This window comes from Protomyctophum bolini, assembly GCF_963924005.1.
Source record: "Protomyctophum bolini genome assembly, chromosome: 5".
NCBI lineage: Eukaryota > Metazoa > Chordata > Actinopteri > Myctophiformes > Myctophidae > Protomyctophum > Protomyctophum bolini.
In genome coordinates, this window is record NC_137866.1 from 33292826 (window position 1) to 33575325 (window position 282500).

Below are 282500 nucleotides of genomic sequence, written 5' to 3' on the forward strand. Positions count from 1 at the left end.
TTCAATAAACCACTGGATAGTACAATTTTGCTCACTACAGTCAAGGCCAACATTTTGTGGTGGAATAACGAAACAAAATTCCATCTCAAGCGATCCGAATCCTGGATTACCGTATCTTGGAAAAAGCGGACCGCCACGCAGGTTTATTATAAACCCTCTTTATGTTATTCCACAAGCCTTTTTCACGTGGAATAATGACGGAATTATAAGAATCCCCGTGGAATATACATCAACATCCTGTCACTTCACAGCTTTCAATAAAGATACACCCTAATTGGCACCATACCAGCTGCGTCAAATGTGGATTCAATTTGGGGTGGTCGGGGATATAATTTAGAGCAATGTAAAATTTTGTGCAAGTAAGGCTGTCACTTATTATGAAGACGATCGAATATGCTATAACAAAAGTCTCACAAATGGCGGTTTTTGTTTCGCCCTTTTATTTTCTTGAATTATATGCTAGTCTAATTAAGTAAAAGCAAAGGCTGCAAAGTGGTGTTTGACATTGATCTTTGAATGTGGGGTACAATAATGCATATACAAGCTATAGTTAAAGTAGCCATTTCTTTGTGTAACGCCATTTTGTGTGACTTTATATACACACCATTAACATTGTCGTCAGCCATTTTGCCTTTCTTTTGAAGCTGTCGAAATTTCTGTGAGGGCCCAACGCCCACCACAATAACATACTGTAACTAATAGTGTGGGAATGGACGAGCCTTTGTTCATTCGATGAATGTAAAGATCATCAGTAGGCCTATAGGCTACTTGCATAGAGTTAATAAACCTGCGTGTGATGATAGGCCTAGTAAAAAATACCAGTAATGAAATAGGTGAGCCATTGTTGGCTGTGGTGTGGTCATGTTATAACACTGTGCAGTCATTATTACATTTTTAGTTCTGCTTCTGCTGACCATGTCTATTTGTTTAGTGCGGTAAAAAAAAAGAAGCCTGAAATGCATGACCTTGATTTACAAATAGGACATCTGACCTATAATCTGAACAAAATCCAGATGTACAAAGCTAGCATGAATTGAAGTTACCAAATAGCTTGTATATACTTTCATTTTAGTCATAACAGCATAATAGCAGGGTTGACTGCATGGATGGGAGATGTTTGGTTTCCAAACGGAGGTTTGAATATAAATCGTTACACTTACACAGTCGTTTAAAATGAAGCATTTTTGTTTATTGTTATAGTTAAATCATGTTTGTTGTTCAACACCTAACAGCAGTGATTAGTCTTTGCAGAGATTGCACTGCATTCTCAGGTTTAGACACAGGGCTGAGGGCATGCAAGTTGGTGCTTAATACGATATTCTTAATCTAGGTTTTCAAACTGAACTGTACTCTGCTTTCTATATGACAACGGTTTGATCATATATGCAAATTGCTCCATAAATCCCTCATCTTTGGCACTGTATTCTATGTTCTTGTTGTTCTCAAGAGTTTCAATTGTGATAGCTCATAGGCTACAATAGTATATGGTTGATGTTCAAAAAACATAAATAATAATCCACAGATCATGAGGCATGCACAATTACACAGTAATTACGAAGTATTGACTGATATCTTTTCAATCTATATGTTTTTTTTTATTATCATGAGGTATTATGTAGCCCACTATTTGGAAATGTCTTGAATTAATCAGTTTTGGAATTCAAGCTTTAATACCACAAAGCAATGCCAAATGCTAGGGTTCAATACCTTCAGTGTATTACATCATGTTACAGTATAGGCTACTTTACAAAAGTTTGGGACAAAGTTTGGGACAAATTTTAAGGATTCTATTGAGAAAGAATCAATGTTCATTATTCATTTCCGGGATAGTTAACGTCAGTGTCCCTGCATTGGTGCTTTCCGTTGTCCCTCTCTTCTGAGGTATTCTTTATGGTCTTCCTCTTCATCCTACAGTTTGCACAAGCAAGAAATTACATTAAAATGAGATTGTTGACTGTTGGGAAGAAGTTAAGAACATAATTCTACCCCGGATTCAAATTCTAAACTCCTGCACAGGAGAGCAAACCACACCACCCAGAGAAAATGGCCTGGGAATATATTGTCCTTATGAGCTCCAGGCACCTCTCAATTATATTGGGAACATTATAGGAAAAGTGTCTAAGCAGACTTAACAGTCAGGAAGTACCACCCAAGGAAGTTGGTGCTGTATAGATCTGTTTACATTCCCAGGTGAATGATGGTCAAAAAGTCAGCTTCATGGTGGAAGTGCGTTCAACAGAAGTCAATATAGACACTTCCAGCTGAAGTTCTTTTCCAGGCTTTTCTGGTTGTGAGATGAGAAAAGCCTGGGAACGAGGTTAACTGTCAACCATGCAGACAGGTCCAAACTTACATTACATTTCTCAATGGAAGAGTTAAGGGAGATCACCTCCAATAACTGCATTTATCTTGTTATTAACATACTCAACTGCATGGTTAAAATAACATTGTATTAATCAAAATAAGTTCTGGATTACAGCTTTAAGGCATTTTGAACATCTACATATACAACTCTTCTATATATTCTTTAAATCGTTAAAAAAAAAAGCACTTTCAAACCAATGCTGAGCAATATTGAAAGTGACAGTGTACAAGCAGACCTTTATCGGTCCACTCCATTTCGACCCTATATGGGTCTATTTGGTTAAAGGAACACTGAAGATTTTTCAGTGTATATATCAGTGGTTCCCAAACCTTTTAGCCTGGGACCCCTAAGAAGAGAGATTAGATGTTTGCCCGGGACCCAAACTCATGAAAATAGCTGATCTACAAGCACACAACACGTCACTTCGCTCCAGCATGCTGTGAGCTTGTAAATCAGCTTTTCTCATTATACTTCTTAAACATTTAGTTTTTTAATTTATGTAATATCTTAGATTTTCTTCGATTTCTTTATGAAATCACTGAAGAATTTAGGTTTTTAATTCATGATTTTTTTGCTTTTTTGGGAATGTATTTTTGAAAATGTTTTGAACTAATAATAATTTAAAAATAAAATGTAGCAAACAAAAAATAAAGAGACCCGTAAAAATGTGTCTGACTCCCGACCCAGTGTCTGGGAACCACTGTATCACATACAGTATGATGTCTCTGCAGGCAGTCTCACTGACAGTGTTGATTTTAGTTTTAGTCAGTCTCTTGAATACATTTGGTCACTTGGAATGTTTTAGTGTTAGTGTATTTTAGTCAACTAAATATCATAATACTTTAGTCGACTTAATCTACAGTTGATTTAGTCGACTAAAATGTATTTTGGCAGGCCTTGATGCTGCCTCTGGAAAGAGCCGATCTACAAGCTCACAACGAGTCGCAGAGCAACGCGACGCGTTGTGAGCTTGTAGATCGGCTCTTTTCAGCATGCAACCAATTGAAAAATGACTTATACTGGATCTCTTGTCCACTAGCCCCTTCCTGACATTTTAGTCTATAGTTTTTATTTGTTGGCGAAATCGTCAACCACTGCTCGTTCACTGACCCGTGAGGAGGACGCAACATCTAGCAGGTCCATGGTGGGGAGGAGACAGCCGGCCTCGCCCAGGAAGCAGATGAGGATGTGGAGCACGTCGGCCCAGCGGCCCACCGTCAGCATCAGGACCAACAGGCCCCCAAGACGCACCACCACTGTGTTCACAACGGTCTGACCGCTGGGGTGACGCTGCTGGTCCTCTGTAACCCACGACGACAACCAAATTGCAGTGGTTATTATGGCTTTCATGCAGTAGCCTGAGATCATTTGTTAAAAATGTTACTGTAGTGAACTATTAAAGAGATAGACAGCTGCTACACCACATTTTCTTTTCATTTTCTTTTTTGCTTTTTCTGCCTTTTTTATTGAGGTTGAAAGAAGATCATTTTCAAAGTCATTTTCAATGTAACATCCTCTCACAATTTGAAATGATGGAGGTTATCAGTTACGGTAAATGGTGCATTAAATTATATGAGACTCACTGACTGCCACCAGAGGTAAATACCTGAATAATCAATAAAGGGACACTTTTTAGTTGGGGTTCATGATCACACTGATTTTTCTCAAGGGCCATGGGATTATTAACTGGGATACTGCCTTATGGGTCAGCGATATAGAATAGGCCTACATCAGAGTCATATAACATAATCTGGCTAAACTCTAAAACTACCAATTTCCTACACAGCCTAATTTAGGCCAGTCTGTCTGTATGGATCTCATCTCACCCTGCATGTAGATCACCAGCAGTGTGTAGCATATAGTCAGTGGTGTCCAGAACCTGAGGGCCTCTGTTGCAGACAGGAAGTGTTTATTGATGATCGATATGGCCGCTATCACAGCCACGGCAAAGGTAAATACCAGTGCCCTGCGCAGCACGGGTAGCAAGGAGTCCCCCGAGGAGAGGAGGCCGATGCACACGCAGCAGTATCGCTGGGAGCTGTGCAGTTTGTACAGAGCTACGACATGGCGCAGGAGACGTGCAGCCTGTCTGGCAAGGAACCAGCTGAGTGCTGCAGCCAGGAGCAGGCATGGCAAGCGTTGGGGTGCCCCCTCGTGGAGGAAGTTTAGACTACAGCTTAGGGCACAACCCAAGGAGAACTGGCACTGAATTAGCAGGTGCTGCAGAAACCTCTTTGACTCCTGGGATCTTGGAGGCTGGAGAGGCAAGGAGAGAGGCAATACAAAAGAAGGCCATAATGTTTTGGTATATTAAACAGTAGATTGAATGATTGCCTGTAAATGCTTATTTGCTTTGCATCGATATGTGGATCACACGGTTAGTCTCTTACTGGTCTAGTTGTGAGCCAGGCAGAAATAGCTCGAAGAGAAAACTCTAGAACCACCAGGGAGGCCACTCGGGATCCAACCACAGCCAGCAGCCCCATCAAAAAGAAGAAATGGAGTGTTCCACCCAACCCACTTTTAGCTCGGCTATGATGTCTGGGTGTCTTCTGGCCTGATCCGTCTCCACCATCACTTTCATCACTACAGTGATCGGTTGGGGGGAGAAAAAAGAGGAACATATATGAAAGTAAAGGTCAGAATCAGTTTAGGGCAAAAAGCGAAACATTGCCAGTTAATTTACTACAGTTATTCAAACCCAATTGAGAAAGTGGGGATAGTAGGAGGAAATTTGACTTTAAACATAAGTTTGCATGGACCACTCAAAGATAACATGAATCCGAATATGGAATTCTCTGGGTGACAACTTAAAGGGTTGTACAAATATTTGCCAATTTAAAATAAATCACAAAAATATTATATTTTGGCAATATGAAGACGACGAATATAGGATAGATTAGGATTACATACACTAGAGCTAACATTTCTTGCACGTGTCATTGCTGTCACAACTACTTGCTTGTTTTGTTTTTGTTTTATATATTTTTTAGATTTGTATGCACCAATCATTAAAGTAGGCTTATACTAATTTATAAGTGAAAAGGGGGCAGGTATTGTTAAGAATATATTCCTCTTCCTGCTACTTTTCACCCATGGGTGTATCGGATATAGGCATTATAAAATATAAATGAATTGTTATCTATTATGATTTGTAGCCTACTGTATTTGATACACTATGTGTGAAATAAAAAGGAAATTAAATTAAATTAAATTAAAACATTATTTTGAAATGTTACCAGGTATATTGAACACAGCCATTCAAATGTATCTTTTATTTATCTTCATCACACGTATCAAATTACTTTTCTTGTAACTCACGTCTCAGCCTCTAAGAATACATGCACTCTCATCAGGTTACATAGCACAGAGATCCCACATGCACCGATCAGCCCTGTATAGGTCAGATATTAGATACGTAGATTAGCCATCATTTGTCATCACCAACAACACATTTATCTCTCTCTAATAGGATAGAAATAGTCACACTGAAGTGGTCATCTAGATATTGTAAAATGCAATCACTGTCAAGGCCCTATCCAAGCTAGATAAATGGAAATTAAGTAAGGAGCTCACCTTGAAGTAAACTATCCAGTGGATTCGCATCCAGAATCTGCCATAATGACACATTAGGAAGCAACGAGGTCAGCATGGATAACATTATCTTGAAGGACTTCTTCTTTCTTTCTTTTTTTACAGCACAAAAGATTAGGATTTAGAGAAAAGCATCATAGTACAATTAATGATTCCACTGCGCAATCAAGTGCAAATCACTGATTATTCCAGATCTGATAAATATTTATCGTCTCTTTGGATATTTCCGTGGCACTGACATTGCTCTTTGCCTTGTCAGATCAGGCTTGGCTCGTTCCAAAGGTCATCTGATAGTTTCGGTTTGAACAGAGGCCCTCTGCAGTCTGATTAATTATTATGGAAAGACTATATCGCTCCATAATATATACTCTAGTCTAAAGGCAAGGAAGACATTAAATGTAGCAGTCTATGGTCTACAATAGATTATAAAAGATGTCTTTTGATAAACACTTTCATTCCTTATAATATATCTTTTGAATATATATTACTGTAGTTAAACTATACCAGTAATATAGTGACATGAGAGCCATTACATTTAATACTTCATTGCACTGTGACTAAGACATGCATTTGTTTTTCCTTTAGGAGTAAAAGTTTCACTATTTATTTATTTTGAACACTATCAATGTTGTGTATATACCGTACACATACAGTGCATTATATAAGAGTTTAGCATACTCTGTAGATCAGTGGTTCCCAAACTTTTTCATGTCAAGGACCCCCAAATTGACACTAATTAGCCTGCAGTCTCTAGCAGTGATTCTAAACCCGTTTAATTTCAAGGACCCCCAGTTTGACATGCATATTAGTCTACAGACCCCCATTTAATGGCATTTCTATCTCTGGCACCCACATTTATATTGTAAAATCAATTTTAATTTAACTCTGAGAATGTACACTCTCAGAGTTACAGACCCATAATGGTCCATTTGGTTCCACACTATCATTTAACTGGGGACCCCCTGGAACTCCCTCAAGGACCCCTGGGGGTCCCCGGACCCCAGTTTGGGAACCACTGCTCTAGATCATAGATGGTTTTGGAATTTTCTTAAGCCATTATAAATCATAACCTTTCCTTCCATCAACCTTTTACTGTACATAGTCATACAAAGAACCCATGAAGCCCACTGCACAAACTCTAAATCTGTCTGTCCGTCCGTCCTGGGCATAACTAATAAATAATAAACTTGGAGTGTAACTGTGTATATCTCACACATGACCCCTCAGATCAGATGAGGTCCTCTGCTGCAAGTCTGCAACCCTTTCACCATACATACATGGAGACAAAGAAGATTGGATACTGAAGGAAATGAGGAGAGAGTTGGTTTTAGAGGATTAAGGCCATTGAGTGGTCTATAAATTAACTTCTGAGAATAAGTGTGGGGTTCGAAATATGAATCATGCCGTTTCTAGTATTTGGTTTAGCTTTATATTAGCTATCATACATTATGTCAATGGTCTTTACCTTTCAAATTAGACTTTGATCAATGTGTTAGCGTTATCATTAATTATTATGCTAATAAAATACAAATGTCTAGCCTCATCATTATGCCTTTATTTTATTTTATATGCACTATGCAGTAGGCCTACATTAAAATAAATGTAATCTGGGAAGTCTGTGATTATTTTGGATTTTCTCTTTTATTCATGACATTTCTTGGAAGTGCAGAGCCTTCTGAGTCAGTGGCGAATGGCAATTTCTTCCAATTTTCTTTCGAGTTCGTGGCTGCCACTTTAGAGTAGGCCTACTCTAAGGGCTGCACCAACTGACGCAACTGGACGCAATGACCACTGGTTATTGCGTCATTGCCACGTCATGGCTCATGTCGCTGCATGGCTTCTAAGCCTTCTATTGACAATGCATGGTAGACTTTAGACTGCATCGTTTCATCTTCCCGTGTGAACGCAACACAGTCTTGTGAAATTAACGTCACCTCCCTCCGTTTGGCAAGAACATCATAACATCACACGTTATGGTGTTGGTGGACTCAACATTAAAATGGGAGTCTATGGAAGTGTCATTATTACTCTCTCCTTAATTACCTTATACATTTTTGTTGGAGCTGACCTGCATGGAGGCTGGCTACGAAGACCTGCATGCTACGAAGAAGACTCAGACTGGGAGACCGGAGGCCTCGGTCGTACGGAGACTGCTGATGAAGCTTGTCAGAAAATGTGTGATGTTGTGAGTAGGTCTATAGGCATACAGAACATTTAATTGTTATAATGACATGATTAACCAAATGAGGCTAAAGGCTACAAAACAACTATAGGTTACTTTAGTAACCCCAGTTATTTAAACGACTGAGCGAGGTGAATCGCCCTATGGGGAGTGCCATCTCTGGCATGAACACACAGAATTAAACCATATACTTCACGAACAATTTCATTGGTCGGGACTTCTACCCGCCCATGGCATGATCACCCCTCCCACCGGGGTGATAACGTTCCACTCATGCCACACGGGTCATTCCATGTTAACCAGATTGGCTTCTGCTTGGTTAAGTCAGAAGGGTAGTCTTTCGGGCGATTCACCTCGCTCAGTCGTTTAAATAACTGGGGTTACTAAAGTAACCTATAGTTATTTTAAACTCCTTCACTCAGTGAATCGCCCTATGGGGAAATATAAACTCCCGTATAGCTACCTACCAGTTGAACAAGTCCCAACCAACGTCACAGGCTTTTTACCCGTGACGGCCAACCCAGGAAGCGACGTCTAAAACGGCATGAGCCATTGCAGACGGCACCACATCCAAGTTATTCGGCGAAAGTCGAGGGGGGCGACCAGCTCGCCGCCGTACAAACATCCTGAATGGGGACACCCTTAGTGAGCGCCCAGGATGCAGACATACCCCTAGTAGAGTGAGCCCTCAAGCCCCCTGGGGGCTCCACTCCTCTCTCGGCATATGCCAAACGAATGGCTTCCACAATCCACTGTGAAAGTCTTACCTTCGTTATCGGTTTTCCCTTACTTTGGGAACCCCATGACACGAACAATTGATCCCCATTCCTGAAAGGAGCAGTTCTGTCCACATAGTGTCTCAGCGCTCTGACCGGGCATAGGCAATTCAACCTCCTCTCCTCCACAGAGGAGAAAGGTGGCGGGTGAAATGCCATCAGATCGACCGGGGCGTAGCCAGAGGGGAAATTCTTAGGCAAGAACGCGAGGCTCGGCCTAATAGAGACTCTAGAGTCGTTCCCGCTGAATCTCATGCAGCTCGGGTTGACCGAAAGCGCATGTATGTCGCTGGCTCGCTTCGCAGTCGTCAAAGCGACCAGCAGAGCAGTTTTTAGTGTGAGGAACTTCAAGTCCACTGTCCCCAGTGGCTCGAAGGGGCCCTGTGAAAAGGCGTCCAGTACCAGAGTCAGGTCCCATGATGGGACCAGAGATCTGGAAACTGGAAAGGCTCGTCTAACGCCCGCCATGAAACGACGGACTAGCAGGTTCTCACCTACTGTCTTGCCGTCTACCCCCACGTGGCACGCCGAAATGGCCGCCAGGTTGACCTTCACAGAGGATTGGCCTAGACCTCTGTCCAGGAATTCCTGCAAGAAGGTCAGAATGTGCCTCACCGAAGCCTGAAACGGGATAACCCGTACAGGTCTGGCCGCACACCAACGTTCGAACACGGTCCAGGCCGTGTTGTATCATTGTCTAGTAGACGGGGCTCTCGCCCCTAGAATCGTCGTGATGACGTTCGGGGGCAGGCCTTCGGCATCCAGGTTCAGCCCCTCACGGGCCAGACCCAGAGGTCCAGGTCCTGTGGACGTGGATGGAAGATATCCTGCCCCGCTTGGGTGAGCAAGGCCCCTCCGCAGCGGGAGCTGCCAGGGCTGGTCGTACAGGAGTGGGACTATGTCCGACCTCCAAGACCCCCAAGCCGGGGTCACCAGTAGCATGCATAGGCCCTGAGTCCTCACCCTGGCCAGGGCGGGGGGGGATCAGGGGCAGAGGAGGGAATGCATAAAGCAGGCCCCTCGGCCAAGGGTGCGCCAACGCATCCATGCCCAGAGACGGGGACCCTGTCAGGGAGAAGAAGTACTGACACTTCGTGTTCTCTTCCGACGCGAACAGGTCCGCCACCGGCGTGCCGTATCTGGCCCATATCTGAGCTGCTACTTCCTTGTGCAGCGACCACTCGTGGTAGCGGAGTGGGCCTCTGGACAACAGGTCGGCTCCTGTGTTCAGGAGTCCTGGGACATGGCAGGCCGTGATCGACAGCAGATGCTCGTGGCACCATGTCAGTAGCCTGTGTGCCAACGTGTGCAGGCGCAGGGATTTGAGCCCTCCCTGCTTGTTGATATAGCACATTGTCGTGGTGTTGTCGGTTCGAACCAGAACGTGACACCCCTGGATAAACGGTTTGAAGTGCCGCAGGGCAAGGAAGACCGCCAGGAGCTCCAGATAGTTGATGTGTGCACGCCTCATGGCTCCGTGCCACACTCCTCTGGCCGTCCTGCCGTCGTGGGTGGCCCCCCACCCCGACATGCTGGCGTCCGTGGTGACGATCTTCCTGGTAAGGGTCTGTCCCAGGGGAACACCCTCCACCAGGACACCTCTGTTCGACCACCACTTCAGGGCGAGTACACAGCCTGCAGATACCGTCACTCGCCGTGACAGGCACCTGGTGGGCACACCTAGGGACCTTATCCATCTCTGGAAAGGTCTCATGTATAGCCTGCCCAGCCGTACTAGGGAGATGGCCAACGCCATGAGCCCGGCCATCCTTAGGCAGGTTCGGAAGGGGACCCTCTGTCCCGTCCTGAACAGCGTCACGCACTGTAGGAAAGCGTCCATCCTCGCTTGGCTCAGTCGAGCCGTGTAGGAGACTGAATCCAGTGCTATGCCTATGAAGTCTATCGACCTTGTGGGGACCAGAACACTCTTCTCGTGATTGATGGTGAACCCCAGGGAGGTCATGTGGAGCACCACTTGAGTGGTGTTCCGCATCGCCTCTCATGCAGAGTCCGCGCTTAATAGCCAATCGTCGATGTAGCTCGCTACGCGGAGACCCAGACGCCGCAGCGGGGCAATCGCTGCCTCGGTGCATTTCACAAAGACCCTGGGGCTCAGGGACATCCCAAAGGGGAGGACAGTGTACTCGTACACTCTCCCCTTGAAACCGAACCTCAGGAATTTCCTGTGAGGTGGGTAAATGGGAATATGAAAATAGGCGTCTTTCAGGTCTACCAGTCGTTTGGACGTATGGAACGTACGAGGGACTTGGCCGTCAGCATTTTGAAGTTGAAGGTCTTGAGGTACCGATTGAGAGCCCGTAGGTCCAGTATCGGACATAGCCCCCCCCCTTTTTTCTTGACCAGGAAGTAGCGGGAGTAAAAACCGCTGCGACTCTGAGTCAATGGTACCTCTCTGACGGCCTTCTTCTCCAGCAGGGACTGAATCTCTGTCTGGAGCACTTCTGCCGCTTGCCCACGAGCTTCGGAGAAGAGGACTTCTGCGAAAGCGGGTGGTCTCATAGCAAACTGGAGCCTGTAGCCCTTCGCTATGGTGCGTAGGACCCAGGGGGATGCTCCGCACAGTTCCCACTGCGGTCGGCATCGAGCCAGAGGGTTCTCTGTGGCCATGGGAGCCTCCACTGTGGCAGTGGAGCTCCCTGGACGAGAGAAAAATTGGGCATGACCCGTCCGGCTCGTGACGAGTGTGCCCGTCGAAACGGGTGCACTCGGCACCGGAAATAGGTCCCGTCTCATTGTGTCGGGAAACCCAGGGGTTTCCCTCCACAGCGAGCTCATGCCCCCCCGATATTGTTGTTGTTTCTGTTTTTTTTGGGCAAAGCCTTCATTACAGAAACAGGACAGAGTTGATCTCCTGCTGGAGAATCTGACCCGCTTCGCCGTGTGCCTCGGAGTAGAGGGCTTCTCCGAATGCAGGGGGCCTCATAGCGAACCGGAGCCTGTAACCTCTCGCTATGGAGCGGAGAACCCAAGAAGACGCTCCGCACAGTTCCCACTGTGTCAGGCGACGCGCAAGGGGGTTCTCCATCGCCAGGGGAGCGCGTGGTCGCACAGGGCCATGGGCCCAGACATGGCGGGAACCCGTGCCATGAGCCTCAACCTCTTGTGGGGCGGCTTGGGAGTGCAGTCCGAGACTACTACGCCCAGCGCAAGCCCTGAGGCGGGTTTGATGGGGGAAGACGTCAGGGTGCGTCTCCCCCGTGGAGGGCGGCGGCGCGGCTGCTGGAGGGCGGCGGCGTTGGTCAGCGGGGCATGGGGGACGTTTGTCCCTCACGTCCACGGAGGGAGCTCTTGGAGGAGCTCGTTGTCCGTCATCCACCTTGAAAACAGCCTATCTAGAAAGCTAAGCAGCTAGGGTGGCATCGGCCATCCGACGAGGTTGCTACTCCCGACCTCGAAAAGGTTAGCTAAAAGCTAAACAAACCTAGCTTCACAATGTACATACCTGTAATGTTGAGGGAAGCAGTCGGTAGTCGAGGGTCGCTGGGGAACCACGTCGAGTGAGACTCGTGCCTTTGGCCGCTGCGTGAGGTAGTAGTAGCGGTAGTCGTCGGTGGAGGCCTAGGACTGCATCCGACATCCCGTTGTCGCAACCACCCGGCTCGAAGGAGCCTCGTTGGTGGGCTGACGAGATCCCGCTGGAGGGAGAGCAGCACCAAGAGCCAGCCGGCGAGGCCTGGCTGATGTCTTGGGTCTGGCTCCACAGGTCTGTTTACCAGTGTGGTGAAGAGCGTGTGGAGCTTGTTGTTGGCGGTCCGAGCCGCCTTCTTGGCAGGGGAGGAGCCCAGGAAGGACTCGTCATGGTGTCTCCGAGACGCGTCAAGGTTGAGGGGTCTGGAGAGAGAGGACGAGGCGGTGGGGGCTGGGTTCTTGTTAGTATCCATGCCAACTAGAGTGGAGTTTTCACAAACACTCAAGATAGCAGAGAAAACAAACCACCCGCAGGCTCTTGCTAGTTAGAGTGGAGTTTACACAGAGCACTCAAAAATAGCAGAGAAATTACTAGAACCTGGGTTATTTTCGTAACCTAGCAGGGAGAGTACTAGAACTAGAGTTACTTTCGTAACTACTAGGACCGTAGTCACTGTCTGCGTGTTGTCACGTAGGTTATTGTTTACACTAATAAGCCCAGTGGTGAGGCCTCGTCTTTCGGCGATGGCCTGGCAAATTGCGCTCCGTTTTTTTACCGCGGGAGCGTGTAAAAGGCCGGAGGCGGAGAGTAGCTTCGGCGGCGAGTCAACTAGAGCTGTTGTCACCCCTGCAGGCCATCTTGGGTGTTGGTGTAGCTTGAAGAAGGAACCCGCAGTCCAAGATATTGTAGAAGCACTTCTCTTTTAAGTTATAAGGTTGGAGCCCGTTTTTTTAGCGGGCTTAGGTACCTTCTTAGCCGGAGCGTAGTTGTGCCCATCCCCCTGGCTCCAGGTGCAGGCTGCTGCCTGTCCGGTGGCGGTGGATGTAGGCTTAGGACGAGCCCCTGTATTGGGGCGCTGGGTCAGAGTGGAGAATGTGTTCTCAGATCAAAACCCGGGTCGTCCAAGTTGGCATCGCCGTGGGCGATGCGGACCTCAACCCGCTGAAGACGCCTCTGCTTCCGCCGGAAGGAAAGGGGAAGACAGCATGGACAGAAGCAAGGATGGCCTGGCGAAGAAGTCCAGGCAAAGGCACAGCTTGTGTGGAGGTCATCTACAGCCAGAAGGTTGGAGCATGACCTGTGGAGACAGACCCTCTGTGGAGTAGCTGCTAAGCTACTAGCCTTGGTGCTAGTGGATGCTGGGTTCTTGTCAGTATCCATGTTAACTAGAGTGGAGTTTTCACAAACACTCAAGATAGCAGAGAAAACAAACCAACCACAGGCTCTTGCTAGTTAGAGTGGAGTTTACACAGAGCACTCAAAAATAGCAGAGAAATTACTAGAACCTGGGTTACTTTCGTAACCTAGCAGGGAAAGTACTACAACCAGAGTTACTTCAGTAACTACTAGGACCGTGGTCACTATCCGCGGGTCGTCACGTGGGTCAAGTGGGTTATTGTTTACACTAATAAGCCCAGTGGAGGGGCCTCGTCTTTCGGCGATGGCCTGGAAGATGCACTCCGGTTTTTACCGCGGGAGCGTGTAAAAGGCCGGAGGCGGAGAGTAACTTCGGCGGCGAGTAAACCAACGTCTTTCGGCGGCAAGTAAACAAAGCTGGGCCGCGTCGGTGATGTGTATTCAGCGGCGCGGAGCGTAGCGGCGAGTTAGCTCGCGTCTTTCGGCGTCAGGCTAACAAGGCAGGGCCGCGTCTAAGGCTCGTTGTGTAGGCGAGTGCAAGCTAGCAGACAGCCCGGTCTTACGGCGCGGGAGGAGGCTAACGTTGTGTAACAGCGAGGCTAAGTGGCGTCTCTCGGCGCTGCACCAGCGAGCTAAAGCTAGCCGAGGAGGGCCTCTAGCTAGAGCTAACGACCGGAGGAGGAAGCTGGCTAGCGGGCTAACAAACTCTACACTGCACAAGACCTTTGTTACGCTTCTCAGCGGCCGGTAAACACTTACGTGGTCTTTTGCAAGAGACGTATCGTCGTGAAGAGGGCTACCGGAGGGTTTGCAGAACACTGTGAATCTCTTGGTACAAGCCGATGGCCCGTCTTTGGTGAGATACGGTTTCAACAGGTAATAACAAACAGGTAGCGTGGCTTAACGTGCGTTCAGCAAGCAGAAGACAATCGGAATGACCCGTGTGGCATGAGTGGAACGTTATCACCCCGGTGGGAGGGGTGATCATGCCATGGGCGGGTAGAAGTCCCGACCAATGAAATTGTTCGTGAAGTATATGGTTTAATTCTGTGTGTTCATGCCAGAGATGGCACTCCCCATAGGGCGATTCACTGAGTGAAGGAGTTTAAAATAACTTTTTGACCAAGTGTATACCGTATTGTGTATTGTTTAAGCGTTTACAAGGTGGCCCCTCTTAAACAAGTGTAGTGCTTTATTGGGTCGTCCACTCAGTTTTTGTATTGAGTTGTGCTTGAAATGTAGGCCTACTGTAATTCTGCAAACTGTTAATAAATACTTCAATCAATCAATATTCAAATGTTAAGATGAAGTCGGACGTATAGAGGAAAACGAGGAAGAAGTACACCGTTTTCCAAGCCAAGTCGTACAGGGCCCAAATCGTAGAGGGATCAAACTACTGGATCAAGGTAGGGGGGGTGGTTCTGATCCGTACGTTCACATTTTTGAGTGGTGCAACCACGTGTGTCCCTGGCTGACACACACACACGCACGCACACACACACGCACGCACACACGATCATGAGATAAAGTAGACCTTTAAAGAAGTTACCATTACTTATAAGAGTGTGCACCCTAGCTGTGCTATACTGCTTATCAAGGTCACAGAGAGACAGAAAGATGATAGTGTCTGAAAAAGTAAAGACACGTCAGAGCTCTCCAGGACAGACGACACCTCTGGCAACCTTCAAGGGGCGCCCCGACCTACGGTCTGATATGGAGCGGATAATAGATTTGTGATATAACGGAGGGTTACACTCTCTGTAACCCAGGTTCTCTGAGTGGAGAGACTGGCTCTCCACTACATATTTTCAATATGTACGGGAACTGACCCGACGGGGCAGTGTTCATGGATATCTCTTTAAGACACATCTTCTATGGTGGCCCTGCCCAGATTCCAATCAGCGGGCTATTTAAGCCCCATCTGTGCAGTGCCACTTCGATTAATTCTTGATTGACACGCATTTCGGAGCGGCTCTTTTGTGGAGAGCCAGTCTCTCCACTCAGAGAACCTGGGTTACAGAGAGTGTAACCCTCCGTTCTCTATCGTGTTCGAGACTGGCTCTCCACTACATATTTTCAATATGTACGGGAACTCTCTAAGACACACCGCGAGGAAATAAGCAGACCAGCTGCCCCTGCGGCAGCCCGAGGCAGTTTAACCTGAATTCCGTCCGAGCCTATAAGTGGTGAGCGCCATGAGTCACAGGCGCTTGCCAAAACGCTCCAAAACTTCAGTATTCATACCAAGTAAGTAATACTCGTGGCCTAGGCGCAAGACGCCACCTAGGCTCAGCTGGCCCAGCATGATGCTAGGCCAGTGACCACCGGGGTGAAGGGCTGCTCGAGCCAGCCCGTCAGATGCCCGGCCGACCTGACCGGTCAAGGTGCTGGTGACCCTACCGCTGAGTAGCACGCAGGAGCGACTCCCACAGGGGGAGCGGATGCCACCACGTTCCATCGGTAGGACAAGGTGAATGTAGACAGAGTCGCCCATGTCACTGCTGTGTAGATCTCTGTCAGAGATACACCATTCTACAGCAACCAGGGGGCTGTTGTCCCATGGGCAGAGTGTGCCCGCCTTCCAGGCGACCCTGGCACTCCTGCCTGCTTGTCCCTGTTGGATCACCCCTGTGATCCGGTGGGACAGTCCACCCTTCGACCATGGTCTACCCGAGCACTCTCTGATCAGGCCGTATGGTATAGAGTGCAGGGATTGGTGCCAGCACCACCTAACCATTGCCATGTAGGAAGCGGCAGCCTCCTTCATGCACTGATAGGGACATTCTTGTGGCTGACACTGCTAACAACAAAAATGCTGTCCTGCGAGAAGCCACCCAAGTGTCCACGCTTAATTGGCTCATGCCGCAAGGCAGACAGTACCACCTCCCGTGGGGGGGCTGCCGACCTAATGTGCGAGCACCCGGTACACCGTGGTCTCCCTCAGCCCTAAGGGGCGGAGGCACCAGCTGGCTCACTGCCAAGAGATGCCAGCCAGCAAACTAGTGCTGTGGGATCCAACAAACGGGCACCGGTCACGAGGACGTCCCACGCCAACATCCGTGGATGTACTCAAGAACGACGCAGGAGCGCAAAGTACCAACAAACTGGCCAGATGGAGATCCAGGATCACCGGAAACGACAATGGAGGGCTCGTCTGAGGACGACCTCGAGAGAGCTACAACCCATGACATGGTGGAACCTACTCAGGGGTCCACCTGAATTGACCGCCACTGTCTCGAGAGACAGCATGTGGGGGCTGGGTATCCTGAACTGTCAGGACTGAGGAGTGGGCTCGGTGTGCTGAGCACCTCTAGCCATACCCCGCCGGTTGGCCCTGGAATTGTTTGTTTACGCTCTCTGCCGTGTGGTCTGGCCGGACCGCGGCGGCAACGATCAGCGACCGTAGATGGCCTCAGAGTACGCCGACTAGGTCAGCTCCTCTGGGTTCTACCCCGCTACCCGCCGCAACGGTTTACAGCCGCGATGATCAACCAGGAGGTTCACCGACGAGGTCGGTTTCGCTCGGGGTCTCACAGCGCTTCTGCAGCCAGGGAACCCAGGCTCCACCAACGAGGTCGGCTTCGCACTTGGGACCCTTTGGCCGCACCGAGCGCCGTCTCAAGGTTTCCCCCCGACGAGCAGGTTTCACCAGGGAGCGGACGCACGGACCGAACGCCGTCTCAAGGTTTCCCCCGACGAGCAGGTTTCACCAGGGAGCGGACGCACGGACAAGACTGAGGCTTCCTCCGCGAGGCAGATTCGGCACTCAGTCTTGTTGCTGTTGTTGTTGGCTAGCTGCGCCTAGATAGCCATGACTTCGTGACTTCTCTGGATGAGAAGAGCTTTCTCTGTGGTTTCAGACCGGTAACCGGATTCTACCCCGCAGAGTCACACCTAGGTGCATAAACGGCTCGCCGTGACACACTGTACACTGTATCGTGTGCTCTGCCCGACAGCCACAGCACGCTCTGCTGTGTCACTGAGCCCGGCTCCACCGTGAAGCTACACCACGGACGCATGAGCTGACCTCGTCAGCAATACGCCCTATAGTGTGATAATGGCTGAGATTCAGGCATACTTCCTGGCAGACCCAGCATGTCCTGTCTGTGACAGAACTACACCACTGTCGCGTGAGCTGACACCCCGCCAGAAATACGACAGTATAGTGCGCTATGATGACTGCCCAACATAAAGGGAAACCTTCGACTGACCCAGCACGTTCTGTTTGTGTCACTGAACCCAGATCCACAATACCGAACTACATCACCGGGGTGTAAGCTGGCGCAACACCCACAATACATGTATTCATGTACTCTTTGTATGTCTATTTCATATGGACCCCAGGGAGATTAGCTGTCGCTTTGGCATCAGCTAATGGGGATCCATTCAGTAAACCATACCCTGTATAGTGTGCTCTAATGGCCGTCTGACCCCAAGGAATTGTGTTAGTCTCACCTACAAACGAGACAACAGCTAACCCGAGAGGGCGAGTCAACGCTCGCTCCCTAAACTGCACACTGTAGTGCATTAATAGGCTGCTGACACTCGTAAGTAGTCTCGCCGAAAACTTTCACTAAATCCTTCTTTACAGACCTGTCCATACCAGGCAGGGCAGGAAAGAGGTGGAGCTATAGCCTGAGCTTAGCTCGCCCAGCTCTGCCAACCTGGGACCAGGTTCAAGGTAGTCTTTATTTGTCTCTCTTGAGAAAACATTGTCTTGGAGACAGAGTCACAGCTGTATACAAATAGCATATACCCGTTCACATAAAAAATACATTTTTATGGGTCTGTCAGTGGAAACGACTGGTCTTTTGCCTCTAAAACAGGCATGGCCCCTCCAGCTTCAGCTGGAAGGAAGAGACCATTCATACAGGAGGTCCTCATACCAGGGCCCCCGCAGGGCACACACTGGTCATGGCCATCCTCTGTGGGCGTGTGAGCTCCACATGCAGCCTGAGAAATCCCTGCTATTTCCATCTCCTCTTGTCTCTATATAGATATATTCATATGTATACCTATATATTATTTATTATATGTGTACCTATATATACATATAAGTATACATCTTGTATTGTACACCATATTTTAACTGTTCGGAATGTGCTCCACAGGGAGTGGGCCCATAGTAATTGCTTGAACGTGAGGGGTCATAATCTACCCTTTGCAGCTCACAATGCTGCATAACCGAATCAAGGCAACATGGTACCCTAAGACATCCCCATGACGCGGATTCTCAGTGTGCTCTCTCTTTGTTAGGACAGAGTCCCCAAATCAATGTCTACAGTTTGTTTTGTGTCACCAGCAGAGTTATGGACCTCTGGAAGAGGTTGTACATAAACTGCTCGGCCGCTCTAGCACAAAACAATCTGACATTAAGCACACTGGAGGCTTCCAAACTTTTGTATATCATACCAGTAGGCCTACAAGTCCACATGCATAGTGTGTTGTTGTAGCCATTATCATACTTATAATAATCAATTGCATTTTTATAGCGCTTTTCCAAGTGCTCAAAGCGCTTTACAATGGTACATATATATATGCCTGTACTGTATTGTACAGACTGTACAATACATTGGTAGTGTATCAGCTTGCGTGATACACATACCTGTATGCTTGTATTGATACACACAGGTATATATATATATAAGCATATAAGTATATATTAACCAGAACCAATTCTGACAGAGTAAGCGATTTAATTGCAGCGCCTAACACGGTGGGTCATCTGGAGTTTTTGTCTCCTGATCTTTGAGCCACACCGCCCTCTTGTGAACCGTGAGGCACAGTGCAGTCTGGGCAGCCGTCCCTGACGAGCATACCTCCTACACTATGACGCTCACGTCAACCTGTCAATGAGGAAGTTGGAACACGCTGGAATTGTTTGTTTACACTCTCTGCCGTGTGGTCTGGCCCGGACCGCGGCGGCAACGATCAGCGAACGTAGATGGCCTCAGAGTACGCCGACTGGGTCAGCTCCTCTAGGTTCTACCCCGCCAATCGCCGCCGCGGTGTACAGCTGCGATGATAGACCCGGAGGTCTCACCGCTTCTGCAGCCAGGGAACCAGGGCTCCGCCAACGTGGTCGGCTTCGCACTTGGCTTTGGCCACACCGAACGCCGTTTCCTAGTTTCCCCCAACGTGGTCGGGTTTCACTAGGGAACGGACGCACGGACCGAACGCCGTCTCAAGGTTTCCCCCAACGTGGTCGGGTTTCACCAGGGAACGGACGCACGGACAAGCTGAGGCTTCCTCCACTGTCTAGCGGATTAGGCCTGCAGCTTGTTGCTGTTGTTGTTTTTTTGTGGAGCTACGCGGCGCCCCGAGAGGAGTCGTCGAGACGACCAGCTCTCTTCTTACCTAGGTAAGTGGACTGTGTGCCACGCAGCTTCATGTTCTAAATATATATATTTATATATATATATGTTGTTTAATAGTGTCAAAACTGCTGAGATACACGAAACGTCTGCTCTCGTGGAAATCAAAAAATCGAAGTGGCACTGCACAGATGGGGCTTAAATAGCCCGCTGATTGGAATCTGGGCAGGGCCACCATAGAAGATGTGTCTTAAAGAGATATCCATGAACACTGCCCCGTCGGGTCAGTTCCCGTACATATTGAAAATATGTAGTGGAGAGCCAGTCTCGAACACGATAGAGAACAGGTCGTATCTGCTTTTATCCATGTTCAATTGCTGTTCATATTCATATCACGTGGACCACATATTAACTGTATATATGATGATTTGGGGTGTTACAGTACAGTGACAGTACAGTACACTAGTACAGCAGGGGTTCTCAACCTGTGGGTCGCGACCCCTCAGGGGTTCCCGAAATTATTTTGGGGGGTCCCCAGATGTTCCTTTTAGTTTTTTTTGGCTGGAAAATGGATATTGAGAGTTTACATAGTACACATGTGCATACATAAGCTTTCCTTAATGATTATATCTGGTTTCAGTATGTTCTATTTTCTCTATTATTAAGGTTATTGTAGCGGTCAATATGTATTGGGGGTGGGGCGGGGGTCGCGAGACATGGCCAAAGCATTTCCGGGGATCCCCAGCCAAAAAACGTTGAGAACCCCTGCAGTACAGTACAGTACAGTACAGGGACCCCCTGGGGACCGCCACATGGTAAATGTAATTTCTCAACCATTTTGGACACGGTGGCGGCTCGCCGGAACCGGGTCGGCACCCTGGCTGCGTTCCTGCACAAAATGTGAGCAGGGGCATACTGTATATACTTTGTGGGTGGGCGTGTCAACCATTCCAAATGAAGGATGTGAAAGTGTCAGCTAAGCCTCAAATAGTCATTCATTATTGTGAATTAATCCGTCCTCAGACAAAGTGTGAATTAAATGTTTGTTTAGGGCACTAAACGTGACGTCATGTGGCAGCCAAGTATATGGACTTTTAATGTTGCCAGTATACATACATATTTTGTGACTGGTTTTGTTTTAAGCAGCCTATGTATGCAATAACATACTGCATTCATGTCCCGTAACATATAGTGAATCTGCAATGAATGAAAGTGACTCTGCTATACAGTACATGTGCAGGCTTCTAAAAGTCAAAATGATTCTTCATTTTCCAAAAACCCAATTAATCAACAGTGTATCTGCATGGTTCTGACATTCCTCCATTTTTGGCATACGTATATGAAGGTTAACCTCGTGTAACCAGGCTTTCCACCCCAGAAGAAAGCCTGGTCTGTTACTAAATTGCAGTGTGATCTGGTCGGGAGCACAAAATGTGTCTTGTGGAACATGCCACACCAACATGTTGTTGAGGGGCATTAGCCCCTCCTATATACAGGTTTAATGTTTGTCTTTAGTTCAATGTTTGTTATAAAAAACGCCATTGACAATGAAGGGAAAATTTACATCATCTTGTCCCCAACACAAACATGAAATGCCACTAACAGTAAAGATAATTTTGTTTTTTTTGTCACCGTTTGTTTTACATCACCTACTAAACACGAGTTAGACTTTAAAATATTAGTGCCCCTCACTTCACACGGGTGTGTTTTTGCTTGTATGAGTGCAAAAGTAAACAGAGCTGCTATCTTTAAACAGATGTTAAATCTGAGTTTTTCTGTATACTATTTAAATAGTCCTGAGAAGAAATTTGTCCCAAAGTGACTGCACAAAAGATTGCTATTTGTTTCAAAAGCTTTTATCAGCTCAATTCAAATGAGCTTTATTGGCATGAGAAAACATACGTTAAGTGTCACGATATACTACAAACAGTTGAAAATGGGGAAAGTATATACAGTTGGAGGGGGTACAGCATTTTGTAAACAGAGCTATTTCACATTGCATCGTTATACCTGTTGTACGTTTTGAAACGAATTGTTCAATGTAAAACGAATCGGTTAACGATTAGTTTAACCGATGAAAAACTGCTGAGACTTAATATATCACAGGTGGTGCTGTGAAGGCAGTGGACCTGATGGCCAAAGAGACATTTTATAGAGACATGTGGAAAAATGGACAAGGGTCGTCTGTGCACCATGACTGTTCTATTGTTGCATAACACTGTTTCTATTCAAGAATGTTAGGTGGTTCCCAAAAAACTCAATGAAGGATGAAGCAGAAAGATGACATTCCAACCATCCATAATTATGTGAAAGCAGAACTTGGAAGCATACCAGTTGAAGGCTTCCACTGTTTCCGATAGTGTCAGGAATGTTGAGACAACTGTCTGTCATCTAATCTGGGAGATTAATTTGAAGGTAGTCTTGTGTTGCCAGACTGTTGCGTCTCGCAATTTCCAAATGTGTCTGTCATACAGTCTAGACTGCAACGGAAGCTCTATCATGAGTAAAATATAAAGCGGAAGTGGAGCCTCCTCCCCACTTCCGTTTCGTCTTTACAGTCGCACATATTTACGGTATCCTAATACAAATAGAAATCATCTAAGCATTACATATAGCTTGTAGTTTAGCAGGAAAAAAAGAAAAAAAGTTCTGAAGAAGGTGTAGTTCCAGACTCTATATAGCATTCGGAGATTGTGGAATACCGCCCGGTAGTTACTTTTTGATAAGCCTTTGTAAAACTAATCGTTAACCGATTCGTTTTACATTGAACAATTCAAAAATATATAATTTTCTTCGTGGTTGGAGGACTAAAATCAGACAATGACCAAGACAATTGGATTGAATAGCACAAACATTGACTTCATAATTAAGGGCTCTCCTTATAGGGTGCCTCCCAGAATATGCTAGGAATGAGCTGGACATGAACTCATGAAGGTGACCGTGAGTCATCTCATCATAGTGACACCGAGGAGGCTCCATCTGTTCCAGCTGTGTGGTCCCAGCATGCCACACATGACAGGAAATGAAGAAAGACTGGACAGCTGTGTTACTTTTACCAAGTCAAGGCAGCTGTAACATGCTGTAGTTACATGTTTTTTGTACAAGCAGTTGGCATGTTGGTTCAGTATACCCTGCAGGGCAGTGACAAAAGTCACTGACCAGGTGCTCTCTAGACTAGAGAATTAGCCCGTAGGCCTACAGTGTCCCAGACCCTGCCACCTGGGTCGGGACTTGGGAACTGCATCTTAACTGATCTACGAAAACAAGCTCACTGCGTTGTGTGTGTTGTGAGCTTGTAGATCTGATATTTTCACTAGTTTAATAATGGACCTAAATCCAATTTCCAATAAAACCCAATTTTAAGCATTTAATTACAGCAATAGTACACTGTAGATTAATTTCTCAATTTGTCTCCATGACCATGAGTCAAAAAGTACCATAAATGAAGTAAAGCAGCCATACAAAACTTATTTACGGTAAATGGATAAGTAGTACAGTACAGGGCTACAGGCTACAGCTACAGCTCATTATGGCAGTGCCAGTCCCCAAACCCCATTGCCACAATCCCAACACACCTCCCGAGTCCTATGGCCCGCCCGCGCGTCCCTCCAGCCGGGCCAAGTGGTGACTCAGGGAATTCCTTTTGGAACCATGACGTGAAAGTGAAACCTACGGATTGCAGCTTTAATAACACTGAGGATTTCGCTGTGTGTGTGTGTGTGCGTGAACGGGGCGGACCATCATCATCATCAGACGTGACGCCGGAGCCCCTCCGTCCCGACAGCAGCAGCAGCGTGTCGGCCTGGCTGGAAGGAACAGAATGAAACATGGATGAGGAGGAGGTCGCCGAAAGTTGGGAGGAAGCCGCGGACAGCGGGGTAAGAGAACCACAAAGCTTCTCGTTGTCGTTACGGTTGTACGTATCCAGGAATCATGTGGCTCTACCTGGGCTTTTACGAAGAGCCAACGATCCGCTGGGAACAAGTCATCAACCGCCCCGTCCGTCCCTCCTCCCTTCATGTCACGACTCTTAACAGGCCAGCCGTGTTAGCATGTTGTTAGCCACAACACAACTTCATGTTGAGCTAACGTGGCTAACGAACGAAATCTGTCGTTTCTGGCCCAAGAAGACACCAACTAATACATAGTTTGAAGTACTTGTATTTGTCAAAAAAGGAGACCTCATTGATATGTCGGGGTTTGTTTTTTGGGAGGTGGGGGGTTTCTTTCGTGACCGTCCCGTCCCGGGCCGCCGGCATGAAGGAAGGCGTTGCTAACGTTAGCCGCTAATAGTTAGCGGTTTGAGCTAAACTAACTTGGTAGTTGTGTGTCTGCGTGTTATACCTACGGTAAAGGTGCCGACGGCAGCGATGTCACAACGAGGCGTCCCCACCAGAAAAGAGACTCTTCGTAGTTCGGTGTAGCGTGACGAAAATAGCTGATGGTCTCTAGTCTCAACACGCCGCATTCCTTTATTTATAGCTCAGTGGTTCCCAAACTTTTTCCATGTCAAGGACTCCCAAATTGACACTAATTAGCCCACTAATTAGCCCGCAGACCCACCATTTGACGAGATAATGCCAGGGACCCCCATACCATAAGAGAAGATTTTTACTGGCAGGGATTCTCAACCCGTTTAATTTCAAGGACCCCCAGTTTGACATGCATTAGTCTACGGATGGACACCCATTTAATGTCATTTAAATCTCCGAGACCCCCAATTTATAATGTAAAATCAATATTGGTTTAACTCTGAGAGTGTACATTTGGTTCCATTTGTCCACACTCAGAGTTACAGTCCCATAAGGGTCCATTTGGTTTGGTCATGTGTTGTGAACTTGCGATCGCTATTAAAATGGCTTTAAAAAGTCCAGGCAGCAACTTACTGCACACTTCCCTGATTGTTTGTGACGTCATTTTGAAATCCTTGGTCTCTTTCTTGTAGCGGGTTCCCTGACAGTTGACAGCATAGCATGTTGTCAACAGGTACCAGGTAGTAGTTAGGCCATGAGCTTGGCAGTGGCTAAGCTGATGGCAACTACTAACTTTGAGTGTATAATAAGGACTTAAACCAGTGATTCTCAACCCTTACATTTGTGGACTCTTGAGTTACAGACCCATGATAACTCATAAAGGAACCCCTGGGGGTCCCTGCATGGACCCCCAGGGGGACTCCCTGCGCATACACGCACACACACACACACACACACACACACACACACACACACACACAGCATTAGAGAACCTTTCTCCCCATGTCAGAAGTTTACTTCCTTTGGGCAAAATGTGGACCCATTTTGTCTAAAATCTAGGATCATTTTGTGGGCACATGGCAGGGGAGAAGAAAAACATGACTTGGCAAGTGCCCCACAGAAGACACTTATAAATAGCTTGAAACTGAAACTAGCCTCCCGTCTGTTGGCCTCTCTGACTTACTACCTACTTGTTAAATGTTTCCAAATTCAATTTGAATGTCTCATCACAGCATAATGTCTTTGGACATTTCTTTTTATTACAGGAAATGGAAAGAAGATTGGAGGAGAAGCTAAGGATCAGCCAGAAAGAAAAGTAAGAACTGCAAAGCAAAAAACTAAACGGCCCCCTAATTCTCCTGGTTCAGTCTAAGATTTGTATGGTAGCTGTCCACCTATAATGTTTAAAATGTCTGACTGTCCCTTTTTGTTTCCAGAGTGTCCAGTAACAATTCTTCACGCTCACCATTGAAGACGGCCATAGTGATCCAGGATGAGTCTCTGCCGGCAGCGCCGCCACCCCAGATCCGAATCTTGAAGCGCCCCTCCAGCAACGGGACACTGGGGTCGCCTATTTCTCAGAACAGGCCTACCCAACAGGTCAAGTCTCTGGCCCAGCGTGAGGCAGAGTATGCAGAGGCCAGAAAGAGAATATTGGGCAGTGCCAGCCCCGAAGAGTCGCCTCAGGATAAGCCCACCACAGAAAGGTAATATAATATTCACTTTTCGTCTGTGCAGCTTAGCTGTCATGCATGTACCTTTTGACTTGGATCGCCTAGGGTTTAAAACTTTGCATGTTCCACATTCTGCTGAACCGCCTGATGTTGATTGCGTTTCTCCATCAGACCAGGGCGCAATAACTCGGCCCTGCCTTCAGAGGAGACTCGATCAAACAATCACGCTGTCCGCCAGCCAGCAGGCCCAGACGGCACCCAAGGCTTCCGCCAGCACAGATAAGTGGGCCAAGAGCCACCTAGCCATGGGGGGGGGGAAGAGAGAGACCAACAGGAGGAGAGTGGAATATGAATATTACCCTCCCTGCCTCCTAGCAAATGCAGCATTGCTTTAAAACAAAACAACTTTCCTTTCATTTTCCATGCTGTCGGACGGGTTATGAATACAGCTACAACCCCACCACCACTTCCCACTTGTAATTGTGGAATTTGAAGTGGAAGGAAATAACTTGTGCCGGAAGTGAAAAAGGAAAGTGTTCTCTCTTGTCTCCCCACTCCACTCTGTTTGACACTGTGATTTAAAAAGGACACCTTCTGGACACACTGTGATGATCCCTTTAAGAGACTGCCCCCGTCCCCAGTCCCCACACACCTACACCCACCAAGCCCAGGGATTCTACTTCTTCTCCTCCTCCTTCTGCTCGGTCCTTTGTGGTCGGTCCTGAGACTGGTCCGTGGCGGGAAGCCCATGGAGCTGAAGGCTCCTTTGGACGTTGGCTACGGACACTGCTGTATGGCAAAGACATACAGCTGTGTTGAGTGAAAGATGGATAAAGAAGAGAGAGAGGAGTTGTGACGGGGGCCATAGCAAAATGAGATGGGCTGGCGCACGTGTACCTCTCCAGCAATAATACCTGAAATCTCTCAAATTCACCTCCCCTGATCTACCGCCCCCCCAACCCAACTATTTTTAATGTCTTTGTCATGTTTTGGGGTTTATTTTTTTTTATTTTTCTTGCTCTTGAATAATGAAATATGTACATTGCCATTTGTTTTAATATTGAGGGTGGTGTGTGTGGAAGTTGAATATTTGACATGTTCTGTTTACGTTTTGTCTCCCCCACCCCCCACCCCCCCTTTATTCTGGCATCTTCCTCAGACGGTCCTCGTTTCTATTTAAAATAAAGTAAAATGACGATTGAAATTTACAAAGACAAATGAAGAGGGCATTGTGCATATCAGCCCATTTCTAAGCAGCCTTTCTGCCCTTTTTGTATAAGACGGTAGCGATGTCAGTGCAGTATTTTAACCTGAATGAACTAAAAGCCCATTTTTAAATCGCTGTGTGTCTATCAGGTAATTAACTCGTCAGTTTGTCGAGGTGGTGTGTTAAACCCCCTCATATCTACTGTCAGCTGTGTGCTTGTTTCTTCATTTGTCTTTCACTGATGTGCGTATGAACTCAGGTGCAAGTGAAAGAGGCTGAATGAATGAAATGAACTGAGATTGTATTTTTTTTTCCCTCTTCTGATAGTGATGACGACAACATGAACACCAGGCAAATGTCCGTATTTAAGGTTGGCACCTACTTTAGAAATATAATGCTCGTAGAGTGTGCGGTGAAATGTCACTGAAATATATGTCCCTGTCCAATGATGAGTGCATATTTTGGAATGAAAGGAACCAATGAAAGCCAGGTCTGTCTGTCAGGTAGTATCTTGTCTGCTAGGGGGACACATAAGGAACAGTGACGGACTTGTGATTGTTGAGAAAAGTGGCTGTTTTCTTACTTTATGCTCTGGCACCAACATGGAATGTGTAGAATCAAACTATATGGTGCAGCAATGAAGCTTTTCTTTTGAGCGACTTCCTGGGCTGTCTTATTACTGTCCTATAGGTGTTCTGTTCATAAATCTTCACCACCCTCTGATGTCATGGCCAGGGTGGGGGGGAGATCTCATTGTAGCCATGTTCAGTGCTGCACATTATTGCAGGAGTTTGTTTTTCTCAGACGGAAAACTGTCTTGTAGTGGTTGAACTCAGCTTGTGCCTCCCGTATCGGTTTCTTGCTGTTTGCTTACTGAACAACATGGTCAGGTCCATTATGTAAGTGAGTGAAGACAAACTACTATCTAAGGGAATTTATGAGTAATACCGTTAACCTTTCTGAAAATGTATCTGGAAGGCTGGGAAACAAACAGGGTTGAGCTCAGAGAGAGAGAGAACACAAACTGCCTGTAAATACTGATTTAATAAACAATTTGTAAAAAAACAAACAAAAGTATTTTATGTGTTGAACTTAAAAGGCTCATTGCTTATGTTAATTCAAGAATGTTGCTTCAAATGGGCTCTGGGCAACTGTGCAGACCTAAAGTAATCCCAGAGTAAATGCAATCCTATGATGTCAGTGTTAAGTCTGAGATAGTTGAGTTTGTTTTCTTGACACACAACGGCCTTAAATCATGTAGGCAGCACATAATGAAGCAACACTGATCACGGATTCAGGATGTCATTTGCCAAAGCCAAGGGGTAAATAACCTGCCTGTGGTCTCCGAGGCTAAGGAGTAAAGGAGAAAAAAAAGTTCTGTTGCAACAAAGGTTCTGTTGCAGTCATTGATACAATTCCGTATCAATGACCTCACACAATACAGAATTGTATTATTGCATTGTAAGAATAGTGTGTGTGTGTGTACTGTATATATATATATATATATATATATATATTTGAATACATTTTCATTGACTGGATTGAGGGCAACTTGCTGCCTTTTAAATATTTCCTCATTCCGTCCTTTCTCCCTTTGTCCACTAGAGGTCTGTCTTGCTCTTAAAATCAGTTTGCTCCCATTAGTCATTAGTGCAAACTTCCATGGTGATTAAAAAGATATTTTCATGTGTTTCAAAAGCAGAACAAGGAAGAAAAGGTAAAAGAAGTGACATGACTGGAATGAATGCACATACATGTTTGTGAGATATTTAAACCAGGTATTGAATGTTTTTCAGACCAAGGTCCCCTTATCTTCGACCGAGATGAAGCAGCCAGGGACCCCCACATATTGTATACAGTTGTGTTGCAGATTACACTTTTTCATAGATGGCTTCATTCACTTTGAAACTGACAGCAAAATGTATGCAATATCAGTCGTTCTAGGGCTATACCAACACCACACTTAATAAATCATGTCCAAGAATGACACCTTTAGGGATTTTGTTTCAAGAATGTACAGTATTTTAATTAATGTACATATCAAATTTTCCTTATCTGGGTGTAGAGGGAGGGAGACCCGCACACTGTCACTTGCTGGTTCAAGAGCTTTTTATTTAATGTCAAAAAACTAAATGCAACGTTTCGGTCTTTCGACCTTCCTCAGGCATGATTTCAACCTTATCTGGGTGAAATTGCCCTCACTGGTAAATGTTTGAGAAGTCGTGGGAGTACTCACATTTCTTTACTCATTGCAGATGAAAATGATACATTTAATTCAGTGACTTTAAAATGTTTATTTCGGAACATTTTGGAAGCAGGGCTACAACCTGTAAATCAGCATTGACAAAATCTTCATTGGATTATTAAGGTTCACCTTGGATAACATAACATAACCTCTGTATACTATAAATTTAAATCAAAATAGGCACACGTGTACAAAATAGAAATGTATTAATTAAATTAAAACATACACTTTAAAGACCTTATACCGTTTGGTTAGCACATTGGTTAGTAACAGCAGTAGGCTACATAAGTCTTGCTGTGTTTGGTCAAGTTATGGATGTGGCTCAGTCATCCATGGCACTCTTTGGCTGAAGGAGAGTTAACACACTGTCCAAAATACACAGTAAAACCCTTAGCGATAATTTACCCATTTGCAACTCTTAAGAGTTTACAAATATAACCAAATGGACCTGTAACGGTCCATTTGGTTAAATTTGTACACAAGAGTTAAATGTATGCTGAGGATTTTACTGTGCAGCGGGATGCTAGCTCATACTGATGACACTGCACTGTGTGGAGGACAGGGGCTGGTTAAGGGGCGGCCATGACGGGGATTCAGACAGGAGCTGGTCTAGACGCTTGTACTGCTTCTTGGACGGACGTTCCCCGCGGATACAACGAAGACAGTTCAGCATGCCGAAGTCTATCAGCATCTGGGGAAAAGGACAACAAGGCCTGTGTGTGAATGTGGCACACGTCTCGACTAATCTGGCTTCACTGATAACAGGAAATACACAAGTGCATTGTATATATTATACAATAAGGACCATATCCATCTAGAGATTTGTGATATGGGCTCAAATTGTATTTTATTTATTTTAAGTCTCAAAACGGACCGCACAAAGTTCATATTTCTCCATAAAATAACGCAAGCAAGCACAATCTAATCTCTAGATTAATCAACTAAAATGGAAAAAAGCAAAAACAAGAGTAAAAGACACCAATGCAAAAATAATAAAACTAAAATAAATGTCATGGCTGGCCATCTGAGTCTTAGGGGGAAGATGTTGCTTCCATGCGTGACCTTTCGATGTGTTTTTAATTTGGTCTTTTTAAGTATTGTAGGCCTAAATTACTCAAGTATAGTGCTTTAATCCCTATAATACCTTTAAAAAATAATCGATCTACGATCTGAAAAGCTTGTGAGCTTGTGGATTGCCTTTTTCCTCAAACCAAAATATATATTTAGAAAAATACAGTGACAACACACCTCCAGCACGAAGCACATGAGGAGATTGAGGGCAGCCAGTGACACCAGCAGCATTTTGTACGTCATATCAGAGATGTCGTACAGCTGAAGGAACTTCCTCCAGATGTCACCAGGATAAAGTACCAGCCAGGTCATCAGCGCAAAGAGCACCAGTAGTATACACAAGAACAGCACTAGAGAGAGAGATGACAGTGTTTGTAGACACACACTCTTGTGAAACTTTACACATTAGTGATCGGTTTTCTACAACTCAGAAGCAGCCTTTCCATAGAGAGCCGACGTCCTGACGTCACTTCTGCCTGGTTCACGGAGAATAACATGGGGTCCTCTTGAAATCGTCTCATATAAGAATTGTGGTCCAAAAATAAACAAGCTGTCTCTGCGTTATTGTCAGGGAGGTGTGTCTGTATCGTTTACGACAGTCAGTCACTCATATTTGATACAGTCTGTTTCTAGCAAAAATCCAACTAATTCAGTAGCAGTAACATTATTTTCTCTCAGTCAGTTGATTCTTCATATCCATATCAGTGAAACGGCCAGGATGACATGTTTATTTTTCAAACACAGTTGAGGCGATCTAACATCCCCCTATGGGGATTACAATGCAAATAAAAAAGTACATGAATCTGTGGACTTGCGCCCTCTAACGATATTGACGTCAGACTTTGGTGCTCTATAACGGATGCCCTCATAAACATGTATTCTTTACATTAAATAAAATAATAAAAACAGATTAGTGAATGGACTGCATTTATATAGCGCTTTTCTCCAAAGCGCTTTACATTACAATGTGCTTAACATGTAATCTCGGCATCATTGTAAATGAGGGGCTCCCTCAATGACCTCTCCGAGAATTTAAATAAAAGGTTGAATGAACATTCACCCATTCACAAGGCACCAACATGCTCATCGGGAGCAGTGAGGGGTTCAGTGTCTTGATCAAGGACACTTTGACACTTAGCTCTTAGTAGACAGTAGACACTAACATCTCTGCTGTCTTGTGTTTAGCTATGGAAAGCAATAGTGGTCCTGTAATTGACAGCTGAAATGTAGCGATATTCCCCTATGAACAACAGTATAAAAACAGGGTTGTTTAAATGTAAATGGAATGCACTATATACTGTAGCACTATATAGCACTTTTCTCCAAAGTGCTTTGCAATGTATTTCACATTCACCCATTTGCAAAGCACCAACCTGCTCATGGGAGCAGTTTAGGGGTTCAGTGTCCTGCTTACCATTGTGGTAGAGAGGCTTCTTATAAGGATAGCTTTTGGTAACCACCACAGCCATGATGATGTACTGGTAACCAGAGAGAGCAAAAATACTCGTGTCTTCCATGTTGGGTAGGTTGGCTGCACCAGACATTGTTGAATTGAGTGGAACAAACCTAGAGGAATACATGAAATACCTTGAAGTAAACATTTGACAATTTTCAATGTCATTGGTACTTCCATAGTAGTCTGGTTGGTGTGTGGACAGCTTTACATATTTTACAATATTTAACGCGAACCCTATAATTTATATTGTGAGGAAGACGTGAAAATCTGACATCTGACAGTATGTGTGTTGTTTAAGTCAGATTTCCAGCACATTGACATCCACATTCTATATTCACCTCAATTCATATTAACATAATGAATGGATTCACGTTAAATTAGATTTTAAATATTAGAAAAATGTTAGCGAGTCTAAAAGCTCATAGCTCTGGAAATAAGTCCTTGACTTATTGTGTCATATCATGGTGTCATAGGATGATCTCCTGGGGAGGTGCATCTTGTTTCCAGGACAAGCCTGTCCTGGAAACGAGTCTCCGGACGTGCCCTAAGTGGTCAGACTAATTTAGAAAAACGTGTTTCTCGATGATTCAGTTAATCGAAAAAGTAATTGATAATATAATCACTACGCAAATAATCGATAGCTGCAGTCGTAATTACTAATGCTTAAAGTGTCTCTGACCAGTCCTGGGAGGTGGTGATGAGCAGAGCTGACACCTGGCCCAACACAATGAGGATGGTGTGTAGAAACAGACTCCCTAGGACAGGCAGGGCCAGCAGGCTGGCCGGGGGCCTGCGTGGGTGAAGGTCTTCGCTGGGGCCTCCTCTTCCCATGACAATGGCCAGCAGTGTCACCAGTACCATGTCAACGAACAGGAACTGAAAGTCACCCAAATTGGTCTTAATCTGGATGGGCACAAAAATACAGCCACATGGTCCATTATTGAAAGGTTATACGCCTAGGCAAGTTCACTACGTCTTATGTCTTATATACTTACTGTATCCTAAGACAACAACTTCTGTACGACAATAATGTTCACGTTATTCAAAGCCTGCCTCTATCCACAGAGACTGCCTGACACAGAGCAAGTCTAGAGAAATTGCACCAGTTTGCGTGAGAACAGATGCATGTTATGATACCTCGTTAATAATACCTTGTTTAAAACGGTACAAAAAATAGCAGAGCAATAAGTTCCTAACACATTGCGATGCGGCATATTGTGTATTCTCACTACTTTGGGAAAATCTTTCAAGTTTTTAATAATAACAATTATTATTATAAGTCGCTAATGGCTTAAGCAGCAGACTGCATCTGTGGGAAGTGACTACTGAAGTGTTAGTGGAAAACGACAAGGGGAAGTGCAATGCAGAGTCTTTACTGGTGAGGTGAGGAAGGGCAGGTAGACAGTCAGGAGACCGAGGGAACATGACTGTGTGATGAGGAGGAGGATGCTACTCACTGTGTAGCAGATGAGGGAGGTATCATGCTACTCACTGTGTAGCAGATGAGGACGGAGCAGAACTGAATGAGACTGTACAAGGCCATGTATCTGAAGAGACTGAAGGAAGTGACCAGGGAACATCTTCCCTCCCTGCACACAGGAATAAACATGGGACATGATTATATATATATATATATATATATATATATATATATATATAAAATATTGTCCATGCCATCTCTCCACACCTACATTAATAGAAAGATGTAGAATTCTGTACCATTATTAAGTTCAGACAGTGGCACAACCAAAATGTAGTTGTAATTCGTGTTTCCACCGACACTGTCTCTGAATTTATACTGAGGACATGAATACTTGAATTGTATCTTTTGTTTGTATTGTTTGCGTTTACCTAATGAGCAGTGGTACACAGCTGATGTTGTCAGACTTGGAGGTGAAAGATGACGCCACCGAAGCCTCGGCCTCCGACAACGATATCCCCACGTCTGCCGCTCGGAGGGCGCCACAGTCATTGGCCCCGTCTCCACACATGCCCACGCGGTAGCTGCAACGAGACAAGCAGTTAAAACACAGTTGCTGACTTATGATTAATGAACTTATGATTAATGAACAAAAAGGTTTTTGTTTTATGGTGAAAACGCTGCCCTGCGACGTGTTGTGAGCTTGTAGATTAGCTATCTGCACTATTTTTTGTACGCCACCATTGTGCAGTATAATCGATTTAGTCGATTGTTCAATTAGAATTATTTTTTTAGGCCAGAGCCTATATGTGGCATGCGCCTGGACCACTAGGCTATCTGAAGACATTTTCTTTAAGGCAATCTTAAACGTGCTCTGTGAAACACTCAGATTAGTGGGCATCTTATTCCATTGTACAGCTGCAGTGTAGAGCAATGTGATTTTGTCCATTATTAGTGAACAAAAAGGTAATAAGTCTGTTACCTCTTGTAAACTAGATGTGCGTATCTTAGTAGTAAACAGGATCGAGATGTTTGCATGAATGGAATTTTAACACAACCCTTTTGAGACTTTAGTAGTTTATGTTTTAGTCATTGTAATAATCTGGTTTACCAAGAGGGTGCAGCGTAATCATAATTACATTACAATTATTACTAGTGCCCCAGTTAGTGTGTGAAGAACTGATCTGTCCAGAAAGTTCGCTTTTCTTGCTAAAAACACAAAGTATCTTGGCAAGACTTTTAAAGCTATATTTTAAAGCCTTTCGTTTATTTTCTCTCTTTTTCTCTTCATACTGGCAGCACATAGATATACAGTATGTATCGAAAACCAATCAAATGTTGTTTGATACTACTGTTGCAACTCTCTACATAAAGCTGATGCATTTGTTATACTAGATCTCAAGTTTCAGCTCCTGGGTGGAGCCGCCAGGCTGTGCAGCCGATTCCATTTCAGGCTCTCTCTTTTGTCCCTTTAGGTTCAATCAAACATGTAAGTATTAACAAACCGAATACACAAAGTCAAAGTCGTACTTTAGCTACATAGTTACTGCATCGATTTGAACCCATTTAGGCCTTATAGCTTTTAACCACTGTACCATTATTTAAAAACTTTAGCTGTTGAAAAATACAAGCTCATAGCACCACTTGACAAGTGTACAAATCTTTGAATATTTATATATTCTTTCCCAGAAAAAGTTTTTAACTCAAATATTTGCTTCTGGGGGCTCCCTGGAACAACATATTTTCAGATGGGTGTCCGCGGCCAATTACATATAATTTCGGAGGTCCTTGACATGCAATAGTTTGAGCACCACTGATATAGAAACAGGTTTTTCAGAAAATTGTCAAGATTTAGAAGACATTTGTAGAATCAGTTCTCAGGTCTAAATCGGTTAAATCATTGAATCGTATTGCCATGAATTAACCAATTTCGTCCCATGTATCGTAATGTCAACCATGTATTGTAACGTCAACCATGTATCGTGATGTGTATCCTAGTTCAAATGTATCGTTACAGCCCTACTGTTTGTCATTGCACGGCGGTGTTACACCGCACTTGAAAATAGTAAATCTACAAGCTTTTAAGACATGTTATTATAACCTTTACTTAAACTCAAGAGTACAATTGAGGGGCAGGCCCTCATTTTCAATGTAGCCTAAAGCTTCATTTATACGTTCTTGCATAGCCGTGGCACTCTGCGAATGTTTTGTTGTAGTCATGGAGTGACACGGTCATCCAACAGAGCATACGTTGGCTATAATGTTCATCTACTTCGTTTTCGTTAATACCCACTTGAGTTTCTGCAGCTCCTTCACCAGTTGGGTCTTCTGTTCAGGGGCCATGCGTGCAAACACAGCAGTGCGCATCAACACCTGCAAATGACATGTACCTATACCTATTAATGATTAATTTAGCCAATTATTAACCAAAAAAAGATTTGCCTATAATGATAACTTAATTTTGTGTCGAAGTGTCCTTGAGCGAGACTGAGCCCCTAATTGCTCCGGATGGGCAGGTTGGTGCCTTGCATGGTTTCCTCCGCCATCGGCGTAATATGAATGTGTGTGTGAATGGGTGAATGTAATAGCACAATCTATCTAAAGCGCCTTGGATAAAAGTGCTATATAAATGCACCATTTACCATAATAGGGACACCAGTGTTAATGTAGTTACCCAGGCTATTAATTGAGAACCAGTTCTCATTTACAATAATGACCTGGGCCACATGGTGAGACCATTACTAAATAATTTTTTGTAATTAGTATTTTATTGGATTTTCTTTTTCAGACACCCACAATACCAGTCAACAGTAACAACAATACAGAGCAAACAAAGAGAAACCCTCTACTGTACTGTGCTGACCCACAGGAACGCACCCAGGGTGTCAGCCCCGATTCCGGCGAGCCGCCCCGCGGCCCAAACAGTTGAGAAATGACAGAGTTACCGTGTGGGGGTACTGTAGAGGGGCAGGGGCTGAAATCCCGTAAGAGGGATGGACAAAAATAGCAGATCTACAATCTCACAACGCGTCGCACTGAGACGCGTTGAGAGCTTGGAGATCAGCTATTTTTGGGGCGCAACCCAGGACTCTAGCTAGTAGAGATGCCGTGTACGACATGGATTTCTTTCTTGAACACATTTGTTCAACGCAACATACTGTGTTCAAGTTCGGAAAAAAGCAATTCTCCTGAATGCTGCCTTCCGGCATGGCATGGAAAGGAGAGGGGGGTCATTTGCATTTCTTTCACCATAGTAAAAGCTGCATTCGTGGACTGGAGAGGGCAGTTGTTTTACAGATGGGTAAAAAGGCAGGGGCTGAAGCCCCCTTTGATGTCTATGTGTGCACGTCCCTGGTACTGACATCTTAGATGACTGACGCCATAGACCGGTTATACATGACGACTGAGATCCACATGAAAGTCACACCGTTATTAGACCCTGTCTTGTTTCCATGTGTGTGATATCTAAGCCCTGGTTTAAAATGTGTTGTTCACAAGCTCACAGTACATCTTTTAGTTCAGTGGTTTTCAACCAGTGGTCCGGGGGGGGGGGGGGGGGGGTTCCAGGTGGTCCCCAGCTAAATTATGGAGTTGGTAACCAAATGGACCCTTATAGATCTTTAACTCTTGAGAGCGTAAGATGAAACCAAAGGGTTAAATTATTGTTAAACATCTGCACTACTTAATTTACAAGAATTCTACACAATTATAGAATGTATGGAATTGTAGACAAAATCTTATTCAACAAAAACAGAGCATACTTTAGTTTTGGGTGTGAGAGGCTAAATCTCATCACATGGTGGTCCGTGGCTCAAATGCCGACTAAATAACGGGCTTTGATGTGAAAAGGGTTGAAAACCACTGTTTTAATTGAATGCATGACACCGGCACACAAGTGGGTATAAATCACCCTTTACCTTTGGTAGATACTCAGGAAAATGGTCACAGAGGGCAGCGAAGGACTTTCCATTGATAGCCAAGTGATAACTGATACCACTCTGGTACAGGCCCTGTGGAGAGACCGCAACAAAGAATAGCACCAACTTATTAGAATCCAGTGGTTGTGAGTGTGACCTAGTATGCAAAGACACACAACATGAATGCTGTAGTCCGGCAGCCGAGTTGGACGGGTGGGAAATTTGGAATATTGGCCTAAAATATTGTCTATATACATTTTTGCCTGCCATAATGTTTGGCAGGCATTGATTGTTTTACATTGATTGTGCATCAATTCACCCATTCACACACATTCATACACCGATGGCGGTGGAAACCATGCAAGGCACCAACCAGCACATCAGGAGCAATTAGGGGTTCAGTGTCTTGCTCAAGAACACTTCGACACTAACTCTGGGGGAGCCCGGGTTTGAACTGGCAACCTTGCGGTTACCTTGTGGTTGCCATCCAGCCACTCTACCCCTGAGCCACCGCCACCACCGCCATAGGATGTTAATGGTAGGGTCACAAGAAACCCAAAAATTACCCAATAGTGACAACCGGTCAGCAAGTGGATTAGGCCAATAAAAAAAGACTACCGGTATATATCAAATTTCCCACTTTAAACAAAACTGTGATATTTCAGGTTGTGATGTCAGCCTAATGCGTAAAAGTGTTCCTGTTCCAAGGACCAGATTCTCCTTTTCATCCTCAATAGTATTGCCGTGACTTCTCCTTCCAATCGGTAACCCAGCCATTACAACATGTGCAGTCCAGTCCAGTTTTTCTGAATGTCTCCGACACTAGATTGTCTTTGTCTGGTGAAAGAACTGAACAATGGAAATTTGACAGTAGATGTGTTTCCTTCAAGCCATTTCGAAAACAGGAAGGGACCTTTCAGAAATTCGAAAAAAGTAAAGCACATTTTTCCCCATTTCCATCCACTATCCACTAAATAAAATGTGATTCTTGGGAGATATGAAATAAGTTCATGAAATAAGCAGTAGGTGGCACTATTTTGCTTTATGACTTAATGGAAATGTGTTGTGCAACTCAAAACATTTCTTGCTCAGAGCATTTTAGAGAGCGTATACACAGACAGACCTGAGTGAGGACTTCTATGGATCCTGTGGGAGCCATGGTCCCTCTCTCTCCCAGGTGAAACTTCAGGGTGGGCATGGACTGGGCCGTGTAAGGGGTAGCGTGGACAAATATCACTTTGTCATCAGAGCCCATCATCCCACAACTTCGAGCAACATTGATGGCGGTTAAAATGTTGTCACCTAGGTGTTGAGGGAGAGAAATACAGAAAACTGCCCTTCAGTGCTGAATGTGGCAGAACGTAATCTCTCCAACTGCCTTTTACAAAGATAAAGTGATATATACACGTACTTGAGGTTTATTTTCTTTTTACAATAATAATGGTTTTAACTGCATGAACTCCTATTGTGCCTATTCTGGGCATGTTATATTAGGCAAACATTCTGCAAAATAACGCAAACATTTGGTGAAAATATGCAAAACTGTACAAGCTCACAGTACGCCAGGCTGGTTAAAAGATCAAATATAACAAAGTGAACAGAGAGCAAATTGCTCACCGGTGACCATGACACTGCGAATGTGTGCCAGTCTCAGGGTTTTGATGACGTCTGGGCTCTCTGGCTTCACTGGGTTCCTCATCACCAGCAAACCCAGGAAGTGCATGTCTCTCTCTACTGCCTCCCTATGGATGGACATTCAACCAATAGTCAAGAGTAGTCAAAGGAGTATCTTTTGTTTTGTAAGGAACCTCATTCACTTAAAAGTTAAAACAGGCTTTGCTCTCACTCGGACTCTAGAACTAGAATTTCAAAGACAGTGAAGGATTCGGTAGCACATAGAAACCAACAACACAGATGTTGATCTAACCGTTCAATGGTCCTCAGGTCATGCTGCCCATCCAGTGGTTTGTAGCCGAGTGCAAGAACCCTGAAGCCATCGCCTGCCGACGTACGCAGTACACTTGAGAACTGTGCAGGCACTATAAAACAAGAACAAGCAAACATTACTGTATGTGAAAACTTGTGGTGTGGTGTTGGCCTACAAAACACAATGAATTTTCAAATGGGGGTCCACGGGCTAATGAGTATCATTTTGGGGGTCCTTGACATGAAAAAGTTTGGGAACCACTGGATTAGGCCATAGTCTAGGAGGTAATAACATAGCCCTGGCTCAGACTATAACCTGACTCTGCCAGATGGGGGCGGTATTGGGTAACCATGTTCCCCAAGACAGCATCCATCTGAGATCGCTCAGGGGATTGAGCTAACACCGAACTGCTCCGGTTCGAACCAATCAGCGTGAGCTAAGGGCGGGATATGTGCGAAACCGGATGTGACGCTATATAGACACGTCAATATGATTGGTTGTGTTTGCACGCCCACACGGTGATAGACCGTATAATCCCAATAAACTGTGAAACAAACTTGTGTAGCAAGCTTCTTGGATCTGGCAACGTCAGGTTACTCAGACTATGCTAATGCTAAGAGTTTCTAACCGGTTTCTTCAAGGCAGAGGCTAGCCACCATCTCTGGAGCGCCTTTGATGAAGGCGTGGGCTGGATGTCCCCCTGGAGCCACTGTCACCACACTCATCCTCTGGAGGGACGAAGCAAACGGGAAGCGCCGAATGATGGCCACACCTTCGCTTATAGACTGATGGAGGAAGAACAGTGCCATTTATTGCTCTGTCGTATAGCAATGACAAGCTCTACGGAACAATATATATCGTGGGTTTCACATCACATGATTCACATCATGACGTGTTGGTGAGCTTGTAGAGTAGCTGAGTAGGGCATTCATTTACAAAGAAAACAAACAAACATAGAAGTTAAAATCCCACTTACTACGTCTGCAGGTTGGAACTCTTGTGCAGGGGGTTTCATAACCGCTAGAACTCTGTGACCTCCGAACTCTGAGTCTAGTGTCTTTTGATCTCCCTCTGGTTCTGTCAGTTCCTACAGGACACACGAGTAAACTGAGGATAATCCAACCACAATGTCTTTTAACCAAGCGCTACTTTATACTTTTCTACGCAGCAGCGCCAATAGCAGATCTACAAGCTCACAATAGATGTGTGACAACCTGTTGAGCTTGCAAATTGCCTATTTTTGCTACTAGAGGCTTCGGGGTTTGCAATAAAAATGTAGTGCTGATCGGGATCCTGCATTTGTGATATTTGGCGTCTCCTCCCACAAATTTTGCAAGCCAATTACATTGTCACGTAACTCAATTGTATTTCACTTTGAGAAGATTGATCTGCTGAAAATCGTGTTTTTGCGTCAGTTACATTTTGCCGTTTGGGGTTGCTCTAGAAAGATGGAAAAATAAAGTTGCCCAAGTAGCACTATAGTGTGTTGCCATTTTGTTTAACCACACTAATAACTATTCTAACCAAGCATGCTCTCCATTATAGGTCAACAGTACATTTTCAGTGCTCATGCAGAGGAGCCAAGTTCGAATCCCAGGTAGGTCATAAAAGTTACAGATAGCACTTTTCTTTTTATTTATGTGCAAAATAGGGACGCTAGACGATAGTCTTTTGAAGCTTCTTACCCAGCCAGTGGATTCAATCATCTTTAGTTCCAGGGGGTCTCCCAGGGGCTGGCCCGCCAGCAAGGCCACAGTGTGACTACAGGCCATGGCAGAGATCATGGGGCCCGGGGCCAGGAGTCTGGGGTCTGAGACTAGCTCTGAGAAGCCAGTCTGCCCTGCCTCCATTACCCCCCACATATCCAGACCCTCCTCTGTCAGAGTTCCTGTCTGGGGAAACGGGAGCACAAAGAGGCAGTGCTGGATGTCTGTTCTGAAACGACTGGTTGGCAGAACAGACCAAAAATACACCAATACATATTTCCAATGCAGATTCCAAAAATGTTAGCACTGCAACCACTACCAGTGTGAGATATCAGCAGAGAAGAGTTTCCTTTTCTGCAACCTGACCCCGGCCTGATGGGCAGAGTCAGTTGACAGATAAGGACTGGATTTAGGATCGTTTTCATGCCACTAGTAGGGCCTCGATTAGGAATCACAACTTAAAATTGAAGTTAAGTGGGCTATATTAGGCATAAATAAAGACTACCAAGTTAACTAAATCTATAAAAAAACCTTATCACACACACACACACACACACACACACACACACACACACACACACACACACACACACACACACTTTATGTGGTGTAAAATGTCATATCTCCGTTACAGTGGGTCAACTAGACTTTGGTTCCCAAAGTGGGGACTTTGAGGGAGTTCCAGGGGGTCCCCAGCTAAATGATAGTTTGGAACCAAATGGATCCTTATGGGTCTGTAACTCTGAGTGAACAAATGGTATGCATAGGCTCAACTTATGTAACTTAGATAGCCTTTTATGTAGACAATAGACATAGCACTTTATAGTGTATAGCAGGGGTGCCCACACTTTTTTGACTTGAGGTCTACTTTTAAAATTGCCAGCTCAAGGTGATCTACCAACCAAAAAAATATTATCCCATTGCTTAAAATACTCAAAATAAATAACATTAAGGCATTAGGACTGTTTCAAAATCAATTCACCTTTTCAGTTACCCCACATTGCAAAGAAGAGATTAAGTTACTCTTTGTAATAACGTCAATTTCAATTTGTAATAACATATTGCTCATAAAATGTTACAAATATTAAAAGTATCACACATAAAAAGCATACACAATCACATGAAGGAATAATGCACCACTCAACTCAACCAGAGCAGAAATCCCACCACAGGACTCTGGCAATCAATTAATACAGTTGCAACCACTATATTAATGGAAAGTATTTCATACAATTTAAATTAAAAAAATCTGAACTATCCCTTTAATCAGATGACTGCTTGCAGCCTTGTACTGAATGGAGTCCGTCAGCGCTGCGTAATCCGGACAGTCACTGCTGACAGCTAGTCTTAAACAGGCCTCCAAATGATCGTCCGTCAACGTGGAACGTTATTTGGACTTAATTATCTTCAAACGCTGATTCACATAAATATGTGGAGCCAAATAACGCTGTGAGCGAGGCTGCACAAGTCCTGATGTTTGGATACTTTTCCTCCAAAACTCTCCATCGCGGGCGCGCAACTTTAACTGTATGTCAGCCTGCAGTGCCATGATCTCATTCTCCAACGCAGAAGAGTTCATGTTAAAAAGTGTTGCTATTTTCGAGGCAATGGAATCAACATCAGCTTCTGAATGGGAAGCACATGAATGTAGCGATGGGCTCGAGTAAGGCAAACGCAGTTGGACTTGGAATGTGACATCGTGAAAAAAAATCTTCTTCCCACTCTGCATGGAAGTGATATGTTTTAGGCTTCTTTGCCGCGCGCATCTTGCTATAATTATGAACAATGATGGATAGATATCCTTTTAATTTGTTTGTTTAACAACAGAACACACCCAACGTTCCCCACACTTGAAAACAAGGCACTGTTTGCCGCCTGCCCGCGGCAAGGATTGTTTTTTTTGTTTTTTTTCATGTCAGAGCCAAGCGCCGGTCTACCTGCGCAGCGCTTGCGATCGACTGGTCGACCGCGATCGACGTAATGGGCACCCCTGGTGTATAGGCATAGTTTCATTATATAGATATTCCACTGTTCTTAGCTTACGTATGACTCATGATGACTATTTTTGTGTACCGGTAATTGATGTATTACCATGTTTTTGTTCTTGCTTACTGTAAATCGCTCTAGATTAATAGCGTCTGCCAAATGCCTAAATTGTATGAGCTCACCTTGTCAAAGCAGAAGATGGAGACTTTGCCAGAGATGTTGATGCGTGGAGGGCTGATGCAGAAGACACCCTGCTTCTTCAGCCGTCTCTGGGCGTAAATGGTGCCCGTGGTGAGGGCAGCCGGCAGGGCTGGCGGCACCACGATGGTTACGATGTCCAGGGCCCGGATCCACAGCTCCTTCGTAGTCACCTGGGGAGGACAAGACAGGACACCGTGCATCAACGTTTTAGCTGTATAGAGCAAAACGACTTAAAATGAGTGATGCATCGGGAGGCGGTCTTTTTTCCGACCCCCAAATAGCCGGTGCATCGATGTATCGGCCACATAATCGGCATCGGCCGATATTGCTGTTATCGGTCAATAGCGGTATCGGCAAATAAAACTGACATCAACCGATGGCAGTAGCCGGTGTTTATCTGTTGTTGATAAGCATACATTTCGCATTGGCTACGTTGGTGTGTTGGTTATCTGTAGTCAACCAGGCTGTAGATTCTGAACATTTATTTCTGGTATTAAATATGTATTTGTTTCTCTGGTACAAAAGGGGGAAATAAAAACAACAAAAACTAAATAAACATCTATCGTTATCAGTATCGGCTATGGGCTAAATAGTTATTTTAGACAGTATTCAGTATTGGCCAGGAATTTCCATACCGGTGTATCCCTACTTAAAATGGATCCTTCTTCAGTACTGTAGTACCACCTGGTATGGATGTTTGTCTGCAGCCCTAAAGTCACAACTGCTGCAACAACTGAACATTTGTTCAAAGATTGTTGGACAACAACTTCAGAAACTTTATACATCCACATATGATAACAGCATCCTAAGGTTAGCAAGGAATATCACCTCTAATACTAAGCATGTGTTGTATGGAGAATATAGGTTGCTACCTTCAGGAAGGAGATATGGTGTACCAGCATACAATAAGGTCAGACTAAAGAGGTCCTTGGTCTACCAGTCGACCTTGAGGCTTAGGGCGCTTTCACACCCAAAGTTCGCTTAGAAGGTCCGGATCAAGGACCAAGGACCAAATATTAGCATTTTGATTTTGGTCCGTTTGGTGTTCACACTGGACTTTGTAAAGCGTACCAAATATGTAAACAAATGACACGTGGACATGTTAAGCGAACCAAATAGTGAGGGAAAAAGAACATGAGGGGAAATCACTGTCTACAATTTTTGGGGCAACCTTCAGTCACACAGAGAGAGAAGAGAACAGCAACATGACAGCAACAACTTGCTATTGCATTCATTCTTAATTATTTTATTAGCCAAATAGGAGCAACAGATGAACAGAGGAGCAGGTGTTTGAACAATAATGTGCTTGCTGCTGATGCATACAATTCACAGAGACGTATAGCCTACAACAACAAGGTATCCCCGATAAAAATGACTTTTCTTCCATGTGTGCACCTTGACCTGATTAGATATATGTTATTTCTGCGCATCAAATCGGCAGGCATTTCCATGTCATCTTATGGTTTAAACTTGAAGGTGGTAGTAGGTTATTGAGCTTCAAGTCAGAAAAGCTCCGCTGCAGCTAATTGAGTTGACCTAGTTTTACGTCTTTTGCTATAGTGATGTAATCAATTAATCATTTGGGACCACCTGTGTATAGCTTATTTAACATTGGCTTTTTCTCTATACGTGCGGCCGTGCGCGACATGGATGATTTTAAATATTTCAAATTCTCTGTCTCTGCGTCTCTCCCATATAAATATGTGCGCGCCCCCCCCCATATACCGTACACCATTCCGTGTCGATAATTATACATGTTATTTTTGCGCATGTGAACCTCGTACGCTGCCATTACATTTGCGCTGTGCCTCGACATGCTATTAAAATAAAATCAGACTGTCAGCTGTCATATCAATAGTGATCCCCGTAAAAAATACATGCTTTTATAACTAATTATTAATGCAGCCTCACAACTGCCGAAGCCCGACAGCTATTTTGGCTATCGTACTGTATTTGGTCCTCTATAAAGTCCGAATGCATTCACACCAGTAACGAACCGCACCGTAGTTCGTTTGGAAGCGAACCGAGTCCGGCCTTTTTTAGCGGACCATGGTTCGTTTCTTTGATCCGCACCAGAGTTCGGCTGCATGTTCACACCAACCGAACCAAAGGGGTAAGCGGACCATGGTTCGTTTTAAACGAACCAAACATGTCCGGTGTGAAAGCGCCCTTAATCAGGAAATGTAGTAGCCACAGGATAATCTAAGCGGTGGATATTGCTCATGTCTTTATGTATGTAAATTGTCTTGTTCTTTGTGTTTTGTATATGTTCTGCATACTTGGCTGCTGTGTCGCAAGACAAATTTCAGTGTGAACTGACAATAAAGTACTATATCATATCATTCATCATCAAAACACATAAGAAATAGGATACTCACATTGGATCTGCTGAGGACCAAAAGGCTGTAAATTGTGCCAAGGAGAGCTTTAAAAAAGGGGGGGGGGGGAACAGGGACGTTACCACTGCACCACCCGAAATAAAATTCTAAATGATATTTTGTGACAAAGCATTGGTTGTATTCTAAGTAGCCGTGTACTAAGCAGGATAACGTACAGCGAGCAGGACATCTGCTTAGCATCTGTTCTGCGTCTCTCTGCCGGGTTAATTTACCTCGGTGGACATTATCTCTCATACAGTGGTGGAAAAAGTACTCAAATGTTTTACTTAAGTATCAATACTGCAATTTAGAAGTACTCGGTTACAAGTAAAAGTCCTGAATACAAAAAGTACAAAATGTACTTAAAGTAACAAAAGTCACTCATTGTGCAGAATTTAAGTTTTTAAATGTATAAAAATCTTTAAAGAAAATGGTAGATCTACAAGCTCACAATGCATCGCGATGGTAACTAAAGTTGTCAAATAATTGTACAAAAGTACAATATTTGCCTCTGAAATGTAGAGTAGATGTGGAGTGTGGAGTAGAAGTAAAAGTACTGACAATGTGACACAATCAAGTAAAGTACAAATACCTCAACAAAAATGTACTTAGTTACTTTCCACCACTGCTCCTGTACCATATTCCTTGACACATCAGAAGGAAAAGAGCCCGTGCTCAGATTCAGCTCTTACCCACAGCGCCCAGGAACAGCAGGAACTTGCTGGCATCTCGGTAGAAGCGGAAGTCGACGGGCTGAGGGTAGAGAATGGAGCTAACCAGGTCACCTTTTGCTGTGAAGAACCCTGAGAGGAGAAACGCACCCATTTTTATCTCTGTGCTGGAAACACTGGGTGTATTCAAATCCAATGAATAACACTGAAGTACTGCCAACGCGCTGAATGAGTTACGGCAGCAATTCTCGACCTGCCACAGATTCCATTAGGCAGCAGAATGGCTGCCTTGTTAACTCTATCTCTACCGCTAGCGGTTAGCATAAACCCAAGTTCCAGCATACGCGATCACAAATTAAATCCGGCAGAAAATCCCCCAAGGACAGCGATTCTAGAGTCAGACTTATGGAGGTTTGAAAATCCTCCCTTCCAATGGTTTGCACTGTGAATATATTTGCAATCCCATAGTTGGAACGGTGGGGCGTTGCTATATAGGAACTGGACCAATGTTAAATGCTTCCATAGGCATCAACCATTATATAGACGGAGTATACGTTGGGGTATGTAATGTATATATACGGACCTAGGATATGACGCCACCTAGCATCGACATATATACGGACTTGGGGGAAAAATTGTTAATAGGTGGTCACTCACATGGGTGGGCCGCGAACGCTTTCAGGATTTTCAAGTGGGCCGTAATCAAGAAAATGTTGGGAACCACCTTTTTATTTTATTTTTTAAGATTTGTTTTTGGCTATTCTGAAGAATGACAGGAAAGAGGGAGAGAGAGAAGGGGAGAGACATGCAACAAAGGTCATCACGAACGGGACTCGAACACACAACGTGCTGTCAGGCCAGAGCATATGCTGTATGTGGCATGTGCCTGGACCATTTGGCCAGCGGGCGCCCACCACTGGACCACTGACTTCTAACAAATGCTACTACTATATAGAAACTAAATTATGCGCTCTTACATTTAACAAGAAGAAAAATGATAATACACATGTTTTTCCAAAATAAAAATACCTTTTTCCATCTTTAGTACTACTCCCTTCTTACCCGTGCTTGTGACCACAGCGATGGCTCCGACACTCCCCCCAGACTTGGCCTGGATCACGTGTGTGCCACTGAAAAGGGTGTGTCTCCGTTGGGTCTCGGAGTTGTACGTTGCATCGCTTGCTGGCAGTGGGGTTTTCATCACAGGCACACTTTCACCTGGACACAGAAATGAACAGCTTGCTGTGCTGCTGCTGCTGCTGCTAGCACCCTGCAAGGACAGCTTTTCCACTCACTTTTGACTCCTTTATTTTGCCATTCTCTGGTTGAGGTAACATAGACAACCATTTAGACCCGAGGTCGATTCAACAAAAAAAAAGCCTTCTAAATCCTGACAGTTTTCTGAAATACCTATGTTTCTATATCAGTGGTGCTCAATATTTCATGTCAAGGACCCTAAAAATTATATGTAATTGGCCGCCGCCCGCAACTGGAAATATGTTGTTCCAGGCCCCCCCCCCCCCAGAAGCAAAAACGTTTTCTATGAAAGAATATATATTCAAAGATTTGTGCCATATTTAAAAAAAATAATCAAAAATAGCAGATCTACAAGCTCGTAGCGCAGCACTCGGTGCCACGCTATGAGATTGTAGATCTGCTATTTTTCAATAGCTAAAGTATAACATAATGCTTAAAACACCCAAAGGGGTTCCCGTCCAGAATGGGTTAAAGGGCTAGCTAGACCACCTTGGTAGAGGTTTGGGTTGTGTAGTTACCTTGCCATGATGTGCCATGACTCCAAAGGCAACTCCTCTTGGGCCACTTCACTGTACAGTTTGCTCTTAATATACGTTCACTGGAAACACCTGTCATCACCTTTGGCCAGAACTCGGATGATATGGCTATGTGGTTTGCTGAATCTTTGTATAACTGTGCTTCCCAGAGCAGACTAGTCAGCCCCCTGGCACACAACCCACCCAGGAACCAGCAAGCACTCCCACCCCGGTGGCAGCGTATATTGGAGTGTGGTGATGCAAAAATGCTATGGAAAGCTATAGATTGGAAGGGGGAGTTTTCCACATCCCCTCGACAAGAGATGCCTTCTGAAAGTGACTTTCAAGAGCATATGGAGAGACTACTGAACCCTCCTGTCGGAGAGGGAGAAAACATGCAACATATGGAGGACTATAATGTCACCATGCCACTTACAGATGACCCTATCACTAGGTCAGAAGTTCAACATGTAATTGACCGCCAGCTAAAGGCAGGAAAAGGAGCGGGCCCTGATGGTGTGAGCCCAGGTGTTTTCAAGCTTCTGCCAGTAGAATGGGTCACGTTTCTATGTACACTCATGAATTCCATATTTCTAACTGGCTATCCAATGAACTGGGCCCCTGCTAAACTGATGATGTTATTTAAGAAGGGTAACCGACTTGATTTTGACAATTATCGGGGCATAAGTGTGATCAATAGTGCAGCAAAAATATATGACTATGTGCTTAATAACAGACTGATGTGCTGGTATAAGCCATTCCGAGAGCAGGCTGGAGCTCAACCTAGAAGAAGCTGCATAGAGCACATTGTGGCACTTCGACTTATAATTGAACATTGTGTCAGAAAGAAGCTGAAACTGTATGTTGCCTTTATAGACTTTTCCAAAGCCTATGACAGGGTGCCGAGAGGAAAACTGTTCAAGGTATTGAAGAGCCTGGGGTGTGGCGTTACTATGATCTTGGCCCTGATGTCAATGTACAGTGTGACAACAAGTATCCTGGGATCCACCACAATAACAGCATCCACTGGAGTGAGGCAAGGATCCCCTACATCCTGCTTCCTGTTTGTAATGTTTGTCGACATGCTCATCAGAAAGTTAAAACAATGTGGGGACGATGGTTTCCTAAAATGGCTCCATGTTTTAATGCTAATGGATGACACTGTCATCCTGGCAACATCAAAGGAAAGGCTGACTGAAAAACTGAAATATCTGGAGGAATATTGTGATGAATATGGCATGCTTGTTAATGAAAGTAAAACCAAATTTATGGCTATATCGGGATCTGATGAAGACAGGCAACCTATTCAGCTTGCTTCCCTTACAGTGAAGCATTGTGACAGTTATACATATCTTGGAGCCATCTTCACTGCTGATGGAAATGCCCGAAACTCACTTGCCCTACATGCAAAGGAGAAGACAAAGCACCTAAACAAACTGATTATCTTCCTGACCACCAACTATGATGCTCCATTTTGGGTAAAACGTAAGGTTTTTGAGGCTGCTTTCTCATCAGCTATATTGTATGGGTGTGAGGCTTGGTTGAAAATCCCCTTAAAGTCTGTTGAAACTCTCTACATGGCTGGAGTGAAATCCCTACTTGGGGTGAGGGTTACTACCCCTAACTTAACCTGCCTGTTAGAAGCAGGACTGCCTTCAATGCAAGCTTTGGTGAGAGAAAAGCAAGCCAGGTTCTTCACCAACATACAGCAGCGGAATGGCATGCTTGATGACCCCTTGTGGTATGTTCTTCAATTGCTGAAAAATGAGAACCAAGTCATGTATTCTCATTTATCTGAGATAATGGAAAAACGAGATCATATTGAGAGTGACCGAAGGGACATGATTCATAAATTACAATCCAAAGAGGGAACAAGATATAAGACATACCAAGCCATCAACCCAGATCTATCTGTTCACCCACTCTATACCAGCACCAGCAGTACACCTTACATTGAGGACTATTTGAGGATAACCTTTACACGGTTTCGGTTGTCCGCTCATAGACTGCGTGTGGAAATGGGAAGATGGAGCCGCATACCACCTGAACAGCGGTTTTGCCAATGTGAGACTGGTATACAAAACGAACAGCACATACTGGTTTGTCCCCTCACACAAGATATCAGAGAGAAATATGGACATGAGGGTTGATTTGAGCTCACTCTTTGTGGGCACTAACAGAGAGACTTTGCATATGCTACATGCCTGCCTGTCACTTGTGGAGCAATAGAAAGCTCCTGTTGTAAAGGGTTTCTGTATTGTGTATTGTATATTTTAATGTATTGTACCTTTTTAAAGTTTTTGATTCATGGGTTTTTTATTATTGTTTGGACCCAATGTTTTATACATTTGTGTCAATAAAGTAACTAACTAACTACAATGCAAGTCAATGAGGAGCTTGTTGCCGATTATCAATATCCAATCAATGGAGCAATTATTGTTGATTATTTGCCCACTTTTGGAGCTACATCATGGCAAGGTAACTACACAACTCAAAGCTCTACCAAAGTGGTCCCGTCCTTTAAACCTCTTTCAACCTAGTGTCCGTATATGGCCCGTATATATATTCTTTTTAATAAATTAAGAAAATACAAGCTACATCGTCTATTTTCACAACTTCTGTGGGACATTGTCGCAAAACAAAAAGAAAATAAATAGTTCTTAAGTGGTCAAGATGTCATCCGATCCCAAGCATGTGCGTGCTGGGTCTCAAAGCCCTGCTATTCAAGGGGTTCAGGAGTATGAACCATTATATCATTGGCACATACAGGCTCAGTCTGCCAGTGCTTACCAGTGAGCATGCTCTCATTGACCATGCACTCCCCGGCCAGCAGGGCGGCGTCGCAGGGCAGCAGCAGCCCTCCCTGAGGGATGATGAGACAGTCGCCCGGTACCAGCTCCACGGAACTCACACACTCCTCCTCTAAATAACAGACAACGCTTTACAAACTCCATTCACGAATAGTCAAAGCATAAAATAGGGCTCAAGTTACAGAGACTTGAAAATTGCTTGAAATAGGCAACATAGTAACATTTGAAAACTTTTTGTCAAAAAGGTGTGCATCATCAAGTCTAGCCAACGAAAAAAATAAAATAATAATAAAATACTAAAATAGTGAAAATGCTCGACCAAAGGTGTACCTCCTGAGCTTCTCCGAATGGTGACATTGGTGATGAGCTGAGCCATGCTACGGAGAGTAGATCTTTGCTGTGGAGACCAAGAACATGAATGCATTTTAGCCAAGAGCAAAGAAACAGCATATTATACACAGAACACTACAAAGCTAAATGTCTGTTTATACTGTTATAGAGGTATGGTCACAATAGTTGCACCATCATCCATCTTTAAAACACCCATGTTTTCCACTACGCGGACGACATCAGCCTGCTCTCTGACCACGTGGAACAAGCGCAGGAGCTCCTGACCAGAGTGGAGTCAGAATGTGCCAAGGTTGGCCTCCGGCTGAATGCCAAGAAAACTCAAGTTATCACTTATAACATCCCATCAGAGCATCCACCTCTAACAACAACCGAAGGCACTGCTTTGAAGGAAGTCAATGACTTCAAGTACCTGGGCTCATGGGTCAACTCCACCGAACAAGACCTGAAAGTGAGGAAGGCCCTTGCATGGAGGGCCCTAAACGGCATGGCCAGCGTATGGAACTCCAACCTCCCCTGTCAAACCAAACTAAGCTTCTTCTACGCAACGGTAGAGTCCGTTCTCCTATATGGCAGTGAATGCTGGACCTTGAAGCCAACCCTGCAGAAGTCTCTCGATGGGTGCTACACCAGAATGTTGCGGGCAGTACTCAACATCAATAAGAGCACACATGTTACAAACACAACTCTGTATGATGGAATGCCAAGGGTGACCCAGAAAATAGCAGCCAGGAGAATGAGACTAGCAGGACACTGCCAAAGACACCAAGAGCTGCCAGCCAGTAAACTAGTGCTGTGGGAACCAACACACGGGCACCGGTCACGAGGACGTCCAGCGCTAACATACGTGGATGTACTCAAGAACGACGCAGGAGCGCAAAGTACCAACGAACTGGCCAGATGTATGGAGAACCGGGATGACTGGAAACGACGATGGAGGGCTCGTCTGAGGACGACCTAGAGAGATGTGGCTAAAGGGGAAGATTTGACCAACATTGGTCTAATTAACTACATGGACTATAGTGTCCCTATTCTGGACATGTCATAATAATAGCTGAACATTCGGCAAACATAGATGAACATTTGGGGAAAATAGCATTTTGAGGTTGTAGATATCGTTGCCGTTGCCGTTTGCATAAATCAGTGCTATTGAACAACCTTTACATCTGTGTGTGTTGGTTAAAAACATATGGAACCAATGAAAGGTAGTAAAAAGCGCTTCGGACTAAACCTCTCAACTCCATTGGACCCTCAAACTGTCTGCTAAAGCAACTAACTCCACCTCTCTAACTCCCCCTCTCATGCAAGTAATTGACAATATATAAAGTCACATCATTTTCTACTGTTCCATTTCCTGAAGAATGAACATTTTGGAGTTAGTTGGTTTCTTCCTGACAGCAGCTCTTTTGCAACAATCAAGTATAAAGGGTTGAAACGGGTAACTAGCAATGTGCTGAAGGCTTACCTTGCGTGTCTCATACAGGGAAAGACTGATGGATAAGGTTGAGATGATGAAGATACAGGAAGCATAGTAGTAATAATGATCAAACGTCCACAAGATAATGCTGAAGACTTGGAACACGTAGAATGGATTAAGGACCTGGAGAAGACAGACAAGAAATACATGACACTAAAGAAGAGGATCCAAGGCACTCTGTTCCAGTGAGGTGAAAAAATGCCTTTTTATAAGGCATAGCAAAGAGCATTACAAAAAGGAGGACCAACACGTTTCGGCACTCAGCCTTCATCAGGGTCCCATGAAATAAATACATGAATCGGATATCACCATATCAAGTGAAATCAAATTTGAATAATAATAATAATGATAATAATAATAATGGATTGCATTTTTAGAGCTTTTCCATGCACTACGTGCTTACTCAAAGCGCTTACAGTGGTCCATTCATTCATACATTGGGAGGTGAAGCGGCGAACAGTCAACTCCAGCGTCCTCACTTCCCACATTCACACACCAATGGTGGCAACCGCTGGAGGCAATGTAGGGTCCAGTGTCTTGCCCAAGGACACTTTGACATGTAGACAGGAGAAGCCGGGATTCGAACCGCCGACCCATGGATCATTTCAAGTCTTCAAATTAATCCAGCAGGTTGTTAGCTTTACAGTTAGCTTCCAAATACCAGTGGTGGAAAGTAACTAAGTATATTTACTTAAGTACTGCACTTAAGTAAAATTTTGAGGTATTTGTACTTTACTTCAGTATGTCAAATTTTCTACTACTCCACTACAATTAAGTTACAACTTTAGTTACTTTGTAATTTTGATTATTAGGCTCTTACAAAACATACATTAACCACTTCAGCCAAATTTCGGCCATTTAAAAATAGCCGATCTACAAGATCACCAGCGGCCTTATATATGTTTTAATCGTTTCAATTGAAACGGGCCTCGAGCCTCCAGGGGGAAAAAAAAGTAGTAATATTGCATTGCATCGCAGCCTTCCAATCAGCCTTGTCAATTATTCAGCCTCATCCTGTACGTCCACATACCTAGTTGGCAGCAGCTAATAATCACAACAGTGTTCCTGTTGGGTAGTTAAATATGCTGTGAGCTTGTCGGTGCCAAGAAGAGGGTGTGGTGAACTGGCGGCGTCTGGCATGCATAGGAGGTGGCGTGGCTGGCGAGTTAAAACCGGTAGTTTTAAAGTCATTGTTGAACGATCTTGGCCATCCTGTGTGTGTGTGTGTGTGTGTGTGTGTGTGTGTGTGTGTGTGCGCTTTCAGAAAATTGTCATTGTTGGACCCAACACAGTAAATACCGTGCTCATTCAGAACTTTATCCGGCTTTATACTTTGTCACCAATATGCTGTTTACCTTTTCAATGGGCTTGTATTTAGCCTGGCATTAAATTGAAAGAAATCAGACCCATCTGAAGTGAGCGGTGCTGTGCTGTGCTGTACTGTACTGTACATGCCCTCCTCCCTGGCCTGTGTGTGTATGTGTGTTAGGCTGTGCAACAGTGACACTTTAATATATAACAAACGCTATAACGCTATTTTCGTGCTTGGACACAGCCAGGGACCCAGGGACAGACAGACCGTGGGAGCCTGTGTGTGTGTGTGTGTGTGTGTGTGTGTGTGTGTTTGCAGTGTTACTTACATGTTTTATTAATTTGCCTTGCTGTGTTTGCAGTGTTGCTGTAATTTAATTTATTGTGTGCTTGCAGTTGTACAGCAGAGTCCTGCAACGGGTCGGATACCCCGTGGGTATGGATCTGGTTTCGAGTTTTATATAAATCACTGGTAACGGGCGGGATGCGGAACTGATGATTGACAGGCGGGGCAGGTACGGGTATCGAAAATTGGACCCGTGCAGGACTCTGTTGTACAGTAGTGTGTGTGTGTGTGAGTGAGTCAGTTAAAGTGCTGGTTTTGCACAGCATGATTGCATAATAATCTGTGTAAAATAAATTCTTATTAATAATGTATACTTTTTCCACCATTGCCAAATACGTTCTTTATGGTCAACTGTTGACAGCATTACACAGCATTCTGTTTTACCTCCTCAACCAGCAAATTCATGTAGGACTTCACAGGTACATCAATGAGGTTGGGCCCATAAACCTTCCGTCTGAAATTAAAACAAAAATAAAAACAAATGATGGAACAGTGAATGAGCAGTGTTTGCAGAATCAAAACCGATAAGGATAGAGACAGTTCATCTTGATCAAATAGGTAATTGCTCCTAGCCTCCTCCCAACCTAACGGTATACTGTACCTTAAGCTTTGCTCCAGATGACCGAGGCCATCTCGGAAGCGGTACAGATCATTGCAGGTCCAGTCCTCATTGAGGACACTGTAAACAAAGAGGCAAAATAGTAATATTTCGACACTTGTTTTGGCAATGTAAATGTATGTTTTCTCATGCCAATAAGCTAAATAACTAAAAGGTATGTCTTCAAGAGACATACATATAACCTGAAGAAGGCAGTTGTCTACCAAAACGTTGATTAATTCTCTGCGTCTTAAAATAAATGATTGGCACTTATATCAGTATGTGTGGTCACTTTCTTGTTTCTTGAAGACAGAGTAACATTTTAGATTATTCTGCCGTGGACCGGCACCACTAGCATACTAGGTTTAACTAACCATATGTACAGAGACATTTAGCAGTAAACAGTCAATGTTTTTACAACAGCTCAAAACATTCCTTTGCATACTCATCTTACTTCCCATGTTGTGGTCATTTTCCATATTTGTAATAAATGGGTGATATTTCCCTGTTTTCACAATCATTTTTAGTCCCAGCAGAAGTGGGCAGTTACCCAATAGTCAACATTACCTAGTCTCATCTCCGTGTCCACAATAAAGCTTTTGGTGCTGGCAGCTACAAGTGTGCGGATATACATTTTTTAACAGTACCTAACACGACAGAAGGCCCCCTTCCTGGCCAGCCAGACATAATGGAGTCCCTCAAACGCATAGTAGCGCATCAGCGTTTTCTGAAAGACAGACGGTATATATATACAGTATAGATGTGATTCTAGGAAGATGATCTCTTTGAAAGGCAAACATTTCTGCCACTCCAGTGGCTCCACCTTACCTCATCTTTGTGGAGCTGGACGGTGTCTCTCCATTCACTATCCTCCAGGTCTTCAATCAGCTCCAAACTGAAATGGGACGAACACACTGTATGTCACTGGAGCCTGGTAGGGGTAGGGCTAGCTAGGTCTACTATCGATTATTTATTTTCGTAGTGATTATTCTATCGATTACTTTATTCCAGGGGTTTTCAAAAGGTGGTCCGTGGACCACTGGTGGCCCGTGAAGATATTGCAGGTGGTCCCTGACCATGCAGTTAGTAATGTAGTTAAGTGAAGATTCATTTTCTTTTTGCAGTCTTTTTGAACTTTTTTTAAAAGAATAATATAAGGTGTAATGGATGGGTGGGTAATGGACAACACTTAGTTATACACTATATCATGATATTGGGACACCCAAAATCCCAGACAATATCTAGTCTCATATCACGATATGAACAATATATTTCCCAGCCCTGTGATAAGTTGAAAGTATTGACTGTGTACTACTAGGTTGTGACTGGTGGAAGTCACAGAGCTGACCTGCCTTCCTCCAGCTCTTTGGTCAAGACCTCCACAACATGCTGCTGGCCAAAATGATCCTGTAAGGAAGAGATAAAAGCACACAGCAACTACTGATAAAAAAACAAGGAAAAAACACCTACAAAATGTGAACAAACAAATGTATACACTACATAATCCTCAAGGCACCCCCACCCCCGCCCCCCAGAAATGTAGTCTTGTACAAGATCAAAAGTGCTTCGTTTGCATCAGAGAATGGGAACATGATCAGTGCCGTTTCATAATTAGATAAACCGCAATAAGATCAATAACGGCGTTGACAAGCCAGTAATCCTCTCACTCTCAGTAGCAGGATATCTGCCAGGGCCAGTGGACAGGGGGCACAACGGGCAAGGACTGCCAACCGCGGCCACCAGTGGAACAGGAGGAACAGCAGGCCGAGAGACAGCAGGGTCCCGAGTCGACACAGCCACACACGCCACCACACCCACCTATATCCCTGCACATCCTGGGAGCAAGGGGTGGGAGGGGGGGAACAACATAATGAGAAAGAAAGGCCGGAGAGTGCAAGCAATGGAGTCATGTTCACTTCATTCATTGAGCCAGCAGAAAGGGTTATCATGACGTGTTGTGAGCTGAAGTATAAAGTATAAACAAATGAGAAATCTCCTTCTATGCCTGAAATAGGGACACCAGGTTGAAATATAGTATTTGCCTCTGTATTTAGTGGAGGAGCTTAACGCCATTAACAACCTATGTATGGCAAAACTTTCTAAATTTCATTATGCTTTAAGTATAGCATGTGACGTGTCAAACTAGTGGTTTTTCATGATTCTGAATCCATTCCAAACATTTTTGACATTTTTTTAGCTAAAAACGGCATCACAAATATGATGAGGTCATCACATTTGGGCGAATTTATTTTTCTAAAAATGAATCACACCCGTGTGAAGTACAGTAAGTGGTGCAAATCCGTGTGGGCGTCCCCGGAACATCCAGCCCCCCAGGAACGTGCCCAGGGGGGCGGGCCGGTTCCGGTTCCCGCATCCACAACCGTTGAGAAATGACAGAGTAAAGGTCGTTGCACACTGGACGCGTTTTTCTGAAAACAGATTGAGAAACGCTGCTAAAAATCAGAAAAACGCGCTCTGTGTGCAGGGACCTTTACCGTGTGGGGGTCCCTCTACTGTAGTGTACTGTACTGGCACTGTACTGTACTGTCACATACGAAATCATCATATATACAGTTAATGTGTGTGTGTGTGTGTGTGTGTGTGTGTGTGTGTGTGTGTGTGTGTGTGTGTGTGTGTGTTAGGCTGCGCAACAGTGACACTTGGTTGTGAAAACCAACCAAATGCTATTTTCGTGCTCGGACACAGCCAGGGATGGACACAGCCAGCCAGCCAGCCACCCACAGACACACAAAGCTGCGTAAGGAAGCACAAAAACTAACACAACCCATCAACATAGGACATAATATGAGGGTCTCTTACCATGTGTGAGGTGGGGCTGAGGATGGGGTTTCGGGTACTGGGTGAGGGAAGTCCGCTCTGCGGCTCCACCACACAACCTAAACAACAGGTTATAAGCTATTAATGTCATTCGAGATGAATAAGCCCTCAGCTATACACACACAGTCACACCCAATAAGTCAACAGCAGGCTATGTAAAGCATATATTTGGTGTGACGTATGTATGTATGTATACATGTATGTATCGGACAATAAATAGTCTGATTTAGATGGTTAAATAATAGGGTTTTAGCCTTGGATCAAGGCCATCATAGATTAATTTAATCTAGTCTGACTTTTACTTTAGTATTTATGATCAATAGATATGAAAATCTAATCAAATGTCAAAATCATAGAATGCACCTATGATAGTCTTTATCTAGCCTTGGATCAAGACAATCAGATGTAATTTATCGTCAGACTCGATAGCATGCGTCTATGATAGTCTTAATCCAATCCAAGATCACTAGTCTTGATATAATAACTCTGGTCCATAGCCTGAGTCTGGACCAGAGGGTTATAACATTCATTTTCTTCTGGGTTTCATTTGAGAAAGTACGCATATTTTTGCATTGTATGTGGTAGAAAATCACTTTACTTCTGAGTTTAGTCAAGTTGCAAAACACACGGTAGTACAGCTTCACGAAAATCACAACGCTACTGAAAATCTAACCCCTCTCGGAACCCTCCATGAAGCTTTTATGAAATTTGGATGTCGCTTTATGTAAAAATGTCAGAAACTTTACTACCATTGGGTTCTGCTTGTGGGGCTACTGAAAATCTAAGATGCCAAACAGCACTGATCGCCGTCGGCCGTACAATTACTAATGTTTAAACAAAAGCCCATGCTGCTGCTCTGCAGCTGCTATGCTTACCGTCAAATACGAACCATAGACCATAGAAAACGCATATCTGATGTCGCCGCTTCCTGGGAGAATAATCCCACCTGCTACGGTGAAGATATACTTTATGCCTTCACAAGAATAAACTCAAAGAGGCAATTTTGGAATAAACACTAATCGAACATCCTAAATAATGTAATCTTATAAGGACACAATTATAATAAAACGTGTTAAACTTAAGTAATGCTCTGACTATGAACTTATGATCAACGTGTTTTCTTTTCCTCACAAACATACCCTAAAAATGAACCTGGCCTGCGTGTTCGGTTGACACGCCTTTTTTTCCCTCACTTGGTTCACGCCACGCCCACCTTTGGAGGTTCACGTCAGGATAAAGCACGGTGTGCGACACCTTCGGCTGTACTAATCAATAATAATAATAACAACTAGCACTGCACTCTGTCGAGTGCCAGTTTGCTTGTTGCACACAAGTATAAATGGCCTACTAGTGCGCAAGCAGAGCGTGCAAGTACTGTCGACCGCTACAAACTGTCAAATCTCAGCTTCTGTGAAAAAACATTTGAAATATTGAATTATTAGGTTTAGTTTGGAGGTAAAAAAGTAGTATTGTGAAGTATGGTAAAAGCGACGGCTTTCGATGGGGACGTATATGTCGATCAGTGTCGGGTGGATTAAAGGAAATGCCTCTATGTATATGTAATTTGTAAATTGATTAGCGGTATACTGTGTTTACTTTGCGCCCCGTTTGATGCGTATGTATCGTGCCAGCATATGACGTCAGGGTATATAACTGGTATAACTAGCTCTCAATGATGACGTAATAAAGATGTGGATTAAAGGACCCAATGCCAGGGTGTAATTGGTTTTCGATGGTGACCTAATGACGATATGTTTTAGTGTCGGGAAGATTAAAGGTAATTCCCCATGTATACATACGTAATCTGTCACCACTGCTGTATCAGGCACAAGTAGTCATTATGTCATACGCTGGGACGGCGCATACATATCAAACATCGTCCTGGACTAAAACTATTACTTGCGCGCTCTGCTTGCGCAAGTAATAATAATAATAATAATAATAATGATAATATGCCTAATAATGTATAGTGCTCTTGCACTTTTAAAAACAATTGCAAATCACAATTCTCACACACAGGCTGACACAGCATCCAAAAAAGAGCACAACAATAACATTTCATAAAGAGATAAGAACAAGTGTAATTAGGTAGTAAAACTATAGTGAGCCTATAGCTATAGTGTGTTTTATGGTTTCAAGCAGTGATTTAAATGAGAACACTTCCTGTTTTTTATTATTTAATTGAGGGACCATATACCATCACATGGATAGCAAGTTAATGTTAGACAATTTATGGAAGCGGGTAAAATCTCCCACTCAGTTTCACGACCAAATAACGTTAGACAAAAACAACAACACATATTTTTTTACTATTACTATTTTTTTTTACCGCATTGCAGGACATTATTTATGTTTTTACCATATAATGTTGTTCCACGTTCCACCTCCCAGTAAGAACCCTTAAGTATTCACAAAAAGTATCAAAGTCTTAGTTAATACTTTCTGTAAGGCTGAATAAATCTAAATTGCCAGATTATCTACAAAATTTCAGTGTCACTCATAGACGCACGGTGTCACTCTATTATTCGTATATTATCTCTTACTCAGCAATAAGCTGCTTATCAAGGAGGAATTGAGTTCCATTGACAAGGTTGGTGCTTGCTAAATGCAACACAAACCATATCAGGTTTGCACAACACCTCACTGGCTTTTTGGTGTGGTGTAAAAAACCTAGACGTTTGGTGCTGTGGACTTCAATTTCTTCTTTTTTTTATAGTTTTTATCTGACGATTTTGTAACCCATGTTTCACCCCTGTGGTACGTGCAGAGGGGGGGGGGCTAGGGGGACTTGAGGGCTTATGTGGGGGCCAAAAAGGGCATGTGTGGGGGGCCAATAAGGACTTGTGTGGGGGGCCAATAAGGACTTTGTGTGGGGGGCAAATAAGGGCTTGTGTGGGGGGGGGGGGCAATAAAGGCTTATGTGAGGGTCAAAAAGGGCCTGTGTGGGGAGCCAATAAGGGCTTGTGTGGGGGGCTAATAAGGGCTTGTGTGGGAGGCCAATAAGGGCTTGTGTGGGGGGCAAAAAAGGGCTTGTGTGGGGGGCCAATAAGGGCTTGTGTGGGGGGCCAATAAGTGCCATTGGCCCTTAATGATAATTCCACTATCATAATGAATTATCTTTTAATCTGCCATCAGTCAGTTTTAGTTTCAGACTAATGAGAACATATTGCTTATTTTATGGCACAAGGGACGGACTCCACAAAAAAAAATCTCCCACTCAGTTTCACGACCAAATAACGTTAGACAAAAACAACAACACATATTTTTTTACTATTACTATTTCTTTTTACCGCATTGCAGGACATTATTTATGTTTTTACCATATAATGTTGTTCCACGTTCCACCTCCCAGTAAGAACCCTTAAGTATTCACAAAAAGTATCAAAGTCTTAGTTAATACTTTCTGTAAGGCTGAATAAATCTAAATTGCCAGATTATCTACAAAATTTCAGTGTCACTCATAGACGCACGGTGTCACTCTATTATTCGTATATTATCTCTTACTCAGCAATAAGCTGCTTATCAAGGAGGAATTGAGTTCCATTGACAAGGTTGGTGCTTGCTAAATGCAACACAAACCATATCAGGTTTGCACAACACCTCACTGGCTTTTTGGTGTGGTGTAAAAAACCTAGACGTTTGGTGCTGTGGACTTCAATTTCTTCTTTTTTTTATAGTTTTTATCTGACGATTTTGTAACCCATGTTTCACCCCTGTGGTACGTGCAGAGGGGGGGGGCTAGGGGGACTTGAGGGCTTATGTGGGGGCCAAAAAGGGCATGTGTGGGGGGCCAATAAGGACTTGTGTGGGGGGCCAATAAGGACTTTGTGTGGGGGGCAAATAAGGGCTTGTGTGGGGGGGGGGCAATAAAGGCTTATGTGAGGGTCAAAAAGGGCCTGTGTGGGGAGCCAATAAGGGCTTGTGTGGGGGGCTAATAAGGGCTTGTGTGGGAGGCCAATAAGGGCTTGTGTGGGGGCCAATAAGGGCTTGTGTGGGGGGCAAATAAGGGCTTATGTGGGGGGCAAATAAGGGCTTATGTGGGGGGCAAAAAAGGGCTTGTGTGGGGGGCCAATAAGGGCTTGTGTGGGGGGCCAATAAGTGCCATTGGCCCTTAATGATAATTCCACTATCATAATGAATTATCTTTTAATCTGCCATCAGTCAGTTTTAGTTTCAGACTAATGAGAACATATTGCTTATTTTATGGCACAAGGGACGGACTCCACAAAAAGACCACCCCCAAAAATCGTCGTCATGTGCCCTTTTCTGAAGTTTGAGCCCCTGCCCCCTCAGTGCTCTCTGCACGGCCCTGGTGTCAATTATCTAATGTGATCCTGGGCTCTACACACCCTCCGCCAGCCTAGTCCCATATATGGGGGACATGGGGAGAGAAACAGACTTGAACTCATGCTTCCTTCATGCCTGAGTGTCCAAGTTGCTCCTTTACACCTGACAGGGGGGAGTTTCCCTGGTTGGACGTAGCGCGTGGAAGGAACACGTTATTCCAACCAGTTCCTTTCCCCTCCATCAGGCTGCCCAGGGGGGAGGCAGTTTAGAGACCAGGATTACTGCATGTTTTTTGTGAGGGTACCTACCCTAGGCTAGGGGACACGGGGAGAACATGCAAACTCCACACAGAAAGGCCCTTTCGCCAATGGACTTCAATTTCAACTGCATTTGTCACACAAGTTTACAGCTGTTGTACAATTTACCCAGAAATTAAATTGTATTTACAGACAATATAAAATATATGAGCATACTTCAAAAAGTCTCTATAGACATCACGTAGCACGTTTTAGCAACAGCTATTTAGAAATTCCAAGTAGGGCAAAAAACTACTTGCAGCTAGAGAGAAGTGAGAACCAAAAAGAGAAAGCCCTAACTTTCAGTATGGTCTTAAAAGAGAAACTGACAGGGTAATACAATTCTGCCTTTCAGGCAAAAGGGAAATGACAGAGCTTAACAAACACAAGACAAGACTGTAGGCCTATTCATACTTATTATTCAACACAAAAGTGGTACCAATGTCAAACTGGTATTGGGCTGTTACTGTATATGTATCTTTTTGCTGGAGAATGTGTCTTGCATAGCAAACTGTTCAATTTATTTGTCAGAGGTAATATGTAGATATGTTGGTCAATAATAAATGATTAATAAATTAATCTGATCAAGGTATCAAGCTGCCACTTGAAGCATGTGTATTCTTTATACATTCCAAATATATATAGCCTACTTAATATACCTTTCTTAATAAGACTTGTTTTTGAGGAAATTAGGCTACTTAGGCTTCAAGGGATATTTCACTTAAGTCTACAAATAAAATAAACATGATTCTTTCTTTTTTTTTTTTCTTTTAATGAAAAGGTTATGGACAAATCAAGGCCCTGTGTGAGAGGCCATGATGAAAGTGAAATATGCTTTTCAAACCGCCTAGCCTCCTGTTTAACTCAGTTTTGGCACAATTATGATGCTATAGGATTATGGGCTGCAGGAAGAACGTCACAACACTTAATGTTCAATGGAAGTATATTCTACTACTGCTATTTCAGGACTGTCTGCAATGCATAAAATGTTAAATGGTACATTTATATAGCACCTTTATCCAAGGTGCTTTACATAGATTGTGCATTACATTCATTCACCCATTCACACACACATTCATACACCGATGGTGGCGGAAACCATGCAACATCAGGAGCAACCAACCAGCACATCAGGAGCAATTAGGGGCTCAGTATCTTGCTCAAGGACACTTCGACACTTAACTCTGGGGGAGCCCGGGTTCGAACTGGCAACCTTGTGGTTACCATCCAGCCAATCTACCCCTGAGCCTCTGCCGCCCCATAACTATGTCATGTTAAGGCCTAATTAATGACATAGTAACAGCCAGTGAGTGGTGTAATGTATGTCAAATTTTCAATACTTCTACTCCCCTACATCTCAGATGCAAATAACTCCACTACAAGTAGGCTATTAGAAAACTTTTGTTTATATACTTTGCAGATATAAATTATTATATTATATAACATACATTAACCACTTTATCCCTATTTTATACATAGGATATCGACAAGCTCACATTGTAGTTGTGCAATTTTCTTATACTTTTAATAAAGTATTTGTATATTGTGGTATTGCAACTTGCCAAGTAGAAGTACTCAGATTAACTTTTTTTTTTACTTAGACTAGCCCAGAGCCATAGCCTAGTTACAGCAATGAACACTGTGTCTGGGTCATACAAGATAAGACAAGACACTCACACAACACACAAGAGTCAAGACATAGCCTAGTGTTAATTGCTGTAGTAGAGTGTATACCGTAGAGTCGTAGACAGCTTGTTCTGTGAACACACAAGCAAAAACTGTGTAGTTTCACCACCAAAACCAAATGTTTTCTAGCCGTGGTGGTGGTGTTCCCTAGCTCTGATCCATAGCTCTAATGGTCCATATACTCCATAGCTCTGCTATGGACCAGAGCTGCAGGGCAGAATCGAAGCCGCAGTAGAAGGCTATGGACCCTGTGTTACCTTCAAAATAGACTGCAGTGACAGTCCCCTTATCGATCAATCAATGGGTTCAAATGTTGTAAGCTACAGGGGGAAAGCAACATTATGCTGATCAGACTCCAAGCATTCTCTTACCATGTCTGTCCATCCTGCTTTGGTCACTGTGTGACGATAGTCCTCAAGTCAAGTTACAACAACATCATCATCTGACACCATATCTAATGTCTTGTTAAGTGAATAGTCATAAACCACCGACATGAGCTTCTTATATTATAGCCCATCTTTGTTATAGCTTCGTTACAGTCTATGGTTCCGCTACACGGGTTTCTCGAGTCATATGGTAATGGTAAGCATTTCTACGGGAAGTCGCACGGTCCAAACAGTGCATGCACAGTGGTTGTAGCCTGGCTATTCGGTCTGGTTTATTAGCCAGGCTACAGTGGTTGTGGTTGACAGAATGACAGTCTGTGGTGGCACTGCATGGTGGTGGTGGAGGACATCACATATCAAATGGCCTCAACCAAAGTATTAATAAGGCCTAATTGTTCATCATCTCCTTTATAATATATATATTTAAATTATTGTGCAAAATAGTGTGCACTGTACACTGTAGTGTAGTGGGGATGGGTACAGAATCGAATGCAAAATGTACATAATTAAAATATCAATAATAATTGTTATGTTGTTCTCATTTCATTGTCTACTGTATGAATAACAGTGAATAACATAACAGGGACATCATGATTTATTTATTTTAATGCTATTTTTGTATCTCTCTCTCTCTCTCTCTCTCTCTCTCTCTCTCTTATTTTTTAGGCCTAATAATGAAGATTATTAACAGTCATTTATAGCGGGGTCCTTCAGAGTATACTCTAGTCTAGATTAAGGTCCGACTCCTACCTAGTTGGAACCTCCTCAAGGTCTCCTGAGGGAAAAATGTATGGGTTTCCGAGGCTACCTGAGGGGTTGCTTTCTGATGGTGTTCAACATTGACAGCCCTATGAAAACAGATTATCTGGCGCCATCGTCTGGCAAAACTGAGAACAACAAGGGAATATGCATTTCACGTGAAGGGGAAAACTGTCGGGGAGTGGAAAATAGGGTTGGTTGATTGATTGATTGATTGATTGATTGATTGATTGATTGATTGATTGATTGATTGATTGATTGATTAACAGTTTGCAGAATTACAGTACATTTCAAGTACAACTCAATACAAAAACTGTTAACTGTGAGTGGACGACACTATAAAGCTGTAAGAGCCACGAAATGGTTTGGTTATGTTGACTATACATTTGGTCAATGAAATGAGTAGGCTGTCACTGGTGTTGATGTGGATGATTGACGGGCATAGGGGCGGACCCAAGGTTACCTTTAACATCACCTGTTCACCTGGACACAGAGAGAGAGGGGGTGTGTGGGACGCCATACCTTTTGTTGACCGCTTTATTTCATTTACTTTATTTACTTTGTAGCTGTGGTCATTTTGCTTTACGTTTGAGCACCATTATGAGTTATCTACATTGCTTTAATAAAACCCTTAAAATGCATCATTTGGATCCAGCGAATTCCTTTTGTTTGCGGCGGAGCGCGTCTGACAACATGGCCCATCCCATCGCCTCTCAGCGACTTTAAGTTTACTTTTCATGTCGCTATTACAAAAGCGTTACACTTGTTTATAGGGCCCACGATTTTCAATTCATCAAAACAATTAGAGACATACGAATATACACAACTATATAGTCAAAATAGGAACTCATCATAGAGGTAAAAAGGGAAAAGAAACATATACAGTGAGGGGAAAAAGGGGTGGGTGGGGGATTCAGATTTTACGGGGGGCAGTTTCGAATTGCAGCCGTCCGTAGGTGCCCTTTGAGGGCGGTTTTGAAGGAGTCAAGGGATTTGCATGTCTTAATGACTGTTGGTAGGGCGTTCCACATTTTGGTGCATGGCATAGCAGCGAAATTAATTTAGTCCCTTGTTTGTGCCGAATCGGGGTTGCACATGGTTTGTTGAACTCCCTCTGGTCTTGTGGGTGTGGACTTTGTTGACATTAAGGAAGTATTTAGACAGGTACATGGGTATCTTGGTGGTGTATCAAATCTTGTGGACCAGACCATTGCAAGATGCTGTACTCTGTCATCAACCCTAAGCCATTCCAGCCTATCAAAGTGGGCATTGGTGAGGTGGGTTCGGGGAGTGAGGCCAAGTAGTAGCCTGACCAGTTTGTTTTGGGAAGTCTGGAGCCTAGTTTTAAGGGCTTAGAGGTGCTGTGGTACCAGGAGGTGCATGCATAGTCGAAGAAACCTTGTACGAGGGCTCCTGTTAGGGTCCTCAAGGTGTTTTTGTTGACCAGTGAGGAGATCCTGTATAGGAATCTTGTTCTTTGGTTGACTTTTTTGATTACGCTGGTGGCCATCTTATCACCGGAAAGATTTGCCTCTAGGATGGAACCTAGGTAGGTAATTTCATCTTTCCGTGTGATAACATTGTCACCAACTCTAATCAAGAAGATGCCTTGCTGAGATTACTATTTGAACCAAAGAGAATGGATTAATTTTTTCCCAGGTGTAGAGATAGTTTGTTATCAGCGAGCCAGGTGCAGATTCTACCGAGCTCAGAGCTGAGGGCCTTTTCAACCTGCAGCTTGTTCCTGTCCGAGACCAGCAGTGCTGAGTCGTCTGCGAACAGGAACAAGTTGCAGTCACAAGCTGATGTCATGTAGTTAACATATATTATGAACAGTAAAGGCCCTAAGGCTGTTGGTATTCCACATATTTGCGGCATAGCAGTAGAACAAATTGGAGACCATTTTCGTGCTGAAACTGGCTTCAGTGAGATCAGTGAGGCCTTCTGGTGTTGTGCCTGTTTGTTTCTGACAGGTACATGGGTATCCCAGATTTCTTGCGTATCTTGAAGACCAGGCACATTGCAAGTTGGGCTATTTTCGTCGTACACAAACATTACATTCCCATTGACAAGGAATGGAGAATTTATGTCATATGTGTCAAATCGACATGTTGCGTCAGCGTCAGATGATGTCAATGATAAGTGCGCCCCTCACATCAAACGGGTGTGATTGTTGATAACATTATCATCACAATTCTGTCAATACTGTATTGATATATTAATAACAGCCAAACGATCAAATTTACAATTCTTCTATATTCCCTAGGCTATATAAACTTCTTAATTAAGTAATGCAGATGTTTAACAGAGAGTGTAAAATGACCTCCCTAACTGTCCATCATTTGGCTTGGGACCACCTCGAACAACCTCAAGGACCACTGGTGGTTCCTGGACCAATGGTTGAAAACCACTGCAATAGGGTATGCACGTGCATAAAGTGAGTGGCAAATCGAGTGAGTTTAATGTTGTTTAACATCATTTAGGGGGGCATTGATATCAAGGCAGGAAACATTTGCTCAAGTTATACAAATTTTGTCACACAGAGCTCCCAAAATGACACCTTCACCTGGACCTCCATCCTGAGCTGTAAGCCTGTGATCGAGGATCCCAACAACACCAGGTATGGTCCTGTTCAAGGTGCGCGAAGCAGGAGAGTTTCCATGTCTGAGGAATGATAATGTTTTGCTATTTTCCTATAACCCCTTGTGGCCTTGTGGTTAATAAGTCCTTGTAACATACTAGAGTCATGTCCAGGGGTGTACTTGTACATCAAGCTGCCTCACGCTACAGAAACAGGAGATAGGCCCTATCTCTATCTGCCCTATGGGCCTCAAGGTTCGGCAAGGCTAACTAGACTACTACTACTTGAGATGTATAGCATCGCATTTTCGAGGGGGGCCTAGACATGATGATGATGATGATGACATGCACCTCTGTTTCCTCACAACACCAAGAACAGAGCACCCACGAAGGGGTGGATGAGGAAATTCTCAAGCAAGCAGAGACAATGTTCTGCCAGCACGGGCAACCAGAAGTCACCTCTGGACCATCAAAAAGATGCTATGTAATATATTTCAGTATAGTGGTGGCCGCCATCTTTATATGGTCAATGTTGAGGGCTTAGCATCCATTTTTGAGTTATACATACAGCAGATTTGGATTCAGCAGCCCTTAATACCCCTAAAAACATGTAGGCCTATGTAATAAATTAACACGATTTTCCTTCAGCATTTTAAATAAGCACATTTTCTGAAATCAAGCCTAGTCTAAATCACATGTGGGTTTTTTATTTTGTATTAGACTTTCAAGCAGAAGTTAAAATGAATGTCAGGAATGATGTCAGTAGCCTACCTATTGTACCCCTCTACCTACCAGACCAGTTGACTCTACCCTGAAACTGAAGAATGGACTGAAAAAGAATGGGCTAAGAAGAAAACCAAAGTACAAAAAAAGACTAAAATGGTTGAGTAGATTGTGAAGTAGTGGTGGTAAACTAGCATTAATAAATCAAACTACTACTCACTCTACTAGTGCTGGGTCTATTTTCTGGGATGCCCTTGGACCGAATGTCCATCTATTTAGCAGTGACGTAATGCCGAAAGCTTGTCTGTGCGCGACACCGTCATACGGAGAAGTATACACGCTGCTTGGCTGGTTCCTTCAGAACCCAGAACTACTGGGCAGGCTAGCACAGCAGACATGAACTGGATTGTGGGCAAAGTCGCATTAAGGACGGTAGACGGTAGTACCATTGTTAAACCAGTGACATAAATGTACAAGTTAGAGGAATTACGTAGTGTCCTCCTATAGTAACTGGGGTAACGCTATCTGACACTCGCAAACCACCTCCTATAGCTATAAGAAAGTAAAAAGTGCTAGCCAACCTTAAGCGTTAGCTCAGCGGGCTACAGGAAAGTAAGGCGCCTGCTAGTATAACAGCACAAATGGTTAGCTGAATGTTTCTCATTGCTGCTGTGCTGTCTGTGTAATTCGATGTGTATTTTCAGTCTAGTGTCCATGTTGTTACACGGTTATCTGGGTTTGAATGGCATAAGCTAACGTTAGCTTAGCACAACACACAACAACAACAACACAGACCGTGAAAAATCAGCTGATAGCAGCTGCCTAGCTGCTGCCAAGGAGACCAGGGATGGATCAACTGAAAGTCAAAGACCGAATCCTGGAAAACATATCTTTGTCCGTTAAGAAGGTAAGTTCATCTAATGATAGAAAGAGTTGTCATGGATGGATTGTCTTTTTGTTTGCCAAAAGAAAGAGGGCAACTTCCAAGTCAAATGAAATGGGAGTGCGCAACCCAACTGTCTGTGCCATTTCGTAGTCCCGGATGTGCTTATTATTCCCTATAGTGAGGTTAAAACGAAACAAACCCAGTTTAGTAAATAATAATGTAATTACACAAGTGTTCTGTTTGACAGCTTCCGTTGTCTCTATTTTGAGTTCTGTTGGAACAATGGGGAACAGGGTGGCACCGCGTTGACCCACTGCGGCATCATTGTGTTGTGTAAACATGCGTTTTCAGTGGTGCATTAGAGCTATGAGGAGGGTTAACAGTTAGGTAACAGAGCAAGTTGGGGGTATTTATTGTTTAAGTTGAGTGGTGCAGCTATGCACGTATAACTAAGGCTACTGCATAACCAGACTGACAGCATACTATAGCTAATGGCTCTCTGTGTCACTTAAGGGGCACAGCCATTATCACAACAAACTATGTAGGATACAAATTATATACTCCAGGTGGTGTCCGCGACATGAGGCTAGTCTTAAATATTTCCACTTCCTAAGTTCCTACACCAGTCACATGAGTATCATGTGATTGAATTAGGAAGTGCCCTCTTTCTCAACAAATATATCTGAAGGTTTGACTTTTAACATCTTCCCTAGAGTTTTTATGTGAACGGTGTACATGCACATTAACATGAAAGGATCCCCCCCGGCACACACCTTTAACAAAGCCTATACTGTTTGCCTCAGACAAACATCCTTCAGTCATGTGACGTTCTTAACATAGGATAGAACAAGTCCCCTGACCTCCCTCTGTGTGTGGGAAGTTATTGCCATACTTTCACTTTGGTTGTTTGTAGCAGGATGAGGATTGTTTGGATAACCCTGTATCCTGTAGCTCCAGCCAGAGACAATTTACCCTCCCACTGCTAGAGCAATGTCACTGTTTGTTAACCAAAACACTTTCGTTTTTTTGCCTTTAATCTTTTTTATCATCCTCATAAAACATGACATGTGTCGTCAGTATTTTGGTCAGTATATTTTATTATAATTTATTATTTAATATATATACTCTAAAATGGTAAATGGTGCATTTTATATAGTGCCTTTATCCAAGGTGCTTTACATATACCCATTCACACACACATTCATACACCATGCAAGGCACCAACCAGCATATCAGGAGCAATTAGGGGTTCAGTGTCTTTGCTCAAGGACACTTCGACACTAGCGTACATAACTCTGTAATAGATATAAAACCAGTTATAGATGAAATATTCTCCACTGTCTTTATGTAGTTACAGAGCTACTTTGCAGCCTGCGAAGATGATACTCCAGCCATTCGGAATCATGACCGTGTCCTGCAGCGGCTGTGTGAACATCTTGACCACGCTCTCCTTTATGGGTAAGAAACACCACCAACTCTGCTTGCCTGGAAACGGAGAAGCTCTTATATAACCAACATTTTGCTGCTTGTAACATATGAGTGAAGTGACAAATAAATCCCTTTGATTCTTGATATAAGCTCAGCTTTTGTGTATGGCTGCAATGTGTTCTGTCAACAACACTGAATTATGCTCATCGCAAGTTCAGTGTTTTGGTGCTTTGCCACAGCTAAAACATCATGTCATGAACTGTTACAGAAGTGTGAACTTGAAATAACATGGCTATAGCCAATTTCCCTGTGTTTTTATTCTGAAGAAGCATCCCTGTTAAATTGTTATAATTACTACAAACTGCACTAAACTCATAACTGGGGAAAATAATGAGGACAGGTTTGGAACAACAGCTAAAATTGTAATTTAGTACGAATGTGACATGAAGTTTCTAGTGAAAAACGGAAGTGCCTGTGGTCCATCTCTTATGTCTTTGGGCCACATACTGTATGCTTGTCATTACCAACTGTGTTTCTGCATTGCAGACTGCAGGATATCTCCTCTGGCTACTGGGTCCTTGTACTGCATTTCACCAGGAGAGAGGCCATCCGACAAATTGACGAGCTCCAGCACATAGCAACCAACCTCGGTCGAAGTGAGAGTCTGTGCCATTTGATCCCCTTCACGTAGCAAGAACGTCATCGTTAACATAGTACTACCGTCCGCAACGCGTAGCGCTCAAACCAGCACTCTGCTGACTGTTCACAGTTCAACCAATTTGAACCCGACCCCGTTTGCACTGACTTTTCAAAGTGTAACCAGTGACTTTACTGTCTGATGTAGCGATGAGAACTCGGATTATAATGAATGAGAAATGTATTTTATGTCTCTCTGATTTCACGTAACACTACTACACACATAAACATCATACCACAACCATGCAGAAAAAAGTCATGCTTGGTGCAATGTCAGTATTCAGATGACAGGGCTACCAAGATTCATTCTGATAGTGTCAGTACTAAGATCTGGCCACCAGGTTTAATGAATATGACCATCCATATATATTGTATATATCCATAAATTGTGTACCGTTTTGGTCCTGGGAAAGTTGTCTATTCTCCTAGTCTCTATTTATAATCATGCTCATCGTGTGGTAGAACTCTTCAGTGTCGGTGGTACCCTGATGCTTGTCATGTGTAGTGGAGGAGTTTACTCCCACACATGCACTTTCAATGTTTATGGTTTCTGGGTTCAAGGACTGTGCAACTTCAGTGGTGAACCAAGGTTAATTAAATAAGGTTAGGAAGCGAAGGCCGTACGGTGGACTCCATGTTGCTCCCTGGAAGGAAAGAAACATCCGCAATTGAGACCAGGAAGTTGTACAATGTACATGCCCAAATGTGTGCATGAACAACTTCCTGGTCTCAATTGCGCATGTTTGTTGTGGTGAACCATCTCACCAAGGAAATCATGGGTGCGTAGCGTTAGTCAGATGTTCCAATAATCCGACATTAATTTAACCCCAACGCGGAAGCCACGGATGAGTCTTAACCGGCCACGTATGCCGGACTATTGTTACGTCGGATTTACGTATGACCGTGGGCAATCATATAGCATAGCCTCTCCTGCTTTAACTGGCATAGCAGGCGCAGCCTACAATTTCATATTGAACTCATCTTGTGTAACAGCTTGAATGCTACTGTAGTGGCTTTGTTTAGGGATTATGGAAGTTATGCTCTTAGTCCTATTTATAAAGCAGCATGCTTGCTTAGCATGGTTCTTACCAACTTCAACATTAAAAAATGGTGAATACTCAAAACTAGTGAACCTTAATCAATCAATGAAATATGATATGATTTTCTTTTCTCTACTTGCATAGGTCGTGCATGGTTATACCTGGCATTGAGTGAGAGTTCCTTAGAAAGCTATCTTCGCCTCTTCCAAGAGAACCAAGGATTGCTACAGAAGTATTATTTCAAGTGAGTGATATTTGCATCTCCCATTTCTTAAGGGCAAACATGTTCAACGCATATAAGCTGAATGTTTCCATTTCCCCTCCAGAAATGCACTGGTCTGCAGTCACGACCACCTCACTCTCTTCCTTACTCTGGTGTCTGGCCTGGAGTTCATTCGATTTAACCTGGAGCTGGTTAGTGCACTGTTATTGCAATAATCCACCAGGTTAGAAATGTTCGAATGTGTCTTCTAACTGACTGTTGATTTCCCCACCGGCTCAGGATGTGCCGTATTTGGACGTGGCCCCCTACATGCCAGAGTACTACAAGCCCCACAACCTTCTGGACTTTGAGGAGAGACTACCGAGCTCTGACAGCCTTTCTCTACACTCCTTCACCTCCCTCACCTCCACCAACCTGGAGTGGGACGATAGTGCGATAGCCCCCTCCAGCGAAGGTAGGGAGTTCTCTTTGGTTATCTCAGCAGTGTTTCACCCCAAACTATCGTGAGAGTAGTGGAGGACAGGTAAGCATTTCATGTTTTCTGTTTCAGTCACAGGTTTGCGGTGTGCCACGGTTTAATGGGACTCTTATAGAGCACCAACGTTTGTAGTCCTGAAACCCAGAAACGAGATAACATTTTTGCACTTCCATGGTTCCCTTGTCTCAAAGTCTATTGTTTTTTTGGAATAGACTGGGTTTTTGTTTAGATGCCTGAAATTAGTTCTGTGGTCAAAACAAGTATTTACAGATTTTCACATTTTTACTTTTGTTCTAATATATGACATAAAATACATCAGTACTTGTTATCTTGTGAATTTCTAAGCCTTTTAAAAAGGCAGTTGCTAAGAGGTGGTTAAATGAGGACACCAGTCCAGAACGTCATCATGCGGCCATGCTTTAGTTCGTTTATAACCTAATGATAGCTTGTTTTACTTGTGGCGATTGCATTGATGCTTCAAAAATCATAATCTTGCTGAACAAAACATGTAAGCATTATGGACTTTTATGCCACAGAGCCTATTTTCAGAAATAACAAAAAAAACAATACAAGAATCTTTTTTTTGTTCAGGGAACCAGGAAGCTCTAACTTTTATTCCTTCCACCTACAAAAATATATTTTGAGGACATTATGCTATGACAAATTGGTAATGGTAATATCATCGATCTGCTGAATGAATGTGGGAGAAACACTGCTGCTCAGATTTCTTCCACTTAATTGCCAGATTCTACTCGAGTCACTCAAACACAAGCACTCTCCACTGTGTGATGCCATTGCATGGTAACGTCAACGTAACTTAGCTAGGGGTTGGGTCGATTCTGGCAGTCCCTCATGACTCTGATAGAAGGGTATTTTATTAGAGGGAGTGCCATGCAGCGTTTGGCCGTCAGAATGGCATAGTAGTGTAAATGGAAGTAGAGAAGCGGTAGGCCACCCATTGGGGGGCGAGTCTAGTGCTCTGTGTGACTGCTCTTCTCACCACTATCCACAAATCATTGAGTCACCTTCCCATTTTGGTTCCCCCCTGTCTGTTGTGTTCCCCCCTGTCTGTTGTGTTTTCATGTGTATCATTCATACAGTATGTTACATTTTATTTTCATGATTTTGTGCCATTCTCTCCCCCTCTTCTAGCTCTCTCTCTCTCTCTCTTCTCTTCTCTTCTCTTCTCTTCTCTTCTCTTCTCTTCTCTTCTCTTCTCTTCTCTTCTCTTCTCTTCTCTTCTCTTCTCTCTCCTCTCTCTCTCCCTCTTATAACTCATCTTTCCTTCTCTAATTTGAGTCTTATTCCTCCTTTTTTTTGTAGATTATGATTTCGGTGACATCTTCCCTGTGTTGCAGTCAATGCCAAGTGCAGACTGGGAAGGTGGGCCATCGGTTATCCCTTCCCTGCCCTCTCGCTCATCCCCCACCCCCATGCTCTCTTTCTTCCACCATGGTGTCAGGCATGTGTGTCTCAAAGGTTGTGCTGAACGCATGCTACAGTACTAGCTTGAAATGTGACTCTCAGATCTGGTAACAAGGACGGGATATACTGTACATCAAAGCTGCTCATGTTGCATAGAACATATAAACGGATCTTTAATATGCAATGCATGTGCTGTGAATATGTTTTCCTCAGCTTATTGCTAATGATGCAGTTTATTATTTTGAAATTCAAATCTGGGTATTTATCAGAGAAGCAAGTTTTTGGCCTTTCTAAAAAGAGACATATCAATCTAAAGTTACCGGCAGGCAACTTTTGCTTCCGTTTTCCAGGTCAGACATCACTCACTTAAAAACACAAGTTAATTTTGTTCAACTTTATTCCATTTTGATTTTGTACACTAGATGGCACTGTAGCACCCAGTCTGATATAGATCTTTCTACTCCAAAGATTTACTTAAACCCACTTAAACGTAGAGTAGATGCAGTGTGAATCCAGGGCACAATTCTTGATGACTATTTAAACTAATTTAGAACAAAATAACTACCATATTACCTTGTGACCTTATTAAGTCAAGTTAAATTGCAGATGTTATTTATTTTTCCTTTTTTAATGACCCAATAAGTGTCATATAATGATTTCTATCTTAGGGAAGTAGCATTGTACCATTATTTTCACTGGTGAAATTCAAAAAGGGTGTCAGCCATGCTATGCCACTTCTCTTTCTTGTGGGTGAGGATCCTAATTCACACTCTGTATACTTGTGTGATGCAGCTGGTACTCACTCTGCAGTCTGCATGGTGTCTGTCTGTCTGTCTCCAGTGTAGTGTTTTGTCTTTTCCTTCTGCCTGGTGTGTACTAAGCTGTGTGGCACAGGTCAAGGCTCAGGCTAACCCCTCTTGCTTAAGTCTTTCTGTGATCTAGTAATAATAATAATAATAATCCTAATTGCTGAATTTGGGATGCTTCTATTATGCTGTTGCCTGTTGCAGTTGTTTGCTTGCACTAAAGCCCATGGAGGTGCGGTTTGACCAAGGCCTCTATCTATGCCATTTCAAAGAAAGCAACTTCCATGTCTCTAATGCAGTGGTTCTCAAAGCACGGTCCTTGGGTTGGCTCCAGGGGGGCTCCAGCTAAATGTGTTAATACAGCATCACAATAATTGTAACCACTTTATCCATATTTTATACATCGGTTATAAAAAGAAAATGCAGATATACCAACTCACTGCAAGCGTTTACATCTGCATTTAAATAAAAAATCTTGAAAGTATTTTTGTGCAGCTTTGAGAACTGTGTAAACACAAACTTTGAAGACAAAAGTGTGTAATCACAAACTGTGAACACAAAAGTGAGGATGCAAATTGTGATTGGCCAGAATGAGATAATCTATGACGATAAGTGCGCCCCTCACTCCACACTTTTTTCCCTGGCACAAAACATTTTCATTTTCAGGTCAATAAAATACATTTGGGGGCCCTGCCTTGACTCGAAAAAGTTTGAGAACCACTGCTCTAATGCATCTCGCTGTATTTGCCATTAATATGCCACCAAGCCAGCCCTAACAACTATGAAAGCATTTAGGGGCAGAGTGAGCGCTGCTTAAACCCAGTTTCTCGTATGCTGCCATTTTAGAGGGCGACCTCACCGACCCGGCCAGCTGTCCACGCTCCAGTGGGTCGGACCCGCAGACGGTCGTCTGTGACACGGCGGCGGCCCATCGGCCCGGCGCAGCCTCCGCCGCCGTTGTGATGGTGAAGATGGCGCCGGCGCCGCACAGCCCCACGTTCAGGCACAACCCCTTCAACGAGGAGTCGGACACCAACACGTCGGCCGACGTCACGCCCGTCCACGTGGCCAGTCGCCATGACGACGCCGCGGTCACCGCCGGAGACGACGCGGAGAGCAACGGCAACGAGCTGGAGGTCATCAGGTATGTACATGTCCCATCACCTCACAACACCTCATCTTTCTATAACTCATTTAGGCCTGAAGCCCATTCTAAAAAAAAAACAATCTTTAGTTTTCTGAAAAACCTATGTTTCTATGTCAGTGGTGCTCAACCTTTTTCATGTTGAAGGACCCCTGTGGACCCCCATCTGAAAATATGTTGTTACAGGGATCCCCCCCCCCCCCCCCCCCCCCAGAAGCAAAGATTTGCGTTAAAAACGTTCGTGCTGAAAGAATATATATTCAAAGATTTTCTCCACATTTTCACAATGCACTATGAGCTTTTTGATCTGCTATTTTCAATAGCTAAGTATAACGTATGCTTACAACACCAAAAGGGGTTCCCGTCCTAAATGGATTAAGTACGGTAGTAACGTTTGTGTGAATACTTTATCACACCAGCAGTTCACATTGTGAACGAGTAGGAGTAGGAGGGTTAAGTTCCATTGTGAACGAGTAGGAGTAGGAGGGTTAAGTTCCATTGTGAACGAGTAGGAGGGTTAAGTTCCATTGTGAACGAGTAGGAGTAGGAGGGTTAAGTTCCATTGTGAACGAGTAGGAGTAGGAGTAGGAGGGTTAAGTTCCATTGTGAACGAGTAGGAGTAGGAGGGTTAAGTTCCATTGTGAACGAGTAGGAGGGTTAAGTTCCATTGACCAACTACAAATACCCAGAATTTGTCCTCTGCATTTAAACCGTCCTACTGCTGGGAGCAGTGGGCAGCTACTGAACGGCAGCACCCAGGGAGCGCTTTGGGGTTCAGTACCTCGCTCAAAGGACATTTCAATATGACGCTGGGAACCTTGAGTCGTTTACTGGATGTTCTTAGCTTAATCGCTATTTTAATGTCTCTGTTAAATTTATAAAATCACACTTTGTGTAGGACCGAAATCACCAATTTGCTCGTCCACATATGGCGTAAATTCTCCCTTCATTGTCACTGGAATTTAATCATTGTGTAGGACAAAAATTGCTGATTTGCTCGTCTATGACGTAAATTCTCCATTCATTGTCAACAATGGCATTTAATGTTTGTGATGTTAGGATAAAAATCTACACTATAGCTGGACAGGAAAAGTCACTAATTAAAAATGGGTCTGACATTCAAAATTGTAAATGCAGCTGGTAAATTCCCCTGCCACTCAGGGATGGAATGCCCTGCCCCCTTCCCTCAAAACAAGCAAATCACTGGTTTCCTTTAAAAAGGGCTGAAAATTCAGCTGCCGCTGTCATCAGGTCAGAGGGAGACAAGGTGGTTGCCCCACCTCTTTACCGTCACCCCCCCTCCCCCCCACAATCACAATTGTTAATTTGTTGTTGTCATTATTGTTATTGGTATGGGACACTTAATGGAAACAAGACCGCAAGGTCTTTCTTTGGTGCGTTCCAAGTGCTTGACTGTACCCTGTACTGTTTGCATTTTATTGTCTAATAAATGTATCAATCAATCACAGAAAATACTACGTTATTCAAGTGTCAATACAGATACTCAGCAATATTCTGTTGGAATTTGACATTCCTATTTAAACGGATATATTGAATATTTGCATAAAGCGGGGAACATCATCAGATGATAACTGTTCTTCCAGGCTGGCCAGACGAAGAAAACCAGCCAAGAAGCGGCGTGGGAAGGGCTCCACTGACTCCATCGGCAGCGTCAGCAACTCAGCCTCTTCTGAGCAGATGGGAGCGGAAAACGGCCTCCAGATCCCAGAGGACGGCTCGGGGCCAGGGGAAGAGGACGAGCACTTGAGCTGTTCCCTCACAGACAGCAGGGCAGCCACGGTGAGAAGGAGAATCAGGAGGGGAGCGACGGAGGACGGCGAAGAAGAAGAGGCCGATGCCCTCCTGCGGCTCCCGCAGATGACAGACACCTCCATGGACGGCGTGGGCCGGCCGCTGCGCGACGTCATGGACCGCCTCAACGGGGCTCTTGACAGCGGAGAGGCATGGAACCATCTGGGTGAGGAGGAGGAGAGAAACGGAGAACTCGCATCCGCCCCCTTGGACGGCACGCTGCGCTCCCAGCCGTCCGTCCAGCAGCCCTTTCGAGAGCATCCGGGGGCCGAGCCACCCGACCCAGCAGCAGCAGAACCGAGCCCCGGTCTACTGCAGACCTCTCCCGCTTCGGCAGACTTCTACTGCTTTACCCCTCACAGTCCAGATCCTGCTTCCGAGAGTGGTGGCCACCATGATGCTGCAGAGCATTGCCAGCCACAGGCTCTTTCTGGTGGCCATGAAGATGATGGAGAAGCAGAAGCGCCAGAGGAACACGAGCAAACCGTGAAGGAGGCAGATGAAGCCAAGGAGACGGTGGAGCAGAACGAGAGGGAGGAGCTTGAAACGTTGGCTGAGAACGGAGAGGCGGCTTGCGAAACGGAGGAGCAGCCTCCCGAGGAGACGTCGCTCAGTCCAACAGAGCGCACTCATCCCGCAGAGTTCAAGTAAGTCATAAATAGAAAATCACAGAACCACCTGTCTTCAGGATTTCAGTCAGAGACGGATATGCCATGATAATCTGTGGATGTTTCAGAGTGGACAACAATCACAAGCTGCTTCTGATGATTCATGTGTTCCGAGAGAACGAGGAGCAGCTCTTCAAGGTACACACGGTGGTCACCTCACTGATAAAGTATTTATCATTGAGGTTTCATGCTCTAGTGAAGTCTAACCAAAATGTGGCGAAGAGAAAAGTGCTATTATCATGAATATAATAACTGACATTCTATACACACATTTAGTTACCGTAATCGTTCTTTATTATTATTTCGTCATTTATTTTAAATAAATCGGCTGTAAACGATTGATTGATTAATGAATGAATATGGAACTAGCTGAAAGTTTAACAGTTTATTTGGTGTTATTGTGTATCCAGATGGTTCGGATGAGTACAGGCCACATGGAGGGAGACCTGCAGCCCCTTTTCCTGCTGCTGACTGACTGTTACATTTACCTGCTCAGGAAGGGTAAGATTTGGGGTCATGCACTAGTTCATTGTCTTCTTCACCAGGCTGACCGGCTGGGAGGTGACTATGTTTTCGTGTGCGTGCATGCGTGCGTGAGTGTCTGCAACGTTTTTAACTCAAATCTTTGCTTCTGGGGGGGGGTCTCTGGAACAACATATTTTCAGATGGGGGTCGGTGGCCAAATACACATAATTCAGAAAACTGTTAGGATTTAGAAGACATTTGTAGAATCTGTTCTCAGTTCTAAATGGATTAAAGTTGTCTTCTCTCTACTGTTTATTCCAGGCGCTGCAGAGAAGCCCTACACCGTAGAGGAGGCTGTGTCTTATAATGAACTGGACTATCTCTCCGTAAGTCCCTATATGGTATTTCATACTTGGCCATCTCTTTTTTATAGTAGTAGTAGCCTTGCCGAGCCATGAGGCCCATAGGGCAGGAGCCTATCCTCTTTCTGTAGCGTGAGGCAGCTTGATGTACAAGTGCACCCCCTGGACATGACGCTAGTATGTCACAGGGACTTGCCCCCAATCCAACCCTTGATGCTGAGTGTCAAGCAGACCGTCTATCATGTACTCGGCAGAGTGTCTTCCATAAGACTACATGCCTCTCTCCTCTTCCACTATTGTTGTACTATGGTGGTAATGCTGTTTTCTTCTCTCCTGGTCAAGGTGGGTCTTGACCAGCAGACAATGACGCTGGTGTGCACAAACAGGCGACGACAGTTCTTGTTGGACACATCGGATGCTTCACTCACTGTGTGAGTGTACCACCAATCACCAGTCTGACACTATCACCTGCCCAACTTTGCAAAGCAGGCTGCTCTTGCCAGTTCACAACCAGTGGATGTGTGTTTCATTGTATTAAGTCAGCCTGAATTATACTTTGTACGATGGGGTTGCTTGACGAAAATATCCTATCATAATTATTAAGTATTACTCTGGTTCTATTATCTCTCTTTGTATTTTGTATTCTGTATTTTTATTCTCCTACCCTACCCCTTCATTCAGTTGGCTCCTGGACGCCCTGAAGTCAGCCATGGTAAAGGGCTGTCGTGAGCCTCCCTACCCCTCTGTCCTGACCGATGCCACCATGGAGAAACTGGCCCTCACCAAATTCGTCTCCCAGGAATGTCACTGTGAGGTAGAGACCTGAATAATAATACTCACATTAAGACCCCAGCTTTTGACTAATTGATCCATCAAGCAAATCTTGGTAATGTTCTAGGTTTCCGAGGTGTTTATCCGCCTGTACTCACTGATCCACTGGGAGGACCCCATGGACATGGCCCTGTCCCCACAAGCCTCAGTGGGGACAGGCTCACTGGAGTCTTGTAATGCCAAGGAAGGTGCTCTGCTCTACAAGGCTGGTACCACCTACCTGGGCAAAGAGCAGTGGAAGAGCTGCTACCTCATCCTCAGGTACTGGTTGTCTCCATCCGTCAGTCTATGTGCAGCTTTTCTCTGGCACTGTTGGACCGGTCAGTGAGAAACTCCTTGGAGGCCAAGTAAAAGCCTCTGCTCCAAGCCTCCATCAGCCTGTCATAGCGCCATCAGGAAGCCAATTCTACACTCATGTGATCAAGTCGGATCTGTCTGATTTTTCACATGACATCCTCATTGGCTAAGATGCGTTCTAATGGTCCAATTGCCATGAAATGTGCACGTACATTCCCACTAGGCCATGGAAGAAATGCCACTCTACATTTTTGAAATGGGCCTCATGGTAGCGCTATTATAGGCTGATTCACATTTGGCAAAGCAAATACTGCATGCAAGCACTGCTGGACCGATGGGCAGGCAACTTTGCACGCACACTCCCAGTTGGCCAAGAAAGAATCTCCACAAATCCATCTATTATAGCTCCACCATAACATGGCATTTTTACATTACTCTGACAGATGTTGTTGCAAGTCTATACACATCGTCTCTGTAGACATGGCTGAAATGGCTTTTACAGTAGGCATGTCATCAAGACGTATTTGTCATATTTTCATAATATTTCATTCCGATTGGCTTCCAAAGTTAGCAGGGGTGCCCTTTTTTGCAGAGCATGGCACAATGTGTTATTTTCTACACATGCTATGAAACATTGCTAGCCCACAATAACCTACGTGGCCTGGCAGAGACCTGTGCTCTGAGGAGAACATTATTCTAGTTTATTATGTCCTTTGTTGGTGACAGTAGGATGATACAAAATACTTGTGACATAATGTTAAGTGACATGGCTGTTGTCAAATTGAACGTTTTGCAGCAAAGGGATTCTGTTCCAGTACGCAGAAAGAATGGACGTGCTGCCACTTATGTCCATAACCATGGGGTAAGATTCACATTGTAAACAGATCATGGTAAATAAGAACCTGTTTGTTTAAAAGAGAAGAAATAAATCAACTATATTGGACTGCTCTTCAAACTGCCTCTGTATGAAACTGATCAGCTAATTACAAGATGACATTGCCCTCTATTTCCCCCCCATCAGAGGAGAGCACTGCGGGGGCTGTCGACGCTCCAACAGCACAGAGCGTCCACACGCTTTCCAGGTCATCCTGGCAGACCGGCCCCCGTTGGAGCTCAGCGCCAACAATGAACAGGACATGGCCGACTGGATGCTGCTGCTCTGCCAGTCCGTCTCCAAAGGGGTGAGAATATTCCTCCAAGTGTGTCACTATAAGGTTTGACTTTATCAGGCCATGCTGTTGGTCGGCCCATTTAACCCATTCTGATCTGAGATTAGATTAAAAAAATGTCTGTTTGAAAATGACAGTTTTCTGAAAAAGCTATGTTTCTATGTCAGTCGTTCTTCGATTTAAAAAAAATAGCAGTGGCGCGCTATGAGCTTGTAGATCTGCTATTTTTAAATAGCTAAAGCATAACGTAATGCTAACACCAAAAGGGGTTCCCGCCTAAAATGGGTTAATCACCATTTTGGTTTAAGAACAAAAGTCTTGAAATCTAAGGCCCCATGGCCTTTCCTCTAGCGACTAGAGGAAAGGCCTTTCCTCTAGTCTAGGCCTTTCCTCTAGTGACTATAGGAAAGGCCTAGAGTCACACCTTGTAACTGTTATGTCTTTTTCATTCCAGGTGATCCCCCAGGGTGTGGCCCCAACGCCGTGTATCCCCTGCTGCATGGTGGTGACGGACTCCAAGCTGCTGACTTGTCATCAGGACTGCCAGACCAGCTTCTTCCGCTCACTGGGTTGCGCCGACCTCTCCGATATCACCGCCGTGAGCCTGGAGGACAACAAGGAGTATTGTGTCATTGTGAGTGTGCAGGGGCCATGTTCGCGAGTACCTTGGATTTGTGTTTTTGTGAGCCACAATTCATCACCTTTTCCTCTGTCCCTGTTTCTGTCCAGGAGTTTTCCGTGGACAGGGCTCAGTTCCTGCCTCCCTGGGTGTTGTACTTCAGTGGCTGCGAGGAGAGAGATCGAATGCTGGAAGTGTTAGAGGCCACCTGGAAAGACATCTTCCAGGTAGGAACATGCAGGAGGGATTTGTGGACACACATTCATACAGTATTGCTAAACGATGTCTGAAACGTGCAAGAACAAAGAACAGTTATGGAGGATAAAGCCGACCAAGCATGCTCGGTTTTTGACCGCCTGGAAGATGCAGGCTGGCGGAGAGGAGATAGTGCTCTCTGCTTGGCTGCTGCGCTTTTAAAAATGTGGTACATTTATTTTGTATGAATACAGTGCATATTGATATTGCTACTGCTGCATGTGTGCTCAAAATGCAGACACAGTATGGGACTGTGTACACACACGTGACGTGTGACTCATCTGATTCAAACAGATGTCATATTGTCTATTTAATTAGGTGTATGCTGTGTCTTTAAATTATGATAAATATCATAAACACATACTGCTGGTTTTCTTTATAAGGTGAGAAAGGTCTGTAAAATCACTGAAGCAACCGGTGGTTTTGATTGATTGAATACTTTATTGGCAGAAATGTAATCAGTACAGGGTACGGTCAAACACATGTCCCGTCCTATAGGTTTGACTTTTATTTTTACCATAGCAAACCCGAGTGCTCCAACTATTTCATGGTACAATGGTATATGGCATTTTACTTATTATGTTAGTAAAGGTTGTATTGTTTAGGAATCAGTGCTAGTGTCTCACAAATCGCACATTTAAGACTTGGTCATGCAAACATTTTCAGCCGTGAGATTTTGCTTTAATGTAGGCTACATGTTCATGTGTTTGTTGTTGGAAAAAGACATCATAGGCTCTCTCTGTCGGTGCCGGCTCTCGGGTGCATTCAGCAACGTTTTTTTCACACCTCTTCCGACTTTATTCGACTGCCAGTCGAGTCGGTAGTAATCTGCAGTAGTCTGTCTGGTGGAGAATTACCTTTAGGGAGAGAGAGAGACAACATATTTCAGACACAATCTGATGCTCAATGTTCTCTGTCAGCTGTTGAAGATCAGAGACAAACATGATCAGCATCTTCAGCATAATAGGAATAGCTTCTCCATTCTACTGTATGTGCCAGAGTCTACACAAATGACATGAGCATGCAGAGGTAAATTCCATTTCATTCCTATTATTTTTTACATTTGGCCTGACTGGAATTTGCTGCCTGGGAAGAACAAGAATATTTCTTAACAAAACACTCACTGTCCATTCATTTGTGGGAAAGGGGTGTAATTTGTGGAAAAGGGGTGGGAGTTAATATGTTTTTAATTAATCTCACTGCTTTTTTTAATGCGTTAGTTTATTCTTTTATTTAATTTTCAACTTATTTTCAACCAAACCAAATAATTTCTCCCTGACCACCCAGGTGAGACTCCCACGCAAAGAAGTGCACGATCCATCGATGCAGAAACGTTGCGGCGAGGCCCTGGCCCTGATGAGGAGCGCCTGGCAGAGGGCCGACAGCCTGGCCCGAGGCCGGGCCCAGAGAGAGCCGTGGTGCTGATGAATCGGACGGGACCAGACACAGTAAAATTAACAACGTAGCTTGATGGACAATGGCGTTGGCATAGACGCATGAGAATGATTCAAAAAGTATGCAGAGATGGAGATGGGCCTTTTGCATTTATCAGGACCGGACCTACAGGCCTGGGAGCAGTACACAACACACAGCTGATGCTGTTCTCTCATTCCGTTAATGAGATAGCTCTCCTCAGCAGTAGGAGCTAACATTACCATGTGACGTAGGTTTACAAGAGGAGTTTTGTTTTAGGCCTTTTCCACCCTGTCAAGGAAAACTTCTGATGGATGAGCAGATTACAGGAGGATCAATGATCGGATTGTGGTGGCAGGGAAAATACTTTCCTACACACATTTGGTGTGTCCTCATTCTTGGGGCTGAATTGAAATGGTTTTATTTTCAGTGAAGATAATTTTCAATTCATGCCATTGGTTTTGTCTCAGTGAATACACAATTAAGTGACTCCCTCTTAAAAGGCAATCCATTATGAAAAATAAACAATTCTCGTTATTGATGATGTTCTGAATCTGACATAGAATTCCAAGTTAGAGGATCCACCTTTTGTATTTATGCTATGAGAAGAGGAAGACATAGTCGATGGTGGTGAGGTCTTTCATTAATCATTTTACCTCTGGCTTCTATTAACATTTATTAAACTATGTAAAGCCATAGAGGAGGAAGTAAACTGAGATGATCAAATGTCCACGCACTCCTCACCTTGCATATGTTTGACGCTTAACTTTCCTCTAAGAAGTAACACAGGGAACTGAGGATCAAACTCTCACCCTTTGTTCTAAGAGAAGCCACAGGCTTAAAGTTACAAGACATTCTTTCAAACCTGACCTGCACTACATAATGTGTACAGCGCTGTGCAGTATTTATGTATAATAATCATTGTTATTCGTGTGTACATGTATGAGGATCAATTACTCTGTTGGCTTGTAAAGACTAGGGTCTCTCAACATGCCCTGGTTATGAAGTTCACAGTAAAATAGGGATTTTTCTGTTCTACTACTTGCACTGTTAATGCACCTGCTAATCTGTCACCCATCTTGGGTCTGTGTTCAACTATGTCAAGACTGCCCAGTGTCCATTGGGTGAATAAGAATCCTATCAAAACAATCTGAAGACTTTCCATTCTGATCTGCTGTGCACACATCAGTGGAGTAGGCTTCCAGCTCAGCTAAATGCCTATTTTTGGTTTTCTGTTGATCATTTGGTACCTAATAACTGACTCAGTTTTGTCCAAATTCCATAAATTGTGCTGCATTTGGATTTTTAGAGTAAATGTGAACAATTGAGTCTTGTTCATTTCCTCTGCAATATTTCATTTTCTTTGAGCTTTCAATGGCAGTGTAGACTGTGTCATTGCATCTCTCGAGAAATAGTGGTTTATGTGAAGAATTAATTTATACCTGTGTCCCTGAGAACTACCACTTGTATATGCATCTGGTTTAGATTTTACAATAGAAAGTCATGGGAGCTGGGTACTCCACTAAATGTCTCTCACTGTTACAGTCTTGACTGGGAAGTATAGGAACATATTGGGGTTTATAAAATGGTATTTGATTTAGACCAAGAGTAATATGTTCCTATATGACTATTAGATTCACGTGAAAATATAATAATCATAATGCATCATGGAATATTTGGTCAACGTTTGTGCTTCATTATAATTTTACGATACAGCTTCCCTCCCATGTAAATTATTCATGCATTATAATCAGATTCATTGTCGAGGAAGTATGAGTAATATTACCTTAAAGTTTAAACTGCTGCTGTGTGTATTACAATAGCCTTTAAGGTGAGCTTGACAAGATTTCCTGACAACTCAGTTACTTTGTGGCCTTTTTGTCAACCTGAATTAAATATGACAAAGTGGACTTTGTCCCAGTGTGGCCTTACACATTAGTTTGGCTGCTTTTAATTTGAATTCTGTCGCCGACAAGTCAGGAATGAGGCATATGTATATGGTTATGACTTATGAGTGAGACCTCTGTGTTTTGTCTGTCAAGTCTCATCATACTGAGCTTAGTATTTTAGAAATTTCAGGCATTGCTTAAAAGCAGTGCTATCCGTTCTCACTTCTATTATGCTCTTTAGTGAAGGTAATGATCTCAGGTTTCAATAGTACATATTTCAAGACCCAATATATACACCCTCCTATTTTTGTTGTTTTTGTTGTTTTTAATCCCTTTTCCAGTTTGGTAATTCCAAATGATTTTAGGTGCGATGTTGGATGAAGAATGTAAAGTTAGGTTGAGGGCACACTGGAGAGTCGGTCAGAGAATTGTAGCCTGCTGTTGGAAAATGGATATACAGTACTGTAGTTTTAAAATAAGTTATTAGGATTTATTAAATTAGTGATCCCTTGTGGCTTATTAAAGGACTTCTTGAGTGGGGGGGACAGCAATATCTGAAAGTACTTGAAATGTTTATTGGGATTATTAGAATCTAAAATGTGGGGCCTATTATGTGTATATGTTCAGAATGGAAGTATGACATTGTGATCTGTGATTTCTATGTTGGGCATTGCTGGCCAATGATGGATGACATCTCTTGAGAGGCGCCTTTTGTTTTTATATACAATGTTGCTTGGCTGTTCCTTTGGTTTTGTTTATTTGTAAATTAGTGTAGGCTTAATCAATTGTAACATCTGCTCACACACACGAAGTCAAGCATGTCCATAAAGTTTTTCTATTGTACATAATGGAGGAATGTGCAAATAAAACATCTTTTTGAACGGGACGATATGAATAAATTCAATATAAACTTTGGCTTCTGTGGCAATGTATCTTAACCCATTTAGGACAAAGGCCGGATTTAAAAAAAACTTTTCTGGGAATAAATCTAATATTTTTCAAAATTTTCAAAAATGTTACAAGAAACCCAAAAAGGGTTCCCTTCCTGAAGGAGTAAAACACCAAAGGGGGTTCCCGTCCTGAAAGGTTATTTTAAAATATGCTGCATCCACACTAGCATTGAGAAAAGCTAGAAAATGATCAAGCAAGCGTGGTCAGCCACTGTCACTGAGTGTAATGTAAGGACTTCACAGACACATTCTTCTGCTAGCAATAAAAACAAAGGACTGGGTTTTCCTTAGCTCTGGCCCACTGCCCTAATGCTGAATCTAAGCTAAAAAGAGGTGACCCAAAATAAATTGCAATAGTAATCGTTCAAGGTTTTTTCTATGATCCTTGCTTAGGGTCATCCAAATAACATTAAAATGCTATTATAAATTTTGGATCATGGTAAATTCAGGGGTTGAATGTTGGGGGTACCATTGAAAACCTAAGAGAAAATAAATTAATATGAATTATGCTTTAACTTCTAAGTAGCATGTCAAACCCCTAGTTTGACATAATTCAAATTTGAAATGTTTGCCTTGTAGTTTTTAATGGTACCCCAACATTCAACCCCTGAAATGATCGATTACTATTGCAATTTATTTTGGGTCAAATTTTGGCTAGAAAGGGATTGTTTTTTCACTGGAAGAAAAATACATTGTTACTGAGTCCATATACTATTGCCGAAAGAAAACCTCAGGACAAGATTTTTCCTTGACAGGAAATAATCAGACAAACAGTCTGACATTAAACTTTTCTAAATCAAACACATATAACAGTCCTTTTTACTGCATCGTGTCATTTCAGATTTAATTTTATAGGCAACTTGAGTTGGTACCGCTGATTCCTTTTGATGACTTTTTTCAGCATTGTTCAATGGGAATACAGGCCATTTCATATAACGTTATTGAATTGACCATCTAGTGGTTACTGGTGGTATTTTGTTTACACCAAGGTCTACTTTTAAGGACCCCCACATTTGATTAGGTTTTATCATGGATTGGAACCCTAATTGAATATAGTCATTAAACATGTTTGGTCCTGCTCCCATATGGTGGTGTCAGCTGGTCCAGAATTCCTAGAGCCTACTGTAGAGATAACCTTGAAACTGATTATTCAAGCCTTCTCTAATGCAAGCCTGGGTATCTCTATAGTTGTATATGCATGGTAGGGTCAACCAAGATTTTGGAACAGATAATCATTAATGGTGAATCTGAATAGTTTACAGTATAACATGGAACAAACTCCATCACAAAGCTTCTGCTAAATGATTATTTATTTACCCGAATCACACCTTAAATACATAACAAATAAAGTACAAGCTACATGGCTTGTAATTTATAGACATACAGCCAACATCATACAATGATGGAACAGAAAATGGTGTCCAGTATAGGAAGTTTTGGAATGGTTGCCATCGATCTCTCTCTGAAGTGTATAGTAGCTCACCAACTAGATTCATCGATTTATGCCTCCTACCTCACTTCTGTCTAACCAGTTTCAACCTGCCAATGCCATCCCTGTGTTGGGCATGTCACTATAGGAGAAAAATAGATCTACAATTTTGAAGAATCTTGAATAGGGCTTCAATATTTTGCCCCTCAACCCTAAACACTCTTCTTGGCAACTGAAACTGGACTTGGCTCTACTTCTTGATTATTTAAATTATAGACGAATTGCTTTTGGTTAATGTTTTTATACCATTGACCTTACCCAACGTATTCTATACTCCTTTGTTATCTTGGCACCAACTTAACCAATAAGAGCTTATTCCCTCAATGTGCTCTGAGAATTAAACATTGAATTCATTTTAAAGCTATCACAGAATGCAGTGTTCAGTTTACAAACAAACTATCAATTTGTTTGCTGATGAGCATGTCATGGCACTCCTAGCTATAACATGCAAAAATAAGCTTTTATTGTTTTAGCTACAAATGGCGTGTTGTGTTTTAGCTACAAATGGTTGTGTTGGCGTCTAACAGCTTCATTGTTAACACTTTCAGGGGGAGTGTCGAAGACCAAATATTGGAAAGAGAACACCAGTGAAATTGCATGTGTCTGAAGGTGTGTAGGTGTGTTTTAGAATCAAGGTCAGAAAAGGACAGCATTCCTTTGAGCCAGTCTAGCTGGACCTTGATCCTTTGGACCTTCTGGTTAACATAAGTTACAGTGGGCACTGTTTCTGTTGAGCTTTCTTTGTAATTGCCACCATGAAAGTCCATTAACCAACATTTACCCTGCAACTTCTTCGGGTAACTCCATTCTGACAGACCGACTCTCCAGGATGTATGGTCACCAACCTCAGCTGTGAGCCCCTGACTTAAGTTAAAACCCTCAGAACCTTGGACATAGAGATAGCGAGACCTCTCTGGGTTGTCAGGCAGCTGCTGTGGTAAACCAACTTTCAGTTCACACAGGTCAGGTCTTCAGTTCAGACCTGTAGGCTTTCTAATGACACAACTCGCCTTTGTTTTGGTGAGTAGCAAAAACCTTATTTTTATTTACACCAAAGAGTAGAGGCTGGTCTGCATTCATGCGAGCGGCGGAAGTTGAGAGTAACATAGCGACCAGAGCTATAGTTTGTTTAATCTGCTCAAAAGCATAACGTGCAAAAGTACTAATTATAGACGAGGTTCGTTGATATATATCAAGAATCACGCAAAGCTCAGAACGAACCATGTAAACGTTGGAACTTGGACGCCGTCTCGCTCTCACATCAGCTGAAAACCATTATTCCTAATGACATCTATTAGGAGGCCTGCCGGAAACGGAATCAGGTGAAGGTGGAAGTGAAACGTTGACTGAGCAGAGCCAAAACATTTTGTTCATAGAATGTATTATTAATGGTTATTGGATTACTTTACACATTACATTCCGCAGACTGAACTCCTGGCTGATTCACCTGGCACAAACAGACATGGACATGGGGCAGGGCAGCAGTGGCCGAACCGTTTGCGGAGCGGTCTTGATATCGGAAGGTCGCTATAGTTCGTAGGTGGGAGAGGCTGGGGAAAATTCTGGGAGGAAAACAGAAACGGGGTGAGTTGTCTTGTTACCGTTAAAATTACCACCGTTGAAGTGCCCTTGAGCAAGGCATTGAACCCCTACCATGCAATGTTCTATGAGCAGGGCCTGGCTGTAAACAAGTTATTGAGCTTAGTCCAGTTACCCTGGGTAAACATGGTAACTTTGCTTTGACACTTCACTATAGTCTGTCACTTGAGAGGACGCACACCCACACACACACAGTCACACACACACACACACACACACACACACACACACACACACCAAGAAATACATTTAAGCAGCAGGTTTATTTACTTCATCGGGACAAACGTTTCGGCTACAAGCCTTCTTCACAATCTTCAGTGTGTTGTATGTATTTCTTGGTGTGAGCGAGTCAGAGCGACCTCTACTTTTTATGATGTTGTCGTCGATCTAAGTTGGGATCTTTCACGGTGTCTTACACTGGGTAAATAAAAAGCCCTTGTGAACATCAGTTGGAGCCGTCTATTCTGCACCAGGTGAAGATTGTTTAGGAGCAGTTACATATTGCAAAGCCATGTATATACCTGTCAGTCCTAGATAATTCCTGCGTTGTCTGTAGACCCTCTCGGCACGGCACTCGTATTCTCTACCTAGAATGTAGGCCTACTCTATTGTTTTCTCTCAGGCTGGACATATGAGAGTGGTGGTATTTAAACTGACCGTGATTGACTGACGTCAGGACGTGGAGTAGCGTGTGTCGTGTGTGTTCATGTGTTACAGTGTTCCCAAACTGACACCCAGGTGGAATTATGCGCAGTGTAGGTCAAGGCCGGGGCTTAATCGCAGAATGCGCAAAGCGAATAAAATTAACATAATGGACACTCCCCCAATGCTAAAATATTCAGGAAGTATGCAGCCAAATTCTGTATTACATGGGTTTAGTATTATGATTTGACCTGCTTAATAGACGTGTTGAACTCGATTTTATGAGAGGATTAGGGTGTATTTGAGTATAATGTTTTGGCACTTGACCAGATCACCTAATTATATTTCTTTGTATCATCTATTCTTTTCTCTAATCATGTAAATAACCAAAAATTCTAATCAGCAGATCGTTGGTCCAGTGTTGCAGATTCTGAAGTTCAAGACATTTAGGAGGAGGTTGTGGAGAGAGCCAAAGAGATCGACAAAGCTCACTACATCTCTATAATGGAACGGTCTGGTAAAACACACCAATACTACTACTACTTTGTAGGATTCATTCTGGCATCCCTAGTTTTTGTCATTATACTGTAAACTGTAGGTGAAAACTTTCCAAAAATAGCAGATCTACTGTACAAGCTGCTCACAACAGGTTGATGGCATGTGTTTGTAGATCTTTGAGCTATTGTAGTTGGGACAAAGTACGTAGGGCTTAAGTGGTTAATAGACAAAATGCAAAAACACAATATAACAGATCCCAGTTTTCCCATATTTACTGAAGAGTGCAAAAAGTACGGCTTCTTAATGAAAATCTGGTAAACATTCAATAACATTTTGTAATTCTGTACGTCTGTAATTATGTACATGTCTGTCTGTCTTAATAATAATAATAATAATAATTTATTGTCTTGAAGGATATGTCTTCACAGTCTGTTCAAGCACCAACATAAAAAAACAACACATATCGACAAGGCAGTTTGTTTAATGCCGCGATGGCTGAGGGGACAAAACTCCCAACTAAAATGGACCTTTTTCCATGGCAAGGTTCTGTCTTTTTGTTCAGATGGCATGAGGTTAAAACGATACATGGGATGATCAGTGTCATTTGATATTGAAAGTGCTAGCCGTGTGATGGCCTTATTGTTCATTTCAGATAGTGTGGTCATAGGATGATCTTGGAAGCAATATGGGTAAGTCTGAAAAGTTTGTTTCTTTTAGGCATGGACAGTATGGTGTAGAATCATGTGGAACAGTACAACAGAACAGAACAGGTTGAATAATGCTTTTGTACAATATTTTTTGTGCGATAAAGGTTACAATTTAAGGCCTCAGGAAACGGTAGAGAGCTGGGAGAGTATGGCTTGGACAACTACACCAAGGTCAAAATGGTAGGTATATCACATTATTCGTTTGGGCACTATGAATCATTTGTTCAGGTGTGCGCTACAGTGTAGTATTGTCGGCCACAAGGGGGCGATGAACCCATTATTATCTAGAGCTACCTGTACATGTTATAGCTGAAGATCTGAATCAAATGTGATGAGGAACAGATCACTCAGAAATGCCTCTGTCCCTGGAACTATAAGGTATAAGAATGGAACTAGAACCAAACAAACATGGTATCCTGTTCATAAACTTTTACTATTATTCCACCTAAACATTTCACCACTGCCCTGGTGCTCCAACAAAAAAAGAATATATAGAGTTGATGTTAATGGTCTTAACTAAAATGTATACGTTTTGGAGAGCAGACCTGTGTGAACTTGGTGGTGTAAAAACAATAGATGTGGACCCTGTAGTGTAAAAATTGCAGATTTATGGAATCGAATGTTAATCTACATTGTTTCTTGTGTCTGGGTAGCTCAATGGGAATAGCACTTGTCTCTGAACCACAAGGTTGTGGGATCGAATCCTGGCACAATTAACTCTATGAGCAATCTGGCTCCCTGAGCTCCTCAATCTGGATTACAACTATAAGAAGCTGTAGACTTGTGTTCTTTGCTGTTGCTACCCTTTAAAAGGTCTTGGCCATTGATAATGAATTGGGCATTTGAAGTAATGTATATCGAAAACTGCAAATTATTTAAAAATAATATTCTCAACCGTTGCTCTGCAAAAAACTATTCGTCAGTGCAATAGCTTTAATTTGCCTGCACTATTTCAGGCAGGGAACAAAAGGCAGTGAGTGGTGTTTTTTTCTTTCTTGTAATAGCATTAATTATTTAAGGTGTATATTTAATTCAATTTACATGTGTGAATCAGCCTGTGTGGCCAGGGGAATACGATCCCTCCCTACCAAATTAATTCAAGAAGAATGTTACTGAGGATTCACAGTTCACACCCCTACTTTGCCCCTGTTCCTTTATGCATATATTTATATATTATTTATGGTGCGATGGATGCGTACTGCATGCGCTGACGCGGATTCCCCTGTGCTGAAAAGGAGCGACCCACTAACTGCGCCTATTTTCTTTGCAGTACGGCAGTCCACAGTGCTCCGCTATTCTCCCCGTGGAGCAGAAGAGAGAAAAGGATGCAGAGAGAGCTGAGGAGAAGGGAGGTAGAGACTGCTCCATATCTGAACCATCTGCTGTCGCTTCCATCCACGTTTTTTATTTTTTCTTATTTCTTCCCAGGCTCCTCTCCCTTATAGAAGAGGTACAGTACACTCTTTTCCATTTTCAGAGCATGTTCATCATTTTTGTCAAGACACTTGACAGGGTCATATTAGCATCCTGAACCTGTGAGCAGAATATTGTGCATAAAACATCTATACAGCATGCAATGTGCACTGATCGTCTGTACTGTACAGTCACATCCTCAGTTTCAGTTTAACCGTTTGTAACTCAGTGTGTACACTCTCAGAGTTGAATTATCACTCAGGATTTTACTGTGGGTGCAAACTCCATGCCATGCGGGTCCCATGTCAGACACACCTGTGAGACCCAGCGGCTCTTTCTCATCATCATCATCATCATCATTTTCGTCACTCTCACAGGCTCAGAGCTGCTGATGGGAGACAGAAAGGTGCTGCTGGAGCTCGACTACGCGGGCGAAGCCCAAGGCAGCGACAGCTACGGGAGTCTGCGGAATGGGGGCTTCATCCCACCGAGATATGTGAGGGCTATTCCCCCCCACCCACACACACACACACATACACACACACACCGCCTCTATGCAACACACACACACACACACACACACACACACACACACAAGCATACATGAACACACTTTCCTATTTTGAAAAACATTTTAAAATAGTTCAACTAACCGATCTACATCGAGACATTGTGAGCTTGTAGATCGGCTATTTTAACTATTGTAAAAGGTTTTCTAAAATGGTAAAAAATGGCAAATTAGTTTAGGGATAAGGGGTAGCGCAAGATGTAGCCCCAAATCTCTAATCCTAACCCCCAATCTGAATCTTTGCTAATTGTAAATTGGTATGCACTTGTACTTTTGCATGCACGATTTCATACTGTACAATCATTTAGAAATAATCAGATTGTTATCTTATTTTTTCACACAGTTATGTAATGAAACCTGGCAATTTATTCAAACACCTTATTTGGTCAGCTGACACTAACCCTTCTCCCCAGGCTCACAGAGGCACCATAAAAACCACACAGGCTATTATACAGTATACCATTTTTGTCAAAAGAAATGATAACCGCAATGAGCATTATATTAGGCAATAGAAGCATTAGGAAAATAAAAAAACTTCCACAAACATCAACAAACATCACACACAATATAATTGGGCTTATCACATTAGCCATCATGCTGCCCGACTGTAACCCCCAAGCCCCAACCCCCCACCATACTCGTATCATTTTCTTCACGCCTCGCTGACCCCTCCAAGACGATGCAGTAAATCTTGAAAGGCTTTTTCCTCCCAGATCTGACATCCTCTGCTCTTCTGTATGAGCTTGTGGTTTTGAGAAGTCTCGCATTTCTATATGGAGTTCGCCATGATCTAGGTCTAGGAGATTGGTGTACAGACAGTACTTGATGAAAAAGCTTGTTTTCTTTTTCTTTTATTCATATGTTTTATAGAGAGTGCAGCTAAAGATCAATATTGCAAAGTGGAGCCTGTTTAATGGCATAAGATAAACTTGTAGAGACCCATAGAAAACCAAGTATTTTTTATTTATTGTGCTTTCGTCCTGTTGTTTGCTCACTGAATAAAGTACTTAGTGCAGTAGAGTACTGTATAATTGAATTGTATGGGTTCATGTTCAGCTCTTAGCTGCAGCTTGTGATGAAAATGACGACGATGTCGACCCCATCTACCTTCAGTTTGATACAAAGAGCGACCAACCAGCTGCTCTCCAGGGGAACTACTTCCGAGATGGACGCACCAAAATAGGTAGGTGTCGGGTGTCATTGGCTGTGACAATCCACTGAGCATTCCCTGACTGATGGTCCCAAATCTGACCTGACTCTAACCCCCTGCTGGCCTCTGCTGCCAACTGTGTTGAGACCAGTGGTGCATGGAAAGGAACCAAGTACATTTACTTAAGTACTGCATTTAAGTAACATTTTGAGGTATTTGTACCTCAAAATTTCCAATACTTTCACATCTCAGAGGCAAATATTGTACTTTTACTCCACTAGATTTATTTGAAAACTTTAGTTACTTTTATTATTATTACAAAACATACAGTTACCACTTACATTACTCAAGTACATTTTGAATGACGGACTTTCACTTGTAACGGAGTAGTGGAGTATTGATACTTTTACTTAAAAGTGAAACAATTGTGTACTTTTCTTTTCTCCACCACCGGTCCAGACTTTGTGCTGGTGTGGGAGGTGCGATCCCGCAAAAAGAGACGTCGCTCCAGGGAGAGGGAGCGGGCCGATCCCGCCAGAGAGGAGGAGGAGGAGGAGGAGGAGGAGGAGGGGGAGACGGCGGCGGCAGATAGGACGAGCAGATCGGAGAGAAGGAAGGCCCAACTGGCAGAGTGGAGGGACAGGTTCGTGCAGAACCTGCAGAGTGTCGGCTTGCTAATGGAGAAGGTACAGTAGTAGTAGTAGGTCACGTGTAAAGCAGCTTCCATCATTAATTAATGATGACTACTACAGATGTCCTGTGCTGGAAATAGACGATCTACAAGCTCAGAAAGCATCGGGAGGCAAATCGTTAATTGACCTTATAGATCTGCTATTTTCACAGACGGGATTATAAATTGGGCACAGGAGCTTTTACTTTGTGTTCCCTCTCTTGACTCCTCCCACTAGGAGGAAACATCCAATGAGAAGAAAACCATTCATTTCCTGAAAGTCAGCGCCCCGTGGGAGGTGCTAGTTTATTATGCCGAGGACCTCAGCCTGAGGGCACCGCTGCAGGTGCTCGTTATATTTATTCTTGAAAGGAAGCTGGCCTGGATATCGTGCTGCTGTAATGCCAATGATGAGTTTGTTCTTAACACATTCAGTGAATGATTGGAAATGTTGTTTTCCCCACAGGCGCAGCCCAACCCAGACTTCAACACTTCTGATCGGGTTCTTAAGAAACTATACATACCGAACATCATGGCAGAGTATGTGCCAAACAGACCGCTGGACTACTACACATGTGCCTTTCGCAAGTCAAAGATGCAAAAGTAATAGTCTGATCCACTTTCATAACTGTCATATAGGCCCTGCCATATAATGTATATTGCATGTAGTAGTACATACAAATGTGGCAGAATAGTTCACGCATTGGCATATCCTGATGGACTTTTCCTTTCAGGTTCCTCGGTTCAAACAACCAGGAAACATATTTCACAAATACTCAGAGGCACCGCATAGTAAGTACAAAATCCTGACCCATTTTTGACGAGTTAAAATTTCCACTTAATTTGGTAGTGTAGTGTGACTTCTGATCATTTGACTCCCCGTCGATAAAAGCACAATGAAAATGAAATGCATTCTGCATCAAGTGATGGACCCTATGGTCTCCATTCCAGGTGTATGAGATTAATTAAATCGTCTCCATTCCAGGTGTATGAGATTCTTGCTCGGACGCAGTATGGCAAGAGGAAGCGAGCGGAGGTTGGCGTGGCGAGGCTGCTTAACGAGGGGGCGTACACCGCCGCTTTCCCTCTGCATGAGGTTAGATCATCACTACAGTTTCACTGTAGTCATCTCTCTTATCAGCATATGTGCACAGTTAGTCAGAGATTGTATTTTCTTTGGTATTTGTACGACTCTCAGAGTTAAATTCATGCTGAGGATTTGACTGTTTGCCTGTCCTGTTGCTCAGGGTCCCTTTGAGCTGCCAAAGTACGAGGTGCGACCTGACGAGCTGAATAAGAGGCAGGTTCTGTTCCACTACTGGGCCCGCTGGTCCAAATGGTGCAAGTACCAGCCGCTGGACCACATCAGAGAGTACTTTGGAGAGAAGATTGCACTTTATTTTGCCTGGCTAGGTAAAGCATGCATCCTAATGTCCAAAGACGAGATCTTTAATTAGTGTGGTTGCCTATAGAGCGCAGCAGTCCCGCCCCCTTTCAGAAAAGCGAGTGGCCCAGGAAATGAAACTCCAATGCATTTTTCCATCGGCACTTCGAATATAATTTATTTAAAGACGGTTACGCCGCGGACAAAGCCAATTCGGATCATGACAAATCATGACAATGAACACAATGTTTTGGGACGATCAAATAATTTATAAGACGAAAAACAAAACAAATAGTGTTGTCTCCTGCCTTTATTTTCTTCTTTCTAATGATTTGATCGTCCCAAAACATTGTGTTCATTGTCATGATTTGTCATGATCCGAATTGGCTTTGTCCGCGGCGTAACCGTCTTTAAATAAATTATATTCGAAGTGCCGATGGAAAAATGCATTGGGGTTTCATTTCCTGGGCCACTCGCTTTTCTGAAAGGGGCGGGACTGCTGCGCTCTATAGGCAAGGAGACTGTTGGCGTGCAATAACTCTATTATCCCCTCCGATTGGCCAGTGATTCGGAACTCTTCCCAAAGCTTTTGTGCACTTTGCCCTCATCTGATTGGACAGTATACAGTGTCTCTCAACTCAGTGAAAGAGAGAGTCAACCACACTCGCAATTCTGCAGGATTTCAGTATTATCATCGTCCTTTCCATGCATTTACATTTTTAAGATTGCTTACATATAAGGCGGATTGCCATACTATTCACTATTCATTTTACAGCTATTGCATTAATACATTTAACTCTGGTCTTAAAAAGCTGTTTTTTGCGATGCATCAAATCCCCTGTGAACATATTCTTCGGTGAATGATGAACTTGTGTGGTATGTTCTTAAAATGCCTAAAATCTGGGCGCTGGGGGGGTGCAAGGGGTGACATTCCTGCCCACCACCACCTCAGAGGTGCATCCGGCTTGGCCGGGCATCCAAGCAAGAACAACTGGCCATGTTGGCACTGGCAGGAGGGAAGCTGGGCGAGGGAGAGCGATCTCACTAGCAGCTCCTACAGATTGGTCAGGGTGCCTGTGTTCAGGGTGGACACATTATGTCCTCCTTTAGTTTTTAAAGATATTTTTATCTGCTTTTATTGATTGTACCAGTGGAGATTGACAGGAAACTGGGTGAGAGAGAGACGGGGAGCAACATGCTGCCAGGCTCCATTAGAGCCTAGTGTATGTGGTGTGTGCCTGGACCGCTAGGCCAGCGGGCGCCCCACATTTTGTCCTTCTGATAAAACTCCTCATTGTCGGATGAAAAGAATCAACCATGGATGTAATACATTGATACATAAAAGTATAGTATAATAATAAATAATACATTTGGGTGCATCCTGCTCTGTATACAATATATAATATAATTCTAAATGAAATGTGTTGTTCAGAATATCTGACTGTATTGGCTTTACATGTTGTGCAGTAATAGAAAAGAGTAATGCATCGTGATGCATTGCAATGCATCGTTGAACCGAATCGTTAGCTGGTGAAACATAATCGAATTGAATCGTGAGGAGGGCAGTGCCAGTTTACACCTCTAACCATGATGGTTGTCTGTGCTCTCCCTAGCACCAACTTTAGGAGGCATCGGTGACAAGAGACTAGAATACACAAGGAATTGAGAATTGGCATTTTTCAGTTAAATTGGAAGAAAAATGAAAGAATTGGACATTTTCAGGAAGAGTCATGTGTCCCAATGGGACGTGCTGCCACTATTGCTTCATATAGAGAGGTTTAATATGGAGCAGTGAGATGGACCTCAGCTCATCCAAGGTGGAACAGATATTTATTTCTGTCTGTCTGCAGGTTTCTACACAGCCTGGCTGCTGCCCGCTGCAGTGGTGGGAACCTTCGTGTTCGTGTCAGGAGTCATGTCCATGGGAAGCAACACCCCTGCGTGAGTCCAAACCTCTGCTTTTAGGCATCACATATGTCTCCTTATTGTTTGTATATTGTATTCCAATGGGCATTTGGCATATTAAAATGGTTTAAAGAAATAAAACAGGACAGAAACTAAGATTGTTTGAAAACTAAGAAAGTTTGTGAATGTCTGCGGAGAAACTGAATGGGTTACATTGTTTCATCGGACAGATTCTAGATAATTGATAGTTTCAGCTCTTTTTACAGGATGAATCGTGCAGAGATTTGTACACAGTAAAATCTAGTGCTAATTTAACTCAAATGCAGATCTACAAGAACTTGTAGGTCTGCTATTTTTGAAAAATCAAAGAACGACTGACATAGAAACATAGCTTTTTCAGAAAACTGACATTTTTAGAATATGATCCCAGCCTTCCCAGGTCAAAATGGGTTAAAACAGAGGTTATAAAAACATACCAAATCAATCAACTTGCAGATGGCAGCCAGACACATCGTTACTGTATGATATCCATGGCAAACATACTCGTAGGTCTGGCTGATATTCCATTTAACAAACATAATACATTATTATAGTGGAAAATAATGGAGCGAAATGTGCAAAAATGCAATTCTGAGGTCAATGACCCCTCAAGGTCACCAGATGCTGAAAGTTTCATGCTTTAGTCATAAAATGCACAATTGATTTGGTTATCCGCCGCACTATGATAAAGTCTGGTTGATGAAGCTTGGCTAATGTCATTCTTTCAGACATTAAGAGGAACATTAGTTTTGCAACATTTCTTGCTTTGAGAGCAAGAATTTAAGAATTATTTATTGCATTTTTTTGTACTCAGGGATTGCTGCTCAGCTCATTGTCTCCACCAGGCTGAGAGACTATGTTTTGCACCCTGTCTGTCCGTCCGTTTGTCTGTGTGTCCGTCTGTCAGTCTGTGAACAGCTAATCTCTGTCACCGATTGCAGTGAAACTGTGCATGCACACTCTCTGGGTGCTGGAGCAGGACCTCTGCCCCAGATATTTCAGATCGGCCTGTTATAGCACCACCAATAGGCAGACTTTTGAAATATATATATATATATATATTACTCCTACAGATTTGTATCAATGCATCACACACATCGGTACACAGTAAATTTGCAGGATTGGTCCGTGTTGAACAAAATATCTCAAATCATGAATGCTGCATGCGATTTCCTTGAAATGCCGCCCCTTTTCAAATTGGCCTGTTGTAGTGCTATACCAGCAGGTCGATTTTTTTTAAAACATATTTTTGGAACAAAAAGCCTTAGTGAAAGGCCTAGGCCTGGCTCCTTTTCACATTTCACACCAGGAGGCCACAATAACCTACCTGACATGGTGGAGACCTCTTTTCTTTTTTTTAAAGAGACGATTTTATGGGTATAATGGGTCTTAATGTCTGTCTGTCTATCTGCGGCTAGTGTCACAAACCCCTGGAACGACCGGTGCAAATGTCTTGTGCACGCTGCCAGTAGGTACAGTTTGTACCGTTATCCCCCAATATTTCGTCAAGACTGCCATCATCAATATGACATCATCAACATGATATCAGAAATCCACAGAGAAGCCATGCCGTTATTAGAATATAGTTGCTAGGGCCTAGCAGCTATATTCTAAAGAGTAAATAACACCCTAGCAGCTATATTCTAAAGGGTCTAAATAACGGCCTAGCAGCTAGGCCATCAGTGCATATCATCAGCATATCTTTTCATCTTTTCATCATCCATTTGCAGCTACAAATTGCCTGCTGCTAATATGATTATGGCTCCATCAGCCATCAGCCATGCTTCCTCATAATAGCCATAGTGAAATAAATATATAGTGATTTGTATAGTGATTAAACCACTTAAATCCTATGTTATACTTCGTCGCACGTCACTGGTGCGCAAAAGTCGCGAAAATAGCCAGTGTGTGTACCGCCCCACCGATGGACTTCAAGCCTGTCGTGTCTATCGTTGAGGACTCAGTGAGTGGGCAAGTCAGATCTCCCAGAAATATAGATACATCATACTTTGTTGGCAAACTGCAGCAAGCATGAAAAGTTTCACTCTGATCAGTCCAGCGGTTCCAGAGATTGTTTACACACAGACAGAGAAACGGACAGAGACACACACAGACAGGCAAGCATCGACGCACACGCACGCAGAGCCACACACACACACACACACACACACACACACGCACGCGGCCAAATACACTATTTCAGCCTCCTGGAATTCCAGCTGGGCAGAGCCTAAAATCAACACACTAATTGTGTAAACCACATGGGTATGTGTACGCCCGTGGTCAGGTTAGAATATTTAACCTATTCTGGGCGGGAACCCCTTTTAGTGTTTTAAGCATTATGTTACACTTTAGCTATTGAAAAATAGCAGATCTACAAGCTCATAGCGCGGCACTGAGTGCCACACTACGAGCTTGTAGGTCTGCTATTTTTGGAAAATGTGGTGCAAATCTTTGAATGTATATTCTTTCATAGCGAACGTTTTTAACTCAAATCTCTGCTTCTGGGGGGGGGGGTCCCTGGAACAACATATTTTCAGATGGGGGTTGGCGGCCAATTTCATATAATTTCTGGGATCCTTGACATGAAATAGTTTGAGAACGACATAGAAACATGAGGTTTTTCAGGCATTTGTAGAATCGTCCTCAGGCCTAAATGGGTTTTAATAATGCATCACCTCGGTGAGCTCCCTTCTACCGACCGACACTGCAGTGCTGGATTGTTTCCCTTCTGAAGTGAATCTCTGGGTGACGGCAAGCTGTAATAACGCCTCGTCAGAAGGTCCTTATTTCACCCTATCTGTTTCCATGGCAGCCATACTGACCATGACTTCCTCCTCCGAGGGGCTTAGTGTTTTCAGTTTGCACTCACCCCGCTGCTATATTTATAGTGCCTTCAGTTCGAATAAGTGGCAAATGAGAAATACCAAAGAGTTTACGACGAACGAGACAATAATGTTTGGGAAGCAAAAGCAATTGTCTTAACGTACGGGACACTTGTGTGCCTGTTCATCTGTAGTGTTAGATTAGGGCCACGAATCATTGGAGACGAACAGGGAGATCTGTATTGGTAATAATGAACTGCACCACGGCAATTAGTGGATAATGATCTTTCCATTATTCACATAGAGTCTAGAGGTCTCTCTCTCTTCTTTTGAGTGCTGTATCTTATATCTTCTATGGTGTGCATTGCAGCATTCACAGTTGCAGCTAGCCATCCTTCTATACAAAATATTAATTCACCCACACAATCACTGTGCTTTTACTGGGATCAAGGTTGAACAACAGATGGCAGAAGGATAGGAAGGATTTTGTATCTTAAAGGGACACTTCACCCTTTTTGCAAAAAAATATATGTTAATGACGTTTAGAAGCTTTAGATCACTTTCCTGGGGGTATTTATGTGTGTAATATGTGGTTTTAGATATTTTAGATTGTAGCAGTGAGCCTGTTGTCTCTGATGTCATGGACACTGGTCTCACTACCTTCCTGGACTACAATTCCCATAATTAATTGGTGCACTGCTCCTCCTTGTGGATAGGGGGGAGAGCTGTCTTACTGAGACAACATGTAGTCCAGGAAGGAAGTGAGCCCATAAAGACTCCCAGGAAAGTGTTCTAAAGCTTCTAAACGTCATTAACATATATTTTTTTGCAAAAAGGGTGAAGTGTCCCTTTAAGAAAAAGCCCTCTCAGCCTCTCGCATTCATCTTTCATAATTTATTTATAGATCATTGTCACTTTGGAGTGTTGTGTGTTTTTAGTTTTTTTTGTTTTCACTTGTAATCTTAATTATCTTAGCTATTTTTATTTATTTATTTATTTATTTTATCCGAACTAATTGTATGTCTACTGTAATGTTTATTCTTATGTGGACCCCAGGAAGACTAGCTGGTTGCTATGGCACCAGCTAATGGGGATCCTTAATAAAAATCAAATCAAATCGCTGATAAGAATTCAGTGACGCAGTCCTGTTTACCATTTAAGTGTGCTTCTGAGAAGCAGAGGTGATTCAGATTTCCCATTATATAACTTTACTAAGAACTAAATCTGCATGGCTTTTAATATACAATTGTATAAGTCTAGATATAGATTAACCACTTGAGCATTATTTTCTACTTTGTTGCACAAGGCCTAGGACGTTGCGTAGTAGTGACGCATTGTGAGCTTGTAGATCTGCTATTTTTGAAGCTTGTTGCCTATAATGACATGCCCAAAATACAGATGGATTATTAATCAGTAATTTATTTTTATTTTTATCTGACACACATGGATGCGCCCACGGTTATTTATTCTTTCATTCGTCCCTTATCTCTGCCACCTGGCCAGCGTTTCTATTGTAACAGGTGGCATGGATTGTGTTAATCAAAATGATCCCTGGGTCGGCGGTTCGAATCCCGGCTCATCCTGTCTACATGTCGAAGTGTCCTTGGGCAAGACACTGAACCCTACATTGCCTCCAATGAGTCGGTCGGTGTGAGCTCGCCACCATTGGTGTGTGAATGTGGGAAGAGAGGACGCTGGCGTCGACTGTTCGCCGCTTCACCTCCCAATGTATGAATGAATGAACCATTGTAAAGCGCTTTGAGCACTTGGAAAAGTGCAATTCATCATTCATTATCAGTAATTTTATGAAATTGTTTATCGCATTTTTTTAAAATAATACATTAAATTGATCGGTTCTATTATCTACCATGCATGTCTGCAGGAAGGAGATCTGTGACAGTGGAGACAGCTACCTGATGTGTCCTTTGTGTAACACCTGTAAGTCGTGGAACATGTCAGACATCTGCCCCATGGCCAAGGTACTAAATCCAGGGTTTGAACAACTGTTCTCCCAAAACTACATTGTGTTTTTAGTAAAGATCGTTTTCTGCTGGCAAGCTTAACACTTAAATCCTATTTATAGTATTGGGACTTGTGAGTATTCTGCTATCTTTAGCTTGTTCAACATTTGTATTTATTTGGCCTATAATGACACGGCCAAAGCAGGGATGCCTGTAGAAATTAAGCACGGGTACTGCAACTGCACCCAAAAAATGGTTCAGTACCAGGAGTCATCTTTGCCTCACCTGTCTGTCTTTCAGGTGGGCTACCTGTTTGATCACCCAGGCACAGTTTTCTTCAGCGTGTTCATGTCCTTCTGGGCTGTTACCTTCTTGGAGTACTGGAAACGCAAAATGGCCACCCTCGCCCACCACTGGGACTGCATGGACTTCCAAGAAGAAGAGGTTTCGTGTCCACCCATCTTCACCTCGACTTAATATTATTGTTTACAGTTAGCTTTATGAGTAATAGTTTTATTCATTAATTCATTGGGGGGGGGGCTGATTTGCCAATGTGGAGAGTCAATTTCGGTTTATTTTCTTCACATAATTTTTATCCCACGATTTTGCAACCCATTTTTTTCACCCAGTGTCAATTATCTAATGTAATCCTGGGCGCTACACTTTCTCTGCCAACCTGGGGTGGGCAGCGGACTGACCTCATGCTTCCTTCTATGCATGAGGAGTCCAAGCTGCTTCTTTTCACCTGACAGGGGAGAGTTTCACCGGCCGAACGTAGCGCGTGGAAGGAACACGTTATTCCGACCAGTTACTTTCCCCTCCATCAGGCGCTAGGAGGAAGTAGTTTAGAGACCAGAATTTCGGTTTATTTTCAACCGAATCTATTTGTGACATGAGTTTTCAACGTTGCACGTCACTCTTGCTGAATCAATTACGTTTTACAAGTCGATGTGGTCATACATTTCAATGTCCCCCTTCTCTCTCCAGGAGCGACCCAGACCAGATTTTGTAGCAATGGCCCCTGCTATGGAGGAGAACCCGGTGACAGGGGTCAAGGAGCCCTACTTCCCAGAGAAAGCTAGGCTGACCCGCATGCTAACTGGGTCCATGGTCATCGTTATTATGGTGAGACACTCTGTAGGCTAACTGGGTCCATGGTCATCGTTATTATGGTGAGACACTCTGTAGGCTAACTGGGTCCATGGTCATCGTTATTATGGTGAGACACTCTGTAGGCTAACTGGGTCCATGGTCATCGTTATTATGGTGAGACACTCTGTTTTCTCATCTCACCTTTTTGATAGTTTTTTAAATGGCCGTTTTAGCAATTACATTTTTTTGCAGATTTATAAAATAAATAAAAACACACCCGTGTGAAGTGAGGGGCGCTCTTGTCATCGTACATCATCATGCATCATCTCATACTGGCCAATCAGTAGAGCTTTGATATCTACTGGCCAAGCGCTTAAACGCCCTTATTGGCCAAGCGCTCCCACCGACATCTGATTGGTTAGCCGATTTGCTCGTCTACTACATATGACGTACATTTTCCCTTCAATGTGAATGACGTTTAAGGTTTTGATGTGTATATTTGGCAGAGTTTGGACCTAATTTCTCCTTTCATTGTCAATGGCAAATATTGAGAAGCGTGGGGAGTCTGGGGACAAAAGCTAGCGCCCCTCAAAAAAGCCCCAAATGGGGATTCCAGGGTTAAAGTGGTTAAAAGACCTGTGGGTTCTTCCACTCAATAACAATAATGGAAAAAATGTCTGAATTTAATTGGCCTCTGGACGTGTACTGACCTATACTGTAGAAGATTATCCAATCTCAATTACAAATGGTATGCTCGGATTCAGTGCTGAGTCAGCATTGTTATCACAGAGGCTAGTCGGCACAGAAAGGGAACATTCACCAGGGTGCAATATGTGACCATCTGGAAAATACATAATGAGTACACACAATGAGACCTTGTATTGATGTTGAAATGTAGGCGGCAGGACAAAGCTGTTTTTATCATACAGGTACACACCTCTGCCGTTATGCTGTGGTGGAAAGTCACTACGTACATGTACTCAAGTAGTACTGTACTTAAGAGAGGCAATCTCAGAGGCAAATATTGTACTTTTTACTCAACTACAATTATTAGTTCACTTTGTAGAGCTTTATTATTAATGCAAAAACATTCAGCCCCATTTAAACGTTGGGGTATTTGAAAATAGCTGATCTTGTAGATCTGTTTTTTCAAAATACTTTTTATACATTTGAAAACCTATGAAATGGTACATTCTGCATAATGATTACTTACTTTTGGTACTTACTTTTGGTACTATGTATATTTTGATGTCAGTACTTCTACTTGTAAGGAGTATTTTTTTCCCACATTGTGGCATTGATACCAAAACGTGAGCCATGGTTTTCACCTGTGCTTAATGAAGTCAGTGAAATGAATTGTAATCTTTTGCCCGTCACTCAGCTGTGTGTGGTGATGATCTTCCTGGTGACGGTGATCATGTACCGTGCTATCATCAGCGTCATGATGTTCCACACTGGGAGCCCAGTGCTGCGCACACAGGTATGCTTTAGCCCCATTTTATACTGTGTTGCATGGCGGTGTCGCATGGCGAAAATGCCGATCTACAAGCTCATAGCTTGTTGCACCGCGTCACTTTGTGAGCTTGTTGATCTGCCATCTTCGGCACTTAGCACCAGCCTCACCTTCAACGCGGCAGGAAATCCTCATTTAAGTAACACAAAGAGTGTGTGTGTGTGTGTGTGTGTGTGTGTGTGTGTGTGTGTGTGTGTGTGTGTGTGTGTGTGTGTGTGTGTGCGCGTGTGTGCTTGTGCGCGTGTGTGCCCGTGCGCCCACAGGCAGGGAACATCGCCAACATCTCCAGCAGCATGGTGAATTTGGGGCTAATTCTGCTGATGGGACAGGTTTACACCGCATTAGCAGAGAAGCTCACTAAATGGGGTAAGAGCCAGCGGCACTCTTTGGCACCCCTCCCGTTTGATATACAGCAGCGATGCCCACTGCTCCCAAGCATCTTTTACTGTTGGTGCCTCTCCCGTTGATATACGGGATCAATGCCCAGCGTGTGGAGGAAGAGCAGCCACTGACTTCCAGGTCGGAGTACTTTAGGTTTTACTGCAGGTGCACTAAAATGTGTTTAAGCTCAAGGCTTCAGGGCTAAGGTTAGTCTTTAGGTCAGTCCCCCACGGAATATAAAATTCAAATCTAACACAGTAAAAGATATTTCACGTAGCTCTTCCTTGGACCGGCCTGTATGTGGATTATACCACGAGGGACCTTTTTTCTTTGCTTTACCTCATGGGCCTACTCGTGGATTATACCAGTGTCCTGACTCCTTTTTTCCATGTAGATTATGACATTTTGCACGTTAATACCATGACATTTAGGAAGTTAATTCCATGTACAACGCACTGACTTCTGTGTTTTGTATGAAAGTGTATATAATGCACAATATACATTGTGCATTATATATATACGCAACTTTGTACCTTATCTCAGGTTTATGTGAAAATATGCCGACTTTTTTTTTTACCTTTTCTTTTCCTTGATCTCCTTTCCCCCTTGCCCCCCACACCCCCTTATTCCTCCCTTTCTTTTCTATAGAAAATAAATATGATAGGAACTATGCACAAAAACGAATTTCACCCACTCTTTTACTTGGTAAATCTGTGATGTGACAATAAAGCCGATTCTGAAATATAAATTATAAATGTAAAAAAAAAAAAGAAGAAAAGTGGCATACTGGCAGTGTGCACAAGACATTTGCTGCTGAACAGTCAGTTCGTGAAATGAACCATGGACAGAGACGCGAGCACGCTAAAAGTTGACTAGTTACTCTTTTAGTGACTTGAGTTGAAGATCATGTTATTGTCTTCCTTCTGACAGAGATGCACAGAACGCAGACCCAGTATGAAGACGCTTTCACTTTCAAGGTGTTTGTCTTCCAGTTTGTCAACTTCTACTCCTCTCCCTTCTACGTTGCCTTCTTCAAGGGGAGGTGAGAGAGAAGTGACTCACACTGTATCTCTGCTGTCGGGGAAGCAGAGCCATTTAGTAAGACAAAGTTACGACATTGAGGGGGCAGAAAACAGCCTTCTCGCGTGGTTCATGTACTCGCGCGAGCCCATAGACTCCAAAGCATTCTGTAAACGTATAGAAGAGCCTGGCCCAAGGAAGTGAACGGAGTTGTCGTAACTCTGTCTTACTCTATGGCTCTGTCGGGAAGAAACCAACCGAAATTGAGAAAACCTTATATTTTCAAAACAAAGCAATTCTACCTCATCAAAGTTAGTGTTGTGACTTTATATACAGTATTGTCAATTACTTGCATGAGAGGGGGAGAGGTGGTGGAGTTAGTTGCTTTAGCAGACAGTTTGCCCAATGGAGTTGAGAAGTTTTGTCCAAAGCATTTTTTTTGTTTTTTTTACTACATTCCGTTGGTTCAATATTTTCGGACTATGCACTGATTCATGTAAAAAAAATCTAAAACCTCCTAAATGGAGTTAGGAGGTTTTCTCCCAACAGCAACGGAATGCAACACTGTTTTCCACTTAAACCCATTAAGACCTGAGGTCGATTTAAATGGTTATGAAAAACCTATGTTTCTATATCTTATCAGTGGTGCTCAAAATGTTTCCTACCAAGGATTCCCAAAATGATCTGTATTTGGCCGCCGGCCCCCATCTGGACCGGACCCCCATCTGGAACCCTCAGATTTTTCAAAAATAGCAGATCTACTAAGCTCGTTATGAGCTTGTCGCTATATGAGCTTGTAGATTTGATATTTTTCGACAGCTAAAGTTTAAAATAAGGGTTAACGTGGTTAAAGGCTAAGGTGTCACAGATACGTTCCAGGTCTTAATGGGTTAAACCCTATAAACTGTACTTCGACCCCTCCTTTTTTCCTATACACCAAATCTCCTCATTGAAAACAGCTGATCTACAAGCTCACAACGCACCAGCGTGCGACACAAGCTTGTAGATCAGCTACTTTTTGCAGAATGTTCATGTGGTTAATTTGTTAACTTTTTTCCCTTAAAGGTCTGCTGACACGCCCCGAAATTAATATGGGTGGTACAGCACATCACGTGGTCTGACTGAAAACAGTTTGAAACAGTTTGAAACGGGGCTACGGCGCTAGCAACAAGTGGCTATAGGTCAGGCTAGCGTTTTTGACGGTACATTTAGCGTCATATTGGCTATAAATGTAATTGAAAAAAAATATTTTTTCGCCAGAAATGCTTAGTTTGAATGCAATTGAGGTTGGCGTGGGGTTTTTTAGGGGAACTGCAGCACAAGCGCAAATTTTGGACTCTAGTCCCATGTTCCCCCGGTCGCCAACACCCCTGTCTGCCCGCTCTGAGACCTCTCAGCCCCGCAGCGCGACAGTCGCGACTACGGACGGTCTGCTGTTGTCTGGCCGCTGTGAGTCTGAGAGCAGCCCCGCAGCGCGACTACTGTTCTTTTCCCCTCTCAGCCGCAGGCTGACATGTACACCCTCGCTCTCACTCTGTAATACCGTAGTTAGTTACCACAACATTGTTCAAGTGAACTATAGTGTGTTTATGTTTGTATTCATTGTAATAATAAATATCGCTATGCCGAGGCATAGTCTTGCGGACGAGATCATGAGCCTCTACGGGGGACTGGGCATGTGTGTACACACACACACACACACACACACACACACACACAGTGCCTCTGTGTGCGTGCGGCTGTATGAGTTGAGGATTAGAGGTATAGGTATTTTTATTATGCTGTAACATTTGGCTCACTGCTGTCGTTCCTCCCGTCCCCCCGTGTGTGTGCAGCCTGCATCTGAGACGGGCTAGACTGTATGTTGTCATGCGGAGCGACGCGGCGATAAATAAAATAATCATAGCGATATTGATTATTACAATGAACAAGCATATACGTCCCCCGTGTGTGTATTTTCGAGCGTTTTTTTTTTTTTTTGAATGAGACTTTCACCCAGTATTCAAGCTAAATGTGACACCAAAATAGTAGCATAAGTTGCTATGCTACCACGGCCACCAAGCCCGGCGAGCCCGCATAGAAGTCGTTGGGGAAAGCCCCTCGCCACTCTGACGTCAGAATCATGATAGCATTGTTTGATAGCAGTTATTAGCTCCTGAGGGGCGTGTCAGTCCTCCTTTAAAGAATAATTCAATGTAAATAATTGAATTTTCTTTTTTCATGTCACTGATAGATTTGTGGGTTATCCCACCAACTATGGCACCTTATTTGGGATGAGAAACGAAGATGTGAGTTTTCTCTATTATGTTTGGATGTGTGGTTCTTAGCCTAGTTCCAAGGTTTCGTTACAGTAGCCTACTTTAGGTCGAGCAAGGAGCTTATTGGGAGCAAATCAGCTGTTGCTTTTAAGATACAGTAATTTGTAGTATAGACAGGAATTTGTTTGTGTATTTTCATTTATTTTAAATTATTATTATTTACCCTATTGGCCTGAATATAAGACTTACGTTTTATTAATGGAATTATACAAAAAAACGGGGTCGTATTATAATCAGGGACTAGACTATTGGACATTCAATGTTCTTTTTCCACAATTGAGTCTTGAAAAATGGGAGTCGTCTTATATTCGGAACAATACGGGGAAGTACATTTTGATCTGTTTTATACACTATATATTATAACCTACTTTTGATCATTATCTATTATTATTAGTAGTAGCAGTGGTAGTAGATTAAGTACCAGTAATCATCATAATGAAGATTCTGCATTGATATTTGTGTGTGTGTGTGTGTGTGTGTGTGTGTGTGTGTGTGTGTGTGTGTGTGTGTGTGTGTGTGTGTGTGTGTGTGTGTGTGTGTGTGTGTGTGTGTGTGTGTGTGTGTGTGTGTGTGTGTGTGTGTGTGTGTGTGTGTGTGTGTGTGTGTGTGTGTGTGTGTGTGTGTGTGTGTGTGTGTGTGTGTGTCTCCATCCAGTGCGGTCCAGGTGGCTGTCTGATTGAGCTGGCCGAGCAGCTGTTCATAATCATGGTAGGGAAGCAGGTCATCGGCAACGTCCAGGAGTTTGTCATCCCGTAAGTAGTATTCTTTTCTGAAAAGATGTTTTTCTGAAAAGTATTTTTTTCGGAAAAACCTCGTGTTTCTATATCAGTGGTTTTCAATATTTCATGTCAAGGACCCCAAAAATTATATGTAATATGCCTCCGCCATCTGAAAATATGTTGTTCCAGGAACCTCCCCAGAAGCAAAGATTTGAGTTAAAATGTTCACTCTGTAATAATATATTCAAAGATTTGAGGCACATTTTCACGATTTTTCAAAAATAGCAGATCTACAAGCTTATAGCGCGGCACCGAGTGCCACACTACGAGCTTGTAGGTCTGCTATTTTTCAATAGCTAAAGTATAACATAATGCTTAAAACACCAAAAGGGGTTCCCGCCCAAAATGGGTTAAGACCAGAGACCAGATTCTACACAATCCTGACAGTTTTCTGAAAGACACATCAGTGGTGCTCAAACTTCTTCATGTCAAGGACCGACAGAATTATCTGTATTTGGCCGTGGACCCCCCATCTGAAAATATGTTGTTCCAGGGGGGCCCCGGAAGCAAATATTTGAGTTAAAAAACGTTCGCTGTGAAAGAATATATTCAAAGATTTGCACCACATTTTCACAATTATTTAAAAATAGCAGATTTACAAGCTCGTAGTGCATCACTTGGTGCCGCGCTATGAGCTTGTATAGATCTGCTATTTTTCAACAGCTAAAGTTTAATATAATGGTTAAAGTGGTTAAAAGCTAACGTGACACAGATATGTACCAGGTCTTAATGGGTTAACCACGTAAACCCTCTAATCTTAGTAAGACCGACCAGTTACAACTGGTACATTTTTCCATCTACACTAATGGCCCCAATCTTGGGCGCGCCTTACCAACTTCTTGAAAAACAAGATAGTAGTTAAGTAGTAGGTGGCGCAAGATATAGCACCTAGGGCTCTATTTTCTTCTAAATGCTAAAACCCTTATCCCTAAACTTCTTTGCCTTTTTTTTTACTATTTTGAAAAACGTTTTTGAATTGTTCAACTAGCCGATCTACATCAACACGTTGTGAGCTTGTAAATTGGCTATTTTAACTATTCCGAAATGTTGTTCAAAATAGTAAAGACAAGACAAAGTCAAAAAGACAAAGAAGTTTAGGGATAAGGGGTTTAGCTTTGGATGAAAATGGAGCCCTAAATCTCTTTGCAGAAAATGAGCAGATCTGCAAGCTCACCAACGTGCCTCGTTACGGCCACTTAATGGCAGCTAAGTTCTTTCTTTGTGTTATTGTGTATAAATCAATCAAGTATAATACATCAAGCCTGTAGTCTGTGTTGAATTAAACTTCCCTTCATGTTGAGTGGAGATGTGTTTGCTTGGTGCAGTACACTGAGTACAGCCCTATACCGTACTATTACTGCAGTACTCTACTGGCACAGTCAACCCTCTGTGTGTGTGTGTGTGTGTGTGTGTGTGTGTGTGTGTGTGTGTGGTTCAACAATGTACTGTACTGTACAGTCAGAGTGCATAGAGAAAATTGGACACTGTTACACAAACAAAAAATCTCCCTCCTAAGTCTCTTTTGTGTTCTCTTAGAATAATTAGTTGATGTTGGGATTCAAGTGGTTAAAGAAGCAGAAGCTGCTACAGTACTATAAGCCCTGTGGTGAGTGTGCTATTTTAATTGACTTTAATCATTGTGCCCTGTGTGACAGTAAGGTGAAGGCCTGGCGCCAGCAGCGAGATATGGCCGCGGTGCGGGGAAGCAAGGTGTCCGATGAACCACGCCGCTGGGAGGAAGACTACCAGCTGGTGGAGTATGAGGGTCTGTTTGAGGAATACCTGGAAATGGGTGAGGGTCTCATTGCTATGTCTGTCTGTCTGTCTGTCAGACAGACAGACAGCGGGTGCAGGGCCAATAAGGCAATCATAGGTAGGGCCTGCACACCATCTTTAGGCAAAGGAATTCCTTTGCCTAAAGATGGTTTGCTGGGCCTTACCTCCTTCCATGTGTTATTATTGTTATTATTACCATAGTCTCGCGTTGCCAGACTGTTGCCTCTCGCAATTTTCAAATGCTTCCATCATACAGTCTGGAGACAACGGAAGAGTAAAATACAGACGCGCAAATGTATCCTAATATAAATATAAATGATCTAAGCATATAGAGCTTGTTTATTAGCAGAAATGGAAATAAAAAAATAAGCTCTAATGATATTTGAAAATATATTTTCGTGAACGGAAATGGCAGCTTCCTTACTGGGATTTCGGGAGGTGTAGTTCCAGACTATAGCATTCGGAGATTGTGGAATAGTTGTCTGGCTAGTGGCTACGCAAGACTATTATTACCATAATATGTCCATTGCCCACAGATAAAGTTGTCCTTTTGTATTATTATTATGGCTGTGTCAACTGAACCTGAAATTTGATCTTACACTTAACACAATTTGTAATGGCTGGCCTATATTTTGTTTTATGACTAATATTTTATAGTTTTTTTTTTTAATGTTTTTGAAATGTATGACCGTTTTCATCAACAGTGTTGCAGTTTGGGTTCATCACCATCTTCGTGGCGGCGTTCCCGCTGGCGCCTCTCTTTGCGCTCCTCAACAACTGGGCAGAGGTTCGCCTGGACGCCCACAAGTTTGTGTGCGAATACCGGCGCCCGGTGGCCGAGCGCGCCCAGAACATAGGCGTCTGGTTCAACATCCTGGAGGGCCTGTCACACCTGTCCGTCATAGTCAATGTGCGTCACATGCTGAGGATTTACTGTGTGCACCGTCCAAGTTGTTCATATTTTACTTTTTTACACTTTTTACACTTTTTACAAAACTTTTGCAGACAGCTAATATAAAAAATTACACCCTTGTACAAACATGTTCAGAACCCATTAAGACCTGAGGCCGATTCTACAAATGCCTTCTAAATCGGAAGTTCTCAAACTTTTTTTGTCATTCAAAGTTATTCAAACACTTCAAAAATAGCAGATTGAGCTTGTATATCTGCTATTTTTGAATGGCGCTAAAATCTAAAATGACACTGATTCTAAACACTTGTTGGGTCGTATGGTCCCTTTCGGCGTTCACCGCGCGCACGGGGGGGGGGGGGGGTGTCTGGGCTGTCAATCTCGCATCGGGGCCTGTGGGACATTCCCTCCGCCACTGGTGATCTACATCCATATTCTTTCATGCTTTTATGTCCACAGGCTTTCTTGATCGCCTTCACATCAGATTTCTTGCCTCGCTTGCTGTACCAGTACAAGTTTCATAAAGACCTGCATGGATATGTCAACTTCAGCCTGGCTCATGCTCCGGCTAATTACACCGTCTACCCGATGTGCAGGTGAACTGCACGTTGACGGAGCAAAAGGCTTACACTGCATGTGCGAATGCTTGGGGAAGAAATTGCTATAAGTTGTATTTTTCTTGTAGCACATTAAAAATAAATTAAAATGGGAAAACATCAACAATAACGTCTCTAAAAGCCTGACCCTGTACCTACAGACATTTTGGATGTTAGTCTTTATTTTTCATTCTGGAAAAACTCCAAGCATGATTGAAGAATGTTTGTAAAAAGTTTAAATGTAGCACTCGTTATGAGATTCAGAGACTGGACCAACAGAGGGCAGCATTTCTCATGTTATTGTTGCAGCTGCGTGTCAGATGCCTCTTGTGTTGATTGACAATGACAAGACTTAACAGATAGATGTGTGTGTCTTCTTAAGGTATAAAGCTTTCAGAGATGATGATGGAAACTACACGTTGTTTTACTGGGAGCTGCTTGCTGTAAGACTGGGCTTCATCATTGCATTTGAGGTAAGACAGCAACAGTGTACTCAGAAACTCTGTGAGGACCTTGAGGTGGAACCAAATGGACCTGTACGGCCGGGTCCATTTGTAAATCAACACTATAGTCTCTCAAGCCAGACTATCTATTCCACCATATTTGAATGCAAGAGAGACTTGTAACAACGCCCTGTAAAAGTTGACAACAAGAAGCTGTCATCTGCTCTTCAATTCCGAAGGGTATTTTTTGTGCTGCATACGAAAATGTATTTTTCCATTTCTGCTAAGCAGCTAGCTAGCTGTAGAGAAGGAGACCACTGACAAGACTACCTCACAAAATGTTGCCCCCCCAGGTGTGTCTGACCCATTACCTTTATTTCTATAATGGACACTGGACAGGTCCGCCACAATTACAACAACACAGTGTGACGTCACGTTGTATATCTGGTATAGGCCTCGACTAGCTAGCAAACCAGAAGTGTGGGGTGGCTTTATTTTCTACTCATTTACATTTTAAGAGCTTCTGAAATACAGGCATTTGAGACGTCTATTTTATAGAGTAGATTGGAGTCCCACAGAAAGAAATGTCGGTGCGTGGCCTAATCATATTATGCCGTGTGTGTGTATTGGGCCCTAATGCATATCAAACAAGGATCCTTGAAATAAATAGTCATCATTGCTGTATTTTATCGTTCCATTCAACTGTGTTGCCTATGACTGATGTTTTAGTGTTGTCCATTTCATGTCATGCTTGCCCGTATGTACACGGTAATTTATGTGGCACTGGCTTAGCCTCAACAATCTGTCATCCATCTCTTCAGGTTTATAACCACCGTATTGATTAGCTATCTTGTCGCTCCCCTTCTCGTCTCTTCCGTTCCAATGCTTCATACGCTCTCTCTTTTCTACCGTCTTCTCTGATTTTGTCAATATCTTGCTGCCTTTCTCTCCATGTCCATCATCTCTCCTCCATCTCTGGACGCAGCAGCCCTCACTCTCTCCTCCCTCTGTTGGCTTCTTAAACCTGATTCATGCTTCAGCAGAAATGTGACACATCACACACATCGGCACTTTTTGCACTTATATTCAGCACTTATTCTCTAAATCAGGGGTCTTAGACAGGGGATACGAGACCCCTAGGTACTAGTCCTCAGAGTCACTACAGGGGTCCGCCAAATGTTTTTGTGTTAAGAACATCTTATGTTTTTTCATTATTAACCACTTGAACACAAGCATCCCTGTTCTTAGGTGGACCATTTGCCGAAAATAGAAACATCTGCGAGCTCACTACGCATTGCTTGTAGATCGGCCATTTTTGTCAAAGAGGTTTGGTGTAGAGGGGGAGAAAGAGCAGACCAAGTACAGGGCCAAAAGTCATGTTCATTAAGTATTTAATACACATTAACATGAATGAATCCAACATACACTGATGACAGGCAGTGCTGTCAAACACGTTGATGAAAAGGTTTGCAACACAATATGTAGTGGGGGTCCCTGCTTAATCTCTCTCGCAGTCTCAGCTAATGGTCCTTGGCCTGAAAAACATTGAGGCAGTTGTGCTTTACACGTGGCATCCTGCAGCTTTAACTGTAACCACTTATGCCTGAGTCATACGTCGTTGTACGATGGTGTCGCAACGACACCGGCATAGAGGATAAAATAAGCTCAACATACTGTAAGGCCTAGACCACTAGTGGTGGAAAGTAACTAAGTACATTTTTGAAGTATTTGTACTTGTACGTGTTTCCAATTTTCAGTACTTTTACTTCTACGCCACTACATTTCAGAGGCAAATATTGTACTTTTACTCCACTACAATTATTTGAAAACTTTAGTTATTAGTTTGTAGATTTTGATTATTATTATGTATTGCGAGCTTAGATCTGCTATTTTTAAAGGATTTGTACATGCATTTGAAAACTTGTAAAATTGGCCGTTCTGCATAATGAGTACTTTTGTACATTTACACAAGCACATTTTGAATTCCGGACTTTTTACTTGTAACGTAGTAGTTCTACATTGCAGTATTGATACTTTTGCTTAAGCAAAACAGTTGAGTAGTTTTTCCACCACTGGCCCTATAGTCTAGACTATATTTTCAGATGAAATGCCCCAGTGGGGCAGGGGGGTTAATGTGGTTACGATAAGCCCTTAAACCTGGAGGTGTAGCTGGCGCGGCAGTTCTCTCTCTTTTCAGCTGTAAATCTTCCTTGGGTGTTAATCTCTCTCTCTCTCTCTCTCTCGCTCTCTCTCTCTCGCTCTCTCTCTCTCTCTCCCCCCTCCCCTCATCACTTGGCAGCACGCGGTGTTCTTCGTGCTGCGTGCCATCGACTGGATGGTGCCCGACGTGCCCGAGTCTCTGGAGGTGCAGATCAAGCGCGAACGCTTCCTGGCCAAGCAGGCCCTCACCGACAACCAGGAGGCTCTGCTGGTGAGTCGAGGCCATGGGCCAGGTCAGTGGAACACAGGGACACGCACGCATGCACACACACACACACACACACACACACACACACACACACGTCACGCACACACACAGACCTAGGGTCCTAGAGACTCTTTAAGAGAACCACTTTTCCTGTTTTGTGTTCTGTCTTTTACTGTCTTTTTCCTTGTCCTTCCTCGTTTGGTCTTCCTTGCGTTGCATCTGCATGGCTTTCCACAACCGTATCATATGGTTGATTTAGCATTTACCACACATGGGCTGTCTGCCCATGTGAACTAATTGATATGAAATTCTTTTTTACATTCACGGTGTGCTGTAGTTGTAGCCAGAACCATAGTTTATTCCCTGTGGCTTGGTACTGCGAAGGAAACATTAATCTCCTATGTGCGATCAATTGCATTCCCAACAGGGCAAGTGGGGCAGTAGTGTTAATAGGTTACATATTAAACCTGTCTCCCAGACTGCTTTTTTTCCCATAAATAAATTCCACACTTTATAGGCTTCTAAAGCCCCCTGTGCCTAGGAACCTAGTACCTCCTACAAACTCACTACACACTTTGCAAAGCACCTGCAGCTCGACTTGCTGTCATACTGTAGTCTGTAGAGTCCCGACTCCACAGTCCCACACAAGTGAACGTGATTGTTGAAGATGTTCTCGCATTGCCAGATACAATTTTATAACATTCTGTGAAAGTATAACTGGTATAACCGAGTAGATATCCCTGAGATGATTTCCTAAGGAATAATAAACTGGGGGAAATGGTAAAGGAATGTTCAAGGGGAAAGTCGTTCGTGGTAATGACTCACTTTCCTCCCTGGCAGTAAAATGCGTCATGACCACTAATTTCAGAGAGATTAATTAATGAGAACCTCCCACATGCCTATGTATTTATTACCATTTAATCATTTAATCACTTCCTTATTATTGAATAAAAAAAAAAGGAATAATAATAATAATACATAAATCTTCTATCTAAGTTTCTGTGTGTACGTACGTTACGTCTGTAATCCAGGCAACTCAAAAAACGTTCGCCCCACTGACTTGCACTCCCACCACAGGGAGTGCAGTGCCCGGTGTCGAGGTCCGACGGATAGTCGGTTGTCCAGAACCAGCACAAAAGCCTCTGCCCGGGTTCTGGACCTGATCACCCCTATATCTCCATATATGGAGCTGGCCTGGACATAACAACACTTCATATTTGGGCATGCCTGACACAGAACACCATATATAGGAATAAAGGGACACAGAGAGACAGATACAGAAATCTCCATATATGGACATAAAAGGGACAGATGGATGGAACGGGTACTCTGACGGGTACAACGGGTATTGTATAGCTGGGTGGGGCGTGGATCTCCAACTTCCATCGTTACCGACTCGATGCTCTACAGCCGGGCACCAGTCTAGTATATATATATGGTATTCACTATTCTATCCTAATAACTAATCTACCAATAATTACGATGCAGAGGTCTTTTAAAGCGGTAGTTAACTATACCTGTAAAACCGGAGGTCAAATTCTGCACCTGAGAACGGCAGCGTATTAAATCCCCCGCCCCCAGGCTGTTGTACAGCCAACATAACATGGTGCACCGTCCCCAGCCCGGCTGGCCACCCATGCTGGACTGATGCATGCGCTGCAACTCCATTCTTTTCTTAGCGATTATGATAAAGATCACTTTTCCAACTACTCAAACGATTGAGAAGCAAATAAATAAATCTAATATACTTTTTATAAAAAAATGTCTAAATTCATTAACATGATTAAACTTTCAATAGCCCTATTTTATATTTCCCTGTTTCATGCAACTGTTTTCATGCACATGAATGTAAACCATTATCTATCTCTTTTATATCTGATGAATCAATTAGTTTAGCTGCTTGTCCCCCTAGCTCAGTGCTGTGCTGTGTTGATGGTGTGTCCGTCCCTGTGTTCTGACCAACAATGTTGTGATGTGTTTTTCCTTTCCTGACGGTAGGGTGAGTATAGTCCTCAATCTGTTCTGCCTCACCTCATGCTTGGGTTAGATTCTAATCAAATGTAATGGAAATGGTTAAGTGGTTAAAATCTAAAATGACAGATACTTTCCAAGTTTAATCGGTTAATGGACAATTTTCGGTGTACTATACAAAGTACACACACACACACACACACACACACATGTCACACACACACACACACATTCAACCTGTATATAGGAGGGGCTAGCGCCCCTCAATAACAGAATGGACCCCTAAGGTTCATTATTTTGTTTAGTTTATTACTGTATAAAAGATCCTTTGGAAGAGAAGAGATTAATGACTGCATAAAAACAATAATTCAAAGTGTAGTTTAACGTTACATTCTCTGTTTTATGTACAGTAGGCTATTTCAGTGGTTCTCAAATGTTTTCACGTCATTACCCCCACATGAATATTATATGTATTATGTATTTGTGTTGTTAAAATGTTTCAAAAAATATAATAGCAACACTTTGTGGACACTTTGTGCTATTTTCAAATATCCAATGCATATAGAGGGTTGAAGTGGTGAAACTGATTCTGAAGCAATATTATCAGATTGAGCTGCTGGGGACCCCCTGGAAGCTTTTGAAAAGAGGGAAGCACGCACAACTCCACTGTCTCAATCTCTTGCAACATTTTACCGGGTGCACGGTCAGGAAACACTTTAGAAGAAAGAGAATACCAGCACTCACGGAGTCCTTTAAGGCACTTTATTGTTTCATCTTTACATGGGCAAGGTAAGCTGCAAGCAGCAACACAACCTGGACGTCCCTCATGGACCCCTGGGGGTCCCTGGACCCCACTTTGAGAACCACTGGACTATGTCATACTGTAGCAGTAAGCTCAAAAGCTTATGTATAACCTGCTTTGTCACAGACAAAAAAAAACACATGAGTAACTGATTCAGTTACAGCATTTTCATTGTCGTTGCAACAAGGTGTAAATTAGCCACTTATGGTAAAATAACACATTTTCTAACCGAATCAGTTATGGTATTTTTGTCCTTGTTGCGACGAGGAGTAAATTATGCCCTTAAGGTGTTTTTGTCTGCTTCAGACAGCAGTCCACTGACATATAGAATTATATCTCTCTCTGTCTGTCTTGTCTACCTTCTTCAACCCTCTACTGTCAACCCTCTACTGTACGCCCTGCCCTGCCTTCAAGCAAGCAACGCGTCCTCTGGCAACATGAGTTAAGACCGCAGAGCCCGAGAGACGCTGCAATGAAGACGAGGAGGGTAGGGGGAGGGGAGGGGAGATACAGTTTGCCCAGGGATAGCGGAGATTTACGCAGCAAAAAAAATCCTCAGTGCTCATTTTAAGATGCAATCCGTTACTGTTATGTCTCTTCCAACCCAGGTCTCCAGCTTACACATTAAAGGAGTAGTTTGCCCCAAATAATGACTTTACCGGTATTTTCCATATTTATTACACACCCCATGAAGCCTTAGTTTTTTATTTGTTTGTTTTTGTTGCATTCCTAAAGCCAATAGGACTCAGTAGCTCAGTAGTCTCCTCCTGAATCTCTTATTTACCCGGTCATGCTTATGTAAAACGTCATGTAAGAGACCAGATTTCTACCGCTCATCCAAGAACGTCATCCTCACTTTGGGAGATAAGAAGGGACTATTAGAGGGAGATGTTGTGCTCATGAGCTTCTGGGGCTAACATCGACCAGTCCACTGGTCCTATAACCCACTGGGGTATAGGAGTATACCCCAGTGGTTCCCAAACGTTTCCATGTCAAGGACCCCCAAATCGTCATTTATTAGCCAGCGGACCCCCATTTGAAAAGATATGCCAGGGAGACCGTCAAGAGAGAATTTGTTTTACCTCTATAGCAGTGATTCACAACTTGTACACTCTCAGAGTTACAGACCCATAAGGGTCCATTTGGTTCCAAACTATCATTTAGCTGGGGACCCCCTGGAACTCCCTCAAGGACCCCTGGGTGTCCCCGGACCCCACTTTGTGAGCCACTGCTATACCCGACACCTAGGGTCTACATTTCTCAATGGAAGAGAGGGAAACCACCTCCAAATACTGTAGATGTGCTACATTATACAGTACCATGGTTACACCCCATGCAGTTGTAGAACCGCTGAGTTTCAAATGGATAAATGAACACTGAGCATTTTTACCGCGTAGACTGTAGAGACGACACTCCTTTGATGGAAAAGACAGTCGTTCGGGCTACCGTCGATGGACATGAGTGTCTCCTCCTCCTCACTGGACTGCTGTCTCTCTTTGATTGGACGCGATTGGATTTTGTTCACAGAAGCATGACAGTAAAGTGTCTGTAGAGGATTCATCTTGTCCATTTTCAGATCATGGTATCAATATTATGGACTTCTTTCATCTCCAAGCCAAGGCCAAGCACAAGGAGCAGTGATTCAAACACTAGAACGGATTCTATTCGTCCATTTTCTTTTTACGTTTAGCTCTGTCTGAGCTCACATTTCACATGATGCGCGTATTGCTTGCACTCTATTGAAATTCTGCTCAAGTAACTGCAAATGTCCATATTCTACTTCTCCGTGCACACACACACACACACACACCCAGTTGAGTTGAATGGCTACACAGTGAAATACAGTGTTCAATTTCCTCTGAGACTTTAAAAATTGACCTTAATGGACCTGTCGTGTCCATTGGGGTCATTTTGAACGGTGCTAACCGCCTCCTGTGTGTGTGTGTGTGTGTGTGTGTGTGTGTGTGTGTGTGTGTGTGTGTGTGACATATTGACCCTCTGAGCAGGAACTATTGACCCTGCAGCTGCTTAAGTCAACAACTGTGCCGCACACGCACACACACACAGAAACTATAACAAGTAACAAATACAATAGTTGCACCGTTCAGTTCGCACATGTGCGATTTTTTACACTCCAATAGTTAAATGAACACTGAGTATTCCACTGTGTGTGTGTTTGTGTATTTGTGTGCAGATGGAAAACTCACTGTTATGTTGCTGATGGTTTCAGTGTAAGAATTGCTATAACAACATACAGTAAACACCACTCGCATTTTGTGTGTGAGCTGTTTTGCAAAGAATCCTGAATAAATATAGTTTGATGAATGCAAGAAAACAACAGAAACCAATTAATGCATCATCCGTACTATGAGAGGTTTTCTACCTCTCCTATCTCTACTGGTGGCTGAAGTCGTTTTTACTCAATTGTAGCAATACCACACGGTAGAAATACTCTGTTACAAGTAAAAGGCTTGTATTCAGTAAAGTAAAGGTACTCAAATCTTAAAAAACCCAAACAAGGCTGATCATCAGTGATCTGAAAGCTTCGAAATCGTGCATAATTGGTTATTGTGTTAATAATCTAAATGTGCAATATGTAACTAATAATAAAATAGGGTAAAAAGTACAATATTGAGATGTAGTGGAGTAGATATTATATATTTGAAATACCTCAAACTTTTACTTAAGATACAGTAGGCTACTTGAGTAAATGGACTTCATTACTTCCAACCACAGCTTGTCTCTCCTCCTCCTCTTATCCATCACACGTTAACAAACGTGACCTTCTCTAAACCGAGAGGCACACATGACACAGACAGTGATTTATGAAGAGTCGGAGGGAGACAGCTGTTCTTTAATGATTTCTTTCTCCCTCTCTCTTAATCTCTCTATCTCTCTCTCTCTCTCACTTCAATCGCAGCCTCCTCCCTCCCTTCACAATCCTCAACCATACGGGTACACTGTCAAATCCTGAGTATTACTTTAAAGCTGCAATCATCCATACGTTTTATGTTTCATCCGGATTTGAGCCCAGGTCTCTCCCACCTGAAAGACCCAAGATATACAGTATATGCCTTTAGTCATAGTAAAAAATGGTAAATGGTGCATGTATGTAGCGCCTTTATCCATGGTGCTTTACATAGATTGTGCATTACATTCACCCATTCACATGGCATTCATACACCGATGGCGGCGGAAACCATGCAAGGCACCAACCAGCACATCAGGAGCAATTAGGGGTTCAGAGTCTTGCAAGAACACTTCGACACTAACTCTGGGGGGAGCCCGGGTTCGAACTGGCAACCTTGCGGATACCATCCACCTCTACCCCTGAGCCGCCCCGTATAGAGTGGAGAGAGCGAGACGGGGAGTAGCACGCAGAAAAGTGTTTGAGATTCGAACCCGCGATGAGCTGTCAGGCTGCATTAGAGCCTACAGTATTATGTGGTATGTGCACGCCCGGACCGCTAGGCCAGGGGCCTATACCCAGAGAGGCCAAAATGCCTGTCTCTCTTCCAAGATGAAATCTCTGCTTGACCACACAGGAGATACTGCACTTATAGGAACTTCAGGCAGTACTACTTGTCCACCTGCAGGTGTCTACTGTACCTGATACCATTTTCTCATTGGAAGAGTGTAGGGAGACCCACATCCAACCACTGCAGAAGTGTTCGGTACAGTATATGCTATATATTCTATACCATGCATCTTGATTAAAATAATGTTTTATTCATTCAAATAAGTTCCAGATTGCCGATTTAACACTGTGGATTTTACTGTGTGTGTGCATGCGTGTGTGTGTGTGGCCTTGGGGTACTTCTGATTCCCTTCCCTTCTCATCCTCCTCACCGCTGTGTCACCCCTCTCGCTCTCTCTCCTCCCCTCTTTTTTATTTTCACTTCCCATCTGCCCTCTTTTGTTCCCTCTCTCCGTGGCGCTCCCCTCCTCTCCTCCTCTACCTCTACCCGTGGCTCTGCACCTTCCTCTCCCTCCCTCTGTCTCCTCTACGTATCTCTACCCTGTCGCTCTGCACCTTCCTCTCCCTCCCTCTGTCTCCTCTATCTCTACCCTGTCGCTCTGCACCTTCCTCTCCCTCCCTCTGTCTCCTCTATCTCTACCCTGTCGCTCTGCACCTTCCTCTCCCTCCCTCTGTCTCCTCCTCTATCTCTACCCTGTCGCTCTGCACCTTCCTCTGTCTCCCTCTGTCTCCTCTATCTCTACCCTGTGGCTCTGCACCTTCCTCTCCCTCCCTCTGTCTCCTCTATCTCTACCCTGTGGCTCTGCACCTTCCTCTCCCTCCCTCTGTCTCCTCTATCTCTACCCTGTCGCTCTGCACCTTCCTCTGTCTCCCTCTGTCTCCTCTATCTCTACCCCGTGGCTCTGCACCTTCCTCTCCCTCCCTCTGTCTCCTCTATCTCTACCCTGTCGCTCTGCACCTTCCTCTGTCTCCCTCTGTCTCCTCTATCTCTACCCCGTGGCTCTGCACCTTCCTCTCCCTCCCTCTGTCTCCTCCTCTATCTCTACCCTGTCGCTCTGCACCTTCCTCTCCCTCCCTCTGTCTCCTCCTCTATCTCTACCCTGTCGCTCTGCACCTTCCTCTCCCTCCCTCTGTCTCTATCTCTACCCTGTCGCTCTGCACCTTCCTCTCCCTCCCTCTGTCTCTATCTCTACCCTGTCGCTCTGCACCTTCCTCTGTCTCCCTCTGTCTCCTCCTCTATCTCTACCCTGTCGCTCTGCACCTTCCTCTGTCTCCCTCTGTCTCCTCTATCTCTACCCCGTGGCTCTGCCCCTTCCTCTCCCTCCCTCTGTCTCCTCCTCTATCTCTACCCTGTCGCTCTGCACCTTCCTTTCCCTCCCTCTGTCTCTATCTCTACCCTGTCGCTCTGCACCTTCCTCTGTCTCCCTCTGTCACACTTACCACCAGCTCCTCCTCTATCTCCACCCCGTGGCTCTGCACCTCCCTCTCCTTCTGTCTCACTTACCACCAGCTCCTCCTCTACTCCTCTATCTCCACCCCGTGGCTCTGCACCTCCCTCTCCCTCCTTCTGTCTCACTACCTCTACCCTGTCGCTCTGCACCTTCCTCTCCCTCCTTCTGTCTCACTTACCACCAGCCCGTCTTTTTTAGCCACGTTGTCGTTCATCGTTTTCTTTTTCTTCTTTTTTTTATTGTTATGATTGCTGTGCGTTCCTCCTCCTCCTCCATGGCCCGCAGGAAGAGCAGTGCAGCGTTAGTACATGTCAGCAAGCAGCAGGTATGCAATGTGGACTCTGAAGCATTTACTGACTGACCTGACTTTCCCACTGCCACGCTAAAGTACTGTACATGAGTACAGTATGAGAAGAAAGTGTGTGTGTGTGTGTGTGTGTGTGTGTGTGTGTGTGTGTGTGTGTGCTGTTCTCTATAGCAGTGGTTTCCAAAGTGGGGTCATTGAGGGAGTTTCAGGGGGTCCCCAGCTAAATCATAGTAAGGACCCAAATGGACCCTTATGGGTGTAACCATAGGTCGGGAACTCTGAGAGTGTACAAATTTGTGCACTCTCAGAGTTCCCGACCTATGGGTCAGGGCCTACTGGTGGGCCGTGAGGGTATTGCAAGTGCCCCCCCTCCCAATAATTGGCTTAGATTTTAATGATAATGTAACATTAATATCAAATTATTGAAGTACCTGGTAGCTTTCCTTTAAAGCTGGGGTTTTCATAGTTATACCAATTAGCATTGATCCAGTAAACATGCTCTGAAAATGCTTGTGGCCCACCCATCTGAGACTGAGGGTTGGCCACGAACACATTTGAGATTTTCAAGTGGGCTCCGACCCAGAAAAGGTTGGAAAGCCCTGAAGCTCATATCACATGTCCTGCAAACCAGGCACCAACCCCCATCACGCAAAGGCATTCTATTTCTAATTCATTAGTTAATTAATAGCTGTAATTAAATAGGAAGTCCTCGATCAGGTAGTGCCGACAAGAGAACTCCCAGGCTTTCAGAGCACAGTTTCCCTCTTGAGCATATCTCTCAGCACTGCTGGAGTGGGTATCGGTACGTGGTTATTTTATCCATTTGGGTTACATTTACACTACAGCCAGAGTTAAACAAACACTGAGGATTTGACTGGGTACAGCGCTGGCCCGAGGTAACCTGTTTTTCCACATAGGCCTTTTCATGTTTGATTAGAGAGTAATTAGGTCGATAAAATGCCAGGCAGCGATGGCAGCATGCCTTAGCCGCCGCTCTCTGTCTCCCAACACTTAACAGTTAACAGTGAACACTGTCAAATGTTAACCACTTACAGTATACCCTCTATTCTTAACACTGTCAAATGTTAACCACTTACAGTATACCCTCTATTCTTAACACTGTCAAATGTTAACCACTTATACCCTCTATTCTTAGGAAAACTGATCTGAGTGAGTTGCAACTGTACTTGGACTGCTTTTTTCCCATCTACATCAAATATCTTTGCCAGAAATAGCTGATCTGCAAGCTCACAACGTGTCACAATGTTGTAGATGTGCTATTTTTTGGCTCTTGTCCTCCCCCCGCAGATTATGCAAAGGGTTCAAGTTGTTAAAATAATTAATTTAACTGAGAGTCTACAAATGCAACCAAACAGATTACAAAGAACATTTGATTTAATGTTGCTGTGTCAAGCACACACGCACACACATGCACACACAGGGCACATGCACGCGGTCGGCCGCTCGCTCACACGAATAATTTGCATTCATGCATGCATGCCCACATACGTCACTTCCGTACACACATGCTTCTCTGCAGTTTCTGCACATGCACAGACATTCTCCCAATGTATCTCACACATTCCTGCAGTTGAAACACACACACACACACACACACACATAATGCCACATAACTCTTTTTAACACGTGTATACAAAACAAAACTTCTTCCTCTAAACCTGCTGCTATTGTCTCACATTTACTGCATGTTAACACACACACGCGCTCACACACGAGCGTGCGCGATCACACACACACACACACACACACACACACACACACACTCACTTGCAAAGAGTGTATGTGAGCTGATTATATGAGATTTTTCATTATAGTTCCTTCCTTGTTGCCCCCGCCTCTCTCTCTCTCTCTCTCTCTCTCTCTCTCTCTCTCTCCCCCCAAGCAGGTGTTGAAATGAGACACTAAATAACTATTAGACTCCAAGGAAGGGAGGGGAGGGCGAGGGAAAACAGCAGAGTGCTTCCCCAACAGTAGCAGGGAGAAAGAAAGAGAGGGAGGGAGCAAAAAGGAGAGAGAGGGTTGTAGGGAGAGAGCGAGAAATGTGAGCGAGGAGAGGAGAAGAGCTTACAGAGGGATCTGCATTGTAAGTAGCCCAGAGAACAGCAAGTGGTTGTTGTTGTTGGAGCTTTTTTTCAACCTGTTTTTCTGCTGCCTGAGGAATACAGAAGGACAGAAGAGGGGGGCTTCGGAGCAACGGCTTCGTCCAGGACCCCCTGTCCGGGTGCCGCCGGGGATTTGCAGACGGGAGTTTAAAGAAAACCAGGGAGAAAGGGGGAAACAAGAAAGCCGAGAGGAACGCAAGGCAGCAATGGATAGCACAGCAGCGGCTCAGCCTGACCCTGGGACGGCCCGGATTCAAACAGCGATGCTGGCCACCATCCAGCATGCAACATACTGACACTCATGAGGTACAGTACACGGGACAGTAACCGCACTCTCTCTGTGGGTTGTCACACTGTAAAACCTCAAGTGGAACTCAATGGAACCACAAGGGTCCATTCGGTCCGTACACTCTTCAGAGTCAGATTAACACTGAGGTTTTTCCCTGTGTACACTGCAAATAAGATCTCAGTCTCAATATGTAGATGTACTTTTTCTTTGTGGAAATCAATACTGGGGACATTCCGTTCCACTGTCAGTGATTATGTAGCGTTTAAGTGTTTTGTTTGTCGGGGATGGGGTGGTGAAAGTTGAGCCTGCGTTGTTTGTCTGCGAGTCACCCGGGCTGTGCGCCGCTGTGTGCACTTTTGGAGAAAGGGAAGGGGGGGGGGGGGGGAGAAAAAGTAATGCCACTGCTGCATGTCAGGTGCACTGCTTTGTCTGTGTCAGTGTGGTGCACTAGCTGCTGGAGACAAAGGTAGCACTGTAGAGGATCTGTGTAGAGGACTCTGTCAGCCTCCTATGGGATATACCAAACGCACTCGCCGTGACACGTTATGTCACCGCGCACAATATATATATATGGGATGCATTCTTCCTCTTCACTTACAGACATGACATTGTAATGACAAAGAAAACTGAAAACGGGCTTTGGTGTCTTAAAACTCCTTTTCATCATAATTGGGGGGGGGGGGGGGGGGAGTGGCAGGTATTGAAGCACTGAGCGTTGATGTACAGTACTCTGCTGCCGGGCGTGATGTACAGTACTCTGCTGCCGGGCGTTGATGTACAGTACTCTGCTGCCGGGCGTGATGTACAGTACTCTGCTGCCGGGCGTGCGTGATGTACAGTACTCTGCTGCCGGGCGTGATGTACAGTACTCTGCTGCCGGGCGTGCGTGATGTACAGTACTCTGCTGCCGGGCGTGATGTACAGTACTCTGCTGCCGGGCGTGATGTACAGTACTCTGCTGCCGGGCGTGATGTACAGTACTCTGCTGCCGGGCGTGATGTACAGTACTCTGCTGCCGGGCGTGCGTTGATGTACAGTACTCTGCTGCCGGGCGTGCGTTGATGTACAGTACTCTGCTGCCGGGCGTGATGTACAGTACTCTGCTGCCGGGCGTGCGTTGATGTACAGTACTCTGCTGCCGGGCGTGCGTTGATGTACAGTACTCTGCTGCCGGGCGTGCGTGGCGCGTCAGCGCTGTGTTTCACGTGCCGTGACACACGCGCACCTTCACATTTATGTGAATAAGCATTGCATAGCTCATGCATAACCTTCCTCCCCAGGGTTTTATGATTAGCTTTCATTTTAATGTATTCTGTTGGAAGCGTTGCGCGCTTGCTGAAGCAGTAGGCATTGTGCAGAGAGAGGTGAGGTCGGTTCTAAGCCATGGGCTTCGGTGCGATGCCTTACAGTGGTGGAGCTGTGAGTTGTTGCCGAGCGGGGCAGGTAAGTGCATGTCTGGACTATGTTGGATGAGGGGTTGTTAAAAAAAAAAAACGAGATGAGACTGTACATGGCTGAAAACTTGGCGCCGGTGTTGCACTCTCCTCACTGTAGTATTTCTTTTGCAGGGCACAGTGGAACTTAAGAGTCGAGACGTTTCGTAGCCTTAGGCTAAGTGTGACCCCGTGTTTGTAGACACTAAAGCGCAGTTTTCAAAGTGCGGTCCGGGGACTCCCCAGGGCCCCTTGAGGGGGTTCGAGGGGCTCCCCAGCAAAATCAGGACTGCTTTTTAAACACCGTTTCAGAAATAGCCGAAACATTTTCTCTATTTATTTTTATTTTTATTCTTTGCCTATAACATGCACAGAACAGGGACACCAGATTGAAAGTGGTTGGTTTCAGTATCATTTCACCAGCTTCTATACAGTAGGTTCTATAAGGTAATCCAATGACAGAATAATAATGTATAAGAATTATTATTCAGATCATAGCTTTCTCTTTCCCCCTTAACCAGTGGTGGAATGTAACTAAGTGCATTTACTTAAGAACTGTACTGTATTTAAGAACTGAACTGTACTGTACTGAACTGTACTTAAGGTATTTGTACTTTACTTGAGTATTTCCAATTTCCAATACTTTTACTCCTACTCCGCTTCATCTCAAATCCAAATATTGTACTTTTACTATTTTCAAAAGATTTGAAAACTTGAAATGGGACATTCACATTCTGCATAATGAGTACATTCTGCTTTTGGTACATTAAGTACATTTTGATGCAGATAGCCAGATACCTTTGTACTTTTTACCCAAGTACATTTTGAATTCCGGACTTTTACTACATTGCAGTATCGATACTCTTACATAAGTAAGAAATGTGGGTACTTTTTTCCCACCCCTGCCCCTTACAGTGAAGACAGTTGTAGCATTCTGTACTTACTTACAGGTGTCAAATGGGAGTCGACGGCTTAATACATGATCAATATGGTGGTTGCGAACGCATTGAGCACTTACTATGAGACCTAGCAGATCATGTCTGTCTGTGTGTGTGTCTGTCTGTCTGTCTGTCTGTCTGTCTGTCTGTCCCGCTATACGTCCAAATATGGAGTGTGTTGCATCAGCAATCACTCAGCTCCATATATGGGCACAAAAGGGGCCAGGTCCACAGTAACAGCGGGACAGACACACAGACAGACAGACAGACAGACAGACATGATCTGCAGGGTCTCAGCTGCGTTCGCTTCCCGCGTTTGCGCGTCTTACTGGTTTATACTCTTAATACATGATCAATATGGTGGTATACTCTTAATACTGTACATGATCAATATGGGGGTATACTCTTAATACTGTACATGATCAATATGGGGGTATACTCTTAATACTGTACATGATCAATATGGGGGTATACTCTTGACTGTTTGAAAACCACTGCACTAACTAAGGATAGAGTGTTTGGTTGCATGTTCTATTGTGCAGGGACGTGCACACATAGACATCAAAGGTGCCCTTTCCAGACCACGAATGCAGCATCTATTATGGTGAAAGAAATGAAAATTCCACTCCTTTCCTTGCCATGCCGGAAGGCAGCATTCAGGAGAATTGCTTTTTTTCCTAAGTCTCCTGAACTTGAACACAGTATTTTGCGTTGACATTTTTTTTTTCCGAAATCCATGTCGTACACCGCATCTCCACTAGCTAAAGAGTGCTGGGTTGTGCCCCAAAAATAGCTGATCTACAAGCTCTCAGCGTGTCGCAGCGCGACACGTTGTGAGCTTGTAGATCAGCTATTTTCACTATTTTTGTTCAAAAGTGACCTCTTATGGGATTTCAGCCCCTGCCTCTCTAACACTCTCTGCACGTCCCTGTCTATGTGTGTTGTTGTCTCTGTGTGGCAAACCGTACGAGTATAATATGTAAAATGTATGTCTGTTTCTCCAAGGCGACCGTCGGATATTCTCTGGCGCAGGCGGTTTGTGCATGTTTTTGTCTATTTGACCCAGAGTCTCTGGCAGGGCCGTCTTCAGTTGCTCCGGGTTGTTGACACAGCTTCGTGATGGACAAACACACGACGCAACGATGACATTCAACAGCCAAGCCATATAACTGTTTAGTGCCCCGGAATCCCATTACGCACTTCTTTTAGTACTGCTTTGGTGAACTGGCGTTTAACCCGTTTAGGACTGGGACCAGATTCTACAAAATGTCTTCTAAATGCTGAGACTTTTCTGAAAAACCTATGTTTCTATATCAGTGGTTCTCAAACTATTTCATATCAAGCAAACCAGAAATCCTACTGTATGTAATTGGCCGTCGACCCTCATCTCAAAATATGTTGTTTCAGAGACCTCCCAGAAGCAAAGATACAAGTCAAAAAACGTTTGCTGTGAAAGAGTTGCACTCGTTTTCACGATTTAATGCCGTGCTATACGAGCTTGCAGATCTGCTATTTCTCAACAGCTAAAGTTTAAAATAATGGTTTAAAGTGGTCAAACGCTATACGGCGACACAGATGCGTTCCCGTCGAAAATGGGTTAACTTAAAATAGGTCACTCAACCCCTCCAGATGTCTTTGGACTCGCCTCTCGCAGCGTAATGATGGTCTGTAATGTAGCAGAAGTGATGGAGGGTGAGCCCGGGTGATGCCCTGCCTGCTGCTCCGTCTGTGCTCGGGGATGACTCAGTGTATCGTCACGCGAGCTCGTCTGCGTCCCGAGTTCAAGTCAGAGCCTCTGTCTGTGTCTGGCAGCCTTGTCTGTGTTGTCCCATTATGTGGAGGACGTCTGTATGCAGATAGTACTGTACATGCTGTACTGTAGCGTCACTGTCGGCGTTGGTGTGGAAACTTTGTCTGTCCGAAACGACAGTTAATACTTTTCAGGAAATGGAGAAAAAGAAAATGAACCTGCATGTGTTCACTCCAAATGTGTATATTCTTTTTAAAACACAAGCTCTTGTTTATACTTTTCATTGGTTAAAAATATACCCCCCCCCCACACACACACACACACACACACTTAACCACTTTCACTTAAAGAAAAATAAGTACAAATAGCGGATCTACAAGCTTGCACCGCGTCCTGAGCATTGCATTCTCCCTACTATTGTGTGACACTGTAGTTTAACAAAGTATAGGCATTTACGGAAATATGCTGATACAAGGTTTCAATCCAGACGGCAATGGTATTTTGGGCTGCAGCACAAGTTGGTACACAAGCTGGGCAACTTTCAAGGTGTGTTTCTGGCATCATTATGTGAATCACTATGGCTAGGTCTGTTCGTCGGACACACCACCTTCGTCATATCGAAGCATGAATACACAAGTGTACAGATCGTCTCCCACTGTGCAGCATCACAGACTGCAGGGTAGAACATGACAGCTGTCTGTCTCTCTTGTCTGTGCCAGTTTTCTTATCTTCTGATTGTGAGGCCCATAGCAGCAGTGACGGATTAGATTTTTGGTCGAGGCCTGTTCATATCATGCCTAGATTTATAACCACACCGTGCGCCCTCCACCCAACCCTCCTCCCATTCATCGCTGCATGTCTGGAGAGCACCTGCCCCATCACCTGCCACTCAGACACGCTCTGTGTGTCTGTGTGTGTGTGTGTATGTGTGTGTGTGTGTGTGTGTGTGTGTGTGTGCGCGTGCGCGTGCACACGCCGTGCCCCACCCTTCTTCCCCACCTCTCCCCGACCAACTTTGGCATGTACTGTAAATCCTACACACACACCATCAAAACAAGGTGATTACCCTCAACCCCACCGAGTGCACTGAAACCCCGCTTCGAAAGTGGAGACAAATTTGCCTGCTGACCTCCAAAGTTCACTTTTTGTCTTAAAGTGAAATGATACTATAGTGTTTTTGACAAGGGTCAACCACTTTCTTAGCCTTTTCAGCGTTTGGCCTAAATAGCAGTGGGCTTAACGGTGTATAATAGTAGCCTTTGCTTTTTTGCACGTGGATAGTTGAGTTTCTTTGTTTGTCCCCTGCCTCAGCTTAGTGGGCAATTTCATAGGAATGACAGGGGCCTAGTCATTCAGGGAATGTGGAAAGTGTCAGAGGGTCTCGTTGGGGGGGGGGGGGGGGGGGGGGATGGGCAGCACAGGAGTTGGACGTGAACTTGTCTTGAAATGCTCGATAAACTTGACCACTGACAGATTTATGTTTGTTATGCTGTCTTCTCAATGATGTTTGTGTTCCTTAACCACTTTCGACTTGGTGATGACCCTATTTTGGTCTTGTCTTTATACTGTAGGTAGTAAAAATTGCAAACATTTATAGACAAACTTTTGGCAAAAACAGGTGAACATCAGAGAAAATAGTAGGTTCACAGCATGTCACAATATGACTTGTACTGTAGATCTGCTATTTTTGAAGTAGTGGATAAAGTAATCCGGTGCATACATCAAGCATACATCAATATGTTCGTTTAGATCTGGGTGGCATTCTTCGGAGGATTTAAGAACCCCTTAAAGGCTGCACATTTAATGATTTTAACCTGCGTGTGAACGGATATTTGCATGTGGGAATGTTAAAGCAGACGTGAAAAAACCTTAGCCTGGAGGCAATGTGGGGAAAAAGTGTCTCTCCGGTTGTGTTGCTTGCACACCTGTCTAGGACTGTAGCCTTCAGGCTAGGCCAGGTTGGGAGTTGGCCAATACGGGTAGAGAGTTTCACATGCACACTCATGCAAGAAATAATGCATTTTTTTGACCTGGGAGGAATGACTTCTTCCATAGAAACTGGTTGAGATATGGTGCTTCCTTGTTCCTTGTGTTAATTTACTGTAAGTCTAAAAATGTTTACACTGTGCCATGTGTTTGCCGTGTCGTAGCTTATCTGACAACTTCCTTAAAGAAACAACTCGATTTTTTCCCCCTTCTCTCTTTGTCTTCAAAATGTGCAAAATGCTGGCACTGAGTCAGCCCTTGTTGGATTCATCCCCTAATCCCGATGACACGGTGCGGTTTTTCAGTAATTTATTTTATTTTATTAGAGGGTAGGCCTACCTGTAGCTTCACCTCTCTGGGCAACAGCAAACCATCAGCAAACTGGAGACCTATAGCCGCATGGTCAGCTCGTTATGTTTGCGCCACTTTTACCTGATCACATTTCACAACAAGCAGCCCTTTGGGTTACTTGTCCATACCTGTCCAGATAATAAAAGAAAGGGGAGGTGAAGAGTGGGGGTTGCCAAGAAAATGCTGGTGCTTGGCTGAAAAACCTGAAGCGTGGCGACACAGGAAAAACAGCCAGGGAGGAGTGCGAGTTAACAACATGGAGGCGATGAATGCAGGAGATACATTAGCTTTAACCCACTAAAACCCTCTATTCTTAGTGAAACGGACCTAAGTACACTACTTATTTTCCACCCGTCCTACGTACACAAAATGTCTTCGCCACAAATAGGCAGTCTACAAGCTCAATAGATTGGCTTGTTTTGAATGTACCGTATATGAATGCTCAAGTGGTTAAAACCCTCTATTCTTAGTGAAACCGACCTAAGTACACTACTTTTTTCCACCTGTCCTACGTACACCAAATTTCTTCGCCACAAATAAGCAGTCTACAAGCTCAATAGATTGGCTAGTTTTGAATGTATATGAATGCTCAAGTGGTTAAACTCTAAAGTAGGTCAGCCTCTTGAGAGTTCAGTGGCAGAGGATCAGATGGGAATCGACGTGTAGCCGATTGATTGACAGTTTGAGTGTAGAGAACACCAGCCAGAGGTACTTTTAATACACATTAGAGCCAGAATGGGAGAAAAGAAAAAGAAAAAAACATGATAATACAAATAGCTCAAGGTGAAATGGGAACACAGCAGATAAGTGGATGCCAGACATTCTTCACAACATTCGGTGAACCTCAATGTAATAGTATTCCCAAACCACACTCAATTAAGGGAGGACCTGTCTTGGACTAATTTCCTAATCTGATTATAGTGGAGTTTATATGAAGAGGTAGATTCAATTTAACAAAACATGTCCATATGTTTATGTCTAATGTGTTTAAGAATAATGTACATGTTTTTCCAAATCCTGCTGAGACATAATAGTCCTTTAATCCTTGATATTATTCTTAAAGTGATTGTAGACTCATCATGACAATGTAATTCTCTTAAGGCTGTTGAGATTCACGTCCGAGTCCATGACCACTACACCAAGATTTATGTTTAGGGTTGTGGTTTTTAACATTACCAAATGAGGTCTGAGGCCTGATTCATTTTTTTCCCTTCTTTTTTTTGGCTCCAAAAACTGTTACTTCAATTCTGTCTTTGTTTTACTGAAAATAATTCTGTCACATCACTGATTTGTTCAATGCATTTGTGCTTGTATTGAACTATAGACGGTATCAGGTACGGTCTCCCCTAAACCATCTCACCCCTCGATTGTTCTTGTATTCTTTATTTTATTTGACTGAGAATGAGGTTAGAAATAAGTTTAGGGTTAGGCATAGATAAGGTGGGGTTAAGTTTAGGTATAGGGTTAGATTTAGGCATAGTTTTACTGAGGTTAAGGTTAGGAATAAGGTTAGGTTTAAAGCATAATATACTTAGTTTACTTTAGGAGTACCAGGCCGCACGGTTCCGCCGGCTGTACGCCCGGGGCGAGTTGGTAAAGGGGCGAGTCGCTTGGTATTCTCAGTAACTACTGTATAAGACTAAGCAAATGTGCAGTATTTTAGATAACATTACATAACATTTAAATATGTTAGCTGCATCTTTGAAGTGGCTGACCATGATGACAACAATCAATGTAACAATACAAAGTTTCTTTATTAAAGTAATGTGGTATATTCCTGGAACAATATAATCAATATTATGCATGTGACCTGAACACAGACACCCAAAGTCCTCCTTTCCTAGGAAGTTATTCTCACACGGGCTTCAGCCGAGCCTCCAATATCAAAGATCCCACTGTTCTTTGTCAGATGGTGCTCATTATGGGATTGTGTGGATTTACTGCAGTGCGTTGGATCCTCCTCAGCCCATCGTATTTGCTTTAAGTAGCTTTTATGACTCATGAATCATGATAGTGCAACATAATTGGATCAGGTCATTTGGTTGTTGCTGCATTGCGCAGTAATGTCCTTATTATGTTCAAATGGTTACATACACTCTTCACAGTTGCATTAACACTGGGATTTTTACTTGGTTTATCCCTTGCTGTTTTTCCTAGCTTTCTATCTGTCTGGAGTTGTTATTGTGGAAGGGCATGGGGGGAGGGGGGCAGGTGTCAAAAGTTCCCAAAGTCTTGACGTTTGCATGTGAGATGGTCCCCATTTTTTTCCAGGCTTTTAAATGAGATATTGTTGTTTGCCCTGTCTGTTTATATTAGCCCCAAACCTGCTCAGCTGAGCCAGACCGGGACAAGGTTAGGGAAGGTCTCCCTTATGTCTTATTACAGGCAATCAAAGATGGATAGATACCACTGCAGTGTATACATACACACAAACGCATGCGCGCGCACAGCCGCACACACACGCACGCACAACATTCAGTCATTTGTCCAATGGGGGCCTCGTGTCAGTGCCCTGTGTGATACTAAGCCAGGTTGTCAGTATTGGTCTTGATGGTGTCTTGGTGGGACACGGGTATATCTGCTGGAGGCTATAGAGTAGGATTAGGAGGACCCACATCGTGTGTAAACATTCGGGTGCCACCCCTCGACCGCTCCTCCTCCTCCATAGCCTCTGGGAAGCTCACCTGTCTGAGTGGGAGCCGGACGGAAGAGGGACAAATACCAAAGGACCCCCTGACCCGAATTCACTCAGCCATGCTCACGGAATCCAAATGGCTTATTTTACAAGGAAAAAAAAGAAGCCAATTAGCCGGTCACTTTGCCCTCCTATGCACATGCTTCTCTAGAATGGAATGGCTGAAACATTTTGCTGAGATATTTGAATTTGGAAGATGGTCTGACACTAGATGCAGCATACAAGACCATCTGACTCACCTCATTGAGTGATCAGAAATGGCTTTAAATTCAACACACTGAGAGCCACATTTTAGCCAAACCTGAAATTAAAATGTGTGTATTCACAATTCAAGAAGCAATAAGACAGTATAGTGAAGGATTTAAATAAAGCCCGCTATTTCCAAAGTCACTGAAAGGAATGCTTGAAATAAACCTTGTTATTTTTCTGTGGCTAGTTAACATCACTCCTTCCTCTTGGATTCCTCTTAATAAACAACGATCCCTAAACACAAGAAGCAGAGCGGAACTTTTTCCCAGAAGTGACACACAAAATGATGTCATGTCTCCGGTGTCACTCGTCTAAGCAGACAGTGTGGGCTTCATGCAGTCTGCTGCCGTGCAATTAGTGGTCTGATGTGACAAAGTTTCACTGCGACCTCACACATACACAGGATCTGCTCACACCACACCGCCAGGACACTCCGGCCTGTCTGACCAAACAAACTGGACTCACAGCCATGTTACCCACCCAGAGCCCACACGTTGTTGCCCGCACACGGCCATAATCCATCCTCATAAAGTATTGTCAGATGCAAGATATTGTGTGTAGTTTCTGAGATTGAACTAAACACTGAAATCCTGACAAAGGAAGACTGATTCTCCAAAAAAAATGACCACTAACCAACCACCATGCATGCACAGAACCATCAACCAACGTCACACAAACCACACATCAGAAAGTAAATGCTCCGGAAAAGTCTCTTAAACTCCCATCAACCACAAGCGTTTCTGACGGTGAACACATTTTGTTAATTGTAACACCCTCGTCTTCCCTGGTAAACATCAAACGGACTGTAATGATGCTATTACACAACATTTTGGGCTTTCACAAAGCTGAATCAGCGTTGGGTTTATACTCGTATTCATGCCAAAGGGATCATTCTGAGCCTTCAAGATGAAAAATCATATTATAAAAAAATATATGCTGTATATCTCCTTTTATCGCTGCTGTCATAAAAGAGATGCCAGAGTGCCATCATTCATTAAGTGCTGTATGCAGACATGCTGTCTTACGGCAGCCTAGAGAAATTACAGGGAGCAACTCTGGCAGCAAAGTCCATAAGGCTCACAAATAACACCCTGCTATGACAATGAAAATTATAAGTCTTTGGAATTTATTTGAATGGCCCGATATAATAGCATCATCATGGGGAATGCAAAATGCATGTAATCGGATGCTTTTTGTGTTTTGATGAATGCGGTGAGTGGGTTATTGCCACATGTTGACTGCTTTTATACAAAAGAATACTTTGATTCATGGACTGAATTGATGTGGGGTTCATGGTAACAATTGACCTGCTTATTATTGAGAAACAGTCAAATCTGAGTAAAATTAGCTCTCCGGATATTGCTGTGCAGGCGCCATGAGAATAACTGACCAGTAAACGCCCCTTAATTTGAAAGAAGGATTTGGCAATAATGTGTAAGCACCATACAGTATGTTTGTAACAGGATTAAAATGTATGGTAGCATTATGAGTGGAGGAGTTTAGTGTTTCCACACAGTAAAATCCTCAATGCTCATTTACCTCGGAGTGTACTGTACAAATGGGCCGTTACTGGTCCATTTGGTTGTACACTCTCAGAGTTAGCAGCATAAGCTGTTCCCACAGCCTCTTGGGTATCCTGTGCTTGCCCCAGTCGCACAGATAAAGGCTGCCTTTGTCTGCAGCAGGGAACAGGTAACCGTTTGTGTCTGCTCTCTCTCTGTGTGTGTGTGTGTGTGTGTGTGTGTGTGTGTGTGTGTGTGTGTGTGTGTGCGCGCGCGCGCGCGCACAACAATGTATGTGTGTTTAAGAGAGAGAGGGAGAGGGATAGAGTCGACCAGGTTTCCTACCTTTGCAGTGAGAGTGGGTGTGGCTGTTTCAAAAGGGAGGGGTAGGATCGTACACGAGTGTTTGCGTACGGCATGTGCATGTGCCTACAGTCAGTACACACATAGGTGTGTACTGCCGTGCCGGTGGTGGTGGTGACACATTCAAGTGCACGTGAATGTCTCGGCGTGTGCATATTATGCACGTGTGTGTGTGTGTGTGTGTGTGTGTGTGTGTGTGTGTGTGTGTGTGTGTGTGTGTGTGTGGGCGTGCACGTGCCTGTGCATATTTGTGTCTGAACTATTCCACTTACCTGGTGTTTAAGTCAGAAGTTGAGGATTAGCTGTTCAGGAAGCAGGGGGGGAAACAATCACAGACTCTGCCTCAGTGGGCTCTGTTTAAACAGCCTGTCAAGATGGACGTGTCCCCACTGCTCTACTTCAAGCTGGACGTGTCCCCACTGCTCTACTTTAAGATGGACGTGTCCCCACTGCTCTACTTTAAGATGGACGTGTCCCCACTGCTCTACTTTAAGATGGACGTGTCCACTGCTCTACTTTAAGATGGACGTGTCCCCACTGTGTCCCCACTGTGTCCCCACTGCTCTACTTTAAGATGGACGTGTCCCCACTGTGTCCCCACTGCTCTACTTTAAGATGGACGTGTCCCCACTGCTCTACTTTAAGATGGACGTGTCCCCACTGTGTCCCCACTGCTCTACTTTAAGATGGACGTGTCCCACTGCTCTACTTTAAGATGGACGTGTCCCCACTGCTCTACTTTAAGATGGACGTGTCCCCACTGCTCTACTTTAAGATGGACGTGTCCACTGCTCTACTTTAAGATGGACGTGTCCCCACTGTGTCCCCACTGTGTCCCCACTGCTCTACTTTAAGATGGACGTGTCCCCACTGTGTCCCCACTGCTCTACTTTAAGATGGACGTGTCCCCACTGCTCTACTTTAAGATGGACGTGTCCCCACTGTGTCCCCACTGCTCTACTTTAAGATGGACGTGTCCCACTGCTCTACTTTAAGATGGACGTGTCCCCACTGTGTCCCCACTGCTCTACTTTAAGATGGACGTGTCCAATGCTCTACTTTAAGATGGACATGTCCCCACTGCTCTACTTTAAGATGGACGTGTCCCCACTGCTCTACTTTAAGATGGACGTGTCCCACTGCTCTACTTTAAGATGGACGTGTCCCCACTGTGTCCCCACTGCTCTACTTTAAGATGGACGTGTCCAATGCTCTACTTTAAGATGGACGTGTCCCCACTGCTCTACTTTAAGATGGACGTGTCCCCACTGCTCTACTTTAAGATGGACGTGTCCCCACTGCTCTACTTTAAGATGGACGTGTCCCCACTGCTCTACTTTAAGATGGACGTGTCCCCACTGCTCTACTTTAAGATGGACGTGTCCCCACTGCTCTACTTTAAGACGGACGTGTCCCCACTGCTCTACTTTAAGACGGACGTGTCCCCACTGCTCTACTTTAAGCAGTGGTAGAAAAAGTTACAAAGTAAAAGTCTGGAATTCAAAATGTACTTGAGTAAAAGTACAAAAGTATTGCCATCAAAATGTAGTGAAAGTACCAAAAGTAGAAAGCAGAATGTCCTATGTCAAGTTTTCAAATGTAGTAAAAAAATCTTTGGCAGATCTACAAGCTCACAATGCGTCGCTTTGACCTTGTAGATGGGCTATTTTCAAAAGGCCGAAATGTATGTAGGGCTGACGTGGTTAATGTGTGTTTTTGTATTAATGAATTAACGAGTAAGTAAAGTTTTCAAATAATTGTATAGTGGAGTAAAAGTACAGAATTAAAGTACAAAATTTGACATACTCAAGTACAAATACCTCAAAGTTTATAGTTTAGTTTAGTTTAGTTTAGTTTAGTTTATTAGTTTGTGACAACTTTCCACCGTTTGGGAACCGGTTCAGTTCAGAAACACTGTGACCCCCTTTCCACCGGCTGGGAACCGGTTCAGTTCAGAAACACTGTGACCCCCTTTCCACCGGCTGGGAACCGGTTCAGTTCAGAAACACTGTGATCCCCTTTCCACCGGCTGGGAACCGGTTCAGTTCAGAACCAGAAACTCTGTGATCCCCTTTCCACCGGCTGGGAACCAGTTCAGTTCAGAAACACTGTGACCCCCTTTCCACCGGCTGGGAACCGGTTCAGTTCAGAAACACTGTGACCCCCTTTCCACCGGCTGGGAACCAGTTCAGTTCAGAAACACTGTGACCCCCTTTCCACCGGCTGGGAACCAGTTCAGTTCAGAAACTCTGTGACCCCCTTTCCACCGGCTGGGAACCAGTTCAGTTCAGAAACACTGTGACCCCCTTTCCACCGGCTGGGAACCAGTTCAGTTCAGAAACACTGTGACCCCCTTTCCACCGGCTGGGAGCCGGTTCAGTTCAGAAACACTGTGACCCCCTTTCCACCGGCTGGGAACCGGTTCAGTTCAGAACCAGTTTTTACTTTATGAGCCAAAATTGGAACGTTAATAAATGAGTACTACAGACGAAAAACTGTTTATGTCCAAATTTTATTCTGACCCCTCCACGAAAAGGCCTCGTTGTCCTGACCCCTTATCCATCATTTATACATTATGGATAATTAGTGTGAACTTAAACAGTTTTTCGTCTGTAGTACTCAATTATGAATTGAGTGTGCAAAACCATACTTATATTACATTGTTTATAGGATTAATATAAGTAAATTAATATATGATAACCCTTCCACAGTAGTAGCTTTTTCATATTTAATTTTTTTCTTCATATTTTCCTATATATAATGCCTCATTTGCATATTTAAAGATTTGTAACACCATAAATCATTGTCTTTGTGTAAGTAATCAACTGGGGAAGTTTCATGGTGATAACAATTTAATATAGGTATGGTTTTGCACACTCAATTCATAATTAACATTCCAATTTTGGAGCTCTGGCTCATGGACGGACGGACACCCATTTGAGAAGAGTTTGAGCCAGTAAGAGAAGACTTTGTCAACATGCTTTAAAAGTAGCCGATCTAGACAGTAGAAGCTCATAATGAATGCAAGCTTGTATAGCTTATTAGTTACTGTATTTTCAAAATTCAATGCGGCTTAAATGTTTAAGCTGTTCCTCATTTTGTTGTGGACCCCCTGGACCCCCCTCATTGATCAGTGGGGTTCCGACCATATAGTAGAGTACTGTTACTGTATGTGAAACACTTCAACTAGCACCTCATTGTGCAGTGGTTGGAGGAGGTTTCCCTACCTCTTGGATAAGTGCTAGTGGTAGAATGTGGGAGAACAGGGTTCATCTTTAAGAGACTCTCCCTGGAAACATGCTTTTAGAAATGCTGCTGATCTGATTGTACTGAATCAGTGTCTCAATCAGTGGTCCACGGACCACTAGAGTAGTGGTCAATGGCATAATTACAGGTGGTCAATGGGGGGGGGAAAGGTTGCCTGCCAGGCGTGTCCGTTGCCTGATGCATATCAAACTGGGAGAAAACAAAAAGCAGTGCTTTAAGAGTGTCTCTCTGGCAGACACAGTCAGGCTCTGACAGGGATGAAGACAGATGGTCAATGTGATCCATGGGCCTCACATCTCAGGTGAAAGGTGAGAGTGGTGAGGATGTGCTGTCTACTTCTAACTCTGTCTGACTGTTGTGGGTATTCTGTCTGGCCGTGTGTGTGTGTGCGTGCGTGTGTGTGTGTGTGTGTGTGTGTGTGTGTGTGTGTGTGTGTGTGTGTGTGTGTGCGCTCGTGCGCGATAAGTACAGGGGCTGTGATGTGTGAAGTGGTCTTTAATTAAAGCAGGAAGACATAGCTCAGAAGACACTGCACCCGACTGAGGTGTGCACCACACAGTAAAATCTTGAATGTTAATGGCACCTTTCGGGTCCATTTGTACCCCCCCTCCCTATGAACACTCATGATTTTGCAGTGGTGTGTGTGTGCGTGCACGTGCGTGCGTGCGGAAACACACATCCTGCACCAGTGCACGTGTCGTCTTAGCCTTCATCTCGCTAATTCCTGCAGGAAGCGCCTGAGCGAGCCTGTGTGTGCATGTTTGTGCGCGTATCGTATGGATGGCATGTTAAATGTGGACGGGTCAAACCGCAACAATGTAACGGGAGCCATGTTAACACAGTGAAGTCCGGACTAGCTCCATACATGACTTCCACTTCATCTGCTGGTGCTGGAGAGGGCTGCGCAACGACTGTTTAATTAACTCTTGACTCTGGTCCATTGTTACACTCCAGGATAAGAGTTAAATTGGATTTTAGTGTATAGTGCAGTGGTTCCCAAAGTGGGGTCCGGGGACCCCCAGGGGTCCTTGAGGGAGTTCCAGGGGGTCCCCAGACTCCCCAGCTAAATGATAGTTTGTAACTAAATGGACCCCTATGGGTCTGTAACTCAGAGAGTGTACAACGGGTCCATTTTGTTCCATTTGAGTTAAAGAGGGTTTTTTTACAATATACATTGCGGTCCCAGAGATAGAAATGCCATTAAATGTTGGTCCGTAGACTAATGCGTGTCAAACAAAACAGGGAGTCCTTGAAATTAAATGGGTTGAGAATCACTGCTAGAGCCGTAAAAACCTTCTCTTATGGGGGTCCCTGTCATATCTTTTCACATGGGGGTCCGCACGGCTAACGTTAGTGTCTATTTGGGGGTCCACTGGTATAGAGCACAGCCCACAGCCCTCTCCAGTGCTTCCAGATGAACAGAAACCTTCATGTCACAAATAACAATTCACTCACTGTTCATTATACTTGACCACCACTGTGTTACGTAACACATGATCAAGTCCATGGAATCCTCTGACGTCACCGAAGCCAATTTACCAGCCATGAGTTTCTGTGCTGTCACCCATCTCTAATCGCTGGATAAGCAGTTTGTTGCTGTATTTTGTATTTTGCTGGTGTTTTTAGTTACAGAGGACTAAAGCACCAGCAACAGCTCAATGTTCCTTTTTCTTACGGTTCTGTTTTCTTACGGTTACTTGTTGGGCTATCGAGCATCAAGGGTTCAATATTAAAGGGAGTTATTTTCTAGTCTTGTGTACAGGTACATAATTTGTTTTGTTCCGTCATCACTCATCAGATATTGTACCAGCGTTAATATCAATACTAAACATATACAACAGCAAGGGGGAATCATAAAGCAAGAGAGCAGTGTGACCGCTGTCCTATTGTGCGTAAGATGTTTGAAGCAAGATTGTTACTTAGATAGAGTATAACTAGGTTATAACATCTAAATGGACCTGTCCTGTGTGCCAGTGTCCATGGCATTGTTCAGCTCACATGCTGCCTCTGACCCCAGACAGGTGGTGGGTAGGGTGGGGGGGGGGTTAGCTTATTTCTTTTCCCTGGCCAGATTGTTTAGGCCAGTGCGGTTCCCAAACTTTTTCATGTCAAGGACCCCCCCAAATTGACACTAATTAGCCCTGCGGAACCCCATTTGAAAAGATATACCAGGGACCCCCATAAGAGAAGATTTTATACGGCTCTAGCAGTGATTCTCAACCCGTTTCATTTCAAGGACCCCCAGTTTGACATGCATATTAGTCTACAGACCCCATTTAATGGCATTTCTAACTCTGGGACCCCAATTTATATTGTAAAATCAATGTTAATTTAACTCTGAGAGTGTACAAATGGAACCAAATGGACCCGTCAGGGTCCCCTGGAGGCTGGAACTCCCTCAAGGACCCCTGGGGGTCCCCGGACCCGACTTTGAGAACCACTGGTTTAGGGGTGCCCACACTTTTTTGACTTGAGAGCTACTTTCAAAATGACCACCTCAACAATATCTACCCACGAAATAAATTAACCCATTGCTGACAATAGCAGTGCTGGCGTTACATATAAGACAAACGCACTTGGAATGGGAAATGGAGAAAATGGAATTGGTAGATATTTTTCGTAATGCTACTGAAGTTTGTGTGCAACAATATTGGAACAAAGTATTGCATTGTGGATTTGAGCGACAGTCCCTGTCCCTTTTTGTTGTCAATTCAAGTGGCAGATGCTGCAAATATATTTTTTATATGTAAATGATATTGTTAGGGGCATGGTCTACCTGCACAGCCTTTATGATCTACTGGTAGATCGCAATCTACAATTTACCTTTTGGGCACCCCTAGTTTAGGCATTGAATGAATTGAGACATTGACATTTGTAGTTGCCTCCAAATAATGTTGTTGCCAGAAAGGAATCCAAAATCGCTTTGAGTATAAATGTCACTGTGTCCATGGAATTTTACTCCAGTTATTGTTCTACGGAGCGGCTTGATATTTTCCAGAGACTCTTTCCTCTATCTAGATCTGAGATTTTAAGTACCATTGCACTGTCAATACATTGTCATTGTCCATTTACAGCTTCAGCCATGATATACATAGACCATCTTCTGTTAGTGTCTTCTCCTCTAAAGTCAATAAAATGTTACCAAATGTACTTGCATATGTACGTTTGGAAAATGGTCGACAGTAATGTAGCCTGCAGTGAGTCGTGGTCAATAGGTTAAACAGGCCAAACCTATCTCTATAATAATAATAATATCTATAATATTTTTAGGTTGGAATTATCCTTTGATTCTAATAAATGCTGTGTAAGGTATTCTATAAATCCCATTATAGGGCTCAGCAGTGACAGGGACTATATGGGGGAATTGGCAATGGGAGAAAATTAATATTTTAAGTGTCAGTGACTAATTAAAATATAAGTTTGTACATGGATATGAATGTGACCTCTTCCTCTCTTCTCTCCACTCTGCAGCGTCCATGAATTTGTTCCGTTATGCTCCCTGGGTATGGATTGTCGCCACTCCCTGACTTTCAGCCCCACCTCCACGCCTTTCACTGCCGAGGAGAGAGCCCCAGCATGTGGATCCCTGGCTCAGGCGAGTCCCAAGCTTTGAGTGAGGCCCGAGATGACAGATCTTTGCTGCGGCCATGCCACCACAAGCACGTCGCCGTGTGCCAGCAGGAAACGCTCGCCTTCATCGAGCTACAGTCACCCGTGACTCCTAAAATCAATGGCCTCGGTTCCGACAGGTCTGCCATTACTCTGGACACACAGTGCACGACGCGCACTCTGGCACTGAACGGTCTGCAGCACACGCTGAACGAGCTGAATGAAATACAAAATGGCCGCCACAGGAGGAGGAGCAACCTGAACGACGACCATGACGCAAACTTGAATTTGGACTCGCAGACTTTGAGAGGCGAGTTTGACGAGTTTGACGGCCAGAGCGACACCGGGACCGATGCTTCTCAGGAGCCGGAGAGACCCGTCTCAGTAACGACCGTGTGCCGTCCCCTCCATGCGGCGTTTAGCCTCCCGCTGTCTTTACCTCTGTCTTCCCTTTATACTAACCGAGACTCCTGGGATTCTCAGCTGCCTGGCTCCCCGTCCTCCCCCGAGGGCCCAGGGTTCCAGAGTCCAGACACGTACCTGCCACAGAGGAGAGCGTCTCAGGGTTCGCTGAAGCAGAAGTCCCTCCGTGAGTACCGTGATTGATTGATTGATTGATTGATTGATTGATTGAAATTTGTATTCACAGTTTGTAGAATGGGTGTACACTGTACAGTTCAATGAAAGTCCAGGTCAATACAAAAACGGCTACGAGGGTAAAACCAGAAAAAGCACTAAGACTTGTTTACACCAGGGTCCTCCCATTTTCAATTAATCAGAACATTTAAAGACGTACAAATATAGACCTACAGTACCTACAGTACACTCCAATGTTCTAATGGTTGGCCAAGTTGAAATGATTCAATCAAATCATTCATTTTAATGTTTGTGTAGGACAAAGTTTGTGAACATACACTAAAAGCTAGTATTTCGGAGGGGCTAGCGCTCCTCAAACAAATTGTGGCATTTTATCATGATCATTAGTGAGGACCAATTATATGAAGATATGTTGAAAAGTGTTGAAGTGGTCCTTTAATATTCTTCCTTCTGTTTGCTAGGGCGAAAGATGCGAGTCTACTCCCCGGATAGCTTGAGCGACGAGTCTCTCAGCAGTCCAAGTCTGGATGGAGAGTATGGTTTCCCAGGACCCTTTGCGTCATTCCTGGAGGAAGACGATAACGGAATCTCTTCCTCCGAGGCGATCACCAGTCCCTCGCCTACAGAGGCTATGGACCTCCCAAACCCGTTTTACTCTGACACTTTGCCCGAGGAGCCCCTGCATATAATAGAAGACTCGATGGCGGGAGAGGACTGTGAGAGCATAGAGACTTTATCTTCCATTGGGGGGAGCTCTTTATCGCGACCTCGCCAAGGGGACCAGGAGCGCCGGCGCTTCTCGGCCTCAGAACTGATATCCAGGCTGCAGCTGTCCCAGAGGAAGAGCTCCTTCACCCTGAAGTTGGGGAAGTCGCTGTCTGCTCGGGTAGCGTCCCGGGACAGGCAGAGCTCCAGCAGCCTCAGCCCCAACCCTGACTGTGAGTCGGCCGCAAGACATCATGCATGTCATCAGTATGCCAACGTTTTCATCCAAAATGTGTATAGAAGCACCACACCACAAGTATTAGAAAGACGTTCTTTATTGAGAATTCTGACAGAATTCTCAATAAGGAACGTCTTTCTTATACCTGTGGTGTGCAGGCTCCATCCAATATATAAAGAAGATGTACCCAAAGGTCCCAAGCCAGCTACAAGAATCTGATGAAAAAGTAGAACTAACATGACATTTTTATTTAGGCACTTTCTAAGAAATTGTTAGTTCAAAATAAGAATTTAATCAAAGCAAACCAAAGTCACTGGATTCATCATTATAAGCACAAAACAATGTGTGTACCGGTGACACAATTGTTCCTGGGTTAATTGATTGCTACAATTTGTAGTCCTAAAACCCGGAACTGACTTTGCAATGTGTTCCCTCTACAGATTTCGATAACATAAGCCTAAGGCCCAAACCGCAACAATGCAACTAGAATCATTGGTGTGGTTTGGACTTACACCCATTCATACCCATGAATTTTGTAGCTGTTCATTACCAACTTACAGCATCTGCTCGTTCCTCTTTAGCGAAGTCCAACATGAGGCATCGATGCTCGGGGGGTTCTAGTGACAGTGCCCCCCACAGTCCTGTTGGCCCCCCGCCACCACTGCCCTCCAGTGACTGTAGCATGCCGTTACATCGTTGGAGCACCAAACTTGGGTGACTATTCCCTGAAGGAGACACTTTAAAATTCAGTTATAGTCCGGTGCAAAGGCTGTCATGTCTAATGTTGACATTCTTTACGTTCGCTTGACTGTTCTACTCTTCCTCACAGGATGAGAAAGAAATCCATAGAGGAAGACTGGGGTTCACCTCCCCCTCTCACAAGTTCAAATCGCCTGTCTCGCTTTTTGCCTAGCTGTAAGTTGTCCTGCAATGTTCACATGCTGTATCTGTTTAAGGATACAGCAAGGATAAGGATTTAAAGTATACAATTGTATTGACAGGATCACGATCTCACCCTTTTCTTTCGTTTTGGCTTGTCTTCACATCCTAGCCATTCTATACCAGGAGTACAGCGACGTGGCCATTAACAGAGAGATCCAGAGGCAACAGGGGGAGGAGCCAAGCACAGAGGAGGAGCTTAGGGAAGAGGGGTCCGATGGCACGCCGTCTCCATCCAATCTCTCCCCGTCCAGTTCCTTCCGTTCGTCACGAGGCTCCGCTTTCGCTCTGTGGCAGGATATCCCTGATGTTCGAAGCAGTGGCCAGCTGGACAACTTCAGCAACGAGGAAAGGAAATTACAGGAGGTGAACATGGAACATTTAAGAAAGATTATGTTTTTTGCATTGGCATTCCTTCATCATTCCTGTGTAATTATTGTGTTCTTGTGGTTCTGTTAAGTTGCTATATGCATTTGTCCTTGAGTGGTTTGGGTCCAAGGAAGGCAAGGCAAGGCAAAGCAAGTTTATTTCACCAATAAGGCCAAGTCGTGCTACCCAACAACACGCACACGCACACTTCCAGGAGCAAATAACGGAGTCTGCATAATATATAGCAGGTAGCATGGCCGTAAGATACCGTTTGGGGACAGAGACAGCTGCCTTGGGTATAATTAACCGGTAGCGGGTAGTGCCAAGGGATAGTGCAGGGCTGAAAATAGGGCCCTCTGGTTATACAGTATTCAAATTGTCCGTAGATGAGGCATTTCTATTTTGATGGGAGTTGTCTTTTCTATATTGTTAACACCTCGATCCGAAGGCCACAAGGTCACTGAATGTGGGACCTAAACTACCGGTATGCTAGGAAAATGCACATTACAGCTGTCGTCAAAATAGTTTGTATTGTACATAGTTTGTACATTGACTGAGGTATATTATTTCCTTTTCAAATCAGGCCAAGTTTGAGCTGGTGACATCTGAAGCGTCATACATTCGCAGCTTGACGATTGCAGTGGACCACTTCATGTTCTCCCAGGAGCTAGGCGAGTGTCTGGGAGCTCAGGATAAACAATGGCTCTTCTCTAAGCTACCTGAGGTCAAAGATGTCAGTGAGAGGTAAGATGGCTTTTATTTTATGTGCCACTTTGGTTACACGAAATTCCAATGTATGTGTTGTCTCTGATGATTCTGCTTAATTATCCATAGATTCCTTCGGGATCTGGAGCACAGACTAGAAGAGGACATCCTGCGATTTGACGTATGTGACATCGTCTTTGACCATTGCCCAGCCCTACGTCGGGTCTACTTGCCGTATGTAACCAACCAGGCCTACCAAGAACAAACCTACCAGCGTTTGCTGTGAGCAACATTTTAATTCCCTATAGAATGTTAATGCTGAGGGAAATGCAAATGTTTCTGTATTGGCGTTCACGTGTTCTTTCATACCTGCCCTTTCTAAATTATCTTAATGCTCTACTTACATTTCTAAAGAGTGTTTCAGCTTCTAAACGACTGTCTAATATCCTCTCAGGCAGGAGAACGCTCGCTTCCCTAGTATCCTGGCTCGCTTGGAGGAAGACCCCATCTGCCAAAGACTTCCTCTCGCCTCCTTCCTAATCCTTCCTTTCCAGCGGATCACACGACTCAAAATGCTGGTGGAGGTACAGCAGTGAACTTTGATGACAGAATTCATGTTAGCGCTTGGTTTCAATTATGTGAGCCATCATCAATGGGTTATTTCTATTCTATTTCCAAGTATTTTGCAGCTCTTAGCTTAGCCCAGTCTCTTTGAATAGCATTAAAGTACGTGGCAGTGATGTTTACTATGTGGCATGTCTTCAAGTGATTTCTACTTTACCTTCTAGAATATCTTAAAGAGGACAACGCCAGGCTCGCGAGATGAAGACACTGCGACGAAAGCCTTCAATGAGCTGAAAAAGGTAGTGATTGACTAGTGAATAACTGGTGTAACTCAAACAAAACTTTGTTACGTTGTTATTACTTGACAGTAATAGCTATGTTGGACTATGTCTCCACAGATCATAATGGAATGTAATTTCAGTGTGCAGTCTATGAAAAGAATGGAAGAGCTTATTCACCTCAACAAGAAAATTAATTTTGAGGGGAAGGTAAGTTTTTGCACTTTGCTATATCTGCGTGACTTCGTTTTCCAATCTATTGTATAGCTAATAATAACAATTTCCATGAGGCGGCTTACTGTACACTGCAATCTTCCCCCTTCTAGATATTTCCTCTGATCTCTCAGTCCCGCTGGCTGGTCAAGCATGGTGAGCTACTGGAAGTGGACACTCAGGTGATGAGCATTTCTGGGTCCAAGCTCAAGTTCCCCACAAAGCCTGTGTACCTCCACCTGTTCAACGACTGTCTGCTGCTGTCCAGAAGGAAGGAGTAAGTCCTGATACCATGCAGTGAAGGAATTAACACCTTGGAAAAAAGACTCGCTAAACCCATGATTAACCGAGCATACCAGCATTGATACTGGACTGGACATTATCTATTCACAGCTTTGGCCATATTCTACAGTGTGTGTGTGTGTGTGTGTGTGTGTGTGTGTGTGTGTGTGTGTGTGTGTGTGTGTGTGTGTGTGTGTGTGTGTGTGTGTGTGTGTGTGTGTGTGTGTGTGTGTGTGTGTGTGTGTGTGTGTGTGTGTGTGTGTGTGTGTGTGTGTGTGTGTGTGTGTGTGTGTGTGTGTGTGTGTGTGTGTGTGTGTGTGTGTGTGTGTGTGTGTGTGTGTGTGTGTGTGTGTGTGTGTGTGTGTGTGTGTGTGTGTGTGTGTGTGTGTGTGTGTGTGTGTGTGTGTGTGTGTGTGTGTGTGTGTGTGTGTGTGTGATATACATACACACAGGTATATATCTCATTATTATATATTTTTCCCCAAATATTTTTTTAATTAATCAATGCTTTCAAGTGCATTATGACATGCATGACCACAATAATGGTTCGGTGAAATGCAGCGGTGTGTGTTACCTGTCTTAAGCAATTTTAAAATCTGAAAGTTTATTTTTATAGCTCATTTTTATTACTGAAATGAAATTGGAACTGTTGGCAGTAAGTAATGTCAAGTGTACCGTGAGTCGTAGTCAATGAGATAGATCTGCCAGACCACCAGCATGGTCCTTTAACTACAGTACCTTATCTCAAATGTAACAAGCAAAATACACTACTGTAGTGTTTTGTAGTGTGTTCACGTTGATCCCAGAATGACGTGTTCCTCTCGTGTTTCTGCGCAGCACGTGGAAGTTCATGGTATTTGTCCATGCCAAGATTGGAGAGTTAAAAGTGAAGGACCTCAGTCAGAAGCTCCAGGGCATTTCAGGCTTCATCTTCCACCTCCAACTCTGTGAGGGCCCACAGCTCAAGCATCAGATCTTACTCAAAGCCAATACTGAGTGAGTATTACTACTCCCACAGCTTACCGTATATAGCCTTCCCCACACTTTATAGAGCCTTGATGAGTAGTTTCCTATGAATTATGTTCTTCGAAAGTCCTGAACCATGCCAGAGGGCTTCTTTTTAGAAACCATTTCCTTACTGTTCTGATTGATTGGACATTTGAGCCTTTGCTCTAAACGTTTGTTTGTTTGTTTGTACTACCAAGGAGTGGAAAGCAGAGATGGATCACAGCAATGTTTCCATCTGACTCAGACATTGAGCAGGCGAGTGAGAATGAAGGTGAGTACGGTACTATGGTTTGCTCTAATGCGATGTTGAACTTAGAACCTTTGGCCATTGGTTCAGTGGGAAGGGTATATTATGTCCAAATATTGTTGATCTTAATCTGTTGTTTCTGTGTGCTGTATAAAAAGTAGGAAGTACATTCACCCTCATTGTACATTATGGTGAAACTTAAAATCTTAAAATCACACCAGCACCTTAAAGACTATAAACAAGAATAGGCAGAATTTCAGAAAATGTGCTGTTCATTTATGATACTGTTTTTAGGGGTATTAATAGGTGCTGGATACAAATCTGTTGTATGTCCACTCACTGTCCAGCTGAAAAATGTGTGCTAGTGCACACATTTAGAAACTTGATTGAATTTATCTTTTAAGGTTGTCATTATGGAGAATCCAATGCCATATTCTGATTTGAGATCAAATAAACGGCTTGAAACTCATATACTGTATGGCGGAAATCTTCATTTATAAGTCAGGTTATAAAAATAAAAACGTATAACAAATTCCTTACCAAGAAATGTGGGTTTCAGGTTGGTAGAGCGGGGTCTGCGTGGGTGTGGGTGTAGAGGTAAGAGAGGGGCTGTATGTCCAGGGAGTCCTGGGCTGTCTCCCTTTCCCTTCTACAGATTTGAAACACTCCAGATTCTGAGACTGAGCCATAATGATCAGTTACTGGGTGGGGACCTGCATGTGTTAATACTACTACTGGTACAACCAGATACTGACTCTCCTGTGTGAGTGCAGTCTCTGGGCTCCCAACTTCCCAAGTGCACCACTCTATAGCCTTGATGGGAGTCATGAGACATGTCTGAGCCAGCTGTTGGAGGGGTTTTACTTAGTTCATGGGAGAATTGGGAGGGGCTCCATAGTCCTGTCACACTCGTCCACCTCCCCTATAATTAGCATATACTTTATTATTTTTTACAGCGGGTATGTTATAAAGTCATATGAGCAAGCATTTGTTTGGAAGAAATATTCACCAATAAATTACAATTTCCACAATATATATGTGTGTTTGAAGCAGTTTCATCTGATCTCAAATCAGAATGTCATTGGATTCCCCATAATATATGAAAACCTCATAAAGAAAACTTCTATCGAGTTTCTACCTTGTATAGTCAAGATATGTTATTTAATATATTTCAGCATAGTGGAGGCTGCCATGTCACCAATAATGCGAGTACTGCCGCTGCTTGCCAGTAGGCAAAATAGGTGCACTTTTTTTTATGTCCTTTTATGTGATCAAGTGGGATTTACCTATTCTTTTTCATTGTTAGATCTATCTCAAGTTCAGTGCATCAAGAGCTATAAGGCACAAGAGCATGATGAGTTAACATTGGAGAAAGCAGATATTCTTCAAGCCAAAACCATTACCAGTGACGGTAAGACTCTTAACACCAATTTATCTAGTAGCAAATTGATCAACTGTAAGCAAAATATAACAAAAGACTTTCTGAATGGTGACCAAATTGTGTTTGGATTACTAAGGGTTGCTGTATTTTCCCAGGTTGGGTGGAAGGCATCCGACTGTCTGACGGAGAACGGGGCTGGTTCCCCAAAACCTACGTGGAGGAGATCACAAGTCGCAGTGCACGCCTCCGCAACCTCCGAGACAATATACGCATCAAGTGTGTCACACAGAAATTGGAGGTGGAACACTGAAATGTCCATCATTAGCGCACCGTGGGATGTGTGCACAATGTCATGTATACAATACAATTAAGTTTAATACGACTTTAAAGCTTCAATGTTGATGTTTTATCTTTAAATTCATGTGGGTCCAACATAATATATGCAGCTGCTAGAACATGCCAAAATTGCAACTTCCTTTTTGCATGCTGGCTGTGAATGCATTCAATGCTCTTTGAAATGACTAAGCACATTATTTCCAAAAGCTTTCCAAAGCTTTGGCTCTGTATCCATGGCTCTGTGCCTCTTGCTTTTATACATTAAAGGGTAAGTTCATTGATTTTAGACCTACAGTATATGAGTCTAAAATTGCCGGACTTAGCCTCTAAGAGCGGCTTGACAAATTGAGTTTATTAACTTAAACAAAAACTTTCCTAGACCCAATGCTTACATTTAATACGTACACACAGCACTGACTTGCATTTAGGCCTACATCTTTTCCCATCAAATGAGATTGGATCTATAGTTTTGGGGTGGGGGGGACTTGTAGTTTAAGGGAACTGCTCTCACCACTCCATAGACTGAAGGTCAATAACATACTGTAATGTAAGTGTACTGTATGTTATCGGTCAACCACTATTAATGACATTAAGATGTAAACCAATCCAGTGGCACATGAAATGTTTATAAATCGACTTTTGTTACACCAACTATGATGGTAGTTCTAATTTAAAGATTGCTGTTTTATGATTGCGGTATTTATGCTCCTATAGCTGGTTATTCTCTATGGAGATACTGATGTAAATTTACTTTCTGTACTAGATGTACGTAGCTACATGTATAAAAAAAATAGTATATGGTTCATTTACGTTTATGATAATTTATATGAGCAGGATTTGATATTCCATAATGCTGAATTTGGCAGTGAAAGATAGCAATATCAAACAGTATGATACACTGGATGTTTTCTGGGTTTCAGCACACCACTGTAGATGTTTGATTCTTAAAATAAATGCAAATACTCCTTTTATTGTTGTTTCAATCACTTTTCTTTTACTCTTTATTGTTTGATTAGAAAAAAGTTGTTACTGTATTATATCGATTAAAAATAAATCAGAGATCAGGCAGGATAGAAATGAAAATGTGCAATATCGACCATTTTGTCCTCTTGGGTTGTCTTCTGCAATCATAGTACCGTCATCTGCAATACAGATGCCAATACAATGCAATGTTCAATTTCACGTGAAACTTGTTCTCTGCAACTACTTAAAGCGTGAAATTGCCCTTACAGACCCTACACAGCCTGGCATTTTTAAACAGTGACTCAGGTCTCACAATGGCCATGATTGTGTTCTGTCCTCACAGTATACGGCTATAAGTGCATTTTCATTAGCCTGGCTCCCAGAGCGAGCATAAACCTAAGTAACTGTGGCTACAGGACTGAAAAAGTACCCCTTGCCTGAGGTTTCATTAGAGTACAGTATCTTGTAGTTGGGTCCCAATAGAAACTAATGTACACACTATCTACATGTTTGGGTTTTATTATACAGTACAGGAGAGAAATGAATTGATGAGTCAGCTCCATCCGGTTATCATTGGTTCCTGAGATTCCTTTCTACTCCTGTGTCGCTTTGGCATGATTGGAGGAGCGACGTGATTCGCTGTGACGTTGCTGTTTCTGTCAGGCTGTGGATCACATTATGCAGAGCCATTACATTACAGACCCATTACATCACATACAGTAGGCAGACCCATTACATTACATTACAGACCCATTACATCACATAGGCAGACCCATTACATTTCAAATTGGGAATCGTGTACAAATGTAACTTCCATATCTCCATAGAGTCTACAGTACATTAATGGAACTGAGAAAGGGAATGACTTGATCATCAACGGGGCATTTTTGTTCTTAAATTAGATTGTCGGATTCAAATGACTTCACAGCGTCATCATAGGTCCTGAAAACGTTCCTCAAGCAAAAACATCACTCAAATCGGAGGGATGTATCATCTAGCATATTTTTCAGGGTAAACTAAACTCCTATCCAGCCATGTCAGATGGTATTTGCATAAGATTACCTATTTTCTACGTTTATTTCCAAGCTGAACTGTAATTCAGACAAGAGGGCCGTATACCTGTTGTAAATGAAACATCCAGTTCTGGTAGTCTTCTGGACTTGTACAGATGACTTGCAGGGGCTCCATCAGTTTACCTGAAGCAAAGTACATTATGCATTATGCTTCACTGTACTGTACAGCAGGGATACTCAAATAGATTTACCTGTGGGCCACATTACAAAAATGGCAAGGGGCCAGGGGCCAGTAGATAAAATTACGACATTAATGATACTTGATAACTTAATTCTCTTTCAATTGCTTTATTTTCGCAAAATGTATCAAAGTACAATGTGCATGCACACAATATGTAAATAAATAAATGTGTTACATTTTCTTGCATAAACACAAAGAGCTGTTTCCATAACTGCACAAATTATTGCACATAACATGAGTAGCTGTTATAATAACATAATAACATAACATGAGTAGCTCTTTGCCTGCCTGCCTGCCTGTCTGTCTGTCTGTCCATGAGTAGTTATTTGTCTGTCTGTCAATGAGTAGCTGTCTTACTGTCTGCCTGTCTATGAGTAGCTGTCTGCCTGCCTGTCTATGAGTAGCTGTCTGTCTGCCTGCCTGCCTGTCCAATTGTCCATGAGTAGTTGTCTGTCTGCCTGTCTGAGTAGCTGTCTGCCTGCCTGCCTGCCTAATTGTCCATGAGTAGCTGTCTGTCTGCCTGTCTATGAGTAGCTGTCTGCCTGCCTGCCTAATTGTCCATGAGTAGCTGTCTGCCTGCCTGTCCAATTGTCCATGAGTAGCTGTCTGTCTGTCTATGAGTAGCTGTCTGCCTGCCTGCCCAATTGTCTATGAGTAGCTGTCTGTCTGTCTATGAGTAGCTGTCTGCCTTCCTGCCTGTCCAATTGTCCATGAGTAGCTGTCTGTCTGTCTATGAGTAGCTGTCTGCCTTCCTGCCTGTCCAATTGTCCATGAGTAGCTGTCTGCCTGCCTGTCCAATTCTCCATGAGTAGCTGTCTGTCTGCCTGTCTATGAGTAGCTGTCTGACTGCCTGCCTGTCCAATTCTCCATGAGTAGCTGTCTGTCTGTCTGCCTGTCTATGAGTAGCTGTCTGCCTGCCTGCCAGCCAGCAAGTTGGTTAACAGAAAATAAATTGTTATGGCTGAGTAAAATAAAATACAATAAACACAATTTGCCTGAAAATAGATTACCCAGCAAAAAAAAAAGAGTAGTGATATGGCTGACTGAGTAAAATAAAACAATCTACCTGAAAATAGATAGCTATAAGTGAAGAGCAATTTCCGCAATTTCCGCAATTTCCGCAATTTCCGCAATTTCCATTTCCACCATTTCCGCAATTTCCACAATTACCATTTCCGCGATTTCCGCAATTTCCGCAATTTCCATTTCCGCATTTCCGCAATTTCTATACTGCCTCGCCCTGGTTGACCAGGGTGAGGCAGTATAGAGACCAGGATTACTGCATGTTTTTGAGAGAGGGGAGAACATGCAAACTCCACACAGAAAGGCCCTTTCGGCAACCCCACCTAGGGTATGGGCGCTGATGACACAGAGGAGAGAACATGCCCCCAGTACCCTTCTAGCTGTGAGGCGACAGCGCTACCGACCACCGTGCCCCCTCCACCCCCCAATTTTGTTTTGTACATTAAAGTTTAATTAGCACTCAAGATTTTAGATTTGCTGAGAGGCTATGGTTTCTGTACTAGAATATAATGCAAGTCAGTGAATCACCTGTCAGTTCAAACTGGAGTCTTCCGGGAACTGAGGACCTCTCCATGGCTTTGATGCTTTTCCTGGGTAACCTACCCTATTGCAGTTGACAAGAGATAAGAACATTTAATCCATATGATACACTGAAGCACAGATTTGTAGCACATGTAACATTCATCACTTCCTCCTAGATTTGTAGTACCACAAGTTTCCCCTGATTCAAATGCGTTTATTAGCAAGAGACAGCATTACATTTAGACCATTATTCAGCCTCATTTACCAGAGCAGTTGGGTGTTATTGGTGGGTATATGCATAAGCAACGACAATGTGTAATATGGCATGTGTCAAAAGAACAACCGCTGTGTAATAATAACAGGTGGATAGGTCACAGTGTTCAGTGGTATTATCATGAGCTTTCCCATAGTATCGTTTTACGCTACCTCATATCTCACATTCAGGCGTTTGTTATCCACTGACAGCAGAAGGACATCTTGAGGGAAGAGGATCATGAGCCTTTCTTGGATTCCCTGCAACAAAGCGTCCAGTGTCACAATTACGATCATTGTGTTAGCTGTCATAACACTATATAATAGAAATAGAGGGCACCTTGATATTGGGACAGATGTGTGTACTAGACTCGCTAGAGTCACATGTACTGGACTGATTGGACTCAAGTCAGACTTGACTAATGGATTTGACAGCTTGCAAAGACTTGCACTGGACTTCGACGTGAGTAGCTCAACCCTGACTTGAACTGTATGATATAAAGACTTGTTTTGAGACTTAACCAATGGATTCCCAGATTGGTTGAGCCGCAACATGATGCCAACCAATTGTTCTGAGGCTGTTTATCTGTCTGTCTGTCTATGTATGTATGAATGAATGAATGAATGAATGAATGAATGAATGAATGAATGAACGACCGGGTGGATGGATGGATGGATGGATGGATGGATGGATGAATGAATGAATGAACGACCGGGTGGATGGATGGGTGGATGGATGGATGGATGGATGGATGGATGAATGAATGAACGACCGGGTGGATGGATGGGTGGATGGATGGATGGATGGATGGATGAATGAATGAATGAATGAATGAATGAATGCATGAATATGTGTCACGATCCGCTCCTCGGACCGTGAACTTTGACTGTCCTTATTTTGAGTTTGGACTATAATATGTATTTATGTCTTGTATATGTATTTGCTCTTAGTATTCTTGACTGTTTCTCGTTGGTTTTGGTTTTCTGTTACTCTGTTGTTGCCTTAGTTTTGTTTATCTTATTTTGTAGTATTGTTCCTAGTGTTTCCTGTCTTCCTAGTTACTGTTAGTTACCTTGTCTATCCTACCTTGTTATTTGTCAGTGTTTCCACCTGTGTCCTTTTAGTCCCCTAGCCTATCCTGTGTTTGATTGTATTTTGAGTTCACCTGTGTCCTGTTACCCCTATCTATTTAAGCCCTTTGTTTGCAGTGTGTCCTTGTTGGTTCACAGACCTCTGTCAAGTGAGTGTACATGTTTTGCTGTGCCTTTGTTTTGCCCTATCTTGGTTTATTGAAATAAACACTTTGAAGATAGTCTGCTTTGCATCCTGTTGCCTGCTTTTGGATCCACCTGTAATGCATTCCTGACAATATGGGGACTTGGTCCCACTTCTGCATTTTGAAAAGTACTCAAACATTTTGTCTTCCTCGTGCACTTTACAACATCTCAAAAGGTTTCGTGTTTTGGCTCTTTAACGACCCAGAAACTCATAATGATGGAAGCCTGAGAATGTCCAATACAAACAAAACAGTGCTGCAAAAAACCTGCAGCAAGCCATGACTTTACCATAATAGGTAACGCCTTGGTAGGTTCCCGGCAAACATACTGCAGCAGTGGCATTTTAGTATTAATACCTCCCGTTGGGAGCTCATTTACCTGTCTTTGCGCATTAATGATGTGCACAAGGGATATATATCCTGGCTGTCCCATGTGTTGGATAGGAGAACCCTCCCACTGCCATATTGGAGCTTTTTCTAGGTAGGATTTCAGCTCCTCTCTTTTCCAGTGCTCATCACAGGGTAACTGCGGCATAAACACGAGGAGCAGAGTATATCAATGTAGAGAAAAAAAAGAAAAGGAAAATAAAAACTTAATTCGGGCAATTGATATACTGTTATTACTAGATATGGAAGTGCACAGTGGGAGGGACTGAGTTGTTCCGTTGACTTGTATCTTCTGTGTTCCAGGTACTCCATCCATGTCCTCAACTCTGTAGCACTGGCACAAATAATCACCTTGGAATCCACCATTGGACCTTTACAAAATAGTAAAATAGTAGAAATCAAGCTAATTTACAATCTTGCCAAATGGCAGTAACATTTACTGTTTGCTTATTTTTCTTTAAAGCAAGTGTCCCGTGACTCACCGCTGATCTCAAATATATGTGATGAATGTGACGTGTCAGGGAGGGACACTGCTCGTACGGACAGTCCAGAAAGAGGAAGGATGCCCTGAGGAGATAAGGCAAGCAGCTCATCAGTGGTGGTACTACTACTCAAGTACTTTTACTTTACTTGAGTATGTCACTTTTTTCGATACTTTATAGTATTATAGTATAGTGGAGTATTATACTATAATACTCCACTACATCTCAGAGGCAAATGTACTTTTTGCTCCACTGCAATTATTGGACAGCTTTAGTTACAAGTTACTTTGACGATTTAGATTATCATTACAAAACAGACATACCGGTAATCCAACTAAGCCTTATTTTATATTTTGTCTATTCGAAAATATAGCAGACCTACAAGCTCACAATATGTCACATTGCAGTGCATTGTAAGGCTGTAGATCCCTATCTTTGACCAATTTTGGAAACATTTGAATGAAAAAAAGTATATTGACAATACTTTTGTACTCAAGTGAAATTGAATTTAATACAGGACTTTTACTAGAGTATTTCTACTTACTGCCTTTGAACAGGGCCCTGACCTGCCATAGATATGTTCCACTGGAAATCCCCAACAACAATACAACATCAACATCAATGCGTGCCGGACCCAGTTCCAATTAGATCAAGTGACAGATGCCAACCAGGCCACGTTGTTTGGTTGATTTTAACACTTTGTAACATTGTTAAGAAAGGTGCTATATAAATAATGATGATGATGATGATGATGATTGTTGTTGTTGCAGAGCAGAAATGAAACTGGAACTCAAATCGAAACTGATTGTTTTATGTTTACTAAAGAAATGGAGAGATGGGGAGACCCTGAATTTACTGAACAAACACTTACTGAACTAAAACTATTATAGCACGGGTTACTACAGTATCAGTATCCGTTTTTTTCACTCCCAAGTGAATAAGTTACACTGAAGACACAAAATACAGTTCTGTTCTAAATGGTTGAAATGCCCCTTTATGAGAGCCACCTGTAGGTTATTCTATACGTTTTCATACTGTATATGTACCGTATATTCTTTGGCAGCACAATGGGTCTTTTATCTTCCTGAAATACCCCCAACAGCAGACTCAGCCATGGAATGTATCTTTTGTTGTGGCTATTCCATTCATTTCCAGGTTTCCTTTTGTTTAGCATAAACTCGTATAATTCTTGTTGTTGTCTTGCCTGAAGAAATATTCCCAGGACCAACACAGCTAAATGTTTAAATGTAACAAAGTATAGCCTATACCCAAGCTTTGGGTTCACTTAGGTCTGTTTAATCACAAGGCCTGCTAAGACTATAGCAGAAATAGTCGATCCAGCCAAGCTTATACATATAATTTGTTTTCTATATTGTATATTGTTTTCTATAATATGTGTGTGTTCTTAATGTATCATGGTCAGAAAGAGATATATCCAGAACAAATAATTACAAAGAAAATGAATTAAAGGGGTCAAACTGTGCCACAGCTAGAAACCTAGGTGTCACCCTAGATTCCAACCTCTCCCTGGAGGGCCATGTAAAAAAGGTTGTCCAGTCCTCATTCTACCACCTTCGCAATATTTAAAAAATCAAACCCTTCCTTTCACGCCCGACTTAACTAAAGTTATCCATGCTTTCATCTACTCACGCCTCGACTACTGCAACTCTCTTTACTCCCGTCTTTCAAAAAAATCCATTCACCGCCTATAATTGGTCCAGAACGCAGCAAGAAAGTTTGACCATATCACACCTATCCTGGCAACCCTCCACTGGTTGCCAATCTCCTGATTGACTTCAAAATTCTGCTCTTTACATTCAAGGCCACAACCCTTGCTCCGTCCTACATATCGGACCTACTCGACCCGAGCCTGCCCGCGAGCTGAGATCCTCAGGCAAGGCTCTACATACAATAAAAACTGGTTTAAAAAAAAAAACTATAGGCGACCGGGCCTTTGCAGTCCATGCACCCTTACTGTGGAATGCCCTAGCTGCCCCTGGAGATCAGGCTTGCTGACTCGGTTCCTCGTTTTAAATCACTCCTGAAGACCCATTTCTATAAAGCTGCTTTTAATCCTTTATCGTTGTGAATGTTATGTATTTTCTGATGCATTTTTCACTTTCTGTTATCCAATGCTTTGCTATTGTTATTGTGTTCTTTTTTGGGTTTCCTTTTCTGTTAAGCACTTTGTGACCTTGTTCTTGAAAGGTGCTATATAAATAAAGCTTTATTATTGTTGTTGTTGTTGTTGTTTATGTTGTTATTATTATTATAGGTTTTAAGTGGTAAAACAGAGAGTACAGTACCTCATAAATAAAGTCATGGTGAAAGTGGTCCAGAGACAGCAGCAACAAGTGGAACGAGAACAAAACCAGGAAGTGTTCTCTTGTTTCCTGTGGGAACAAATGGACATTATACTGTAAATGAAATGGTTTTGACAGTCAACACACCTGCACACTGTCTAAAAATCAATTTTGTGCATGACGTGCATGACATGAATGTGCTAGCCATGTCTGACAACCAGACTTCACACCTATGTCTCAGAAATGCTGAGGTTAGGTTCTGCTGCTGTGCATTATTAAAGTGTTTACAAAGTTTATTTGTGAGTGTTGACAAAATAATTTGCTATTATGTGTCATTATAATGGTTTAATTTAGAATTCACATACCCATTACTTTATCAAGCAACATTGCTGCCTGTAGGCTGTAGGTAAAAAAAAACTGGTGATTGGCTTAGTCAGGCAACCTCTGACGCCCAGTCTAGTGTCTGTGTCTACCCTTTAGGTAAACGACTAATTGTAGCCTACATGTTCAACAGTGTCATTACTTTGGTGAGATACGCTACATGAACATTTTCCTGACGTTCACACCGTAAACAGAAAAGATCATTTTAAATAAAGTCATCTGAATAAAAAGATCATTCAAAGGTCTCTCAGAGAATAAACTCAAACAGAGTCCTTTTGGAAGGTGTTTTCAAAGGACAACACTGCGAGTTGTGTTCTATTCTGCAGTGTTACTTTGTGTATAGGGGTTCAACAATTAAAGGAGTAAACCATGAAACCTTAAATTCATGGAGAATTTCTTGTTTTTGTCACATTCTGAAGCCAATAATTTCCCTGGTAGGAGACTTGCAGAGTCTCCTATAGTCTCTGACATTATATTGGCTTAGGAATACCACAAAAACAAAAAACAAATCTCCACAAAATCAAGGATTCATGGCTTGTGTAATTGATAGAAAATGTTTTTGGGGCTGAACCACTCCTTTAATCAAACGATAATCGATATTATTTATAAAACAATCGATTTGTAATAAATCCCTATTTTGGGCATGTCAACATATTTCAAATACTTTCCCAGATAGTATAACATGTCACCAAAGAGGTTAATCGATTCATGATATGTATTGTGCTTTTTTTAATACATTTTAAAACACACCACGCTTCTGAAAAGGTAATTGAGAGAATAATGGCTAAGACATCAAATAGGATAGTTTAAAGCCCAACCTGTGTGTAGGCGTTAAAGACAGATACCAAGGAGGAGTGGAGGATCTCTCCATACATGTGTGCAGGCTGGCCCTCCCAGTCCTGGAGACACTGCTGAGAGTATATCCTGTGATACAACTCACTTCTGCTTCTGCCCCACAGCACCACCTAGTGGGAGAGAGAGAGAGAGAGGGGGGGGGGGGGGGGGTGCAACAGTATGGATTATGAGAAATAATCAATAAGCAATCATTTAATCCATCAGTAGCAAATGTCTTTAAATCACCTTTAAACAGATATTTTTTGTAAAAATACTTAAACGGATGTTTCTTGCTCATATTCTATCATCCTCTAGTCTAGTCTATGATTATTATGACTATTAGCTTGACACAGGTCTGAAGGTAGCTGTGTACTGGAGTTCATTTCAGTATACCAGTGGTTATTTTGTACAACTAGATGACACATTTATAAATCTTTGTCACATTTATCTTGCTTTGTGTAAATTAAGAATAATTAATGAAATTACAAACGTCTGCTTACACCCTGACCACAATACTGTCCAAAATCATGACACAGGGAAGACAGGAGTAGCATTAAGGAGGAACTTGAATTGACCTAATTCGTCAGAGAAGATACAATACACTTCCTCTTACCATGAAAGGTTATTGGCTTATTTTTATCATATAAGAGCTGTGGCAGCAGTGACGTCAGACAGACAGACAGACAGACAGACAGACAGACAGACAGACAGACAGACAGACAGACAGACAGACAGACAGACAGACAGACAGACAGACAGACAGGTATACAATACATTACAGGATGACTTCCTGTAATGCCAGCACTCACAACTATATTGCTGTGCGTGATTAAAACCACTTATTTGTAAGTGCTGATTGCATTTTTTATATTTTGTGCCCTTTAGTTGGACTGGAAACGCCATTATAAGACTTTTGACTTGACCGCAGTTCCCTTGTTCACACATGTAGGCCTACATCAATCCAACAAGCCTGACATTCCCATTTTCCTCAAGTACTGTGGAATAACTGTTTTCCTTTGGCTACTGTGTTATTTCTTCCCTAAGCCTATTTTGGGTTGGAAACATTCACACAGTAAATGAAGAATACAATGTCTCTCACCTGTGTCATGGAAATTCCTGTGGTACTAACTGTATGCACTGTATATAGAACATGACTCCTCTCAACTCAAATAACAGTTTAGAGTGGAAAATGTTGATGTTGAAGACAGTCTGTACGTCACAGTCAGTGCAACTGCTTGCCGCAGTCTGATATTACCGTATTGCAAATGTATTCAGTCATTTGCTCAAATTGAGCAACCAACCTCTAATTGGTTGGTTCATGAGCACATGGCAGAACACCTACTTATGTCTTAAGTACCAGAAATGCACACTGATACTTTGCACATACACAGATTTTGTCTGTCTTGCACGCAAGCATACACACACACAGCCACACACAAACATGCAGGCACACGCACACGCACACGCACACGCACACGCACACACACCCACACCCACACCCACACACACACACACACACACACACACACACACACACACACACACACACACTCTATTCCACTGACCTCTTGAACTCTTGCAGGCAGCAGTGACTCAGGAGGTACAATAGCGTCCGTTTGGGCACCAGAAGCTCGGTTTGATCCCCGGCTCCTCCTGGCTTCGTGTCGAGGAGGTGTCTCTGAGCCCCTATCCGCACTCCCTGGGGCTGCATGTTGCTCCTAATAGTCCAAAATGTTTGCTATTTTTTCGATCTGTAATTTTCTGGTTAATCACTACTGAAATGCTTTTATGCCAAAAATCATAATAAACAGATGTTTTAAAAAAAAGAAATAGTCCAAAATGTTGTATCAAACCATGTGACTTCCATTGGAAATGCATTGGGGCGGCCATGACATGCTTACATCTACCATGCATCAATGTTGTATGCTATAGATCGAAAGGTGTGAGTGAGGCTTTACAAGTAAAAGTCTGGAATTCGAAATGTACTTGAGTAAAAGTACAGAGGTCTCGCCATCAAAATATACTTAAAGTACAGTAACAAAAGTAAGTACTCATTGTGCAGAACACATGAAGTTCGAAATGTATTCAAAAAATCTTGGTGCGCCCACTGGCCAAGTGGTCCGGGCGCATGGCACATAGGCTTTGGCCTGACAGCACATTGTGTGTTTGAATTCCGTTCATGACGACCTTTGCTGCTTATTAACTAAAGTTTTCGACTAACTGTAGAGGTGTAAAAGTACAATATTTGCCTCTGAGATGTAGTGGAGTAGAGGTAAATGTACAGAAAATTGGAAATACTCCAGTAAATTAAATAGAAAATACCTCAAAAGTGTACTTAAGTATGTACATAGTTACTTCACACCACTGCTACAGAACAGAAGTACTGTCATTTCCCCATGGGGATAATCATAACCTTTTTTATTATTAATAGTTTTTTAGTTTTTGTTGAAGATGACTTACTGAGGGGTTTTGAGGTGGTGGTTCATCGTCTCCATCCCTCGCTGACAGCTGCAGTCTGCTTTCCCCAAGCTTCCATACCCTGAACCATACAAGCACTTGTTATGTATCTTGCAACAATGCATACCATTGGACGTGATTATTAAGTTAAATTAACTTTGATTTTACAATATTAATTTGTCTTAATTTGTAGACTAATGCATGTCAAAATGGGGGTCCTTAAAATTAAACGGCTTGAGAATCACTGCTAGATCAGTAAAGATCTTCTCTTATGGGGGTCCCTGGCATTTTCTCTTCAAATGGGGGTGCGCGGGGTAATTAGTGTCAATTTGGGGGTCCTTGACATGAAAAGGTTTGGGTCTATATACTATATACCGTCTTGTATGGATTTTTACTGTATGTCGACTCTGATTGGAACATGACAATCATCAAACTTGTGAGATTGTGATTGATACACAGTACACAGTATTTACCAGTATATATCAGTCAAAAGGATAAAATAAAGAATAAAGCTTCAGATCGCATTTCCATTGTGGTCCTTTATCACCATAACTACTTTATTCTTCCTTGTTTCCTTGCATTTTATGTTGACCATATTGTTTAGACTACCATTTGTCATTTTAAATGTCAGTTACCATTGTCAGTTACCTACAGTAGTTACCAAAAGATGTGACCGCCCTAGCTGTTGCCAGACAATAGTCAGACATAATCAGATTACTGTGTGTCAGTGCACAGTCAGACCTGCACCATCTGACCTTTGTGAGGGGCACTATCCCCTCCAACGTCTGGCTTTCAGGGAGAAAAAAACAGGACCCCACTCGTGAGGTCATGTGATCAGACAAACTGTGATTTTTGAGTGGTGCACAACCACAGCTAGTGTGTGCCTGCCTGGGTCCCTGGCTGTGTCCGAGCACGAAAATAGCTTTTGGTTGGTTTTCACAACCAAGTGTCACTGTTGCGCAGCCTAACACACACATATTAACTGATGATTTGGGGTGTTAAAGTACAGTACAGTGACAGTACAGTATAGAGTAGACTACAGAGGGACCCCCTGGGGACCCCCACATGGTAACTCTGTCATTTCTCAACCATTTCGGACACGGGGCGGCTCGCCGGAACCGGGCCGACCCCCTGGCCAGGTTGCGTTCCTGTGGGTCTGGAACTTCCGGGGACCCCCCGGGGACCCCCACACAGAGTTGCACCACTCACTTCACACGGGTGTGTGTTTTTTGCACACACACTGAATCTGGCTCATACAGTGAGATGGTGATGCTGCACATGCAACCAAATTTGTAAACAATTTGTAAGGCTGCGAATGGACCTGACATTACGGTGGGCTATAGATGCTGCCTTCATGGGTTGCTTTTTACCTCCGTGATAACCGCACACTCTTTGGATGCATGTGTGTGTATGAGGCCTACTGTACAGTATGTACATACGGTACATCAAGCATACATCATGATGCTTTATAGGTGCATACTGTACATCAGCAATGTGTGAATATATACAGTATGGCTGCTTGCAAGCGTTGCAGTTCAGGCACATATGGACAGGTATTAGCCTCTGATAATCCCCCAGTCTCAGAAATGAGTGGGGATTTGTCTCACCCATGATCTCTGTGCTATACACTCCTTATTGTACAAATGGAATCGCAGGCTTCGCAGCAAGGCTTTTTTGATAACTTTTTGGCCATTTTCAGCTATATTCAGCCAGGCAATTAATTAACTGGGGGCAAAGAGAGGAGAGACACGCAAGACATAACACCAGGATTCCGATTCATACTAGCTCTGGTCCATATAGCCTCCTGCACTTTACTGCCTGCGCAGTAAAGTGCCAGAGCTAGATTCATATCCGTGTCCTGTCCTCACAACTCACATGGAGCATGTGGTGTAAGTGCATTAACTGGCTGAGCCATTGTCTTTTTACAATCTTCTAATCACATCAGCGCTGCATCACTGACTTCCAAGTTCATGTGGAGTAAATACAGACAAATTAGTTGTCCCGTCTCATTAGGTTTGGTGTCAATGGATATAATCAAGGATGCCGTCTGGTTGCTAGGGCTGCAACTATCCCTTGTTTTCTTAACGATTATTACTATTATATTACTTTTGAATAATCGAGAAGCAAGCCTACAAATCAATGAATCGATTAACAGAATATTTGCTACTTTGTGCCCCAAATAAGGATTGATTATTAATCGATTATCTTATCCCCGCAGATTTTAAGTTCATAATAGGATTTAAATTTGTAAAACAAAATCCGAACCCAAAACTCACAAAGACAAGCAGCAGCATGTAGATCAAATATTGATGAAGAGCTGCAAAGCACTTGAAACTGCAAAATTACCAAAATGCAGTTGTGGACTTTGAAAAGTGGCTGCATAAGGCTCAGTGGTACATACAGTGGATACAGTGGCAGTGGTCTGGATACAGCTAGTGTACATCCAAATGTCATAGAAAGCCACACAAGTTGAAACAAAAGTAGGCTGTTATCACACTGCTCTTTTACGTCACAGCTATTTACCACTTCCTTTTCTACTGAAGTCAACAGAACAACCCCTCTATATAACATGGGTTAATATTGTATGACATTTATAAGATTTATAAGAAACATATGAACTGCTGTCTGAAGTACAATATGAATGAATATTTTCCTTACCCTAAATTGTCCCCAGAAAGTTCCAGGAGTTCAATCTCGTCAGGTCCCACCTCATCAATCCCAGTATGACTCTGGGTCACACTGCAACATCCCATGACCAAAGAGTCCACTCCTCAATGTGACGGACAACTCCTACTGTACCTTTAGCTCCAGTCTCCACACAGTGAGTACCATCTGTCCAGTGTGACTCATCCACACCAAAGAGACGTGATATAGACAGCGGCTGGTATTGTGTACCAAAAGAGGATATTCTGCACCAGAGAAGGAGGGGGTTGCAGCTAAGCCCTAGTTTCCCCTTTTGGCCACCAAATACATGCCCATGGAGGCTCAAGATAGAGAGAGGTGTCAAAGCTGAGTTGCTAGCCAGATTGTTTCTTCCTTCCTGTTAGTTGCCTCAGTGCAGGGCACCGAGCAGCTTCCTCACTCAGGGTTTTCAAACACAGCCTCGAGCTGGGAAGGTGCTGACACTTTAACTTCTGTCAGGAGACAAGCTTTGTTGTCATTAACTGTCAGACACAGTTGACCTCAATGTCATGGTAACAGTGTTGAACAATTGCAATCAGAAAACGATTAAGCGGCTGAGCAGTCATTCCCCTCATGTTTTTCAAGCAGCAATCCTCCTGATGTTGTCAGTCAGCCTGTCTCTGGAGGCACCTTGTCGCGGGTGGAGCAACTGATCACAGAGCCGTTGGGAAAGACCTGACCATGTAGGCAAAACGGTGGAAGTGAACCTGAACGTTGACTGTTAAGCAATTAACTGTTATGAAACCATAAGGCAAGGGGTTGCAGTCATAACAACAAGCCATAACCACAGTTGGTTTGGAGCTATATAGAGCAATGTGTTGCGTGGGCGTAAAGTATGAGTGCACAATGTCATGTCTGTGTATTCATCATTTGTATGGAATCCTATTTGAGACAGGAGGAGATTCCACGGGCCATTTGATCTTTCATGTGAAGCATGAACCACAATGCCTCTCGCCTATAGCTACAGACGCTGTGGAACCCTGCTGTATGGTGTTGTTTGTGGTTGTCTGCATGTTCATTGCTCCATTTGCAGCTGCAGAAAAAAAGGTCATGCTACGTCCGGTGTTAAAGGAGAGTACATTTATAGATCTGTTGAAATGTCATTTTCATTTTGGACATGTCACTGTAGGGCAGGCAAAACATTTCAAAACAAAGAAAAGTCTGCTATTTTCACAATTCATTGTACTACAAAGTATTGGAGATACTGTGGAGATACTTATACAGCTGAGACATGTTTGATAGATTCATTAACAATCCAATGCCACAACGGCATTATTAAGAGAGATTACACTTATTATACTTTAAAATAACACATTACACAAACACTTTTTGTTTTCACCACTCCCTGATATTTGTCCAGATTGAACACAGTATAGTTCTATGCTGGAACTAGAGCATTGCAGATTTGTTGCATAATATATAAGACAAACTGAAACCATAAATGCCTCATATTATGAGGCATTTATGGTTTCAGTTTGTCTTTCATGTTGATCCCTGTGTTCTTTGCATCTTCTCCACACTCCTGCTTATCAGGTCCATGTCTGTTGTTGTGACTCTCCATCCACACAGACCGCGTTGTGCGGGACAGTGAGAAGCGAGAGGACACTCGCGACACCTCGCTCAGAGACGGTGTTGAAAGCGACTTGACGTCACTCATCTTCCGCTGCGACTCAGGGGGCGTGAGGTGGACTGAGGGCCCTGAGGGGTGAAGCCAGGTGCATTTGCTGAGCTTGAGTTCAGTCCGGGGCTGTGACTGTGACTTGCGCAAAGGCAGGTGGTGTTTGGGGGGCTCTACAGGTTTAGCTACAAGATGTGGTTTTGGAGCAACCAACGGGCCAGCAGATGAATCTCGAAGTGCCTGCATTGATAGGTGTTCACTTGTTGGAGCAGAATGATGGATAGGGGAGGTTGAAATAGCAAAGGTGTAATCAGGATTGGAACTGTCCTCTGCACCAGCAGCCGCCAAATGACTCACACAAGTTGCGGAGGAAGCAGTTGATCTAATGTGGCTCCTTTCTCTTGATTTCCTCTGGGTACACTTCACTGGTGCAGAGTTTGGCATCTTCTTGTTGGCTTTCGGTTCAGACACTCTCTTCAATTTCTTTCGACCTTTTGACCTCTTGCGGCGGGGCAAAGCAGAAGCAGGGGGAGATTCCCCATTGAACAGGAGCACAAACTCCCTCTGCCTGGCCAAGGGTAGGATTTGCTGTCCTCTGCGAGACTTGTTGAAGATCTCAAGGGTTAGATCTATAAAGATGGAAGGAATGGGGAATATAAATTGCTCAGGATTAGACATTAGGCTAATAAAATAAATGCTATTTGACAATGAACAAATCAAATTGTTCAAACGGTGAATACTAGTGTAATTTGTTTTTAACTATTATAAAATGCACTAAAGTAAATTGTGTTCTAATATTCTTATATATCTCTCAAAATAAGTGGATTGAATGTGATTTCATACTAACACCAAGTTATGCACTCACCCAAAGTCTCCACAACAGCATCAGGTATCACTTCCTTCAGGACCCTACAGTTAGTGTGGAGAGCTGGGTTACAGTTCATCTCCAATAACCAGACCTTTTCAGGGTAGATGAAGGTGATCTTGGTCAACACAAAGACACTTTTGGACAAAATAGGTAAGCTAAATGTCTCTGAATTAAAATAAATAAAGAGATACATATTATTTTTAATACCTTGAATTCCTCATCGACCATAAAATCACAGCCAAACAGGTCAAATATGCCCAGTCTGCGGTCCAGCTTGGATTTGACCGCGAGAAAACACTGGGTCATAATCTGCTGCATGCGCTTCTGATGACAGAGAGAAAGAAAGAAATAATTTAACCAAAACAATATTATAGCCTCTATAAGGCTACTGTAGCTCAGTATGGATCTACCATGGCCAGGCATTCTGAATGGGACCGCTCTCATGTAAAACATTTGCTCTCCCTCCCATTGTACTGTAAGTGTAAGCTCTGTTAGATGGATCAATGTATCTATCAAACATAGCGTTTCAACTAACCATTATTTTTCATAATTGATTAATCTGTTAATTCATTTTTATCATACAATTAATCTATGCAATTATTCTAGGTCATAAAATGATGGTACATTTTAATTAGAGTAATGAATACAGGAAAATGCTCATCACAAGTTTGAAATATTTTACCCAGCAATCACAAACAAAATTCACATTTTGGTATGCAAACTGCATACATTTTTACATGCGACATCACTAAACCAATTATATAAAAAGGCCTATAAATTAAATTCATTTTCAGGTAATTCGTCTCTTAGACCGTATTGTACACAGAGTTAAATTACGGGTAATACAAATTATGAATTAACCAAACCATTAGTATTGCAATGAGCAGCCAGCAACACTCATTATAAATTAGGCTACAATACTAACTGATGATCCCCAAAAGAGTTAAGCACAATCCACGAGTAGACTCACTGCAAAGACACCCATCACCCAGTCCAACGGCAGGCCTTTGGCAGCCCTGAACCTGTCGTTGATGTAGCTGTTGAAAGTCTCCATGGACCACACTGTGTCCTCCTTCACCAAGCTGTACAAAGGATTCTTCTTCTGCATACACTAGAGGGAGCCAGCAGGGGGAGCGAGACACACACCCACACCCACACCCACACCCACACACACACACACAGAGTAGACACAGAGTAGACACAGGTGAGACTGAGCCATTGTGGGGGAACTATTATCTTGCTTGAACTAACCACCATCGCATGGTCTCGGTCCCGCAGGCGTTACCACCATGGAACTATCGAAAGTAACAGCATTCATACTCAAATACATTTAGGATAGTCTTGAATACTCTTGATCTAAGGCTAGAAAGCAAACCAGTCGCGTCACCGGGCTTTCCACGTGGAGGGAGGAAGACGTGCAAGTGCGTGCTCAACATATGCACACTAGGCTACTGTGCTTTGAAGATAAAATAAAAGGAGGTAAATACTGTCAAATGGCGAAACCCGCATCATTATAATCATGAGCCATTTTGTCTTCGACTTCGACAACAACTCAAAGGAGCATGAATGAATCCCTAGGCTGATTTTGTAGTAATTGTTTGACACTACAGCAGGGCAGGGTAATAAAAAAATCATTGCACTTTCAAGGCTGCATAATCACTATAGACCTCTACACTACACAGTGATGTAGACTAGGCCTACTGAATGATGTAAACTACAGCTGCAGCGAATCAAATTAATGTTAGATTTTAGCAGAGCCTTCTATGGATTTTAGTTGTGTCCATATCTAGGCCTACTGTCTATCATGCTTGCTAGTTTGCTAGTTGCTTCTAGAAGAGCCAAGGGCATACCAAAATGCGCAAGTTGCACATTTATGCCCTTGGCTCTTAGAAGTCAAGATCTATGGAAACAAGCAGATAATCTTCAATGTGTTTTGTTTGGTGTACCTGTGTTGCTTTACTGCTAGTCTGCCATGCTTTTAATCTGCTGTAGTTTTTCAACGAACTGAAAAACAAACTACAAAATCAGTCTGGGGTTTCCATTACCTCAATGTCAAGTCAACTGCTGTGATAGCCTGCCCTGCATCACAAAACAGGTCAGATATCAATATTGGGGCCATGTGAAATTACATAACATAAGGTCCATAATATAGGCCTACATAATGGTGGGTGGTTACAATTACTGTAGCAGTGGGATGGGGCAGTCAAATAGCAGCACATGCATGGCAGTTACAGTATATGTAGTCTACAATGTAGACTCTACATATAATGTGCATGATTAAGGACATCACATTACCTTGGAGTGGAATGAAATGACCCCATTTTTGACAAACTATGATCTGTTATGTCATGCCAACCTATTACAGGAAGCTACCGTGGGTAAAGGATGGCCGACTGACACTGTAGAGGCAATCTGGAAATCGCAAGGTCGCTGGTTTGAACCGCAACTCAACGAGCAGCACACTTAACCCCTAACTGTACAGGTATGTGCAAATGTACTTGGCAATACCCCAACCCTTAAAGGTACTACTGTTATTATTAGTAGTATTGCTAATTTGCTATTAATAATAATAATAGCCATAGTTTGTTTTTATGAATATCATAGCTGTGCATAACATTCCTGAGTAATAAAAGGTCATCTTCACCTAATCACTCGGATGCTAAATCAAATGAGCTTTTCCATATTTTCCCAATTCTTGGGGTTATGGGTTGTATATCAACACTATTAACACATTAAAGGACACATTATGGCATTAGTTGGAAGTGGGCGTTTTTTGAGCATCGTTAGTAAAACAAAATCACACCCGTGTGAACTGAGTGGCGCAACTCTCCTCTCTCCCCCTCCTCTCCTCCCCCCCCAACTCAAAACTCGCTGCATTATCAAGGTTCAAGGTTCAAGGTTCAAGGTTCAAGTTTATTTAGTGTCCCCGAAGGGCAAATTGGGTTGCAGCATAGACAGTACATTAAACAGTACAAACAAACAACAGTTCACATAGCAGATACCAGAGTACAGAGGCGCACACAACCGTTAAAGTGCAGGCGTTTAAAGTGCTATGCGATAGGTCATAAAAGTGCGTGTGCATAGACATAGGCACGAGATAATACAGTAAAAAGTAAAAAGTGAAAGTGCTCATCATAAGGTTATATCCTCGATCTACCCACAGCAGCATTCAGTGTATGAATAGAGACCGGGACAAAGGAATGTTTGTGCCTGTTTTTTGTGGCACATGGGGCTCGCAAACGAAGGCCGGATGGGAGAAGGATGTACTCTCCGTATAGTGGGTGAGCAGCATCAGATCGGATACACAGAGCTTTGTTAATTACCTGTTTCTTAAAGATCTGGTCTAGGCCGTTCATTTGTGAGCCAATGATTTTTGAGGCCACTTTTACAATTCTCCCTAGGGAATTTTTGTCTCTGATGCAGAGATTACCATACCAACAGATAATGGAGAAAGAAATGACAGACTCGATGTAGGCACTGTAAAACAGTTTCATCAGAGTCTTGTCGACATTGAACTTAGCCAATTTCCTTAGGCAGTACAGGCGTTGTTGACCTTTTTTATGCATCACGTCAGTATTTAGGTCGAATTTCAGTTTGTCATCAATAACTGTGCCTAGATACTTGTAGCTGGGTACAATATCTACAGTCTGTCCGTTGACAACACTCTTCTGGGGGGATTGAGGGGAACGTCTAAAATCTATGCATAGCTCTTTTGTTTTAGAAACATTAAGCTGCAAGAAGGCGTTGTCACACCAGGATAAAAAGTCGTCTACCACTTGCCCGTGACAGTTCTCATCATTATCAAGCAGGCTGACGATGACCGAGTCGTCAGCGTATTTAATGATGAATCTATTTTGGAAATGGCTAACACAATCGTTGGTATAAAGAATGTAAAGAAAGGCAGATAAAACACAACCCTGGGGCGAGCCAGTAGAAGATGTCAGGAAGCTAGACAGTATTTTATTAACCCTTACACGTTGAGATCTGTTGGTTAAGAAGTCAAGAATCCAGCCCACCAGACAAGGATCTACACCAAAGGAGTTAACCAGTTTATCAACCAAGACATGGGGCTGTATGGTATTAAATGCTGAGGAAAAGTCAATAAAGAGCAGCCTAGCATGGGTTTTACTACCTTCAAGGTGTTTGTGCAGGAGATTCAATAATGTGGCAAGTGCATCATTATGAGGTGTTGTAAGCTTGTATATCTGTTGTGCTACTTTAGATAATTAGAGTCCGATTGGAATGTTTTTCTTGACTGCTAGACATGATCCAACACATGATGGTTTTTGATATTATGGTAAGGTTAATTGATCATATCTATATAGAGTGTATGTCTCTACCAGGCGATTAAAACACTCCTGCACAATGTTTTACAACACGAGGGAGATGGAGATGGAAACAGATCTCTGATCTCAGTAGTGCTTGTGCAACTTGACGCATGCAATAAAGTATAAAGGGATAAGTAAGGGAAATCTGATTTATAAACCACTTGAACCCCAGTGTCTATATTCTGCCGTGTTAAGTGGTACAGTATTAGTGATACTCTAAATATATAATGTCATGTTAAAATCTGTTCCAGTTATGCATTACAAGTCTACCTGGTTTGTCAGGTGGGCGGACAGATTGTTAGAGTCGGGGTCGTAGCGATCGCAGGTCAGTCGTACGTAGCCGTGGCGAAAGAAGACCATGTAAGGAGACGTGCATGCAATCATCAGGTAGGAGCGCACGTCAAACTTCCGCCCCTTCAGGAGCAGCGGGTTCTGGATGTACCTGTGTGTGTGTGTGGGGGTGAGAGGACACATTTGTTGATGGGCCAACTTCTAAAGCGGTGATTCTCAACCAAGCTCATAGCGCTTGTAGAGCTCCTATTTTTGAAAAATGTGGCACAAATCTTATTCTTTCACAACGAACGTTTTAACTAAAATCTTTGCTTCTGGGGGGTCCCTGAAACAACATATTTTCAGATTAGGGTGTGCGGCCAAATACATGTAATATTTGGGGTCCTTGACATGAAAAAGTTTGTTCACCACTGATTTCAGAAAACTGTTAGCATTTCTAAGACATTTTGTAGAATCTGGTCTCCGGTCTAAATGGGTTAAAGGGCCCTCAATTTGATATGCATGAGGCCACAGACCGCCATTAAAAATAATCTCTTCGACCCCAATCCAAATCCACACTGAAACATCGTCAGTGTTCATTTATCTCTGAGAAAATGTACATGAATGGATTAATGGAACCAAAAGGTTTCATTTGCATGGAATGCTCGAATGTAATGTGATGTAACAGAATAGTTGAAATGTGAAGAATTGTGTTCACTCACTGTTGCACAATGCGTGCTTGAGGTTGTCGGAAGTGCATCTTGTATTGTTGGCTGTCCTCCAGATCCTGTAGCTTTAGTCTGAGGGTGGTGATGTCCTTCTGGCTTCTCAGGAGGAAGATGCCTCTCCCCTGGTTCAGACCCGTGGGCTTACATATCCACATGTGTGTCTCCCTGTTGCTCGCACCTACTGTAGCAACCACCAGGCAGAGTGGTACAGTAAGTCTGCCCCAGAGGCTGGGGTGACTTGATGAGATCCTTCCCTGATATAGTCTAGTAATATTCTCTGAAACCAGACAACTATTCCACAATCTTTGTCCACAATTTCTGCTAAGAATCTACGCTATATAAACAACTTGATGTACAGAATTATTTACGCGACTGCAAAGATCGACTTCGATTTGCATTAGCTCTTCTGATTCATTTGAAGATTGGGTTAGGCAACAGTCTGTCTCGAGAGACTATTCTATATATTGGAGGTTAACTGAACTCTCATAAAGTTGAATGAGCATCTTCAAAATGTAACATGCTATGCATTGCATGGCTAAGCACAGCCCCGGCACCCTACATACACTTCCACCACTCTGGAGAGGGAGGGCAGCAAAGTCTGCAAAACCTTCTCTGATCTGTTCAGGTTTAAGCTGAGCCTTCCTGTCCTGTGCTGTACATGTTCCACAGATTCATTCATCTCCCAGAGATGAAAGGTGACTGTGTGTTTGTATTGACTTTCTGATAACCATATGTTCGCCATTACTGTCTGTACCTCATGTTGACATAATGCTGAAGGCCTCGTGCCTCAGTGAACAACACACAGACCAAACCGTGGTATCGTTCAGCGGTGGAAAAAGTACTCAAAAGTTTTTAATTAAGTAAAAGTATCAATGCTGCGGTACAGAACTACTCCATCAGTAATAGTATGGAATTCAAAATGTACTTGAGTAAAAATACAAAAGTATTGGCATCAAAACACTTAAAGTACAGTGATCTACAAGCTCGCATCGCGACGTATTGTGAGCTTGTAGATCAGCTATTTTCAAATGACGTTTACTACAGTACAATGTTGCGGTACTTTCATTACATTGGTATATTGCACTCGAGTATTCACGTTTCTCGTGTGTGTACTTTCATACTGTACATTATTTTACCTGTAACAGACTATTTCTATATTGTAGTATTGATATAAAATCTGAGTACTTCTTCCACCACTGCAAGCTATACAAGCTTGGCCACTGGAGTGAGTTTTGTACAGTCCAATAGCAATGTACTGTACAGGCCTGGGAGCCTGTTGAACATTTCCCTTTGTGTGTCTCAGCCCTGCCCTCTTCTGACTGGTCGCTATGGCAACATGTTCCGCTGGTGAGTTTCCCATGGCCTTATGGGAGGTGAAGTGCACTAACCCCCAATGAAACGAGGTTGCTATATCATCATCATCATCGAGGAGTTGAACAGTTTGATTGATTTAATGGATTATACAAAATTATCGCTAATCGAAACGAAAACATATTTAAATCTCACTTTTTTTCTTTAGAATAGTTTCTGTAAGTATATAAAATAGTGATTAAGTAGTTAATCATATTCATCGATTTGCTCAATTATAAAAAAGTAAATTCAACATTTTTGCGGCAATTAAAAAAACCCTAATTCTCTGTGTTCCTATCAAAGTTATCGCAAAGGAGATTGTCGATAGTTGCATCACCAGGCAAATTCCATAATTTCTCTTCTCTTTGCAAATTCAACGACTGGAACGAGTTCTTGCTAACTTTTCCCACGAACGCCCCCTCACAAAACAAGAATCTAGTTTAACCAGTGTGATAGTATCACCATGCTATACTGTGCAGCTGTGTCACAATGTTTTACCTTGCTGTAGGGCAAAGAAAGCCTCTCTCTCGTCCTTCATGTCCAAGCGGAATGTTGCAGGAAAGAAGTCCTCCATTTTCAGTCTCCTACTAAACAGCAATAGGGAATTATCAACAGAGCCCATGAATAATGTACGGGTTCATTAGTTAATCAAACTAATTGATTTAATCAATAATAAGCAATAATCATTTCATAACAGAATTATAGGCAAAGGGTTTAAAAAAAACTAGTGACAAATTAATTGTCGATATATAGAAGCGTCGTATTGTGTTGGGACTGGGAGCTTGTAGATCTGCTATTTTCATGTTTCAATGTTTACATGACACCGTAGTGACACCTGTCCACCAGCTAACCACCACCATGGAGGTTGTGAGTTCGAATCCACAGTGGTGCATCGGCCTTTGTCGGGCGCCTATACATTTGGGGGAGGGGCGCCTATACATTTGGGGGAGGAAAGCTTGTCGGGGAGCTTGATAATTGTCACTGCACATACTCCTACGGGCTGGGGTGGCACCTGTCAGCAGTAAGTGTTGGCGGGAGGAGTTAGATAATATCACAGAGATTTTCTTTGGGGGTTTTTTACTGGCAGATTCGTTTGGATACAACACATGACAACACATTTCTGTGAAATGTGTATGGGGATGAATTATTTGCATAACGGCTAAATTGGAGAGAAATGGGGGTAAAAATAAATTATATTCCAGCTACTGTAGGTGTAAATGTGTGATGTTCCCTTGGTGCTTCAGGGTTGAGATGTTAAGACAAGTTCATCATGAAGATATGAAGTCTACTAGTATCTGGCGTCAATATGTACTTACCATATTGCTACTTTCAGTATAAGCTTGCCTACAGCTAGTTCATGCAAGCAGGTCACCTCACTGAAACCTGAGTAAACGGCATGGTCTGTGCTCCAAGGAATACGTTGCTCCAGAAATATCCTGACATCACCACAAGCTTGTCACATTGTGTGCAGAAAGTTGTTATATTCTGCCCCAAGATGTTTGCTACCATTGTGAACATTATTTATTGAAGCCAAGGGATACAGTATACCAGAAGCCATTAGTGTGTAACAGAGAAAAAGAACTGACATGAAACTCGCAGTATTCTCTTACGACAACAATGGAGACCGATAATGGTTCATCCCTCCCTTTTGAAACCAGTGTACCCATTTGGAACATATGGATGTGAAAATGGAGTCAAATCAGCTAGAAGCGAGCTGTAAAATATTGTGTGGATTTGTTGTCTCACCTCTGTCCTTGACCATGGTTGACTTTGGTACTGACACGGTCATACTCTCGAAGACTGCAGAGAAGACCGATCTTAGTGGTCAGAACCTTGTTATTGGGAATCTGGAACACCAGCTGTTTACCTGGATGCAGACATGGATGGAATTTTTATTTTCATGGCATGACGCCGATGGTGCCAGGCAGTCATATAGGTGTGTGAGTGTGTTTGTGCGTGTGCGTGCATGTGTGTGTCTGTGTGTGTGTGTTGGTGCTTCGTCCATAGACATCACACCTTGTAACTTGCTATCCATAGCTACAGATTGCATAGGGAATGCATGTATTTTATTTTTTATTTTTGAAAATCGATTTTTGGAAATTATGAATCGATTTTGAATCGTTTATAATGAGAATCGTGATTCTAATTCAAATCGATTTTTTTCCACACCCCTAGAAGCCATGTTGTTAATATTATACCCTATCTTGTTTTCTTTACTTTCACTATTAAACCCTACCCTGCGTTTTTCCCTCCCTACACCAAATATATCTGAAACTGAAAACAGCGATCTACAAGCTCACATTGCAATGCGTTGTGAACTTGTAGATCTTGATTCTGTCAAATATTCATCCTGGAATAGGATAAACCTAATCCTTTTTGAGGGAGATGTATGGCGTTCACCTAGCTCTGGTCCATGGCATTAGGAGTTCTCCTTAGCTCTATGTGAATCTTCGGACATTTGTTTCAAATCACCGGTAGCGCATTCTCTCGGCTTTAGTAAAAATAAAGAACACACTTTTTTACTCATCAAAACAAAGATGGTTTTAATGTGTTGAACGCCTACTCTCCTGGGTGGAAAGTCTCTCAGCCCCCCACCTTTCTGTAAAACAGAAAAATGCCATTGGCAAGATCTGTAGGTGGAGTGGAGCACAGGAGTCTGAGTAACTAAAATATGTTTCAGTCCAGTCAGTGGAATAATTTGTTTTCTGGCCAAAAAGTGTATTTTACACGGAAGGTGGGGTGCTGAGAGCCTTTCTACCTTCCTACCAGTCTTTTTTTTTAAATATATTTTTGTGGGCTTTTTTGCCTTTATTGATAGATTACAGTAATTTAGACTGGAAACGGGGAGAGAGAGATGGGGGAGGGAAGACACACAGTAAAGTTCGTCGGGACTCGAACCCGCGACAGACTGTCATGCTGGATTACCAGATAAGGTGCCTGGACTGCTAAACGAGTGAGAGTAGGTTTACTAGCAAAATATTTTTTATATTTTTTATATTTTAAACATTTTAGTCTACCGGTAGTTCTTATTTGTTGACGAAATTGTCAATATATGCAGTCTTAGTTTTAATCATCATAGCTTAGTTTTCATTTAGTTTTCGTCAGTGAAAAACCGAAATTTTTCGTCTTAGTATTAGTCGACGAAATCAACACTGATATGGACCAGAGCTAGCCTTCACTCGCAACAATGATGATAGTGTACAGTATAACAAAACATACCAGGTGTGAGGTGTCCCAGTTTTCTGTGCGGGGGAAAGGCAGTGTACTGTAATTACCATAAGGGAGTGTAATGTATAGAATTACCACAAAGTGTGTTTGGTGTCATCTCACATCACCAATGACTGCTTTTACCTTCTCTGAAGCTGTAGTAGTTGGCCGGAGACTTGGTCTCGCACCACTTCAGCTTGAAATCCTCCCTGCGCACGTCGTAGGTCCGCCTCCATCCTTTGCTCTCGCAATAATCGCTCACTCTAGAACCAGAGAAAATCCATCACACTTCTACTGTACTTACTGTGTCTTACCAACATACTGTTATCCACAGGTCATGAGTTCATGCAGTTTAGCTGAAATAAATAGGTTTCATTTTCATTTGAAACATACTGTATATATGAAATGTCAGAAATAGAGAAAATAGATCTGCCTATTTCTTTTTTTTCTTCAGTATTACAGGCATACATATAGCCCACCCTCCCCTGTTCCCTCACAAAAAAGAAAAAAGTGCTATTTTGGAAAATGTTCCCCTATAATGACGTATACGTAGGGGCGACAGGCTGAACGTATTTAAATTATTAGCCAACGTATTCACTAAGTTGTACAGCTAGTGGTCATCTGTGTTGTTTGAAAGCATATGAGGCAAAGCATATAATGCAGAAAAGAGTGTTTTGTACTTACATTGCGGCCCCGTTGGCACCTCCGAAGAAATAGAAGGGTCCAGAGCCCCGGGGTTCCCTCTCCCTGTCTGGGTAGGAGAGCTCCTCCAATCGTCTGGAAGGGGTTCTCCTGTTGCTCCTGACCACACTGAAGTAACGCTCCACCAGACACATACCTGACACGCACGCACACACATATGCACACACATACACACATGTAATTGTATTACTATACTGTAGCCTACTTGTGAGGATGTCAACATTTTAGGACGGTGATTTTGTTTTATCGTTTTTGGCCATTTCATTTTATCCATAACCCAAACAAAAAATTTGCCGATCTACAAGCTGTGGGCTTGTGCTGTTTCCAGTGCACGACACCAAACCCAACCCCTCAACCTAACCTCTAAACGAATTTAACTAGCATGCACGCACGCACTCACACAGTCTGAGGAGGTAGTTAAACCCTGCCGACGGATATGACAGGTTTTCTAGTCCTTTACATCCGGTCTCCTGGCCTCGTGAAGTGAGAGGAGAAGAAACGGCTATAGTGTTAGCATTACCTTACGATGTTCACCTTTCGCCAGAAATGGTAAGATGTCGATCGCCAGCAGGTGAAAAATCACAAATCACATCCAAACATCGGATGTTTTTTTCAAAACCACAGAGAGCGCCCGTAGTTTCATATTTACGAGGCATTTTAGATCCGGGGGGCCGTGTGCAAAAATCCTTGTGCTGGGGATGACGGAGGCGTTGCATAGCAACCGGGGCATGACTACAGGCTGGTTTGCAGTGCAGCTGTTTCATATTAATATAAAATGCTCATTTACGGGATTTCCAGTAATCGGTAACGGTTCTAATTTGAAATACAGGATTTCCAGTAAACGGCAGTGAAATAATGTTTTTTGTTAAAGCTCAATATTTTGATAATAATCATTGCTATATATACATTATTTGTTCAGTAATATGGATCTTCCTGTGTCTCCAGCACTTGAAAATACATTTTCAGGTGGGTCACCAGTTTCATCCAAACTGGTGACCATTTATTTAATTTGATTGCGTTCCAATTCTCTCTCCTGGTTGGATGATAATAGTATCTGAGTCATTTACTAAAGAGCAGCAGAGACACAGCAAGATCCCTGCTACTGAACAAAAAGGCTTTAGAAACGATTACTAACACTTATTTTAACTAACAAATATCACTTATATTATACATATAACTGTTGCTTGTGTCATGAGTACAACCACACAGAACACGGATATTAGGTGGTAATAAAGCGGCCTTTCTTTTTTAAACAAAGTTTTCACCGCAAATAATGCCATCCACCTGTATGGACACGTCATAAACCACGTGGGTCGTTTCACGTGAAATATCCACAGACGCGTTTCTGTATTGTTTATTTGCCACGCTTCCAGTGTGTAAAGTACCTTACAGGGATAGTTCACCCCCAAAATGAGTTTTCTTTCCTATCGATTACTCACCCCATGGAGACCTGTATTCATGGATATATATTAGATTTTGTCGCATTCCTAAGCTAGTAATTCAATAACCAGTAGTGGTTCCCTATGGAGACGCAGAGGAGACTGTGTGTCTCGATAGGGAACCACTGCTGGTCATGGCATTATTGGCTTAGGAATGCGACAAAAAACAAAAAAATTATATGAATTCAAGTCTCCATGGGGTGAGTAATCGATAGGAAAAAAAAGTGTTTTTTACTATCCTTTTTTTAAGCAACACTCAGTTGTAGTCATTTGAATCATGAGACGGCCCACCTTTCCCCACACACACCTGGCCCTCCATCACTGCTCCTGCCCCCTTCCTCCTCCGCACTCCCCCGGCCGGACCTCTCTGTTGCCTCCTCCGGACCTTCGGCTGACGTTACCTCCTCATTGAACCTGCGGTTAATTGGGCACAAAGGATCCTGTCCTCCTGACACCTCTGCGTCCCCCTGCTGCGATGTCCCGATCGCCGCAGGACACTCGCGTGCCTCCTCCTCCTCCTTCGCTCGTGTCCCTGCTGTGGCGTCTGCCTCTGGCAGAGCCGTCAACCCTGCTTCACCCTCAGGGCTGGGCTCAACCCAATACTTGGATGACGTCATTCGCTGCCACTGATCACCCGCATCGTTGGGGGAGAATCGAGAATTTCCATTGGGGCCTGGCCGTCAGCCAAGGGGAGAGAGAGAGGTGGACGGCACGTCTGTCTGTCTCGTCTTGGCCCTGTACGGTTAACAGAGCAGAAAGCACAGGCTATATCCAATTCTGAAGATTGAGTCAAGATAGACTTGAGATGCATTGAAAGGAGAGCACTAGTGGCTTTGGCTTTTCTTTCATCCTGGTGTATACTGCACATGCTTGAATTGATTTCTGTAAGCTGTCGACCCATCACAGCAAATAGTTTAGTGGTCATTTCATTTTAGTTTTTTCTGGCAATACATTTATCAAGTTTTTGCAGACGTGAGATGACAAAAACGTAGAATGAGCATTGAGCAATACATGAATGAAATGAATGTGGCGTTTTGCGCTGCCTGTCAAGGGATGAAATCTGACCTTACTGGCTGCTGTTTCTAGAACTGGAGAGCGTCACTTACTCACTTCACTTGAAGCACACGGTCAGCAGAAATTGCATGAAGCCTCCATCTAATCCCCCTCCTCCACCCAAATGTAGTCCCAACGGCTAACTTTTACAGAGAGAACAGAGAAGTGAAGTCGACTGGCCAATCTTCGGTCAATGTGGGCACACGCTTGGCCAGTGTAAACAATCACTGGTTGCCCTGGCAATGGGCCCCTAGGCAACAGTTGCTAATTATATTGAAAACGAGCCATACAATCAACCCAGCACATACCACTCAAGGATAAGTGTCCCACATTGGCCCTCTACCTGCGTTTAACATCATTCAATATTAATTGCCAGTAATCCGTTCGTCTGCTGTGAACCCTATATGAGTAACATGAGAACAGGCTGTCAATCAAAAGGGATTTGTTGGCCTTTCAACGTATTGTGTCCAGACATAAAAAGGGTGAAGTCAACATTTATGAGAGGTTGTGTTGGTGACATGCTTTGGATTCTGTCATCATAATGAAGGCGAACTCAAACACACCTGCTGGCAAGCCCTGGGCATACAATGTGAAATTCAGGACTCATAGATGGAATGTGACAGCACAAACTGCTATGGCACGAGCGAAGTGAGTGCGCTATGGGCTTCAATATAGTGAAGTGAGTGCGCTATGGGCTTCAACATGATCTTGCTTGTCTTCATTGTAGCGACAATATTCTAGTGCAATGGTTCCCAAACCGGGGGTCCGGGGGGTGGGGGGGGGGGGTTCCCAGATGATTCGCTTAATGTGAACATTGTTTTCTCACTCAACAGTAAACAAATCATCATACAGTATGAGTGCAGACAGGGTATCTTTACATTTCTAAAGTGACAATTTAAAGGACCACTTCACCACTTTTCAACCTATCTTCATAATTATAATAGGTCCTCACTAATAATCTTGAAAAAATGTCGCAATTTTTTTCTACTCTTGTCTGTGTCTCATAGGAGGGCTGTGGGCAGTTCAGAAACCGTCTTCCAGTGACATCATCGATGGGGAATACAAGCTAATAAAAACTGCAGGCTTTCTAGTCCTGAAATGTTGCAATGCGATCGTTCTCACGATAATGAAAATCTTTGTGTAAAGAAATCTTGTTTAAAAAATAATCTGCCTAATGATGATGTCACTGGAAGACGGTTCTAAACTGCCCACAGCCCTCCTATGAGACACGGACTGAGTAGGGAAAAATCGGTGCCATTTTATCATGATTATTAGTGAGGACCTATTATATGAAGAGGTTGAAAAGTGGTGAAGTGGTCCTTTAAGGACTTTTAAGACCTTTTTAAATAACAAATTGGCAAATATCACATACCAGTAAGACGCCCTGAGGGCGAGAAGCACACCTGCACGCATCCGCATGGGTGCCGCAAGACTGCTGGGCAAGTGCTGGCGCTTTGGCATGGGGGGGTCAGATCAACATATGGAATGAATTCTGTACTGGCCATAAATGGAGCGTGTCTTGAGTGTACAGGGTTTGATAAGGTCGGATCAACATAAGGATTGTCAGAACAGGTCGGCTCCATATATGGAAATGTAGGCGTGACTATATGGAGGTGTGACATGACACACGGAAATGCAGATTTTCATAGTAAATGCGACCTACAGTCGCAATTACATTTTCCTTGCCCCATTGCCTCCATGGGGACAGTTGTTTTTTTAAAAGGCCAGGCAGAATAGATGTGTCTTTAATATGGATTTAAAAATGGCCAGCCCTGACAGCTAATGGCAGAGTGTTCCACAGATTCGGTGCTGCGACTGATAAAGCTCTGTCGCCTTTCAGTTTCAGTGGCGTGCGCAGATCTTTTAGGAGCGTCTGGTCAGCTGATCTCAGTGAAACAGGCCACGCCAACAGTGCAGCTGTCCGTTCTCAGACATACATGGAGACATACATACATAGAGACACATATCTGTTCATTGGAGCGGTTAGGCACCACTCAAAAATGAGTCTGCGTTATTGGACATGTCATAAAATGATTGCTATTCTGGCATACTGATACAAGTTATATTGTGAAGTTACTAGATGTAATGCCAAGCATGCAGTTGAGCAACATTAGCAGCATTTGTCTCCTCGTATGGAAAATCCACTAATCACTCCCTGTCTCCATGATTTGATAACTGAGGGCTCGCCCAGGCACCAACCACAGTTGGCAATTAACCATAATCTCCTCTTCCTCCCAACTGGCTGATAATTGACAGGGATGGGCGTCTTTTCTAACAAGCATCCATGCAACCATACAATTATGGATCATCTCATCATGAGGCGTGCGTTACTTCCCTCTACGCCAGTCTTGTTAAAGTCTTAAGAAATGTATTTCACCTTAAAACGCAGAAAGTAAGACACCAGCCACACAACCATGTTCCGTCACTCACGAGGCTGCTGTGGCTTTGTAAACGCATCATTTGGAGTGCAAAAAATGGCAGCAGAGACTGAAACAGGTCTTTGGCAAGAACATTAGTACAGACTGAGGCACCCCATTTATTATTGGAGGTATATTTCTTGTGTAAAAAGTGCTTTGTGTTTGGCTGGTGTTGAGCCCAGTGTCAGCCACACCTTGATAAAGAGCCGCCATCTGATAGACACACTGTGCAAAGTGCCGCGTAGGTGGACAAAGAGAACAGGTTTGTTTTACAGCCCCACCGATTCCTCAGCCCGCCATCTGCCAAGACTGTGCAAGCATGTGTGTGTGCGACGTGCGTGTGTGTGCGTGCGCCGTGCGTGTACACCTGCGAGGGCATATGTTTGTACATGAGTATATCTTATTTAATGTCTGAGTGTGTGTGTGTGTGTGTGTGTGTACGTGTATTAATATACTTGTGAGGACTAAATGTCTGTACAAGTGTAGCAGAATTTGAGAAATGGACATTGTCAGGACTCCTCATAATGATAAATGGTTGTTTTATGGTTAAAACATATTTGTAGAGTTAGGTTTACAATTCAGAAAAGATTAGGATTAGACATTTAGAGGTTTAGGGGTTGGGGTTACAGTTGTGCCAGATTATTACCTAAAAGTACTTGTGTTGTGCACCAAAAACACCAGATCTACACATGCAGGATCTGCTGTTTTCGGCTTTAGGGTTGGGGTTAAAAACGGTAAAATGTTTTGAAATGGCATTCATAAAATAGCTGTCTTCAAAATGTTGATGTCCTCACAAGTATAGTAATAGAAACCTGTGTGCGTGTGTGTCCGTGTGTGTGTGTGTGTGTGTGTGTGTGCGTGTGTGCGTGCGCGCGCGGATGGGCGGGCCTTGTCACTGGGCGGGGACACTGCAAGCTGTGTGTCTTTGGAGACGAGCCCATTCCCATGTCATCTCAACCGCCTCTCGCACCAGGAAGTAGTTTTGCAATTACAGGGGTGCTGCCTGCAGCAATGGTGTCCCTGCACAACCCATTATTTGGAAGGATTCTCCTTGTCAAGGTGTTATAGGGGAAGGAATGGAGTTAAGTTACAATGTAAAGAAAGACCCGTTTCAATGGGGTCTCTCTCTCTCCCGCTATTCATGATTTCCTTACAGAATTACACCGCCATTGAGGGTGGGGGGTGGGGGGTCTGCGGGGAAGGCAGCGTTTCCCATGGTCTCGAGCCAATCCATCCCACCGTAGGTGAGACATACAAGAAGGGGACATACTCAAGTCTAGTTTCCCAAAACCTGTTTTTGACACGCATCCAAAACCGCAAGGACAATGCTATATGCAGTATCATCTTTTTTTCTCTCAGTGAAACCTCATTCTTTTGGGAATAAATGCTGAGAATTGTATTCATTTTGGGCCATATCTGATACGGAACAGTGAGGACATACTGTACTGTACATGAAGGAGAATTTGTATGCAACCAATAAGTTATGGAGGCTTGTTTACTGTTTAGAACCCAGGGTACTATGCTGCTGTGCAACCAGATCTTATTTTAATGATGTTTGGGAGGGAGACAAGAAACACTTTCCTGGGGGATATAGTCCAGGAAGACACTTTTAAATACTAAAATATCTAAATAGACATATTACCCACATAAAAACCCCAGTAAAATCTCCCAAACATCATTAAAATAAGATCTGGTTGCAAAAGGGGTGAAGTGTCCCTTTAAAGCTTAATTAAAAAAAGAACAGCCGAATTCTCCTTATGAGACCATTTCTGCATGATTTGACAGTGTATTTACTATATACAGATCCTAATTCCTTCATCTCATTCTAGCTATTGTCACTGTTTTGGGTATATGTCATTCAAATCTACAAGTTCACAACGCCTCCCGCATTGTGAGCTTGTAGATTGGAGATTTTCACCACACGACACCAGTTTTTTGACGATTCGACCACGTACAGGGGTGGACACTAAGGCCTTTCTGGGGCTGTGCTGTGATACAAAATGTCATACCTCATTTTGTATGCCAAATATCTACATTGCTATGAATAATATGACTATGGGTTCACTTAATAGTGCTCTTATTTTACATTCCACAGACCAGATGACAGAGTGCTCTGGCCTCGGTCGGGTGTTTAGACAGACATCTCCTGTTGTCTTTATAGATGGTTGCATCCACTTTCAAACGAGCACTTACCCGGTCGGCCAACCAGAAAGCAAACTCCACTTGCCCAAAATCTTTATTTACCTGCCAGGGGCATGGTGGGCAACCCTTATTGTCAATGAAGGACATTCCATCACAATCTGCATTTTACTAAGCTTCTGTGGTCACCCAAAATGTAGAGAGGCACAAGTTGTTTTCTCTCTTTGAATAGTTTTAAAGATACCGCCCGTTTGCTGTCATTACCAGCATCATTGTATAAAGCTGTATAAAGAAAACAAGCGTCAGGATCTGGTTTTGCAGAGCTTGAACACACAATGGGTGTGCTGTGCACTATGGCATGAATGATAACCAAATATTCAGGGATCAGCAGCACTTTTTAAAGCATCACTCTTTGTGTGTAGTACGGTTCCCTTGGCAACGATGCGTTTTGGGCCGCCATTCTAAACACAGACACACCTGGTTGCAAAGCTGCTAACCCAGTCAGCAGCTTAACGGTATGAAGACACAAACGAGCGTATTCAGACCTAACTGCCACGATTGTAGAACAGCACGCTTTGTTCCGACGGCCTGGCCTCATTCCATCAGCATTGGCAAATCTTTAATGATTGCACGTCAATGGAAGATCAAACAAATGCTGAAAAGTGTCTTCCTGCTTCCATTTAACTCGGATGACATTCGAGTTTAAATGTTTTTTTTAAATGTATTGCCTTTCTCTCATGGAAGCCATAATGATTATTTTGTAATCCGGCTGTCTTGAGTATATCAGTGGCTACTACTACCACACGGTACTACCATCTATACGACCTAGTTTATGGCCAAATAACTTTTTACAATTTCAATTTCACCTGCAGTTCGCTCTTTTCAAAGCCTCTGGCTGACCACTTAAAGGAGTTCCCTCCTCGGGTGAGTGCGTGACAGCGCGCCGAGGCCTACGTCACCACACCCGTAGCTATACTATATGTCACACCGGTTTAGCCCTCGGCTCTGCTGTACGTTCCACCTCAGTGCCAAACTCAATTGAACTCCTCCGTAGTGGAGCGTAGCAAAGGAATCTGGTCCGACTGGGAGCATGCACAGACCAGCGCTGGAATCCTTCACGAGCTCTCCGTGTCTGGAATGTAACATTGCCAGTGGCTGGTTTGTGAATGATGATGATGTCACACTCATTCAAGATGGCCGCTCGCCGACGTCCATTCTCTGTTCAGCCTCCCCGCAGCAGGATGACGAAGCAGGATTTCTTCCTGCATCCAATTGACTGGCATGCTGCTGAATGTCATTCTAGGTCACGTGTAGGGCTTCTATTGATCGCTTTGACTTGTTCTATTCGTCGAATAATGGAGAAGTGTGTTTTCTTTGATAGTTTGTTTTTTGTTTACATATCAAAGAATATATTATGTGAGACTGCTTATAATCGACGAGTTGTAAGCTTGTAGGTTGGCACTTTTTTCTATTTTTTAAACTCTTTTGAAAGAATCAGAATGAATCCCCTGTCGCAGCCCTTGTTAAATGTTTATTTTATTCAGTAATTTGGTTGGATTCATTAACAGACTTATTCAATTGTGTATGAATAGTTCACACACATTCAATTATAGGTTCCCTTTCTACATTTTACTCTACTAACAAATGGCTTGTTATCATTCCCTATTAAAAGGTAATAGCCTCTACTAGTACTAACCACTATCTAAACTATTATCTTGCTAGTGCAGTTCCTCTTGGCTTGCTAACAATATATTAGGAGTAGCTGAAGGGCACCTTATTTCTTACTGTAGTATGGTGAATGGCTGCCAACAAAAAAGAGATGGCAAACTAAAGACAGTCAAAATGTCAACTTAACCCTTAAAAGCTACAATGTCCGTTGTCTCTCTCTAGTGTCCAGTGGAGATGTGGTGTACTGTGTCTGTTTCAAATAGCTTTATTCATTGTGTCCAAGCTGACACCAAGGGGCTAAATTTCTCACTGGAATACAAGATGTGATGGTTATATTGTATTAAAATACTCTCCCATACAAATTGGATAAAATAACATGTTATTCATTCGTACAAGTCCCGGGTTGGACTGGAATTTTTTCATTTTCTATTTTCTATTTTTTGCAGTAGCACTTACAGTAAGAGGTTAATGGGGCCTTGAGGAGCCTGTTCTGGTAAATGGCCAAATGGTTTTTGTCTTTGTGTTCGTTCCTGATAAAATCACAGCTGCATTTAACCAGTCAACTGAACCCCCAGGCTAACAGCCCTAATCAAACACCAATAGGCCAATTTATGTGTGTGTTTGCGTGAGTGAGTGAGAGAGAGAGAGAGAGGGTAGAGCAAGGGGGGTGTTAATTAAAAAAGGCTAGTGTAACAACAAAATAAAAGCAGTTATAAGCATATAAATTGTCACTGTAAAGTTGTAATAACCTGGGTCCCTTGTACTTCTGGCAGTGTTGGAAAGTAACTAAGTACATTTACTTAAGTACTGCACTTAAGTCCAATTTTGAGGTATTTGTACTTTACTTGGGTATTTCCAGTTTCCAATACTTTTACTTCTACTCAGAGGCAAATATTGTACTTTTTTCACAACGCGTCACAATGCGATGCATTGTGAGCTTAGATCTTCTATTTTCAAAAGATTGTTATACATTTGAAAACTTGAAACGAATAAGTACTTTCTACTTTAAGTTAATTTTGATACCAATACTTTGGTACTTTTACTTTTGAATTCTGGACTTTTAGTTAGTAGTTCTACATTGATACTTTTACTTAAGTAAAGAATGTGAGTACTTTTTCCCACCACTGATAATAACCCGGTCCCTTGTGCTTCTGGGCTTATCAAGCAGGCCACGTCGACGGGCCTTTTCTAGGACACAATGAGGGCTTAGCTGATGGGGGGGGGGGGGACCTCATGGGTAAATTGAGGCATTTAAAAAGGAGCTCTGTTCACCTGTAACCCGATCCACACCTGACTGGGGGCTTGGCATTCCGGTCTGTGCAGGCAAGAGTTCTCCAGAACACAATGACCAGAGAAATGGAGGCCCAGTGGATAATAAAATAAAAAGCCCTAAAATACACTTTTAACCACTTGAACTCTAGCATCACAATTTTGGGGGTAACATTCACGGACGAAAATGGCAGATCAATGAGCTCAAACAGCGACACGTTTTGAAGAAAATTGGTATAATATACCAATTTTCTTTGCCGAGAGTTCAAAATATTATAGGGGGGTAAAAAGAGTAGGTCAAATACAGAGTCTGCACTGGTCAACTAAATGGCAGTTTACTAATTGCAGAGAGTTTAAGTGGTTAAATGTTCCCTTTTTAAAAATACTACAATGGTATTATTATATAAATCAGAAAAAGGAAATGATAAAAATAGGCCATTTTAACTTATTTTATTCAGGATTTCCGTACATAACATGATATAATATTGCAGTTACTTTGCATAATGAAGATAAGTGTAATTATATACATTCAGAAACATAAAGCTACAGTTACCTGAGAAAATGTTCTTGGATGACACTAGATTGTAAAAATCCTGGCTTAGGGTTAATTTAACTATGGCAGTGTAAAAATTTGACGGAAAAGAAGCACTTATTTCATTCAAAACAAAAAATATTTTATTACATACTACATAGTATACAAATACTGTTTTAATGATGAATGAATATGAATGTTTTCCGTGCATGACATTCAACACAACATATCACACGTTTAACCTTCACATGTACAGCCTTTTATTGAAACTCAAATAGTCAGCAGGTGCAGTCATGTTCTAAAGGCATTATGGGGAATAGCCGCTGAACAAAGGGAACTCTGACACAAACCACATAGAAGAAACCCCAAGAATTCAATCATTCTTCCAGTGCAAGGCTCATAGTTCCATATACATTATCGCCGTCATTCGTCTATTCCACCCCATCTGTCGCTATACATAATCACTTGTGTGTCGACTGTACAGCTTTTGGTCAATAAATACACTGCCAAAGATGACGGAGGGCACTTGACACGTTAAAGAGTGACAGAGAGAAATGAGAGAGAGCGGAAGGTAATGCCATTTAATGGACGGCATTACCAGACAGTATTAGAGACAAATAATTACATCTAACCATGTCTGGTAAGACGCCTATCAACGGGCTGGAAGGATCACCTCTGAGCTTTTTACAGTACCTGTACACGACCGAGGAAGGAGAAACCAGAAGAGACAGTGAGACATGCAAGCAGCAAAAAAGGACGAAACGAGCACACTACACAGTAAACTCCTTTACTCCGCGAGTGTACCAATGTAACCAAAATGGACATTTGGTTGAATTTGTACACTAGTCTGCCAGAGTTACGATTGGATTGAATAATTATACACTGAGGAATTTACTGTGTACTTCGTAGTGTCCACAAAGCCCACACAGTGTAGTTCAGTAGTACTGGATATTGACAGTGATTTGCCATGCATGGACAGGAACAACAAACCCGTGGAGAGAGCTGACATTTTGACTGTATAAGTAAGTACAGGCCAAGGGAGACGACAAAGGAAGCTTTAAAGCAAACTCTTTTCATGGCGTTTTCTTTTTCAACAGAACCTATATAGCCTTCCTGGTTTCATCATTACTCTCTGAAACTGATGCTTTTTGACGCCAGGAGAAAGAAAAGGGCGGTGACTAAACAAGAAGGGAAGGACAAAAAAAAGGCTAAGCTATATATTGCGTGTGTCTATGACTCGGATAATGGAGCTGGGTGGGCAAATATAGGTGTGGCTTAATATTTGCGGGGTAATTCTCCCTCCTTAAACAAACATTAGGCCTCTGCCAGCTCTGTCTTTATTATTTGCCTTCGTCTGTGGTGACTGTTTGAAGGTTCCACATATTTAATTGGGATTTATTTTCCTACTGGCAAAGGATAAAACCCTCATTTGCCTCCAGGGATCTGCTCATTTCACTTAAAATACCTTATCAGTGTCCTCTGAAATTCAAAAAGGAAAATATGTGTGGGGGTGGTCTGGTGGTTCAAAAAGTATTTTGTTCCGGTATACTAAACCTTCAATTTATATCTTTACTTACTTTAATGATTCATTCATGTGAATGAATCATTCTTGACTGTTGAAATATGCGGTAATTCTATTAGCACACAGGCTGTGGGTTTAGCGGGTATAGAGGGAAGAGACGGCAGTGTCGTTGAGGTCTATTTTTGTCGTTAAGTGCTCAGGTGAGCTCATGTGTCAGTTACAGGATGTGCCACGCAGGTAAGGCGAGTTACGGACCAATCGTGGCCACACAGCACAAAGGCCCACACTGTACGGGGGGAGGGAACAAGGAAACGACTCCCGGCACGACCGGTGGAACCATCAACCCACTGATACTCTCGGACAGGGAGGGGTCGCCATAAAAAAGAAAGAAAGAAAAAAAAATGAATACAGGACAGGGAAGTACAGAGAGGAAGAACAATGGCTGAGCTTTAGGGCCCAAATATTTGTCTACTCTTTTTTCATTTCCCAGAGGAAAGTAATTTGTTTCTCACAAACTCAAAAGGAGGTTGAAATGAATGGATATCAGAATTATCTGATTTAATAGGAGAGGTTATTATTACATCGGTTTTAACCACATGAAACCTATAGTCTCTCTATTCTGGGCATGTCGTCATAAGTTTGTAGAAAGGTAGTATTTTCACAATTTGACAGATGTACAATGAATTTTAAGTGTTCAAGTTACAGCTATAGCTCTAGAGCTTACATGGTGCACTATAACTTCAGCTAAAATAATGACGGTGACTAAGGCCACAGGTAAGTTTACCTAACAATGACATCATCGGAGGAATCTTGTAGATGGAAAACATTCATTAAAATCCAGAGATGCTAAAGAACAACTGAAGTTTCAACTATTAGAGTCAAAAGGGCTGTGCTTTAGTAGAGCATTGGTTCCCAAACTTTTCAGGCTGAGACCCAAAAGAGAGATTAGACATTAAAATAGTGAAAATAGCAGATCTACAAGCTCACAACACGTCTCTTTGCGCCACGTTGTGAGCTTGTAGATTGGCTATTTTCACTACTTCTTAAACATTTTCTAATTTATGGAATTTCTTAGTTTTTGGTTCGATTTCTTCATGAAATCACTGAAAAAATAGAACTTTGTTTTTAATTTGTGAAAATGTTAGCTTTTTTTGGGGAATGTTTTTGAAAATGTTTTGAAACGACGACAATAATTAAAAAACAAAATGTAGTGAGCAAAAAAAAAGAAAAGGAAAGGGACCCATAACAATGTGTCCGCGACCCAGTGATTGGGAACCAGTGCTTGGAGAGTGACTCATTGAGCGTGGTATGTTTCAGAGTTGGGTTAGGCTGCAGTCCATGGGTCACCCAGAAAACATCGTTACCAGACAGTGTTAGAACACACACGTACAATCCACCACTGTCAGGTAAGATGGGTCCTGAGAGCCAATTCTTTTTTTTGGAAACCCTCCCACCCACCCACCCCAAACAACCCCCCGCTTTTTTGGGCAAAGCTGTAGCCAAACGTAATAATAATGTGATTAATAATAGTTGTCTGTAGCAGTCTACTAATCTTGCTTAACGTGACAGGATTCATCGCAGTATAGTGGACAGCGATCATCATCATTACCAGGCAGTATTAGAGAAAGTGATATGCTATCCAATGCTGCCTCGTAAGATGGAGATAATCGTCCAAGGTTTCTCCTGACCAACACCTCTGGTAAAGGCATGAGCTACTGAATGATGTAGTCATAAAGTTAATCCTTTGGCATGCCATAGACTTCTAAAACTGGAAAAAATAACATTAAAAAAAGGTAGAAAGATGGAGTGGTTTCGAATCTATCAACCATGAGTAATATTAAGAAATACAGTACATAGGGGCTTTAATTAATATGAAATGTTTGACGCAGGTAAAACCAGATAGGCCCAAGAAATATTTTCTTAGAAATTGATGAATTATCAACAAAATGAATGAACATTATGATAGAAATATTAGTAAGAAACTGTACTGCTACTGTGGAGAACAGAGGGAAGTCACCGAGCTGCATGCCTGAAGTTAGCATTTTATAACGTGAGCAGTCATTAGCTTCATCCCTCGCTCTCCCTTATGTATTATTGCGGATCCTTTGTTCTGGTTGAGTTTTTTTTAACTTTAAAACTAGCTGTCACAGAAGATTGGGCCACAAGCCGTTGTTAATGATTGCCCAAACCTGTTCCGACTGGTCTGAGTCTATGGCATGGCAAGGCTGCGACAGCTGCTTCTCACACAATGGATGGCGGTTACTTATTTCAAACATTTCCTCGCACACATCCATCCTGTAATACCACAAAGTGTCGAGCAACCCCTGGAGTTATTTGCACCATATTCCCTGGAGAATGGCGGTCATGTTTTTGTAACGTTGCAACATGGCGCACTAGCTGTCTCTAATAAATGCATGCTGGCTGTCAAATGCATTTCAACAGATCTCTCTCATTATGAAATGTAAGCAACTGGGCGGTGACGTGATTTATTTTCTTTCCTCATTAGCCGAATTTATACTTTGTGTCGTAGGACGGAGTATAAATCAACCTCCTCAGCCCTCAGAGTATCCCGTCTTTAACCTCCTCAGCCCTCGCAGAGTATCCCGTCTTTAACCTCCTCAGCCCTCGCAGAGTATCCCGTCTTTAACCTCCTCAGCCCTCGCAGAGTATCCCGTCTTTAACCTCCTCAGCCCTCGCAGAGTATCCCGTCTTTAACCTCCTCAGCCCTCGCAGAGTATCCCGTCTTTAACCTCCTCAGCCCTCGCAGAGTATCCCGTCTTTGCTGTTTGCGTTGTGATGAAAGCCTGAAGGAATGCTGTTCAGGCTGACCTGTGCCTACGCTGTGTAGGCAGAAGGTCATGCAGTCAGCCCTCGTTTACTGAATAACGTGTGTCATTCACAGGTACACGGTGTGAAAACGGCACACTCCCCGTTTGTGCCGTCCTGTATAATGCTATTTTTACACCTTTATCTTTTGTCCATGTAGCCAAAATTTCAATCTACACGGTTGCAGTGAGGCCTGAACGAGCGCATTACAAATGTTTTAGTCACATTAGAGGTGAAGCATATTAGCCAATAATCTACTGATTACGTGTGCAAATAAAGGGAAGTTCCCCATTTATTTCAGCAAATCATTCTACAGTTCAGGGTAGGGGTTTTATAATGTCCCATTTTACTTAACTGATGTTACTTTTTCCATTTTGCCTTATCATTTCCATGTCGCACAAAGTGACACATTTCGTTCAAGACAGAAAACGGAATCATTGTGTGATTTAGTTATTGTGTAAAAAGAAAAAATGGGGAGAAAAAGAACAGGTTTCCAGTCATCCTGCAAAGCAAGGCGAAATAGAAGAGCTTGAGTGTGTGAGAGAGGGGGGAGGAGGAGGGACAGAGAGAACAGAGCATGAGGGAGGGAAAAGTTCAAGGAAAGGAAGGCAAGAAGAGGGAAAACGTAGAATACACCTGTAACCTTACCGTCATGAAAGGTACCCCCAAGGAAAGATTGTAACAAAACCAAAGGGAGAGAGTGAGTATGGACTGGAGGGTAGAGAAGAAAAAAAAAGAAAAAAGAACTTGAATTTCCAGCCAGTTGTCTGAGAACGCGCGGCGTCTTCTTCCCGGTCAGTGAAATGAGAAAGCCAAGCAGACCTGCTCTCCCAGACTCTATTTAGTTAATCATCAGCATTATAAACCAGTGCTGCAGGCCCTCTGAGGAAGAAAAGAGGGAGAGAGAGAGAGAAAGAAAAAAAGATTAGCCCAGAGTAGGCAGAAAGAAGCAGTGTCCACAAAAGTAATAATATCTGGTCAAGGTAGAGTTTGTCCTGCGTTACATCCCCACCCCACCCCTGATAGACCCCTATAGTACCTTCAGCGAACTTCCTTTGAATTAGTTCTAACCTGACATGTCCTTCCAAATAGTTCCTCTTCTGCAAAACTTTGTTCCTTGTGTGGGTTATTATTCCATTGTTGAAGCTGCGTGGTGCTCTTTTCGGGTGGGAGCACAACCGCTTATGGCTGCCCACGCTTGTGGCTGTTTGTAAGTGAGGACGTGCTCAGGTAACCCTGCCCTCATGTGCTGGAATGTGACTCCACTGTGAAATGAACAACCTGATAGGTAAACCAGCCTGGTCCTTAATCAATAGTTGGCGTCTTTGTGAGAAAACAATGGTTGGGGAAACCCAAAACCTTATTTAAGTCCGTACCTTATCTCAACGACACCTGATTGGGCCTTCCTACTACTGGGGAGTCGCCTAGTTACCATGATGTGTAGCTGCGTCCCTGTTTATTTTTTACTTTCTGTTCTACTCCTCTTTACATCTTCTCAGTATCTCATGTTAAATAGATTTTAGTTTGTAAACCCCATCTGAAAATATGTTGTACCAAGGACCCCCGTGGAAGATTTGTTAAAAAATATATACTAAATCTTTCACTTAAAAAGATTTAATAAATACAATTTTAAATAGCAGATCTACAAGCTCCTCTAATCTTGCAGATCGCCTATTAATAGTCTATTATATGTTGTAATGTGAAAGTAGTTGATGCTGTGTGAACTGAATTAGCTGTAAACCCCCTGGGACCCCTCAATGACCCCTGGGGTTCCCCGAACCCCACTTTGAGAACCACATGTCTAAAAGCTACTGCTACTTGGTTCAGTATTGCAAATATGTAAATATGTCCCTTTCAGAGCCATTGTATCATCAACTCCTCCCTTGTAGACAGTTTCCCTTTCTGATTTGAATATTTAAATGAATGGGTGAAATTTGCAAGAAATTTGATAATCAAAAAGGGTTGTATTCGTCCTTTTCTAATTCTCTAATGCTTGTCTTAATGCTCAGTGAAGAATTCCCAAGTGTAGCTCCTGTCCTGTAACTTATGTTTAATTAAATATGATTGCCATAAAGTTGCAGTTATTACTTTGAATGTCAGTTATCACCTAATTATCATTGCTCCTTTCTTGGGGGGGGGTAATACATTATACACGACAGCATAGTTGTAACTGTTAAAATTGACCATGACACATGGCCTATGTAAAACTGTCATTAAGTCAATCCACTAACGTCAAATGCTGCTTTAACTTGACCTCTCAACCTGTGTGGTGATAAGAGCAACAGTTCCTTTTTATTACAAGGCAGTTGCTCTTCTGCTTCAAATCGCTAGCTGTGAACAAACATTATAAAAGCAACCATTCAGAAGCAGGTCCACCATTTTGTTTGATGTCCCTATCATCGCATTTCATCTCACTTTTGGCTGAAATCCTACTCTTGTTTCCACCCTGTTGTCACACACTGGCATAGCTATTAGAACTCATGTGACTCGCAGCTATTCAAATAATATGAAAGAATTGAACAAATGTCTCCCTTTCCACCAATCACAACCTTCCACCTCGCTCTGCATTCACTGTACAGTATGTGGTCGACATTTTCCCTCCATTTTACCGATGCCTTTCCGAACCTCATAAGCTCATAAGAGCTACTAAAGAACACCGGCTTAAATCAACCAATAAAAAGTTAACTTGCGTTTTTTTCTGAATTTAACTGCTCGGAGGAAGTCGTCTAAATTCTCTCTCTATCAAACTGCTACAGAAACCACGGAGGCAAATAAAATGGATGAGCAGACATTTTATGTTCTGCACGCTGTACTACTAGCTTTCCTTTTCTCAGATCAAAGGCAAAAAAACAGGGATTATTCTCTCAAATCTCTAGCTACACAAGCCAAAAGACAAGCAAGAACATGTCCACCCTTGGTATTTTAGCCTCCTCTTCAACAGACAATATCTTAGCAAAAGACCACAAAGGCTTGTCAGTCAACAGGTGTTAGAGAAAAGTTGTCGACGCAGTTTCTCATATGAATTATCGCTCGCTGAGGCAAGAATCCTTTACAACTAAACATCCAATTTCACAATACCTTTTCCCTATAAAGAAACAAATAACCTGTTATCAGTTCTCCAATTTGTAAAAATTGTTACCATTTGCTCAAATGTCCTATTGTAAAGAACATTTTCAGTCTTCCAATAGCAGGGATCTGCCACCGTTTTCATATCCTTTGACAAGTCTGGCAGCTTGCCTTTACCTGCCCCAACTGGTCTATCCAGTTTAGGAATGAGCGTTGGCTTCTATTGTTTCCTCTCCTTTCTCTGTTTAAATGGAGCTGGAATTTGATACAGATTAAGCTTTTGCTTCCCATCGAAACTAACTCGACCCTCCTATATCGGCGTACAAATGCCGAAGGCTTCACGCAATGACCTAATTGGTTTGCCACGCATTTCCTGATCAGTGCCTACTGTAAGTCAATATAAAACAAAATGTCCGTAAAGCTCTAACTATGTCAACGTCAAACAGCAAGTGTTTCAACCAAAATGATGTAAAAGCAGACAAAGAAAGTATCACGTTTGTGAGTTTTTACCCTGTCTGTCCCCAGGTGTGGTCATTGAGCCAGAAACCCAAGACAAGAGACATCATTGTGCGCTGGCGCTGACGCCTCTCTGGCTTAGTCTCTTTCCTCCTTCTCGCTGAAGGACGGTCAACTTTTGTAGGCTTCGGTGGTGAAAATAAAAGACGCTGTCCTTTTTCGGGTAGATAAAGTGTCAGGTCAGCTCGCTGGGAGGTCAGATCCATCCATGGGACGGAGAAGACCGGCCCGTCGCGGAAACAAAACCAAACCGGCGTTGAAGCTAGTGAAGTCTCTCCCGGCCGGCGCCTCTTTAAAGTAGTTTTTTTCCCCCTCTTCTTCTTCTTCTTCTTCTTCTGCTTCTTCTTTCCGGGTTCTTGTCGCCGATGTTCGTTGGTTAAGCTCCTCAAGAAGAGAGACAGAACTTGTAAAGGGCTTGGTTTACATGTAGCCCTCCTCCCTCCCCCCGCAGGTGTAAATTTCAGGTCGCAGCCAATCTCCTTAGCCTCTGGCACCCACAGGTGTGTCCACCGCGACACGCTTAGCCAATCGCAGTCGAGACGAAACACCCCTAGGCCGCCCATCCCCCCCCCCGACTCCCATCTCACCGGTTCGCCTGCCCCCACCTTCCCTTCCTCTCATCCGCCCCAGGTACCTTGTTGTGTGTGTGTGTCTGTGTGTTTTTTTCGTTTATGATGTCAGCTCCAGCTTCTGTGGGAACGGCCTCCTATGTTCCTATATCACAACACTCACAGCAGTTGACGGCAAGCGCCGTCATCCTCGGCCACCATCCTCTCTGAGGGATGGGGACGAGGAGAGGTGCTCGCGCTGAGAAAAGTTAAGTATCAAGAAACTGTCAAACTATTATGGTCGAGAAGCCCCTTACCTCCTCCCCCACCCCCTGAAGACGTGTACACGTCATTTTATGACATACATGAACCCTGGCCTACTTTTGGCGTATGACACGGCCGTAACCTGAAGTACCTGCCCTTTGCCCTTTTCCTGTTCTCCAGGCCCACTCTTTCTTTCTCTCTCTCTCTCAATCTCTCTTTGTTTCTCCCTCTCTTTGTGTTCACACGCCCATTTGAGGCCAACTATAACCCTGCTGCGTTTATAGAGCGAATGACAGGTGAACAAAGTGCAGGTGAGCAAAGCAGAGACACACACTGGCGGTTTGAGGCCATGGGCGGGAGAGAGCTCAGACAAATCCAATTTAAAAAATAGCTAAAATAGCCAAGCTACACAGCGAGCTCTTGTAGGTCTGCTATAATGTATTTTTTTTCACCTGGGGTTGTCATTAGGATGAGTGAACAGAACATGATGGACTAAACATCTATGTACTAAAGTAAACAAAACAAGTGGTGTTATTATTTAACCCATTCAGTACGGGAAGCCCTTTTGGTGTTTTAGCATTATGTTATACTTTAGCTATAATATAATATCAGATCTAGAAGCTCATAGCTTGTAGATCTGCTATTTTTTTTTAATCGTGAAAATGTGATGCAAATCTTTGAATATATATTCTTTCAGAGCGAACGTTTTTAAGTCAAATCTGCTTCTGGGGGGGGGGGGGGGGGTCCCTGGAACAACATATTTTCAGATGGGGGTCGGCGGCTAATTACATATATTTTTGGGGTCCTTGACATGAACATGTTTGAGAACGACTGACATAGAAACATGGGGTTTTTGCAGAAAACTGTCATGATTTAGAAGGCATTTGTAGAATCGTCCTCGGGTCTTAACTGCGGTCAAAACCGGGGGATATTGAATGTGTTACAGATATTCGTCGGGTATCGAGGATAACCGGCTTGATAACCCGGGACTGTCCCGGGCCAAACCCAAACGTCTGCTCACACTTGCTCAGACCAAAGCAGGAGCAGTGAGTGGGGTCTGTCCATCAACTGGGGGGGGGGGGGGGGGGGGGGGCTGGTACGTATAGGCTTGAGGCTCACCGCCCCAGAGGCATGAGGGGCTAATCCCAGTCCTCGTCCAGGGCGAGGCTAGCTGCTGGGCAAGGCAAGCCACTCTCAGTCTTGAGGTGTAATTGTCTGGATTAGTCTCTCAACAATGAGCACAAAGCCCGAGCCGGATCCCGTTTCACAGGGGCGTGGCGCAGGTTGCTGCTGCTGAGGTGCTGCTGCGTTGGCAGGAGAGCAAAGAGGTGATCTCTAGAAGAGGATCTGTGAGTCCAACAACCTGTGAGATTTCGTCACGGGGTGATGAGAAATGCATCGATATTGGTCATTAAATAGAATAAATGTTAAATTATCACATTTAACAATGCCATGAAATTGGAAGTTTCTAGACCATGTGTCAAAAACCGCAATGGCTGTTATGGTCATTTGGTTAATTTGGTATACGACACCACCAGTATAAGCAATTTTATGCATTATAAAAGTCTCAACATCACCATTATCAACATCTTCTGTCCCTGAATGAAGCTAGGCCTCTTCAGAGGAAATGGATGGTCAACTTGCCCCAGTCTGAATGGTTTGCTTTGTTTCGGATATTCATTTGCATACCAAATGAGGTTTAGAGTGAAGCACGGGGGCCTGACCTGCACTCATTTGGATACTGATGGCTATCTGGCAGGCCTGTCACGCAAGGCAGGACGCAAGGACTGCCATCAGCAGCCAAACAGGCGACACACACCCCTCAACAACAAACACGCACGCAATAGCAAATGTACACAAACGCATACAATCACAAGTGGCCCCCAAGCGCAGTGGCTCTCCTAGAATTATTTTTGTAATTGTGATATAAGTGGTCTGACATGCTGACAGATTATTTCTTACATGCATCATACAGTACCAGTATAAGTGGAATTTAACGGTTTTGGCTCCTTGACATTGCGGCAACCAGAAAAAAATATCGCAAAGAATTAGCAATAAAATAACAATTGTGGTAAAACATTTCAGCACCTTTCACCCTTAATAAATGTTACATCCCTGTGTGTGTGTGTGTGTGTGTGTGTGTGTGTGTGTGTGTGTGTGTGTGTGTGTGTGACAGACAGACAGACAGACAGACAGACAACAGATCGTCATTGTCTATTGTTCATAAGCCTGGTTGCCTGGTAGAAAGAGCTGTCCCAGAGTAGCAGTTGAAACAGTCCATAGTTGGGGTCGCTAGGTAAGGGTCTTTGCTAATACTACAGGATTTACTCACATATCGTCTGGCAGGGACGTGCACACATAGACATCAAAGGGGGTTTCAGCCCCTGCCCTTTTACCCGTATGTAAAACAACTGCCATTTCCAATCCTTTCCATGCCATGCCGGAAGGCAGTATTCAGGAGAATTGCTTTTTTTCCGAAGTCTCCTGAACTTGAACACAGTATTTTGCGTTGAACAATTTTGTTTTGAAATCCATGTCGTACACCGCATCTCCACTAGCTAAAGAATGCTGGGTTGCGCCCCAAAAATAGCTGATCTACAAGCTTGTAGATCTGCTATTTTTGCTATTTTCGTCCAAAAGGGATTTCAGCCCCTGCCTCTCTAACGCTCTCTGCACGTCCCTGTCGTCTGGTGTACATTATATCCTATGTGGAGGGAAGCTCATGTCAACGGATGCTCTGGGCTGTCCATACCACCCTCTATGGCGCTTTTTAGTTGAGGCCAGTGGGGTGCATCCGTTTCTTAGACATATTAACAGTCCGACGGGCATAATTAGTTTGACAACACCGTCGTTCCCGACATGTTACAACTAACCCGTGCAGTGGGTTAAAACTCACCCGTGGCTCCCAACATGCACGGCAGGTTAAAACTAACCCGTGGCTCCCGACATCCACGGCAGGTTAAAACGAACTTGTGGCTGGTTAAAACAAACCCGCGGCGGGTTAAATCTAACCCGTGGCTCCCGACATGCGTTGTAGGTTACAACTTAACCCGTGGCAGGTTAAAACTAACCCGTGGCTCCCGACATGCGTTGCAGGTTACAATTTAACCCGGGGGCAGGTTAAACTAACGGTTAGTTTAACCTGCCCCCGGGTTAAATTAGTTAGTTACTAACCCATGGCTTCCTGTGAGGTTGGGTTGGGTTTTGGGTGTCGAACTCATGACTGTAGGACTGTTAGTACGTTGGACCAAACACATGATACAACCGAGGGCATCCAGTCAGGATGCCCCTTTGGTGGTGCCTCTGTGGAAGGACCGTAGGCTTTGGTGTTGCATTTGCAGTTGGTGTGTTTTGTCACATCCCCATTGTAGTGGTGGTGATACTGCTGATGATAAGAAGTATATAGATGAGATTAGGAATTAGAATATCAACACCTTTTGTTTCTATGCTAGATCGAAAACAATAGCCAATAATGTGATGTGTTTAGCCTTCCTCAGTCACCTCACCCAGCAGAATGCAGTGCCACCTGGATCCATGCCATGGCTTCTTGTTGTTTGAAATGTTAAAACCTAACTGTTGTATTGTTTCTCAGGATACCTAACTTGTTGTAGCTGTATGCAAATGACAAACTAGTTTACAATAACTGATAAGCTGTATCTTGGATACAGGGGTGTGTAATAGCCCTTATTGTTGGTGCTGTACAACAACCCACCCTTTAACTTGTGCAAGGTGTGCTTCCAAACTTAGATGTCGTCTTTTTAAGCTAATATTGGTTTTGCTAGAAGAGAATACAATGTGTTAGTGCTCAACTCAACTCAAACTTTTATGTATACTATAAAGCACATATTACAACGGCCAAAGGTTGACAAAAAGGGCTGTACAATAAGAAACAAGACTGACAAAGACAAAGCAAACAGATCAGGACAAGAAAACAGTGCTATTGTGTAGATTATGTATTTTATGGTTATTGTGACCAGATGTTACGTGAGGTGAACACTAAACAATAAACTGTACACTCAAATCTGTGCACAATCAATATATTTATTTGCAAGCTTTGGGTCTATACTGACCTTCTTCAGGCCTTCTTTCAGGCAGGATATTGTGACCGTCATTGAATATAGTAAAGTAAGAAAAGTCTTTCTAAAACCTTTGGCAGATACTGATACTGTAGGTACAAGTTAATATTTTCATACAGAATTGTGAGAAATATGTTGAATTTCAGTTGCAATTGCAATTGGCTCAAACAGCCCGCTGTGTAAGCTAAATACAGTAAATGTTCAGTGAATCAGTTTTAAGATCAGTTATTAACATTGAGTATCATTGTGTGCTACAGTACATCACATTATCAATGTGTAGTCTACTCTAGACTATATATAATTATCATAATCAGCTAGTTCGCAATAGCTCAACCTGCAGTGACACTGGTTAAACAAACACGTCTGACCCCGATCTAAACGTGGGTCATCGACAACTCTTTTACACCAACACTCAATGCGTGTATAACCCCTGTCGAGAGATGTAGCCTGATATTAGCCTGAATACAGAGATATCCTATCCTAGCATTTACATGATTGTTCAACGTAAGCCCCTTTCCTACTGAACAAAAGCAGCTCGTGAACATCTGACTTATCTTTAGCTGGAAAGGTTATTGCACATGTCACGTAGGCAATGTCACATAGGCAATGTATATGGTATATGACACATGTCACAGGTATTTATTAGGGATGCCACAAAGTGACCATTTGCCCAATCGAATAATCTACAGATGAATCGACCCCCCCCCCCAAAAAAAACCTTTAAGATTTTATATGCACATGCCATGGTCACATAACCATTATATGTTGAGTGCATGCTTTGATGGTTACAGTTTTATAATCAGTTTTGATGAGTAAGCCTTTGTGGAGATCTTCTCAGTGCCATTCAGGATGGAAAATGAAATCCATTTGGATTTTGGGAGAAGTAGTTTCATAAGGGGCTGGTATGTATTACTTGATATAAAGAGAACATGTTCAGTTCACTAGTCTACACTCTACTCTACACCTGCCTTCATTTCATCTGATTGTCTGTCTGGCAGGCACTTAACAAGCGACCGTTAACTGTGTCTGTTAGAGAGAGGGGCAGAGAAGAGTGGCTTTGCTCAACTTGATTTATACTTATATTCTCCACTCTGATGAAGGTACATGTTCGATATATCATGCAGCCTTACTTATTAGCCTATATTTTAACTATTAAAAAAAAAGAAAACGTTTTTTTTTCTTTTCGATTTTCGATTATGAAATATTAAAATCGATTTTGGGGACGGCAACACATAATCGGAAAATCGATTAATCGGCGGCATCCCTAGTATTTATCAGTTCCAGTTCCGATCAGCGGAAATGAAAATATGACATGCACATATCCTATAGTTCGATGCTACAGTATGATGTGTGTTGAATTTCTGTATATATATGCACTTAAATATACAGGAACATAATAGTAGTAACAGATATACTATAGTTACAGATATAAAAGCCTGTACCGTTTCCAATGGCTTCCATGCTACTTTCTACTGTTTGTTCCCAATCATTCAGACAAGCAAATTACAAGCTACTTCAAATGGAATAATCACATGCTTGAACATTGATAGATGATTCCTTCCTTGTTTTTTTGAGAGACCACTGGTTCTCAAAGTGGGGTTCAGAGACGGAATATTAGTTTTTGGCTTTTCTGCCTTTATTGATTGATACAAGTGAAGATTGACAGAAAAGAGGGAGAGAGAGATGGGGTAGACATGCAGCAAAGGTCGTCATGAACGTGACTCGAACACGCAACACGCTGTCAGGCCAGAGCCTATATATGGCATACGCCTGGAAAACTAGGCCAGCGCGCGCCCCCCTCTTGTCTCCTTTGAGCGGGTTCCAAATGGACCCTTACAGGTCTGTAAATTCCGGGTTCAAAATGGACCCTTACAGGTCCCCGAACCCATGGTTCCTTGAAAATGACATGTTTGAGAACCACTGCCATAGCCAGAATGTGTTGTCACCATCGATAGACAGTCCATTAGTAGACACACCTTATCATTAACACCCATCCATAGCAAAAAGTAGCATCTGTTTGTTTGGTAGTTTCTGTTGTTTCATCCAGCTGTCTTCATGCACTGCCCTGCTGCTCAGGTGACTCTGGGATAATTACATAGATTTACATTGTCTTACAGGAAATTGGAGGACTTATAGCACAGGTGCGATGTTTAAAGGCCCCTCATTACCCTGATCAGCCACTCAACCACTGATTTCTACGGAGTCTCTCGCCAATTAGCTCCCCTGTCTGCCTGGTTACCGGAGAACAATGTCTGCACGTCATGCAGCCACCGAGTGAGGCCACCGCTATGTGTTTGCAATGCACTCATGAATGACGGCACTGGAATACGTTCGTTCGATTTTTACAGTGTATGACTTTTACGTTTCACCGCTTTACCTCTACAGACGGAACCCGCAAGACGCGTATAGTTTGGACACTTGAGGAGATTTGAGCATGAAGGATTGGTATAAGGGAATCGCCGAGGGACTGAGGTGCACACAAGCAGTCTAGCAACCACAGCCTTGCTCCAACTTGCCGCCTTCCAGCAGCAGCAGGTAATTGGCCCTCAGAGGATTTAGTAAGGGGTGTGTGGCGTGTGTATGTCACCACCGTACCCCGTAATCCCCAGTGGGGCAGTTACCATAGGGACGGGAGGGGAAGGGGAGCAAGCCACACCAATTATTATTGCATCTTATTCCACAACACACCTGTTTGGCTGGTTGAGGCCGACTTACTATTGTTTTAGTCTGATGTCGGTGCAAGCAATGGGAAAGCCCTTCCTCACCATATAGGAATAATGCAGAGTAATGCATAAACTCCATAATGTGATAGCACACACCTAAACAGACTCTATACACTAGTGTTTATATCAGAATCTAAATCAAATGTACGGTCACACAGGTTTATGGGTTTTAGAAGTGGGTCCGGGTGAAAATCGTTTCCCCCTGCACCCTCCATTTGTAGTTTGCATGACAATGGAGAAGGATAGAGATAGAGGAAGATCAAGGAGAAAAACACAGGATAGGAACAAGTCAAATAATCAAAAGATATACTGTATACATGCATACGCCATACATACAGTACAGGTAGAAGTATACCGGTATATACATGAGGTTAGGAAATGGCATCATCCACATTTTTCGAGCGTGGTCAAGATCAGACTTCCCAGTCCGTCATTGCCATCCCCAGTTCCTGCTTACTGATGCATGTGTCCCAAGCGATGACATCAGGGAACGACAGTTTTCTACCTCTGGTCTGCTTTGAGGCAGGATTCCAGAGAAGAAGGGAAGATATCATGATCAGCTCTGTAGTAGTGGTCGGCAAACTGTGTTCTTCTGGATCGGACTAGTGAAGAATATATAGATATTTTGTGCTCTCATTAGAAGGCAGGGGTGTAAGTGCCATCCAGAAATGTACATACGGTATGGCAATATGGTGAACGGTAGCCACAGGTGCAAAAATACATAAGGTGCAATTCACTAGAGCAATAACAGATACCGATATGCAGTTATAGTATTCGTGCAGCAAGGAAAGGTAAATCCATATTAGGTAAATCCACATGGCATGGTCCACATAATCCACGTACGGTAAAGCCACATAACGTAAATCCACACAACATCAATTCACGTAAGGAAAGTAGTAAGCATTTTACCAGGAATTTGACGTTGCACATTTTGTTGGGCAATCACCCTAATCGCCTAATGTTGATATTACCATTTGGATTCAAACCCAGGTCTCCTGCTTGATTCACCAAATATCTGCCCTTCATCCAAAGGTGAATCTCCTCTTACTAAGGGAGACAACAGGCAGGGCTAACAGAGAACAGACCTTTATTGATTCCACAAAGTCAATTCAGATGTCATTGCAGCACCGCAGTATGAAACACAGGACAGGCACAGATAGGAGTCGACTACAGGTAGTAGAACTAATATTCAAAATGCCAAATAGGATATATATGGTCAGGTCTGGCTGTCTGCACTCGAACAATCTACTGTATACAACCTTTCAATATTAAATCTACAGTGGATAAATGAGGAATATATAATCAGCGGTGAAACTGTATTAATAGCCTAATATACTGTACAATCTATCACCATCCATTTCATATGTCATATGCAGTGGGGGGAAAAGTACTCTCATTCTTTACTTAAGTAAAAGTAGCAATACTGCAATCTAGAAATATTTTGTAATGTTAAGTAAAAGTCTGCAATTCAAAATTGACTTAAGTAAAAGTGCAAAAGAATTGGCATCAAAATATACTGAAAGTACCAAAAGTAAAAAAAAAAAAAAAGTACTCTCAATGCAGAATGTCCCATTTCACGTTTTCAAATGTATTCTTTAGCAAAAATTGTTACAAGTTCACAATGCATCGCTGTGCGACGCATTGTGAGCTTATAGATCAGCTATTTTCAAATGGCTGAAATAATGGGGCTGAAGTGGTTAATGTATGTTTTGTAATAATAATCCAAATCTACAAAGTAACTAGTAGGCCTAACTAACATTTTCAAATAAATGTAGTGAAGTCAAAGTGCAATGTTTGCCTGTGAGATGTAGTGGAGTAGAAATAAAAGTAGGCCACTGGAAATTTGAAATACTCAAAGTACAAATACCTCAAAATTGTACCTAAGTAAATTAACTTAGTTACTTTACACCACTGCTGGTCGTATCCCACTAGACATATAAAATGTGGGGCCTACATACAGTATGCACTGTAGTGTCAGCCAGCTACATACACAGTGAGAGAATGCATACATTTAAAATTTGGACAGTCAATCTACGGCAATATATAATCTATCCATGGAATATTGAGTGTCCATTAAAAGCCACTGGTAGTGATAAGTACAATTTAATACATGATAAGGATGCACTTGCCTCCACACACATAATGCACACCCACACAACTGCAGACAGACTCATGCACGAATGCATTTACAAATGCACACACACACACACACACACACACACACACACACATACGCACACACAGAGAGAGAGAGAGAGAGAGAGAGGGACACGCACTATGGTGTGGTTCTCATTGCCTATCAATCACCTTTGTGGAGGGCTTGCCTTGTGTCAAGTTTCAGCAGTGAGGGGTGAGAGGCAGCCATGCCTGAGACGTTGGGAGTTTGTTTAGAAAATGAGTTTGAATGTCGACCTCAAGGTCACCAGTCATTGTGCGCCGCACTAAATAGCATGTGCGCCTTGTTGCCTTGGGGCCAAATCTGGCATTGTCTACTAGCATGAAATGGTTTGTGTGCTCAGTCAACTGCATTATGAACGACTATGATAGTGCAACAAACATCTCCAAACACACCTGCCCGTTCCTTCCAAAAGATTATCTGTTTGGTCCCAGGTAATTAGCTAGCTGTGTGATGTGTTTACTAAGGCATTATGATGAGGAAAATGACAATAGATTCAATAAGTTCAATAACATCAGAAGCACTGGGTGTATACCTCAGTCTATGTTTGTGTTATGAGCTCACCCGAGGGAAAGGAAAAGTGTGTCTGTCTCTAACAAAAGCCTTGTTATGTGGGTCATTCCAGGCCTTTTACTTGTCACATGAGCGAGTATGAGATGTTTCATTCCTTTGACTAGAAAAGATACATGGATTAGTCAAAGAGGCAACACTTCACCCACAAAACTGACCGTCTAAAACCACCTTATTCTGGGTGGGAACCCCTTTTGGTGTTTTAAGCATTGTTATGCTTTAGCTATTGAAAAATAGCAGATCTACAAGCTCATAGCGTGGCACCTAGTGCGAGCTTGTAAATCTGCTATTTTTTAAAAATCGTGAAAATGTGGCATAAACCTTTGCACGTTTTCAACTCACATCTTTGCTCCTGGGGGGGGGTCCCTGCAGGAACAACATATTAATATCGGCTGGGTCCTTGACATGAGAACCACTGAAAATATAAACATAGGTTTTTCAGAAAACTGTTCAGCCTCTATCAGGTCTAACCGTCTAAATGGGTTAATGTTTGGGCACAGTGAAAATAAGATATTTTGTATTGGTTTCCCCTTAACCACTTGAGCCCTAGCGTCCCTAGTCTGCAAGGCATAACAGGCAACGGACATTTGGCAAAAAACAGCTCTACAGGCTTATAATGTATATTGTGACTTGTTGCGTTTCCTGTATGACATTCATACACCAAAGTATACAGGGTTTAAGTGGTGGAAGTAATTTACACAATTGTATGTACAGTGGCTTAAGGTTTAATATATCTTATTTGTTGGACTGACTGACCAACCAACCAACCTCCCTTGCTGTCCTTAAAAGGAACCAGCTGCCAGCAGAGCACAAACAATGCCTCTTTCAGGAACGTTAGAATGATTATGTTGTATCTAATGCCTCAGCAGTGGAACCGTATGAACAAAGAACAGGGCAAATGGACATACCGGTAAATGAATAGTTCAATGTTACAGTACACATACACAATAGTCTAAGTTACAGTTCCCATTGGCCAGAATGTACACATTTGCACAATAAAGATTATTTCATTCAATTGATACAATTGATAGACTATACACCAGTAATCATATAAATACAGTAATATTTTATAGCAGGGTAAAAACCACACAGCAATTAATCACCAGCTCACATCAATTCTAACTGTTTTATGGCCATTACACACACACACACACACACACACACACACACACACACACACACACAACATCAATCAGATTAGAACAAAAGCTATAAAAAGAGCAAAGCAAAGCACTCCGTTTTATCTCCCAGATTATGTGAACGTTCAAAATATGGGCCTCGGAAGACATCATAGCTTTCCACGTTTTCAAGCTTCTGTTCATAATATCTCACATATATAACATTCAAATGCTCGTTAAGCTATACAGAGCCACCAGCAAATCCATTTCAGCCCGTGTGTCAGACATGAATAAGCACTGATCTCTCCCAGAGAGAGCCTGTATCATGGAGCCCTGGGCTGCTTGTTCCTGCGTGCAGGGGAACAGCAGACCTGGCTAATGATGCAACATGTGTTTGTGATGTGGAGAGGCGTCCTCCAGAGAGGCAGTCAGGTGAAGACACAGCCAGGGCCCTGCCCACTGGGACCAGAGAGGCAGTCAGGTGAAGACGCAGCCAGGGCCCTGCCCACTGGGACCTGTTGCCACGCTGGGGACACGCCACACATCGACCTGTGGCGCGCCATGCCCATTACTTACACATGCATTGTGTTTGAGAAGGTGCGAGGCACCTTCTATATAACACAAGGTGAATGAGAGATCACCTCAAATATAATTATAAAAGAGGAAAATGTTAACATAATTTGCACAGGTATGCTTTTTGTGACATTCATTAATTGATACAATTGATTATAGAATAATGTCCTAGCTGGGATGGATGGGTGGGTCTGTTGGTTTTTATTATTTTACACTTTGTATATATACATGTATATATGTATCCTGCTTTTTTGAGGGGCGCTAGCCCCTCCTATATACAGCTTTTCACCCCACATTTTGCCATTTTGCCATTGACAATGAAAGGAGAAATTAGGTCAAATGTCCGCCAAATCTGACGTAAATTTGTGGCAACAAGCATTCTGATTGGCCAGTATGAGATGATGCATGCTGATGTACCACTTCACACAGGTGTGCTTTTTGAGTGGTGCAACCACTCCAAGGAACAGCAATGTCCGTGTTCATGTGTTGGTTCACCTATGTGACGTTAATGTGACTATGAGTACCAGTAGGTTAGAAGTAAATGTACTGTAATTTGGAAATACTCAAGTAAATGTACTTATAGTTACTTTCTACCACTCCAAGTGATCTTCATCGGTACTTTTTATTTTTGGCCTTGTTATAAATATCTGACATTTCTCCTGCTGACAGACAGTAGAGTTCAGCGCCGACATTGAAAACAAGCACATAAGCTTAGATTCTAGTCGGGTTTCTTTGTCTGCAATTTACAAGACAGCCGTGTTAAACGTTCCAATTAAATGAGATTTGTAGCTCTTGGTAATTTACAATTCTTGGTAATCCCGATAGCCACGGCCAAAATATACATCTGACCTCAGCAGTGGTGTGGGCAGGGAGATACCCAGACACCCAGCTCGCTTCGCCCCTCAAAGGCCCAGTCATGACACTCCATAACTCACTCCATAATCACCTCATTTATCTCATAAAGGATATGAGAGTGAACCAGAGATTGAACCAGAACTAAATCTTTGGACGTGAGGGAGTGCCACGCCCCTTCACTGGAATAGCACTTCATGAAGAATGGAAACAGAAACCACTTGGTTTCCTGGACATCATACTGTAGCTACTAGCCTGTCACCATTACCAATTTAAGTTGATGATTCATTGTCGCACAATTCATTGTGATTAAGGATTTCATTGTGTTTTTGGCATTGAACATTGGAACATTTCGTTTGCCTCGTAATACTAAAAAATGCACAGGGTAAATATGACATAACTATAAAAATATACAAAAATATACAAATAAATTACTGACATTCATTATTTTGAAACAAAAACAAAATTTAAAAAAGAAACCTGAAATAGCTGATCTATAAGTTATCACGAAGTGACAGATCTACAATTGAGCTTGTAGATCTGCTATTTCAGCTATTTTAATGTATGAAAATGTTTCAACATGGAAACAATTATGACAAAATAATTGCCATTAAGTGTGGCAGGAAATGGTTATTAAAAAAAGTTAATAACCGGCGCTGTATCTGGTTGTATACTCTGCTATTTAGCGATAAGATAAACTCATAGCAACAGCAGTGAGAGTGAAACACAGGATAGGTTTAGGTAGAGAGATAAAAATGTAGATAAAATAGAATAGTCTAACACCAGAAATCTGAAGGGTGTCTGACTGAGACTATCAGCAGTGAATCTATGCATGAATATGCATCTGCGTCAATGGATATATGAATGGATTGATTATGCACGGACTATCCAAAGTGAAAAAAAAAAAAAAAAATCCAAAGTGAATGTGAGACTGAATATACAGTAATGTATATGTCAACCAGCCTTTAGCAGTGAGTATCTGAATAATGTACAGCCTATCAACAGTGAATATGAATATAAAACAAGGACTACATCTTCACTGTCAGGCAGGCGGAAACCTTGTACGTGTATGTCCAAGACCTTGTATGTCCAAAAAATAACCTGTCTTCAAATGGATCCAATGTAGTTATTATATACAATTTTTATTTATATACTGTAGGTTAGTTAGAAGCTCTGGTTAATACTTTACAATGGTTACAATGATTCTTTAAACCCACAGACAGACATAACTATGGTACTTTCTAAATACAAAAATATACAGTACATCTACTGCACGTCGTGACACATGAGCTTGTAGATGGGCTTTTCTTTCCACTTTGGCATGACACTCTTGTACGATGAAGTAGAGCACTAATTTATGACAGAACTAAACGTTTAAATGTGATTAAAATTAGATGCATGCCTGTAAACTAAAGTGAGTAATCCCAGAGAACAGAACAAACCCGATACGCCCATAACCATATACAACATGGTGCATTTCTATAGCTTTACATATAGATTGCATATAATTCCAAAATAAGGATTCATTCTTAAATGATCAATATTTTCTTTTAGAAAAGTAGAATAGAAATGGGAATAAAAATAGCTAAATGGCAACGGATGGCAATAAAAATAAGGTGGCATCTTTACAGACCGTATAATCGGATTAACCTACATTTACCCTAGCAAATGCATACATTTACAGTCCAAGCAGAGAATCTATAGACGAACCAGGGAATGTATACATTTAAAGGGGAATTCTATGGAATATACATGTGCTTTTTATGTTGCAACACATTCTTACAAATAGTCAGTTATTGCCGCTCTGTCATTTACACTGCCCAATGCGTCACTATAGAGGACTACACTACAAAAGCTAAAACAATTTACAATTTAGGCATTTAGCAGACGCTCTTAATGAAGAGCCATTTACAGTAAGCAACGAAAACACGAGATAATACATCAAATGCATAGAAATAGTCATCTTCTAGGATTATATAAGGTAAGGTAAACCAAGAATCTATATCATCGGTCTAAAAACAGTATAATTTCAAAACATCTAGAATCTGTACATTGAAACTATACACACTAGGGCGCCAGCTGGGGCCCTATCTTGTGTACAGTCAGAATGTAATTTTATACCTGTTTGCGGTGCATGTGTATTGTGTGATGACCCACAGGTTGAGAACCCTAGCCGTAGTCAATGCATGTGTATGATCTATGATCCCTTGAGACGAAAAAGGCACATGCAGGATTCATGCTCATCATTAGATAAGACACCAGCCACAACACCCTGAGGATGGTATGACCTTGTTGACTGAATGCAGTCACACCCACTGGTCTCTGGCTGCAAGTCAATGATCAGCAGATTTCATTCAATATATGAATCAGGAAGGAAATGAGGATCAAAGTCCATGGGCCCAAACATCAGCTGACCATCCCCCTTTCTGTTGCTTTCTGCCACTCTCTCTCTCTCTCTCTCTCTCTCTCTCTCTCTCTCTCGCTCGCTCTCTCTGCCGCTCTCTCTCTCTCTCTCTCTGCCAGTGCCGCTCTCTCTCTCTCTGCCACACTCTCTCTCTCTCTGATTCGCAGGCACATGCGCAGGCACACACACACACACACACACACACACACACACACACACACACACACACAGTAAGAGGTCTATAAATGTACACCTTTCAACCAGTTTAACCACTTTAGCTCTAATACAAGTTACAACTCTTCCTAGGACAAAATAGTGAAAATAGCAGATCTAAAAGCTCACAACACCTCTCATCATGGCACCCTGTGAGCTTGTAGATCTGATATTTTTATCATTACATTTTGGAACAATTGTCATCTACGGTATAATGATATGCCCAAATTATGGACAGCGCCATCGCCATGCCAAGTTAAAAGTAGTTTTTACAGCCTTCCAAACACACCCTTTGAATTTGAACCTCTCTTTCTCTCTCTCTGTCAACAAAATAGGTCTCCAGGCGCAGGGACCTCTTCGTACTCCCCACAGCCAATCAAGGGGCAGCAAAGACGCAACACAGCCCTGCAAGGGCCCTATGAGGCAGCGGGAGTCAAGGACACCAGCTGTTCCTTGGGTGATGAGGATGAGGATGCGTTGAGAATGCAGGTACAGCTCCTCTGTGTTCCCTCTCAGGGAAGTGTTCTGTCATTTTATACCCCAGTGATTCTCAATCAATTTCAAGGATCCCAATTTACACAGCGAAATCCTTATTGTTAATTTAAGAGTGTACAAATGTGGATTGTAAGGGTCCATTTAGTTCTTAAGCTATCACTCATTTAGCTGAGGACTCCTGGGACTCCCCTTGAGGTGCCCTGGGGGTGGCCCAACCCCACGTTGAGAACCTCTGTTAGAGCCAATGCATTTGGACAGGAACTACAACTCCAGGTGTGTTGCCCCTGAATCAACATAATGGTAAATGGTGCATTTGTGTAGCGCTTTTATCCAAAGCGCTTTACATAGATTGTGCATTACATTCACCCATTCACGCACACATTCATTCACCGATGGCAGGGGAAACCATACAAGGCACCAACCTGCACATCGGGAGCAATTAGTGGTTCAGCGTCTTGCCAACATCCTGCCATCAGCTGGAAATAAATGTCCCTTCATGTGGGGCTAAAATACTGAGAAGTCAGGGGTTCAGTGTCTTGCTCAAGGACACTTCGACATTAACTGAAGGGAGCTGGCGATCAAACCGGGAACCTTCCGTTTAACAAGCGGCTGCTCTACCACCTGAGCCACATGTTAAGACATGCCGCCTGAGGCAGCCTCTGCTTTGTGTCAGGGTGACAGACAGACACTCTATAGATGTGGGAACACCTACAGCCATAACCTGAGCTGACCTACCTCTTGATGAACGTGACCTCTACCCCTGGAGGAGAACCCAGCCCCAATCCGTCTCCTCTCTCTCCCCTCAAAGAGCCGAGCGAAAAGGGTGTCTTCATTTCAGGCCAGCCACCTCAGCTCCTTGCCGCGCTTTGATTAAATCCGCTCGAAACGAGAAGAAAGTGCGTGCACTGACTCAACGCAGGACAGCGGTATAGACTGTGGCAGTATTTCAACGTTAGCTGCATAGTGCTATTAGTGCATAGGCAAGGCGAAAAGGGGAGAAGCTAAGGAGAAAAGATGTTGGCAGTTGTGATGTGTGTTGAGAGGAATGCACCGGTGTTATCACTCACTGAGTTATGCAAGAGCAGTTTGGTGGAAACCTTTGCCTGGTACAGTGCTGGGCCCCTGCCCCCTTACGCACAACCACACACACACACACACACACACACACACACACACACACACACACACACACACACACACACACACATACACACAAACGTGCACGCATTGAGCCAAGGAATCCTGCCCTCAAGAATTTCTAATTGCCCTTGTTGGATGGGAGGCAGGCGGACACACAGAGGGCCAATCGCCCGGGTTATCACAGAACACACCGCGGAACTCCCCATTCTTCTCCTCAACTTACTATTTTTAGCTCACCTCTGTACTGTAGCTTTTTTATGTTTTATCAAAGGCCATTGGGTCTATGGGAGGTATGGTAGTGGGCCACTTACCTAATGCTAAGTTCATACTCCTAGTGACAAAGCTACAAATGAGGCCAGGTGTGGCCAGTTACACTGTCACAGAGTCACCATTGAAGTGTTGCTCAAGCGCTCGTACTCTCGCAATAGTGGACAACCTCTGCCAAGTTGCTTTTGTTTTGTTAGCGTCCCGGTAAATAAAAGGGTAGGGTTAAATAGCACAGGGAACTGGCTAACGGCAATAATGACTTCGTTCACTTATGGAACAGAACAGGAATTGTGAGGTGAGAGAAGGGCAGCGGAAGAGACACTTGACCTTGACATTGTAGCGCTTCAAAAAGTTTCCTGTTCAACTTTGTAGCATGTCACGACGTCACGCAGTGACAGGTATCAGTTTGTAGCTTCGTGTCACCGGCATCCATCATTAAAAATGACTTGTTTTGGGTACTGTATACAGTTGCTTTCAAATGCCAATGTTGTAGCAATTATTTAATGCTGATAGATGGAGGGTAGACAAATCAGGAAATTGCAGGACTCCATGGTCAGGATTCAAACTTCATTATTTTATTCATAGTTCTCAGTAGATTGTCAGTACGACAGAATGACAGCATCACTCCCTCCCAGCTCACCAGTCCATGTCCCACACACACTTATATTGACAAACAATGTTCACAACGGTAACAACAGATGGTCATTCAACAAATCCTTACATGATGGACATAGGTCTTGTTTTAGGTGCAGTCTAGTTTACGCTAATTGTAACTAGTTTTGTTGAGAAGGTCTGCATGAGTCGCAGTTTGTCAGAGACGAACAGGTGGTACTCATCTTCTAGGCTTCATTAAATTAATCAATACCCTAGTGTTATGGAATTTTGCCACCACACCACCCAGCATTATTATATTACAATTGGAAAAGGGTGGCTGGCCAGCCGGTGGACCACATCGTCTCACTCATGTCACTATGACTCTGCCATAACCATATAAGGAATTCCCAATGCAGCTATGCCCCACAAATGGGGTGTTGTCTAACTTCAAGCAAGCAAGGAATGAGCAATGAAAACGTCTCCATTTGTTGAAGTGAGTCTGCGATTGGTTGAGAATAGAAGCGTGGAGCCTTTGCAGTTGTGCTCATTAGACTAACCGCAATCTGCAGCCCGAGCCAAGGAAGGTTAGAAAGCATTAAGACCGTTTGAACTTCCTCCCCCATGTTGTCAAACTGTGCCTCACATATTATGGCAGTCATGCATGCTACTGTAACTTCTCACTAAATGCCTTATAAAGACACATTCTAACTAATTTCAACAGAAATCCTTCAGTGCAGTTTGTGTTCTTATAAAATAATACCCAACACAAACAGCTCACTTTGATCAGAATTATCATCTAACCTGACATCCCTATTTTGGGTCATTATAGGCAAAGGTTTTTTCATTTTTGAATTAAACAGCCTAACCAAATTAGTCGATCTACAAGCTCACAGTGCATTATGAGTTGTAACGTAGGCCTATAGATAATCTCGCAATTTTTTTGGACAATATAAAATGGGGCCATAATAAGTGGTTAGAATGTTATATTTGTATTGTTTTTGTTTCAAACACAAATGAGAGATAATAACAGATCCATTTCCACTTCATTAAAAGGTTCAGAGAAGACAGCGTCATTAAAGTGGAGCCCTGGAGCAGGAAGCAGTAGTAGCACTAGTATAAGTCGAGGCCTTGGGCCATGGACCTGAATGCAGTGACAGTGAGGTGAGGAAGGCTGGTATCAAATGAACACATGAAAGAGGAGGGCTGTGGATTTAAGGCTCTTTTTTTTGTTTTGTGGGGTTCAAAGAAGACAGCTGTGGACTGCACTGGGCCTGGCTCTATTCATGTGGGGTGGGGACCGCAGACAGAGGCCCCGCCAGCACACACACAACACACGGACGTGCACTGCACACACCTCCCTTTGATGTGTGTGTGCGTGCGTGCATGTGTTTCAGCGTGCCTCCCAACAGACAGACAGGGACGTACACTGTTATTACCATCACTACTTTATTCACACGCCAACAGGAAGTCGATATCTCCCATGCGTCCACAGAAGAACGTACGGTACATCATGTAATATTCTCACATCACCAGCATCGAAAATACCCCCCAAAACACCTCATTTTCATACAATGAACACCATATTGTAATGACTGAGGCCTTAATTGACTGAGTGTTCTGTTAATTCAACGCTGAGCGTCTAGAAATGGAACCAAAAGGAACCTAACCCATTTGTACTTCAGAGAGTGTACAGATGGAACCAGATCAGTACATGTGTACACAGAGTTATATTAATGCTGAGGATTTTACAGTCTTCTACTGCATGCAGTGGTTCTCAAACTTTTCTGGCTCGGGTCAATAACTTTTTCATCCACGGCACCCCTGAATTACATTGTATCGAACATCTATGTCATTTTACGGTACGAAAATATGTAAATCTTAGCTCCCTAAAGATGCAGTATGTCACAAGGACGCATTCTTTGAGAGAATATCGGTTTCCATTAGAACCCCAGGGGCATTGAACCAGTATTCATTTCGTCGACTAAGTCTGTGACGAAAAATGTTCGTTGACTAGTTTTTTTTCACTAACTAAAACTAGTTAGTTAGTTAGTTTTTAACCTCTCCAAGCCATGACATAGGCTTTAAAACTCAACTGAACGGAATGCCTTGGATTCTTCATAAGTTCACCTGATTCTCACACGCCTATACTGTATACTACAAATGGAAGGAACGTAAATGTTTTGACCAACAATATAATATCAAGTATACGTGTGTCCTTTGTACCTCAGTCTATAAGAAACATTGCATAGCACTGATAGCAGCAGATATCAAATATATAATGTATATTTGATGCAGTAGATTGAATGTTTTGGAATGGATTAATAATATTCACAATCATACATAATCAGTCATTCACATTCACAGTCATATATACTGTACATCAGTCCTTCAGTTTGACATTTGCATTGGATGCAAATCAGTCTGAGTCTGTTTCACTGGACGAAGGACACGTGGACTCAGTCTGAAGGGAAGAGGAAATGTGTTTTAACACTTCAGAGAAGTTGTTTTGTTGTCATTCTCCAGTCATTATTCAACACCCAACAGATGTGATAATTAACATTTAATCTGGATGTTTTTTTACTGGTCGTAATGCTGGATTCATTTGCGGCTACATTTGTCTCCATTGTTACAACGACCTTTGCAGAATAATACTTGATAAATGGATACAAATCCAACAATTAGACTTTGTTAATTGCAACAGTAGCAGGTTTGACCCTTTGCAGCCGCATACCCATAGTATCCTCTATGGGTTGAAGTGTCTTTGAGCTATAGAGTCTAGACACTTATAGGGTCAGGAGTCCTGACCCTATCATTGTCTAGACTCTAGTTTTATCAGAATCATGAAAAGATCACGAAAAGAAACATCTAAAGTAGGCGTGGTTAATGGTTATCCATTGTTGTGGGAGAGGGGGGGGGGGGGGGCGTGCATATCATTAGATTCTGTATTGTGCCACAGCTGACCGCTGTGAGGAGGACTTAACTTACATTTTGATTGATACATTATTAGTCGGACATGTTAACAGCACGAGGTACAGTCAGACATCAAGGCTAAAAGGATAACATAAATAAAGTCCTGGGGACTTTAATTCCATTGTGTCCTATCAAGTATGCATCTTAAGTTAAGCATCTGAGTCAACTGAGCATCCATCAGCTGTAAAGCTGTAAAATAAATGTCTTCTGCCCCGAGGACCAGAAAATACGCCTTTTCCATTCGCTAACATCTATGAGTGGCAGCAAAGACCAGGTCAGACTACACTGAGCCTAGATCAAGGTCAAGGTAAACTTTATTGTCCACAAGGGAATTTTGTCTTGGGGGCTTTCACCCCAGCTGCAGCCACACATAAAACATCAGTGACAAACAAAAATACATAACGGACGGAGACACAACAGTGTGGCTAATCTAACCTCTCACAGTCACTGCTGTTTCAGAGCCTCATTCAACATTTTAGTTGATGCTGGTACAAATGGTTTTTTTAGCCTGTTAGGTGCCCGGACCGCTAGGCCAGTGTATGTTTTGTAATACTGTACTAATAACTTAAAGTGGCAAAGCAACTGGTAAACTAAACCTAGTAAACTAAACCTGTCTAATAATTGCAGTGGAGTAAAAAGTACAACTGCTTCTGAGGTGTAGTAGACTAGAAGTATAACGTATTGAAAAAGGGATATACTCAAGTATAACGAGCCACTTCACCCCTTTTGCAACCAGATCTTATTTTAATGATGTTTAGGACACAAACACTTTCCTGGGGTTTTTATGTGTAATATGTGTTTTTAGATATTTTAGTCATGGTGCCATCTTCATGACCAAACTTGGTCATGAAAATGTGGTCTCACTTCCTTCCTGGACTACAAGTCACACCCCCACGCAACTCCCCCTCCCCCCCTCTCCACAAGGAGGGGCAGTGCACTAGAGCATTATGGTCATTGTAGGAATTCAGCCATCCAGTCAAACCCTATAGTCAAACACACAGACTTCATAATTTTTCTACTGTTAAAAATAAATAGTAAAATACTATAACATTGAGTGTTCTTCCAGTGGTGACATTTCACCACTGGAAGAAACTGCAGGTGCTTAAGCACAGCACCCGAGTACATGTACTTAGTTACTTTGCACCACTGTCAACAGGTGTATATTCTCATGTTCTCCCAAGGCTTACACTTTCATTTTCCTACGCAAATAACTTTCCATTCACTGAGCGGATGCTGGCAGGGCTCATATGTCATGTGACTTCTTTTGTTCAAATCAAACCAAGATGCAAAACCAGCACGAGCAGGAGACATGACTAAGTCAACACCTGTATATCGTTAACACCTGTATATCTGTGTGTGTGTGTGTGTGTGTGTGTGTGTGTGTGTGTGTGTGTGTGTGTGTGTGTGTGTGTGTGTGCGCGCGCGCTTGTATTACAATACTCGTATGGGGCATGTGTAATTGCATTTGGGAATCCTGAACTGTGGTGCTCAAACCTTTTAATGTGCAAAGCACAATTATGTATTTGGCCACCAAATGTGTCAGGGACTCCCCCGAAGTAAAGATTTGAGTTAAAAATGTTCGCTTGATATTGAAAGATTTGAACAAAATTAATGTTTAAAAAAAAAGAAAAACGCAGATCTACAAGCACATAGAGACACGAAGCAACGCTCAATGAGATTAGAAAGAAATAATAATGTTATTAAATAATACTGATGTTTCTCATCATGGATGTTGACGACAGTGACACCTTTGATATCATCATTTTGAAATAGAAATACACAAGAAATACACATACTTGGATATTTTACACAGACAATGAAGATTTAGGTTGAAAATGGGGAAGGTTTTCCATTCATGGGCAAGGTTTTCCTTTCATTCCTTGAGCATGCACGGATGCCAGTACTGGAGATTGTTAAATAAATTGTGAGGAAAATAGGATTTTAAATGTTTTCAATATATTCTGTACAGAAATGCGGTTGTAATAACTTGATAACTCACTAATGAGAATGAGTCTAAAGTGAGACTGAGAGTTGTAATTGTTCACTACACATGCAGTCTATCTTTTTAAACTATTGGCTAAAACATGGATTTTCAACTGATTGTGAACGAGGGACCACCACCCTGACTTAGAATCAACCTGGGGACCACCACCCTGACTTAGAATCAACCTGGGGACCGTGGGAATATGGGCTAAGAATAAGATTAGTGCTTTTTAACACTTGCTATGCATCCCATGATGTGTATGTTTCTCAACCAATGACCCAATTATGGTCTGCACTACTCAACCAGACAATCTGGTCACCGTGCACTTCCCCCTCTTGAGATTCTAACTCTCTTTTTCTGTTGAATTTCTTGACCTCCAACTTGTCAGTAAATGACATGGACGGTAGTCACCAGGTCATCCACATGCAATACCTTCACGGACCACCTGTTGAAAACCCCTGTGCTAAATCATGTATTCCTATTGAGCTAAACTTTAAATCATAGAGGGTACTTCTTCCCTTACATGCATCAACTGGGGCAGAGCCATTGTTAAATCAGCGGTTCTTGACCTCAAAGTATTAGGCCACGGACCCCCATCTGAAACTATTTTGGGACCTGCATACAAGACCTGCATACAAGACTAATGTTCAAAAATATACAAAATTTGTCCATTTCTTTCAAGATTCTTTGAAAATAGCCAATGTATAGGGTTAAAGTGGTTAAACAGATTTTGATGATATAATAACACATTTTCTGGGGACCCCCTGGAACCCCCTCAAGGACCCCTGTGCAGTCCCTGGACCTCACTTTGAGAGACCGATGATGGATGGTTTAGTACAGTATGTTCCTCACGTGCCTCCCCAAATCTCAGGAGGTAAAACGTGCCATCTGAATGTCTGATGTCTAAATTGGCCTCGCGGTCCCATCTATCCCACCCATCTGCCATGTGGAGAGACCCCCACAGATGGGGCTTGTGTTCCTCTAAAGAAGTGTAATGACCACCTTCTTAACAAATCCTCAGAGCTGCAGGTACATTTGGCCTGTAGTCAACAGCAGGCCCCCACAATGAGGGCTGGGCTGCTGGGGGGCCACAAGTCCTGGCATGGGTGGTCTATTGAAGTGTTATTTGTTATACAAAGGTGGGGCTGGTCTACAGGGAGCTTTCAAGTTCAACCTATAGCATCCCTATTTTGGGCATGTCATTAGAGGTCGTAAATTGTTGAGAATTGTCAAACTTTTTGAAAAGAACTGATCTATAAGGTTGTTGTCTTCTTCTTCTTTTCGTGTCTTTGAAGCATGTGGTTAGATTGCAGTTTCCCACTTCTTTACACAGTCTTTTGCATTATTGTTGAACTCTGCAGCTTGTTGTGAGCTCGTACTTTGGGTATTTTAGCTATCTCTTGTTTGACAGAGTATATAGGGCTTAAGTTGTTAGGAAAGGTGGTGCAGCTACAGAACATCCTCAGCATTGATTTAACTCTTGACAGTGTAAAAAGTGACCCAGTTAGGACCTGTAAAGGTTATACAGTACAATCTGTTTGTTTTCCCTCCAGTGAAGAATTACATTAAAATTAATCTATCGACGCTGCCTTATCGTGGGGCCTTTTTCCTACTGCGTTTGATTGGATTGGTTCTTGTTGGAGAGTCATTCCTCAGTGAGAATCCTTTCCTCTAAAGCGACTTGATCACCTGCCACAAAGCACTTCAAACGCTGCTCCTGGCTCATATTGCATCAGTGGGATTTCCACCATAGTAACACAAGTCCCTCCACCCAGTTTCCAGCACTGACATCCCATCTCTCAGCAGGCCAACCATCTCAAATGTTATAAATACACATACAGTACATTTTTACAACCCCAAGCTATAGTAATTTTAAGATGTGTTTTTTTTAAAGCTCTTCATAGGCCATTGAGGTAGAAATAGTGAAAAATAAACGCTTATAAAAATGTTCAACTGAAAATCATTTTGTCTTTTTTAACCTTTAACCGTTTATTTACAGGTTGATTCCCTTTGAGATACAATATCTATTTTACAAACATGGATAAACATATGGGTAAAACATGGATGTCATTTTCATTTAGCATCATGGTGACAGACATACAAATGGGGTCGAAAACATCACCTCCTTGGTGGAGACGATAAAATCCCACCTGAATGTCGTCTCTTTTTTTAAGTGAAATTATTATTATTGTTATTTTGACTTATGTTTTTGTTTCTTGTTAATTCCCCCAATTCTCTCCCTTGTTGAACTTCCTTTCCCCCCTGGCTTGCTATAGTGTAATGACATTCAATGTTTAATTCATGGTTGGAGAAAACAAATCTGTCTCGGTGCACGGTGGTTCATCAATGCCTACTGTTCCGTCAGCACAGAACAGGCTCACAATGCCCCCCGCTGGTTCTGTTGGCACCTCCCTGCAGCCGCAGGAAGCTCTACGTCGTGACATGAGCCACATCAGCAGCTCCCCTTACCTACATCACGCTGTGATAATTTTTTACGTTGGTACGCCTTCATGAAAAACAACCGATGCGGTGCTGCTTGTTGATGCAAAAACAGGTGTTTAGTGACAGTGCAAACAAAGCCACCTCATCCTGAATCACTGGTTTCACATGAAGTGCTCGCTGCTGGATCCGGCTGCATCAGCTCAGTGAGCGTATACAGACAGCAGCTTCCTGGGAGGCAGACAGACAATATTTGGTCACGGGATTTTATAACCCTCAGTCAGTACAACAGGCTCCCAACACAGAATTGGAAACTGCAGTCAGTAGCCGGTTACAGGGTGGGGTTAACTGCTTGTGGACATCTGTGAAATCCATACTGGTCATGGACAGGAAATGAACCAGATACCAGAAGCTGAGATAGGTCGTTTAACCACTCTCGACCCCGGCGTCCCTATTTTGGCCATTTCATTATAGCCTACTGAAGGAAAATCCCCAAAATATATATTTTCTTTTATCAAAAATAGTAATTGGGCTGCTTTTTTTTCTTCCGACATGTCAAATTTGTAGTGTGGTCTACACATTATGGTAACCTTGCAATGAAATGAATGAAAAACTCTGAAGTCAGGTGCTCATCAATCACAGCTTTCCCTTTTAAGTGAGAAGTAAATCTCTTCTCAATGTCAGGGCCTTAAAATGGCAAGCAGTGACAATCCTTTGGAGTTTTCACTTCTATGGCTTTTTAAATGAGTAAAGAATGACCTTTCCCCAGGCATTGATGACTAACTGTTCATATAACTTCCATTCTATCACGATTTAAATTGTTTTGAACCTGAAATCCATTGATCTGTTGTGAGGAGAACTTAGGCTATTCGAATTCTGTACTTTTTGTATTCAGTGTTCTGAGAGCTGGCCACCACCGCCAGATCTGGCAAAAAAAAAGATTATGTAAATAATGCATAAACTGGAGGTGCTCTACAATCTGTATTTCCTGTATTTCCAGTCAGTCCGCCCAAGAGGGAAGGCAAATCAAGAGAGGAGGTGTCTCCAAATCGGATTGTTGTGGTCCCCACCACAACCCAGTTAGAATTACTGGGGGTGTTACAACATCCTAAATTCCCCTTGGAAATTCTGCACTTGATTTTAAACTTGCATTAATTTCCCATTACAGAACAATCGTGTTGCAAAATTGGACATTATTGTCATTTGGAGGCCCAACAGCCGTTCTGCTTCAGATGCACTATCTAACATTTGAACTGGGTGCTGTTGATTGGACATATTTTTCTGCTGGTGACATAGCCTTAGTATACAGGTACATTGTGTTTACCCTCTAAACTGAGGTGATCAACTGTGTCAAGCCAAGTAATAATAATTGTTCAGCTCATAGACAATTAGCCGTTGTTAACCACCTCGTGTCCCTATTTTGGATATGTCATTATTGGCAAAAATAAAGATAATTGGCATTAATAGGAGATCTACAAGCTCCAAAATGTGGCATCACAATGTGATGTGAGCTTGTAGATAGGCTATTTTGCAAGTAATCGTACAACAAAGTATGTAAGTGGGTTTACTGGGTTATAATATGACATTCAAACAGTGATTAATAAATTAAAACTTTTGTGCTTATATCTACAGTATCTTTTAATCTACAGTATATTACTCTCCATTGTCTGTGGCATGGTGTTTTGAAGGGAAGACTATTTGAAGATCAATCTTGATTGACCTGCAAAAGCACTAGACTACTTTGTCTAATTTTCACTTTCAAAATGTCAATAGTTTTATGAGAGTTCTGAGCATTTCTCTTTGTCAAGACAAGACTACTGCAGAGATGTCTTGCCAAACCTTTCTTCCCCATTGCAATAAGACATGCTAGATATAGCTGAAGGGCATTCACATTGTTGGAAGCATAATTGACAGTTGTTGCATTGTAAATAATTCTTAACATTTTCTTCTTCTTGTAGGCGAAATTAGGTGAGGTGAAATTAAATCATTTTAGTGCTTAACCTGAGCAAGGAGCAAGCAAGGTCATAATTAATGAATATGTATGATGTAAAGCCAGGTGACGTCCACATTAGAATTTTGAGAACAATGCTGGCTGTTATGAACGATAACAAAGTTATTTGCATGCTTGGGGTCAGCCAGATTTATTAAAAGTATGCACCACCTAAGAAAAACATAAATTTCACATTGAAGCTGATTTTTTGTGATGTGAGGCAGACTAGTACTAGTCATTGGTCCAACAAACGACAACCCACCTCAAACCCTAACCTAACCATAACCGCAAGCACGGGAGCAGCGCATGTCCGACATGCGGACACATCTCTGGCGGCCTGCATGACCACCGCCTCCGTCCGCACCGGATAACCCACCCCCCTGTTCCGTTTTCTTTTACTTGTACTGGCTTCTCACAATGTATGATATACATTCTGAGGTTCTGGCAGCCCTTTCATCACATGTAACACATTTTTTTTTTGTTAAAATGCCCATGTGACAAAATCAAATCTATGTTGGCAAAACTATCCGTCCCCCTCAAACAAAGAATCAGTGAACACAAAGGAGAAAAGATGAAAAGTACCCTGTAGCCTGTCATTTTAATCACTCTCATCCCATCTCCTCCCTTAGGTTCCAGGGCATAGAGCAGATTAATCTTCAGAGAGGGGGTTATACCAGAGAGTGCTCTATTGGATCCATACCTGGCCTAGAAGGTTTACAACCTCTAGGTTTAAATTAGCACTTTGACATGAGTGTTGTATTATACTATAAACAAATGACAAAAGATTACATTTGCTCCTTGCTTTATGACTGTGGTGTTTCCCTGTCTCAGTGGACACTTGTGTCCTTTGTAGTTCACTAAATGATAGGACTACAACTCCCACAGGTGTGGACACTTTTACCAATCAAGTGATGAACATATATTCTATCCTATCTCACTGGTTGATTATGGTGTGTGTGTATAATACCTGGTTGTGCACAGATTTGAGTGTGCAGCCTCCCTTTATTTTCCCATTGTAGCCTTTGAGAACACATTATGTGGTGCCATCTTCTGGCGGAACTGAGAACAATTTTAATTGTTTGCATGCTGGATCAAAGCCACAATGCATGTGATCTGTTACTTAAATCTGTTATAGCAGAACTGTTATTGTTTATTGTGGAAACAGCAATAGTGGAGGGAGCTTTATATTATATGAAGCGCTACGCTAGGGAGTAACTCTAACCTATCTTTAATTGCAGTTATGGGGCAGCCGGGCAGGACATCGGTAGCCTACAAGTGTGTGACACTTCCCTATATACTTTGGCTATTCAAAAATAGCCGATCTGCAAGCTCAGAAGGAGCAATGGCATTGGCAACGAGTTGTAAGCTTGCAGATGGTCTATTTCCAGTGGACGACACCAAGACTGCTTCACAAACACAAAACATGAATTCAAAAGAAATCCAAACTTTACAATAAACATTAAACTTTTACTCGGGACTGAGTCACCATGTATTTAATGTGTTTAAATAATATTTACATGTTGAATTATGGGTTTTCTCCTCCACTGCTTTCCACATAGCATGCAGTGCATTTACAGAACATACATCGCCCAGAACGTGACATTATGTTAATACAATCCATCGCTCTGTGGTTAAATGTCTCTCATCACAGCCAGCAAGTGCTCAAAACATCTTGCATTCCGTTTCTCCACCCAGCATTCTCTCACAAGGAAGTTATTTATTTGCTCACTTCTTCTCATATTCACTTTACACTACCAAAAAGTGCCTGCATCATACAACTATATGCCTTAAATGTAAAATGTGCGATGTAGGTTAACTGTTACACATAGTGTAAATACTGGAGTCCTTACAGACCTTGGGTAAGTTTCAATAAATTATTTGTCGATCCTGTGATAACTTAAAATAAACAGACAATGTTTAAAAAAGAAGAAAGAAAAAGAAAGAAAACGCTGTTGTGCAAAAATAAAAGTAAATAACTGGGCCTTCACTTAAAACACTAGCATGACTGAAGTAAAAAATGTGACAGAAGTAGAATGTGCTTAAATTCATATTTAGAAAATGTTTCAGATGTCAAAAATTGCTGAGATGATGGAATGGTGATGGATGATGATGGTCATGGAAGGGGAACTTTCTGAAATCTTCATTGGCAAAGATAATCAACTACAAAATCTCAAAGAATAGGTAAAAATGACCTCAGTCATGCTAGTGTTGGTGGAAATGGAAGTGGAGGATCAAGATATTCATGGCACGGTACCGTCGCTACGATATTATTATTTATGACACGGTTACTCTCTTTTCCTTGTACACGGCCATCATTTTCTTGATTTCCGCGATGGCCTTCCCTGGATTCAGTCCCTGTGAAAATAAACCAATGAAATGGCATGTTAAAAACGGAGCAAGAGCAGCAGGAAAACATGTGTGGTCTGTGTCCTACCTTGGGACACGTTTTGGTGCAGTTCATAATGGTGTGACAGCGGTACAGGGAGAAGGGGTCCTGAAGTTTAGAGAGACGCTCCTCTGTAAACTCATCACGGGAGTCAATCATCCAGCGATATGCCTGTCGAAAAATGTCATATGGCGTTAGCTAATACACTGGTTATCAACGTGCGGTCTGGACAACGACAGCAGTCCTGGATGGGTTTGCAGGGTTTGATTGTACTATTAATCCTTTGATTATAGTTGAGAAACAAAAGGCAGTGAGTGTAAAGCCCTAACCACACCAAAGGGTCACCATGCAATTCCTTGGGTCCAGACGGTTGCAAAGGGTTAACGCTAAAACCGTCTTGACCCTTTGGTGTGGTTTGGGGCATTGAATTCCATGCGTTGAATCACTAGGGACGACGCGCATCAACGCGTGTCAACATGCAACAGGACATATCACACCGCAGGGACAACGCTAAACCCGTCTTGACCCTTTGGTGTGGTTAGGGTTTTAAAAATTGAACCAAATGAGGATTTTACTATGTAGATTGGCTTCCTGAGATTTAAAAAAACGATGTATCAAATGGGGGTCCATGGCCTAATGCACATCAAACTAGGGGTCCTTTAAATCAAAAAGGCGCTATACAGCGCTATTATGTATTATACGTATTTCTATATCAGAATATAACTTTCTAAGAGGTAACGTCACTAATGTGTCACTTGTGTGTATCCTATGAGGTGAAGACCCACCTGCATGAGGACAGCAGGCCCCAGGTACTTGTCTCCATTCCACCAATAGCTAGGACAGCTGGTGCTGCAGCAGGCACATAGAATGCACTCATACAGGCCGTCCTTGGAGATAAAGAGAGACACAAATTCTGTTTGCCCAAGTCTGACAATGTTATTGGTCATGTGTCACTCCGTTGGTGGAAAACATGGCATGCCAGGGTTGAATACTTGTTGTTGACCAATTTGGGAAAGTTCCAGTCCTCGGTTGGCCTATGTATGTGTGAAATTTCACTCAAATCTGATTAGATTACTATTTCTATGCATTTGATGTATACCTCATGTATACCTTGTTTACTGAAGATTATTATCTGGATTATGAGTGTCTGCTAAATACCTAAACTGTGTGTGTGTGTGTGTGTGTGTGTGTGTGTGTGTGTGTGTGTGTGTGTGTGTGTGTGTGTGTGTGTGTGTGTGTGTGTGCACACGCACGCTTGTGCTGCGTGTGTGTGTGTGTGTTTGTGTGTGTGTGTGTGTGTGTGCATGCGCCGTACACGATCCCGATTGCATCACCGGTGGAACTCTCCACTGTTCCTGATATATGACTAATGATGTAATTTTGAGTTTGACCTTGATTGTGACCTTGATGTTTGCCGTTTCAACAGAAAAGTTAATCATCAGGGCAGCCCTACTGATCATTCTCCCCGCATTTCATGATTTCAATCCACCCATCTGTTCTCAATTTTGCACTTGACCTTGATTGTGACGTTGGCCTTTTCCTTTTCGAACTGAAAGTTAATCTTCTCTCCGGGGCAGCCTACTGATCATTCCCACCCAGTTCCACAGACACAAAGAGTGATTACAAGGCTCTGCCATGCAATTCTACCAACAGGGTTAAAGTGAATCAAAATCATCGGCTCCCTGCTCTCTGTCTCTGCTTCTTATTTTAAAAGTTTCATTTGGAAGGTCTGATTTCGCAAATAGACTCACAACACCAAGGTATGTTGTCGAATGGTATAGTTTAAGTGACTGAGTTTCTTTAGAACATAGGATTTGTTTTGCTACCTGGCCATGATGTACTGTGTTGTATCTTTATCTCTTGTTAATATAAAATTATCTGAGGAGGGAACACAGAATTAAGTGTCTTTATTTTTATGACTTGTTTTTTGTGATTTTAAAAGTGTGATTTTGAGACTTGTTTCACCATGCAATGATAAGAGAGAGAGAGAGAGAATATCTACTTTCCTCACTCATAGAGCAAAGGGGCAACAGATAAGGATGATTGAAAGTATTTGGACTTACGTCATGACCAGATAGCTAGATGTAACCTATGGTTTCACCAAAGTTCAACATCGCTTTAAGACAAGACAGTGATTAACATTGTCTATTGTCTAGGGCAGGTGTTCCCAAACTTTTTTGGACCAGGTACCCCTTTTGGGGTAGATATTTTTCCAGGTACCCCCTCATCCTCGCAACACGGATAACAATATATTTACAACCACAAGCAGTGTTTCCTGCAGGAAAAAGCTTTGGCATGGTGCTGGGCACAGGCCGCAATTTTAAATGTAGACGTCTAAATGTAGACGTCTAAATGTATACAGACGTCTAAATGTAGACGTCTAAATGTGTACGTCTAAATGTAGACGTCTAAATGTAGACGTCTAAATGTGTACGTCTTCTCTTATGGGGGTCCCTGGCATATCTTTTCAAATGGGGGTCCACAGGCTAAGTAGTGTCAATTTGGGGGTCCTTGACATGAAAAAGTTTGGGAACCACTGCTTTAAACACTTTAGCACTTTATGAACATGAACAAAATAGATGGGTCCCCCCTGGAACTCCCTCAGGTACCCCTGGGGGTCCCCGGACCCCACTTTGGGAACCACTGGTCTAGGGGGGTTCAGAGCAGGTTTACGTTACGTACCAGTTTTTGCCTGTCGTCCACTGACTGGAAGTACTGCTCCTTCCCTTCCTGTGTCTCGTCCTTCTTCTTCAGGTAGGGTTCAATGGATTTGTACTGAGCATAGAAGTTGCTCATGTCCTGAAATAAAGAACTCTACTCACTCAAAACACAGATGAACAATGAATGCATGCAAAATAATCACACCCATGTGGCGCTCTTATGATACAGATTCATCATACATCATCACATTCCGACCAATCACTTTTGACGTCCTCAATTTTCTGTGCTCACTTTTTATCCTCAATTCCGTGCTCAGCCAATCAAATCATCGGGTACACACGCACACACAAAGCTGGGAATAGGAGGGGGCTAGCACCCCTCAAAAAATGTAACGGCTCATTAACTTGTTTTCAAAGAATCCAACAGGCTTTTAAGTAGAGATGCTGTGCTCACCGGTACCAGGTCTTTGACGACATACATGTGCGGGAGAGGGTAGATTTTGGTCACTTTGCTTGTGTTGGTGTCTATTTTGTTGAGGCACGCCAACGTGTTGCCGCCGTTGATGTTCATGGCACACGAGCCACAGATCCCTGAACAAAAAACACAATCGCTGCGTCAGAAAGTCCAAGAGACCCCAATAGAGATATTATTTAGACCATCTACAAGCATCGCAACACGGTGTGAGCATGTGCTATTTTCTGCATACAACACTGTTGTACACTGGAGTATAAATTAAGCATATCACTTGTAAATGTATCACTTGTAAAATGACACAGATGCTTTCCCGGTTTTATATATATGGGTTAATATATAATATTGTTACTGTATGTAGAAGAAACCACCTGACTCCATTTTAGAGGTTTTTGATTATTTTCATAATTCAATGCTATTGAAATGTATTACAATTTTTCATTTCTTGAAAAATGAACATTTTGGAGTTAGTTATTTGCATCTAGTATATTATGCTAATAGCTCACCCTCTCGACAGGAGCGCCTAAATGTTAGAGTTGCGTCCATCTCGTTCTTAACTTTGATGAGTGCATCCAGGACCATTGGACCGCATCTAGGATATGAACAATCAAATCAAACAGGTGAATGTAGAAAAATTATGACAAAACAAAGAGGCTGACTATTGTCAGACGGAGACGGTCATCACTCACGCGTTCAGGTCGATTTCGTAGGTCTGCATGCGGGGCTTGTCACCGGCGGTGTCCGGGTCCCAGCGGTAGATCTGGAACTTCTTGACCCTGGGCTTGGGGGCTGGAGTAGCCGCTGTCTGTGCGTGACGCACCATCTGAGCAGGGTGAGTCAATACGTAAGAGTATTCATTTGGTTTTTAAATTATAGTCCTGTTAAAAGCTGTAATCCATAACTGTTATGTCTCTGCTCTGCTGTCCACCACCTAACTCCAAAATGTTCATTTTTCAGCAAATTACAAAACTACCCAGCTCAAGTGGAGTCAGGAGGTCTTTGTCGAAGCACTTTTTAATACTTTTTTAATGGTTCAATATTTTGTTGACCAACACACAGACGTAAAGGGTGTTCAATAGCATTGATTTATGATATAAAAGGAAAAAAAATACAAAAACCTCAAAAATGGAGTTTCTTCCGGACAGCAACAATGTCATACCAGGGATTCAAACCTGAGTCTCCCAATTGAGTGATCATGTTGTTTATCTACCGCTGAGCTAAAACATAATGCCTGCTTGTCCTTGGGAGGATATTGCACTGCTTCAGCCAGCTCTACTTGTCAACGACAACCAGTGAGTGTCCTACTACCCGACATCAGGGTTTAAAATGTTCAATGAGTAGGGAGATGGATACCCTCATCCGGCTCCAGCCACATCATACAGTCTAGCATGAGATGAGTTCAAATGTTTTATTCATTATAAATCAAGTTCCAGATTGCAGCTTTTAAAGTATGTTACATGACAAAATGTATACACATAAGATCATTTCAAGGACACGCCATGACACTTGTCTCTGTGAAGTGACACAGTTTGTCAGAAGTTATGCAGAGTTTGGTAATCCAATCCTCCTGTTCCAGGCCTTCCAGGCAGCTCTATTAGTGTGCTTTGCATTAAAAACAACTAACGACACTGCCCCCTAGTGGCATGTATACGCTGATACAATGTAGCTACTACTACTGTGTTACATCACTTTTCTGCCTGTTGTTACCTAACTGTCATTCTGAGACAAAAAACAACATATTGGGATTTGGAGATGAAAATAAATAAACGGGTGAATATTCCATTTATATCTGAAAGGAATAAAATACAAACACTTTATAGCACTGTTACATTTTTAGAATCACTAAAACATAGACTTGGAAGAGTTGCACAACAAGTCAACAACTAGCCTATAGTCTGTTCTCTCACATCACACTATCTTTATCTAAAGCAAGCTTGAACATGGTTTATTGATTTCATCGAGTACACTTTGGTAGCCTATTTAAAATAGAAAACGGTAGGCCTAGGATATTTCAAATGGTCATCAACCCGATTAACAAATAGACATATCGCAAAGATGGTAGAGATCTATCCTTTCAACAAAGCCATGCTCAGTTCATCTTGTCTTGCACTTACCACCATTGCGCTAGAGTTCCTAAATGCCCATGCATTTCGCCCCAAAGGAATACAAACAATGGACATTTTCTTGATTGTTTTAATTTTCCACGAACAAGAACAGGCTGCGATGATTCCTTCTCATGTTCTCACCTCTATGGTTCTCACATGTAACGTACTGTCCCGCCCCTATGTGCCGCCGCGTGACGTCTCTCTGGAATGGTCCAATGTGTGGCCAGGATATATACATTACATGTCAGAGACTGTTGTTATAAGTGACATTGCTGTAAACGGCATGGGGTCACGAGAGAAAATGTCAAAAATAATAACTAAATCAATAAATATAGCCTAAAAAAATTAAAAAATAATAACCCTTTCAACTGTTGGCAGGCATGTCACTATTGACAAAACGTTACAACAAAAGTGTGTGCATTTCATTGTATTATTGATGTGTTCGTAGTAAGATAGGCTGCTGTATAAGTCACAGTATAAATAGAAATGTGTGCATGCATGCTTATCATCATCACTATGCTTTGTTTAGCAGCAGCAGCTGATGGTGTACAACAGCCATCTGGCAGTCTTCTTGGCATAGGTCTACTGTGTCCACTCATGCATGGCAAAAGATACCCTAATTTAGTGTACTCAGATGCTTCTGATAAAATGCTTCTGTGGAAACTACTGCAAGTTACTGGGACAGATCTAGGCCTATGGGAAGTCTGGAGGACAAGTACTAACCTATAAATGGTGCAATTAAAAAGATTGTTTATGTTTTATTGTTTATTTATGACTCACCCCTTTAGTTATTTCCACAGTAACAACTATTCATAGTGTGCTTTCCACAATATCACCAAAATAAAATACATACAAAGTAAGAGAACATAAGTAGTTCTTCATCAATAAATGGAGGAATATGATGGAATAAATAGTAGTTGTGTGTAGATGTTCTGAGGGTCACTGACAGACATTAGCTGTATAATAGTATTACAATAGCTCTACCAAATAGTATTACATAGCTCTATATTCCAATAGCAATCATTGTTTAAGTGCCAGGGACGTTATCCCGTCTTATTGCCGTCTTTGTAATGCCACGGGCGTTAAGACGTCTCTCCCTTGGGATTTTTTTTTTAACCATATTTTGAAAATTCCTCTAATCTGGTGTACAGGTGCACATTACATGCATAATAGAATTACAAATTCTTTCTTTCTTTATAATGGGAGAATTGGCACTCAGAGCCTAAACTGGTGACCACCAGGTGGCGCTGAAAGAGTTGCACGTTGAGTAATTTGAGTTATTAGCATAATATGTGACCATACCAATACCATTAACATCCTGTATAAGCCAAAAACATCTACATTTCATCATGCTTTATGTAGCCTGTGACGTGTCAAACATGAGATGCTGATCCATTCCAAGCATTAGTTTTGCAAAACAAACACTCCTTGGCCTAAAAATGGCTATCGCCGTCTTGACAAATGTGATGAGGTCAGCATATTTGCGGCTATGGACGTTTTTAGCCCAAGGAGTGTTTTTTTTGCAAAAATAATGCTGGGAATGGATTCAGCATCATGAAAACCCCCTAGTTTGACATGTCACATGCTACTTAAAGCATGATGAAATGTACATGTTTTTGCCTTATACAGGATATCGGTATGGTTACATATTATGCTAATAACTCAAATTGCTCAACGTGCAACTTTTAGCAACCAAGCTTAATCTCATCTTCTAAGCCTATAGATGACATTTGCACCATGGTTTATTAAACCAACATTTCTGGGTCTAACATGGGACTTATGGGGGCGGCCAGTAGACTAATAGGCCTATTCATCTGTTCAGTAGGCTACTTAAATGAACAAGACCCAGGGCTGAGTAGATTGATGATTGAACGTAGCCTCATCTGTGATAACCCATAACCGCATGTGAAAACCACATGCAAGGATGTAAAGAACAATGTGGAAATGTTTGTTTGTTTTGTTTGTTGTTGTTGTAGGCCTAGTTAACATTCCAATTAACAGTAGTGAGATCTGAGATGATCAAAAAAGAAGTCCACCTGTCATGGGTGTCTTCTACACAGCTGGATGTACATTTTCGAAACTGAACAGAACTGTAGTGTAGGCCCTCTAGGGGCAATGGTTCTCAAACTTTTATGCCAAGGAGTCCTTAATTGACAACTTGGAATGAAAGTTTGAGAGCCAATTTGTAATTTAGCCGTAGTTTTCACTGTTTGTTTTGGTAGATGGGGATGTTTTTGGTTTACCTAAACAAACAATGAAAACACCAGTAAATACACATTTTCCTAGGTCCCCCTGAAACCCCTTCAAGGACCCATTGTGGTCCCCGGACCACACTTTGGGAACCACTGGCGTATGGATAGTGGATTTCCTGTTTTGACCACTGTCCAATCCCATTCATGGCGCTTTTGGCACTCTCCAATCAAATGCCACTAGAGGCGGGAGGGGGGGAAAACTATGATCCAATCATATCACTGTATGTCATGATGAATCCAATGGTCATCTCCCCTCCTCCCGTGGCTGCGCTTGCGCAGTGCGTGGCTCATGCACGCATGGTTCAATGCATGTAACCAAAGTACATTGTGGAAAAAGAGGGAGAGGGTCTTTAGCTAGGGACTAGGGACCTTGTTGTAACCCCAGACAGGGCTGCAAAAAGGGGCTAATAGAACACATCCATCGGCCATGTCGTGGCTCTGGGGCTGGTGGGGGGGGTCCAAGACCCCCTCGTTGGAGGAGCAATTAGCGGCGGAGACTGCAGGAGGCGCGGAGGCAGGGGGCTCCGGTGGTGGCTCTGGGGGAGGCAGACCCAAGGACAAGTGGAGTAACTTTGACCCGACTGGACTCGAAAGAGCCGCAAAAGCTGCCAGAGAACTTGACAGATCACGTATGTAAACAGTTTAATCTGTTTTCCAAACGTACATGGTGCACTGCTGCCGAGTCTTTTTTTAACAAGGTAAAGCTGTTTATAATTGGCTCGGAACCTGTTGGAGCTCGATCTTAAGCGATCCTATGACGTTAGGCACTTGCCTTGCTAGAAAACTAACTTGATGACAGAATGATCATAACGTTACTTGACTTCAGCTCATCGAGCGATCTGCTATAATAGTTTGTCTACTTGCACATGTCTGCAACAAAGGTTTAGGAGCTCTGGTGGGCGTGTCAGAGAATAAAGAACAGAGTGTCCCTTTTGTCGACCCATGGCACTTGTTAACATGTGTGTCACAGTGTGTGTCCAAACTAACATGACATTGGGCTCAAGGCCAAGTACATGTGTAGGCTATGTTGCTAGGTGGTGCGGTGCGCCATGTTGTCTGTGTGAGTTATAACTTGAGGCATTCCGTTCAGTCCATTGTTTACCATGTACACAGTAGGCCCACAATACATGAGAAAACTTACATGCCAGGATCTGTAGTATGGATCCTTGTTGTGAACTACCATCATCTTTAGGCTGCTTTTATTTATCTATAAAAAGTGTAATTTCAGTGAAAGTGGCATTTCTGTTAACCCCTGTGTCAAAACCGCTCAAAGCATACTAACAATTTCCCACTGCTTATCCACTCACTGTAGGCCATGCAAAAGAAGCCCTGGACCTGGCTCGCATGCAGGAGCAGTCAGTACAGATGGAGCATCAGAGTAAAGTGAAGGTGTGTGTGTGTGTGTGTGCGTGTGTGTGAACAACATAGCATTAACCAGACTGATCGTAGGATCGCTCACACATTCTCTGTTGTGGTTGAACTGTTCGTGAGTGACCCCACGTGATCGGTCTGGCAATGCCAGGCTAGAAACAACATGCCTGAGATGGTCCACCATGTTCAATTCATCAAAACATTTAGAGACGTACAAATAGACACTTCTATATAGTCAAAGAACAGAACAGGAATTCATCATAAAGGAGGTAAAAAGGGAAAAGAAACATATACAGTGAGGGGGAAAAGGGGGGGCGTGGGGGGGAGACGGAGAATCAGTCTGTCTATTGGTTGTACAACTAACGGAATGTTAAACCCCAACAGGAATATGAAGCCGCCGTAGAGCAGCTGAAGGGCGAACAGATCCGATCCCAGGGGGAGGAGAGACGGAAGACCCTCAATGAGGAGACTAAGCAAAACCAGGCTGTAAGTCTGTCTGTACACTAGTATATCTCCTTGAAGTTAATGCTTATACTTTGTAGTATAATGGTGTTGCACGCTGATGATAGCCCATCTACGAGCTCACATTATGTCACATTGGTGCGAGACAGTATTGTATGATTGTATCAGTCATGCATAACTCTTATGCTTTCATTGTCTTCGCCAGGCTTGACAGGCTGGCAAAATTCATGATTGACTTGTCCGATCGATCCCAAATTTGTATTACACATTGAAGGCAAAAAGGGTACTTTCGTACTCCCATAGCAAGCACCACAAATTGCAGAAACATGACCCCCACCAGCACTAGGGTTGGGATCTGTAACGATTCCCTCTTCTTAACGTCCTGATCTTAACGGTTCCCTTTAACGAATCATACAGGGCGTTCCAATTGGACCCTTAAAAGGTCTGTAACTCAGAGGGTGCAGATGGAACTAAATGGACCAGTGAGGTTCTTATGGGTCAATTTGGTTCCATTTGCACCATCTCAGAGTTATGGTGGTCCTTGCAATTAAAACGTTTGAGAACCACTCGTATTGTAATTGTATTGCAGACGTGTAATACCAGCTCTGACAGTGTTATAAAAACACCGGAAACGGTTCCAAATGTGGTGGAACCGATTCCGCCCTGACATCACCAACCCACACCACATCCATGGTCTTTGCCAGGCCACCTATCCTGGTGAAGACCTTCACTCAGAGGAATGCCATTTTCTAGTTCACGCTATCCTCCAGTTGATACACAGTTTACGGTCTTATTTTATTATGCTTTTTGTTATTTGCTACCTCTAGAGGGCACAATATCAGGACAAACTTGCCAGACAGAGGTACGATGATCAGCTCAGGCAACAGGTAAGCTCTCTGCATCAACATTGTTGTTGAAAATGTGAACACATCTGGAATGGACATGTTAATCAATCATGTGCTTTGTATCCACAGCAAATGCTCAATGAGGATAACCTCCGCAAACAGGAGGAATCGGTTATGAAGCAAGAGGCTATGAGAAAAGGTGAGGGAAACTATACGCAGTAACATCTTGAGCCTAAAATCTGCAATCCATGACTTCGAGTGACTGAATAAAACGTGATTTTGAACAATATGTGTGGTAGAGTTACAGTATGTTGATCAAATATAGATGAACACATCTGCAGTGGTTGGAGGTGTTCTCTCTACTCTCCACTGCTGTTTGATGAGGTATTGCATGAAACTCAAAACATGATAAATTGCCTGCCTAAACTACTAAAATAGCTGGTATTAAGAGCGTCTGCTAAATGCCTAAATTGTAAACGGCTTCATGTCTGAGCTCAGCAGTAGAAATTTTGGACCTTGCGTTGAAACCCATATAGGTGATAAAAGTTATGGTTTGGCAGGTAAAATTTCACTCTGAAAGTGTAAAAGTTGACCTGTAAGGTTCACAATTGTAAAATGAAATGTTATGTTTTTGATTACTGTTTAATGAACATGCCATTTGGTCTGTAATGCTTGTCACTGAATCCCCAGTTTGATTCCTGGTCAGCCGGACCATTTGCTGCATGTCACTCCCCTGCTAGATCTCTGTGTTTCCTCTATCTCTCTCTCTCTACTGTGAATATCAAACAATGGTTAAAGAAAACCCCGTAATATTACGGATAAATTAATTATCAAAATAACCCTTAATTGCAGCCCTAATTTGAGATGTTCCGGTTTTGTTCCAAGCAAGTTAAATTAAACTTATATTACCGCAATCGGTAGGCACTTGCAAATACCTTGGCCTTCCCCATCTCATAACTGTTATGTATTCAATGATTAATTCACACAGTAACTCAAGCCTGCTTCTGCATCTTCCAGCCACCATCGAACATGAAATGGATCTGAGGCACAAGAATGAGCTACTTCGTGTCGAGGCTGAGTCCAAGGCACGGGCAAAGGTCGAACGTGAGAACGCCGACCTCATTCGGGAACAGATTCGCCTTAAGGCTGCAGAACACAGACAAACGGTCCTTGAATCGATTAAGTGAGTTGAAGTCATTTTCTGCTTGGCAAAGTATTGACAGTAAGAATGACACCACTGGAATGTTCCCCGCAGGTTTATTGTGTTAGTGACAATTGTGTCTTTGTTAATTGCAGGACTGCAGGAGCTGTGTTTGGGGAGGGTTTTCAGGCCTTTGTTTCCGACTGGGATAAACTCACAGCTGCCGTAAGTTAGACTTGTCGGTTTCTGTCACATAGGAAGTGTTAAGGGCCACACTGACTTTATATTCATGTTCCCCATTTTGTGTGTGTGTGTGCCATGCGTCGTACGTGGACACGTATGAAGGTTGCAGGCATGACCCTCTTGGCAGTAGGCGTATATTCTGCCAGGAATGCCACAGGTGTGCTTGGGCGCTACATCGAGGCTCGTCTAGGAAAGCCTGCGCTGGTGCGCGAGACCTCTAGGATCACCGTCGGGGAAGGCATCAAACACCCCATCAAGGTTATATGAGATTCACATTGGTCATAGTCAATAATTGCTCTTTCTTTGTAACTTGAAGATAGAAAATACTATAATTAATATTCTTCCAAAAGAACCTTAAAGGCAGGTCAACAGATACATTCAAATGCTTGATATTCAAATAATTAAAAAAATAAAACTGCAATTATTTAAATAAATTTGGCATTCTCATAAAACATTCAATGTTTTATAAATGTCTGTCTTGCTCCCAACAGTCAGTTGATCAGTTTTGTGAAGAAATCTACCCTGATAAACTCACCTAAATTCCCTATAAACAAATACAAATGATACTTAGTACAGAGAATGATGGGTGGTAGAGAGCCTTGCAGAGCTTTTGACATATACCTGTTTTTGAATTCTAGACTTTTTACAGTGTGTTTCTTTGATACTGTAGGCCATTATTGTACTCAAAGTACTTGCAATAAAATGTAAGTCTTGCGGCTTCTTCACTGGTCATGTTGGCCTACCACTAATGAATATATTGACAAAAGTACCTTAACCGTGATAAACAAGTGTGTGTGCAGAGTCTATTGTATTATTTTGAGAGCTTGTTAATATGGTGGAATAAAGCATAGAACAGCAGAACTTTAGTTTTCAATTCTACCACCAGGCAGGTGTTATGGTGGGGGGGATATATTTTTAATAGGTTTGTTCCTTCACACTAACTAGCATCACGTTCTGTTTATACGAACAGTGGCGCTATTCATTCCCAGATAGGCACACTTTATCCAATGTAAATGCATTTGCATTTTTTGTCATTTGATGATTTATCAACAAAATGTCATATGCAACGCCAATGTTAATTTGGTTGACTAAGACTAAAGACTAAGTCGACTAAGGTTTTTCAGAAGACTAAATTGGACTAAGACTAAATGGTGTGTTATTCAAAAGACTAAATCTTTTCTGGCAAAATTAACATTGCATTAAGACTAAGTCGACTAAGGTTTTTCAGGAGACTAAATAGGACTAAGACTAAATGGTGTGTTATTAGACTAAATCAAAGTATTGTGAAAAAATTAACACTGATGCAACTTCCAATATTCTTAGTGTTTTCTACGTTATATGTATTATATTCTGCTGCAGCGGGTGTAAAGCACTGCTGGTGTTGAATTTCAAACATGTTTTTCTTATTTTAGACGACCAGGCGGCTGAGAAGCAGACCCCAGGATGCGTTGGAGGGCGTGGTGCTCAGTGTGAGTGATTTATATGGTTTATGTAAAGCAGTCGTTCTCAAAACCTTTCTGGCTTCAATACCCTCTTTCTCTGATTTCTAATTCCAACTACCCAGGCAAGTACTCCACTATAACATTTTTGCAAAAGAAAAGAGAAAACAAATACAAATGATAGGATGCGATGAATTAATTATAACCCATCTTCAAGAATATAACATTACAAGTAAGAAATAAGTAAAAGAGTTCCAATTAGTGCCTCCCGGTTAGATTTATTTTAAATGATTTCCCTAACATTTTTGCAAGTCCAGGTTTGATTTATATACCGGGTATGTTCAAAATGCAGTATAATGGCAAAAAAGAAGATTTTTATTCAATAACAGTGCTAGTCAAATTTTTCATTTCAATTGGTTTAACACCTTCGTACATCTTCACACAAAGTTTGTATATGTTTTTATCATTAATTAAACACAACAGTAATACATTTTATTTTACATTTTCCACTTTCTCATATAACCCTTGTAGTACCTCCGTGTACCCACCCCTAGGGGTACACATACCCTCATTTGAGAAAAACAAAAACCTCATATCCAGTTGATGATACTAATTTAGTGTCTTACTGTTTGTGTGCATTTAGATATGCCTCCTTGTGATGCTTTATTTATATGCCAGCAAAATGAGATTGTCGTGCGCTGAAAATCACAGATCTAGAACCTCACGACACACATGGTGTCGGGGGCTTATAGATTGGCTATTTTCGGTGTGTGATAGCCTCAACATCATTATGTTAAGACAAAGTATTCAAGAGCCTTTCAGTGTCTTATGCCATTTTAGTGTACATATACATGTGACTCCTGGTAAAGAGCGGACGTGTTCCTCCTCTTCTTTGTCTCACAGCCATCTCTGGAGGAACGTGTGCGGGACATCGCCATCGCCACCCGTAACACAAGGCAGAATAAGGGCCTCTACAGGAACATCCTGATGTATGGGCCACCTGGGACTGGAAAAACACTGTTTGCCAAGGTATTCCTTGGCAACGGCAATAACTTATTCAATAGCTGAGACAACGGCAACAGCATTCTACGGCGATATCGGGTTGCATGAGTACAAAATGATCAGAATTTACAATTTGTTTTAAACACATTAAAACTGGCGTCCCTATTATGGGCAACGTTTTTTTTTTATATATCCAAAATTTGTACCGTTCTTGTAATAAAATGTAATAGAAGCCGATCTTCAAGCTCACTTCAAAGCGTGCCGCTTCGCTATTCATTGTACGAATTGAAGTATATGGAGCATAAATCCATTTGTTTTTCAAAATGCCTGGTATAAAATGACAGAAATAATGCCATTTATTTCACACCTGTTGTGATGCTATACAGTATACACCGTAGTTGTAATGTAACAGAATCTTAATGTATACATTTTGTTTTTGTTACCTTTTCAGAAACTGGCGCTCCACTCAGGCATGGATTATGCGATCATGACGGGTGGTGACGTGGCACCTATGGGCCGCGATGGAGTCACTGCGATGCACAAGGTCTTTGACTGGGCCGGCACGAGCAGACGAGGGTAGGACTCGTGAGCCTACTTCATTAGCAGTCTGTATCCCTACTGTTGAAAGCTCAATCAGTGGACATAATGTATACTTTGGGAAAAGTGTAATGCACTTGGTACTATTGGTATTATGAGCGTTGCATATACTGTAATATGCACAGAGTAAGTTCAGCGATTGGTCTGTCTCAGCTCCACGCTATTCTCAATCTCAACCAATCACATAAACACTTCACTAATAAAGCGCCCCATTTAAACGGGGAAGTTTGCAATGCTCATGTGCTGCATTATCTATCTGCCACCCCAGCTACCACCTTTTGGTTTAGATCTGTTTTTTGTACTGTAGCTGTGTAGCATCTTGTACCCTATTTGATTCGGGTAGTAGTGTGCTACTTAAGAAAATAAGCTAATAACATTGTTTCTTCTTACCTGTTCTCTTCTTTAGCCTCTTGCTGTTCGTAGATGAAGCAGATGCATTCCTCCGTAAGCGATCCACTGTAAGTTAAAAAACAGAGCCATATTTATGCATTATTTTTTGTTTCAATGTTTCTGTATTCAGGATGTCAAATTTTCGTATTGCAGGAGACAATCAGCGAAGACCTCAGAGCCACACTCAATGCGTTCCTTTACCGCACTGGGGAGCAGAGCAACAAGTAGGTATCTTGCATAATTCAGTATGCATGGCAGTGCATAAAAAGGGCATCGGTATGACTGGAAAGGTCATTATGACTGAGTTTAAACAATCCATTTTCTCCCCTGAGGTTCATGCTGGTACTGGCCAGTAACCAGCCGGAGCAGTTTGACTGGGCCATCAACGATCGCATCGATGAGATCGTAAACTTTGCCCTCCCAGGGCTGGAAGAGAGAGAGAGATTGGTCCGTCTGTATTTTGACAAATTTGTTCTGGGCCCGGCCACTACAGGGAGGCAGTAAGTATACCCATTACCACTGATGAAACGGCATTACTCATGTTGCCATGTTTCAAAAGTGATTTGGTTTATGCTGATTTCTAAGTTACTTAATGATTATTTTCGGTGAAAGTGAAAGATGTACTCAGATTTTTGGTTTAGGAATGTTATTAGTCATGCTTTATGTGTGTTTCTGGGTAGCTTAACCAAGATCATTATTTATCGGGTGGTGTATATTTAGTTACTTTGAATATTTCAATTATTATAACACGTCTAGTAACTGAAGTTGCCAACCCTCTTATGGCCACCCTAATTAATTGTAGTGGAATAAAAAAAACAATATTTGCTTTAGAGATTAGATGGGGTAGTATAAATATAAATATAAATAAAAGAGGAAATACTCAAGTAAAGTTAAAATTGTACTGAAGTACAGTACTTGATTAAATGTACTTAGTTACTTGAGTGACTATGTAGTCAATCTGGTAGCTGATACGTTGCTTAGATACAGTAGATTGGAATAATTGCAACTCCTGGATGGTTGTTAACATCTATTTTTGTGTTAACTCAACAGGAGAATGAAGTTGGCTCAGTTTGACTATGGGCTGAAGTGCTCAGAGATAGCAGTAGTAGCAGAAGGCATGTCCGGTCGTGAAATCTCCAAACTTGGTGTGGCCTGGCAGGTGAGTAAGTAGCCTTGGGACACCACGGACCCATAGGCCAGGAGCCCACAGCATGTCCTGTTATCTTAGTCTTAGGCATCAAGTACATACAGCCCCTGGACATGACACTAGTACAGTATGTCGCAGGGACTACACAGTCCAACCTTTGACGCTGAGTGCCAAGCAGTGATGCATTATGTAATGTACCAATTGTAGTCGTTGGTATGACTTGGCCGGGGACTGAACATGGCAGATGAATTGGATGATGAATAAATGCTTAACGACTAATAATGAATTGCATTTTTATAGCGCTTTTCCAAGTGCTCAAAGCGCTTTACAATGGTACATTCATTCATACATTAAGCCCTAAACACTTAAAATCTGCCGTTCCCTTTTTTGGCATCTTAGTTTTCTGAAATGTTAAATGTTGTCAGAAAGAAAGAAAAGAAAAAAAGGTCTACAAGCTCAAAATGTGTTGTGAGCTTGTAAATCTGCCACGTATTTCTGTTATCGTACAATGATTATTAAATTGTGAAAATACTGTATATCAGTATACAAATGAGTTCTAGGCAAGTTATATGTCCGATATACGTCTTTCTATTGGCTCCGACCTGATCATGTGACACGCGTGTGATCCGATTCCCATAGCCTGCGTCCACGTTCAATTGGCTCCGAGCCGCCGACCCAATGACGCGACACGCGTGTCATCCGATTCTCTGAGCGTGCAGCCGTTGCTCGGTACGTCCATCGCTCCGTTTATCTAGTATAATCATCATAGTATAATTTGGCATCATTAGTTTCCCCCTTTCCATCCAGATAACTGATGTCTCCTACCTGCTTCACATGACATGGTGCCCGCCACACATAACCACATGTTGTTGCAGAACATTCAAACTTGCATCTTTCCCTTGGCTTTTGTTTACATTCAACCCATTTTGGGCAGGAACCTCTTTTGGTGTTTTAAGCGTTACGTTATACTTTAGCTATTGAAAAATATAAAAATGTGGTGCAAATCTTTGAATATATATTTCAGAGCAAACATTTTTAACAAAAATATTTGCTTCTGGAACAACATATTTTGAGATGGGTTCTGTGGCCCAATAGAGATAATTCTGGGGGTCCTTGACATGAAAAAGGTTGAGCACAACTGAAATAGAAACATGGTTTTTTCAGAAAACTATTAGGATTTAGAAGCCTTTTTTTTAATCGCCATCAGTGCAAAATGGGTTAAGTTTCCCCTCGCTAAAACATCACATCCACGTTGTTGAACAAAGTGAGACTAAACCCACGGCCAGCCACGTTCTCGGTTTACAAGCACCTGGGTATATGAAAACATCACGGATTGTCACGTTTGCTTTCATAGGGGGAAAAAAACGAGGTTGCCAGGTTCGTGCTTCCAGGCTAATGGGTATATGAAAACATCACAGATTTGCCAGGTTTGCTTTTCCAAGCAAAAAAAAAGCAAATAAACAAAGCAAAAACAATAAAAAAAAATCGCAATAGCGACGCGTGGTGCTAGAAGTGAGGGCACCGAAGGTGTGCAAAATTCAACTATACTATAACGAGTAAGTCGCGCGAACGCGGGAAGCGAACGCACTCAGCTCCATATATGGGCACAAAAGGGGCCAGGTCCACAACAAACAAATCACTGGCCCCTTTTGTGCCCATATATGGAGCTGAGTGGACCTGGCCCCTTTTGTGCCCATATATGGAGCTGAGTGATTGCTGATGCAACACACTCCATATTTGGATAGCGGGACAGACGGACACACACACAGACAGACAGACATGATCTGCTAGGTCTCATAGTAAGTGCTCACTGCGTTCGCAAAAACTGTTTTCTTTTTTCTGAAAGGCTGCAGCATACTCTTCACAAGATGGTGTTTTGACTGAAGCAATGATTGACGCAAGAGTCCAAGACGCCATAAAACAGCATGCACAGAAAATGGATTGGCTGCGGTCAGAAGCAGGAGAAGGTGTCGGTAAGATAGGGGTGATTGTCCCCAAGGAAAAGGCTGCCCTTGGATTTACACCTACCCAGGACACTGCTATACTCGCGCCCGCTGAAGACGTATCCCCTCCGACCATCCAGCAAATCCTCCCAGTCGTGGAAGCAATGGTCACCAGTGCCCAGGCAGCAGCCGTGGCTGAACCAGTGGAAGCGGCTGCCATCGTCACTGAGGCAGCCGCCTTGATACAAGAGGCTGAGGTTGCCACTCCCCTTGTTGCGGAGGCAAGTGCAGCAGCTCCAGCCGTCAAAGATGCGGAAGCGGTTGAAACCGTCACGGATATGGCCGCATCTGCCCCGTTGGTGCAAGAGGTGGAGGTCGTCAAGGATCTGTCGGAGGAGATTATTGTGCCTGAGGTGAAGGAAATAGATATCACAGCAGAGGTGAAGGAAGCAGAGGCCGCTCCAGCGTCCGCTGTGCAGGAAGCTGCAGCTGTCGTTAAAGAAGAGTCAGTCGGTGTTCCAGCTGCTCCGGAGGTTGAAGCAGCAGAAGTAGCCAAGGAGGCAGTTGAATCAGAGGCCATTGTAGCTGAGGTCAAGGAGACGGATATTGTACAGGAGGCACAGGCAATTGTAACTAATGTTGCCCAGGCAGCAGAGGCCATAGCAACTATTGCTAAGCAGGCTGAAGTCATATCAAGTGATGTTTCTAAGATAACAGATGTTGTAGCCACTGTAGCAGAAGAATTAGAGGCAGTGGTCAAAACTGGGTTGGAGGCTGTAGCAACAGAGGTCGCTAAGGAGGCTGAGGTCATAGCATCAGAGGTCGCTAAAGATGCTGAGGCCCTAGCAACAGAGATTGCCAAGGATGCTGAGACCATAGCAACCGAGGTCGTTAAGGAGGCTGAGGCCATAGCGACAGAGGTCGCTAAGGAGGCAGAGGCCATAGCAACAGAGGTCGTTAAGGAGGCTGAGGCCATAGTAACAGAGGTCGCTAAAGACGCTGAGGCTGCTGTAGCAACAGAGGTGGCTAAAGATGCAGAGGCCATAGCAACAGAGGTCGCTAAGGAGGCTGAGGCCATAGTAACAGAGGTGGCTAAAGATGCTGAGGCCGTAGCAACAGAGGTGGCTAAAGATGCAGAGGCCGTAGCAACAGAGGTCGCTAAGGAGGCTGAGGCCATAGTAACAGAAGTAGCTAAGGAGGCTGAGGCCATAGCAACAGAGGTCGCTAAGGATGCTGAGGCCATAGTAACAGAGGTGGCTAAAGATGCAGAGGCTGTAGCAACAGAAGTAGCTAAGGAGGCTGAGGCCGCAGAAACAGAAGTCGCTAAAGGTGTTGAGGCTGAAGTAACAGAGGTTGCCAAGGAGACAGAGGCTGTAGCCGCAGCAACAGAGGTTGTTGTCGATGTAGAAGCCATAGCAACAGAGGTTATGCAGGCTGAGGCCGTAGCAACAGAGGTCGTTAAGGAGGCTGAGGCCATAGTAACAGATGTTGCTAAAGATGCTGAGGCCATAGTAACAGAGGTTGCTAAAGATGCTGAGGCCATAGTAACAGAGGTTGCCAAGGAGACGGAGGCTGTAGCAACAGAGGTTGTCGAGACAGAGGCTGTAGCAACAGAGGTGGCTAAAGATGCTGAGGCCGTAGCAACAGAGGTGGCTAAAGATGCTGAGGCCGTAGCAACAGAGGTGGCTAAAGATGCTGAGGCCGTAGCAACAGAGGTGGCTAAAGATGCAGAGGCTGTAGCAACAGAGGTCGCTAAAGATGAAGAGGCTGTAGCAACAGAGGTCGTTACGGAGGCTGAGGCCATAACAACAGAGGTCGCAACAGAGGTTGCCAAGGAGACAGAGGCTGTTGTCGAGAAAGAGGCCATAGCAACAGAGGTGGCTACGGAGACAGAGGCTGTAGCAACAGAGGTTGCCAAGGCGACCGAAGCCATAGCAACAGAGGTTACTAAGGAGACAGAGGTTGCCAAGGCATCTGAAACAGAACTTGCAGCAGAGGTTGTCAAGGAAACTGAAGACATAGCTACACATGTCGCCAAGGAGGCAGAAGTGGTGGCGGCAAAGACTGATACAGACACTGTTGTTTCAGAACAAATTCAGACACCTGAAACTGCCAGCACTGAGGAAGCAGAAGACAAAAAACCTGCAAGCAGACTGTGGAAACTGTGGAAAGGAGAGAGTGACCCCAAGAAATGATTTAAATGAGGGGGGGAAAAGCACTTTGGATAGTTGACTAAATTCTTAAAACAAGATTATTTTTGATTGAATGTCTTTTTTACTGGGACCTTATTGCAGAAATGGAAGCATTCACTCAATTAATTCTGGTTTGGATTACAGTCCTGCTGTTCAATCTTGATCTATATCCTTGCATTATGTCAGTATGTCTTCTTCTGGGCATACAGCCTAACTTGAAGGTGTTTTGGCTTAAGTGGCACAGGGAACAATAATTCAAATATAATAATGCGGGCTGTGACACCCATTCGTGTCTGCCTTTGACAACAGAACATTAGTCGTTATTGTCTTACCAGTTCTCGAGTCAACAGAGATAGACCCACGCCTGCCTACAGTCTGCAGGGAATAAAAACAATTCTAGATTCACTTTATTCTTGGTTTCAGACAGATTGAAATAACTCCTTCTGGTAAAGGTGTGCTGCATACACTAATGTTGCAAGCTGTGGCATCTGCACTACCTCACACTGTTAACGGTTAAATCAACTAAATTAATTCACCTTTTGATTTGAGCATAGATACTTCTGTATACGTTCAGGACAAGCTTAGCAGTCCCTGGAAATTTAATTCACTGCAGGTACAGTTAAGAATTGACTGTGGACAAAATTATCATGGTTTATTGGTCCATGCATGTTTTGTTTGTATGATTCAAAAATATCCTTGTGAACCCACAAGGATATTTTTGCTGTTAGCGAATTCATATTTATGGAGGAAAAACTGAGCAAGTAAACTCGCTTGATTTACACTGTTGGAGTATTGTATCACCAATGACGAAATGGTAAGACTGTAAAGCATGTAATTTACTGTATTAGTCATTTCAGTGTTGGTTTCAATGTTGATGGAATGTTTTTGATTAAAGTATGATAAACCAACCTCTAGTTGTCAAGTGGGACCTTACTTATTGGGTTTGCTCTACAATAACCCTTGGGCTTGTTTCCCAAGTTAATAGTCATTGATGTGGTTGGGAGTGACACAGTCAAAACATTAGGGGTCACTGCTGTGCTTCAATGGCACTTTTAATAAAACAGACATTTCATCCTCACAACAGCAATGTCTGGACAGAGAGGGGAGGGGGGGGCGGGCAAGGGTTCCCTCCGCTGATAGGCTGGTTGCTCCTGATAAGTGTGAGTGAGTTGGACATATAGCAAATGAGAAGCGCTATTGGACACAGTATGGTGAAGACGAGGGAAGCACTGCACTGTCTCCGTCTTACCTCGGCTGGCATCAATTCCTTCTCCCATCACTAATAAACAATAATCGCACAGCAGAGAGAATCCTGGCCGCAAGCACATGCTCCTCCCCTCCCACCCGCATATTTACAGGGGGAAAAAAATTAATACATTCATTTAATTCACTAAGTAACAAAGCTAAATTTTCGGTTCTTTTTTTTGTTCTTGTTTTTAGCAGAAATCACATGGTTCACATCCATTTGTCAACCATAGTCCTCTCCGCTGCTCCACATCATAATCTTCCCCCCCCCCCTACACACAGTCCCTCATCCAGTTTTCTACTGTGAAATAGACTCGCACACAAATCCCTCCCCTACACACCCCATGGTAGACTGTTAAACCCCACTTTCCTGTATGTATAAGTATTTACAGAAGCAGCAATCTATCTGGTTCATCACAAAAAAAATGTTTTGAAATCCACCCACCCCTGTCATTCACCCCTCCCATACACAAAGTCCCTCCCGCCCCGATAGAGAAAAAAAATAAAGAGTCCTGGCACCCCATTCTTACCTCCCTGTTCCGTACACTGCCCACATATTACCCTGTTCTAAAAGCATGCCAAGTTTAACAATGAACACAGAAAATGTCTCGATACAGAAAAAACACCCTTAAAAATGTTGTTTTCCCCCCCACCCCTCCTCCCACAATAGTGGACATGGACATAAGACAAGATTTCAGTGGCAACAATAATCTTCCATTTGGATTTTCGGGGCTGTTTGGATGCCGACAAGCGCCGTGTTTTGTCGTAAGAAAGCCCTGTCGCCGAGGGTGGGCTTTTGGAGGGGCCGTGTTCATAATGGTGGGAGGGCAGTTTTTCAGGGTCTCTGAGGCAGCAGTTGGCCATGGGGCAGTTTGGGGTATCAAGACCGGTACAAGGGGGGTGGGGGTTTGGTGTTGGGGTGGTTCTAGTTTTCAGAGTCAGAGGTGACGAGGGCTAGGGTGACCGTTGTGGTAGAGCTTCTGCTTGATGTGCACCATGTTGCCGGTGGAGTCTTCCAGCTGTCGGAGCTGCGCGCGGCGACGCAGATCCCGCAGGTTGCAGAACTGGGGCAGCCACGACCAGGATGGGGTGTCTGGGACAGGAAAAACACAAGAGAAGCAGGACAAGGTCAGAGGGGTGAGGATCATAAACTAGATCGGCCCAGATCTGGGTCCTTCTCAGCTCCCGGCCGGTTGCGCCAGCGTCTATCACAAAATCAGCATAACAAACGCACAAGGCGTTTCCCAAAAAACATTTTGTCCTATTTTCAAGCACAGGGCAACTGAGTGAAAAACACATCTGCCACTGCAATAGATGCACAGTAAATCTTCATTGTACAGACGTATGTAGCCAAATGGACCCTTTGTTATATTTGTACACTTAAAAATTAACACAAATCTTACTGTGTGCCTACCACTGTCACTGTATAAAAATCTCAACTGTGTGAAGTGAGGGACGCTCTTATTATCAAACATCATAATACATCATCTCATTCCGGCCAATATGAGATGTCCGGCTTTTAATGTTTGTGTTTACACAAACACTCAAACCTGGCCATTCATTATCAATGTCATTTAATGTTTATTGGGACAATGATGTAAAACTGGCCATTCATTATCAAGGGCATTTAATGTTTGTGTATACAGTGTACACGCACACTAAAAGCTGAGATCGCCCCTCAAAAATGAGATCACACACAGCATGTGTCTTGTGTCATCCTCGATTGAATATTATAAAATTGATAGTTCTGGTTATTTCTTATTATTGGTTGAGCCGTGTTTGAAATCATTCTTAATGCTGTATACTGCATGTATCCGTACGTATTACTGTGCCAATAGTCTGTTTACAATATTCACCATTCGTTTTTTTCATAGCAACAGTGCTTGTTTGTTTGCAGTCAGCGACTATGTCACTATATTCTTATATGTTAGGGCTTACAGCCACATGAGGCCATTGTGTTTGGAACTGCCAAGAGAGCTTTACAACGCCTGATTTAAAACCACTGTAAAACATGGCCCCTAGGGGCCCCTAGGGTTTGGAAAGCTGGTTCGTAATACTGTATGTTATGCGTTTTTTTTGTTAAACAACTATCTTTAATAAGCTCGAATTGTGTAAAGTAGAGGTGTGAGCATTTTACAGGGCCACAGGAATGAGACAGTATGTGATTGGATGAACAAGAGAGAAAGGAATATCTTAAGTGCATGAAATGTCTTTGATTCACGACTACATTCATGTTTTGTATGTTGCACATGAGCAGGTGCCTTGGCTGAGTCTCCCTTCCCTCTAAAGACTGAAATTGGCATTGCATAAAATAAAATTCAATTGACACAAACCAGTCCCCATTTTTTAGAGTGCAATAGCCCATGCTGCTCACTTGCCAAACGTCGCGCTCCGTATTTGAACAACCGCCATAACTCAGCCCTGACGATGCGTGTATCTGTGTTCCAAGCTCTGTGATGGGGAGCCTGACCCGCTGTGCACTGGGATGAACTGGGATTCATCTTTTTTTGTCATGGTTGAGGAAACAGACGTTCGGGTTTGCGAGAACAGGAATGGCGGAGCTAGATTTGAGCTTGTAAGTCCAAGCCAGAGCTTTAAAGCGAGGCAAGGACCACTGGAGACTGGGTAGAAATGGGGGAGAGCCCCAGACAGCAACACTCGGTAGCCAGATTGGGGGAGGGGAGGGGAGGGAGGGTGGGGGGGGGGATGAGTGAGTGAGTTATTTATAGCCTTGAATGGGTATGCAATCCACAAGGACTGCTCTGAAGGGTATCCAAAGGAAACGAAAGCACGAGACGGGTTCCTCTCATTTCAATAAAAGGATGAGGAGATGGGGTCTGCACTCCGCATGAGAAATAAAAATGATAATGTAATGCACAAAAGGGGGGGGGGGGGGGGGGCAAGGTACACCCGGCAAGATTTTCAATAGGCGGTTGGGGGAGGGGATGTCGAACGCCAAGTCATCATTTTCTTTATTTATATCATTGCATTGCCTCCCCCTTTCACTCGTTTGACAAAGGCGACGCCAGTGTAGTGCACCGACGCAATAAGCTCATGCATTCGTGGTGAATTCCACAATAATGGAGAAAGTACACCAGCAAATCGGAAAGGATGCACGAGGAAAGGAAACTGCTTGGAGGATGTTCAATAACTGAACGGGAAGGAGGAGAGAGAGCTATAGATGAAATTAGGAAAGAGGGGGGGGGGTGGAAATCAATGTTCACCTCAATGCGGCACGTGTGTATATCGCCACTGTCAGGTGGAAACCTTGTCTATTCCCACACCATTGCTTTTCAGGAAATAGAGAAAAAGAGATACTGCGTTCAAATGAATCCAGCTATTTAGTCACAAGCTCCTGTTATTTATTCGTTAAATATTTATAAAAACCCACAATCTTACACCTTCAACCTGGTGTTCCTATTTGGGGCATGTCATTATTAGCAAAAACACGTTCAACTTCTGTAAATACTGGAAATAACAGAAGAAATACAAGCTCACAATGCATCGCATCATGTCATGTGAGTATAAAATAGAGCATGAATTATTATTTTTAAACAAAAAGATGAAAATGGAGACAAGGTTCTGCCCAACAGCAACGATACGCGTGCGCGCGCGCGTGCATGTGTGTGTGTGTTTCTCCCTCACCCGCCATTCCAGCTGCTCTCTCATTCTATTTATAGTTCTGGAGGAAAGAGCTTGTATATGTGTATGTGCGTCTAGGTGGGGGTTGGGCTATGTGACAGCATCTCCACCCTCCTCCCTTCCGTCTCCGCTAGCCTCACCTTCACTCCCCGTCTCTGGGAGGCTAAACGACTCGAACCACACTTCTACGTCACTACCAACGCAGTGGGCATTCCCTCCCTTGCACAATGGGTCCAGCACAAAAGAAGCCTATAGCTGCTTCTGGGGGGGGGGGGGGGTTGCATAGGACGTAGCAATGGCATTGCTTCATTCATCACAAAAGCCTTTTATTTCTACCCAACAATATGGCTAGAGTTTGGTTTAGACCCAACAAATTGGTCACGCTCCCGGATTCCAATGTACTGAGGCCTTGATTGAAATAATTTGCAAATGTATATTTCATATTGCTGGTGAAACGTCGCCACTTGCTACTGTTGTCTCCGATTTTTTTCAGTGGAGTTCCGAATATGAAGCTATTTTAGCATTATCCTTAAAGCTAAGAATCGGGTCTGTATTATATGGCAATATTCAGAGGGTCTCCTCCCCATCACACACCCACTTAACGATTAATTTCAGGTTTTTTTATATTCATTTTGACTGGTGTATTTTTCACAATAACCATTATTTGTAAATGGTCCAAAAATAGGGCCCAGGAAAAATAAAAAGAACGAAAGAAAGCAAACCATTCCCGTTTAATGTTCTGCATAGGTTACATCTGTACATCTAGGTTACATATAAGGTGGTTAAACTCTACCCTGGTATACATACGACTTGTATCACGTGCTGTCGATAACCAAGCCCTGTCGCATCATGTTTTGGTTTTGTCTGGCATTCAAAGAAAAGATAACGCACATCCTCTGTTTCTTGGTGCAGAGCTGAGCCAAACTGTATGAACGGAAACATGAAAACAAAGCAGGGGCTCGCAACTCACTTTTGAATGCTTCAAAGTTTTATTAGCGACAAACGGCAGATCTGCAATTAGTCGCAAATAAAACTTTGGAGCATTCAAAAATCAAAAGTTGTGAGACCCCGCTTTGTTTTGGTTTGGCCCCATTTTTGGACAGGTGCATTCTAATATTTTGTCATAGTACTGGTACTGTGTGTGCATTATTGCGAACGTTGTGAGCACTTACTATGAGACCTAGCAGATCATGTCTGTGTGTGTGTCCGTGTGTCCGTCCCCCCTTTGTGCCCATATATGGAGCTGAGTGATTTGTTTGTCATTGATGCAACACACTCCATATTTGGACGTATAGCTGCTTTGGGGACTCCTTATATGGTTATGGCTGAGTCATGGTGAATTGTTATTGCAATTTACGATCTGCGTTCGCTTCCCGCGTTTGCGCGTCTTACTCGTGGTTATTGATCCTAACTGACTGACTGCAGTCTTTGGTGTAGTCCCGAAGGACACACTGATAACTAATCACCAATCACCATGCAGGCAGAAGCTATAGTATTCTCTGCTTTACTTGTCTAGACATCTCATGCACTTTAGTTGGAAGAAAGTTATGCCACCAGCTCACAAGCACTGGGGTAACAGCTTAAGCCTTAAATACTCATCCTGTGGTTCCATGCAGAATTACAGAAAGTCGCAGCAACCATTTTTGTCCTATTTTGAGATTGAGTTCCTTTCCATTACCCACTTGAATCCTGGTGCCCATATTTTGAAATTAATAATTGAAAATGTATTATTTTATAAAATGTTCTAAACTTTTTCAAGCCTGATTAAAAAATAAATGGCCAATCTACAAGCTCACATAACGTTTCTAAATCGTCTATTTCTGAATAGCCAAAGTATAAAATAGGGCTCAATTAATGTAGCTACCAAATAGAAACTCTCCACCCATTTACACTTGTAAATTTCACCCACGGTTTGCAATGTCCAGCAATGATCAGTTTTCATGTTTATACGTTTATCTTATTTTGGAGTAGTGTACGTCTTGTGCATTGTTGTGATTGTACAATGGAAAATCAATACAAATACTACAATAAATAACTCTAACATAGGCCTGTTTTGACACAGAATACCACAGAGCAGAAATGTGATAGTGGGTGTAATGTGATATTACCCCGTCTAAGAGTGAGGACATCCTTATTGGAGAAAGGAGGAGACGTTGAATAGGGAAATTAGGTCTCAGACAATCACACACAGAGAGAGAGACAGGTGACGGGAGTATCTCACCAATGAACAGACACGTGTCCTCTGTGCGCTCCACTGTCTCACCGGGTTGCGTCTGGTCTAGACACAGCGCATTCTCCCATGATTCCATTTGTGCTTCCTCTTTTCTCGTCCTCTTTTCTTTTTGGCTTTGAAAGCATATAGTCAGTGTTTTCATACTCGACGACTATACAACTGCATACACATTGCTGGACAATGTTGCTAACAATGAACGTTTTCTGCGTCACCGCGTCTCCAGGACTCGTTATCGTGGATATGTTTTTTTCTCCCTTCATTAGTCTTTTCAGGACAAGAGGTGACAGAGGCATCATGGAGGCCAAAATGTACGGGCGAGGGCAATCAGAGTATAGGGGTACATTGTACTTTGACAACATGTAATTATTATTATAACTATTACTATTATTTAAAAGTCACGATTATGCAGCAACTTTCACTGCCTGATCATCATGATCATCAACGTCATTGTCCCTCGATTGGTTTGAAATGGTCATAATTATAAAAGAGGGGAAAAAACAAATATGGTAGGTTGCCATTATGGAAATATACCCTATTACCATGAATCTCATTTAAGCCATAATCCATCAAGCTCCTTTCTGAGGACCAGGCTGGAGATCTCTGTCATTATCTCCACCAGGAGATTCGGCACTGTGGGTGTGGGTCTGCGTGCACATCTGTCTGTCTGTCTGTCTTTCCACTGTCTCACATTCTACTGTGCCGATCAATGTCATATATCTTGTGCATGCCGACAACTATGTCATTTATTTTATTTATAATGGCAGAGCAATTGTGGATAAGGGTCCCACCAGGCTAGCCAATTACACTGCTCCCATCACTCCAGCTTGTGAGATATACTGGAAATAGACAATGTTCGCTGACACAAGCTTATGTATGGTGTGCACCAAAACTAAAATAGCCTAATACAGCACTGTCTTAAAATCACAGACATGAAGAGTTGCTAAACAAGCATGCTGGATTTGAAGATAACATGTTTAGATGCGATTGTGACATCCCAGGAAGATTGCAATAGAGACTATACATGTACAATTGGTGCCAAGCGACTCTTTCATGGCAGTGCAGTAGGTAGAAATGTGACTGCATATTGCTATTGCTATTATTATTATTATTATTATTAGTGCATGCTTCCTGGTGGAGATTTGCACTCTACTGTAAGCAGGTTTCTTTTTTATAGGAAGACATTTTCTTCACTTGAGTGTTTTGCTAGCTATATTGACCGTGGGGGTGAAAGCTGCTGCATGACTGACGGGCTAAATATTTTCACCTGATAGTGAGGAGTTTCACCAGGAGAGTGTAACATGTGCGGAGGAACATGCTATGCCTCCCAGGTGCCACCTGCAAATAAAGACAGTTGTTTTCAGTGGAGCACCCGGCCAAGCCAGAGGAGGCACCACGGAGGAATCGAACCCCAATCTCCACAGTGGTAGGCAAGTATTACTTTGCCGGTGTGCCACCCGGGCGGCCCCCGGAACTTCATATTAATACAAGGAATGGGCATAATGCTCCCGAAGTAGTGAGCATTATGAGACCTTGACTTGACAACACAGCCAAGAAGAAACTGAAAAGGATCCAGTCATTTGACAAATATTTGGTTCGGCCAAATATTCAGTGAGACCTGTAAACGTCCCCCAACCTCAAAAATAAATAAATAGACAAAAAACAACATTTTGGAAATTGATCGTGTTCTACCATATCTATATGACTACAGTAGTAGGCCTATGAATCATGGCACATAGGCACAGTTTGGATGTTTTGGCTGTGATATTCTATGAGGTCACTGTAAGCGGAGGCCAAAAAAGGTGAGGTGAGACGAGTGGAAAATGGGCCAAGGGAAGGAGGAAGGTCACTCACAAGAGCTCTGCCACCTCCTGGGTTTTTTGGCAAGGTTGATGTTTATGCAATGTTATACGTGTGTGTGTGTGTGTGTGTGTGTGTGTGTGTGTGTGTGTGTGTGTGTGTGTGTGTGTGTGTGTGTGTGTGTGTGTGTGTGTGTGTGCGTGCGTGTGTGCGTCCGTCCGTTGCTTCCGCATGCGTGTGAATCCAATCTACCACCTGGTTATGGGCAATTCAAAGGAAGTGTTGGATGTGTGAACGTGTTGATCTCAGTATAGTCATGTTTTCTGTAATCTAGTTTAATAATACATTTTAACGAGTGCCTCCATCTTTTATGCTTTTACTTACTGCAACGAGACCTCTGACTCACAAAGGTTTACGAGATATTGATGGAGAGATACAGTAGAGGAGACATATTGTTGTGACTTGATTGTTGAACATAATATCTTCATTGACTGCCTTGATATTGATTCTTATCATAGCTAAAATATTTCTATCATATTGGAGAACTTAATATACTTCCCAGTACTACCACACAAGACCTAGCTTTCAAGTCATTTCAAATAGCTGTGAGTCACTCGATACAAATTACTGACCCTTTCCTACCGTTTTTAATCATTTAGCCATCCATTGACACCTCAGCACCTCTCGTCAACTTTTTGTAGTCAATCCCTTGAAAAATATATTGACATATAAGTGTCCATATATTTAAGTGGACAGATGGGAAACTATCTCACACTCAAAACAATCACCCTTCGTTTTGACATGTCTTGTCGTATACTACACACGTTCATTTATCATTTCGGAAAGTCTTAGCTTTAAGGCATCAAAACATCACCTTTAATTCCAAAGCATGTCTGTCAAGAATAGATTTCAAGTGCCAGTTTATTTTCACATCAGCTGACCACAGATGCTTGAAGGGCATCCACTCTCACCTGCTCAGTCTCTGGGGCAGGTGACTGATAAATGGCTATGATGTGCTATGCTAAAATGAACAGATCATTACGGAAAGATGCATGTGTTCATCTATTAGCTCTGCTTCACTTTGTCTATGAGCTTCTTCATTTTTGCAGAAGTGTAATGCTTGCCAGCTGGCTAAGGACTCATACTTTGTGTCACGCGATGAAATGAAAATAACAGATTTTCAATTGGAATGGTTTTGGGGTAATGCAATGGGTTTTTCAGCCGCGTTTTTTCTTCTTTTTCTTCTTTTCAGTTGAAAATCAGTTCTTTTTTTGTCAAGTGGCATGGTCATCCGACTTAGTATAAATGAGGCTTTTCCCGTCCAGGGTGACTTACCGTAGTATCGGCTAGCCCTCCAGGCCCTGACAGCACAGTGTAGGACGCCGTCCAGCCACAGCAGGAGCCAGCTGATGCAGAAGCCCAACAGAAGGCCCAGCATCAGGTCCATCTCTTGCTTTGTCACGCTGTCGCTCACAAAGTAATTCTCTGACGAATCCACCAAGGAATGGTCCCCATCATACGGGATAACATAGTGGACATGATGCCTATAGGACAGCCAGATAAAGACGTTAGGATAACATAGTGGACATGATGCCTATAGGACAGCCAGATAAAGACGTTAGGATAACATAGTGGACATGATGCCTATAGGACAGCCAGATAAAGACGTTAGGATAACATAGTGGACATGAAGCCTATAGGACAGCCAGATAAAGACGTTAGGATAACATAGTGGACATGATGCCTATAGGACAGCCAGATAAAGACGTTAGGATAACATAGTGGACATGATGCCTATAGGACAGCCAGATAAAGACGTTAGGATAACATAGTGGACATGATGCCTATAGGACAGCCAGATAAAGACGTTAGGATAACATAGTGGACATGATGCCTATATGACAGCCAGATAAAGACGTTAGGATAACATAGTGGACATGATGCCTATAGGACAGCCAGATAAAGACGTTAGGATAACATAGTGGACATGATGCCTACAGTATATGACAGCCAGATAAAGACGTTAGGATAACATAGTGGACATGATGCCTATAGGACAGCCAGATAAAGACGTTAGGATAACATAGTGGACATGATGCCTATAGAGCAGCCAGATAAAGATGTTAGGATAACATAGTGGACATGATGCCTATAGGACAGCCAGATAAAGACGTTAGGATAACATAGTGGACATGATGCCTATAAGACAGCCAGATAAAGACGTTAGGATAACATAGTGGACATGATGCCTATAGGACAGCCAGATAAAGACGTTAGGATAACATAGTGGACATGATGCCTATAGGACAGCCAGATAAAGACGTTAGGATAACATAGTGGACATGATGCCTATAGAGCAGCCAGATAAAGACGTTAGGATAACATAGTGGACATGATGCCTATAGAGCAGCCAGATAAAGATGTTAGGCAGATAAATTAAAAAGTTGAAATATAGTTTTTGTCTCAATGGCACAAGTTTTGTCAGGATAACTCAACATTGTCCCGGGGGTACAATATATTAGTGATTCAATAAGACTGTATTTTGTCATCATAACAGAAATCTGCCTTGCTTCGTAAGAAAACTAATTGGAGTTCAAGAGGATGTTCATGAGCAACCCAATTTACCCTGCACTCATTGCATGCATACAACGACTAACAAACGATGAAGTGTGCATAGTTGAGCTGTGCTTTCAGCCTCCTGTGGTGGACAGAGTGATATACAGATAGGTGGGCACTAGGGACATCTGGGCACCTAGATTAGATTGGAATTGTCTATTTTGTCCAAAATGTTTAAAATATATATATTTGAAAAAATGGCCTTAAGTAATGTAAAGTATAGGCCTACATAATGTGAACAGTGAGCACTGTTCATCATTATCAGACTTAAATGTATCTTTCAACTTCTTGTTTATGCCCCAAAATGAGATGATATAGAGGTTTTGTCGCTATTTGTAGCAATTGTAGAAATATTAGACCTTAATTGTCAAATGCTTAAGCATGTTCTAATCATGTATACTTTACTTTAAATATTATTTTCTTTTAACATTATGGACAAAATAGACAGTTTTACATTGAGGTGCCCAGATGTCCCTAGAGACCACCTATCCTGTTGCCAATCCATATACTGTAGGGCCTAGGCTACATACATTACAATATTACATAGGCCTACTATACAGACATACAGAGTATGCAGTAGTTTTGCATCCATTTTTTCATCCCTTCATGGCTTACTGACAACTCATTTCATAAGGGTTTCTCTACGTCTGTTCCTCACTAAACAGCTGCAACAATCTGTATTTTCATATTCCTGGACAAAGAGGAGGAATCGGACAAACGAACACTGGTGTGTTTTCCAATACCGCTTATCCCTTGCTGTGTTGACCATTGACTCATACCATTACTGTTCATCTTGTTACATTATTCAGCAGTGACTGCATTTCTTGATGACTTCTGTGTTGCTAATTTGAGTGCACCAAGTAGGCTAATACAAAGCAAATATACAGTATTTCTTATTCATTCCGTACTTCCATGTTCAGCCTAATTCAAATCGAACGATGCCTTGAGTTAACCAAATTAATTAAGTGTTTGGTTATCTTGCAAAGGCTCCAAGGGAACTGCGTAGACTGGGTTCACACATACTATGTCATGTATCTTCTTTGAAACACTGTTAACCTCCTCTTTACTTAGGAAAAATCTCTGTACTTGATCCGTTCTACCCCCCATCAAATCAAACGAATGAACAGACAGCAGCCAATCTACATCGTAATCTGCTTGCGAATGTCACCATAATAGAGATGCATAGGGTTAAGTGGTTATGACAAAACACATAATGAGTACCCTCATTGAGGAAAGCGATGCTTCCAAACCTATTATTAGGGCTGGCCGATATGATTTCAAATCAATATCACGGTTATTTAAAACTTTTGCCTTGATTATATGATTTAAGTGAAAATAGCTAATTTACAAGATTTACATTATATTGTATTTCCTTTTTTTTGTACGCCACCATAATACAATTACTTGAGGACCACTTCACCCTATCTTTATAAAATTGGTCATTACTAAAGCTATTATAAGATGGCACCATTTCTGTCTACTCATTCTGTCAGTCTCCACCTGGAGGAGGCATGTGGACAGTTCAGAAACCTACCAGTACATCATCGACGATAGGCAGGTTTGGTCATTTCAAGAAAGATTTTAAACTTGTATTTTTTTCTTAATGCAAGACCAATGGCTTCTATTTCACATGTTACTGTCCAGGAAGAGGGAGGCTGTTGTTTCTATTAGCTTTGCTTTGATGTCATTGATAGGCAGGTTTCTGAACTGTCCATAGCCCACCAATGAGACACAGAGTGAGTAGATGGGAATTGTAGCATCTTATAATGAGCATGAGGACCAATTAGTTTGAAAATGGATGATGTGCTCCTTTCAAATAGTGGAAATAGAAGATCCACAAGCTCACAATGTATGATATTTCTTTTAAATGTTGGGGAAAATCTTAGAATTTTTGGGGGGGATCTTATAAAAGCATGTACTTCAACTAAAGTACACATTGTCACTTGTAGTTGAGTCATATTTGACCACAAGTGTAGTATATTTTGACTGAGTAAATAAGTCACCTCATTGAGGAAAGCCGTGCTTCCAAGCCTAGAAAGTACAAGATCCCATTTCTACAGTAAAACAAAGCACTTCCGTGTCTCTTAATTAGTTCTCAGTGACAGTCTGACAGATGTAACCACGGTGATGCACTATTGCAAGCACTGACTGGAGCAAATGAATAAAGACAGCTACATCCTGGATTGATGTCATTAAATCCTCCGGGCCTGTCTTCTGATGTAAGGTCTGCCAATACTTACTAAATGACAAAACTGCTTGGAGCAGATGATGAATAGACCAAGTGAAAATTATTAGTGTCAATGTAACAACAGGGTGGTGAGGATGGTTGTAGTTGCACTTTAGTTATAGTTAAAATATTCTATTTTATTGCTTACCTTTCTGAAAATGTATAATATGTGAACATTATATGTATGTTTATTTGGGTACATATTGTATTTGCATGCTGTGTGTGGTGCCTGGTCTTTTATTGCTGTCCATTATGACCTAGAAGGACATGCAGGAGCAGAGCCCTGTGATTAGAGTGAGGCAGCATTGATTGCACCTGTGTGAGCTGAACTCAGTCAGAACAAGCTGAGTTTCAGTGGTGCAAGGAGCTCTTCCCAAAGAGTGTCCTTAAATAAAGAATATAATAGAAGATAAAGTAGCTCTCCTAAAATAATCTGCAGAAGGCGCACACGGTATGTTAAATGTTGTTGTTTTCTTTGTTTGTAAAAAGTGTTGTAATTCTGTCGATCATTTAATTGTTTGTGTACATCTCATTGTGTTTTTTTATATATAATACGGACATCATGATTGACTGACAACAAGGACATTCATATTTCATGTTTCAATGTGTTTAAAAGGATATTGTTATGTTTTGTGTTGCAGTTTTTCATGTTGTCTTGGGGAAATAAACAACCTCGAGATATCAGTTGGAGCGTTTGTTATTCTGCTGGATAGGAGCGGTTATACTTACAATGCAACTCAATCAGCTCTTTTTGGTGACGAATTTTGGTGTAGACTGTAGAGTGTAAAAACAGCACACAAAGTACAGACGCTCCTGTCCAGTTTACTAAGTATAGAGGGTTTAAGTGTAAGAGTGTAATAATGGACCAAAGGGTCTGACACTCAGAAATGTGCAGTGCATTCCCCCCCTTTTTTAAGTAAAAACAATTCAATATACCAGCTTGTCGTGAGGGCTCATTACTGACGAAGCTGGGGTGTATAAAGGGGTTCATTATTTTCAGCTTTTATTTACTGGAGTGACAGGGCAGTGACAAGGGACAACAATCACGACATGTAACACAGGCCCTGAAGTGAGATTATAACTGGGGATGGTGGTCAAACTGTTAATTGGCAACCCTAGGACAAGTCCGCTGCCAACACTCTGCCTCGATCCCCACCACACACACACACACACACACACACACACACACACACACACACACACACACACACACATCATGCACACACAGTACACACCGACATATTTTGCACAATTTCCAAAAAGAGATGGCAACATAGCAGCACCCCATATGTACTACTTGCTCGTGCATGCTCTGTGCCACATGGACGTAAAACTAGACTTCCACTCCTGACTGAGCTACAACAAAACAAAGCACAGTGGCTGCCAAAGGAAATGACACAGGATTTATCCTCAAGTCTAATTAAGTGTGCAATGATGGACATGGACGCCTCGACATGTCATGTAGTCAAGGCTATACAAACAGTTCCCCAGCTCAGTGGACAATCCTGTGTCAATTTAACTCAGAGAATGCACACGTGGAACATTTGTGCATTCTCTGTGTCCGAGTTACAAATTGATTAATTAACTCAGAGAAAAAGGTGCTGAATATTTATGCTGGCACAAAAACCAATGACCAATGCTGATTCGGGAATGTGTGAGGCAACGTGCCAATAGCAACCTTAACAGCTAAGATAAGAGATCTGGATTTGGTCTTTCTTTGTGGGTCACTCTGTATTTTAATACAGAATATATTATTCATCAAAAGATCAAAATCAATAAGCTGTGGTGTAGTTATTTAATTTAATGATTCATTGCAGCTCATATCACTTCATGTTGATCAAGAAATCGGGTTTAATTTTAAAAAAAAAGAGTGTAATTGGTTGGCTGTAATAATAAAATGACCAAGATAACATGCAGCCTTTATTAATGCATTAACTCACATTGGCACACTTCTTGTCTAAACATACCGGTGTCACTGTGCAACTCCCTTCTGTGTCAGTACACAGTAAAATCCTTAGTGTTGCATGGAACCAAGTAGACCCTCAGTCTGTACTTGGTTCCATTTGTACACTCTTTGGCTTAAATAACATTGGTATTTTAGCTAAACCACATTTTTGAGGGGAGCTATAGCTCCTCCTATATACAGGTTTAAGGTTTGTTTTTAGTTCAATGTTTGTTTTAATAACGCTATTGACAATGAAGAGAAATTAATGTTTGTTTTGTCCCTATAACACAAACATTAAATCCCATTAACAATATAGATAATTTAATGTTTGTTTTGACATAGTTTGTTTTACATCATCATTACATCACCTAATCATAGCAACATGACTTAGACTTTAATATATTAGCGCCCCTCACTTCACACAGGTGTGATTTTTATGCAAAACATGCAGGAATTGGTCTGGCTGGTCAGGAACAGTGGTGGAAAAAGTACTCACATTGAATAAAAATATCAATACTGCAATATAGAAATATACTCCGTTACAAATAAAAGTCTGGAATTCAAAATGTACTTGGTTAAAAGTACAAAAGTATTTTTTTCAAATGGCTGAAATGTATATAGGGCTGAAGTGGTTATATGTTTTTTATGTTAATCCAAATCTACAACTAGCTAATTAAGTTTTCAAATAAATGTAGTGGAGTAGAAGTAAAAGTATTGGAAATTAGAAATACTCAAGTAAAGTACAAATTGTAATTAAGTACAGTACTGTACTTGAGTAACTATACTTAGTTACTGGTCAGGAAACTAACTGGGAACTCGCTGTCAGGCATTTGAGCCCATATGTGCCCTATAACCACTCGGGTCTCAACCACCAACAGGTCTGAGGTCACCCTAAACCTTCTGAACTTGGAACAGAGGCCATTCCACAGGTTGCATCCCTGCATTTATATAGTCTATAATATACCAGCATGACCCATTTTCACATCCACAGCCTCTAAAACATGGTAGAGTTCAGTGTCTTTTAGACAGTAGCCTGAAGATAATATCTACAGCTGATCTGTAATTGATTAGGATTAAACTACCATATTCATATTTAGTATTAGGCACTAATATACCGTGACAGTGCCATTGTAACAGCTTATTACAGCCTGTGGCATTCAGATATTATCACAAGAGGTGCCACGGTATACAGAAGGTGCACAGTGACTGCATGTGGACCTATTGGATCCTATTTAATTCTAGCATGAATACACCCTTGGGCAATGCAGAAAGAGACAGAGAGAACTTAACTCATTAATAAGGGGGGAGATAAAAACACCTTGATGTGTCTGCATCTATAGTAGGCTAATTACACATGATGTGTAATATGGCTATGGGACATAGGACATATAGCCTATACAGCAGATCTTTCAAATCTGTGTTGGCTGGAGAATTTCATTTGAAGATTTTGATGAACAGGCCATATGCTGCTGTTTTCCTCTCACTTCAAACACTAGTCTGTCAAATGAGAAGACTTCTCATTGTCCAATTTTGCATTATCAGACAGAACAAACGGCTGCAGGTATAGTAGTTGATCTTTAAAAGCCACATGATTTCTATATCTAATGATATATGTTTTCGACTCGACAAGTGCTTTTGTTTGAAACAAAACGCACTTGATGATCACATTGTTTTAGAATGGCCTCTTATACACAATAATTCATTACCTATTTATGGCTCCATCCAACACACCTTCGCATGCAGCAAAATCTAAATCCGAGTATAGCAGTCTATAGTGGGTCCTATAGTATAGCCCCAAACACCGACACAATCTATAAATAAACTGTCCGTCATAAGCACACAGCACGGACAAAATCGCCAAATTGACGTCAATGAAGCAGTATATTTCTATAGTTGTTACGCATATATCAGGTTAGATTTTCAGGGCTATACACCGCGCGAAACATTCGAGAGGCCTTTTGAGCAATTATAATTTGACGGGCAAAATAACAGCGCGGTTTTGACGCTGCCCACGGTGTGTGTATTCCGAATATAGGCTTTGATGGCATTTACCTTCCACAGTTGCAATGACAGACGCGGTCCTCCCCTCGTAGATGCGGTAAGATGTAGTTGTGAAAGCGGTCCAGTAGTGCGTTCATGTCCATTAAACAGGCTATCGCCTGCAAAGAACCATTCCAGTCAGCTGGGACATGTCAAGCAATCGGCTAGGCTATATTCCACCGAGCTGCACATGATATGGTCAGTGTGTATTTAAAAAATAATTAAACAGAGTGGCAGTGGGAAATCCGCCTGAATGTAAGGGGAAACTCTTGCATCGAAATGGTAGGCAATTGGATTATTTATTTATGACAGCAGGTAATTATAGGTAGGCTAACCTACTTCCACATGCCATTGATAGGCCTCCTGCGAGGTAGTTTCCTACACATGATGTGCTATATATAGCTTTAATTACTTAACAAATGTGTGATCGGCAAATTGGGACGCAAGGATCCGGTCTCATTGGCGAAGAAGATAAAAAAGGTGACGGACACTGACTTACCATAACAACTGAAGCACCAAGAATCATAAAAATCATGGTGGTTGTGATCATATGCATCAAAAAACTTCCAAACTCGCCGCCGTGCTGTAGCCCTCCTCTACCCGCGGCACTGCTCAGACGCTCCGTCCCGGGAGAAGACGCTCATCGAGGCGCCGTGGCTGCACCTTGCAGGCTGCCCACCGTGGAGTGGAAACGGCACAGGGGCTGAGCCGGTGGCCCGCTGTCCCTCCGTCCCTCCACTCAGTGGAGTCCACTGTCTATGTTCGACACAAGGCAAACAGTAGGCTATAGCCTATAGAACAGCCTTCACCGAACGCCAAATACCATGGATGAAAAAACGGCAAAGTTTCCGGCCCGTATAGACTGGTATCGAAGCTGCCTGCGCCGGGCTGGACGCGGCAAAGGTGCCGAAGAGGAGGGTGTGCTTATCCGGCGTTGCTCTATCTATCCCATTCAAAAGATTATCGGTAAAGATACAAGGGGTGGAAGTCTGTCCCCTTTTCCAAGTTATTCCGGACTTTGGTAGAGCCTTATGGGATTTAGAAATATATTATAGCCTATATCTCCATCGATTAAAAAAGGAAGAAGGGGGAAAAAAAAGATTCAGTTGCATGCAGCCCTGGTTTTTCAAAGAACTGCGCCAACTATAGGATACTTTCACGGTCCCCGTACGACGTCTTCTCGGAATGGTTTGATAGCATCGACATTAGGCCAAATAGATCCAGTCTGAGCTAGACCCACCCAGTAGCCATACCCTCAGTCCTGTCCTGACCAAGCAACGGCAGCTGCTGCATCAACGCCCGGAGCCAGACTCGCATGATTATCCCATCTTGTCTTATAGCAGCCGCGAGCATCCATCCAATTCCAATCCATCCATCCATCCATCCACCACCACCTCTCTGTGCATGCAGCGTGCGCACTTGCTCGTTTCTGCGTGTGTCGTGCGCGCGTGTGCGTGTGCATGCGCGTGCTGTTGTGGGCGTTATGCGAGGGACAAACCGTGAGTGCGACTGCCGCTATATCATATTATTAATCGAAGCCTGCTGCATTAGAGTACATTTTAAGAATCGTGCACATTCGCGCTGATTTAACCAAATGTTCTCTGTAGGAGGCGGAACCTTATACCGCTCGGCTCAGCTCAAGACCCCCCTTATACCATCCACCTCCGCCCCCCCCCCTTATCCAGCAGCGCCCCCCCCCCCTCTCTCTCTCTGGACGTTGCAGTTCACTTTCACATTCTGCGCCATTTCGCCGAGCTTTTGTGTTATACTCTTGTCACAACCCTGCCAGTTTATCCCACTCACATTGATGGGTGTCATATAGGTCAAAAGACTGCTTTGCTCTCTCTAACCTTTTTTTTTTCAGCCAATATAACTATTGTTTTATTTGGACGAATCAATGTGAAACAACCTGATGAGGACAATTAAGTATCACTGCGAAATCTATAGTTTTCAAATATTAATTTAGCACATTTATAGGCAGAGTTTCAACACATGTCAAACATTGCTTCAGGACCTTGGAGAGTTACCTTATATTTTCTTGATGATTGGACTGCATGCAGTGCAGCAGTGGCAAGTAGCATAAAGTCTAAAGAATTTACTGACTCGTTTTAGAGGTAGCAAATTAAACATAATAAATTATGATATTGTAATCTTCTCTTCAATGTAGTTAGACAGACTATAGCCCTTAATTTGCAATTGAACCCATGGGGGCATGGTACACACACACACACACACACACACACACACACACACACACACACACACACACACACACACACACACACACACACACACACACACACACACGGGCGCCAACGCAACTGCACCCTGAGATAAAGCACAGATAAGGCAAAGGGTTCATCACAAGGGTTGGACCGACCTATACTCAAACGACATAAGGGATATTGATATCCCAAGGGCCTGGCTTTATATGGGCTTAGCAACAGTATAGCCCTTCAGCATCATATAGTGGCAAGAGAGCTAACAATGTCATCATTTCACCTTGGGCACAGCCTGCTCGCTCACCCACATGATCGTCATCAGGAACACTGCACAAACCCAGCCAGCCATCTATGGCATGTTCAAATAGCCCATCAAAAATGTCTGTGTTGGATCTTCATTATAGGTCAATGAAAAACATATACTCATTGCTTGCCTCTGGTCACCCCCATAATGGGTGCAGGTACAACACATCATAAATCCCATGATATATGGAAAAGGGGGGACAGTACACTGCTGGCTAGCACTGAACCTGCAACGCATGAAGAGAACCAGGTAGAAGAGGAGAGTCCCTTCACACTGCACAGGCTTCACGGTGGGTCACCAGAACCCCTGAGCCTTGGGAAGAGAAGGTGTATATGCGTCAGCACCTCGGGACCTGCATGGTCTCTTGGGACAGATAGAACCCTCAGCTGGGGGTTATATAGCACTCAGGGTGTGTCATTGGACAGGAGGACTTCCCAGCATGCCTTGGAGACAGTTTGTGTGTTCAAACCATAGGGTTCAATTTGCCATCAAATAAGAAAGTTTCCTATTTTTCACTCCTATGCCACCAAAATGTGGAACGCCCATACCAACAGTCATTAAGTCATGCAAATCCCTTGACTCAAAACCGCTCTCAAAGGGCACCTACGGACGGCTGCAATTCGAAACTGCCCCCCATTAAATCTGAATCCCTCACCCACCCCTTTTTACTCTCACTGTATATGTTGTCTTTTCCCCTTTTACCTCCTTTATGATGATTTCCTGTTCTTTGCCTATATAGAAGTGTATATTTGTACGTCTCTAAATGTTATGATGAATTGTTCAAACATGTTGACAATTTCCTCAACAAATAAAAACTATAATAATATGTTAGGAGAAATGGAGAAGAGATTCAGTAGAACTAAAAGACAATTCATTGTTTGGTTGTGCTCTGGTGTGAAAATAGCTCTGCAAATAGAAGATTGGCTATTTTTGGCATGCAACCATGAAGTGTATAAAATCAGGCATTACAATGCCATTAAGGCCCGCCAAAATACATTTCTGTCGACAAAGTAAACTGTAAATAAAACTAAAACATTTCAACATTTTAACTAATCTTTTTTTAATTCAAAAGACCATTACTAAAACTACATGTGCTGTAAAAATTAACACTGGTGGCCTATATCACTGGTCACACATCTGTCTATATAGAAAACAACAACAAATTAGGTCTTACTGTTTTGGATATGTAAGCAGATGGTGTGGTTCATGTTTCTAAGCTCTCAACGAGGCCTATTCATTATATAATTCTATTAAATAGAAGAGGGTCATGATAATGACGAGTAGACTTTCTTCTAAGCTTCCTCATGTGTTGTGGTCACACTGTTTAGTGGGTGGCAGTAGCTCAGGAGAAGGTGGTGCCACTGTCTGGGCATTAGAAAGTCCCTAGTTCGATCCTACCAGCTTCTCCAGGATTTGTGACGCCTGGTAAAGTGCCCCTGTGGAAGACACTTAACCTCCAATGGCTCCCCCATGTGCTCATTCTGAGTCAAGCCACTGCTGGGTCAATGCAGAGAAGTCATTTCTCCTCAGGGATCACTACAAATTCCCCCTTTGTGATGCAGTTTTATGTATTTTCCTCTCAGCAGCTCCCGGTGTTTAATTTCATTTATTTCCCCCTCTTCACCTACTCCTCACCCACACCGTTTTTTAATCCAACTACTGACGTCAGAAGTTTAAAGTTAATAGGACTCGGAGGAGATGAGAATTTAAGAGAGCAGAATGTAGAGAGGGGCATTCTTTTTGTATACTCTTTTCAAAACACTGAACTCACCCTCCTAATCCTTAATCATCATAGTATACAATGTAGGAGGGGGGTTGAGAATCAGAATCCCTGGTCTACACCAGTGATTGTCAAAGTCTTTCATGACCTACAAATTAATATGTTGGCTGCGGAAGCAGCAGAACCAGAACATATTTTGTGCCAGGGACACCCATACGAGATTTTTTGTTGTTAAAATGTTCCAAAAGCAAGCTCGGGTGGCGCAGTGGTAATAGTCCCAAAGAGGTTGCAGGTGATATTGGTCATACTGCATTAATCCTGTCAGCAGGGAATGTTTGGCGGAAGGAGTATAGGATGTCCTCCCAGTGAGGGCTCCTCAGGTGAGTCAGTAGGATATATACAGTGACAACACAGACATTTGTGTGAGGAATTAATTGGCATATACTGGTAATGACAAAATTGGATAGAAGAAAGTGGGTAAAAAATATGATTTACTATATGAAAGCCTGCATCTCCAATCCGTCAGTTAGTTAGTCACCCCACACCTCCATATATGCATATGCATATGAGCTACTGTATATATCCCATTATAATGTATATTTACTTTCTTATCAATGTTGAAGATTTGATTGTACTGTGGAGCTATAGCTATCAAATGTAGTAGACGGATCATGAGTTGTTTTGTGTTGTATTGTTGTGTTAGAAATGTTTTAATGATGATATGTTTAAGACCCCGGAAGAATAGCTGCTGTGACTCACAGTAAGCTAATGGGGATCTAATAAAATAAAATAAAAAATATACATGGTCATGCCTTGTGACATCACGCCTACATATATGCGGTCACGCCTTGTGACATCACACCTCCTGACATCACACCTCCTGACACATCACGCCACCTTATATGGCCATATGAAGATCACGACACTGACCTCATCTACCCCTGGATAACCATACATGGAGAAGACTGGATCATCACCTAGATCTGCATATATATGACCTCAAACCCTTATCCATATATGGAGCTGAACTTTTCTGACATGCCATATGTTGATCCTTCCCCATACACCTGTCCTTCCTGTTCTGACATTCCATGTTGATCTGACCTCATCAAACCCTGTACACTCAAGACACGCTCTATATATGGCCAGTACAGAATTCATTCCATATATTGATCTGACCATGCCAAAGCGCCAGCACTCACCTAGCAGTCTGCCGTCTGCCATCACCCAGGCGGATGCATGCGCACGACCTCGTCCTTTAGGGTGAGGTCGCTTCATGCCCTCAGGGCGTCTTACTGGTACTCAAATAGCCTACAGGATCTGAAGGTTCGGAGAGCACTTGCCTGGAAAGCCTTGCACGGGATGAGGAGAGTGTGGAAATCAGATATGGGAGAAGACCTTAAGAGGCGGCTGTTCATAGCTACTGTGGAGTCAGTACTGCTGTATGGGGCCGAGACATGGACCCTCACAGTACAACAGGAAAAAGCCCTGGATGGAGTCTACACAAGAATGATACGAATGGCACTAGGTGTCACATGGACGGACCACATCAGAAAATGTAAATTTATATGACGCTATGGGAGGCAACCCAGGGCAAAGCCAGGAGGGGAAAGAAGCTTACCACCTATGTAGACGTGCGCGACAGCTTGGCTGACAACACTGCAGAACTCAAGAACCTGATGTTATAGGATAGGACATTGTAGAGGGCAGCGATCCAGGAATCCCGAGTTGGTGTTGGCTAGTAGACCTCACTCTCGCAACTAACTAATGTACAGTATACTGTAGGCCTACGTTTCAAGTGGTTAAACTGATTTTTATGCTATATTTAGTATATTAGGGCCGGCTACTCATTTAGCTGGGGATCCTCTGCCAAAACCTCTTCATGGTCCCCTTGGAGTCCTCGGACCTCACTTTGAGAACCACTGGTCTACACTGCATATGGGGCATGTTTCACAACATGAACATGACTTTATGTCATTATGTGTCATTATACAAGATGTCAGTCAAGAGGTTGTGATTGTCATCATTAACCTGCATCATGTTGAACGAGTAGGCCTAAATTAAGACATTTTCAAACCAGTTCTAGGTCATTTAAAATGTATAAAATGTATTAAAGTTGTAAAATATTTGCACGGCAAAAATTGCCTGTAGTTCACTTTCATCATGTTCATCATGTTGTCATCTACTCAGGCTTTTGTGAACACATTTGATTCAGTATTTAAATATTTGATATTCATTTTATCAGGCACGCCCAAGCCTGAGTGAAATATACCTTTAACTTAAGTGACCTACAAGCTCACACCACTTGTAAATCATTTTTTTGAAAAATGTTAAATTTCAATACAGCAAATGCATTGATATTAAAAATAAAATGCACTTTGTAATTTGTATAGAAGACGCGACTGTTCTACAGACTGGCCCACAGATGGCGCCATACATTTGCTATGTTGAAGCTTGGCCCTGTCCCTTTTCTGTACTTTACTACGCATGCGGAAGTAAGTGCGGAATCTAATTTGTAAACAAAGCTAAAAAATCACGAGCTCTTCAGCAATAGCATATATATAGCCAAATTTCTAAATTATTTCATAATAACAGTTACGTCTTGTTGAATTTGAGTAGCGTGTTACATCAAGTTTCTAGTTTACCAACGGCAGGTAAGCTAGCCTTTTTCTTTTTTGAATTATGTAACACTAGTATGGTCGAATGCTAGCCTGCGAGCTTAGCTCAATTAGGCGCTGCTTCGTCGAATGTGTAACTTGACATGGCTGGTTGATATAGGATTATTGGCAGTTTAACAGAGTTATTGGTTATTATTATGCCTTCTTTAGCCAGCAGCCCAATATGTATCCTAACGACGTGACACACACACACACACACACACACACACACACAGTTCTGTCAGGTTGGGCTGGCTGGACTAGAATGACGACATTGCGATACAGTTGTATTTATGGCTCACTATCTATATGTCCCTCTCCCTGTGTGTGTGTGTGTGTGTGTGTGTTTCAACTGCCATGTTCATGCGCAATAGTGAAAATGATGCCTCTTCAGATGTCACTGCTAATACACCAGATATTGTTGTTGTTGATGAGGACAGTAGAGAAGTGACCATTTTGGAAGTGGCATGTACATTTCACCACAGTCTGGAAGAGGCATTCCTTACCAAAGTGCTTAAGTACCACCAACGTCTTAAGGATGCTATTATACGGATTGGCTACAAATTAGCCCCTCTCGGAACCCTCCATAAAGCTTTTATGAAATTTGGACTTTAAGCTTTAGGGTAGGGTTCCTTCCTGGACATTACTAAATTTTCTAATGCGGTTGTTGGAACGCGGACATAAACAAACTCCTCGTTTAGTCGATCTGCGCGGTATTACGACGTTTTTTCCTGTTATGGCTTCCGAATGTGCGAACCTGACATACCTCTGAGAATATCTCCTGTGTCTTCTTGTTTATTTACCGTTTATTGTACCGCCTCCCGATGTGCGGTTGGCTTGTGCTGGCTACGTCATAGCTATAGCGCCACTAGCTAGCCAGATAGGCGGTACAATGAGGTGTCAATAAACAAGGTAGGAAGAAGCGACATTTTTAATCAAACATAGATTCAAAATACTTAACGGCTTCCGCGACACAGGAGATATTCTCAGAGGTATGTCAGGTACTTATAGTTCGCACATTCGGAAGCCATAACAGGAAAAAACGTCGTAATACCGCGCAGATTCTTTTCTCCTTACGTGTTTACATTGTATTTATGTGTGCATACCTGGTGGCAGCCCGGCGGCGGACCAGGACCCAATGTACTGAGTCTAAAAAGTGTACATTTGGGTTCTGCTTGTGGGGCTAGCTACAAATGTAAACTACTTGTGTTCATATTTGGAAGCCTCTGTAATGTCCATAAATCAGTCGTGAGGGGCCTGCAGATTGCAGGCATGCCCAAGCCGAGAGCTAAGACATTGGCAAAATTTTCAGTGTCTGCAATAATTGGCAGCCGTGATCTGTATCCTGATTCCTGAAGCACTTGTTGTACAGCTTTCCAAGTTTGCGCATCCACTATTGTTTGTGTTAAAGAATTTCTTGTAAAATGTGAATGCAAATGTAAAATGTGTGTGTGTGTGTGTGTGTGTGTGTGCAGAGATTAAAATAGGGTGCATTTTGCATCCCAAATATCAAATGAAATGGAGTTAAATGCTGTAATTTGTAAAAATGGCAAAATATAACTCCTAACGTCGTTGAAGTGGGACTCATAAAATGTCCCTGGGACTCATATAAAAGACCATCCCTGGACCCTGCCTCCTTGGACTCATTACATTGAAAACCTATTTACATCACTGTGTGTGTACGTGTGTGACTGTGTGTGTGTTTGTCTCTTTCCTCAGGTTCCTGATGTGTGGAAGTGGCACAGCCTTCAGTAGCAGCACGGTGGTGTTGTAGTTCTACTCTTAGTGGGAACCTTAGTGGACCCCTGCCTCACAGCAACATCTACACTCAGTCACCATGTCCAGGAAACAGGCAGTCAAACCTGTGCGCAGCAACAAGAAGTGCGACGTGGAGCGCAAGCGGGACGAGCGGGCGGCGCGCCGCGCCATCGCCAAAGACCGCAAGAACCGGCCTCAGGACGGCGACGAAGGGGAGGAGTTTGTCAGTTTCACCAACCAGCTCCAAGCGCTGGGCCTCAAGTTGAGAGAGGTCCCCGGGGATGGGTAAAGCCTGATTCATACTCGGATGATTGATACTTTGAATGACTGTGTCAAAATTAGCCGATTTTCAAGCTCACAAAGCATTTGTGACATGTTGTGAGCTTGTGGATCAACTATTTTTGGAAGAATTTGAATCATAGAGAGAGAGATAATAGAGTCCATCCAACAGTATACCAGTGGTGTATCTACAATAAGGCGAGACAGCCTGTCCAAATCCATTTCTTTTTTTTAATATATTTTTCATCCCACGATTTTGTAACTCATATTTCACCCCTGTGTCAATAATCTAATGTGATCCTGGGCTCTACACACCCTCCACCAACCTAGTCCCCATATATGGGGGACATGGGGAGAGCAACGGACTCATGCCTGAGTGTCCAAGTTGCTCCTTTACACCTGACAGGGGGGAGTTTACTTGGTTGGACGTAGCGCGTGGAAGGAACATGTTATTCCAACCAGTTCCTTTCCCCTCCATCAGGCGCCCCGGCTGGCCAGGGGGAGGCAGTTTAGAGACCAGGATTACTGCATGTTTTTTGTGAGGGTACCTACCCTAGGGGTCACGGGGAGAACATGCAAACTCCACAAAGAAAGGCCCTTTCGCCAACCTCGCCTCGGGTATGAGCACTGATGACGCGGAGGAGGAAACACGCCGCCAGCACCCACAGCGTTCCATGCTGGAATCGAACCCAGGAGCTGTGAGGCGACAGCACTACCAACTGTGCCACCGTGCCCCCTGTCCAAATCCATTTCTGCCTGGCCAAAATCCATACACTGAGAAAGAAAATGGAGGTCAAACACCTGACCTGAGAACTATTAGTGGGCAGCGGATTGGCCGTTGTGCGCAGAGTGCGACCCTCAATCACCCATTGGAATGCAAATGCATGCCTTTCAGCCTTTGTAGCCTACTCGTCTGGCAGGTATATCTCTTTGAAAACCTTTAGTGACGACGACAACAACAACACATCTTGTCTGCCCAACATGTAATTCCTGTAAACGCCACTGCAGTATACTATACATTTAATTTCTCAGTAGAATAAAGTCTCCTGTCCTAGACCCACATGATTTGTTGCATTTAAAAATGACCTTTTTGGTGGCACGGTGGCACAGTTGGTAGTGCTGTCGCCTCACAGCTAGAAGGTCCTGGGTTCGATTCCCGCTCGGGGTGCTGTGGGTGCTGGCGGCGTGTTTCCTCCTCCACGTCATCAGTGCCCATACCCGAGGCGGGGTTGGCGAAAGGGCCTTTCTGTGTGGAGTTTGCATGTTCTCCCCGTGTCCCCTAGGGTAGGTACCCTCACAAAAACATGCAGTAATCCTGGTCTCTAAATGGCCTCCCCCTGGCCAGCCGGGGCGCCTGATGGAGGGGAAAGGAACTGGTTGGAATAACGTGTTCCTTCCACGCGCTACGTCCAACCAGGGAAACTCCCCCCTGTCAGGTGTAAAGGAGCAACTTGGACACTCAAGCATGAAGGAAGCATGAGTTAAGTCCGTTGCTCTCCCCAGGTTGGCGGAGGGTGTGTAGAGCCCAGGATCACATTAGATGATTGACACAGGGGTGAAAAATGGGTTACAAAATCGTGGGATAAAAAATATATTATGTGTAATATCGAAACCTAATTTTAAACCTGAACTATTACTTTAGAGTTTAGATAGTATGAATGACGGTGTGTGACATGGTAATCAAGGGACAGGGGTCAATTAATCATGTTTAAAGTATAGTAGGTGCTTTTGCTTTGCAAAGGAGCCTGTGCTTTGCAACAAGTTGAATTTGATGGTGGGTTGGATGCACTGCTGGCAGCATTTCGAGTAACAGTTTGATGTAATGTTCTTCCAACATAAAAGCAAGATCACATGAGTATTGGATCCTTCTCTGTCTTGAGGGATGAGGGGAAAAACTACAGATAAATGAATAGCATTTTTACAGCGCTTTTCCAAAGTGCTCAAATCGCTTTAAAATGGTAAATTCATTCATACATTGGGAGGTGAATCGTCGAACAGTCGACGCCAGCGTCCTCACTTTCCACATTCACACACCAATGGTGGCAAGCTCACACCGACCAACTCATCGGAGGCAATGTAGGGTTCAGTGTCTTGCCCAAGGACATGTGTTCAGGAGGAGCCGGGATTCGAACCACGGAACATTGTATGACCTACTCTACCTCCTGAGCCACAGCTGCCCTACGTAAGATAATAGCACAATGAAAGGACAAATTACGTCTCTGTACAGACATTTATGAGAATGGCACGATGAGGGAACAACCTACTGTATGTGCAGACAGTTATGAGAATGGCAGGTTGACAGAACCAACTACTCTGTGCAGTGTGCAGACATCGCTCCCGCAGATTGTATCTAATTTTCTTCTCTGTGTTGCCTAGTGATTACAGTTATTGATGCAGAAATGTAATCTCAACAAATATAATATATATATAATATAATTATCTTCGAGCGGTGCATGCCGCTCCAACATTTGGACTTTCGAACATTTAGAATGCATAGGTTGTAATCTAACAACAATGTTTTTCGTGCCAGCCAGAATGACGAGGATCTTCTTACTTTGATCAACGATCGATTATCTAGAAACCAGGCAGAAATGTCTTGATAATTAAACATTTTCTTTAATGAACATTGGTTGCCACTTGCCAATATATTTGCTGGCATTAGATTTGGATCAAATACAACCATTTTAACAAAAACCATGAACGACGTGTTTTGAAGTCAGATTTTAGTCTTTTAATTTAACAATACCGTCTCTTATCTTCCCTGTAGGAACTGCCTGTTCAGAGCTCTAGGTGACCAGTTAGAAGGTCACTCCAGGGGACACCTGCGGCTGCGTCATGAGACAGTCCAGTACATGACGTCCTATCGACAAGACTTTGAGCCGTTTGTGGAGGACGACGTGCCCTTTGCACAGCACTGTGAGGACACGACTCAGTTTGAATCCTGGCCTTGTAGTCCATGAACATACAATTGGAAATATGAAAATTGGAGTTTTTCTTTATATACAATTGTGTGACTAATCCCTTTTCTTGCATGTCTTTCCCTACAGTGTCTAATCTCGCTCAGCCTGGTACTTTTGCTGGCAATGATGCCATTGTGTCTTTTGCCCGCAGTCAGCAGCTGAAAGTCGTCATCCATCAGCTTAATACACCACTGTGGGAGGTAGTCAACACGGCACACACAAAGAATATTAAATGATACTGTATGATCGAATATATTGTTATTAAGCTTAATTCATACTTGCACGCTGAAAACAGCCGATACAACATGTTGTGAGCTTGTGGATGTCTTCGGCCCCGCAACATGGTATGGTGTGTGATCACTGATATCCACACTGTTCCACCAACAACACATGTGATGTTTTCAATGCAGATCAATGGTGCAGAGAAGCAAGCGTGCCGAGAGCTACATATTGCATATCGCTATGGTGACCACTATGACAGCGTGAGGTGCACTGGGGACAACTCGGAGACGCCTGCTCAGCTGCGCATCGAGGTGAAGAAAATGTACCATCTCAAAGTTACCTTGTACTAAAGTACCATTACTAATGTACAATCGAAGTTCAAACCTGTAACATCTCAAACGGGCTACATACTGGACAGTTCGGACACAAAATCATGTCTTTCAGAACTTCGGCGGTGCCTGTCAGAACTTTGTTCGACTGTTCTTGCACCTCATATGTTTTGACTATCCAAATCCATTGAGCGCGCGCTCAAATACGGAGCATATCAAACGGAGCCACTAAACATGGTGCGCAGTGCGCTCAGTTAGATCTAAAGACCCATTAGATAAGACATAGTTAGGCTACACACATTGTATGTATCTATGGCAAGGCGATGATTATCAAAACAAAAATGTTCAGATTATCAGTGCATACCAGGAGTATTATAGCAATTGGTGTTCTTTTTGCTGACCTGGTCTAATCACCCTCATCAGAATCTGCAGAATTCACGAGGCCAGCAGCGTGAGTTTGGAGACGGACAGAGGGACAGACGGACACCGACATCACCCTCTTCCTTTGAGGAGGACAACGTGATCCTGAGCTCCATCAAAAACCGAGGTCTCCAGAGTGAGTAGCCATGGATTTTGTACCTACTGTTGACAATGTTATGGGTGATTCATACTTACATTACTTAGTTGATGTTTTGTGGGCTTGTATATTTGGTGCTCGACACGTCATGTAACCAAATGATAACTCAGGCCACAATTCAGCAATATATACTGTAAACTTGCTTTTATAGCACAGTAGAAGCAGAATGGATGGTACTGTACTGTAAATGTCAGTGCTACTTCAGGTGGAATCTTCTTACACAGATGCACCAGGCTCAAGACCAAAACGTCAAGCATTTTCTCTGTATGTATGCATATCGGTATGCATATAGGGTTTATTTAAGAGATAAACGCAGAGCATGTACTGTAAATGTAAGGGGCACAACGACTACAAATCTGTATGTTTTGTGTGATTTATACTGTGTTGTACGAAAATATGTGTACTATGTTGTCCGTCGCAGCTGAAGAGGAGAACCTGTTGCAGTTGAGTGCGGCCACCATCAACGCAGAGTGGCTGGTGGGCTCTGGGCTTGGCCAGCCCTGCCAGGGCCAGTGTGGCTCCCACTCCTGTTCGGCTTGCAGAGCTGCAGCCATGAATGTCACTGAGCAGAAGCAGCCATCGGAGGGCAGCAACCTTCACAAACCTAAGGTAGAATTTAGGGATGCACCAATGAGACATTTTTCCCGATATCGATATCTGATATAATTAATTGCTGTTAAGGCCGATAACCAATATAACAAAATTGATTGGCTGTGCACAGAATGTGATGTATGATGATAAGAGCGCCCTTCACTTCGCACAAGTCTGATTTCTCTGGGGGGGGGGGGATCAAACTGTTCCCAATAGAGACACACAGGGACTACAAATTTCACACCCCCAAATGAGACAGCGGCCACACATCTGGTCCGTTAGAACGGTGTACTGCAGGCCACCCATAGAATTCCATTGAAATTATTCAACTGTAATTAGCCTACTTTTAAAATAATACAAAATTAACTGAAGACTATTGATTTGAATAAAAAATATGTTTCTTAATGTATGGAGTGTCTTTGTCAACATATCTTTCTCACTAGAGGACGTGTTTCACATCTAATTTACCACTTGAACGGGTTACCCATAATGTTAACAGAGCAGAGGGGAGACAGCAGACATAAAAACTGTCGCCTTTAAGTGACATCACTGTCTTCAAAGTCGGCGCTCGTAGCCTTGTAAAGAGTGGAATTCTCAATAATACATCCCGATCCCAACTGACTTTGTTCATGACGGGCTTATATAATTGTTCCATTTACCACAGAGCTCCGACGGTACAAGAGAAACTAAAACGTGTGTGTTTTACCACTGTTGTATTAACTTGGCTGAATGTAGTTGGGGAAATAACCCAACTAAATGGAGGAATGACATTATTGACAAATCCCGTCGTGCTGACATTTTCAACTATCTAGTGAATTATCCAGGTTAGTCTTGCTTCTTAGGCTTGTTTGGATCATTTCCCACAAATAAATAGCCTATAAAATAAAACACAAACGTATCTGGGTATTGAAAACCTCAAGGGATGCGACCGTGACGTTTACACCATGCAACCACTTTAACTCTTTTAGGCCTGACGTCGACTTTTCTGAAAAACCCTATGTTTCTGTATCGGTGGTGCTCAATGA

At 42.9% G+C, this 282500-nt stretch overlaps 12 protein-coding genes across 24 annotated transcripts in view; 6 read left to right on the plus strand and 6 right to left on the minus strand.

Moving 5' to 3' along the window:
* The window catches only part of tmem82 (transmembrane protein 82), a gene marked incomplete at its 5' end in the record, with an annotated part of 6182 nt that extends 156 nt beyond the window's left edge, over positions 1-6026 (minus strand). The window contains 6 exons of the mRNA XM_080762905.1: positions 1-1908; positions 3476-3666; positions 4192-4606; positions 4756-4951; positions 5687-5759; positions 5942-6026. The exon at positions 1-1908 is cut by the window's left edge and continues 156 nt beyond it. Of these exons, the coding sequence (XP_080619031.1) occupies positions 1837-1908; positions 3476-3666; positions 4192-4606; positions 4756-4951; positions 5687-5759; positions 5942-6026 (1032 nt within the window). The 3' untranslated portion in view covers positions 1-1836. The remainder of the gene's footprint in view (positions 1909-3475; positions 3667-4191; positions 4607-4755; positions 4952-5686; positions 5760-5941) is intronic.
* A 17508-nt stretch (positions 6027-23534) lies between these two features.
* On the plus strand, positions 23535-28350 carry szrd1 (SUZ RNA binding domain containing 1). Its single transcript, XM_080763343.1, has 4 exons — positions 23535-23895; positions 25536-25585; positions 25707-25976; positions 26115-28350. The coding sequence occupies exons 1-4, from the start codon at positions 23845-23847 to the stop codon at positions 26224-26226; spliced, it is 483 nt and encodes a 160-aa protein (XP_080619469.1). The 5' UTR covers positions 23535-23844; the 3' UTR covers positions 26227-28350.
* Positions 28351-29222: 872 nt separating this feature from the next.
* atp13a2 (ATPase cation transporting 13A2) lies at positions 29223-64460 on the minus strand. Of its 2 annotated transcripts, none has more exons than XM_080764030.1 (29): positions 64269-64460; positions 57611-57687; positions 56458-56625; positions 56139-56197; positions 55619-55685; positions 55438-55517; positions 54794-54871; positions 54577-54646; positions 52524-52658; positions 51041-51107; positions 50691-50822; positions 47191-47346; positions 46150-46260; positions 45458-45504; positions 43061-43249; positions 40872-41078; positions 40163-40273; positions 39815-39971; positions 39187-39298; positions 38877-39001; positions 38383-38561; positions 37260-37352; positions 35636-35715; positions 33774-33926; positions 33415-33511; positions 32602-32825; positions 31881-32032; positions 30644-30816; positions 29223-30086 (listed from the first exon to the last, which is right to left on the minus strand). In XM_080764030.1, the coding sequence occupies exons 1-29, from the start codon at positions 64279-64281 to the stop codon at positions 29919-29921; spliced, it is 3480 nt and encodes a 1159-aa protein (XP_080620156.1). In that variant the 5' UTR covers positions 64282-64460; the 3' UTR covers positions 29223-29918. The 2 variants fall into 2 exon arrangements, with proteins under 2 accessions (XP_080620156.1, XP_080620157.1); XM_080764031.1 differs by lacking the exon at positions 64269-64460 and adding an exon at positions 58504-58746.
* A 4266-nt stretch (positions 64461-68726) lies between these two features.
* On the plus strand, positions 68727-87166 carry plekhm2 (pleckstrin homology domain containing, family M (with RUN domain) member 2). 2 transcript variants are annotated; one of them, XM_080763505.1, is made up of 20 exons: positions 68727-69252; positions 70583-70689; positions 71206-71315; positions 72540-72639; positions 72722-72809; positions 72898-73072; positions 74420-74479; positions 76174-76471; positions 78076-78930; positions 79020-79089; positions 79362-79452; positions 79738-79802; positions 80121-80209; positions 80460-80592; positions 80677-80870; positions 81703-81768; positions 81928-82087; positions 82530-82709; positions 82805-82921; positions 84237-87166. In XM_080763505.1, the coding sequence occupies exons 1-20, from the start codon at positions 69193-69195 to the stop codon at positions 84372-84374; spliced, it is 3156 nt and encodes a 1051-aa protein (XP_080619631.1). In that variant the 5' UTR covers positions 68727-69192; the 3' UTR covers positions 84375-87166. The 2 variants fall into 2 exon arrangements, with proteins under 2 accessions (XP_080619631.1, XP_080619632.1); XM_080763506.1 differs by lacking the exon at positions 74420-74479.
* Positions 87167-93835: 6669 nt separating this feature from the next.
* On the plus strand, positions 93836-120568 carry ano11 (anoctamin 11; the record flags this gene model as incomplete). The annotated part of the gene is made up of 23 exons (XM_080762909.1): positions 93836-94045; positions 95174-95300; positions 95727-95953; positions 96176-96283; positions 96404-96540; positions 96672-96729; positions 96923-97033; positions 97185-97350; positions 99172-99262; positions 103973-104069; positions 104352-104495; positions 105039-105176; positions 106525-106623; positions 106920-107022; positions 107968-108079; positions 110291-110345; positions 111030-111127; positions 112810-112946; positions 113635-113840; positions 114300-114436; positions 114819-114909; positions 117179-117310; positions 120495-120568. 23 exons carry the CDS (start codon positions 93836-93838, stop codon positions 120519-120521), a joined length of 2811 nt encoding a protein of 936 aa, XP_080619035.1. The 3' UTR covers positions 120522-120568.
* Positions 120569-127375: 6807 nt separating this feature from the next.
* arhgef19 (Rho guanine nucleotide exchange factor (GEF) 19) lies at positions 127376-154704 on the plus strand. 4 transcript variants are annotated; one of them, XM_080763259.1, is made up of 16 exons: positions 127376-127745; positions 145734-146460; positions 146930-147406; positions 147993-148125; positions 148241-148326; positions 148463-148716; positions 149303-149463; positions 149554-149706; positions 149879-150008; positions 150213-150287; positions 150387-150476; positions 150593-150756; positions 151599-151757; positions 151967-152040; positions 153323-153427; positions 153553-154704. In XM_080763259.1, exons 2-16 carry the CDS (start codon positions 145755-145757, stop codon positions 153705-153707), a joined length of 2922 nt encoding a protein of 973 aa, XP_080619385.1. In that variant the 5' UTR covers positions 127376-127745; positions 145734-145754; the 3' UTR covers positions 153708-154704. The 4 variants fall into 4 exon arrangements, with proteins under 4 accessions (XP_080619385.1, XP_080619387.1, XP_080619388.1 ...); XM_080763261.1 differs by having other exon boundaries at positions 149554-149658; XM_080763262.1 differs by having other exon boundaries at positions 153534-153714.
* A 1-nt stretch (position 154705) lies between these two features.
* LOC308315903 (putative pleckstrin homology domain-containing family N member 1) lies at positions 154706-169133 on the minus strand. Of its 3 annotated transcripts, XM_080764165.1 has the most exons (12): positions 168527-169133; positions 165872-165950; positions 164977-165129; positions 163396-163542; positions 162200-162286; positions 159894-159978; positions 159649-159782; positions 159404-159550; positions 157922-158008; positions 157502-157577; positions 155816-155892; positions 154706-155360 (listed from the first exon to the last, which is right to left on the minus strand). In XM_080764165.1, the coding sequence occupies exons 1-12, from the start codon at positions 168619-168621 to the stop codon at positions 155250-155252; spliced, it is 1278 nt and encodes a 425-aa protein (XP_080620291.1). In that variant the 5' UTR covers positions 168622-169133; the 3' UTR covers positions 154706-155249. The 3 variants fall into 3 exon arrangements, with proteins under 3 accessions (XP_080620291.1, XP_080620292.1, XP_080620293.1); XM_080764166.1 differs by lacking the exon at positions 155816-155892 and having other exon boundaries at positions 155327-155360; XM_080764167.1 differs by lacking the exon at positions 154706-155360 and having other exon boundaries at positions 155858-155892; positions 157502-157572.
* Positions 169134-170012: 879 nt separating this feature from the next.
* On the minus strand, positions 170013-200444 carry ttll10 (tubulin tyrosine ligase-like family, member 10; the record flags this gene model as incomplete). Its single annotated transcript, XM_080762910.1, has 12 exons — positions 200063-200444; positions 183368-183795; positions 181604-181757; positions 181064-181182; positions 179459-179579; positions 178211-178296; positions 176357-176540; positions 175635-175806; positions 172007-172147; positions 171244-171360; positions 171034-171127; positions 170013-170797 (listed from the first exon to the last, which is right to left on the minus strand). Exons 2-12 carry the CDS (start codon positions 183675-183677, stop codon positions 170013-170015), a joined length of 2283 nt encoding a protein of 760 aa, XP_080619036.1. The 5' UTR covers positions 183678-183795; positions 200063-200444.
* A 28498-nt stretch (positions 200445-228942) lies between these two features.
* On the minus strand, positions 228943-235227 carry LOC308314900 (succinate dehydrogenase [ubiquinone] iron-sulfur subunit, mitochondrial-like). Its single transcript, XM_080762684.1, has 8 exons — positions 235097-235227; positions 233672-233805; positions 233489-233574; positions 232965-233101; positions 232533-232649; positions 230636-230737; positions 229899-230021; positions 228943-229819 (listed from the first exon to the last, which is right to left on the minus strand). Exons 1-8 carry the CDS (start codon positions 235160-235162, stop codon positions 229739-229741), a joined length of 846 nt encoding a protein of 281 aa, XP_080618810.1. The 5' UTR covers positions 235163-235227; the 3' UTR covers positions 228943-229738.
* A 2404-nt stretch (positions 235228-237631) lies between these two features.
* On the plus strand, positions 237632-251020 carry LOC308315833 (uncharacterized protein). Of its 5 annotated transcripts, XM_080764022.1 has the most exons (18): positions 237632-237968; positions 238652-238728; positions 239095-239196; positions 240000-240059; positions 240147-240216; positions 241035-241200; positions 241314-241383; positions 241504-241659; positions 242814-242870; positions 243744-243869; positions 244294-244418; positions 244846-244897; positions 244983-245053; positions 245162-245329; positions 245880-245988; positions 247823-249352; positions 249386-249406; positions 249440-251020. In XM_080764022.1, exons 1-18 carry the CDS (start codon positions 237767-237769, stop codon positions 250112-250114), a joined length of 3837 nt encoding a protein of 1278 aa, XP_080620148.1. In that variant the 5' UTR covers positions 237632-237766; the 3' UTR covers positions 250115-251020. The 5 variants fall into 5 exon arrangements, with proteins under 5 accessions (XP_080620148.1, XP_080620146.1, XP_080620147.1 ...); XM_080764020.1 differs by having other exon boundaries at positions 247823-249406; XM_080764021.1 differs by having other exon boundaries at positions 249386-251020.
* Positions 251021-252294: 1274 nt separating this feature from the next.
* On the minus strand, positions 252295-268424 carry tmem240a (transmembrane protein 240a; the record flags this gene model as incomplete). Its single annotated transcript, XM_080763152.1, has 4 exons — positions 268356-268424; positions 267869-267975; positions 260364-260572; positions 252295-252449 (listed from the first exon to the last, which is right to left on the minus strand). The coding sequence occupies exons 1-4, from the start codon at positions 268410-268412 to the stop codon at positions 252295-252297; spliced, it is 528 nt and encodes a 175-aa protein (XP_080619278.1). The 5' UTR covers positions 268413-268424.
* Positions 268425-274605: 6181 nt separating this feature from the next.
* Positions 274606-282500, plus strand: part of otud3 (OTU deubiquitinase 3) — a 9365-nt gene continuing 1470 nt past the window's right edge. The window contains exons 1-7 of one of the 2 annotated variants that reach the window (XM_080763136.1): positions 274606-274756; positions 276479-276802; positions 279564-279712; positions 279844-279956; positions 280167-280289; positions 280731-280863; positions 281306-281493. In XM_080763136.1, the coding sequence (XP_080619262.1) occupies positions 276597-276802; positions 279564-279712; positions 279844-279956; positions 280167-280289; positions 280731-280863; positions 281306-281493 (912 nt within the window). In that variant the 5' untranslated portion in view covers positions 274606-274756; positions 276479-276596. Of the gene's footprint in view, positions 274757-276478; positions 276803-278622; positions 278979-279563; positions 279713-279843; positions 279957-280166; positions 280290-280730; positions 280864-281305; positions 281494-282500 lie in introns of those variants that run through there. The other variant, XM_080763135.1, reaches the window with a different exon arrangement.

Bases quoted from the DNA above. Each gene is read 5' to 3' on its own strand.
- szrd1 (XM_080763343.1), top strand. From the start codon at position 23,845: ATGGATGAGGAGGAGGTCGCCGAAAGTTGGGAGGAAGCCGCGGACAGC. The intron at 23,896-25,535 runs GTAAGAGAACCA...TTTTTATTACAG, and splicing joins AGGAAGCCGCGGACAGCGGG to GAAATGGAAAGAAGATTGGA. The intron at 25,977-26,114 runs GTAATATAATAT...TTTCTCCATCAG, and splicing joins GATAAGCCCACCACAGAAAG to ACCAGGGCGCAATAACTCGG.
- atp13a2 (XM_080764030.1), bottom strand. The intron at 52,659-54,576 runs GTAAAACAGAAT...TGTCTTCTCCAG, and splicing joins TGAATTTGCTGGTTGAGGAG to GTCCTTAATCCATTCTACGT. The intron at 40,274-40,871 runs GTAAGAAGCTTC...TGTGTCCTGTAG, and splicing joins TGATTGAATCCACTGGCTGG to GAACTGACAGAACCAGAGGG.
- plekhm2 (XM_080763505.1), top strand. From the start codon at position 69,193: ATGGATCAACTGAAAGTCAAAGACCGAATCCTGGAAAACATATCTTTG. The intron at 69,253-70,582 runs GTAAGTTCATCT...GTCTTTATGTAG, and splicing joins TATCTTTGTCCGTTAAGAAG to TTACAGAGCTACTTTGCAGC. The intron at 79,803-80,120 runs GTAAGTCCCTAT...CTCCTGGTCAAG, and splicing joins ATGAACTGGACTATCTCTCC to GTGGGTCTTGACCAGCAGAC.
- arhgef19 (XM_080763259.1), top strand. From the start codon at position 145,755: ATGCTCCCTGGGTATGGATTGTCGCCACTCCCTGACTTTCAGCCCCAC. The intron at 150,009-150,212 runs GTACAGCAGTGA...TTTACCTTCTAG, and splicing joins GACTCAAAATGCTGGTGGAG to AATATCTTAAAGAGGACAAC. The intron at 150,477-150,592 runs GTAAGTTTTTGC...TCCCCCTTCTAG, and splicing joins AAATTAATTTTGAGGGGAAG to ATATTTCCTCTGATCTCTCA.
- LOC308315903 (XM_080764165.1), bottom strand. From the start codon at position 168,621: ATGGGATGTTGCAGTGTGACCCAGAGTCATACTGGGATTGATGAGGTG. The intron at 159,783-159,893 runs GTGAGTCACGGG...TATTTTGTAAAG, and splicing joins ACATATATTTGAGATCAGCG to GTCCAATGGTGGATTCCAAG. The intron at 157,578-157,921 runs GTAGCGTAAAAC...CAACTGCAATAG, and splicing joins GCCTGAATGTGAGATATGAG to GGTAGGTTACCCAGGAAAAG.
- LOC308314900 (XM_080762684.1), bottom strand. From the start codon at position 235,162: ATGTCCATTGTTTGTATTCCTTTGGGGCGAAATGCATGGGCATTTAGG. The intron at 233,806-235,096 runs GTAAGTGCAAGA...CACCCTGCTCAG, and splicing joins GGAACTCTAGCGCAATGGTG to ATGGTGCGTCACGCACAGAC. The intron at 229,820-229,898 runs GTAGGACACAGA...TTATTTTCACAG, and splicing joins GCACCAAAACGTGTCCCAAG to GGACTGAATCCAGGGAAGGC.
- LOC308315833 (XM_080764019.1), top strand. From the start codon at position 237,767: ATGTCGTGGCTCTGGGGCTGGTGGGGGGGGTCCAAGACCCCCTCGTTG. The intron at 239,197-239,999 runs GTAAGTCTGTCT...TGCTACCTCTAG, and splicing joins AGACTAAGCAAAACCAGGCT to AGGGCACAATATCAGGACAA. The intron at 245,054-245,161 runs GTAGGTATCTTG...TTCTCCCCTGAG, and splicing joins ACTGGGGAGCAGAGCAACAA to GTTCATGCTGGTACTGGCCA.